Raw genomic sequence first — 288,358 nt, 5'->3', positions numbered from 1 at the left:
TTGTGGTCCACTATGACTCCTAGATCTTTTTCTGCCATACTCCTTCCTAGACAGTCTCTTCCCATTCTGTACGTGTGAAACTGATTGTTCCTTCCTAAGTGGAGCACTTTGCATTTGTCTTTACTGAACTTCATCCAGTTTACCTCAGACCATTTCTCCAATTTGTCCAGATCATTTTGAATTTTGACCCTGTCGTGCAAAGCAGCTGCAATCCCTCCCAGTTTGGTATCATCCACAAACTTAATAAGTGTACTTTCTATGCCAACATCTAAGTCGTTGATGAAGATATTGAACAGAGCCAGTTCCAAAGCAGACCCCTGTGGAACCCCACTTGTTATACCTTTCCAGCAGGATTGGGAGCCATTAATAACTACTCTCTGAGTATAGTTATCCAGCCAGTTATGCACCCACCTTATAGTAGCCCCATCTAAATTGTATTTGCCTAGTTTATCGATAAGGATATCATGCGAGACCGTATCAAATGCCTTACTAAAGTCTAGGTATACCACATCCACCGCTTCTCCCTTATCCACAAGACTCGTTATCCTATCAAAGAAAGCTATCAGATTGGTTTGACATGATTTGTTCTTTACAAATCCATGCTGGCTATTCCCTATCACCTTACCACCTTCCAAGTGTTTACAGATGATTTCTTTAATTACTTGCTCCATTATCTTCCCTGGCACAGAAGTTAAACTAACTGGTCTGTAGTTTCCTGGGTTGTTTTTATTTCCCTTTTTATAGATGGGCACTATATTTGCCCTTTTCCAGTCTTTTGGAATCTCTCCCGTCTTTCCAAAGATAATAGTTAGAGGCTCAGATACCTCCTCTATTAACTCCTTGAGTATTCTAGGATGCATTTCATCAGGCCCTGGTGACTTGCGGGCATCTAACTTTTCTAAGTGATTTTTAACTTGCTCTTTTTTTATTTTATCTTCTAAACCTACCCCCTTCCCATAAGCATTCACTATGTTAGACATTCCTTCAGACTTTTCAGTGAAGACTGAAACAAAGAAGTCATTAAGCATCTCTGCCATTTCAAAGTTTCCTGTCACAGTTTCTCCCTCCTCACTGAGCAGTGGGCCTACTCTGTCCTTGGTCTTCCTCTTGCTTCTAACGTATTGATAAAAAGTCTTCTTGTTTTCCTTTATTCTCATAGCTAGTTTGAGCTCATTTTGTGCCTTTGCCTTTCTAATCTTGCCCCTGCATTCCTGTGTTGTTTGCCTATATTCATCCTTTGTAATCTGACCTAGTTTCCATTTCTTATATGACTCCTTTTTATTTTGTAGGTCATGCAAGATCTCATGGTTAAGCCACGGTGGTCTTTTGCCACATTTTCTATCTTTCCTACCCATCGGAATAGCGTCCCTTTGAAAAACTGCCAACTCTCCTCAGTTGTTTTTCCCCTCAGTCTTGATTCCCATGGGACCTTACCTATCAGCTCTCTGATCTTACCAAAATCCGCTTTCCTGAAATCCATTGTCTCTATTTTGCTGTACTCCCTTCCACCCTTCCTTAGAATTGCAAACTCTATGATTTCATGATCACTTTCACCCAAGCTTCCTTCTACTTCCTTCTACTTTCAAATTCTCAATGAGTTCCTCCAAGTCTAGAACAGCTTCCCCCCTAGTAGCTTTCTCAATCTTCTGAAATAAAAAGTTGTCTGCAATGCAGTCCAGGAACTTATTGGATAGTCTGTGCCCCGCGATCTAACATATATCTGGATAGTTGAAGTCCCCCATCACCACCAAATCTGGGGCTTTGGATGATTTTGTTAGTTGTTGTAATACTCATAGCATCAGAGATTTACTGGGATTCACTGCAAGTACCCACTCCACTACACACAGGCAGAACTAAACTTCCCACTATCCCCTGGCTTAAATCAACTGCATAATGTACAAGACAATTTAACACTAAAATAAGGATATAGCATCATTTACTGATGGAGGTGTTGTCTATACACTAAATATCACAACCTTCCTCCATACATACACAAACAAATAAATAAGAAGTTGAACAATAGCGCCTAAGAATCAAGGTAGTCTGCCATCCACACAGGTTTCTGTGGGCATAGGCACCAACTCCGTGGATGCTCCGGGGCTGGAACACCCATGGGAAAAAATTAGCGGGTGCTCCGTACCCACCAGCAGCCAAGCTCCCCGCTCCTCGCCTCCTTCTCCCCACCCCAAGTGTGCCACATCCCCACTCCTGCCCCTCCCTCTGAGTGCTTCCCTCCCCCCGCCCTAACAGCTGTTTGGCGGCACTTAGGACTTTCAGGGGTGGGAGGAGTGGGGACACGGTGCGCTCAGGGGAGGAGGCCGAGAAGAGGCAGGAGTGGGGACTTGGGGGAAGCGGGTAGAATGGGGACAGAAAGGGGGCGGGGCAGAGGTGGGAAAAGGTGGAGTGGGGCAGAGACTTTGGGGAAGGGGTGAAATGGGGGTGGGGTGGAAGGGGACAGGGGTGGGGTGGGTTGAGCACCCACTGGTCAGAGGGTAAGTCAACGCTTATGTCCGTGGGCATCTGCCCACTCAAGTCCTATATTCAGTCATGAACACTTCACTCATAGTTGAATCCAGATTATCAGTGAGTGCAGGGTTCATGTCCTCTAGGTCAGTTCTATCTGTTGTGGACAGATTGTCTGTTAAAAACAGCACTGTGTTGAGGCCTTGAGAACATGCTGGTAATTCCTCCGACACAACTGATCTGTTATGAGCCACAGGAACCTGCTGGGGTACCTCCAAATGCACTTCTGCATCGTTTGGGATAGTTGTTGAGCATCCTCAGTATTTACCCTCTCCTTTCTTTCAGTGAATCTGTGCACCAGTTCTCAATTCATTATAAAGGGGCAAGCGCTTGCTTTTTGTATCAGCAAACAATGATAAATTGTTTTGTTTCTTACTCACTATGTGAGGTCCCCTCCAAAACAGAGTTAAGTTTGGATTTTTTCTAGGCTGCTTTTTCCAGTTGTATGGCCACACCTTCTTTCTTGGATGGGCACATTATTTTCCTTTTTCCTGGCATCTTGTGCCTGGCACTCACATCTGGCTCATCTGTTCCTCCACCTTCTGGAATGCTATCCTTGTGTCACCTATAAAAGACTTTGCTTCATCATCCATCTGTTTAGGTGCGTGGGGTCTTGATAGGGTTGCCAATTTTGGTTGGACGTATTCCTGAAGGTTTTATCACATGACAATCTTTAAAGATTAATCTTTAATTCCTGGAGGATTGGCAACTCTAAGTCTTGATGTTCAGGTAGCAAGAACTGGCAAGTCACAGGTTTGCAGAGTCCAAAAATAATCCAATAAAGAGAGTAATAGGTAATTAAGTGCCTGCTGATGTTATATACAAAGATGACAAAAGGCAACTTCATATCCCAGTCTCATTTATCTTCACTAACTCTAAATATAGAGCCAGTAGTGTGGATTATTCTCCCCACTCCCCTATTACTCACAGAGTAGTCCTCACATTGGTTACCTGGAGTGGTCAGCACACCTTATGTAAGAACTGTGATTCAAATTCCTTCCTCTGATCACTACAGATGCACTTTGGTGGGCCAAACTGCAACATTACATGTTTCATCAATACATCCATAACCATCTCAGTCATTTTATCCTTTAGTGGTTGTACGACAACATCTACTCAGAGAAGAGGTCATACAGTGCCAGCAAATACCAATTTCCACCTGGTGTTTCTGGAGTGGGCATTTCAAGTCAATCTGTATGAACTCCCAAGGTTTACTAGATTGTGGCAGTTCTGCCTCTTCTTGCTGGCATTTTCCTTTCTTAACAAGAGAGGAAAGCACCCAGTCCTTAACATCTGCAGCAGCCATGCCAAGCCAAAAAAATCTGTTGGACACATAGTTCTGTGTCTTTTTGCATCCCAAGTATCCTGTCACTTCCTTATCAGGAAGTCATTCCAGTACCATTATCTGTAAGCTTGTTGGCAAGACAATGGACCTGTTACCATTATATATCACCAAGTTGATAACCAGATCAATGGATAAACATTCCTGAATTGCATTGAACTTCCCCAGTCTAGGTCTACTTCAGTAGGATCTACTGGCACACCAAACACTACTTAGAGTCCTTAGATGGTTCTTGCAGATGTCTTCACAAGATCATGCTGAGTCTATTCTCATAGCCCTTACCCCCGCTGAAAGCAGCAGCCAACAGATTTTGCTTTCCAGATTTGTGGTGAACCATGAATGTATATTTAGACAGTTTCTGAATCCATCTCCACAGGTGTCTTTCTGCATTGTGCTTTGTAAGGAACCACTGCTGGGCACTGTAGTCTGTGTACGTTGTGAATTCCATATCTAATAAATAGGAATGATAGGCCTGAAGGCCTCCACAATAGCCAGGCACTCCAGCTGTGTAACTGAATACTTGGTTTCTCTCTCATTTGACTTGTGACCTCCAAAAGCCATGCAGCAGCACCTACTGAGCTCATCTATTTGCTCAAGTGCAAATCCAACAGACACCTTTGATGCATCACAGGTTACCATGAATGGACAGGATACATCTGGGAATTTAAGCACAGCATGGTTTAGAAGTTCTTCCTTCAGTGATCCAAATGCTCTTTGGTGTTTTACTATCCAGACAAAGTTGCTCTTAGTTAGTTACAAATCTCCTATAGAATCCACAGAGATCTACAAACTGCTGTACCTCCTCCAGATTTGTAGGAACCTTCCAATCCTTTATAACATTCAGTTTCTGGGGTTGAGGCTCCAACCCATTCTTACCGATTACATGTCCTAGGAAGGTAACATGACTCCTCGCATATTGACATTTATTTCGTGCAACTCTAAACCCTGTCTCCTTAAAAAGAAAATTCTTCCACTTCCACCAGACGTTCATTTGTTTCCATAAAACATGGGACGAAGTCATGTAAGTACGTGAGAGTGTCTTCTGTTCTCAAAACTTTGGTTAGATCATTTACTACCTTCTGAAATGTCCCTGAGTCCAAAAAGCATTCTGTGGAATTTTTAACAGTGAGAGTAATTAACCATTGGAACAATTTTGCAAGGGTTTTAGTAAATTCACCATCACTGGAAATTTTTTACTCAAGCTTGGATGTTTTTGTAACAGATATACTCTAGTTCAAACTGGAATTAATTCAGTGAAATTCATTGGCCTGCGTTATACAGGAGGTTAGACTAGAAAATCACAGTGGTTCCTTTGTCTTTATAATCTATGAATAATCTTTTAATCTTATTATGAGTTTGGTTCAACCACCTGGACTATAAAAAACTTTTTAGTTTAAAATCCTTGGTATTAGTCACAAATTCATATCTTATTTTGAACAGTATCCCACTTAAATCTATTATATTGTGTTATCTACGAAGATGGTTGTCTGAAAATGCACACATTAGTTTATTCTATAGTAAACTTGCATTTTGACATTACAATGGAAAAATGAATGTTGGAATTCATATATACAGAGTATATAAATTCACAGCTAGAGAGAATATATATCATAAGAAACATTCTGTGTTCTACATAAGCCAGTATGGGTAGTCTGGTAAATATGAGGTATGTTTTGCTGTGAAAATGTGCATTTCCCTTTCTAAACAGAATGAAGTACATTTTAATAAAAAAAAATATGGTGACCACATGTGTGCACACATACTAAAGCTGTATATTATCTCACATGACTGAATTTCCACACAAGAGTTTATTGGAAAACCAGAAGTCCATGAAAACCTGAAATTAAATGCACAAATGTGTAAGAAATTCCCAAAACTGATGGAAATTGGGTATAAACTTAAATAGAATTAAAACTGCATGCACAAAGATTAATATTAAATACCACCTTCTTTATCTTTTCTATACTTTAAGCCCCTTAGATATTCACAGAGAGTATTATGGGTGCTTGCTTTCTCTAGTAGGCAGTATATTAAATTACTCAATGTACATATGGAACTTCGTTATTAAGAAGGCAACATCACACTATAGTGGATAATAGAGCAGGGACTCACCTAGCACTGGACTGGGATATGGATTTGCCTTCATATCAAATATACTAGCCAGTGGGTTGCACTGGAGATTAAGTTCTTAGAGACCTACGCTCTGATCCAAGCAAAGCATTTAATCATTTATGTAATTTCATGTACATGAGCAGTTTGATCAAAGCCAACGGAAGTTAAGCATGCTGCTTAATTCCTCAGCTAAATCATGGCCCTAATGATTAACTTTTAGTTACACAGAACTTTGTTCAAGATTTCTTAGGCAGTAATACTTAATAATAGAACTGGAAATATGGGGCCTGATTCTCCACCCCCTTGTATCTTGTATAGTCATTTACATATGTGTAAAGTAATTGCAGATTGGCAGCAAATGGAATCAGATCAGAATGACAGTATTTAGCTACCGGGATGCCAAGAACTCACCCTCAGAGGCGGTCCCTGTCATCCAGGGTTGAGTAACATTGATGGGACAGCATGAGAAAAGCTCACAGTCTGCAGTACTGCTGTCCATGCTTTATTTGTGCTGTGGCTTTCCAGTGATGTTGATATGACACCTTTTAGGACAGCTGACATTTGTTTAAAAATTCAAAAAGGAAGAAGATACCTACTGCATGAATAAAAATTCAGGGAGGACAGATTGCACTCAAGCCTTGCGCCTAGCTAAAGTTTTCCTCTTCCATTTTCTCAGATGCTGATTACTCAGATCACAGGGTCTAGTCTGTGTCTAGGAGCCGTGGCTGTTAATACTTTTTAACAACACCTGCTCCAAGTTCTGTCTCACTATCTTCTAGATACCACATTTGATTCTTTTCACAGTTCAGTGGAGCAGAAGCAATAGGAGGAACAAGTTGCATTCTGGGAGCCAGACCTCAGTTATCTTGATGTAAACTGGAAGTAATTCTATCTAAATGAATGCAGTTACTCCTAGGTTATAGCAGTGTAATTGAGATCAGAATTTGGCCCTATATATTGCTGAATACAGTATGATTGCTTTTCTATGAATTCCTGCTTCATTACCCTCTCTGATTTGCCTTTCTAGAAAAGTATCCAGCCCTGACATTATGCTATGTCTTTGGAGGCACCCATTTGATGGAATATAATCCTCTACTAGTGGGACTGGCCAGCAAATGCACCAGCAGCATGGCTATTAGTAACCCTAGGTTTGGTGGATTAAACTTCTGATGACAACTGGTATCAAACTGGACCAAGGTTTTAAAAAATAGGAGCCTAAAGTTTGGCTTCTAAATGAGATTTGCTAGGTGTTAGGCACTTTTGAAGATAAACCCATTTACTTAGAAGACCAAAATTTAGGCTCCTAATTTTAAAAAAATTCTTAACCATAGAATCTGCTATAAAGAAAATGTATACCTGATACAAATCTGATAGCTGGTGACTATCTGAACACACTAAAACTCTGGAAAAGTTTGAATTCACAGTGGAGCTGAAAATTGGGCTTAAAGGCCATCTCAAGTTTTAACATTTAATAAAGGAGTAACATGTTTTTCCACAACTCCTTTGTTGAGGAAGCAGAGACAAGCCAACTATGAAAAAGTGAAATTAAATTGGTGCCAAAGTATCTTCAATGTTGACAATGCTAAGTTTCTGCAGTAAGTAACTTGAATCTTCTTCCTACCCATATCTGATTTACATTGTTTACATTCAAGTAAGTTAAGTATATTTTCCAGTATGGTCACAGGAAGGATCATATCTGTCTGGATTTATTACTATAACTAGGACTATATCATCTGAACAGACTTTGAGTTCCTTTGGAGCTGGAGAGAAATTAAACATTTTCATTTCTACAGATTCAGACTTATTGTGTAACGTGAAAACAGAATTTAGCCACAAATTGTCTGAATCCCAAGAGACTTTAAGGATAAACAATGAACTGTAACTTTCCAGAAAGATACTGGAAGGATTAGCATATACATTAGAGGCGTTTAATAGAGATGTAACGTTTATACATCTTCAAAGAGTAAAGCTGTCCTTTCAGCCTGAATAGCATCTATATAACTCAAAGAAAACAATGTAATGAGACTGAATAAAAGTAATGTCTCTATGAGAGAGCACAGTGTATGTGTATGTATGTCCTCTAAACAGTCAGCAGTAACACTGCCTCTCAGTCTGTCTTCCTATCTTTGCAAACTGCAGTGTCCTTACAGATCTAAAAATGACATACACAAAAATCAAAGGCGTATAGAAGTTATACAGCTAAATACAACACATTAAGCAGCAATGATTTTAGTCCTGAAACTATACGGAAAAAAACTTATGGTTCTCGATTCCAAGATTAAAAGCTAGTCAGCTATTTAAATTAGAAGCCTTAATTCTATAGAATCTTTTGGAAGTGAAGTATGTACCTAGGGTCTCTGACAGGATTGTACTCAGGGAGCTACCCCACAATGCCATGGCTACACTACTATTTTTAGCATGCTAGCTTGATGAAAGCTAGTGCTTGTATGTCTAGCCAAGCTGGAAATTACACTTTCAGCTCCAATGCTCTTCTCTGTCAGTGCACAGACCTGCAGACTAGCACTGGCTTGATTTCAATAGGTTTGGAATTTTGATTTGCCTCAGATAAGTACCCAAACCTTAGGATGTTTATTCAAAGCAATTTTGCTATTTTAGTCTGGACAATTTAACTGGAAATCTCATGAGAAAAATGTTTTTCATGAGATTTCCAGTATTTCTGCCTCCTGGTTTAGCCAGGTCTAGAAATATCAAAGCTTTAGGAGTTTGGAAGTTGTCCTCCTTTTCCTTTGACTTCTCAACAGTAGAAAGAATTATTGTTGTCTCTCAAGCTATTGATAAATATTTAGCCACACTTTTTTTAATAAACAGGCATTGGGTATACATTTTCTAACTCAAAAATAATCAAGAAGTAAAAAAATCAATCAGGAAACTGAGAGTTTACCAACAGCAGCACTATAAGCAGTAATACAGCCTGTCTTACACTAACATTTACTAAGTAGAAAAAACTACCTTTTTTTTCCTTTTTTCAGTTGCTTTTTAAGAGTTTTCATGAGCAAGGGTGGGTAATAGTGTTGTAAACAAAATTAAAGATTTTTTTAATGGGCTGCAAGCAATTTAAAATGCTGTTACCTAATAAAATCAGTATTCATATAGGGCTTTTCACCTTCAAGCACTATATTAAATACTTCTCACAACAACTCAGGGGCCCAATGCGCCCCATACAAGAAATGAGTAAATTACATCGACTTTCCATTGTTAGACCCTTGGGAAATAGGTAAAGTATAATCCCATGTGAAGATGACATTCTACTGCAAGTGCTCACATATCTGTTTCAAATGATGCATTTTGTTTTTCCTGTTGGAAAAAATATCTGTAAACTGAGACAAGTGACAAAACTGAAAGATTCATTTTAGGATGAAACTGGTTGTGACATGGGTACACATATCCTATTAAGAGGGTTTTATTGTTATTTTAAAGTCTCATTAAAAGCCTACAGTCAAACAGGAATAAAAGGGGGCTTATTTCAGGTATTCTCCAAATGCCCATTTTGCATTTGGGCCCAGTCTTACAGTCTTCCAGCTCAATAAATGTTTTGGTTACATAAGAAATGCAAGAGTATTGCCTGCTATTAAATAAGACTCAAGTAAGCTATAGTAACAGGTACAGCTACTGTATTTGTAAGTGAACGCTGGTGATCCAGTGGCTTGTACTGGCCCTTTGCAAGGTCACTGTTGCATTACAGTACTTCCCTGGTTTTTTGCCCCTTTTTGCTCCCAAAAAAATACCCATTGTTCTAAGTAATAGAATATCCTTGCATGGTTTGATTCTCCACTGCCTAGCACCTTGTATAGTCATTTACACCTGGGCAAAATGTGTGCATTCTATACTCCCTTGGCACAGGTGCAAATGACCCTACAAAAATGTAATGCAGTGGGGAATCAAGACTGCAGAGCATTCCATTACATTTCATATACCAACCCCTATTCAATAACATTGACCTGTTTTATTTGAGGTTGCTAGTTACTTGGTAATGCAGCAAGAGGATTTGACCAGTTTAGAAACTGATTGTACCTTATTTTAGAAGTCACCCTGCCTCCTGCCAGAGTGGGAAGACTGTGATTCATGAGAACCTTTGATATTAATATGCTTAATTTTTTTTAAGTTGGTAAAAAGGAAATAAGTTGGAGGATCCTTTTTGGAGAGGACAATCTAAGACAGGCACAGGACGCACAGAAAGGGCAACCTAAAGTTTGTGTTAGCCGGCAGCACCTCTAGCTTTACTTCTTTTTGCTGTAATCATGTCTGATATCTTATAGGAACAGGGCTATAGTTGGTGAAGAACTGCCACTAGCAATCATAAAATAGACCCAAAGTGGTCATGTAGCCTGCTTGTTAAACTTCCACTTTTGGTAGCCTTCAAGCAGAAAGAACTGACTTCTTGAAACGTAATCTGATTATTTCATCAGAGACATAACACAGAGTCTCCGGTTTGACTTTTTTAATTCACTATTTCAAGGCAATATATAATCTACAATTTGACCATAAAGTTTTGAGTGGGCCAGAGACAAGATGAGACACCATGTCTGAGAAATCTAGGTAGTTACCTGGTGGCTGCAGGTGACTCTCTTGTTAGCACCCTAAAATTAGAATGTTAATCTCAGATTGGCACCCCATTCTTTGTCACTCAGGTTTTGCTAAACAGTGATCTGATTATGACCATTTATGTAGTATTTGTTTTCATATAATCCTTCTAGCCCCATAAATGCTAAATATACCGTGCAGTTTAAATATAATGTTAACACCCAAGTGACTCTTGTTAACTGTGTTGGAACAGTAATAATCGTTTAAGAAAACCACAAGTGATTTCCAGACTTTTTATTTGGAAAAATGGAATTTATATTGTTTCATTTAATGAACAAACAGGCTCCAGCAGGCAGTGCTGAATATTTTAAAAACTTTACGGCCCCCTAGGACTTCCTAGCTGTTGTTATGTGGCACACTATAGAGACCTGGATCTTCTTGTGACAGCGGGGAGAGAAATCAACGCTTCCTACTTTAAAAGGACAAGCCCCTACCATTTAAGCTATGATCAAAGTCTCCATTATATGTTAGCAATTTGGGGTCCATGACACACATATAAACTTGATGCTTCCATCCAGTGGAAGGGACTATGTATTGGAACAGACACTAGAAAATCTGTTACAATAGTCTCACTATAAAATAACCTTAACAGAATGTCACCCCCCTGGGTGGAAGATCTGCTTGGATCGGTTTACGAATAAAAGAGGGAGTGTATGCAGAGTTAGGACCCTTGTCCCTTTGGGCACTTTGTTGCCCACTAGTGAGCTGGGGAGAAATGGGAAACTAATTCACTCTTTGCTCCCTATCAGCATTAATTTAAACCTTTGCCTGTTTTTTTTTTACCTTCTTGCTCCGTTTCAGCTGAACCCTCCCTCCCCCTAGTTATATAGTATAGAAACTTTGTTTTTAGGGGTGCTGTGGGTCTGACAAATCACCTGGTTTAAGTGTAACTCTTCTGCCCGTCTGAGTTGGCAGCAACAAGGCTGGGTTCAGTATCTAGGGGTTCCGTTTCAATAACACAATGCAAAATCAGCTTGAGCCCCCACCCAGTGACCTAGGACAATTACATATCACCACCCGGGCGCCTCTAGGAGGCAATATTTCCCCTCTCACTAGCACGGAGTCTGAGTGTAGCAAAATCCTTTTAATAAAGGAGAGAAACAATGTGGCATCATGTTGGGGAAACACCACAAACAGGATTCATAACACAAACCATGAGCAAAACACCCACTCCCAAGAAAGTTTGGCAGTATCCTTTTCCTCTCAGGGTCTTAAGTCCAACCACCCAAAAGATCACCCCAAAGTCCCAAAAGTCTCTTGAGTCCAGCAACCCAAAAATCATCGAAAAGTCCAACAACCCAAAAGTCTCTGTCCCTGATCAGTTCAGCCCCAGAGTTCAAAAGTTTATCTGCAGAGTTTTACCCCCTACCCTCAGCCTGGGTGGAAATGGGTGGGGGGGAAAGGGGCACATGGGGTGTTAAGGGGCACCTTACGTGGTCCGAGGCCAACTGCCCCACCTCTCCGTGGGGTTCTGCTGCAGCCTGCACCACTGTACCAGCCACTCTGCTCCGCTCCTCCTGTGAACTGCCCCATCTGCCCCCACAAACTGCTCACCTCTGCTCCACTCCTTGTTCCATGTGCCACTCCAACCATTCCACAAACTGCTCCGCTGCCAGCCACTTAGCAATATATCTTCAGGTTCCCACACTGGTTAACACAGCACTCAGTGATCTCAGCTCAGTAATTTTAGTACTTTAGTGATTTCAGCTCTTAGTGATTTCTGCTTGTAGTAGGGCAGCCCCAGTGCTGGTGCACCATCAGCCCACACTGACTTCAACACAGCAAACTGTAACTAGACTCCTGATGGAATCAGAATTAGCTCTGCTATTCAACAGTGGGAAGAGAAGGTGGTGCAATTGGTGTTCTAGGCCCTCAAAAGAGGCCCATACCATTAAGTATACATACCCAGCCCCAACCTCTCCCAATTCACTGGGTTTTTGGAACCCATGTCCCTTGTCTAGCGAGTGCTACTCAGTTGATGGTGAGATCCTCTGTCATAAAACAGTTTCATTGTCCTTGTTTCACATAATCAGGATAACAACACTTTATTCCTCCTGCCCCAATAACAGAGAAACTGGGGATCCCACAGCTGCCAAAGTGACCATTTTGGGCTGGTGTAGGCTCATGCGAGGCAGGGTGGGTGTGTCTATGCAAACAAGATCAGTCCCTGAAGTTCTTTTCCACACTCACCACAATTCACCACCAGATGTCAGAGTAGAGCTCATCCTGACTCTGCTTACATCGGGATATTTCACTTTGGGGCCAAACTGGCTGCAGCCTGGTAGGTTTTTTCACTTTCCTCAGAGCATCATGGAGACACAGTTAAGTTAAATAGGAATAGGATTTACACATTTAATATTTGGAATTTGTGTAAATGTTAGTGCATCACAACTTGTGGCCAGCATGCAGTGGTCCAAAGGGGCCTGCACCCAGAAATAAAAGAGACCTGGGATTTTGCTGGTGGACTTTGAGACTGTGGGGAAAAGGCACTTATGCAGATTGAGGTTCCTCTTTGGTATCTTCTGTCCCCTTCACACAGGGGAGGGTAAGAGGATTCAGCAGAGCAAGCTGAATTTGAAGGTAAACAGTGGGATGTATACCATGAGTTATAGGCTATATGCTGAAAGCTCTATAAACCCCACAGTGGACCCACTTAAATGCCTAGTATGGTGCAGTGAAGATAATACTGGGGTGCTCCGTTGGATAAAGTTGCTGCTTTACTCCATTCCCATGTCTATCCTTATTCATTTGCATATCCTGATCAAAGTGCTGTAACAAATTGGGATTGGTCATCCTGTTTCTTTATATTTTCTGCACTAGTAAATGAATACAAAATTGAACATGTAACACATATCAAAGTCTCTGTGTGAATTTAACTCCCACTAGCTTACCCAGGACAGCTCTTTGTATGCTCCTTGATTCCTTCACAAGGAAGGATGACACACCACTTAAACCAGTGGTTCTCAACCAGGGATACACATACCTCTTGGGATACACAGAGGTCTTCCGAGGTACATCAACTCATCTAAATATTTGCCTAGTTTTACAACAGGCTACATAAAAAGCACTAGTGAAGTCAGTACAAACTAAAATTTCATATAGACAATGACTTGTTTATTCAGCTCTATATACTATATCAGTATATCAGTATATCAGTTTCTCAACCTGTGGGGTCATGATTTATTTTATAATTATATGGTAACAATGAGAAAGCAATTTTTCAGTAATAGTGTGCTATGACATTTTTGTATTTTTGTCTGATTTTGTAAGCAAGTAGTTAAGTGAGGTGAAACTTAGGGCACACAAGACACATCAGCCTCCTGAAAGGAGTACAGTAGTCTGAAAAGGCTGAGAACCACTGATTACCTACAGAAATAACATCACTAGGTCATGAAGAGTCACTACACTGCAGAGACAAAGGAGGTTTTATTACTTTAATGAAGAAACTGAAATTAAATACCATACTTGACTATCGCTTCAAGGGAAACTTATGTTTCCAACATTAAAATACTAGTGTCATGGAAGTATTGTCTGAGCACAAAGATAGCTATGAACTAGCAAATCAGTGTTAAAACTCAGGCCTTGAGCTGAGCATAACCATACTCAGGAGATTAATCTTGCCCCATTTCTCCAAAATCCATGGTATTCAGTCAGATTTGCAACTGAGCATGCATTCCAGTGTTATTAAGTCTGTGTGTTTCAACATAGCTCAATCCATGTGCACTCTTTCCTGTGTGCTCTGCTGTTGCACCAACAGCTGTGCAGTCAATTATCCAGACATCCTGACCAACTGGAATATGAGTTTTCAGCATTTTTGTGCCTGTTCTGAGGGGACAATAACAAAGGGACTCCAAGAATTTGGCTCAGAATTATGTAAATAAAAATCAGGAGCAACATTCATGAAATGTATAGGTTTGTCTTGAATGCTTAATACTGAACTTACAAGGCTGCAAGCTCAGCTGCATCTTATTTTGCTTTTTGTAGGCACCGTTTAGAATTAGCTGTCCTTGGCAAACCTAGCTTTCATACCCCACAGAGAGGATTACCTCCAAACACTTGCCCAGAAATGGGAAGAGAAAGGAGATTGTGCAAAGACTGCAAATTAAAGTACATTTTATTGTGTTTGCCTGTCCATTTTATTTCAGCTTGTTTAAAACTAGGCAAAAAATGAGTAACAAATCTAATAACTGTCAGTTCACTGATGACTATATTCTCAAATATATTAATTATTCAAACAAAACCATTTGCTAAATTATTTCTGATAGTAATTCTTAGCGTGTCACTCAGTCACAGGGATTTTCTTCCAAGTGTTCAATACTGGGAATTTGACCCATTTTCATTAGACGCACAAGTTACCGTATCTGTTTTGGTTCCCTGATTGGATGAGCAAGACTGTTAAAATTGGATTACCCATGTAAAGAAGAATTTGAAATTCATCTATAAAAACTGCTTTAAAACTTGCTGTTTCCACAAACATTTTTGCCAGTAAACTAATTCACTAGAACATTAGTGGAACACAAATATAAGAAGGCAAATGTAGCACTTGTTTCAAAAGTTCAACAAATATTCACAGACAGATGTTTGCAGGATTCGCCTAATTCTCATGCTGCTTGCTTTACTAATCAAAGGAAATTATTATTTGTAATGGATAAGTCTTCACTATGGCCTTGATGCATGTGAATAATCCCATTTATTTCAAGGTCTTGGTGCCCTATGCTCCTGTATGCCCTTTTCTGTATTTAACTCCAAGTCCTTTGGGGAGCAAATGAAGCAGATATTCCATCTATAGCTATTTTTCTCCACCTTGTTTTGGTCTTGTCTATTTAGATTGTTAGCTCTTTGAGGCAGGGATTGTCTCTTATTTGTTTTTACAATGCCTAGCACAATGGGACCCTGTTCTCAGTTAGCCTCTAAGCACTACCATAATAAAACAAAACAAAGAAGGTACCAAGTGGACTTCTTTCACGACAAGCTAGATTTTACTTACACTGATATGAATTGGGAGTAACCCCACTGGCTTCACCAGAATGAACACAGCAACAACTCAAACCGGAACATATCTTTGTGTCACCTCTTTGCTTAGTGACATATTTCCCAAGTGCTGATTTATGAAGAACTTCAGATTCAGCTCATTTTAAACCAGGTTAACTGAGCACTGAGCAAACAGTATTCTACTTCTCTCTTAGCATTTGGAACACATAAATCATAAAGATTATAAATAACTGAGAATTAGCTTCTCAAGCAGAGAACTTCCTTTTACTGCTCTTTACTACACAGATGAAATGTAAGTCCACAAAAACATATTGCAATTATCACACTGGAAGACTGCTATAACTATATTAAAATACATCCCTAGTATTATGTTTCCATGTAAGCCATTCTGAGAGTTGCCACAGAGATGTTATGCAATTGTGAATGGGAGGGGAACTAGGGCTGGGTGAGGATATCCGTCAGAAAACCTCTCTATTAAGATTATCATCCATACAACTGAAATCTTTTGAGAACCCCAATCTAGATATTTCAGCCACAAAGTCCTTCTAAAATAAATAAATTAACAAATAAAACAATAGTACTGAAGTTCCAAATTATCAGTAGAATTAGGTTGGTTATACAAGTAAATTAAAAAGCTCAGCTCCTCATGATGTACATAGCCTCTCAGGCTGCTTCTAGAACTTAATTGATCTGATAATAAACTTCTTTCAAGTTTCCTGAATAAGGAGCATGGGAGGAACATGAAGAAAACTTTTTGACCATGGCAAGATACTGAAAAGGAGGCAAGAAAGTGACCGAGAGAGCAAAGATCAGGAAGAATCTCCAAATCCATTTTTTTATTAATTTATTCTGAGCATTCAGAGATGTGCCGGACGCTTCACTAAATGAGTAAAGACAGAATCCTTCCAGTGACTTCAATGGGCAATGTTTCACCTTAAGGGTTTAATCCCACCCTCAATTTTTAAACCAACAGCAAAGCTCTACACTGGGAAGATCAGGCTCCTAACTCTCCTATTTAATGGCTGTTCCAAAAGTGCTGCTATGTTTAATCAATAACTATATCCATTTAGTATAGGGGTCTACAGCAATGGGATTCTCAAATACGCAATGGAGAGAAACTTTACCTACATCATCATTGCTTACTCTCCTAATTATACATTATAGCTTATAGCATGTTCTAATCTAAAATATATTTTGAGCCATTGTGATAGACAGTGAAAAAACACCATTTCAATGGGGAATATATTCCAGTGCTATCATTTACAAATGTTCAGAATCACCTGCATTATTACAATTTTCTGTTCACAGTGTGGTATTTCTTGAAAGCAAATGACTCGGCATTGTTCCCTGAAATACTTGTCATGTTGCTCAAAAACAGCTGTCTCATACTAAATCTCTTATAAGTAGCAAACAGTGTTAAAATGGGCATTTTAGAAAATGGAACAGTCTAGGTTTCATTCAGTGGATTCCAGAGACACCTGGTTCTTATATTTACTTTCGTTCTGTAGAATTTCTTAATATTTCTTACACCATGTTTATTGATGCTTTTCAAGAGATTAGCCAGTTAAGCAGTTATCTATGCTCTAATTTCCTCAGGTTAGTTTAATCTTCTTATACTCTTCAGTGACACTATAAGGTCTGGCTAGAGTTTTAAATACCACCTGATTCTAAAGAGGTTCAGAAATTTTGCTCTAAATTTTTGAAGACTGACCTTGTCTATTTTGATCCTAAAGTTCAAATTTCTATAAGTTGCATCCATGACATCGGGGGACACTTCAACTAAGACAAGAAAAAAAAAACTTGGACTAATCCCAGGAAATAGCCTAATTTTATTATGTGTTAACTACTTACGCTAAACAATCTGTTCCACCTTGTTTTTAGTTGTGACATTCTGAATAAGTTTCTCAGACCTGAAACAGAACTCTGTGTAGCTCGAAAGCTTGTCTCTTTCACCAGCAGAAGTTGGTCGAGTAAAAGATATTAACTTGTCTCACTAATATCTCAGAACCAACAGAACTAAAACACCACTGCAGTCACCTGTAACAATCAGAAGAAATCATCCAGCACTGGAGTTTCATCTACCACCACCTAGCCTGGAGAAAACAAGTCCTTGCAGCAGCCCTTCTGTCTCGAGTTGTCTAAAATGTTCATTTATATGTACAAAATCCCCTAGGAATTGTCTTCTTTTCCACCAAGAGTGAAGTCATTTCTCCCTATTCCTTGGGCTCTTTCATGTGCAAAATTCTGGTTAGCAAATGCTGAGCAGTGCTGTGAGGAAGATCACTAAATTCCTTGCTGACAGGACAGAACTCCTTTGTCCTGACCATTCATAGCTCCATCTAACAGACAGCTGCCTATCTCCATTTATTTAAATTGTTTTGGGATATGAATGTTTAATCTACACTGTGTATTAAAACCAATGTCCACTAACGCAGTTATGTGATTTTAAATCTAGCTTTAGTTTGTGGAAAGACCATTCTGAAGAAAATTATACAGTGAACTGTGGCAAAAATTCCAGTGAAAGGGAATCCAAACTATGTGTCTTAGCCACAATACGTAAAAGTCTCTGTAGTGACAGATGGATTCCTGGCACATCCATTAGTGTTTAAATAGTGCAACAACAATTGAGCTTTTCTATAAGCCACCTGAATAGCAGTGTACACATGCTTTGTGACACAGATATCTCAGACAACTCCTGAATAGTTAGCATTTTACAAAATTAGTTTGATCGACTGAACCAGAAAATACAGGTCCCCAAATGAATTCTCCAACTGACCTCTGTTCATAGGGGAGAAAGGGACATGTTTAATTACAGGAAAACACAGCAATATAGCTAATTCCCCCATGATTTTTGTGTAGTGGTATGATCAAAGTGAAATAGAATAAAGCTGGGCAGGTGGAGTCTGGACACTGAAAAACAGTTTCCAAAGCCCATCCAAAAATGTGAAGGCTGGCTCTCATCATAAATTATTGTATAGCTATAGGCCTCACTGCTTTTATATTCTCTCTAATTACATAGCACAGCTCCCTTGGCACCTCAGTTTCCCCATCTGTAAAATAGGGATAACAATGCTTACCTTCTTCATAAAGGACTTTGATATCAATTGATTCTTATAGGTAAATAGTAGAAGGAGTAGTATATATATACACACATGTTAACATGTATTCCCTTTCTGAGGGCCATATCATACTTCTCCAGCATGGAAGGGTCTCAGATGTCACACAAAGAAGAAAGGTAGCAAGCTACAGTATCACCCCCTGACATAGTCACACAGCACATATTGTGCTAGAGCATTACCAAAAAAGCTGAGTTAAAAGGCAAAAACTATGAAAATCCTAACAGTAAGCACTGGATTTAGTGGATATTAACCAATGCATGTTACAGTATTAACCTTCTAATGGATTTCCTAGATCCTTTTGGCCAAAACCGGCATCTCTCCGTTTCCTCCATCCAATGAAAAAGAAGGGAACACATGATCCTATGGATCTACAATACATACCTCATGGTTCATTCATGATCCCTATTTTGGGCACTCTTATTGATTTTAAAATATAATCAATAAAATATGTAAATACCATTAAAATTAGCATTCTCTAAGCAGCCAATTAGTGACCCAAAACATAAATACATAAAAATAGGACAGGATGGAATCAATTAAAATTAACTACATCGTTCATAATAATAGTTGCCTTTCATTTTTGTAGAAAGACACAGTTGGCATGACTCCGAGTGAAATTTCAGCTGTCATCATCCTGTCACAACAAGGTAAAAACAAACCACCTTTGGATAATCTCATCCTGGAAATAAGCATTTTCGCTCAACCTGACAGACAATGTCAATTTGAGAAAAAGGAGGAAATGGATTGCTCATGATGGGGGAGGTTTGACTCTTTATGAAAGCTGGACCCATCAAAGACTACAACTATCCCAAAGCAGGAGCATACTACCCCTTAAAACACCATTGCCATTCTCAGCATTTTGAAATGCACCATTTTGATGGCATGCCAAAGCCTGACCACATATTTGCAACTTTCAAAATTAGTAAAGAAAATGGTGTGATCCATTTAAACACTTTGACATAAAACAGGCAATGGACTTCTGGATGATTATCACCCACCTCAGAGATACCAAGAAATAAATTACCTAAGAAGTGCAATAATCTCTCAGCAATGCATGACCTATCAGGGCATATCACTGCTATGAGTGGCATTGATACACATGTATAGACTTGTACCTTCAAAGGGCATTTAAACATAGATATGACATGGACTCTGATAGCCAGTCTGTCCATTTCACACTCTTTATTGTAATGATAGTACACACTGTAGGAAGCAAGCCTCTCCAGGCTGCATTCAGTAGCCTGCCCTTGGCCAATAATGCTCAAATAGCACTTGCAAATGCTTTCCCTTTATTTCCCCAACTTTGCAACTGGTGGCCCTAGGACACATAATCCAAAAACTATCATTACAAAGTCCTAGCAAAGATTCAATTACCAGAAATTGTAAATGAACATGAGACACTGAAGTGTTCTTTAGGCCCAGTCCAGCTGTCCAACAATAGTGTGATGGGGGAGGAAGAACTTGGATGTAGGCCTTCGATCCTTGGCTGGCAGATAGTGCTGAGAAGGCAGAATGCTTAGCACTTGGGAGGAGGAAGCATTTTATGTATCTTTTTAGTAACCATTCTCTCCATCTCAAGATTGCTCTGATGATCTCTAAAGGGAGTCACCTCCAAGCTATCCGTGACTTCAGGGCTGGCCTTTTTTGTTCATTTATTTTATTTTTCCTGTGGCTCTTGAGTTATAGGAAAGTATACTGGACAGTTCCAGAAGTCCTTATTTAGCATGCTCTCAGTTCTTATACAAAGTGAGATTTGACTAAGTGAACACTGAGAAAGGACTTCAGGATTTATCCAGAGCATCTTGACATTTAAGGTGGGGGCCTGGAGGACTCATATCCAGAGAATATGTTCATTGTCAAAAGGCCAGAGGAAGCTAGTTTTCTCAGACTCTGGCCAGAGGACAATTAAAATGTTTAAAAATGAATTAATCAATATCTTTTATTTTTGGACCAATGGACCATGTTAGGAGTGTTAGTGATGATAATATAGGATTCAGGCCTGTATATTCGCCTGAGATAGAATTTTGGGTCTTGTTTGCCCGTTTGATTTTTGATACACTTATATCCTTACTAATGTGTGTGAACAAAGAACAAAGAAATCGTGTGTGGCTTCTGCCTAGCCAGATGGGTTTGTTAGTATAATGGAAACAGATAAGAACAGCTAAAGTGTTACTGGGTATGGTGGGAGTATAATATACAAGCGCACACTTAAAGACTGCTTCGACTCTATCTCAAGGCAAGGTCAAGCAACCAATTAGGAGGGCAAGGAGATTCGGGGGGGGGGAAGGGGGGGAGAGATAATAAACACTAGGGCCAAAGAAATGCCTGTCCCTGACCAAAATACAACCTTACTCCTTACCCCTCTCATGGGATACAAAAGAGGTGGGATGAAGCCCTCAGACTCAGATCTCCTCAAAATGGAACATGACCATAAATTGTAAGGGATCAAGGGTGTGCACTACAGGTATATCTATGCCTGCTAAGGATGGGGGTGGATGGGACACTGGGAATCAAGGCTCTATGGCATAAGAGCTTTGGATATGCTTTCTTGAAACTAACCTCAGTAAACATTGTATTGCCTAAACTTTGGACTTCCAGTCTTCTGCTTTCTGTCTGCATGACAAGAACCAGGGGAGGAGGTGAAGGGAAAGCCCCCTAACAGACCAGTTCATTCAACAGTTTCTGGCTCTCTCCTTTTTCAGCAATCTAATCACACATCAATTTCTGCCTTCTTTTAGGCTTTGAGGACCAGGGGTGGCTCTAGGTATTTTGCCGCCCCAAGCATGGCAGGCAGGCTGCCTCTGGGAGGTCCCCGGTCCCGCGGATTCAGCAGTAGCCTGCAGGAGGTCTGCCGAAGCTGCGGAACCAGCAGACCCTCCTCAGGCATTCCCCAGAAGGCAACCTGCCTGCCGCCCTCACGGCGACCAGCAGAGCGCCCCCCATGGCTTGCCATCCCAGGCTGGCACTTGGCATGCTGGTGCCTGGAGCCACCCCTGTTGAGGACATAGTTCTGTATACTCAAGTCCAAGATTCAATGCTCTGTCACTCAAGGCTGATTTACATAGTCAGCATTGCAGCAAGAAACCTGACTGTATCTTAATCTACTCTAAGCAGCCAAGGCAGAGCAGATGTTGTTTGTTTTGTGTTCTTGTAAAAATACTGAGGATTTCATTGAGGACCTAAGTCCTGGCTAGCCTACTGACAAGTTGGCAGCAAATAAAGGTAACTACTGATGATATCCATACAACACTCTGATGATACATCACCACCATGCTTACTCTTAATAGAAAAAAACTGTGTTAAAGAGGAATTTACAAATATATCTCACTAAAGATCTTAAATTACTTTAAACCTCAGGTAGTGTTTATAGTACTTAATCATAGTATAGTATTTAATCATATTAAACAAGGACAGTCTTCCAGTTCATCTGCAGTAAAGTCAAAATGTTTAATCTGTGACATCACAATAGACAAAACGATAATACCTTATGATATCATAAACACGTGGTTATGTCTTCACTAAAGGATCAAGTAGAAGGTGATCCTGTCCTAGGAGGGAGGAAACCTTTATGAAAAAGATGTTTTCAATAATAGCAATGGGAATACAGAAAAATACTTCCCATACCCAACCCTGCAGTCCTTTGTCTGGCAGAATGCAATTCCTCCATGAGAAAAAATTACAGGATTGGACGTAATGTTTTAAGCAAATGAAATACACAAAAATACCAGAATTTCAAAAGGAGTTTACTTTTGTCATTTAAAAAAATGCTGTTCCTTTTTTTTTTTTTTAGTTTTTCAAATGATTTTATGCTACAATTTATCATTACTATAGCATCTAGTGAGAATGCTTAAAATTATAGGAAAACTAATTGGTGCAACCATACAACTCCCACCACAATCACAAATCTTAGAGGCGTTAAGTTAAACAGTTCTATGGTTTAGTTCAGAGTTTTATGTCAGGATAGATCAGGTGAGGAAAATATCTACAAACCAAGTAAGAGTATGTATAATAACAGCAGTGTCACTAATGGAGAGGAGCATGAACTGCAAAGTATGCATTCAAATATCAAACACCCAACAAATTCAGGGGTTCCCAGAGGGGTTTTGGTTTATTCAATAACAAAAGTAGAGCCAACTGTGCAATTAGGATCAAGATCACTAAACTCACCCAGCCACAAACATGGGGTGTGGCATTGGATCTGAAACTTTGGTCCAGGCCTGCTGCTTTTCAATACATGTAAATGTCCAAATTATATCAATCAGAAAGGCAATCTATCTTTCCCATGTGTCACAATAATCAAATTCCTGTTTACTTCAGCAAAGACATTTTTATCGGGACTCTAAAAGGTGGCATCAGATAGTTTATGCCAATGAAAAGAAACCAGCATCTCTTCAGCAATCCAAATCAAAGAAATAAAATATACTTTCACTACAAAATACTTATTTACCTTCAACTCATTTATCTTCAGTTACAATAAAATGGGCTTGTAGTAAACAGAAGGAGCCTGATTCTCCACTGCCTTGAACACTCTATAGTAAGTGCAAAGTGAGCATGATATACTATCAAGTCAGAATACTCCATTCACGTAGCAAATTATAATCACAATACACTCATTTTACACTCCTGTAAATGACTACACCCGGTATAAGGCAGTAAAGAATCAGACTCAGGATGTTCAGAAGAAAAAGAGCAGGATTTCCCCTCACAATGAGTAATACATTTGCACCCTCTGCTGGGGAAAAACTCATGAGTAAAACCCAAGAGGATCCTATCCAGATCTAATGCCTCTTTTCTTTCTAACCTGTATATCCAACTATCAGATTTGTATTTTATTTCAAACATTCTGACTAAAAGATATCATATTAAATAAATCAGTTGTAACTAAACTTGCAATTGCCCTTAGTTTCTATTGATGAACTGTTTATTCAGTAGATTAACACATAATGAAGAGAAACAACATCTAAAGTCCTTATTTTCTGAAATGATCACGTTCTTGTAAGATCAAAAAAACTGTATTCTTGCTCTTTACGATGGGCAGTTAAGCTATTTTAACATGCAAAGTGAGCGTGAAATATACTAAACTAAATTTTAATATACAGTTACATTCATGTACCTAGGGAACAAATAACATTGATACATTGGGCTGCACCTGTTTGACAGAGTCAATTCACTTTGACAGCTTTCTGTAGGAGGGGTCCAAAGCTTAATTCCATAAACTTTACTCTTTCTTGTCAGAGCAATAGCAAATCATGGAATGCTGATTTTTTTATTATTTTATTTATAAAGATAATATACAGTATCAGATGAATTGGTTGTATTATGGAAAATACATTAAAAAGAAACCTATTAATGGAAGCAGATTATTGACGCATGCGGCTCTCTATTTGATCAATCCTGTTTAGTTAGTAAAAGGTATCAAAACATCATTAAAAGAGTAGCTCTGTTGTTATATTTTCAAACCAGAAGGTGGCATTAAATTGCCACAAATCAGTTATATACTCTCTTTAATATGCTGTCCACCACAAAGTAGTACTGAAAAGTCACTGGTGCTTTGAACAGTGTGAGTTCTAGAAATTAGACTGTCATTTGAAAAGGAGCAATAAAATTAGCTAATGACTGATGGATGGGCTGAAAAAAGATGTCTTCATCTTCCCTCAAGTCCACCTCCCTTTCATAGATGCCTCCAGCCATAGACTCATAGGACTGGAAGGGACCTCGAGAGGTCTTCTAGTCCAGTCCCCTGCATTCAAGACAGGACTAAGTTCTAAACCATTCCTGACAGATGTTTGTCTAACCTGCTCTTGAAAATCTCCAGTGATGGAGTTTCCACAACCTCCCTAGGTAATTTATTCCAGTGCTTAACCACTCTGACAGCTAGGAAGTTTTTCCTGGTGCCCAGTCTAAACCCTCATTGCTGCAATTTAATCCCATGTTTGCCTTGACATTCCAGGGACAATGTCTGAATTGATTGCACTTTCAGACCCATTCCATATCACAATTTAGAAATTAAGTACCTGATGGTGGGTATTGCATTCATCTTCAGCTATACATCTGCTTTCTGCACACTTCACACCCCTTCAGTATAGTGAGGAACCACTGGGCACCTTGTAAACTCATTCCAGCCTGCACCTGGGTCCAACAAACAGAGCCATGTCAGCAGCAGCAGATGCTACACCACAGTATGATACCCTAAAAGAAATTAGTTATTTGGAAATGCTGAATGCCAAGCAGAGGCAGCAACTGTCAGGCATGCAGGATTATATTCATAGCAGATGTAAAGGTTTTGTAATAATGTATGTGTAAATTATCTAAAGCCTCTATGAATATTTTTAAAGGTTTTAAAGTTCTCTCCAATTTTAAAAGGAAAAAAATCCTGGCTGCATTGAAGTCAGTGGCAAAAATCCCCTTGACTTCAAAGAGACCAGGATTTCACGCTTAGCTTGTGCACCACTATATCACAGTTAAATGTGGACCAGCAACATGGTGGCCCGGTGACCCAAGGTAGTTTCAGTGGGATATTTTCTGTGCCCTCCATCCTGACATACATAGCCCTGAATTATACTGTCCAAGATCATGCAGTGGGAGGATACAGTGTAGGAAAGTTTGTTTGCAGGGCTGTCAATCTGGCACCTCTCACCAGTATTAGTTTAATTTAAAAGAGAAAGATTATTTGTGTCAGAGTTTCTCTTCTAATCCCCTTTAACCAGGGAATGTATAATTCGGCCATTAATTATTGCTTCTGAATGGGTCTACAATCTGCCACACATTCTGCAATTCAGCGTTGTTAAAGATGTACATTGCACTACACAAGATTGTTAAAGAACATTTAATGCTAACTTTTAAAATTATTAAACCCCTTTTAGGTTTATAAGGAAAAGAATATATCAGCATGTTTTCACGGTCAGCACTTAGGGATGACTTTTTTAATGAAGTTTTACACAGATGAGCTCTCCTAAGAAATATGAAATAAGTTTTGTTTTTTAATGCCAGTTGGGTGGTTTAGAGACCACATACATCAGAATCTGGGTATAAGCTGTTGGTGCATGAGTGGCCTACGAGCTTATCTGGTGGCTCCAATGGCAGTTTGGAGTAGTGGTGAGCATAGATCTAGGAGTCAGGTACTGGGCTTGGGGCAAGGACAAAGTCAAGGTCTAAAAGCCAAACCAATGTTCGGGACCAGAGTCAGGATTGGGAGCAGGGCAGGGATTAAAGACTAGACTGGAGCAAATAGGGATTAAAACTGGAACAAGGGACCAGGGCAAACACAGCTGCAGGTGTGGTACATGTTGAGCATGTACTGTACTGTATTGCTTCCTCTCCAAGGCTCACGTAGCAGAATGCAGGCTCTCTGCTCAATCAGGAAGCACAGCCATTGGAGAAGGCTCACTGGGCCACCTAGAAACCAGGCTGGGAGCAGTTGTGCTTCTGACACTGGGCTCCGAGGTTAGCAGGTTCTGAGATCAACCAATCACCATTTCCCATCAGGCCCTGGTGACCACCTCTGGCCAGCTGAGGGTTTATTTGGTTTAAGTGTGGTTGTACCCATACTGACGCTATGATACTAGCAAGATAAGATGGAGGAGGTAATATTTTTGGACCAGCTTCTGTTGGTGAAAGAGACAAGCTTTCAAGCTACAGAGAGCTCTTCTTCAGTATAGCTTGAAAGTTTGTCTCTTTCACCAACAGAAGCTGGTCTAATAAAAGGTTTATTTGGTGACAGTTTGTGGCCCAGTTTTAATTCAAGTTAATTAATTGTCAATTAACTAAGACTTGATCTAAAGTAAGCCACCACTATTTGTGTTCCAAACATCTGTAGAGTGTTTAGGTTAGCATTTATTATCAGTAGCTAGCAATCTAACTCAAGTTCAAAAAGACCCCAAACTTTTGTGTAGACACACCTTGAAAGACAAGCTACACAGGCTTCAGTATCACAGGAAGGGGCACTACAGCAGAAACCCTTTGAGGAATAGGAGACTAAAAGGGAAAATGAGTTCCCAAAAAGTCTGCAAAGGGCTAAGTGTCAGGAGACTGGGCCATATGCAGTCAGGCCTAATGTTCAGAGTAAGAGTCAGGCCTGGAGGTCAAAGTCCACACGCCAGAGTCAAGGGTTGAGACAGAGTCAAAACCAAGAATCAGAGCTAAAAATCAGGAATTACCTGGAATCAGGGAAGGCAAGAGCAGGGCTGGGTGCCAGGACAGGACTGAAACAAGGCCGGTGCAGGACAGGGGCTAGGCTGGAACAAGGCCGTATGCAGGGCAGAAGTAGGGTTTGGTGACAGAGAACCTGTGGACATGTGCAATAAGCAGCTGCTAAGCCTCTACAGCTCTGGGGCTTAAGAGCAAGCCACCTGACTGCCTCAGATGGTTCTGCATTGGCTGCCTGAGGACTGGAAAGGCACACTGCAGGTCTTCATTCCTGACATTAAATCAGCAGGGAAGAGAAAGAAAGAAATTTGGTTCTTTGCACAAACACTGGCTTCTCTTTTAATTTTTTTCATTACATATTTCATAAATCTATCAGTCATATTTAGTAAATGTGCACTAGAGTAATTATAGGCTACTGAAGGCCATATGTTCCCTGTTTGCAGGAAAAAATCTCAGGAGAAGTGGAAATGCATGAAAAACAAATCTGCAAAACAGAAGCATGGTAAGTTAATATGTAGCATGCCATCTGTGCTGTGTGTTGTAACAAGCTATAGAGATGGGGGATGTCTAAAAAATTTGGACCAAAATCTTCCCTTAGGTATATCCACACAACCCTACTACAGTCAATGGTCTAGCTAGGAAATGTGGAGCAGATTCTCTGCAGACTTCAGTGGAGTCACATCAGCAAGGAATTTGGCACCAGGTGTTTTGACAAATGTCCAAATATGGAAAAAAAGCATTGTATTTATTTGAGCAATAATTTTCTCCAGACCCCTTAATGAGTTGTCAGGTATTTTATTATTACCTTACTTATCTGATGTTTCAAACATGCTTGCATAGAACTTTAGGGTGCAGTCACATTTGGAAAATGTATATGCGTTGCCTGATCGTTACTGAGAGTGGAATTTGATCTAATGTAAAGGCATAAAACCCACAGACACCTTCTTGTGTATAATGTATAATACTGTGGCCTTACACATATGCCACAAGAGAAATCCAGGATGTATTTACTTATGCAGAGAGCATTTCCAAGCTGCTTGACATCTCAGATTTAAACACACACATACACTTTAACCTACCCCTGAGTTCTTGGAAATCCCCTGACTTCTTTATACAATACATGGACAAGGAGCCTGAGTCACTGCTAAATTACTCCAATGTTACACCATTGTAACGCCATTGAGATCAATGGAATTGCTATATGTTTTCCAGAACATAGGCTTATGTTGGTAAATTGTAGATACCTGGCATTTTTGAGTGGCTCAACTTTCCCTTTAGCCCTATCAGTATGCAAAATGGGCCCCAGACACAGCAGAACAGTAGTTCGACTGCATGAGGAGAAAAGGAATGAACAGGATGCTGGGAGTTCATACACGGGTGTGGATCTCCTGTGTAGAACAGAGCCCATCTCCACATTTGCTTCTTCTGTATTTCCTCAGAAGTGGGGCCAGAGTAAGAACAGCTGAGGCCTGGTCCACACTACGCAGTTAAATCGATTTTAACAGCATTAAATCGATTTAATGCTGTACCCGTCCACACTACGATGCACTTTAAATCGATTTAAAGGGCTCTTAAAATCGATTTCTGTACTCCTCCCCAACAAGAGGAGTAACGCTAAAATCGATATTAGCATATCGATTTAGGGTTAGTGTGGCCACAAATCGATTATTGGCCTCCGGGCGGTATCCCACAGTGCACCAGTGGCCGCTCTGGACAGGTAACTGAACTCTAATGCACTGGCCAGGTATACAGGAAAAGCCCCGTGACCTTTTGAATTGCATTTCCTGTTTGGCCAGCGTGGAGCTCTCATCAGCACAGGTGACCATGCAGAGCTCATCAGCACAGGTAACAATGCAGTCTTCTGAGAATAGAAAAAGAGCACCCGCATGGACCGCACGAGAGGTACTGGATCTTATTGCTATATGGGGAGAGGATTCAGTACTATCAGAACTGCGTTCCAAAAGACGAAATGAGGGAGAGAGGCCACACCAGGGACTCAATGCAGTGCAGAATGAAAGTGAAGGAGCTCAGACAAGCCTACCAGAAAACCAAAGCAGCAAACGGCAGATCCGGATCAGGGCCAAAAACATGCCGCTTCTACGCTGAGCTGCATGCAATTTTAGGGGGCTGCGCCACCACTACTCCCCCCCCTTGTCCATGGATTCCGAGGTGGGGGTTATAATCTCAACCATGGATGAGGATTCAGCGGAGGGGGAAGATGACGAGGAGGAAGAGGAGGAAGAGCTTGCAGAGACCACACAGCACTCCATTCTCCCCAGCAGCCAGGAGCTTTTTGTGACCCAGACGGAATTACCCTCCCTGCCCTCTCAAGCCACTAGCCCAGACAGTGAAGCCATGGAAGCGACCTCTGGTGAGTGTACCTTTGTAAATATAAAACATAGTTTTAAAGCAAGCGTTTTTTTAATGATTGATTTGCCATGAGGGCTTGGCATGCATTAGCAGGCATTAAAGTTACTGGAACAGCTTGTTAACATATCTGGGGATGGAGTGGAAATCCTCCAGGGACATCTCCATGAAGCACTCCTGGAGGTACTCCAAAAGCCTTTGCAGAAGGTTTCTGGGCAAGGCAGCCTTGTTCCATCCACCATGGTAGGACACTTTACCACGCCATGCATGTAGCAAGTAATCTGGTATCATTGCATGACAAAGCCTAGCTGCGTATGGTCCCGGTGATTGCAGGCATTCAAGAAACATCCGTTCTTTATCTTGCTCTGTTATCCTCAGCAGAGTGATATCGTTCATGGCAACCTGGTTGAAATTAAGGAATTTTATTAAGGGGACAGAGCTGGCCATTCCTACTGGGCTGCTTGCCTGTTGCTTAAAAGAAATCCTTCCTTGCAGGTAGCCAAGCGGGGGGAGGGGAGGGGAGTTAATGGCATTGAGCTTTTTAGCGTTTGGCCAGCAGGAATCTTCCCAGCTACCAGCCACGTGGTGGGGGTGGGGTGGGAGGAGAAAGGGGGGGTGATTAGCAGTGATCTGCTATTATACCAGCCATGCGGTGGGGGGAGGGGTAAAGCAATCCAGTGTTAGGGTTAGGGTTTGGCGTCTGCTGCTCCTTGTAAAAGCAGCAGCACAGGGAGAAGCTGTATGCCTTACCATGACCACATGCAAGCTGAATTGTGATACCCGCACCTGCGTCTGTGTTGATCTGTTACACCACAGCCACAGGCACTCAGTACTAAAAGAATCCAAATGCGACCTTGTAGTGAAATTACATGTGCTATGTAAGGTGAATAGTGTTGTTCACTGTGAAAGAGTATAACCATTGTTCCGTGAAATGTGTCTTTTATAATCCTTCTATCACTATTTTCCCCCACTCATGTAGCTGCAAATTTTTCAAGCCTCCCTACTCCATCCCGAAGGCTAGCTCAGATAAGGAGGAGGAAGAAGAGGACACGAGATGAAACGTTCACAGAAATCATGGCAGTAACCCGCAATGAAAGAGCTCATCTGGGGGAGTGGAAGGACGTGGTAGCAAAGTACAGGAAAGATGCCAGTGAACGTGAGAACAGGAGGGACCAACGTGAGGATAGGAGGGACGAACGTGAGGATAGGAGAGACACTCAAGATGAGAGGTGGCGGCAGGAAGATCAGCGGTGGCGGGATGCAACGCTGGAGCTGCTGCGTGATCAAACTGACATCCTCCGACATCCGGTGGATCTTCAGGAAGAGCAGCGGGGTCACAGAGTGCCGCTCCAGCCCATGTTTAACCACCCTCAGTATTCACCATGTTCCATATCTTCCACACCCAGACGTGTAAGAACGCGTGGGGGAAGGCTTTCTGCACCCGCCCACTCCACCCCCGTGGACAGTCCAACCAAAAGGCTGTCATTACATTGAAATGTCCTTAATGGCCTTTTTCTTCCCTCCTATCCTCCTCTCAAACCACACCCGGGATACCTCTCTGCCTCTTTTTATAATTACATGTTTCTTAAACGATAGTAACTTTATTTCCATAAGCAAGCTGTAATCGAAGGGGGAGTGTGGATTGCTTACAGGGAATGACTTTTAATAAAGAATACATGCTTTTTAAATGATAGTAACTTCATTTCCAGAAGCAAGCTGTAATCAAAGGGGGAGGGTGGGTTGCTTACAGGAGGAGTCAATAAAGGGGGGGAGGTTCATGAAGGGGAAACAAACACAACAGTCACACCGTACCCTGGCCCGTGATGAAACTCATTTTCAAGGCTTCTCTGATGCACACCGCTTCCTGGTGAGCTCTTCTAATCGCCCTGGTGTCTGGCTGCGCGTAATCAGCGGCCAGGTGATTTGCCTCAGCCTCCCACCCCGCCATAAAGGTCTCCCCCTTACTTTCACAGAGATTGTGGAACACACAGCAAGCAGCAATAACAAAGGGGACATTGGTTTGGCTGAGGTCTGAGCAAGTGAGTAACGTTCTCCAGAGGGCTTTTAAACGGCCATATGCACATGCTACCACCATTCTGCACTTGCTCAGCCTGTAGTTGAACAGCTCCTGACCACTGTCCAGGCTGCCTGTGTATGGCTTCATGAGCCATGGCATCAAGGGGTAGGCTGGGTCCCCCAGGATAACTACAGGCATTTCAACATCCCCAACTGTTATTTTCTGGTCCAGGAAGTAAGTACCTTGCTGCAGCCATTTAAACAGAGCAGTGCTTCTGAAGATGCGAGCATCATGAACTCTTCCTGGCCATCCCACGTGGATGTTGGTGAAACATCCCTTGTGATCCACCAGTGCTTGCAGCACCATTGAAAAGTAACCCTTGCGGTTTATGTACTGGGTGCCCTGGTGCTCTGGTGCCAAGATAGGGATATGGGTTCCATCTATCGCCCCCCCACAGTTAGGGAATCCCATTGCAGCAAAGCCATCCACTATGACCTGCACGTTTCCCAGAGTCACAACCTTTCGTAGCAGCAGCTTAATGATTGCTTTGGCTACTTGCAACACAGCAGCCCCCACAGTAGATTTTCCCACTCCAAATTGATTCCCGACTGACCGGTAGCTGTCTGGCATTGCAAGCTTCCAGAGGGCTATTGCTACTCGTTTCTCCACTGTGAGGGCTGCTCTCATCCTGATATTATGGCGTTTCAGAGCAGAGGAAAGCAAGTCACAAAGTTCAAAAAAAGTGCTCTTACGCATGCGAAAGTTCCGCAGCCACTGCGAATTGTCCCTCACCTGCAAAACTATGCGGTCCCACCAGTCTGTGCTTGTTTCCCGGGCCCAAAATCGGCGTTCAATGGGTAGAACCTCCCCCATTACCATCAGGAGCTCCAAAGCGTGGGGGCCCGCGGTTAGGGTGAAATCAGTGTCCATGTCCTCATCACTCTCGTCGCCACGCTGTCGTAGCTGCCTCCTCCTCTCCTGCGTTTGCAGTTCATGGTTCACCATAGACAGCACGAGAATGCGTGAGGTGTTTACAACGTCCACGATAACGCTACTGAGCTGAGCAGGGTCCATGCTTGCTGTGCTATGGCGTTTGCTCAGTTCACCCAGTAAAAAAAGGCGCGAAATGGCTGTCTGCTGCTTTCAGGAAGGGAGGGATGAGGCTGTACCCAGAAGCACCCGCGACAATGATTTTTGCCCCATCAGGCACTGGGGTAGTAACCCAGAATTCCAAGGGTCAGGGAAGACTGCGGGAACTATGAGATAGCTACAGGATAGCTACCCACAGTGCAACGCTCCGGAAATCAATGGTAGCCTAGGACCATGGACGTACACCGCTGAATTAATGTGCCTAGTGTGGACGCATAAAATCGACTTTATAATATCTGTTTTATAAAAGCGGTTTAAGTTAATTCGAAATTATGCTGTAGTCTAGACGTACCCTGGGAGAAAGAATTTCTTCCTCTTCACCCTCTGTAGATCTTCTCCAGGACATAGCCATTCAGCTTGGGCTGCAAAATATATTCCTAAATTGCTACATATGACAGATTATAAAGCGTACACTACATATATAATTACACACACACACACAGTTGGTACAGCTCCAAAAAGCCATTCTGATCTTTGAGACAAGTGTCTGCATACCACCACTTTTGTTCCTTCTTCTTTACTACTACCTGAAAAAGGAAAGTTATATAAATCAAATTACATTTGAATGTCTGACTTTTCCTGTATCAGCTCAAAACCTTAATACTATTCAAAGTTAGGAATGACAATCCATGCTTATTTCATACCATTACAGGAGCAGAAGCATGATTACAATTCTCTTTTTCTCTTCTCTCTTTCGGTCCAACTTGTTAGTTTCCTTCTAGATATACAACTTGCATATCACAAAGACCTGGAGCAGCGTGGGCTACCTGAGTGTGGAATATAATCATGGACTCCAGAGCAGCTTCAGATGAAGACAGTGGAGTTACTCCATCTTTACACTGGTGTAAATGAGAGCAGAAGGTGTCCCATAACTACCACTGTATACAAAAAGATCATAGAATCTCAGGGTTGGAAGGGACCTCAGGAGGTCATCCAGTCCAACCCACTGCTCAAAGCAGGACCAATCCCCAGATAGATTTTTACCCCAATTCCCCAAATGGCCCCCCTTAAGGATTGAACTCACAACCCTGGGTTTAGTAGGCCAATGCTCAAACCACTGAGCTATCCCTCCCCCCTATCATTTTGATAGGGTGCCTTGCTTAGAGATAAATTTATAGCTAAAATGTAGCAAAATGCTTCCCTGCCTGTTTTTTTAGGGAACACCATTATAAAATGAAGTTGATTTTTTGTAATTTTGTTACACAAAGAAGAGTAGAAAATGGCTCCAGTGATGTGCACATACAATTATGGAAACATGCAGCAAACCAACCATTAGCACTGCCAACAGCCACAGAGGAGCCCACAAAAAAATTAAGCCTGGGGGTAGGAATCAGATTTAAAATCCTAACCTCCTGCTCCTAGGGAATAGCAGGAAGTGGGAGTGCTGCAGAGGCAGTGTGTCTAGCCCCAAGGTAAGGAAATGCCTCACACTGCTCCACAATTACCCTTGTGGCAGGGAGAGGTTTTGACAGTCTGATAGGGAAATGCCATGTCACTCTCATTCGAAATGATGGGGACCTTTAGGGCAGAGCATGTGAAGTAGGTGAAGAATGGCACAGGTCTATGAGGAATGCCCTGCAGGAAAGCATCCTTCAGCAAGTGTTGAGCAAGCCAATAAATTATCCCATCTTGTTTTATAACACAAGCTGCAGTGGTAAACACACACTACACTAGTTAGGGGAAGTAAGAGTCTAAAGGTCTATGAATATAAATCTTTCCTGGAAGTATCACACTAACAGAATCATCTGCACCAGATAACCAAAATTCTTATAGTAATCCAGAACCAAAGCATTGAATGGCCTTCATAACTTCCCTATGTTTGGAAGGATTTACCAACCAGTGTGCATTACCCAGCAGTAAATGCATGCAAGCGTGTAAGGTTAAGTCTGTTAAATTATTTTCTCCTGCCTGCAGGTGTTATTGTTCCTTATTAATATAATATTTCTTTGTTTCCACATATGTAGCTAGCCCATTAAAAAGGGGGGCACAAAACAGATCTTAAAATCACGCAGAAAGGAATAAAGCCATAAAACTTAATCTGCAATACAAGCAAATGTTTACCAACTACTTACCACTATAGGGGAGTGTAAATTTGTGGATTGCAGTGGTGGGTCATTGTTCATGTTCTCATCCCAGGTTTTTGTTTCCCTGCACTAATAGATGCCTTCCTCTGTTCAAATATCTCTTGAGCACATATTGTGAAAATATATCTAAATGCAGTACACACAAACATTATTTACAATCTGTATGTATTAATATGCAATAGATTCCATTGTTTGCAATGTTGTTGTAACCATGGTGACCCCAGGATATTAGAGATATTATAAGATGAGTGAAGTAATATGTTTCACTGGACCAACTTCTGTTGGTGAAAGAGACAATCTTTTAGGCTACACAGAGCTCTTCAGGTTTGAGACCTACAGTCCCAGACTCTGTTACTGATCTAGGACGGAAGTCAATAACCTCACTCTGAGACCTGTTTTTAGTTGTGACATTCTGAATAAGTTTCCCAGACCTGAAACAGACCTCTGTGTAGCTTGAAAGCTTGTCTCTTTCACCAGCAGAAGTTTGTCCAATTAAAGATATTACCTCACCCACCTTGTCTCTCTGATACAATAGATGTCAGTTACTACATCTTGTCAACTGTCAATCTATTTTCTATATGTGGCTTAAAGTACTGTTTGTTAATATTATGAACTTTTGTCCTGGTGCTAAATATCTAACTAAACATAAAAAAGATGAAATATTGGTCTCTTTGGTTGGGACGGAATATTGTCCAGTGGTTATGTAGAACTGATAAATGAAATTGTTTTCAATTGTTCACTTTATTAATGTAACTTCTGTTCACCATTCACTACACTTGCCTATATTGTAACTTCTGTTCCATATTGTAATTCAAACCCCATTTTAAAACACTCACTCCATTTTGTAAAAGCTTCCTCCAACCTTCATTTTTGCAAACCCTGCTGTAATCTTATTAGTTTAGTTTAGATGTGTGAATGAGGTATGTATGAATGATGGAATCAACCTCCAGCCCCAGCCTGTCCTGATGAGATAAAGTTCAAATACCAATGGCTGAAGACCTAGACAACAGCCCTAAACAAACTAAGAAGCATCCATCCTAAAAAGAAAAGGACAACAGAACAACAGAAGGAAGATCAAAGACAGGTCCAAGGCTGAAAGTCACGCCTGCAATTGATGGGTGATCAGTCTAAACCCAGAGGCAGCGTGACACAGCAAGACCTATAGACTTTGAATCCAAACTAAAAGCCTATAAAAAAAAGAAGGGTGAGATGAGAGACTCTGGGTAACATTCTGCTGCCAACATGGAAGAACATCGGTGCCTGCCCAACAGAGATCCAGCTCAGCCTTGTGCCCAGCTTTCCTGGCCAGTTAGCTGCCACAAGCTACGAACCCAAGCTGCAAAATCAAGCCATGAACTTAAGCTATCTTCAGGACTGGTAACTATGCAGCAGCTGCAGAACGCCTGATGAATGTGAGTGTGTGTGTATAGGTATTAGGTATAATGTAAATGTGTGTGTATATAGGTATTAGGTATAATGTGTGTGTATAAGAATTAAGATATTAGTTATTAGTCATAAATTGTTATCATAATAAATGTGGCAACTTTGCCTTGTCCCCTTTAATAAGATCCTGCTGGTTTTTACTGGTCTAATATAATTGGTACAACATTTTGGTGGAGAATAGCGAAAGGGGGATTATTGGTATTTTTGCCTCACTTATTGTAAACCAGTCTGTGTGCACACAACCAGCTCTACAGAGCACGGTTCTATTATTGGTTAACCAAAACCTGCTGGCCCCCATGTGGGTAGCAGGAAAATAAAGAGCTCTTAAAATTGTTAACAAAACCTGCTGGCCTCCGAAGAGGTAGTAGAAAACTTGAAATTGTTAACAAAACCTGCTGGCCTCCGTGTAGGTAGCAGAAAACTTAAAATTGTTAACAAAACCTGCTGGCCTCCGCGTAGGTAGCAGAAAAACATAAAATTGTTAACAAAACCTGCTGGCCTCCGCGTAGGTAGTAGAAAACATAAAATTGTTAACAAAATCTGCTGGCCTCCGAAGAGGTAGCAGAAAGAAAAAAAAATCAAATCAGGGGCAACAAGAGGGTCTCAGGGACCAGACAATGCTGCTTGCTGAACAAAATTAAAAATGTTTAAGAAAAGGCAAGGGAAAACAGTCCTAGAGGAAGAAATGAAGTCAAAAGTAGCTTCTACCTCACCTTTTATAAAAGAGATAACGCCTTTTCAACAAATCCTTCAAAGATATGGGCACAGTCCTTGGACTGAACAAGCCCTTGCAGATATCTGCACCATTTCGGACCTAGAGGATAGGTTGGCCCAATATATCCTCATGTAAACCCCCAAATGCAAGAAAAAGAGATGCTGCAGGGATCTGGCTGCTGTGGGAGGCTTGTAATGACAGCTACCTCCACCTAACAGCCTGTAAAAATGAAAAACTGCACCAAGATTTACAAACCCCTGCTGCAAAAGCAGAGAAATAAAAATGTATGTCATACTCAAACCTAGTTAGATGCCCTTAAGGTCGAGTACAGAGAGTTAAAATAGCACTCTCACATCTTACAGCAGCAGTAATGTCAGAAAAAGGAACATATGAGACCCCAGAAGGGGCAGACTTTTGGGACCCCTCTGGAAAGTGGAAAGGGGAATATTTGGGTAGATTCCTCCTCCCAGGGCCAAAATGCCATTGCAACAGTAACAACAGTGCCTGCTTCTGCCTCAAATCTCCAGGCCATGGCAAAGTGGCTGGGGATTTTAAAATAAAAAATTTTAAGTCACAAAGAAATGAACCACCTAATTAGCATTTGTGCAGCCCCAAGTACCAAACACACTGTGGCAAAGACTGAGCAGGGTCTGCCATGTGGGAGCACTGTGCTAATTTGTTTCTAAGCTTCTATTTTTCAGGCTCTGAACCAGAACATCAGGAGAGCTGGTACCAGCTGAAGAGTTATAAAATACCATGGTTATAGTGTCACGACAAAGTCTGTGTTCAGTGTTCTGTGTTGCAAGTTCTGTGTCTGTCTCTAGTGGTGTGTGTTCAGTGTTCTGTGTTGCATGTTCTGTGTCTGTCTCTAGTGGTGTCCTGTGCTAGCATTGGGTCCAAAAAAGAAAGAAAGAAATACTACACTAGACAGGACAAATGTCTTTTCCTCTCTCTACTTCCCCCAAGTTCATCCAACTTAGCAATTACCACTTGTGTCCAAAAAACTTTGGTCCCCAGTGCATCAGGTTTATTTTTTGTTAGGTTATCTAATAGTCATTTTGTTGTTAATTTTTGTTATTGATACATTTGTATTGTTAGTTACATTTGCTTATATTGTTAATTCCACACTTTCCTCTATGCACTCTGGTTCTACTCCTCCAAGCACTAAAGGGTAGTTCTTGGGCCCTCATAACTTGTAAAACCTTGGCCCATAATTGTAAGGCCCCAACTTTCAGGTTCCCAGAAACCTCTTGAGAACAACTGTTAAAAATAGGGGATTCTGCAACATTTTAGCAACAAAATGTTAGTTTAAGTCCAAATCAGCTTAACCTTACATGACAACTGTGGTCCTCCTACAAAATCTTATTTGCTGTGTGTGCTTAAAAAGGTCCTGACTTCAGTAACTTTTATTGTTTGATGGCTATTGCTGCATCAAACTTGGTCCTCATTTTATTTGTCAATGTACCCAATGATTGTAATGGTTTTATTGTATTCGCAATTATTATAACTATAATTGTTTTCATTTATGTGTAGGTTATATCTGGTGTTTAGTCAATTGTAATAGGTTTAGTTATATTCACCTAGTTATAATTATTTGGTTTGTTTGCAACAGATCACCTTGCCCTACAATGTCAACAACTACTGTAATGGTCATAAATCAAGGGGCAAAGTGTTGTAGAAGCAGCCCACCAGGTCAGCAGTTCTAAATATAATTTTTCATCCCCTCATTGTCCTATTAGTAATCCTAACTGTTATGTTGGTTCTGCCTTAAAACAATTACATAAAGTGTGACCCATTCAATGCCCCTGGATTGAAGGGTCAAAAGGGGGACAATGTAGAACTGATAAATGAAATAGTTTTCAATTGTTCACTTTATTAATGTAACTTCTGTTCACCATTCACTATACTTGCCTATATTGTAACTTCTGTTCCATATTGTAATTCAAACCCCATTTTAAAACACTCACTCCATTTTGTAAAAGCTTCCTCCAACCTTCATTTTTGCAAACCCTGCTGTAATCTTATTAGTTTAGTTTAGATGTGTGAATGATGGAATCAGCCTCCAGCCCCAGCCTGTCCTGATGAGATAAAGTTCAAATACCAATGGCTGAAGACCTAGACAACAGCCCTAAACAAAGTAAGAAGCATCCATCCTAAAAAGAAAAGGACAACAGAACAACAGAAGGAAGATCAAAGACAGGTCCAAGGCTGAAAGTCACGCCTGCAATTGATGGGTGATCAGTCTAAACCCAGAGGCAGCGTGACACAGCAAGACCTATAGACTTTGAATCCAAACTAAAAGCCTATAAAAAAAAGAAGGGTGAGATGAGAGATTCTGGGTAACATTCTGCTGCCAACATGGAAGAACATCGGTGCCTGCCCAACAGAGATCCAGCTCAGCCTTGTGCCCAGCTTTCCTGGCCAGTTAGCTGCCACAAGCTATGAACCCAAGCTGCAAAATCAAGCCATGAACTTAAGCTACCTTCAGGACTGGTAACTATGCAGCAGCTGCAGAACACCTGATGAATGTGAGTGTGTGTGTGTGTGTGTATAGGTATTAGGTATAATGTGAATGTGTGTGTATATAGGTATTAGGTATAATGTGTGTGTATAAGAATTAAGATATTAGTTATTAGTCATAAATTGTTATCATAATAAATGTGGCATCTTTGCCTTGTCCCCTTTAATAAGATCCTGCTGGTTTTTACTGGTCTAATATAATTGGTACAACAGTTATAGCAAAGACTAGAGACTTTCTTTTCTATTCCTAGTTCTCCCTGTGACTTTGATATCTTGGGGCAAATCACCTCTCTTTTCTGTAACTGTATTCTCCATTAGTTAAAAAGGCCTGCAAATACTTACTTCACAGGGGTGTTGTGAGTACTAAGGGACATTTATAAAGCATTTCTTAGATGACAGAGGCATGATGTTCCATCACTGAATACTTGCTGTCTTATCCCTTGCATAGCAATGTTCTCCTTGTCCAGAAGTCAAGCTGGTCAGCCATGTCTACATCTAAAATTTTGCAGCGCTGGTTGTTACAGCTGTATTAGTACAGCTGTATAGGGCCAGCGCTGCAGAGTGGCCACACTTACAGCAACCAGCGCTGCAAGTGGTGTTAGATGTGGCCACACTGCAGCGCTGTTGGGCGGCTTCAAGGGGGGTTCCGGGAACGCGAGAGCAAACCGGGAAAGGAGACCAGCTTCGCCGCGGTTTGCTCTCGCGTTCCCCGAACCACCCTGCAAACCGCAGGGAAGGAGACCTGCTTGCTCGGGGTTCCGGGAACGCGAGAGCAAACCGGGAAAGGAGACCAGCTTCGCCGCGGTTTGCTCTCGCGTTCCCCGAACCACCCTGCAAACCGCAGGGAAGGAGACCTGCTTGCTCGGGGTTCCGGGAACGAGAGAGCAAACCAGGAAAGGAGACCAGCTTCGCCGCGGTTTGCTCTCGCGTTCCCGGAGCCACCCTGCAAACCGCAGGGAAGGAGACCTGCTTGCTCGGGGTTCCGGGAACGAGAGAGCAAACCGGGAAAGGAGACCAGCTTCGCCGCGGTTTGCTCTCGCGTTCCCGGAGCCACCCTGCAAACCGCAGGGAAGGAGACCTGCTTGCTCGGGGTTCCGGGAACGAGAGAGCAAACCAGGAAAGGAGACCAGCTTCGCCGCTGTTTGCTCTCGCGTTCCCCGAACCCCCCTGCAAACCGCAGGGAAGGAGACCTGCTTGCTCGGGGTTCCGGGAACGAGAGAGCAAACCGGGAAAGGAGACCAGCTTGATTACCAGAGGCTTCCTCCTTCCACGGAGGTCAAGAAAAGCGCTGGTAAGTGTCTACATTGGATTACCAGAGCTGGATCACCAGCGCTGGATCCTCTACACCCGAGACAAAACGGGAGTACGGCCAGCGCTGCAAACAGGGAGTTGCAGCGCTGGTGATGCCCTGCAGATGTGTACACCTTCAAAGTTGCAGCACTGTAACTCCCTCACCAGCGCTGCAACTTTCTGATGTAGACAAGCCCTCAGAAAGCAGACCATGGCAGGGTTTCCATGGAATCTTACCTGTGAATCAACAAAAGTTTGTCAAACCTGATTTGCTTTCACAAGACATTTTGGGTTCGACAAACCAGCATTTTCTGATGAATATTTCTAACCAGCTCGACTAGCAGCTTTTCTTTTCACATCTGTCTCCAATGGTACATCATCCTGCTTATCTGAGGTCCCCACCCAGCATTCTCTCTGGTGAATGAAAACTAAGGCAAGTGACTCATTCAGCTTCTCAGCAATGTTCAGATCCTATTTAACTTCATCTTTTATGCTCTGGTAGTCAGGTTCACCCACAACACACCTTGTCATTCATTTCTCTACCCCTTCTTGTTATGTCCTGTGGAGTTCCAATTAGGGTGCCCTCTGTGAGGTTTACCCTTACATTTCTACCCTGTCACCCATGGTGGTGCTTCCTATCCGCCTCCTCCAAATACTGAGCTGAAGATGATTCTACGAGTGACCACTTCTCTGTCTGAAGAAGCTGCCAGGGTTAGACGAGAAGAAAATCAGTGGCCACCCCAGCAGCAACAGTAGCCTCTAGTAACAAAGGAAAGAACTGAAACCATTTCTTTTTCAATCTTAGCTGGTGTTACTGACCTGGGACAGGGGTCAATAACCTCAGACTGTGTTGGACAAAATGGGATTATTGGCAATCATGCAGTCCTAGGATAGATCAATTCTCTAAAACCCAAAACCTTCTTGTGAAGCAACATGGAAGAGAAAACATCTTGCGACCTAAGTATATATCCACAATGATAGGAGAGCCCACTGACACAAGATGTCAATCTCCTAGATTATTATTAGGGCTGTCAATTAATGGTTGTTAACTCATGCGATTAATTAAAAAAATTAATTGTGATTAATAAGTTAATCGTGATTAATTGAACTTATAACAATAGAATACCAATTTAAATTTATTAAATATTATTGGATGTTTTTCAACATTTTCAATATTGATTTCAATTACAAAAAAAATACAAAGTGCACAGTACTCACTTTATATTATTATTTTTATTACAAATATATGCACTGTAAAAATGATAAACAAAAGAAATAATATTTTTCAAGTCATCTCAAAAAAGTACTGAAGTGCAACCTCTTTATCATTAAAGTGTAACTTACAAATGCAGATTTTTTTTTTTGGTTACATAACTGCACTCAAAAAAAACAGTGTAAAACTTTAGCGCCTACAAGTCCACTCAGTCCTACTTTTTATTCTACCAATCACTAAGACAAACAAAGTTTGTTTACATTGACAGAAGAAGCAGGATGCAGTATCTCATTTACAATGTCACCTGAAAGTGAGAACAGGTATTTGCATGGCACTTTTGTAGCCAGTGTTGCAAGGTATTAACATGCCAGATAAGCTAAACATTCATATTCCCCTTCCATGCTTTGGCCAGAGGACATGCTTCCACTCTGATGATGCTTGTTAAAAAAATGATGCACCAATTAAATTTGTGACTATACTCCTTGGGGGGGAGCATTGTATGTCTTCTGCTCGTTTTACCTGCATTCTGCATATATTTCATGTTATATCAGTCTCACATGATGATCCAGCACATGTTCATTTTAAGAACACTTTCACAGCAGAGTTGACAAAACACAAAGAAGGTATCGATGTGAGATTTCTAAAAATAGCTACAGCACTAGACCCAAGGATTAAGAATCTGAAGTGCCGTCCAAAATCTGAGAGGGATGAGGTGTGGAGCATGCTCGTTTAGAAGTCTTAAAAGATGAACACTCCAACCACCAAAAAAGAAAATCAACCTTCTGCTCATGGCATCTGACTCAGATGATGAAAATGAACATGTGCCGGTTCACATGGATCATTATCCAAGCATGAGTCAGTCTGCTTTGGATCGTTATCAAGCAGAACCCATCACCAGCATGGAAGCATGTCCTCTGAAATGGTGGTCAAAGCATTAAGAGATATATGAATCTTTAGCGCATCTGGCACGTAAACATCTTGCAACACCGGCCACAATAGTGCCATGTGAATGCCTGTTCTCACTTTCAGGTGACATTGTAAACAAGAAGTAGGCAGCATTATCTTCTGCAAATTGTAACCAACCTTGTTTTTCTGATTGATTTGCTGACCAAGAAGTAGGACTGAGTGGACTTGTAAGTTCTAAAGTTTTACATTGTTTTATTTTTAATGCTTTTTTTGTACATAATTCTACATTTGTAAGTTCAACTTTCATGATAAAGAGATCACACTACAGTACTTATTTGAGGTGAATTGAAAGTACAATTTTTTTGTTTTTTACAGTGCAAATATTTGTAATAAAAAATAAATATAAAGTGAGCACTGTACACTTTGCATTCTGTGTTATAATTGAAATTAATTATATTTGAAAATGTAGTAAACATCCAAAAATACTTAAAATAAATGGTTTTCTATTGTTGTTTAATAGCACAAGTAATCACTATTAGTTTTTTTTTAATCGCTTGACAGCCCTAGGTATTATGCATTTGTTTAGAGCATACAGGTCAAATAAAAGGGTTTCAGAGACAGCTTTATTTCTGATTAATCAGAAAATTTCAGTGCAGAGCCTGATTTTCTTTTGGTTTCCGTTAGCATGCTACAATTAATTGTATCACGGGCAAGCAAACGGGATTAATAGTCTATCTAATGCTATTGCTTTTGTTACACTGCTTTTCGAACAGTGAAATAGCCTCCTTGAGGATATTTTGGTACTTTCCAGGGAAAGCTGAAGCACACCCAAGGGAAATGGAAAGGACCGATATTTTTTTCTTTCTTCTACAGGACTTAGCTAAGCCAGAACCAGATAATAATTACTGGATGCTGAAGGAGTAATTCATCTCTCAGATGCGCAGCTCTCTGATTTCACTGGGAGACCCTGGTACACTTATCAAGGCCATAAATATTGAACAGACACATCTTCATTTTGACCCTAATGTGCCAAAGGGAATGATGCTATGACAAAATTGAGGAAACCCTCCTCTAGTATCATTGGAACCTCATCATTTGATAGAATTTTCACATCTGCCTGGCTTCTTAAAACTTGCCATAATTTGTGCTACAATATAAGTCTAATATGAAGTCTTCCAAATTATACCTTCTATTCGTAACAGTCCCAATATGGGTTAGATTTAGGCAACTAATTAAAGCATATAATCAATATTGCAATGCAATCTTCTTGTGTCAATGATTAAGAAAAACTGCCTAGCTAGAAAGTATTAAATCATTAGTGTAGTTCAGTCCTACTGCCTCTGTTCTGATTTTATTGGAAGAGATACATAATATTAGAAAGATCTACACACATACCCGGGTGAATGCATTCACACACAGATGATTTCCACCTTGGAGCAATAAAAATTAATAATAAAAATAATTAAACCTTTGCAGCCTCTGAGCACTTGGAAGCCTCAGAGGCCCAGTGTCAGATGCTGTTGGAAATGCAGCTTCCTCATGAGAGAGATTTGGGTTTGGCTGTAGGAACTATTCAGCAGCACCGATCACAACACTAAGCCCTCGTCCAGACTACCCCGCCGTATCGGCGGGTTAAAATCAATTGCTCGGGGATCGATATATCGCATCTAATCTAGACGTGATATATCGATCCCCGAGCGCGCTTATATCGATTCCGGAACTCCATCAACCCGAACGGAGTTCCGGAATCGACACGGAGAGCCACGGACATCGATCTCGTGCCGTCTGGACGGGTGAGTAATTCAATCTTAGATATTCGACTTCAGCTACGTTATTCACGTAGCTGAAGTTGCGTATCTAAGATCGATTTCCCCCCCCCAGTCTGGACGAGCCCTAAGTGATAGATTATACAATGGTATCGACCTCCAGTTCCCTGGGTTAATTCTTTTAATTGTCTCTGCACATCTTTTCCCATTAGGCTGATATAGCTTGTTTAAGGATACAAGAATTGATTTATGACAGCACTGGGGATCAGAATCCTGGTATCCAATTAATGCACTCTCTGTAAGAGATACATAGGACAAAAGTCTCCAGCACAGGAGCAATAAATTTTGGTTTTGAAGTCAAAGGGAGATCCACACAGGAAGAGCAGAACCAAGACTGTGCAGAGGAGAATTTTACCCTAGCAATAGATGGTGGAAAGGCAAAATCGCTGCCTCTTCTTCTTAATTCTCAAGTGCCATCTTCAGAAAGTGGTAGAGACATTTTTAAATAGATCAGAGAAAAGGAGAGGACTCATTAAAAGTTCACTGTTAGAAGGAGATGAAAACCTACTGGATCTCATTACGGTCCTTCATCTCACCAGGGTGCAAGGGTGTCAATTAGCACTGATCTCCATTTGTCTCTGTGTAGGAGGAGGTATCTATTACACCATATGTTCAACATCCATTTTATGCTCCTTGCAGTTCTGTTGTAATCTATATACGACAATGATGAGCATGGCAGGAATGTTCACTGAAACTGCACATTTTAAGAAAACATTAAGAGGCTGTTCACAAATAGTGAATTTTTAATTTGTAAACACAAGTCAGAAATCTAAAAGTAAAATAATGCTCTTTCAGACAGGGAACAGAAACAATACAAGGCATGTGTCCAATCAAACCTAGCCAATGCAGCACATAATTCACATTTCAGATATTGAATATTTTCAGCAAACTGTTTGTGAACAAGCTACAGACCAAGAATGATTCACAAAATTCTCAAATAATGAATGTGAGGCAATTGCAAAGCAACTTCAGACAATTCATAAGCAGACAATGAAGATAAATTCATCTAATGTATTATTAATTATGAATTATTCACTCAACACTATTCAACAGTATCAAAGGCTGCTTTGATAGATCAAAAAGAACCAGTATGAACACCTGACCTTTGTACATCACTAGGAAGGGGGCATCAGCCAATGAGAACTGCACATTCTCTGTACTATATGCCAGTCTGAAGCTGGACTGACAGAAAAGACTTAACCAAAACACTTGAAATTACAAAGGGCAGAGTGAAAAATGCTTATCTCACTCTTTTTACCTTATCTAGAGTTATAAGAAAAAGGGAGCTATTTAAGCAAAAAAAAGGGAAGTTAATTAAGAACAAATAAAAGGAAATATTTTTGCCCACACTATATAGTCAACCTGTGGATTTCTTGCTTATAGGAGGTCATGGAGTCAAATACTATGCCTCTCCACCTTCCAATAATTATAATAATTATAATTGTTCTTCAGTTTTAGATTTGCATAACAGTTCTTCATTTCTGGACTCTTCAGCTGAAGAAGTAACTCTTTGGATGGATTGTGATTGTTCGTCTTTATCAGTTAGCAAAAATAACCTTTGATTGGATGGTTGTTCATCTTTATCAGTTGATAAAGGTAATCTTTGGCTGGATTGGTCTTCATCAGTTGATGAATAATCACTTTCAGTGCATTGCTTAGAACTTTCTCCTTGATTGTCGACTTTTTAAAAATACTTATTTGAAGTACAAGATAAGTTTTTTCTAATCCTTTTTGCTGTTTCTCTCTGTTGATGGTAGGCAGCACCGGAAAGTCATTTTTCTTTTTGTCCCAACATTTTAGCCCTATAACCACTGGCACTGACGCAACACGGATATTAGTATGAATGGCGCTGATAGGGCAGCACAGTACACACAAGTAATCATGATTCCTGATTCAAGTAATCAATAACCGTTACCATTTACATATTTACACATGTTCACATTATGAGTGACCGTGTCACAACGTGACACAATATTTTTCACATCACGCTCCTATCGCATAACTGGAGATTTTTTTGATCTTCATGTATTATTTTTTTCGTACATTGGTGGATTTTTCTGAAGAAAAAAAAAAAGGATGGCCAGAATGAAGCCCCTGGAAATGTGCCACCCCCCAAGCATGTGCTTGCTTTGCTGGTGCCTAGAGTCAGTCCCGATGGGGTGAAATCACAAAAGAAATGGTCAATTTCCTTAGGACCACAGAACATTAACTGGAAAATCAAATAGACAATGATGCTGTTGATGGCAAAGCTGCTTATCTAGCACCCTGCAGCCATCTGAATAAAAGCCCTGGGGTAAATTCCAGTCATAAGACATCATGGATCAGAGGAAACACTTGGTACCAGCCGCCAATGCAACCAAAGAAGTAAAACGGCAAGATGCAGCTGCTAACAGACCAGCAGGACAAGTTCCCCAGGAAGAAGTACATGGGGCTGTGAAGGTGCTGATCAGCCACAACTAGCACAACAATGGTGAGGTTCCCAGCCTTGGGCAAAATGTAGATCACTACAAAGAGCAGGAAGAGAGCAAACTGCAGTTTCTGGAGATCCAGATCCCCAAATTCCAGAAGGATGAATTCTGTGATGGGTGTTTTGCCATTCTGTATTTGCCATGGGATGTGTGTAATTGGAAATTTAAACAAGGAAACAACAAGAAATCTAAGCATGTAATTATATAGACACACATAGGCACAAAACACTATTATTTCAAGAATATAACTGAGTTTGCTAAGTCAAGGTAGATTTCCAACTAAGGTTCAGCCCTCTGTTTGTATGCATCATGATATGGGGACTTTAATTTCCTGATCACTCACCATTTTTCCAAAGGACTTTTTGTGAAATTTTAGTTGTGGACCTCTAGCAGTTTTCTAATAAGCATGTGTGTAAACTGCAATTTGTCAAAGGCTTATAACTTGGCCAAATTTGGGCAGATTTTCACCAGGAAGACAAAAGGCACATTCCTGAATCAAAGCCCTGACACATTTCAAATCCTTGAGCCACAGCCTGTGGGCACCAATTCAACAAAAAGGTTACCAGAATTTTTTAACATGGGCAAAGCAATGTGCCTTTCTCTACCCTTGTTACTGGAAATGCATAAATCATTTTGGCTGAAAATTTAATAAAATAAATAAATAATACAGCTTGAGGCTAGACACCTGGCATTTAAAAATTTACCAAAGTTATAAGCAAATGAAAACATGGTCTTAATAATGGGAAGTGTTAGTCAGAAGTAGTGCTCGCGTCCTCACCTATAGGGTCACGTAGATTGATGTATATTACGAATAACTCAGCAATAGGTATCTCTGGATTCAGACTGGTTCAAAAAATCTCACAACATAATTTTATAATTATTAATTACTTATATGCCCTTATATCAGAGGGGTAGCCAAGTTAGTCTGGATCTGTCTAAGCGGCAAAGAGACCAGGGGTTGGCAACCTTTCAGAAGTGGTGTGCCGAGTCTTCATTTATTCACTCTAATTTAAGGTTTCGTGTGCCAGTAATACATTTTAATGTTTCTAGAAGGTCTCTTTCTATAAGTCTATAATATATAACTAAACTGTTGTTATATGTAAAGTAAAATAAGGATTTTAAAATGTTTAAGAAGCATCCTTTAAAATTAAATTAAAATGCAGAGCCCCCTGGACAGGTGGCCAGGACCTGGGCAGTGTGAGTGCTGCTGAAAATTAGCTCACATGCCGCCTTCGGCACACATGCCCATAGGTTGCCTACCTCTGTTATAGACTAACAAACATATTTTTACTTACTTATATGAGGCAATGAATGTCAGTTTATCTATTCATATACCCAATCCTCTCCTGTTATCTATCTATCCCTTCAGTGGAGCTATGGAGACTTATAGCAAAAGAGGTAGCCCTTTATCTAAACACAAAGCAACAGTCCCCTTTGCTTTTCAGAAATCAGTCTTTCTTTTTTCTGTACAAAGGATTTCAAAAGTAGATTCCCCCCAGGTTACAGTGAATATACTGCAAGGATACTGCACCTTGCTCTCCAGCCCTTCCCGCAAACATTGATGTGTTTCTTGAGATTAACACCAGGATAGCCCCATTCTTCACAATTAATTCTCTGTGCTTTTCCACTTCATTCTGTAAAACGATAGTATGCGTCCCAATTCCTTCAAAATTTTGCTTTTATCCATAATGGCTGTGCACTGAAACAACTTTTCCTTGGCTGTTGCAACTGATCTGCAAAGGGATTTATTAAATGCAGCATTTGTCAGAGCTGTTTGAAGATATTTAGCCCACTTGCTAAGTTTCCTTTGAGTCTTTATTTTGTTTTTATTTGTCTTTATTTTATTTATTTATTTATTTATTATATTTCTCTTTAGTTTGTATCCAGTGACTCCTCTGGTGGATAGTGGCCATTAAGACATAATAGATCACGATGATTCCTTTGAGGTCAAGGAAAGGAAAGCTGAATTAGGTGGCCCATGCTAGGAGATTCCCTATGCATCTACAATTCACATATAGTAGAATAAAAAATAAAAAAAAATACAGTTATAAGAAAGTGCAAATAAATTTAAAATAGTAATAAAAAATACAAAAATATTAAGACAAAAATAAAATAACAAAAACTGAAAAAATTAAAGTAATAAAAATTGTAAAAAACAATAATAAAAACAATAAAAAGGAAAAATGAAATAAAACAAAATACAGGTGAGTCTTATCTTACGCAGGGTGTTCCGTTCCGCGGTTAGCGCAAAAAGCGAAAACCACGTATAGTCAAAACTACATTGAGTTGAATGGCGGTCAGAATCACCCGTACTAGAGGTACAGTATTAAAATTGTTATTTTTCCCTTTTTTTTTTTCCCGACCGAGCAGAGGTGAAAGTAAACTGGTATGGTACAACATACTGGCAAGAGCCAGTACGCCGTGCTGGACCGCATCGCCTTCCACAGTGGGGATTTAAAAGGCTTGGGGCTCCCAAAGCCCTTTAAATCCCACCCACAGCTTTGGCAGCCAGGCTCAGCTTTTGTGGATAAAAAACCCACTTCTTCAGAAGCATGGAGTGAGAATTACAGACACAGGCATAAATATACTGGCACATGAAGAGAAGAGAGTTACCTTACAAGTGGAGAACCAGCGCTGAGAAGGCCAGTTCTGTCAGGATGGATGTGGTCAACTCCCAATAATTGATGAAGAGGTGTCAATATCAAGAGAGGGAAAATTGCTTTTGTAGTGAGCCAGCCACTCCCAGTCCCTATTCAAGCCCTAATGGTGTTAAGTTTGCAATTGAACTGTAGCTCTGCAGTTTCTCTTTGAAGTCTGTTTTTGATTTGTTGTTGTTGGCTACTTTTAAATCTGGGGACGGTATTATTAGAGGGCTCCTCCAAGCTCCCCGCCATGGCGGGAAGCCCAGTGGAGCCCTTTAAATTCTGGCCTGCCACAGCAGCCAGGCCAGGTAGCGGGGAACTTGGAGGAGACCAGCTTCGGCGGCCAGGCTGGGGATGGCAATTTAAAGGGCTCTGCGGCAGGGAGCCTGAAGGAGCCCTTTAAATCTTGTCCCCAGCTTTTGCAGCCAGGCTGGGGGCCAGCATTTAAAGGGCCCACAGCGCCACAGTGGCTGGAGCCTCGGGGCCCTTTAGTTCGCCCCAGGGGCTACCACAGCCACCTCTGCAGCTGGGAGCCCCCTGGGTGATTTAAAGGCCCTGGCAACTCCCAGCCACACCTGGAGCCCCAGGGCCTTTAAATATTGAGGCCACGCCTCTTCCGGTTGAGGCCATGACCCCACTGGACTCCTGCATACAGCCTAAATCTGAAATTGCCATGTTAAATGTGCATAAGTTGTGGCAGACCTGTATATATAAATGACAATAAAATAAAACAGGACATACAAGTAAAATATAATAAAAAGGTAAAAATATATAAATATTAAGAGAAAACACACAAAAAAAGAGAAAAAAAAGTAAAAAAAAAAGTTAAATTTTAAAATCGAGGGCAAGAGTCCCTGGGACCTGTGCTCCTATATGATAGGTGAGGAACTTTGGTGCGTGCCCCTCTCTCTCTGTCCTGTCCCCCATGGAGACAGGGCTAGACAGCAGTCTGACTCTGGCCATGCGGCCACCCCAGCCTGGGAGTGAAGGATGGCGCCCTCCCGTGCTTCTGGACCCACAGACAGAGCCCGGGGGGAACCACTCCCATTTATACTTGCTGGACAATAGGCTCTTGCTCGTGTTGTACAGGAGGCTATGCAAGCCCCCTGTTATACACTGAGCAATGAGGGCTCCCTCCGTGTGGGCAGAGGTGAGACTCTGTGCTCCAGGGACGAGGTAGCTGGTGGACAGACCCCGCCGGATCGGGGAATGTTGGCAGGTGCCACTCTGCCTTAGACGGGGTCATCTCCACTTGAGCAAGCGAGACTCCCCGCAACCTCCAGGCACCTTTTCCGTCAGCGAACGGTGACCCTGACTCCGGGAGAGACCCCCGGGAGAGAGAGAGAGTGCCAGAGTGGGAAATCAGCCTTGACAGTCTGTCTGTCTGTATTTATCTAACATCTTAAGTTTTGAAAATCACACCCAATGAAATCCAAAATGTCAGGAAATGTCCTAGTGCCTTGTATTCCTTTTTAGTTTCACCTTAACTGTCAGTTTCCTGGTTTCCAATGCTTTCTTTTGGGGTAATTACAAATTCCTTCTAATATCGTTTACTCTAAATTACTGATACACGCTATCAGCCTTTCCTGTATCTTAGTGTTGTGTGTAACTTGTAATACTCTCAAGGTTGCACAGGTTATTTTGTCTTGGAATGACACAGAGGTTGAATCTGCTTAAGTACAGACCTGCAATCAGGGTCCCCACAGACATTTTATTATATTTAAAAACTTTTAGGTCCTAATTCCCTGGTAATCCCTAGTTGCTTTGGGCTGCTCCTGGGTTGTTCCTGAGCAGAGTCGGCTCCAGGGTTTTTGCCACCCCAAGCAGCGAGCAAAAAAAAAAAGAAAAAAACCATGATTGCAATCTGTGGCAGCTCTACCACTGCCTCTTCATTCTTCGGCGGCAATTCGGCAGCAAGTCCTTCGCTCTGAGAGGGACTGAGGGACCCGCTGCTGAAGAGCCGGACATGCCACCCCTCTCTGTTGGCCGCCCCAAGTACCTGCTTGCTGAGCTGGTGCCTGGAGTCAGCCCTGCACACAAGTATGCATATGTTTGGGGATTTGTATAATTATTTCTTGATGATCTAGTTTTACCTTGCATTTTTGACCAATGAGTCATAAAGGAAAGCATTTTTGTCACTCTAAAGGTGGAAGACGACACTGTTATGTTTATCCCAGGGACATCAGGGCCCATCTATTTATGTTTTATTCATAATTGTGATTTTAACTGGAATTTTCTAGTAGAGCATTATAAAAATCACCGTGTGAGACGCTTTCTTGGCAAAAAATGATCTGGACAAACTGGAGAAATGGTCTGAAGTAAATAGGATGAAATTCAATGACAAATGTAAAGTACTCTACATAGAAAGGAACCATCAGTTGCACACATACAAAATGGGAAATGACTGCCTAGGAAGGAGTTCTGAAAAAAGGGATCTGGATGTCATAGTGGATCACAGGCTAAATATGAGTCAACAGTGTAACACTAGTGCAAAAAAAAGCAAACATTCTGGGATGTAATAGCAGGGGTGTTGTAAGCAAGACACAAGATGTAATTCTTATGTTCTACTCCGTGCTGATTAGGCCTCAACCGGAATACAGTGTCCAGTTCTGGCCACCACATTTCAGGAAAGATGTGGACAAATTGGAGACAGAAGAACAACAAAAATGATGAAAGGTCTAGAAAACATAACCTGTGAGGGAAGATTGAAAAAATTGGGTTTGTTTAGTCTGCAGAAGAGAAGACTGAAAGGGGACATGTGTGACGTTATCTGATTAAAATATGATCATGTAGCTTGTTGTTGGTACCACTGTTATATAATTACAAAAAATCTTGTACAAAGTGTGACGTAAGAGGTCTATGGAAGAGGTATGATTTGCTGAATATGATTATGCTCTTGGTATACAGTGCCATTTTTTTATCTGTAGTTATGAATATTAATTATGTACCTGTATTTCAAATGTTTTCTCATCTGGTAATACCCACAAGGTATTTAGCCTGCACATCCTGAAGGGACTATTCATGTTAAATTGCCCAAGAAACACTTAACTCATAATGGCCCATGGGAGATGCCTATAAACTTGTACTACGGGGCGCATTCTAACCAAGCGACCGAGGACCTTCCAATGATTTGGAAGCAACGAGAGACTTAACAAGCCAGTAGTTTATTCCATCACTGCTACAAGCCTGGTCCAAGAATTTTCCAATTTTTGTATGTATTTGATTCCTTTAGCCAATTTTAACTCTCATTTTTGTGTCTTTCTTTTATAAATAAACCTTTAGATTTTTGATACTAAAGGACTGGCAACAGCATGATTATTGGGTAAGATCTGACTTATATATTGACCTGGGTACATGGCTGGTCCTTTTGTTTGATTAAATTGGCTTTAAATAACAACTCTTCATTAAGTCTAGCATCTGAGTGTTCAGTCCAGGACTGGAATACCTAAGCAGGCTGCATTTCTGACTTCTTGTTAGCCAGTGTGGTGAGACAGAACAGAAGTTCACTTTTGGTGCTGGTTTGGTATATCTCATGGAAGAATAACCACCAGTTTTGGCCTGTTTCTGCCCTATTTCTCAGCAGTTTGTCCTGAATTTGGTATTCTCAGCTGTGACCCATGGAGGCACAGTGACAACGTGATAACAGTTTTCAAGTACATAACAGGTTGTTACATGGAGGAGGGAGAAGCTGTTCATTTTCCTTTCCAGGACATTTGCCTTTCAGTTTGGAAGGACAAGCAATTCATATCAGAATTGTTCTCTCACTTTACAGATTACCTAATGTGACATTCTGGATAGCTTCTTCTAGATACTCTTCTTATGCAGAAAGCATGGTGACAATACCTAGCATATTGAAAAAATTCAGGTAAAATGCCAGCAAAGCGGATTGTCAAGATGCTAAATACAATTTGTAAATATAAAACACTCCTGACATTTCCAGAGTGAGTGAGTGAGTGTGTGTGTGTGTGTGTGTGTTCTTTGAGAGGCCAAGTGAACTGAGAAAGGCACTGTAGGAGGAAGAAAGAGTCCTAATAAGAAGAAATTTAATCCGAGTGGGAGTACAGTACTAAGAGGTGAACAAAGCTGAGTGTTCAACAGAGATGAGAGTTAGAAACAATGTCATCAAAGCATTTGTAGTCTTCCCAGTCACACAGTTTTTCCAATAAAATCTGTCAGATCCAGTTGCACTCCACCTCCTGGATACTCAACAGATTGCTATGAGGGGATCCAAATGTTTAATCCCATGTGCCCTTCCCTTGCGAGGGCTGCGCAGAGTTTAGATGCTGTCTCTCTGCTTTTGGGCCACTAGGGATGCATTCCAAATGCAGGCTTCGTGTTTGACACCCTTCTTAGCAGGGGGGACCCCTCAGTCCAATTGCCTAGGCCCAGAACCAATGCAGTCTCCACCAAGCCTTCATGACAGTTCTTGGATGCTCCCCAGAATGAACACCCAGCCAATCAGAGCCCCACCCTATCCCCGTTACCTCATTGCACACACACCAGTAATATAGAAAACAATACCACACTCCCCCCTTGAAAGTCACCCTTCCCTTGAGAGTCCATCTGTGTTCAGGTGGGCAGGTTTTCCCTGCCTCATCATGCTCTTGAGCAGCTTTCCTCTGATTGAGCTGGTGAAAATGGCCAAAGACCCAAAGCAGGGCAGCTTCTGCTCTTTTATAATCTTCCAATCTCCTCTGTTATGGGACCTCCTGATCAGCCTCAACAAGTGACCTCAGACCCCTACTTCAACAAGTGACTTCCCTGCTGGGCAACCTCTCCCAGTGCTGGGCAGGAGCTGGTCTTTTGTCTAGGAGGCTTTTATTTGAATAGAGAACCATTCTGATTTAATAACCCTCTAGTATTAGCCCTGTGTCACTGCCCCTTGGAATTCCAGTTCAACATAGAGACCTCTCAAAGGCTCAAAGGCTCCATGTTCAAAATGGAGTCTGCAGTCTGACACAGATACATATAAAAAGACCCAACATCTAACAGAATTCATAAGCTGTGCATAGACAGGGTCCCCAAATCATCACACCATCAAAACATTGCCAGTCTTCCTGCTCACTCAGCTCCTGTTTAGCTGCTGGCCTCTTACTCCTACTCCAGATTAAATTTCTTCTATTAGAACTCTGTTTCCTCAGCATTCTGTGGCTTTCTCAGTTCACTTGGCCTCTCAAAGCTAAAGAACTTAGATATGTATCTTCTACACAAACATGCACACGTGTATTCTTGAAATGTCAGAAGTGTTTTCTGTTATCTTAATCGGATGACAGATGAGTTCTTGCACAAATTATTCTTGAGGATAGATTCTGTATTTTTAGCATTGAATGGCTGAGAAAAGAGGACTTGGTGAGGTTGATGTTTTTAGAGATGGTTGGGGAATCTCTTTGACAAGTTTTGTCAGTGAAGTGAAGGGAGATTTGATAGAATAAGGATGACCGTGGGGCCTAGAAAGAGACCTGATGGTGGGAATGAGCAGATGATCTCCTTGAGCAGGGGCGGCTCTAGCCATTTTGCCGCCCCAAACATGGCAGCATGCCATGGGGGGCGCTCTGCCGGTCGCCGGTCCCGCGGCTCCAGTGGAGCTCCCGCAGGTGTGCCTGTGGAGGGTCCACTAGTCCCATGGTTCCACCATAGCCCCGGGACCAGCGGACCCTCCACAGGCATGCCTGTGGGAGGTCCACCGGAGCCCTGCCTGCCGCCCTTCCGGCGACAGGCAGAGCGCCCCCCACGGCATGCCGACCCAAGCACACGCTTGGCGTGCTGGGGCCTGGAGCCACCGCTGTCCTTGAGATCTTGCTGATGCCATGTGTAGCTCAAGGAAAGAGAAGACTGCTACAAGAGATCAATCAATGGGTATGCCAGTGGTGTAAAAGGCGTGGTTTGTGATTGACAGAATAAGTATTTGAAGGATGTAAAAACCCAGGAAGGGAATGAAATTGTTTAATGTGATCCAAGGGAACAGAACTATGTTTAATGGGATAAAACTGAGCAAAGGAAGTTTAAGGTCGAATATCAGGAGAATATTCAAGCAGTGGGCCCTATTAAACTGTGGAGTTTTCTCCCAGAAGTGGTGCAAGCCCAGTAGCTTGAACTGTTTAAACTAAGGTGAACAAAATATTCAAGAATATATTGTAGAGAATAACCTTACCATTGCAGGAGACGAGTAACAATCTAATCGCTCTCTTCCCATTTCAACTCTGTGATTGTATTACCCACAAGTATTAACAAGAACATCAACAGTCACTAAACTAATACAAACTTATACCATAATTTATAAACCAGGAGTTTCTGATTGCCTGTTTGTCACCTGTTTTACTCTCTCTCAAAACACTATTTGCAAAAAATTCAGGAAGTATGACAACAGTTTTCAAAATATATGAAGTACACAGTATAAACAAATTGAAGATTTACTACTGTCAACAACTAAGCAGTAACAATATTTACAGAGAGAAACAATACAATTTAAACACTGGTTTTATGCAGTAAATAGTAAATATGCTATAGTGTAAAGCCTACCTCTTTGATTTCCACTGTATTTTGCCTGAACATTATCAGGGAATTAAAGTTACCAGTCCAAGGATGCATTCCAAAAGATGAGTATAAAATGATTACTCTGATTAAGTCAAAGGCAAAACTCCTATTGACTTGAATGGGATCAGGATGACACTTTAGGTATATCAATGATGCAGGGGAAAAAATATTATTGGCTGATGCAAAATATTTGCATTTACTCTTAAATTCTGCATATAAAAATGATATACATCCTTCTATTTTTACTTCCAGTGTTTATCATACAAAGGGATACTTGAAACTGAGTTTACTTAAAAATTAACTTCAACTCTCCTCCCTTTTCTCCCTGTCCTGTCTAAACAAATAATACAGTATTTGTCTAAATAGGTGAGGTTTCTTTATCTGAGAGAAATAGACACAAAAATCTTGGTGAAAAATTATCTAGAAAAGGAAACACATAATTTGCTCTGTGATGGGTGCCAAAATGTATTGCCAAGTCCTTAAGAGGATGAGCTCTTTATTACAAACATTAAGTACTAAGGCTATTAAGGGGATTAGTTTTTTGAAGCTGTGAAGTGGCTCAACTTTCTGAGTCATTGTTTTTAGTCTCTTTATACCAAGAAGTTTTTCTGTTGTGCAGATTTCTAAACACCTTATAACTACCTCAGATCCATTCTTTACAATACTGTCTAATCAAAAGTAATTTATCTATTTATAAAATGGCACTAATATTACCATTAAAGCAACTCTTAATTTAAAGCACAAGTGTTTTCTTTGAGTCACTAGTAATTCAGTGAGGTGAGTGCAGATTTTGCAAGGTCATTGCCTCTGTTTTCCTATTAGAATATGTAGATTGAAATTTTTCATTTTCAGACATTCCTAAGGATTTTCACTTCTTACTGAAGTGTTACAAACCTGTAGGTTCTGCCACAAGTCACTCCTGGTCATAATCAAATCCAACTTGTATTCTAGCCTTTTGTGTGTTTATCTATATGAATGTGTTAAATTCTCTTCTCTCTGGAAATCTGATTATCCTAAACATCACTTCCACTAATTGTTCTGATTTTTTAAAAATCACAACATTTTGTCTTACAGATTTTGGATCGGTCTATCCTAAAAAGTGCGTCAGTGAGGTAGATACAATTTTCTAATTACTAGTATCTGGAAACTGAAAAGCCCAGGAGATCTGAAGGCTATGAGGGCTGGAAAGCTCATTAGACACAGAAAATATAGGTGATGAAAAATCCAGTGTTTTCCTGATTCTTACACCTTATGTAAGTGCCAAGGTGGATGGCGATGAATAAAACTATGATAAAACGAATATAAAGACTCTTCAACAACAGCAGTCTTTTTCCAAGTTCCTTCAATGTCAGTTTGCCATTTAACTCATTACAGGCTTCCCTTCCCTTCATCTACAACCTTTAGAACAAAGGAGGTAACTAATCCTAGCCCATACCATTTCATTCCCTTTACAAATATAGAATCTTCTTCTCTTGATATCCATGGTAGTTTTCCAAAGAGCTAATGTACTGCAATGTAGGACAAGTGAAGGACATCTGCTCCTCAGCATTTTCCCCTTTAACTCAAAGTGAGTGTGCACACTAGTGTCTTTTGGGCTTTGGGAAGAACAGAACCTAGGGACAAAGGGGGTTTCACCTCACTTTACCTTAGAGTTCTATTTATAGTGTATTATTAGTTTCTAAACTGACCTTGTGAAGCTGCTTTTTACTTCATTTCACCGTAGCTCCATCAATTCTGATCATGTTTGAAGGTAAATACTCTGCCTATTAGTTCTGTCTAGTCAATGAAGTTCACGTAGCTATGACGCATCTGTTGTAGATAAATGAATCAACTGATTTGATTTACTAAGAAGGCTAAATTTATTACGTGACATTTTACAAGTATAATTCAGCTTACCCTTGATGGTAATAAATGAGATATCAGCTCCCTTGAGACAAGAGAACCAGTCTCTGTATTTCCCCAGCCAGATTCCATTTTAGAGACGGGAAATGGCCATATCTTTGATTAAAAAGGAACCTTTAATCAAATAAAGTGCATCATCAGGCAAGAGCCAAGATTCCAATACTCTTGACTACAGTACAGCAATAATCCAGAATCAAATCCCCACCACACACACAACCCATTACCACTTGGTGTAAACGTGACATCCATCACAAGTAGGGAGAATGTCCTTCAGCATTTGTATTCTTATCCTTAGATTCATTTCTCTTCTCTCCCTCCCCCACCCCAGTTATGCTTTTATACATTCTTAAAATCATCCTCCTCAGCCTGATCCCCTTGGGTATTTCTGTGGAAGCTCCAGTCTAATTTCTTTGTCCAAAGAGCAGGGTTTCCAAGGGGAACAACTGACCTGGACTGTGCATCCAGGAGTAACTGCAATGGCCTTTAAGTAACTTAGTAGCAACTAATTTTCCTCCTGGCTGCTTTCTTTTCATTTTGAAAATAGTCATTTTGACTAATGTTACATCATCCTCAGGGTCTCTGTTTGGGATCTTTATCCCTAATGTTAGTGTTTACTGGATAAAATAAAATAAAATAATAAATAACAACAGTGAAAGGGTATCATTTTACATTTATTTTGCTTCTCCATTTCTGTATATGCACAATTGCATGTGTATACCTCTCTCTCTCTATGCAGGCACTCATCTTTCTTGTCTTTCTGGTCATCTAGACTGTTTTGTTTGAATAGTGCAAGACACAGCAACTGACAGAATGAATGACTTTCTCTTTGGCCTCAGAAGCCCAGCAGAGTGCAATGCAAGCAAATGAAGGAGCCTTGCACTCCATATCAATGAAGAAACCATTTTTCATTCAGTTGAGAGGTCTGATTATTTTAAACAGCATTTGCAGAACTATCTCCTTGAATTAGTCAACACATAATTCTGCTATATGGAATGTTTGTTTATTTATTTACTGTATGCTCTCAGCTCCACAGGGCACAATGGGGAGGAAGATCTCTGCTAGAAGGAGTGTATAGTTGAAGTAGTAATTCTGATTGTATTTGTTTTAAAACTTTGTCTGAAATCCATATATTTGAATAAATTTCATTCTTCTGGGTATTTATCAAACTGATAATGTGCTATATACAGCATTCAAAAAGACTTTGCAGCCTTAGTACCTCTACTTCACTAATTAAAAATGCAGGAAACACATCTAATGTACACATCTAATGTATTTTCCTCGTTTAGTCTGCTGGTTTACTTTTTGCATTTCCTTCATTTTTGGCAGTGAAAACAGACTAGTCAGTTTCATATTGCTTTTGAGTCCATTTTGCTTCCCTGTCTTCTAAATTAGCACAAGGCTGCAGTGTTTATGCTGTAAACACTGAAGGAGAATGTTTAAAATCCAAACTAACTTTTCTCTGAATTTTAAAATAGTAATGAAATTGTTTTTCTTGGCATTAACTTTCTAAAACGTTTTGTTATTAAAATCTAAACTCAAACTATCCCTGACAGTGTCCCTTTCATGGGTGGGCTCCTGTTTTAAGGGTTGCAGGGTCAAGAGCTTTTTCAGTAATTCTCTCCTATTATTCAGGCCAGATTTAATGAAATCTGAAACAGATTTTTAATGTAGTTGTTATCTGAATGTAGAGTATTTCTCTGTTTTCCATTTCAGCAAAACTAAATTGCTCAGACAAAGGACAATCTAATAAGAACTAGCGGCGAGGGATTTACAAAACATGGCATAAATTGTTCAAAAAAAATTGCCTCCAAAATTTCTGTACCTAACTAGGGGGTGGGGACGTATCGCGTATGATTAATTTATAACCAAATTTAGCCATTCTCGCTTATACTAAAAAGAGTATCAAGAGAAGGCAGAGCCTGCATGAAGCATTGCAGGGGTATCATTCGCTCCCATTTGAAAAGGCAGAGTCAAGACGAGCTCCTTAGGTATGTTGTTGGGTGTGTGTGTGAGGGTGTAGAAACTGTGTGAATGTGCCAATTCTCAATCGCAATGCCCTCTCCTGTCGTAATTTACACCAACATGTGGCGCCTAAGACAGCAAGTTAATTCTTCCGGAAAATGACGACAAAAGTCGTAGCGATCTGACAGTCGGCACAAAGCTGAGCGGAAAATCGTTTTACAGATGACACAGCACAGGGGCCAAAGAGGTAATCCCCTGCTACCTAGCACCGTGCCGAGAGCATCTCTCCTAAGCAAAGGCAGTTTCAGTCTGGCCATATGAGCATTTCACCTCCCGCCCCTCTGGGGAAGCAGCACTAATTAAAACTCCATGAACAATCGTAAGCCCTGTTTGGAGAAAGCCTGCTGACATTTTTAGGGACAGGATCAGTGAGGTCTTAAGTTCTGCTTCTTCCTTCTCCTGTACCTCAAGCACAGAGAACCCTGTCAGAGAAATTATTTAGAAATGGGCATATTTAGATAGCAAAATGCCAGACTCCTCAAGCAAAGGGAACATGTCAGCCCAGCCCCCCAGCTCTGCCCAGATGTTCGCGATTGGGCTTGGGGATTTTAGCGTGCGCGCTTTGAAAGTCTCCGCTGGTCTCTATGGGGACGGACAAAAAGGGAGATAAAACAAAGTCTGCTCCTCTCCATAAGGGCTGTGCCCTGTTTGTTGTTCTCCCTTGAGGATCTGGACCTACCTACATAACTGTGGGGAAGGAGGCTGGTAACTCCTCTTTCTTCGCGTTTGGAAAAACTAACGGAATCCTTCATTTTAATTGCCCAAGAAGTGCCCCGAGACATGTCTAGCTCGCGGAGCTCAGTGAATGAAGGATCAGATTTAGCCACACTCGCTTACACTTTACATGGCCCTGCTGCTAGATCTGGTTCGTTTTACAACTGGGCTACTGCTGCATCTTGCAAGGTCCTGTCCCCAAAACCTGCTTGCGGATTCTGTGGCTTCCTCCGCTTCAGGGCGGAGCCGCGCAGTGCTGCCTCCTGTCTCGGGGGCAGTGTGCTAGTCCGTGAACCGGGAACGCTCCATTCCGAGGGGTTGCGCTCTGCGAACGGCTCTCTGCTCAGTAATTGGCTACGGCTCCTCCATGTGTGATATTAGCATAAAGAGACGCAGCCGGCAAAGTAACCACTTGGGGGCCAAAGCGGACTGTGCGTCAGAGCCCTGGCTGGGGAGGGGGAACGGGATTATTTGGGGGGAAGAAAAAAAAATAAGAGTAAGACTGGAGAAGCATGCAAGTCAATTTGCGCCAGTGGCCCCCAAAGCCGGCATGCCTGCGCTGGGCTGAGGGCAGAGCTGCCACGGGCTGGCTCGCGAGCGATGGGGCTGACACCGGGAGGCGCCCGGCTCTCCCAGGCCTTCTGAGCTGGGGGCGTTATTACTGCTGGCCTCGCAGCCTTGGCAGGGATGGTCGCTGCAGACGGGGAGTGAGCTACGGGCAAAGCCAAGCGGAGTGAGCTGCTCCGCCAAGGGGTGACGAGGCAAAGGGGAAGCAGCTGCCAGCGCGCGTCCGGACCCCGCGCCACAGTGTGAGCCGCCCTGCCGGCTTCACTGGAGACGTGAAAGGCGTCCGGGCATGTGAGCAGCAGACGAGCAAGAGCGCAGGGCACAGCAGAGCCGGGGCGGGAGGAAGGAGGGCAGGACTGGAGCGAGGAGGTGTGTCTGGAAGGAGCCGTGTCGCCAAGGAAGAAGGCAGCAAGAGGGAAAGGCCGGAGGAGGGGTGTGTGGCGGAAAGGACCGGAGCTTCAGCCTTCTCTGTCCTCAGAGTGATTCTCCCCCAGCGCCCCCTATGCACAGATAGCGAAGCATCCGCGGAGCGGAGAGGCTGAAGTTTGAGGAGGGCAGCAGCTGTGTTGCCGGGCGCAGGAAGGGGTGTCCCCCGGATCGGAGGATGGCGACCGAAGGGGGAGCCGGACTGGCCAAGTCCGCCGTGGAGAAGCTGTCCGATGCCATGGGCGAGAAGACCAAGCAGCTGGGCACAGCCATGCAGGACGTGCAGCGGCAGCGGCGGCTGATCCTGGTCATCGTGTGCGTGGCCCTCTTCCTGGATAACATGCTCTACATGGTGATCGTACCCATCATGCCGAGCTACCTCACCATGTGGGAGGCCCAGGAGAGCAACGCCAGCGGGGCCAACGCCAAGGCGGCCAACGCCAGCTGGACCAAGGCTGTGCTGGGGCCTGGGTACCCCCCCGAAAACGAGGACATCAAGATCGGGGTGCTCTTCGCCTCCAAGGCCATCCTGCAGCTGCTGGTGAACCCGCTGAGCGGCACCTTCATCGACCGCGTGGGCTACGACATCCCGTTGCTGATCGGCCTCACCGTCATGTTCCTCTCCACCATCATCTTCGCCCTGGCCGAGAACTACGCCACCCTCTTCGCCGCCCGCAGCCTGCAGGGGCTGGGCTCGGCCTTCGCCGACACCTCCGGCATCGCCATGATCGCCGACAAGTACACCGAGGAGTCGGAGCGCAGCCGGGCCCTAGGCGTCGCCCTGGCCTTCATCTCCTTCGGCAGCCTGGTGGCGCCCCCTTACGGCGGCGTCCTCTACCAGTTCGCCGGCAGGCGGGTGCCCTTCCTGGTGCTGGCCAGCGTCTGCCTGCTGGACTGCCTGCTACTGCTCACCGTCATCAAGCCCTTCGGCAACCGGGCTCGGGAGAACATGCTCGTGGGCACCCCCATCCACAGGCTCATGATCGACCCCTACATCGCCGTGGTGGCTGGCGCCCTCACCACGTGCAACATCCCCCTGGCCTTCCTGGAGCCCACCATCGCCACGTGGATGAAGAAGAACATGGGCGCCTCCGAGTGGGAGATGGGGGTCACGTGGCTGCCCGCCTTCTTCCCCCATGTGCTGGGCGTCTACCTCACCGTCAAACTGGCCGCCAAGTACCCGCACCTGCAGTGGTTCTATGGGGCCCTGGGCATGGTGATCATCGGGGCCAGCTCGTGCACGGTGCCCGCCTGCCGGAACTTCGGGCAGCTCATCGTCCCGCTGTGCGGTATTTGCTTCGGGATCGCCCTGGTGGACACGGCCCTTTTGCCCACGCTTGCCTTCCTCGTGGACGTGCGCCACGTGTCCGTCTACGGCAGCGTCTATGCCATAGCGGATATTTCCTACTGCGTGGCGTATGCCCTGGGGCCCATAGTCGCCAGCCAGATCGTGCACTCTCTAGGCTTTGTGCAGCTGAACCTGGGCATGGGGCTTGCCAACATGCTTTACGCCCCAGTCCTCCTGCTCCTCAGAAACGTCTGCCAAATGAAAGCCTCTCATTCCGAGAGGAACATCCTGCTGGAGGAAGGACCCAAAGGGCTCTATGACACCATCAAAATGCAGGAGCGCAAAGGCAAGGGGAAAACCCCCCATTCAGCAGGGGAGATGGGAGGAAATAGCGTGGACTCTTATCACAGAGACCTGACAGGGGCCTCGGAGGAGGACTCTTCAGACTATGAATACAGTTAGGCTACACGGAGCTGGCAGAACAAAGGTTAAAATGGGGGGGGGGGTGAAAACATTATTGCCATCTGTTTATGTACCAATGTGCACTATATACAATTTAACCGTTGTCATGCTGTAATGGCTTTCGTCTTCTTCTCGACTTGTTGTAAGTCGGTGTTTCCTTAGACACTGGCAGGGGAAAATCAGGAAGAAGACTAATTGAATGATGTATTTACATAAATTTGTGGTGGTCCTTCCAAAAACTTTTAGCTGGGGTCTCTTGTGCAAAAGTTTTCTCGAGTTGAAACTCTGTGTGGCATACTGTATATCTCTGTATTAAGGAAGTCTGTAATAAAATTCAGATTGCATATTCAGGGACTTAAATTTACTAAAGCTTGTATATATGTACTGACACTTTCACTTGGTTTCATATTTAACATCAACAAAAATCACATCGTATTATTTCTTCTTTGGGAATCTGCTGAAGCGCTGTAATCTTTTTTTCTGTTGTGCTGCTACCTGGGTATGTGCAATATACTGTATAATGTGTAAGTCCAAATCTACAAGGATAATATGATCTGAATAAATGAAGTTTGAGGGGACCATGGTCTTTGTTTCATTGTTTTGAGAGCAAGGATATTACTCTAAGAAATGTCAAGAAGTTCCGTATAACATCAACCTCGTTAATTTCTTAAAACCGATTCAATAAAGATAAAACGCTGGGGTGGAATCTCTGTCAATCTTTGAATTCTATGTAAAAATGTTCCGACAGAAAAAGTGTACTGAATTGCAAATGCGGCATCAAACATCTCTGCGTACCGTGTCTTGGTATTAAGGTATTGGGATAAGGTATAAGGTATTTTTTGTTCGTTTTGTTTTGTTTAAACAGCACTTTTCCAATAAAGACTTTAAATACTCAAATGCTTCCGAATTTTGCATTTTCCGGGGGTAGATTTATGGTAAAGAAAATGTAGTACTTTGCCCAGAATGTAGATCCGTCTATATCACATAATTATAATCTATGGGGATAAAATACACAATAATACCTAGCTCTTATACAACGCTTTTTATAGATCTCAAAGCGCTTTACAAAGCATGTCAGCATCACAGGCTGAAAAGGGCGAAGGTGATTTATTCAAAGGTATCCGAATGATAGACCCTTTGGTCCAAACGCAAATATGAAACCGAAGCTTACATTATTTTTCCTGTACATGTCCCCCTTGCTTATAGGTCGCTATAATACATCGCTTATTTAAAGGTTCATCCATCTATTAGACAAAACAAACGGCTTCTTTTCTAAACAATAAAGAATCCACTATTAGAGTGTATATTAACTGATGTAGTTCCCTCTAGCTTCCTAGAAAAATGAAGAAACATAGCAAACCATTCATCAATTTCACTTGGTCATCAAGGTCTCTGATTGACATAGGGCGTTATGAGAGCAGCTTTCGGAGCCTCCGAGTCCCTGCTCAGAGGAACAAATAACAATAAAACGCTGCTTTGTAGTGGCATTTCGGTTTCGGTAACAAAGAATCGATAATGACCGTAGGACCAAGTTGAGTTCCACATTTATAAAATAAAGCTCAGTTTTGGCAATTGCCAAAAAGAAGAAGATTTAAGGATGTAATAAATCTTTTTGCTCGGAGTCAGATAACGGATTTCTCTGGCATCCTTCCACAGTGCTATTGATAATAGGATAAATCTGTTACGGCTTTTAGTTAATGCCACTGAAAACTTACGTTCTTTTCAGAGTGACTAGATTCAAACGATCATTGGTTGTGTGTGCGGGAAAGGAGGTTTAGCCAGTGTAGCAATATTTACGAACTCGGGGACTGCACACTAACCAAACACCCACATTCTGATCTCATTTTAAATCAGCCGAAAAAAAAAGAGTGCTTACCCTTTTCAGGACAGATAATTTGTTAAAAAACAGAGTCCGCTGACTTGGCCAGCTATAACGCAAGGGGATCAAATAATTTCTCTATAGAACTCCGATTCTTATTAATCAAAACCCTTTGGTTAACCATCTTCGTCAACAGACTAGTACTACTTTAAACACTGGGTGCAGAGGGTATTTAATAAGCTCTCTCGAAATGCAATGACAATTGCTCCTTAGAATGAAGCCTGCACCCCCGGAGCTAGCGGGCTAAAGATTTAGAAATAAAATATGACTCCATTCTAAGGAAGACGGGGAATAAAGACCTGATTTGGTCAAAGGAGAAGCTTAGGGTGACCAGATGTCCCGATTTTGGGGTCTTTTTCTTATATAGGAGCCTGTTACCCCCCACCCACCCCCGTCCCGATTTTTCACATTAGCTGCTATTGTTTAAGGGAGAGGACGGCGGAAGAACTTGCATTACAACTGAATTAAAGGCAGAAAAAACGGGGAACTGAATTTTTCCTTGGAGTCAGAGCTGTTTATTTCTCTCCCACGCCCCTACCCTCAGTAACACCGTTAATCATATAATGAACACCAAAGAAAATAACTTTAACTAAAGCTAGGAAGCGTTGCCTAGGAGAGGCGCTATCCTTCAACCTGCTACTTTAAGGGCTGGAGAGTATTAAGGCTTCCCAATGGGGCCGGGGAAGCAGATCAGGAAACAGGAGAGGTCAGTGCACATGTATATTGCGTACCCATTTGCGTGAGTTCCCTTTTCCCTTCTCAGACAGCCGCACGTGCCAGGTTAATTTGCGAGCCAAGCAACAAATGACCGACAGAAAATGTGGCTTTATCAAAGTCAGCGCAGAAGGGGGACCTTGCCTCCCCTGCGCCAGCTTTCCACTCGGAAAGAGGCGCCTTCCGTTTGGAATACACGCCATGGGGGGAGGCCTAGTAACTTATGACAGCCCCCTCCCGGGCACTAGTCGCTGAGAGAGGCTAGCGCCATGTTGCCTTTAAATGCACAGTCTGCTGCTGGGATAGGGACAGCAAACAATGCAAAACCCCTGCCGCTGGCCCCGGAGAGGAGGATGCTCCCCTCGTGTCCAGACTGTAGGAAAGCTGAACTCTAGCTGGAGGATGGTTTGAGGTTGGGCTGGGTTGCTTTAGGGGAGGCCTCTCAGACTTGCACGAATAGGAAGGGAGGGAGGGAGGAGTTAGACGGGCAGACCTGGGGAGGCTGAACTAAGAGGTTCTCCCAACGCCAGTGTGTGTGTCCAGAAGGAAAGGGAGACGTGAAAGTACCTTGGACAGAGCAAAAGCAGGCTCCAAAGCCTCCACGTTGCCCACAGTGCTTCTGAGCCCGCAAGAAGCGTTTTGAAGCCTGAACTATCCGCTCCTCCCCACTGTTTTCCTCTGCTCCTGACATTTGCGTTTGAAACTTCGACTTCAATCAACTCGCTGGAACAGGTAAGGGGCGTTCAGCACTCGCGGGCACTGATGCACTCAAGAGTTGTTCGCGCTCACGTCAGGGGTGCGTGTCAGAGGCTCTTTAGCTTGTGCCTTTTCCTACCTTTGCACCAGACAGATGTGCCCTTCTCACACCAGTGTGTGTGCGCGCGCGTTGGAATCATTTTGCAGCAGGAACTGTTCCGTAGAATGACACCCCGCGAACAAACCCAAGCTCCAGTCTGTGCAGGATGTCCGGGGAATCGGCTAATTTATCCGAGAGGCGACTAAAACCAGAACAGGGGGAGGAGTGGGACTATTTACATCCGATTTTACACGTTGTAGACGCCTCAGTTTATAAGCAATGTAACACCCCGAGCGCAGAGCAACGGTTCGGGAAGATTTGACTTTTATTGCTGTTATTAATTTGCTCTGCTGCTAACCATTTATTATGTTGGTGTAGTTGGCAAGTTCCATTAATCTCTGTCTATTCCAGCGCGTTAAATCATTTCCTCAAACGGGCTGGCTGCCGGCAGCATCTTTGCTGCCCCTTTAAATATTTATATAGGCTGCCTCCTCCCAGCCCAGCTCGAGCGCTTGGAAGATCGGGAAGATTGTCAAGGTGTCCGAACCAGGGCTGGGTCTATAACTCAGTTCTCCGCCCTTTCTGAGCGCTTCCTTACGGACACCTGTGTCTTTGTGGGCGGGTTTGTAACAGACGAATCCGCCTCCAAGTGGTGCCAGCCAGGGGTGGCACCAGCGCACCAAGCGTGTGGCTGGGGCGGCAAGCGCCGGGGGGCGGTGTGCTGGTCGCCCTGGGGGCAGCAGTCAGGCAGGCGTCTGCAGGAGATCCGCTTCGGCGAGAGGTCCGCGGCGCGACCGGCAGATCACCAGCAGGCGCGCCGCCGAAGGCCGCCTCACTGCCCTGCGTGGGCTGCAAAAAACACGGCGCAGCCCCTGGTGCCAGCCCCAGAGGTGGCTGCACTAACACAGCCGCGGCGAAGAGGAAAGGCTGGGACCGGGGGCGGGTTCTGGACTCAAGCGGAAGAGCCAATCTCAATAGCAAACTCTTTCCCAAGGGCTCGGGGCAGGCGGGAGTTTGCCTGGCTTCCCCGCGCAGCAGACACTGGGCAGGGCCAGCACCTTAGGCCAGTTACTTTCAGCACAGCTGGAGCGCAATAACTTTTTATTCACTGCAGAAACTCAAGGAGGGTGTTCCGCGCCTCGCCCCTTTCCCCCGCCCCCAGCGCAAAGCCTAAAGTTAATCTACTTTGCGCGGTTACCCATTGCTAGTCTATAGCCTCCCTCGGGATCGCCTAGAAAGGAGGGGTGAGACCCGCGAAGGGATGGACGCTGAAGCCCAGTGGATGGAAAGGGGATTAGCTAGGGGCAGGGCCAGAGAGGCTCCAGCGGAGATGGGAAGGGGCAGAGGAAGAAGGAAGCAGGATAACGCCGGCTGCAGGCAAAGCGAAAGCTAAAGGTAACCGCTGGCTTGGGAGAGCAGCGAGAGATCCGGGCTCCAGAGGCTCAGCGCCGCGCAGAGAGAGCGGACCGACCAGCGGGAGCGGCCCTCGGCCCTGTAACCCGGAGCGGTCACCCCATCCCTCTCCCCGTGCCCCTATGCGGGCGCCCGCCCGGGAGCCCAGCCCAGCACGCGGGCCTCCGCAGCAGCCCGAGGCACGGAGCTCTCCGCCCTGCGCTGCCCAAGGGATTGAGGCCTTGGGGCGGAGACCTTCCAGTGCCTCCTCTGCGCTCCTACCCCCGGCCAATATTCCCTCTATCGCTCGCTGTCGGGATCCCACCCAACACTGCCAGAGAGGAAGGTTAGATGCTGGGTTCACACCAGTAGCTCTCATTCCGTCGGGGGTAGGTATTCCACTCACGAGCTATAGCCCTCGAAGTCTTCTTTCCCCTGCCCAGCAGACTTCGCGGATCCTTGAGTTGTTCATCTGGCATACCCTGGACCTGGCTGCGCAATGCTTGAGAGGCCTGGTTAGCTCCCAAGAAAACAGCCCCGAGAAATGCTGAGGGTCTCTCACAAAGTGCTGAAAGCCCTCAATCCCCACTGAGGCCATTGGGAGTTGAAGTGGATCAGGCCCTTGTAGGAGGCACTTGGCATATTGAGGGATCAGGCCCATTGCTCATTGAGACACATTGCAAAAGACCTACTGGGTCAACTTGATCTATTTCATAGCGAATCCAGGACTGCTGCCTGCCTTGTGTACTAGTTCTTGGAATGTAGCTATGAAAGTCTCAAGGGATGAAAGCTTAATGTCTTCACTCTTCAATTTCTCCTAACATGCTGCCTAAATGTTCCCCTTCAGAATTTCATCCCAGTACCTATATACCCTTCCACCACATGAAATAGTTAAAGAAGTCTAATATGAAAAAGAAGAGCAAAAAATTTAATTGTGATTTCGCACTAGTCATCATATATCAAGCAATGGCGATATGACTGGCTGAGACTTAAATTAGGCATTAAATAGCCCTGACTTTAGCTTTTTCAAACATTTAACAAGCCATAGTAATGCAAAGCTCAAAGTGCATACTCTTGATAACAAAGAGAATAAGCATGATTGATTGTGAGCTGCTTGTGTAAAACTACCACTACAGTATAAATTGCAAGAAGTAATTTTAACTGCTAACTAAATCCTATCTATTGACTCCAATAATGAGTTGCAAACAGACCCAAACAAGTGGATTAGATGGGTCAGTCTTTCTCTGTTATTTGCTAAAGAAGAGGTCAGTCTTCTCTGTTGTGGATTTTTGCTCCTGCTTTGAAGCACGATGAATGATCACTACATGATGCCTGCAAATGTCAGCATCCTGCTGAAAAACATGGAGTTAACTGAAGGAACAGTGGGAGTGTACTTCAGCCACCCATAATCAAAGACATGAAAATTAATTTTTGGCTCAATAACTTTAACAATGTTCCTTTCAATCAGAGTGATTAACCATAAAGTCATCCTGCTTTTCTCTGGGATTTTCCATCATTAGGGGCAACATTTGTCTCCCTTGTACAACATTTAAGTGAAGTAATGGGCTTGATCTGCAACAAGAGAGTCTTAAACTAAAACTCTCTTGCTGCAGATTAAGCCCATTACTTCTTGTCCTTCCTTCGCTGGACATGAAGAACAATATAAAGAAACAATATATGTCATGTACAAGGACTTGGAATAATATGGGAAATCTGACACTGTAGTTGCTTTTGTTTTGTCTCTTCTGTGGATAGAGTCTCACTTTCAGTCACAAATGCTGTCAATCTAGCATCTCTCACAAATCCTGACTTCACTTAAATGTTGTACAAGGAAGACAAACGTTGCCCCTAATGATGGCTTCCAAGAGAGGTTGTGGAATCCCCATCACCGGAGGTTTTTAAGAACTGGGTGGACAAACAACTGTCAAGGATGATCTACATTGACTGAGTACTGCCTCAGTGTAGGGGACTGGACTTGATGGCCGAGGTCCCTTCGAGGCCTACCTTTCTATGATTCTATGATTTTAGTCACCCCAGAGGCTTTGCCTTTGCCAGGTTTTTCCACAGACAAAGAACAAACATGTACTTTGAGACTGCATGACATTTATTTCAACTTAAAGGAAACAATAAGGAAAGAAGGAAAGTCTGCCTGCAAGAGCACCACATGTGTGCGTCCTCAGCACAGGCTATGGCAGTTTCAAAGGCAAACTGGTTGCTCTGTCTTTGAACGTAGGTTTTTTATGAATTTAAAGGCAGTACACTGAGAACTAAGGCATCACAGTTTCACAGCTACATACGCCACAAACTTCAGTGAGCATTACAGAAAGTTTAAATTCTTTTAGTTTTTGAGTTTATGTTGTTCGCTTAATGGTTCATAAATACTTGGAGAGATTTTTGTAATACTATATAGGGAGCGGAGTAGTACTGTGGGTTAATGCAGCCTTTCACATCATCATATCTATGATAAAGCACATCACAGATCAAAGAGAGAGTTTGGTATGTTTCATTCCAGTGCCCTGTGGACATCCACCAGTGTTTTAAAACTCTTGGAAGCCCATTCGAGAGCTTAACTACCCTTAGAACTGTAAAGTTTTTCCTACCATCTAACCTAAATTTCCCTTGTATAGAGCTGTGTGAAGGAAATAACCCTCAGTGCCTTCCACAGCGTGCCCAGTTATTCACCCCTCACTTTCATACACAAAAATTCTCCTAGCAATTATTTTAAAACTCCATTGTAGCAATAATACCACTATCTTGCATTTGTATAGTCACAAGTATTTTATAAACATTGAAAGTTCTCCATCTACTTGATCAACATCTATTTATTTTACTTGGGCTGGCATCAGTGTTTAGGCAGTTTTGCAAATGCTGGCTGGCAGAAGTCTAGGTATCCAAGGGACTTAGGTGCCTACAAGGTTTGGCAGCTGCTGAGCAGCAGCTTTGAAAATGCCAGTGACACTTTAATTGAGAGGAAGCATCTGGGCCTGTCTGCACACAAAAGTTGGACTACCTTAACTATACCACTATAGCTAAAGCAGCCCAATCAGCTGATGTGGATGCAGCTATACTAATATATCTGCTTATACTAGCATAGTTTATTCCTGAATGAGAAGGAGAACAAGCTATACTGGTATAAGACAGTGTCACAGGTAAAAGAAAGGATGGTCTAATGGTTAGGGCACTCACCCGGGGCTCAGAAGATTCAGTTTCCTGCTCTGCCACAGACTTCCTCTGTAACCTTAGGCAAGTCACTTGATACCGTTTCCTCACAGATGTGTTGTGAGGAAAAAACACATTAAAAGAGTGTGAGGTGCTCTGATACCATGCTAACAGGGGCCTTGGAAGTACCTTGGATAGAATATACTGGTATAACTGCATCCTCAGTATAACTATGTTCGCAAAAAGTCACACCCCTGACTGACATAGTTATACTAGTACAAAAGCTGTCTGCAGACCAGGCCTTACTCTGAAATGTGTGACATACTCTGAAGTAAATTAGACTAACAAAATAAAGCACATCAAAACTGGCAAAAGAGAACCCGTTACATGCATGGGATATTTCTATAGAAATTAATTTATAGAGAAATGCAACAAATTGAATGACAAAGTAATACTCAAAGGATTCGATTCAGTTTACTTTAGATATTGTAGTTCTGTTTCTCTTCAGTTTTGCATTCTTAAGCTTCAGTGTATGTTTGCACAGGGAACACTATATATTGTGCACATTTTGGTAATAACTGTCACCTACTTGGCTTTAAATCTTTTCCATTTCCAGAACCGAGGTTTGCTGCTCTGTAAGTGCCCCCAAGTGGCTTCAATTTCTGGCCTCAGTAAAAGATATCAAAAGAAATGCAAGGATGCCTGTGCTAGAGAAACCCACACAGAAAGAAAAAGATGCATGCAGCAAAGATGTGACAGTAAGTGACTGGTTTTGGACAAAAATAAAACAGAGTTGGATTAAAGAAAGATGATTTGTAATTATTATCGATAGGAGCAGTGTTATCACTGAAACTCAGTGGTAAATACAAACACTATTCCTGACCTTGTTTCTTGATTTTTGGAAAGCAATGATCACTTGCAACAGTCTAGTATCAAGACCTTAAACTAGTCTTAGCACTTTTCGTATTCAAAGTACAAACAATTTATCCTCACCAGGCCCCTGTGAGCATTACTAGGTAGTTATGTATTATTATCCACATTCCAAAGATGGAGAAACAGAGACCAACAAAAAAAAATAGAGCAGATTCTTTACAACAAAGTCTGAAATGGCCAATATTAATTTCTTACTAGTACATGCCACCTATCAGTTTCTCACATACAACTCATCTGTGAGACAGCTGGGTAAAAATATTAAAGAGTTAATACATTGATTTAGGGAGCTTAGGCCAGAAATTCAGATGAGTATGCCCCAAATTAGTTACCTAAGTCCATCAAGTGTGAAACTTTTGGCCTTAGTAAAGACATGAAACTAACAGCAACGTTACTTGGACAAAACACGATGGAACCAGAGTATCTGACATCACCAGGACATAAAAATTTCCATGCCCATTACCACTGAACTGCTCGAATAAATTCCAAATGAGGTTGTATGCCTGTATTGTGCACCAAATGGACAAAAATGACAATGAGACCGCTTAATTACTTCTTCACTTATGAGGTATATAGATGCATTACAGGCTAATCTGGCCCTTCAACTTCATCAATTAATTCATCCCATCACATGTTTCATGGGTAGCCAAGTATTATTTCCATTTTACAGAAATGGGGAAATGGAGACAAAGTGGTGACTTTCCCTGCAGCATTCGGTGGCAGTGGTATAGCTGGGATTTGAACTCAGAGTTCCATGTTCTCGGCTCAGAGCACAGCTCTCTCACACACACATACTTTCCCTGGTAAAGGAACAAACCTGTTAAATATGAATTTCTAGTACATCAAATAGGGAAAAGCAATCTGAAGACTGCCTGTTTATGAAACAGACGAAAGCCAAAACAAAAGAATGAATATCTATTATAAGAACTGATCCACACAAACATCCCATTGTATGAGAAATACTAATGAGTGGGAATGGATGGCTTCACTAGGTGAAAATCAGTTTCAGCGCTCTGAGGCCTCCGTACACCTCTCTGGGAACTACACTTGTGATTTCTGATAGACTCAAAATCCTTCATATTTTTTCATCCTTCCATGGATCTCCGCTTTGTTTGCGCCTTCCACCATACTTCTCTGCTCTTTTTATTTTTAATGAAAGCTCATATTTGTTTGGCTGAATTCCAACTTATAAAACAAAGTGGTAATGTCCAAAAGTAATGCATGAGAACACTAAGGAATGCTGTTTGAGAGCCACCTTTGGTTCATTATTCCATAGACAACTAACTATGCTCTTCATCAGAGATCTTACACTCAACTTATCTTGGGTCAACATCATCACTGATCCAACTCCACTGAAGTGACGTAGTTACACCCACAATGTTCAAAACCACAACTGCGACGAGATACTGCTAATGTAAAATATACACGGATTGCATTGGAATTCATTGATACTGCACATGGCATGCAGATTTACTAGAAAGATGAGCCAGATGTAGACAGTAGCTACTAAAGGAATCTCCCCAGGAGAATTAAAGGGGTCCAAAAAGGAAGTTTTCTTAAGGTGGCTGAGACCTTTTCTAGAGAAATAGGTCATGTGGTCCTCCAATATTTCCCCTTTTAGTTACCCTCAAAGAAAAGCTCTGTGCATCTGTCCCTGAAAATCAATTTGCATGTTGAGGGCAGCACCAACTAATTCCAAAGGAATCTCTGCATCTTTTCAGTTAAACTTGGTAAGATTCCAGCGCCATTAGGAAGGCTACTCTTAAAGACAACTTTAACTCTTCCTGGGAAGTTTCTTTAAATATTGCCTTCATCTGGCTCATCTTTCTAATACAAAGAAGAAAAAACATTTTCATGCTATTTCTATAGCAGTTAGTGCAAAAAAAAATGTGAGATAGAAATGTCATTTGGGAAAAGCTAGGAGTATGGGCTCAGTCTCAGATAACAACATCTCAAAACCAAGATCCAATCTGAATCTATATATTCCTCTACAATATTCACACCATCTTTTGTAACTTAACCAAAAACAAAGAAATACTACAAATGCATACAATTATTTACTGCTCCATCTTTTTATGATTAGACACTGCCCAAGCTTCCGGTGCCTCCACTGCAACAGACCTTGCACATGTACCTACAGTGTGTGAAACACTTGATTCCAGAGGAGCAATTTAGGAAGACCAAGGCCATAGTAGAACAATTTGGAGTTGCAGGAGGCCTCGGAGAATCCTTACAGCAAAAACTTCTAGATAGAAGGGAGAAGACTGGAAACTGGGTAAGCAAATGCACAAGAGAAAAAGAATGGCTTGTGTGTGAGGCTGCTAATTTGTAAGCTATTTGTGATGTCCTACATGATTTACATGAATAACCTTTATATCAGGTTGCTATAAAGCAGGTCACCTTTTTGGATCAAGTCCAGGAGTCAGACTAGATTAAAATGTGCTGGTGCTTTTACTCAGCTTCTACCCACAATCCCAGAACGGAGACTGGAATGTTTCTAAAATGACTAGCCACTGACAGTGTTAAAAATGTAGATATTTGCAATGCCATCATTAGACTTCAGGGTCAACAACTCATTAGGATGGATGAGGGCAGTTCACATTTCTCAGAGCCGTTGTTTTAAGCTATTTGCACACGCAGGCAGATAGCGCTGTATCCCTTTTGGAAGGCTCTCTGGGCAGCCGTGGGCACTAGAAATTTTTTATTTAAAAAAAAATTTAAATTCTTCACAAATTGATGGGGCTACAAAAGGAATGTGGGCATGGTGTACTATTGGGTACCAATTCTGTCTGATTTCTGAGCAAATCAAATTATTATGGGCTGCATACATGGGGAATGTGGTTTTAAAGTGTTTCTAATAACTATTTAAGGAGTGAGGTGATCATTCAAATAAGAAATGTGACCCACGTGAAGGGTACAAGAATTATAGATGAGCCACATATAAGACTTTTCTGAAATATCGCAACATCCAGGCTGGCTAGTAAAAGTAATCATTCAATTGTTAAGACAAACTAGAGTTATTTTAATTTGGAATTTAACTTCCCAGGAATAAAGCTTTGGCCTCTTCTCCTGAAGACTCCAGGGAATGTGGGGGAAGGAGTTATTTTCAGCATCTGTTCCAATAATGTTGAAAAAAATCTCAAAGGAAATCTTTTTCAGCAGATGCATAAATTCATAATTAGTTTTGCATAATTTCTCTGTTTATATTTACTGTACTCAAAGTGTGTCTGCTAAATTCAGACAGACAACTTGATTTTCCAAACAACTCTCTGTCTTTCAAAACATGGTGATCAGCAATAGCATGAAATAGTGGCTGGGGATAAGAAAATGTCTTTGTTGTACTTTCAACTTCTGTACACAAATGCTTAGGAGGTCATTACTTGTGCTTGTATGGGCCAAGTACTGATAACAATCACACTCCGACATGCCAGCAGTTGATGTGCTTCTCTCCCCACCTCTCAATGGCATAATCCACCTACAAATTTGTTAAATTTAAAAACAAGCAAACACCCCATGCTTTGAAATTTTGACCTTCACATGGTCATGTGGACCTAAATTTTCAAATGACTGGTGTTTTAGATGACCCAGTTTTGGAGTCCCTCACTTCAAATAGTCCTGATGATCAAATAATGCCAAGGACCATCCCCCTCTTAAAATCAGTCCCTTTGAGGTTTCTCACATTGGGCACCCAAAAACTCAGGCACCGAGAATCACTAGTCACTTTTGAAAATTTAGATCCTGTTGTTTGTTTTTAACTATATTGTTTGTCTTATTTGGGCCCTGATCTTGCAACTGATGGCATGTAAGTGGACTGCTGCACATGCATTAAGCCCCATTGATTATTATAGGGCTCTGTGCAGGCTCAGAATTTCACCCATCCACTATTATCTGCAGGATCAGGTCCTTAGATTATTAAGTTCGCTGGCGCTGTGTATATCTCTACATACTGCACAGCAGTAAAGTACACCGAAGGTGCTTGATAGATAATAAAAATAGCATATAGGCAATATCAACCAACATTTGTAGCAACTATCTGCATAAGGAAAGCCTACATTGGTTAAATTCTACCTATCCTTGAACATACAGTTGGTGCCATTAAGAAATAAATACTTAACATTGTTTCTTTAAAAATACTTGGCTGTGAACAAATATATAGATAATAATACAATAAACTTGTTTATTTTTTTATGGCACACACTGTAATTTACCATAGATTGAATGATAGGATAATGGATTTGTGGCTGATTTAGAGTGAGCTGAGACCACTGAGCTCAGACTGAAAATGATTAATGGCCCCATTAATCAAAGCCCACATTTGACACATTGTGCCACCACACACACACACACACACACACACACACACACACACACACACACACACACACACACACACACACAATTTTACTTGGTTGTAAGATGTTTCCTCCCCTTCCCTTAGGTGTTTAACTACTGGTTGGATGACATGTACCTCAACAACCGATTGGCTCTTCCAGTCAATTCCAGCCCTGCAATTATCTTTGCCAGTCAACATTTCAAGGATGTGAATGACCAGCTGAGGTAAGGTATTAAAGACCACAGTTTTTGCCTCTGAAAAAAACTCTTTAAATATGCTGCCTTGGCAAACAGATAACCAGCTTGTTTAAACAAATGAGGGTGCCTGTCATTAAACCGCTCCCTACCGTACAGCTTCTAATTTCACTCATGCAGAAACCTTAAATTAAGAATTATACTTTAAATAGAAATTTTTGCCATCACATTTATCATTTTAGACAAAATATACTGGTGGAACTTTTAAAACTAGGGATATTTGTGAAGCATCTTAAACTTCTCATCAGATACTTTCCCAAATCAGAGCTCTTTGCTGGGAAAAGAAATCCTGACTCCATGCATGTTGTTTAGAGTTGAACAGTCTCCAATATGCTACAGTTACAACTCAGCAAGTTGTAGCAGAGCCCTACATGTCAGCCACCCTAATTTGAGGTCTTTGTGCCATGCAGGAAAAACATTTGTGCTCAGTTTAGCATCTCCTGGGGACTGATGAATATGGAAAAATATAAGCGCAAAAGTAAGTATACTGCCCAATCTCCCACCATGTACCCCAAGGCTGCACAAGTGCTGGAAAGTGGGCACTAACTTTGCTCGTGTCAAAACAACCTGAAAGTGCAATGGAAACAACTGGGTTACCAGGAACTAGTATCAAGAAATCAACACCTTCTGACAATACAATAAAATCCATTCTAAAGCAACAGTCAGTGCTTTGTTGTCATTGATCAGGATAACAGATTAATGGAGAAGACTGCTGCAGAGCCCAAAGAAAAGATCTTGGAGATACAATATTAAAACATGAGCTAGAAGAAAATCATTTCCGGGGCTCATGAAGAATTAGGCTATGTACAACCAGCAGAGTTGACTGACAGATAAGAAAACAGGGTTGGGGGGAGAAGGGTCCCTTTAACAGACAGTGTTTTCAAAAATTACTTTATATCAAAAAGTAATTGCATTACTCCTGATTATACCTGCTGCTGCACATATAACCAATGAATTCTGGAGCCCTGTTGCTTCTAAAATCACCAGCATCCAAAGAACATTTTTGGTGTTGACCATTTCCCTATATGGATATAAGGGTGGCTAAATTTATTTTAAAAAGTGAAAACATAAAGAATAAACAAAGTTTATACAAGCCAAATACACAATATACATCCCCAGATGCTATTCAAAAGTAAACTTCCAGTTCTCAACCTTTGCCAAATGATTTCCCCCTTTTTAAACAGTAATACAAAGCAAATCTACTTTCAAATATTGCAGATTTCCTCTTTGCTTTTAGCACTTTCCAGCTGCACATTACTGAAAGAGTAAATTGCATATGAATTTATGCTGTTATAATTTAAAAAAAAACAGCCAGAACCTTGAAGCTGATCTATATTATATTAAAATTTTGCATAGACAGAGCACCATGTCTTTTTTTAAACCTTCTCTGAACATTAGCATAAATGTGCTTCCTCTTGTTACTGAATAGATTCACTGTGCACATTCTTTTCTATGAAACTACGTTTTGCATTTCTCTAATGCAAATGACCCATAACAAACAAACACTTTTAACATAGAGGATCCCATTCAGAAACATAACAAATGGGCAGTCTGAGGAAATAATGTTCCTGCCCTGCAGCCATGGAGCAAGAGTATATATTTCAGGACAGCAAGTACTTCAGTACACCAGGTAGTACTTAAGTGTTTATATTGCTGAGGCTCCTATCAAGGATGCAGCCCCCATCCTGTTCTGTAAACAACTACTTTCAAGTATCCTCTTGTGGTATCCAGTCTAATTTTGTTCAATTGTTAAATAAGGATTATCACTACATGATTGTAAACTCTGTGGGGCAGGGACTGTCATTTTGTTCTGTGTTTGTATAGCACCAAGTACAATGGGGTCCTGGTCCATGACTAGGCACTATGCTCATAAAAATACATAACACTAATTATATACACTAGTCACCTAATTCTTCCTCTGCATGCGTATGTTAAAATTAATCATAGGGTTTTTTTCCCTTTCTTGCCAAGAGACAGACTGTGTCATGCTGTAGAGTAGAGGTTCTCAAACTGTGGTCCATGGACCACCAGTGGTCCGCAAGCTCCATTCAGGTGGCCTGCGGATAGTTCTCTCTAAAGGCGCGTGCCTGGATGGCTGCACACGAGAGAATGAAGGGCCACCCACCTTATTAATGGAGCCATGCAGGTGTGGCTCCACTAATTAGGTGCCTGGACCCTGGAGAAAACACACATGTAAGGTGAGGTGGTGGCCTTGGGGGGAATAGAGGGTAAGTGGGAGGGGACAATGGAGTGAGAAGAGGGGGTGGGGGGAATTTGGAACATGCAGGACTGCAGCGGCCAGAGAAAGAGTCAACTTTCCCCAGCTCCAGGGCTGCAGTTGCCAGGGAGAGATGGCCTTCCTTCCCAGCCTAGCTCCGTGGCTGCTGGGGTGGGGAAGAGAACCCCCTCCTTCTCAGCCCCAGATGGGGGGCTGCCATGGCAGGGGAGAGAGGGCACATCCATTACATTAGAAAGGTAAGACTACTGATATTAAAATATGAGTTGTGTGCTTTTATTTGTAAAACAAAATAACTTATTTTTTTTGTAATATAGCACTTTTATCCAAAGTGCATTACAATAGTTAGCTAACGATACAACCAACATTAAGTGGTCTGCCGAGACCCTCAGCAATTTTCAAGTGGTCTGCAGAAAAAAAGTTTGAGAACCATTAGTGTAAAGCATAATTGATCTTTATAGGCCTTCTCGGACTCAGACTGAACTCCCAGAAATGGCACCATGTTGCTGCATGGCAAAGGAGTGAGGTTATTTCTATTTTTTACTTACAGATTTGCTGCTAATCTCATTTCAGGAGTGCTGGATTATAAAGCTTTACTGGATGCGTAAGTATTTTGGAGTAGAATCACTGACTGACTACAAATATAAAGAGCTCTGATTAGGAATGTTTGGAGGTGTCCAAAGGCATGCTACATTAGGCCATAATTCATTGGACCACTCTAATGTTAGGCACTGAAATGGTTCAGGTATGGTAGCTTTGGCAACACCATGGTAGCTTTACATGCTTCTCCTTTATTACTACAATATGGGGTGCCAGATGAGGATTCTTCATAAGTCATGTCAGTCATCTGTCAGATACACAGTTCAATCTACAATACAACATAAAAATCTGACTAAAGTGACTGTTTCAGACCTACCTAAGGAGTCCATCCTCTCCAACTGCAGATCAATGTGTGTCAGTGTGATAGCAAAAATAAGAAGGAGTCCTTGTGAGACTAAGAAATTTATTTGGGCATAAGCTTTTGTGGGCTATAACCACTTCATCAGATTCATGGAGTGAAAAATACAGTAGGTAGATAGAAATATACAGCACATGAAAAGATGGGAGTTGTCTTACCAAGTGGGGGGGGTCAGTGCTAACGTGGCCTATTCAGTCATGGTGGATGTGGCCCATTCCCAACAGTTGACAAGAAGGGATGACTATTAGAGGGAAAATTACTTTTTGTATGTTTCAGAGTAGCAGCTGTGTTAGTCTGTATCTGCAAAAAGAACAGGAGTACCTGTGGCACTTTAGAGACTAACAAATTTATTTGAGCATAAGCTTTCATGGGCTACAACCCACTTCATCGGACGTATGCAGCATCCATGCATCCTATGAAGTGGGCTGTAGCCCAGAAAAGCTTATGCTCAAATAAATTTGTTAGTCTCTAAGGTGCCACAAGTACTCCTGTTCTTTTTACATTTTGTAGTGACCCAGCCACTCACAGTCTTTATTCAGGCCTAATTTGATGGTGTCAAGTTTGCAAATTAATTCCAGTTCTGCACTTTCTCACTGAAGTCTGTTTTTGAAGATTTTTTTGTTGAAGAATGGCCATTTTAAAGCTGTTACTGAGTGTCTAGGGAGATTGAAGTGCTCTCCTAGTGGTTTTGGAATGTTACAATTCTTGATGTCTGATTTGTGTCCATTTATTCTTTTGCGTAGAGACGGTCCAGTTTGGCCAATGTAAATGGCAGAGGGGCGTTGCTGGCATATGATGGCATATATTACATTGGTAGATGTGCAGGTGAATGAGTCCCTGATGGTGTGGCAGATGTGGTTAGGTCCTATGATGGTGTCCCTTGAATAGATATGCGGACAGAGCTGGCAATGGGGTTTGTTGCAGGGATTGGTTCCTGGGTTAGTGTTTCTGTTGTGTGGTGTGTCACAGCAAAGTTTGCCAACACCCCTACGTATTACTTGAGAACCACCAGTTTGGTAAACTCCCTCACAAGTATCTGTACAATTTCCATATTTCTGATATTTGCCTCTTCACCATGGTTAATTTGTTAATAGACTTGCCCTACCCCATCCCAAAATAATAAACCCCACAAGCCTAATCACACCCAGGTTCTACTGCTGGTATTTAACCAAAAAAGTTGTAATCCATTTTTCCTGCTGTACATGGAAAGTGTAAATGTAGGAAAATATCTCCAGCAGTCCTTGAGAACTGTACTATTAATATAGCATTTTACATAGATAGCACCATTCATCCAAAATAATTTCACAAACTACATTCCAGCGGTACCACTGAAATGCATCCACCCAAAGAGTGCAATGTGGCAGACAACCAGTGCACAGTACACTGCACCACAGCAGAGGAATGAAACATTTTCAATCATGGGATAATGAGATCCCCCTTGTCACGCATCCTGACCAGCATTCATTTGGGCCAGGGAAAGGCAAAGTCAATATTTAGCCATCTGAGGTCTCACCTAGGGTGACCAGACAGAAAGTATAAAAATCGGGACAGGAGGTGGGGGAGGGGCAATAGGTGCCTATATAGGAAAAAGCCCCAAATATTGGGACTGTCCCTATAAAATCGTGACATCTGGTCACCCTAGTCTCACCACCTGTGAATTGACTATAAGAAAAGAAATTGGAAGGAGTTGTTGGATTTTTTTACTTCAAAGTCTGAAACTATTCTTGGTTGCTCAGGAACCATTGTCTAAGATAAACTATAGAACTGTATGCCATATCTGCATATCTAAAAATGCAGATGTTGACATGTTATAAACTATTTTGTCACTACATCTTTACATGACAGCCTGGTATGCACCTGTGAAGCGTTAGGAATACATATTGCTTAGCAAAGATGTAACATTTTATCTTTAATATTTTGATCTGGGTTCCTTGATCTAAAGAAGACTCGTCACAGTATTCCTAGCCTCACTTTAATAGTTATTTACTCCCTTTTCTAGAAGTTCTACTGTTGTTTCTCACCTTTGGGTATCAACACTAATATTTCCTCATTAGAACTATTAATATTCCAATATCCATTGTTGCCCTGTTAGAGCCGTAGGATAGTCAATGTTATCCTAGCATCTTTTGAATCACTACATAGGAAACACAATAGGCACAAGACTAGTAAGCAAAAGCAGTTCATAACTTTCCAAGGTACAGTAAAGCTTTGTTATCTGGCATGTTGGGGGAATGGCGGTGCCGGTTAGTCAAAAATTCCGGTTACCTAAGAGCTATACTTACCAATGGAATACCAATTTTCAAAGACATAGCATACAATAAAATGAATAAAATATAAAATAGTATAAAGGTACTGTACTCACCAATCCAGTAGTAGTACTGCACTGCAGAGTGGTTGGTTTCTTGAAGCACTCAGGTGTATACAAGTAAAGTTTTCTATACTGTAGGTTATCTTATGACACTACATATCACTATGGGCAGCTCATGGCGGACACCCAGATCACTAAAAATACATTTAACACTAAAACTATACTGAACATAATTTGATCTTTGATGATTCAGAAGGCACTTCAGGATCTTGCAGTGCCTTGGCATCATTATCAACATCAATTATCATTGTAGATGTAGAAAGTGTAGGAGATTGGGCTGAATGTGTAATGACCTTATGACATACCCTGGAAGCTGGTGTTTTGAATAAATCCATGGTATCAGATTGTTTACTTGTCTTCTGCCTCTTTTGCATAAAGCTAGAGTGCGGAATATGCAGTTGCATAACCTCCTGGGCAGTATAGTCCCGGTTACTAGACTGAAGATTTGCATTGGGAAGTATCAGAAATGCCGGTTAATAGATCTTTCTGGTTGATAAAGTGCAAGATAACACAGCTTTTACTTGTATGTAGTGTGATAGACCCAGGACAGCTAGGAACAGCAGAGTAGTAGAAGGGAGATATACTGGCCACTGGATAAGCAGTTTTCTGTTCCCTGAGTGACCAAAGCAGGGGCTGCTCCAGGCTAATGAGAACACCTGACTCCAATTAACCTGCTAAGAGTCAGCTGAGGCTGTTAAGCACCTGACTCTAGTTAAGGCCCTTCTGATGCTAAGGGAGCCAGGGGAGAGGAAGTGTGTGTGAAGAACTGGGAGCAAGAGGTGTGCAAGGAGCTGAGAGCGAGTAGGCATACTGCTGGAAGATTGAGAAGTACTAGTGTTGTCAGACATCCAGAGGAAGGTCTGATGGTGGGGACAAAGAAGGTGTTTGGAGGAGGCCATGGGGAAGTAGCCAGGGAGTTCTAGTTGTCGCGCAACTGTACCAGGAGGCACTCTAGACAGCTGCAGTCCACAGGGCCCTGGGCTGGAATCCGGAGTAGAGGGCAGGCCTGAGTTCCCCCCTAAACCTCCCAACTCCTGATCAAACACAGGAGGAATTGACCTGGACTGTGGCTTCTACCATAGGGAAAGGTCTCTGGGCTGTTTCCCAACCCACAGGGTGAATCTGTGAGGCAAGTGAAGGAATAGGAGGAAGGAATAGGAGGAACTTTGTCACAACTGTGTTAGAGGTGGGATTCGGTGTGCACAGCATGGTGAAAGAAGGAGGGTGATTTAAAAAAAAAGGGAGAGGGTTTATTTTTTTTCACCACAATGGATGACATAGTACAGGCATTGATACAAGCTACCAGCTACAAGCCCAGCAGGAAGCTACCCGTGTCCAAGCAACCGGCCAACAGGAGGCAGTGCAGCTGCAGCAAGAGACTAATCGCCTGCTGATGGACCAGGCTGCTCAAGACTGAGCTATGTTGCGAGAACTGGTAAACCAGGTAAAGACCCTTAGAGAGCCGTGGCCATGATAGGATGCAGATCATACGGGCCAGCCATTGGCCGCAGAAAATGACGTGGGAGGATGATGTAGAGGCATACCTTCTGGCCTTTGAGAGGACAGCCCTACAGGAGGCCTTGCCTCGAGATCAGTGGACTGACATCCTCACCCCATTCCTGTGTGAGGAGGGCTAGAAGGCCTACCATGATCTGCCTAAAGAGGCTTCAGCAGGCTACCCCAGCTGAAAGCAGAGATTCTGGCCAGATCTGGGGTAACGACCGCAGTGCAGGCCCAGCGGTATCATGAGTGGAAGTATCAGGAAGACAAAACCCTGCGGTCCCAATTGTATGACCTCATCCATCTTGCATGAAAGTAGTTGCGAACAGAGTCCCGGAGTCCGGAAGAGATACTAGAGGTTCTGGTCATCGACCGATACATGAGAGGACTACCGCCAGACCTTCGCGCCTGGGTAAGCCAGAACGAACCCTCCACCTATGATGAGGTTGTCACCCTGGTAGAGAGGTGAAGGACAGTGAGGGAGCTGACCTGACCAGTTAAGGAAGAGGCACCCCAGGTTAAACTAGCAGCACTGAGCCCTAAAGCTCAGGTGACTGGGCCACCAGGAGGGCCCAGGTGGAAGAAGAGAAGGACTGAAGGCCCACCAGAGTCCACAAAGAGTCAGAGCACTGAGGACAAAGAGGATCATGATGTTAGACTGCCCAGACCAAGAGACCGGGGAATGCCTAGGGCTCTATAGAGATGTTATGCCTGTGGGGAGTGAGGACACATAGCTGCACAGTGTCCCAATGCTGAGAACTCTATGCGATGTAACCTGGGGAACTGGGCAGACCCATGTCCCTAATCCACCTTGTGGGGGTCTCACTAACCCCACATATGTACACCAGACCAGTGAAACTAACTGGGGTAGAGACCACGGCACTGGTTGATTTGGGAAGTGCTATCACGCTTCTCTCAGGGAAGCTTGTGAAGCACAGTCAGCTGCTGCAGGCTAAACGTACAGTGATAACATGCGTCCATGGGGCAGTTAGCTTCTACCCCACTATCCCAGTAAAAATCGAGATCCAAGGGAACACTATTGAGGTAGCAGCAGGTGTAGTCCCTAAACTCCCATACCCGGTGCTCATAGGGAGGGACTTCCTAGGGTTTGGAGACTTACTCCCAGTAGGGGGATTTGAGAAAGATGGGAACCCTGAAATTAGTGAGGCATCCACAGCAGATTGTCAACCCCCAATCTTCTCTAAAATATCCCCAGATTTGTTCTCCACTCACAGACAGAATAGAAGGACAAAAAGGGAAAGAAGGGCAGCTAAGGCCATGGGAACACGACTACTGACCCAAAGCCAGAGGGTCGCTCTCGTAGGTAGCAGCTGAAAAGGAGGTCACCCAGAAGGGAGAAGCACCCGAGTCTGACCCCCACCCTAATGCCGCTGAACCATTAGAGGCAACAGAGACTGGGCCCCTAGATCTGGAGCAGATTAGCCTCAGGAGAGGCAATTTTGGACAGGACCAAGCAGAAGACCCAAGGTATGACAACATCAGGAAGGAGGTAACTGAAATAGATGGGATCCCCATGGAAGGGAAAACCCAGGGGCCAGGACCCTACTTCATAATGAAGAAGGATCTCTTATACCAGGTTGCACCAGTACAGCGGCAGAAGGTACAGCAGATCCTAGTACCTCAAAAAATACCAGAACACTGTATTAAGTCATCTTTTGGGGGGGAATTTGGGGTAGAGAAGACCCTGGCACAGGTCCTATGATGGTTCTTCTGGCCCGTAGTACATGAAGAAGTGCGGAGGTACTGTGCGTCTTGCCCAGAGTGTCAGCTGCACAGTCCCCGTCCCCACTTGAGGGCACCTTTGGTACCCCTTCCCATCATAGAGGTCCCCTTCGAGTGAATAGCCACGGACCTAGTGGGACCCCTGGAGAAGACAGCTCGGGGCCACCAATATATACTTGTTGTTTTGGACTATGCTATTTACTACCCAGAAGCCATCCCCCTGCAGAACATGGTGTCTAAAACGATAGCCAAAGAGCTGATGGGGATCTTTGGCTGAGTGGGGCTACAGAAGGAGATATTAACAGACCAAGGAACCCCATTTATGTTGAAGCTAATGAAGAACCTCTGTACGCTGCCCCATATACATACCCTGAGAACTTCAGTCTATCATCCACAGACTGATGGGTTAGTAGAAAGGTTTAATCGAACCCTCAAGGCTATGATAAGGAAGGTGTTAAGTCGGGACGGGAAGGACTGTGACACCCTACTACCTTATCTTATGTTCGCTATCTGGGAGGTAACTCAGGCCTCAACTTGATTCTCCCCCTTTGAGCTGTTATATGGGTGCAACCCCCGAGGCATCCTGGACATAGCCAAGGAAATTTGGGAGGAGGAACCCAGTGAGGGGAAGAACATAATAGACCATGTGCTACAGATGAGGGACCAGAGAGCCTGAGTCACTCCCATAGTGAGGAAGCACCTACAGAAGGCCCAAGAGGCCCAGCAAACCTACTACAACTGTCAAGCCAAGGTTCATCAGTTTTAACCCGGTGACCAAGTAGTGGTACTGGTACCCACAGCCAAAAGTAAGCTGTTGGCCCAGTGGCAAGGGCTCTATGAAATAGTTGAACCCATACAGGAAGTAAATTACAAGGTGCAACAACCGGGACGTCGAAAACTAGAACAGATATGTCAACCTTCTGAAACCCTGGCATACCCGAGAGGCATGCACAGTGGTTCGGGAAGACCTGCACCCAGGGAACAAAATCCCTGAACCGGTGAGGATGTCTCCCGATCTAACAACAGCCCAGAAGAAAGAGGTAACTGAGATGATCGCCCAATATCAAGACGTATTCTCAACAAAGCCGGGTCGCACAACTGGGACATATCACCACATCATCACAAACCCTTGGGCCAGAGTAACAATGTGGCCTACCGGGTGCCAGCAGCCAAAAGGGAGGAAATAAAAGCAGAAGTAGGAAAATGCTGGAGATGGGGATCATTGAAGAATCTCACAGTCAGTGGTCCAGCCCCATAGTGTTGGTGTCCAAACCTGATGGCACCATGAGGTTCTGCAATGACTTCCGTAGACTAAATGAGATATCCCAGTTTGATGCCTACTCTATAGCCCGCATAGATGAATGAGTGGACCGTCTGGGGAATGCCTGGTACTTAACGACCCTAGACTTGACAAATGGGTATTGGCAGATTCCCATATCCAAAGATGCAAAGGAGAAGACGGCATTCTCTACACCAAAGGGTCTTTTCCAGCATACAGTCCTCCTTTTGGACTACATGCGGCCCCAGCTACCTTTCAGTGCCTCATGGACAAGTTACTATGCCCCCATGCCAGCTATGCTGTGGCCTACTTGGATGACATGGTGATTCATACCCCAGACTGGAAAACCACTTGAAGAAGGTGGGGGCGGACCTTGATACCGTCAGGTGAGCTGGCTTTATGGCAAACCCTGTTAAGTGTGCTGTGGGTTCACGGAGGCCAAATATGTTGGCTACATGGTAGGAAAAGATCTGGTAAAACCTCAACTGAACAAGTTAGAGGCCATCAAAATTGGCCATGACCAAGTAGTAAGAAGCAAGTCTGAGCATTCCTAGGGGTGGTGGGGTATTATCGGCATTTCAACCCATTTTGCCACAAGGGCAAGTCCCCTAACAGACTTAATGAAGACCCATGGTCCAAATCCAGTCAGATGATCCGATGCAGCAGAGAGGGCATTCACAGACCTACAGACTGCCCTCTGTAGTAACCCCATATTGATAGCCCTGGATTTCACCAAGGAATTCATCCTTCAGACGATGCATCTGAGGTGGGGTTAGCGGCTGTCCTGTTGCAGATGGTTGGGGAAGAGGAACCGCCAATTCTCTACCTCAGCAGGAAACTCCTTCCGAGGGAACAAAAATATGCAGTGGTAGAGAGAGAGTGCCTCACCATAAAATGGGCCATGGAAACACTGCATTACTACCTGTGGTGCGCAGATTTGTCCTCGTGGCCGACTATGCCCCTCTTCAATAGACGCAATGGAACAAGGAAAAGAACACAAGGGTAACCAGGTAGTTCTTATCCCTCCAACCTTTCCAGTTCTGCATACAGCACAGAGCAGGGAGTCACCATGGCAATGCTGATGGCTCATCACATGTACACTGTCTGGCGTCCCAAGCTGCCCAACCCCTTGGTGTTGAGCAGGGGGGAGGGATATGTGGTAGACCAAGAAACAACAGAGTAGTAGAAGGGAGATATACTGGCCACTGGATAAGCAGTTTTCTGTTCCCTGAGTGACCAGAGCAGGGGCTGCTCCAGGCTAATGAGAACACCTGGCTCCAATTAACCTGCTAAGAGTCAGCTGAGGCTGTTAAGGCTCTTCTGATGCTATAAAAGGGCTCACTCCTCTCAGGCCAGAGGGAGCCAGGGAGTCAGAGGAGAGGAAGTGTGTGTGAAGAACTGGGAGCAAGAGGTGTGCATGAAGCTGAGAGCAAGTAGGCATACTGCTGGAGGACTGAGGAGTGCAAGCGTTATCAGACATCAGGAGGAAGGTCCAGTGGTGAGGACAAAGAAGGTGTTTGGAGGAGGCCATGGGGAAGTACCCAGGGAGTTGTAGCTGTCACGCAACTGTACCAGGAGGCACTCTAGACAGCTGCAGTCCACAGGGCCCTGGGCTGGAATCCAGAGTAGACGGCAGGCCCAGGTTCCCCCCAAACCTCCCAACTCCTGATCAAACACAGGAGGAATTGACCTGGACTGTGGCTTCTACCAGAGGAGAAAGTCTCTGGGCTGTTTCCCGATCCACAAGGTGAATCTGTGAGGCGAGCAAATCTGCCAATAAGCACAGGACCCACCAAGGTAGAGGAGGAACTTTGTCACAGTAGTTTTAGCTATGTAGATAGCACAGTTGCCTGGTTAAAGTATTTCAAACAAAGCCTAACTTAAACTGACAAAAATATAACAACACAAGAATATAGCTTAACATATTAAATTAGTGCAAGTTTTTTTGTCAGAACAATCTAGTATAATGTCCCCTTTCTCCCGGGTGTCTCCCGATCATAGACTGTCTTATCATCATTATTATTTACGATTCTTGTAAAAATAGGCCCAAAACGAGAGTGGGAATCTATTGGGCTTTGTACTACATCAGAACATAAGAGACTGTCTCTGGCCCAAAGAGCTGACAATCTAAATAGACAAGAGAAAGATGGAGGGTGGAAAGAAAGGAAGTATTATTATCCCCATTTTACAGATGAGGACCTGAGGCACAGGGAGATTGTGACTTTTCCAAGGAAGTAAGTCATACAGGAAGTCTGTGGCAGACCTGGGAAATAGAACTTTCTCCTGATCTACTATCTTAACCACAAGACCAGCAATTTCCCTTTGGCCCCTGCCTACAATGACAACTACATTAGTTTCTACTACATTGACAGCACAATGTCCCACAATCTATAATCAGAAAAGAAAATATTCCACAGCAAAGTAACCAGATTTTTTTCTGGTCACTAAAGAGGCACTTTAGTTTGTATTGTTCATAGACTTTAAGGTCAGAAGGGACCATTATGATCATCTAGTCTGACCTGCACAACACAGGCCACAGAATCTCACTCACCCACTCCTGTAACAACCTCTTAACCTATGTCTGAGTTACTGAAGTCCTCAAATAATGGTTTAAAGACCTCAAGGTGCAGAGAATCCTCCAGCAAGTGACCCGTGTCCCATGCTGCAGAGGAAGGCGAAAAACCTCCAGGGCCTTTGCCAATCTGCCCTGGAGGAAAATTCCTTCCCGACCCCAATATGACAACCAGTTAAACCCTGAGCATATGGGCAAGACTCACCAGCCAGCACCCAGGAAAGAATTCTCTGTAGTAACTCAGATCCCACCCCATCTAACATCCCATCACAGACCATTGGGTATATTTACCTACTAATAATCAAAGATGAATTGAATTAATTGCCAAAATTAGGCTATCCCATCATACCATCCCCTCCATAAACTTATCAAGCTTAGTCTTGAAGCCAGATATGTCTTTTGCCCCCACTACTCTCCTTGGAAGGCTGTTCCAGAACTTCACTCCTCTAATGGTTAGAAACCTTCGTCTAATTTCAAATCTAAACTTCCTAGTGTTCAGTTTATATCCATTTGTTCGTGTGTCCACATTGGTACTAAACTTAAATAATTCCTCTCCCTCCCTGATATGATTGCTCTTTATAAATATATCAGAGGGATAAATATCTCCTCTCAGACTCCTAGCAATTAAAAAGGATCCAGCGGCTAAATTTCAGCATTTACTTCCCCCATGTGCCACTCTAAGAGCCAAAGTTGCTGGGTAGGATTAAATTAACTCCTCACTGTGCAAATGATTCCCCTCCATCCTGCCCATTCTACTGATTTCCAGAGATGGCGATGTTTCCCTTAAACATTCTAAGCAACTCTAGCCTGGACTTCCAGTACAAAGCACACGTGGCCTTCTAGGGTGCATATCAGCTTCAGATGTTCAGCTGATTTTCATTTATCCTACAGAGTTTTGAGGATCCCTCTAAGCAGGCTCCCTACTCCTACCTCAGGATTCTTGGTGGAAGGCGGGTTTTTTTTTTGTTTTTTTTTGGATCGGCAGGGGATACATATGTGAAAGATTTTATAGTGGATGATGAAAAGTGCCAGTGTACTGTATATTCACAGATGATGAATATATGTTGCAATCACTGATTTGCATACCCTGCTATTGTTTGAGTCTCTAAAAACATATTCATTGAATGCAAATAAAATTGCCTAATGAATATGCATGAATCTGCCAGGAATGATGTATTTAACTTTGGTATGGGAATTAATATATTTCCTTACATTGTCATCTTGTTTTTATTATTCCATTTGTATTGTACCTAATCTAATTGTAACAGAACAAAGGACAGATTAGATTTCTTTTTCTTTCTGTCTCTCTCTTTCTACTTTTCTCTGGCTTTGTTTCTCTCCTCTCTCTCCAGCAATGCTATACCTGTTGATTTTGCTCGTGGACAGCTGTCTGGTCATCCTCTCTGTATGAAGCAATACTATGGACTATTTTCTTCCTATCGTCTTCCAGGCCATACCAAAGATACTCTTGTGGCCCAGAAAAGCAGCATAATGCCAGAACCAGAGCACATCATTGTTGCTTGTAACAATCAGGTGAGTAGGCATTTTGTTTTTAAACCTTTTCCTCTTTCCTTCAGAAATTGGGTATGCATAAATTTGCTTGATAACAATGCAATACAATTGTTGGTCCAGGATCTCACTGAATGTACAATAGATGATGGCACTGGACTCAGTCCTGAAGCCCATACCCAGTTCTTATCAGTGATGTGCTGCCAGCATTTTAACAAGAAGCTCCCATAGTTTTTTTTTTCCCCTTCCTAGCCCAGCTTACATTCTGAATACACTGCTACAGCAAGGAGAGATGTGGGACTGGGGAAAATACTAATTTAGTTTCTATAATAAAAACACTTATCAAGTAGGGAAGCAACACCACAGGCAAAAAAATGTATATGACGTGCATTTGCTGAAATGTTTATATTTTCACCTGAAGACTCTATTGGGTCTACTGGCATACCGCATAGTGTTCAGCCTGTATAATTTAGAGTGAGGGTGGGAGGAGAAAAGACCTTGTACAGTACCCCTCCCATACAGCATTTGTTTGCAAGTCTCTGACATTTAGTACAATATGGTGCATTCCAAAGGCAAACATTTTGCTTTTTTAATGTATTGTAAGGAGCAGAGCTGGTCACAAAACAGCATTTCTCTTCCACAGAAAATTCTGACATTTGTTTTCTTCCTAAATCGAGATGAAAAGCTGAAGTTTCAGAATCATTGGCAATGTCATGAGAAATCCTGCACTCATGAAATTTTCTGGATGGATTAAGGCAGCATCCTTGGAATCCCTGCCTGCCAACCTGTATGGGCTTAACAAAACAACAAGCCAATCAAGAGTAATAATCGGAGGACAGAAGATTAAGGAACCTATGAGTAGAGAGAAGAGTGACAAATGACATGTCTATGGGGAAGGAACTGGCAGTGAAAGTCTATTTGTGGGGGCTGAAGAAGGATGATAAGAGTCAGGAATCAGAGGGAAAGAATCTGGGTAATCTTTTTTGTGGTGTGGGTTTTTTTGTTGTTTTTTGTTTTGTTTTGTTTTGTTTTTGGCAGGAGGGGAAGTTCTGGTAGATCTAGGTCCCAGATGGTCTTAATCTGATCCTGTCAGTTTCTCTATCAGGGTGGATTGGATTAATCTGGAAAAGCATCCAGACACCTGGTTGTTTTTCCATCCACAATAGATCACTGAATCTTCTACAGTTTACTTATTGCTAATGGTCAGCTATTGAATGCTGGCAAAACTTTAGAGCGCAAGCAGCATAATTTAGCACATAATAAATGGGTTATAAAAAGCTCTGTGGGTTCCACACGTAACAGTATTGCATATCCCTATGCTATTTTTAAAAGAGATGGGACTATGGAAATTATTAACATGCTTCCTGGTTTTAATTGCTCAGGTGTTTTAAATCTTATTCAAACAATGTAAGCCACACTGTGAAGAACTTCAAAAAGACCTCACAAAATTAAGTGATTGAGCAACAAAATAGCAAATGAAATTTAATGTGGATAAATGTAAAGTAATGCACATTAGAAAAAAACAACCCCAACTATACATACAATATGATGGGGACAATTAGGCTACAACTAATCAGGAAAGAGATATTGGAGTCATCATGAATAGTTCTCTGAAGACATCCACGCAGTGTGCAGCGGCAGTCAAAAAAGCAAACAGGATGTTAGGAATCATTAAAAAAGGGATAGAGAATAAGATGGAGAATATCTTATTGCCCTTATATAAATCCATGGTACGCCCACATCTTGAATACTGCATACAGATGTGGTCTCGTCATCTCAAAGAAGCTATACTGACATTAGAAAAGGTTCAGAGAAGGGCAACTAAAATGATTAGGGGTTTGGAACGGGTCCCATATGAGGAGAGATTAAAGAGGCTAGGATTTTTCAGCTTGGAAAAGAGGAGACTAAGAGGGGATATGATAGAGGTATATACAATCATGAGTGGTGTGGAGAAAGTGAATAAGGAAAAGTTATTTACTTGTTCCCATAATATAAGAACAAGGGGGCACCAAATGAAATTAATGGGCAGCAGGTTTAAAACAAAAGGAAGTTTTTCACACAGCACACAGTCAACCTGTGGAACTTTGTGAAGGCTAGAATTATAACAGGATTTAAAAGAGAACTAGATAAATTAATAGATCTTAAGTCCATCAATGGCTATTAGCCAGGATGGGTAAGGAATGGTGTCCCTAGCCTCTGTTTGTCAGAAGGTGGAGATGGATGGCAGGAGAGAGATCACTTGATCATTACCTGTTAGGTTCACTCCCTCTGGGACACCTGGCATTGGCCACTGTTAGTAGACAGGATACTGGGCTGGATGGACCTTTGGTCTGACCCAGTATGGCCATTCTTATGTTCTTATTCTGCTCTCACTCCACTGTAAATCAGGAGCCACTCAACTGAAGTCAGTGGAGTTACACTAGTATCAAACCCAAACACAGGTGAGAGCACAGTATGAGGCCCCAGCATGCTAGCACACCACTTCCCTCAGCCATGTATTCTCACTGTGCTGAGCTGCAGCACCTCCAGGCCATCCCACATTGAGCAAGATGTTTTCTTAAAGAGCTCAATATAATTTGTCTGTGATCCTTCTGACTTTTATCATTTCCCTGCAGTTCTTTGTTTTGGATGTTGTAATTAATTTCCGCCGTCTCAGCGAAGGGGATTTGTTCACTCAGTTAAGAAAGATAGTCAAAATGGCAGAGAACGAAGAAGAGAGGCTGCCTCCAATTGGTTTACTGACATCTGATGGAAGAACTGAGTGGGCAGAGGCCAGGACAATCCTCATGAAAGGTTAGCTGCGGCAACCCCAATCTTCTCTTCTTCATCCTCATCATCATCACTGGTCCTTGATGGGAGGTGATTCTTAAGGCAAATAGATGAATAAAATCTCAGTCCTATTGAATTCCTCTAGCATGGGGAAGTTCAATTCTTGTAAGCATTCAGATGTATCACACAGAGAAACAGCAAGTATGATTATGAGCCAGTTGTGAAACTCCAGGGGCAATACCATGTAGTTAGATTTCATCCCACGCTTTGTCTTTCCTCTGATAAATTCTGAACATGCCATCAGAGTTTGTGATTTGTCTATTTCTTCATGGTCAGACTGTGATAATGAGTACAATGCTTCCATAGGCTTTAGCAAGTGTTGGATAGTCTAGCACTTTGTTTTACACCATGTTCAGACTGAAGCAAGGTAAGAGAAATTTTCCTATTTATTTTTCTCTCTGAAAAATCCTAAATCATCCCTTTATCTCTGGCTCAGAGATATTAGGAAGAATAGTATTTGTGCTTTAGAAATGCACCAGAGTTTACCAAACAGCTTGTCATTTCCAAATATTTCCCCAGAGGAGGATACCCATTTCCCTTGCAGATTACTGATAATGGCTTTTCACACAATCCACCCACCTCAGCCCTCATTACAACTAAACAAGAAAAATGGAATTTAAGCATTAACTTTTCTATAAGAATGCATAGTATAGAAATGATGAGTTTCTGGAGACCTTCTACCTATAAATTACAGTGTTAAGTATACATTGAAAAATTTTTTATCTTTCTTAGAATCAACCTTATTGAAGAATTATTGGGCTCATTTCTTGTAGTGTTTTCTTCATATTCAACCTGATTGTCAACTGGTGTGATCAGTGTAACTCCATTGACTTAAAAGGAAGTTAAGCCAATTTTAAACAGCTAAGGGTCTGACTCATTGTGTTTTCATCCACTCAGGATCCCCAGGAACATTGCTTTTGTAAGACTGCTGACTCTGCAGCTCCCTGCAGCCTACCCTCTGTTACAGCAGTGGTATCTGTTCTGTGGATAGAGAATATCTGTATCAAGGAAGTGCCAGTCTGATACCATTGTCCTGCACTAAAATTATTTGTGTTTAGGAATGTCATCTTCTGCAAATTCTACTGGGTTGGCAATATGCCAGCTTGTTGGAATGCCCAAAGAGCAAATGTTCTTGGCTCTGATTTGATACTCGGATATTCGGATTTTCCTTTTGAGTTGGCTCAATACTTTTAACAAAGTATTCAGTTGCTTTCTTTGTTGAGTCTTGTGTTTACAGTGCCCTTTCACTCTCTGAGCTCCATTCCTCCAAATTCCTGAGCAGCAAGCAACATTTCTCTTGTTGTGGTTTGTAAATAATCACTATGTACACACAGGTTTCAGAGTGGTAGCCATGTTAATCTGTATCAGCAAAAACAACAAGGAGTCCTTGTAGCACCTTAGAGACTAACATTTATTTGGGTATAAGCTTTCGTGGGCTAGAACCCACTTCATTGGATGCATGAAGTGAAAAATACAGGAGCAGGTATAAATACATGAAAGGATGGGGGTTGCTTTACCAAATGTGAGATCAGTCTAATGAGGTAAATCAATTAGCAGCAGGATACCAAGAGAGGAAAAATAACTTTTGAAGTAGTAAGAGAGTGGCTCATTACAGACAGTTGACAAGAAAGTGTAAGTAACAGTAGGGAGAAATTAGTATTGGGGAAATTAAGTTTAGGTTTTGTAATGACCCAACCACTCCCAGGCTTTATTCAGGCCTAATCTGATGGTATCCAGTTTGCAAATTAATTCCAGTTCTGCAGCTTCATGTTGGAGTCTGTTTTTGAAGTTTTTTTGTTGAAGAATTGCCACTTTTAGGTCTGTTATTGAGTGATCAGAGAGGCTGAAGTGTTCTCCTACTGGTTTTTGAATATTATGATTAATGATGTCAGATTTGTGTCCATTTATTCTTTTGCATAGAGACTGTCTGATTTGGCCAATGTACATGGCAGAGGGGCATTGCTGGTACATGATGGCGTATATCATGTACCAGCAATGGTAGATGTGCAGGTGAACGAGCCCCAGATGGTGTGGCTGCTGTGGTTAGGTCCTACGATGGTGTCTCTTGAATAGATATCTGGACAGAGTTGGCAGGGTTTGGTTCCTGGGTTGGTGTTTTTGTTGTGTTGTGTAGTTGCTGGTGAGTATTTGCTTCATGTTTGGGGGCTGTCCGTAGGCGAGGACTGGCCTGTCTCCCAAGGTCTGTGAGAGTGAGGGATCGTCCTTCAGGATAAGTTGTAGATCCTTGATGATGCGCTGGAGAGGTTTTAGTTGAGGGCTGCAGGTGACGGCTAGTGGCATTCTGTTACTTTCTTTGTTGGGCCTGTCCTGTAGTAGGTGACTTCTCGGTACCCTTCTGGCTCCATCAATCTGTTTCTTCACTTCACCAGGTGGGTATTGCAGATTTAAGAATGCTTGATAGAGATTCTGTAGGTGTTTGTCTCTGTCTGAGGGATCGGAGCAAATACGGTTGTATCTTAGCGCTTGGCTGTAGACAATGGATCGTGTGATGTGGTCTGGATGAAAGCTGGAGGAATGTAGGTAAATATAGCAGTCAGTAGGTTTCTGGTATAGAGTCGTGTTTATGTCACCATCGCTTATTAGCACTGTAGTGTCTATGAAGTGGACCTCTTGTGTGGACTGGTCCAGGCTGAGGTTGATGGTAGGGTGGAAATCATTGAAATCTTGGTGGAATTCCTCAAGGGCCTCCTTCCCATGAGTCCAGATGATGAAGATGTCATCAATGTAGTGCAAGTAGAGTAGGGGCGTAAGGGGACGAGAGCTGAGGAAGTGTTGTTCTGAAGTCAGCGATAAAAATGTTGGCATACTGAGGGGCAATGCAGGTATCCATAGCAGTCCTGCTGACTTGAAGGTATACATTGTCCCCAAACCTGAAATAGTTATGGGTGAGGACAAAGTCACAAAGTTCAGCCACCAGGTTTGCTATGATGGTATCGGGGATGCTATTCCTGATGGCTTGTAGTCCATCTTTGTGTGGAATGTTGATGTAGAGAGCTTCTACATCCATAGTGGCCAGGATGGTGTTTTCTGGAAGATCACCAAAGGATTGTAGTTTCCTCAGGAAGTCAGTGGTGTCTCAAAGATAGCTAGGAGTGCTGGTAGCGTAGGGCCTGAGGAAAGCGTCTACATATCTAGATAATCCTCCTGTCAGGATGCCAATGCCAATGAATTTCTGAGAGAATTCTCTGGTCTAGATACCAGCAAAGAAAGAGAGGACACCTAAGATGATAAATAGGGTATCTAGATGGGAAAAGTTATTTAAAAGGCCAGATTCTGAAAGAAAGCTTCAGACCTCAAAAGTTTCATGCTAATGTTCATCACAGCTGAGTGCTGGAACATATATCAGCAAAACCAGACTCTGTTTCTGTGTGTGCAATTTTATGCATGCAAACACTTTTCAAGTATTGACATCTACTTGTTCAGGTGAGAGATTGGAGCATCTGTATGTGGGGGCACAGGAAAGGACGTGCAAAACCCAAGACAAACAGATTTTGCACAAGTAAATGTCATGTAGATGTTCATGCATGTCGTGGTTATGACAGTTTGGTCCCAAAAATCAAACCTACCTCCTTTATTTTTCCCTATTGGATTGGTAGTCTAGTGCCAATTATTTTTAATTAAGACTATCCTGGGTTACACTGGGGAAAAATGGTTTGCCTAGTTAAGTTTACCACAGCATTTGTGGTATTTCCCATTCTACCTGCAGGAAATTCTGTAAACACTATAGAGAAATAAATGTTAATTCTTTTTGTCACTAATTGTGATCTGCATCAGCCACCAAAACACACAATTCAAGCAGCATTTCAGAATTATTATTAAAAGAGCCCCTCTGCTGAGACAAAAGTTCACCAAGATGCTAAGCTCTTTTTAGATGGAAAAATATTAATTAAGGACCTGATCCACAGCCCATTGAAATCAACAGAAAGATTCTCATTGGCTTCAGTGGGCTTTTGTTCAGGCTTTTATAAAAAATATCACAACATTTGGGGGTACAAGTTTGCATACAAGAAAATGGTGACCATTTTTGTATGAACTTGTAGAGAGACCATTTTCTTTAAAACATTGCTAGTTTTGTTTTCCAAAGTTCATTTAAATCCACTTTTCATTCTGCTTTGCAAATGGTCTGCTCCTTGAATTTCTACTTGCCATATATTGTGAGCCTGTGCTAGAAGGAAATACAAATTTTACTTCTGCATGTATGCAAGGGATATAAGTGTACATATTTCATGCCCTCTTATTGCTCCCCACTCATAGCAAATAGCTTATCCTTTGATCAGAGTGTGCTTCTAATAAGAAAACAGAAAGTATGTCTTATGTTTACCAGATTCCAGATTCACGGTACTGGAAACTCAAGTCAACAGATCAGAGACAGCGTAAGATGTGTCAGTAACTTTCTCAAATCCCCAAGTTATCAACCCACACCACATTCATACCAGTAACCTTGACATGAAAAGTTTTCTATCTCAATAACAATTCTCTGAGTTTGTCAGTCTCATAGATCTCAATGTTCTAAAAACAAATAAAATATCAACATGGCCATGGCACTCTCATGCTGTTGGAGTTTAGGTAGACTTTCAGGAAACATCTTCATCCAGGTGAGTCAAAGCAGATGTTGATATATAATAGCATTAAAATTTGCTTGGGGGGTTGACTTTGGACACCTACCAGCTTTACTGCCACTAGTGGATGGAGATCCGTAGCTGTACTGATGTCACAGGGAAAAAAAGAATTGAAGGGAGATAAAGATTAATAGATATAAAAAAACCCATCGCTACAGAATTAGTGAATTTCAGCAAAAGAGGTAAGAAACCAGTCAGCTGAGAGTTGCTCCAAACACTTACAGAAAGAGCTAGTATAGCTTATCCTGATTTTGTTATTTTAAAAGTAATTATTCTCATTTTCTGGAAGATAACAGAAACACAGTATTGCCAATCCTAAACAAGAAAAAAAAACTGCCAGACCTCAAAAGTCATGAGATCGGCTTAAAAAGCATGAGGTTTAAAAAAAAAAATAATAATAATCTTTGCCTTCTGGTTGCTAAGCCTGTAGGGTACACTCATACCACTTTTTCAGGCTTTTCTCTGCAACCATGAGGGCAAAAACTTTTTTTTTAATAAAGCTGAGAGTTTTCAGCTAATCATCTGTTTCCAGGAACTGTTGCTTTACTAGTATAATAATACCTAACACTTAGATAGAGCTTTGCATCTCAAAGAACATGACAATCATTAATGTATTTATCCTCACAACACCCCTGTGAAGTAGGGAAGGGCTGCTGATATGGTAAGTCACTGCTAAGATGGAGAACTGAGACACAGAGAGGCTGAATGATTTGCCCAAGGCCACGGAGGAAGGCTGTGACAGAGCAGGGAATTGAAGCCAGGTCTCCCAAGTCCTAGCCTAGTACTCTAACCATATTGCAAAACTTGCAGTAAAAAGACAATAGTTGGCAACAAACTCATCTAGGCACAGGTGATGGTCTACAATGGGAGATGTCAGAGTTAGCCAGTGGAAATTCCAGGGCGGCCTGGAGGGGGGCAAGTGGGGCAATTTGCCCCGGGCCCCACAGGGGGCCCATGAGAAAACAGTATTCTATAGTATTGCAACTTTTTTTTTATGGAAGGGGCCCCTGAAATTGCTTTGCCCCAGGCCCCCTGAATCCTCTGGGTGGCCTTGGGAAATTCTTCAGTGGAGGGAGCAAGGGAGCGAAGCAGCAGGAATGGGTTTTCTATACTGGAAGGAGGTATTGTGAGAATAAACATATTAGAGACTGTGAGGCATTCAGATCTGATAGGAATGAGAAATGGGTATTTAAGAGGGTGAGGGTGCAAAGGAGCTATAGGGTGTCATACTTGAACACAAGCCACCATTGTTATACACAATCAGTCATTAACTGTCAGTTCATATTGCAAAACTAATAAGATACATAGGTCTAAATTCAGATCTGATGTAAGCAAGTGCAAATCTACTAAAATCATTAGAGTTGCAGTTTTACCTACAGTGTTTAAATTAGGCCCATGACTCCCTTCCCTTCTTTTCCTATTAAAAAAATAGTTCCTCTAGAGAGATTGATTTACCATATTAAATGCAATTCTGTATGTTAGAGGAGAAGGTAAAAAGAACAAATTGTTCATGCAGTTTTTGTTCTCTGCTAGCCCCTTGTTTTCATTCCTTCTAGATTTTTTTCCCCATCCCAAGTCATGGTACATGAGTTCTTGTTCAGTTCATTTTCTGCTTACATGATAAACTTGTCACTGTTTGACTGATTGGTTCTCTGGACATGTTCTGGTTCGTTTGTAAGGGCATTTTCCCATTGCTTTGCTGTTTCTAGCATGGGAGTCTCATTTTATTCACTTTAAAAACCTACGTTATTGCAGCCCTGAATCCATATGTCAGAGTGAGGGTTGCTGGTGTGTAGGCAGCAGCTGTAATAAAATGTATAAACCTGTGAGGTAACATAAGCAAAACATTGAACATATAGTAAGCAAACATGGACAACAGTTTTTTAATTCACTATCCAACCAGTTTTTGTTTCCACAGTATTAGGAGCATTCTGTATACAAATAACAACATGAATCATTTATATAGCATTTTCCGCCTTAAAGAATGCTATAGTTCATCTCAGGACCCCTCAGAATGGCACGTACTGGGGAAAGAAGAGATGTATGGGTAAGGACACTGGGACAAGACCTACTCTTATAAAAAGTGCTGTGGTAGCTTTAAAACCAATGCCCAGCAACAAAGCGCTCTGTATTTAGTGTACCATGCATGCTGCAAGGGAACCAGTTAAATTTAACAGAAGCCACGGCTTGTAATCTAAGAAAGAGGAATAAGTTCTTCAAGCTTTCGAGGTTAAAGTCTAAGTGTAGGACCACACAGGAATTCTATGAGCCAGACTATGAGCCCTTTACTTGTCCTGGTGAACAACAGGTCTGCTCCTGTGGGTAAACTGAGGTCAGTGAGACTACTCCTGTAACTGTTCACTGCAGCAAGCAAGGGGCTCACAACCTGGCCCTGTTCATCACTTTAAGCCAGTGGATCCCAACTATTTCTTGCTGGAGCTGCCCCTTAGATTGAGTTAGTGGAGGAGTGCACCTACTCACCCAAACTCCCAGAATAGTTCTTCACTTTCATTTTCTCGCATGTCCTTTCTGTTTGTTTTCTTTTCAATCTCTTGTGTAGCCTCTTCCTCTCTGTGCATTTTCTTTCTCCTTTTCACTGCACGGTGACTGAAGAGATAGTGTAAATGACAACATCACATGAAGCAAGAGAGCAGAAGCTAAGCTGTTAAGAGGGATTTTAAAGCAGTGTATGAAACTGTTTTTTGTTTGATTTTGAGAACAACCATTTAATGGCAATCACTGACTAATATACCTTGGAATACAAGCACAGACTTTGTTAAAGATGCCACACTTTTACCTTTTCGATTAAGAGCTAACAAACATTTCTGACACTTCCTATAGGCCTTCCAAGGGAAGACTAGACTTTACATTCCTAATGTTTTGGAGTTAAAAGACATACAGAAAATAAACAAAGAAACCATTCATGCCTTTATCCATCATCAAGAAGAAAAAGGGAGCACAAGCCCAATTCTTTAAAAATCGTATGCACATCACCTTTGAGTGTGAGAGAGAGACAGACAGACAGACAGAGACAGCATGGGGGAGAGAAGCATGGACTGAAAACCAAAATAAGTGCATTTAGCTCAGAGTGTGTCAGAGACAGAAAGGGATGGAGGAGAAGCAGAGCATGGATTACACAATAAAGTGTTCATGAAACAAACCCCACAACCATAACTTCATATTTTTTCCATTTTCAAATTATAATAATATCTAGCTCTTATCTGTCATTTTTATCAATAGAGCTCAAAGTGGTTTACAAAAGGGGATAAGTATCATTATCCCTATTTTATAGATGAGAAAACTGAGGCACAGGGAAGTGAGGTGACTTACCTAAGGTCCTCCAGCATACCTGAATTGGGATCAGAACCCAGGTCTCCCATTTGCTAGTCTAGTGCTCTGTCCTCTAGACAGCGATTTGAGACCAGCTGAGTATTCAACTGTAGTATTATCTTCTTTATTGACATGAAGCTGGCAAAGTTGGAGACTCTTTTTGTTTTGTTTTGGTTTTTTTTACAAGAAACTTTGAGTTTATTGACTAGGCAGATTTTCTTCAAAGCTCCCAAGTTGAGAATTTTCAGGCTAAATGAGAGAACAAATAAATGTTTCTTTGTTCCAAAAGGATTTTTACTGTGAAAACTACTTAAAGGGGGTGATGCTGAAGGGATCCAGTTATTTCATTGTGGAATGTTTGTCAAGACACATCTCAGGGGCCACATCTGCTTTGATAAAATCTAGTTGCACATGTCCCGCCTGGAACTTTTGTCAAGCAAAAGCCCAGTCTCTTATTACACACAAGACTTGGAGTGAAGAAGCTCAAAATGGAAATTCTCATCATATGGGACTAACTATTTCTTATGAAAAGCAATGTGATAGGAATAAAGCTAACAGATGTCATTTTACTGCCCAAATATGATGTGATGAAAAAGTCCATAGTGAAGTGAAGTGGACCTGAGTTCCTACATGGTTACTTCAGGAAAACCATTTGCCCCATGAGTTATGGTAAGGTGGGTAATTTTGGGAGATTGATACTATTGAACTACTGTAAAAGAAAGACAATTGTATTTCAAAATTAACACAAAAGACTGAATTATTTGGAGTAGCAATTGTCCTCCTACTCTATGCATCTGATCCTTCAGTGAGTTCTGATGGCAATAGAGCTCTGCAGGACTGAGGAGCCCTTCTGCCTGGAGCTCATTGCAAGATTATGGTCTATAGTTGCACACCACCTCCTTCTGTGGGGCCCTCTAGGTGCTATTGCAATGCAAATAATAAGATGCAGTTGGAAATGTGTCAATGTTTTATCCACAGACTCTACTAACCGAGACTCCCTGGATATGATTGAACGGTGTATATGCTTGGTGTGTCTGGATGGCCCAAGTGGGGTGGAACTCAATGATACAAATATGGCTTTGCAACTTCTACATGGGGGAGGCTATGATAAAAATGGTGCCAATCGCTGGTATGACAAACCCATGCAGGTAAAATCTTACTGTACTCTGACATGTAATTGCTCTGATACACACTAACGATGACATACTCAAGTCTCATGTGTCAGGGCTGATCACCACAGGGGTCCAGATAGATACCCACCTGCATGCCATAGTAGACCACGTACATCACAGAGGGTTTTCATTTCCTTTGGAGTATCAGACATAGACCATGAGCAAAGGCAGGATAGTCAGATGGGGAATCAGCAGGGTGAAGGGGCGGGGGGTCATGGCAGCATGTCAAGCAAGAGGCTGGAAAGCACTGGCACTGAGACCAGAATGGCTTCCTGCCCATGAGTGACAGCAGACAAGGGAAGCAAAACCTGCTTGGGGAATAGGAAGTGTTGCAGTGTATAGTGCATTCTTTTTAACACTTAATCACTTGCAGAGTTCATAATGCTACTTTTACCCATGCAGCTGAGAAGAGATCTATCTCATCTACATTCCAAAAATGTCTTTACCCCAGACTAAAAGAAAGAAAAAAGGTTAAATTAGGAAATCGAGAACAAGAAAAAGGATGAGTGCAGCTGAGTTTTCTTCTCCTTTTCAACTCTTTCACTTTAACCTCAAGCTCTCCCAACTCTGGTCATAGTGGACCTCTGGAGGGAACAGGTTCCAGACGTGTGCAAATAACACAGCAGAGAAATAACAATGTCATCCTGCTATGTTGCTGCTATCAGCATATTTGCTTTTTCCTATCCAAAGCACAATGCATTCAGTACATTATCCTATGCTTATTATTTATGCGATGGCATTTCTCTTGCTAGTTTGTTGTGGGAAGAGATGGAGTCTGTGGCGCTGTGTGTGAACACTCCCCTTTCGATGGGATCGTCCTGGTACAGTGCACCGAACATTTGCTCAAGCACATGTGAGTCCTCTTTCATTATTAACATAACAGGACAGCATCCAGGTGTTTTTTTTTTTACTCAAATGTATTAACTGGGCCTCTTAAGTGTTAAAAGAAATGAATGTGCCTGAAAACAAAAAATGCGGTATCTGCTCTAAACATACTGGGATCCTCTTTCAAAGTGAAATTCACCCGTATGGCTTTAGCCCCACTTCAACTCTATTTTGAAACCCACAGTGAAGTCACGTTTCCTGCCCCTGCCCTGCCGGAACAACTTCACACTCTTAATTGTGGTTTTTTATAACTAGAATCGCAGTTTGCACATTAGAAAGCATTGAAACAGTTTAGCACTTTCATTTTCCTCTGCTTTTGTTTAATGGACCAAATCCTAGTTGCCTTGATATCAGTGGGAGTTTCACCCTTGGCTTTGCCCCAACAAGCGGAAACGGACCCAAATAAAAATCATGTCTCAAACTGATCGGCTCTTTGAGTTACTCTTGCTTTCCACTGGTGTAAGTGATATCAGCTTAGGTCCATTGAATTTGTGTGTTTTCCCCAGCAAAACAGAACATCTGTAATATCAGAGATTACTTGGTTTCTCCAGCATGTCAGGAACTAATGATTTACCAAGAAAACGGCTATCACACCATTTGTAAGGAATAGGTTGTTACCTTATGTATTTTCTCTGACATGTTTACAGGAAGGAAAGCACTAAGAAATTAGTCAGAGCTGATTCAGTGAGTGAGCTTCCTACTCCAAGGAGACTGAGATGGAAATGCTCTCCAGAAATTCAGGGACACTTAGCATCATCAGCAGAAAAACTTCAAAGGTACGGCAGATTCCTGGACTTTTCTGAACTGCTTCAAGTTGTGAGCCACCTAACAAACTAATTTATTATACAGCTTGATCCTACCCAGAGCTGATCATCCTCAACTCCCATGAAAACAAAAGATGCTCAGTGCCTCCCAGGATCAGGCCTGTAAGGCTGTACAGTTAGTATAATGCACTAGGAACTGCACTATCATTACATTCCTTTCATGTAAATATAGGAGAAGCTAATGATAACTACCAATACCACTGGAAATAAATTTGATACAGCGTTCATTATTTCAGGGGTTCTCAAACTGGGGGTTGAGACCTCTCGGGGTCACAAGGTTATTACATGGGGGGTCGTGAGCTGTCAGCCTCCACCCCAAACCCCGCTTTGCAGCCAGCATTTATAATGGTATATATATTAAAAAGTGTTTTTAATTTATAAGGGAGGGTCGCCCTCAGAGGCTTGCTATGTGAAAGGGGTCTCCAGTACAAAAGTTTGAGAACCACTGCATTATTTACATAAAATATGAACAATGGCCTCTATTTGTACAGGTATATGGTTTGATCTGACCCAGACATAGCCAGGCCTGTGGAGGAAATGTATTTAGAGGAGTTGTAAACAACTGGTTTGAATAGACAATTTGAATTCAAGCATTTAATTTGCTTGTATCTACAGTATTACTACAAAGGCCAGTACTTTGGAGCTGGATTTTCTAGATCACAATGGATATGCATGGAAATTTTCACAGTGACTTTGAATGACAAAACTTTTTTGAGAGAGATTTAAGCTTCTTGTCCAATTTTCATGAGGAAATTAACATAATGTACACATGACCAATTTTAAATCTTTGCTTATTGTGATCGCATTAGGTAAGACAGCACTGGTAACAAAGTGTTTAAAATCTAAGATATAATATGAGAGACATTAGCTCAGTCCAGATACCAAAAAAAGATTGTTTTGTTTCTAAATAAACAAAAGGTTACATTTCTTTGAAATGGGAGTTCATAATAAAATCAGGGCCTGCATTAGACTTTTAATCTATCCATTATTTAAATACAAGTGCTTCACTGATATGTAATCTAGAACAAAGAAGAGCATGTTTAACCTTCAGGAGCAGAATTGCTGGGAAAAAAAAGTGTTTAACCCAAATGAGCACAACTACATGAGTGTCACAGCTCATAAACAGCACTGAAGATTAAAGTTGCACGTTGAATAGTGCATGATTAGAGATTGTTAGTTGAGAACAATTTACTGGTTGCCAAGTGCCAGACATTAGACTGAAAACATCTACCCAATAGGTGCTAGTTGAGATATGTGGTGAACAGTATATGGGAAAAATGTTTTCTAAATATTGCTTGCAAACCACATGATATGGGAATCTTGCATTTTCCTCTACAACAAATGCCCCTGCTTGTTTTCTAGGATAGTAAACAATCTAGATTTTATTGTTTATACATTTGAAAACTATGGAAAAGAGTTTATCAAGAAACAAAAGACTAGCCCAGATGCCTACATTCAAGTAGCACTTCAGCTGGCATTTTACAGGTATGTTTATCAAATCATGGAAATAAAATATTGTGAGCACAGATTTACAATTAATCAGTAAAACAAAGAGCTAAGTCCTGCACCCAGACAAACTCCCATTGGCATAAAAGGTTAGGCCTGCGGGATGGGGTCCTTAAAAAACAGGATGGAAACTCATAATAGTAGTCACTTTGTTCTGACATATAGCACCCTCTCATATGCTATATGTTTGTTTTACAATTATAATGGAACTATTTAAATCAGCTAGAAAAGTAAGCAAAACATCCACAGTTACTGCAAAGTTACAGGGCCTATAGTTTAAAAAGCTGAAGGGAAGCAAATTGTCATTTGCAGATAAATCAGAGATTGGTTACAGCCTCGCCTGTCTATTATAATCCAAGTTGTAGCTCAGATTCAGCACATAAAATGTAATGAAAACAAACCCAGTTCTGGGCTTCTCTAATAATGTTGTGTAATTACAGGACACAATCACGTCACCCAAAAGCTTAAAATGAGTAAGCACATGACTGAGTAGACTCTTTAGCATAAAGGAAGTCCTGGGGAAAGAGTACAACATATCTCAAGAGGCATAGGCAGGCTGCAGCTGCTAATACCTAAACAAATTATACAGACCCTGGCAGGAATAGTAGACCCAGGTGCCACTCCCTTTCCTATATGGGGTTTGGGCCCAGAGGTTCTGTGCAGTGCACACCAACATCACTTCTAATATATTTTTCTGTGCAAGGAATCAAAGACTGACTGAGCCATAGTTAAAACCCATTAACACAAGCTATTCCACTCCCATCCCTCACCTCTCCATCTTATTTTACCACTTCTTCTCTGCTTGTTCATCCCATACCCCACATTCATTATCGCCTCCTCTCCACCACTCACAGTCCCTCTTTCACTCTCTGTCTTTCTCACTCTCTGTTTCACTTTGTCTGCTCTCTCTCCTACCCCTTCCTCTACCTGTCCCATACAACCTCCCCTCCATTTTCACTGTGTTGGGGGGCAGCCGGGACGATGGGCATGGAATGTGGCAGGAGCTGCCCACCCCACCAGAAGTGGCCCAGGAAAAGTGAAGCCCTAGCCCTTCGCTGGAAAGCAATAGATAGGTGCAGTAAGCACCATCTGTGCATGGAATCTGCCAATAGGGGGTGCAGCTTGAAGCTTACTGCACAACCTGCCATAATGCCCTCAGCTCCCCATCTACAGGGAACAAGAGACCTTCTGAAGAGATCTCAGCAGCACATAGGGTTGGAGCTCCACTGCAAGGTAGTAGTTACTGTTTATTTCCCCCTGGACAGCTGTTGTTAGGCCTCCCCCAGGCAAAATGGGTATCCCAGGGTTTGACACTAAGAGCTGACCTTGGTTGCTCTTTTTACTCTACTAATCTCCATGGCATTCCCATTGCCACAGGCTCTCTTATGGACTGTCAGGACAATTAATGTCCCAGGGTAGTGACCACTTGTGGGGTTTCTTAGCATAGACCCATTATACCAACAATCCCTAAACTTATCAAATTAAATCCTGAAACGGCCTTTCACGATGCCAAGCTTGTTTCACCCACTTTGTTAGCTGAAATCCAATAATGCCAACAAAGAACTGTCCATAGCCTGGTTATGAGAGCATGCTGAGTCCCAGCTATAATACAGATTTCAACTCTGCTGCATAGATTGGGAGACAGCTGAGCTATAAGACAGCCCCTGATTCAATTATAGTGTAGACAAGCCAAAGTCATTTGTCAGTTATTTTCAGTGGGGATACCAGTAAGTCCACTGGTTGCAAAAGCAGGGGACAACGGACTGTAAACAGATGGTAACGTGCTAATTTCCATGTACAGTTCTGCTTGTAATCTGGGTTTTCACCTTTGGCTCTACTGAAATGGCATTCATTTCCTCTGAATTTTCTGTGACATACACACACACAAAAAATATGCAATGCATTTTTTTCTTGTTTTAAATAAAACATGTTCCAGTCTTGTACGTAAATGATTAATCACACAATTATTTTATCATGTGGCACTAATAAAACACTCCTTGAGATCTTTCAGTAAATTCTAGTTTTATTAGCCTTGTTTTTACATACCAAGTAATTTTTTACTAGCAATCCATATATAAAATATATTCAACTGTACACAGCTCTTTGTATTGAAAGGGCCATAGTATCCATCTTTTAGCAATTTCTTATATACTTCTATTAACATAAAAATGAAATATTACATAAAAATAAAATCAATCTTGTAAAAATAAAACCTACTGAGACTATTTTTCTTTTTGCCATTATGATCCCCTGAAACAATTACTCTCTGCTTTTCCTATTTCGTTCTCTCAGATGCCACAGGAGACTTGTTCCTACCTATGAAAGTGCTTCCATACGCCGATTTGAAGAGGGAAGAGTTGACAATATTAGGTCTGCAACGCCAGAAGTTTTAGCATTTGTAAAAGCAATGACTGATGACAAGTCATCTCTGCCGGTACGTTAATCTCTCTCTTTTGCTTTTATTTAAAACAGAACAAAAAATCATGCTTCTCTTACCTATAGAGAAGGGTGACAAAAATGTAGGCCTCGTAGACTATAGTCAGGTAGGAACTCATTTCTGTGAGAACCAGAGCTTCATGCTAAATATGAATATTCATTTTATTATTTGAGCACCCAAAAGCACGATACAGATAATTACACCATGAGAAACAGAATCTGTGTCTAAACTTACTTAACAGAATCTTTTGTAATTTATACCCGCAGAGCCAAATTCCGCTTTGGAGAATTTCACACTGAACTTGAAAGTTCAGGGTCATATACTGCACACTGAATGTTAGTTGGTTTGTTTGTTTCTATAGCCATGCTTCTGCCAAACATATATAGTGTTTATCTAATATGCCCAGTCAGGCTAAAACTTCTGAGATTAGATGTTTAAGTCTTGGTCATGCTTAGGAAACAGCTTTCCATAATGCACTGAGAGCCACTTTCTGGAACTGCACTGTTCAGTTGCCTCGTGTAGATTCCTCCTGCACACACTCCATCCACCTACCAGGAATGTGAATAATTTGCACTGGCAGGTGGGTGTGGGGGGGGATGCAATTGCCTGGTCAGGGAATGTACATGCACAAACTGGCTTACCCTAATTTTTGTCCCAGACGCTCCCCTTTGTAGTCTGCAGGAAAGCCCCTCTGTATATCTCTCAGCAGGTTTTGTAGGGAAGTCTTCCACCTCTGCTGTGCACATATTTTCTGGTGGGTGCCTATATGTGTGTCACTGCCAGAATTTGGACATGTTTGTACAGAGCTTCTTCTAGCATGGGATAGTGAGGTTAACTGCTTCTAAGTATCTACCAAAACTTTAACAGAAACAACTGCAATACAATGAGGCATGGTGATTTAAGAAATCTTAGTGTAGAACAGACCTTTGTACAAAACTCCAGAGGCTACATGAGGGACAGTTTCCATTCCCCCACCACGTCTTCCACCTCTGTAAGCTGTCGAGTTCAAAACCCATCTTGTGCTGAACTGGGCTCTCAGAAACTCCATGTTAAAAATCTACTGACAGGCTGAGGTGGTTCCTGAACAGCACAAAACTGTGTGATAACTCTAGGAAAATGACAACTTTTTAATAGTAATCACTATACTTTGGCCTGAGCTCTCCTCCAATCTGGCCAACCCATCCTACACAGGACTCACTATCGTGCTGAAAATAGCCTCTGCCTGCCGGTAACCTCTCTGGTGATACAGTGCTACTGTCCAGAGTGGGCAAGCCTAGAGGTACTTCCCCAGAACAGTCTTTCTCCATGCATCAGTCCCTGCCCCTGGACAGCGCCACACCAGTGCATGCTCTCACTCTTTCAGAACCTCTAGTAGAAGACAGATGCCCTAATCAGTTCCCACCCCCAAGTTCTCTTGCCAAATTTTTTATCTGATTTCTCTTGCCCCTTTGAACCATTGCTGGTGACTCTTATCCCTACTGTTGTTCACTCAGATTCAACTGTCTGGCTTCTCCAGCACTTGCAAAGCTTCATCATCTCCCAGTACTTTACTGCCTCAGCTCTGAGGCAGTGTACCCACCAGTGATATCCTAACTGTGTTGCATCATGTGAGTGAGCAAGGGAATGTCACATGTGACCATACAGTCCTCATTTCTCTACAATCACCTCTGCCAACCTGTGCCTCATTTTGTGTGCTCCAACCTTCCAAATCTTTATCTCACCCCTCTGCAATAATAAATATGGAGGATAATAATGTCATTGTTCCATCTAAAGAATCCTGTAAACATCATGCAGTTCTGCCCAATGAAATTATGGTTTTCCTGGAGATTATAAAGTATGCATATTTTGTTAGAATATCCATTTGGAAAGGTGCAGGCATCTGAATTACTCTGTGGATACTTCATGCATCATTTATGGAACACAAACATTTGTTCAGATATGACCATTCTTTTCCAGTCTAGACCCATATATACTATAGTTACAAAATGAATTAGAAACAGGATTCCCTTAGTTGACCTACACTCCACCAATGGAATGGAAAAGGGGTGTGATTTTTTATTGGACTAAAAGACATATGTCTTCTAATTTAAGTAGCCTTGAACTTTCTGAAGTGTTTTTTGTGAGTAGCCATTAATCCAAATCAAATCAGAAAATATTTTGCTTCTGATACCAAAGAAAGTGATTTTCAAATGATAGTTTGAACAGTCACCAAAGATTGAGTCTGGGTCAGATTGATTATCTAACACAGGAGATATATATCATACACTAGACACCATCTTCACAGGAAAGAACCTCTGACATTGCAGAGAGTGCTTGAGAAACTGTAAATCAGATTTAAAGACTGCATTTTGTAATGTAATCTACATGAAGGACCTGGGGCCTGGCTCTAGTCTCATGAAGAAATATCAGATTCTGTGCTGTGAAGGTCTCTGATGATGCCCTTGGATTACTTCTAAAATGAATTCTTTATTCAAAAGATCATTTACTGTCCATTCAAGCTGAAGCTTCCCTGTTCATTTAGAACTACACAAAAGAAGCCAGTAACTTTTGGCATTTCAAGATCTCCCTAATCAGAAACATCGCTTGATATGCAGTAGCAACACTAAGACTGATCCCATGACCTAAAGTCTGTTGTTTGGCAGGAGCCAAAATTTATAGTTCTGTAACCAGAGATGTGAAGTAACTGTAACTGCAAAGGTTAAAGCAGCCCTGGAAAATTCTAGTTGCTCATTCACTCAGGGAAATGATTTTCTTGACCAGCTGGTAAAATATCAATACTTTTTTTCATTAACATCACTGTTATTGTCATCATGATAAAGGACGCTCAACAGATTTAGTGCCTGGTTTGGTAAATTTCCATGATGGTTTTGCAAGGCTGGATTAAACTATGCAATTATTGTACTTTTAAATTTTAATATTCAATTACTCATACCTTCATCTGTTGCAAACTTTACTGACTGCCCACTGGGACCTACACTGACTGACCCTGTGTACAGTTATAGAGAATTTTCTTCACCCATTCATCTCATCTCTACTGATCAGATTTTAGTTTCAGTAAACTGGTTCTGTTCACTAATATAATACATGTAATTTCACAGTTCATTCTGCTTTTAATTTATTAAGTGATACCTGCTGCCAATCAGATAAGAATATGATTAAAAAATAGATTAGGCATTATGTTGGCTATGGACCTGATACAAACTCTATTAAGTTAATTGAAAGTCTCTCTGGGATTTCCATTGGCTTTAGATTAGGTCCTATGACCTATTTGACCCTAAAAAAATAAGGCAATACCAGTGAGCATAACTTTAAACCATAGTGGCCTTCTATTCATTCAGAGTGCCCACAACAAAGTAGGAATTTTGGGGTAACTGGGAGCATTTGGGTGTACTGATTATTGGTTGTTGGCTCGTTGCCAGTAAAAGTTATTTCCTGCAGAGATTTTCAGTAATAGTTATGGCACCTTATAGACTAACAGACGTTTTGGAGCATGAGCTTTCGTGGGTGAATATTCACCCACGAAAGCTCATGCTCCAAAACGTCTGTTAGTCTATAAGGTGCCACAGGATTCTTTGCTACTTTTACAGATCCAGACTAACACGGCTACCCTCTGATACTTGACAGTAATAGTTATGTTTCTGTTCCACCAACAGGAATCTGAGAAGATGCAACGATTTAAAGATGCAATTGTGGCACAGACTAATTATACTATTTTGGTGAGTAAAATGTTGTTCTGCCTAGATGAAAACCAGTCAGTTTTATACCAAAAACATGAAGGCATAATCACTAAGTACATGAACTTCAAAAACTTTAGATGCCTCTGAATATGGAGGACCCCGGTGCCTCGCACTATCTTGTTGACTACCTGACCTACCATCCATCTTCTGTGATCTCACTTCAAGAAACATGTTCCAGAAGCTGACATTGCAAGGTTAAATGTCTGCATAAGACAGTGCTCGTTAGCTTACATAATAACCTTTGGACATAACCTGTCTAAATATGATAGTTCTTATATAGTATTGTCACAGGAGATGGCCTTGTGTAGATGATCTCTGCATATAGACACTGGGCATTTGTGTGACACTCATTAACATTATTATTAATTATTTGTATTGCAATAGCATGTAGGAGCTCCAATCCTGGAACCTATTGTGCTAGGCAGTGTACGCACACAGTACAAAAAGACATTCTGTGTCCTAAAGAACTTACAATATAAGTATACAGCAAGACCTAATAGATAGATACAGACAGGCAGGCAGATGCAGGAGTACAATGAGACACCTATCTATATTTCCTTTATTCAACACAGTATTTATTCTAGTGTCCAAAAACTCCATGAAAAGGTCTGTTTACTTTTAAAACTTTAGACCCATTGGAAACCAAGCGATAGCAATATGTAATGTGCTTTTGTAACTTCTCTTTTTGATCATCAATAAACATTAACCATGCTGACAACTGGGGAAAGGTGGGGCGGGGGCGGTGAGGTGAGGAAATGGGGCACACTAAGGCTACATCTATATGTGAGCTAGAGGTGTGATTCCCAGGTCACACAGACATTCTTGCAGTAGCTCTCTTTGAGCTAAAAATAGTAGTGAAGCTGCACTTAGCCGGGCAGTGGCAACATGGGTTTGTCACCCCAGGTATGTACCCACAGGGTCCAGTGGGGGGTTGTACTCAAGATGGATAACCCATGCTGCTGCTTGTGCTACCAGAGTTACCCTACTACTTTTAGTGTGCTAGCTTGAGGAGACCTAGAGCAAGTATGTCTACGCGAGCTGGGAATCACATCCCCAGCCAACTCCTAAGATAATGTGGTGAGTGAATGTTAAAGGGTCTCATAGGGAACAGAAGCAAGCATGCATAAAAGCAATCAGTAAAGCCTTTCTCTAGCCCTCCCCCCTACACCTACACCCACACCCACCCACCCACACACACGGAACGGGAACCGCAAAATTCACATTTCTCCCAGAGTTTACAGGGATTTAGATCCAAGGCTTTAGATCCAAGGTCTCTACTATACCAGGGGTTACTTTTCTAAAGCTGGCTACTGATGTATTTTTATATTACCCTTCAGGGGAAGCTGGTATGACTTTAGAGCCCAGTCCTACACTGAAATAAGTGAGCACCGTTTTATTGACATCAATGGAGCTGCATTCATATACTCCAGCTAAAAATCTGGTCCTTAAAGTGAAATGTATTCCAAACATTGACCTAGAACTTGCACGGTTATTAACAGCAAATGAATGATTGTATGATACTCCCTTTAAAAGGCTATTGAATGTGCTCAACAGTAAAACAAGGGGATCCCCCAGTGAAAAAATCACTTTACTAGTAAAACAACCCATTTTCTGTTGATTAAATGTGAAGCAGCTCAGTCTTGGTAATACTTCACAACCTGCTGCGTCAAGACAAAGTGCTGACTTACAATACTAATAACTTACTCGAGTCACTCATGATGTTAATAATTGTTAATAACTAGTTTTGTTGAAGAATTTACCACCTTTAGTTTTGCCTCAGTCCAATGCCTAACAAATTCACTGCTGGGCATAATAATTGCTGATTACTGCTTAAATAGTAGTAATAGATAAGAAAGCATTCTCCACTAATACTTATCCGAAAACACGTGCAGAGTGTGAGGGAGAAGACATGTGAAAGGAAGAATTCTTCAGACTGTGGAATGAAGAAGGGGATGAGGAATGACCGTTTGTAGTGAAGGCAGTGCACTGGGACATTGGAGGATCAGATCCTGGTTCTGCCACAGATTTTTTTTTCTGATCCTTAGTTCTCCATCTCTAAAAAGGGGATATTAACACTTCTTTTCTCGCATTCTGGGTCTGTCTTTGTTTATGTAGATTTTAAGCTCTAAGGACAGGGACTGTTTCTCACTGAGTATGTACAGTCCCTAGCACAAAAGGGCCCCAATCTCAGTGAGATCTCTGGGTGTGCCTTCCCCTAAAATTACCAGAAATATGCAGTAGTTCATTTTCAGTCTAATGAAATGTTACGAACATTAGACTTTTATGAAACTCATGGGGCAGAGCTAAAATTGTTTTGGGACCTTTAATTCTGGCTTTCCTAGCTTACAAGAAATTTAAAATCTCAACCTTAATATTTCATTAGCTTCCCCCTCCCCCTGCTTTTTTTGAGGGCAGCTTAATATTAGCATGCACTTGAAGAGACAATGAAATTCAATTTTAGATGTAAAAGTATTCCACTTAGTTCTGATCATTGGGCATTCCCTCATTCTCATAAAAACATAATGTAACTGATGTGCCTTAAACTATGGGAAAATGCAAGTAAAGATTTACACAATCTGACTTAACTGTATATGTTACAGACTGAAACATATCAGCCCTGAAGAAAATAAAACATCCACCTCATAACACAAACAGCACTTTAGTATGATTTTATTTTCCCTTGTTAGGGCTTACCAGCAACATTGCTATCTTAAACTTGGAGCCCTAAAATTCAATTTAGCACAATTTTTTCCTATGTGTTGACTCACAGTTTATTTCGTTAGCCTGTCTTGGTCTGTCTTCAGACATGGCATTGATCTATGTTGCAAAAATGTCATTGCTAAGAGCCTTATAAATCTTGTGTGATAGCAAAATATGTCCTTTGATCATCAAGTCAATTTCCCTTGATAGGAAAAACCAAGGTAATCACTGTTATGTTGCAAATCCTTTCTCCAGTGTTTCTGAACCATGTGTGCTGATGGGCGTACAGACCATTGACCAAAGGGTGCGTTCTCCTTCATGAGCCACACAAGGTTATTTACTCCCTGACCCTTGTATCATTCATCTTAGATATTGGGACAATTCTTTCCTTGAGAGAAAAAACAAATTGCTGCCTTCTTACTCTTCTCCTTCCCTTTTAGAGCATCTTGTCTTCCCTGTCCTTTAGGCTTTCTGTGCCCTTTAGCTATCGGTTCTATTTTAATTTCTTGTTCTACATCTAAATGATCTGCCCTTCCCAAATGATTTAATCAGTGATGAACTCTAGCTTTCTGTCCCAGATAAAGTGTACATATTCACCATTTGATTCACCAGGAACTTGAAGATGTACCAAAAGGGTTTTTGACAGCATCCGTGGCTGGCAGTTGTGGTGAATAAATGGAAGGAAAAAGTTAGATTTAAATGTGTCTTTTCATCTGAAGTGACCTTCCACCCACTTTAGCAAAAAGAACAGGAGTACTTGTGGCACCTTAGAGACTAACCAATTTATTTGCCACAAGTACTCCTGTTCTTTTTGCGGATACAGACTAACAAGGCTGCTATTCTGAAATCACCCATTTCAGAACAGCCAAAACCTAGACTGCTATGGCCAACTTTTTTTAAATAATTTTTAATTCAGTTCTAGTCTCCTAAAGCACAGGAAGGTTGGAACAAGTAAGTGGTTATGGTTCTTAGTGTTCTCTCTTCCACATTCCTGATAAGGACTTTGGAGCAATCAGAGGAGAGCTTGCCTTAAGAGAATTCAGCCCAGGCCAATGCATGGCAGGATAGGACTTTGGAAGTTAAATCAGTGGTAGCTTCAAACACTAAGGAGCAGAGGGAATCCCCACCACCTGGCCCCATTCTTCTCAAGTGACTGGGAATCCTAGATATCTCTGCGGATATAAATTCTGTGGGATCCTAAGCCCCTTATCAGCCTGGATCCAGATCCACAAGCAGTAAAATTTTTTAGAATAATCTGCTACCATTTGGAGAGGTTTTGGAGCTTCCTTGAAAATTTTCCTGAAACCAGTAAAAGTACTGTGAAGTAATATTTTCACAAGTGCCTAACGGAGTTTCATTGGAAATTAGATGTCTAACTTACTTAGTCTCTTTTTAAAAACCCACCCATAATACTTACAGGACCTGATTTTCATAGAAAATGAGCACCCATAACCCCAGAAGGAGTTGTTGAGCACCCACAATTCTCAGGATCAGACTCTTACATAGCACTTAAAAGTACCTTATGAATTTTTATTATTGATTATCCACAATGTATATACGCTGAGTAATTTTAAAATACATTTAGGGCATTATTCCACACAAAGTCTCCAAAGTCTAACCAAGGGAAATGACAGCATCAGTTGGGAGTTCTGTAGTTCTGCATACCATCAGTAAAACTGTGTGCTTTCTATTATATTTTGCTAGGCCATTACTGGAATGGCAATAGACAATCACTTGCTAGGTCTCAGAGAGACAGCACGGGAGCACTTCAAGGAACTACCAGAGATATTTACAGATGAAACATATTTGACAAGCAGTCAATTTATCCTCTCAACTAGTCAGGTGAGTGTTTCAAATTCATGGATCAGTATTTTTCTATTGTCAAAATACACATAAAAATTGGCTGAAGCCATAACTTCCCTTCTCTATCTCAAAGCTGTACCCCAACTGACAGACAAACTTTGTGAAGCCTAGTCTTGAACACAAAAAACAAACAACAAAACTTGTATGAGAGCCTTATGCTTCCTTCCCTTCCACTTTAGGTCTTGCCCTTCTGAAGGCACCAACTCCTGTAGTAATTCTGTTTTCCAGAGACAGCACAGCCACCAAACCAGATGTGCTTCTATTGTGGAGAGAGAGGCCAAGAAGCATGAACAAATATTTCTTTTTAAAAGCAGCTGTGTTTGAAATTTTAGGCTAGTGCTAGCTTAGGTTTTGTAAGGACCTATGCATGCTACTAAGAGATACAAGGCCTTGCACAGCCTTTCCTCACCTGTGAATACCCCCACCTCTTCACACTTAAAACAATACTGACTGGCTGTTACATGACTGTGACACACTTCCCGTATACCTGGTTGCAAGACTTTAGTCTACAGTCTCTGGAATAGACTAGATGGGAAATTCTACCGAACAGTAAATTAGGAGGAAGGCAGTAGCAGAGAAACACATTCAAGAGCTTTAATCAGAAGGTGACATGAAAACTTGTCAAGACAACAACTAGAAATGAGAGTTTGCTATTCAGATCCTGTGACTGCTGGGTTGGATATATGTAGAGCCCAAAGGCAAGTTATAGTTGGCGCAGGCTAAGACCATCACTGGCTCTGCCTGATCAACATGTACAGGGAGTAACAACAGGAACAGATTAGGGAATGTACAGTGTAAATATCCTAACTATAGCCTTAGGGTTCTTCAGTATTATGAAGATAGCTCAGTGGTTTGAGCATTAGCCTGCTAAACCCAGGGTTGTGAGTTCAATCCTTGAGGGGGCCACTTAGGAATCTAGGGCAAAATCAGTACTTGGTCCTGCTAGTGAAGGCAGGAGGCTGGACTTGATGACCTTTCAGGGTCCCTTCCAGTTCTATGAGATATCTCCTATTATTATTTTTAATAGATATTCATAAAAACTGTCAATTGCAATTCCTGATATGCAAATGAGCTTTTACATTTACAGATGGTATATGCTGGTAACAAGATGATTAGCCACACCAATATTTCCTAGATTCAACATTTTGAACTATAATACCAGAGTCATCAAAACTTACAAATTAAATGTTTCTCTACGTATGGTAGCAGGTTTAATGAAAAAAGAAATCTACAAATTCATTTACTGACACTCTACCTCAGCTATATAGGACTGGGAGTGTGGAATAAAAAGGACTGATAATATTGTGCTGAAGCATAAAAATCTTAATAAGTAATTTGATCTTGTCATAATGTTTGTGGACTTTCAGACATGAGTGAATGTAGCCAGAATACCACTACATAAATTCTCCAAGAAACCATCCATGAGCAAAAAAGTGCTTCTGAATAGCTTTATGGCCTTCGGCTGTTGCACAGCAAATTTATCTGACAATTCTATGACTCTGTTAGCAGGACTAATGGCTTGTTCTATGCCATTAAAAAGCCAAATGTCACTTTTGAAGGCTCATGTACACAAAGTCTGAAACATAGTGATTTCTAACAAATTTTAATTTCCTTCAGTAGGAAGTGTTTTATCCAGCATTATATCACAATTAAATTTGAATTGTAACAGAAAATTTGTTTCAACTAATAGCTGAATGAATTAAAATATACTGGGTTTTTTTTCCTGGGCTCCTGACAATAAATGTTAAGAGCTGTAGAAGTAATTAAACTCTGCACATTACAAGTTTAAATTAATCTTGAGATAAGCTGAAGGAAATCTAAGGAAAATTTTAGGCAGCATAACTGTTGATAGTTATTCTGTGGAAATCAGTATGCAAAGCTAATAGCCATTAAAGGTCTATTTAAAATGATAGACTAAGTGAAATATATGCATTTCAGTCTCAGACAATGAGCCCAGTTTTCAAATATAGTCAACTGAATAGAATATCCAAAATCTGCATTTGGACACTCAGATCAGTGTTTAGAGCCATACATAGCTGTTTTATCTGCCAAAGTGCTGATTTTGGTGTCCATCTCTGTACTCCAGCCTTCCTATTAAGGCAACCATATTTGGTAAGGGGATCCTCTATGTTTAAAATGTTTGGGGCTTTTTAAAAAAAATAATTATTTAATGTTAACTAGATTTCAGTGGCACTGCTTAAACCTGAAATCACTCTCCCTTTCCCCACCACCAGGTTCCAACCACCATGGAAATGTTCTGCTGTTATGGGCCTGTGGTCCCCAGTGGTTATGGTGTATGTTATAATCCACAGCCAGAGCATATATTATTCTGCATCTCAAGCTTTAAAGAATGTAAAGAGACCTCCTCAGTCATGTTTGCTAAAGCTGTGGAAGAAAGTCTCATGGAAATGAGAGATTTGTGCAGCAAATGCAACTCTACTACAACAAAATCACTGTCTAAACAAGAAACAGCTGCAAAATCTCAAAATGGACGCAAGCTCTAACTGTGTGACTTATTTTCCTGCACCCTTTCCTTTCCCCCACTCTGCAGATCCTCCTTATGAACTAACAACAATACAACTGTTCAAAGGCAAGGTATAATGAGAAACATTTTATTGTAGAACAAAAATGCAGCTTGTTTTAGGTATGATTATCATTTATCAATATGAAAGCTAGAATACTGTGACACTTAAGTTTCAGGTTTTTTGCTCTAGAGTCAGCAAAACAATTGGTTTGTTTAGTTGAACTGAAGATGGCAATAATATGGAACCATACTGTACCACCATTCCTATCAATATGCAAAAGTAGTTTTAACATCCATCTATATTCTGACCTTGACTAGCCCCAAGCACACATCTGTTCCTAATAAAGCCAAGAATAATCTACATGGGGTCTTTGCATCAGAGGAGTTCCAAGTGCATAGCAGTATGTCAGAATCAAGTGAAGCAGAGAGAATTTTTCCCTAAATTAATTCATGGACTTATTTCCTCCTCTTACTGGGTGACATACATCCCTTTATAGAGGCCCAGCACAAGGTGTATGTGCCTGTCCCACTAAATCCTTTTGTCAGCTTTCTGCAGAGGAGTGAATTTCAGTCACATGACTGACAGTAGCGCTGCATGCAACCATAAGAAATTAAAGAGTTACGATACCTGGAGTAGAGAAGCAGGCACTCAAATGTGTTCTACAGGATGCAGAAGTCCCCACTATAGAAGTTACAGACATGATCCATTTTTAAGAATACTTTTCTCTCGTTCTAATCTCTGATTATCCCGTTTTGTTTTGGTTTTGTTTTTAGAGGCAGATAGTAGTGATTCATACACAGTAGATACTGTAGAGCATTTTAGTCTTGCATTGAGTATGTGTCTTTAAATAAGCCATTTGCTTCCATGTTATTTAATATAGTTAACTAAATGGTAAGAACAATATACCAGTAGTACAATTTTTGGAACAATTTATTTTGGGAGTGGGGGAACCTCAGGTGGCCGCCCCCCAGTACTTTCCACCTCTGTTTCAGTGACTGTCTCTCTAACTGAAAGACACAGCTAGTTCAGTCTAGAGATTTTCAATCCTGATTCCTACCCAACTCTCAGGGTAATCAATAGAAAGACTCCTGTTAATTGAATTAGGAGCAGGAGGAGACCCATAGTTAGCCAAAAGAGTCACTCTCAGGAGTTTAGCCAGGGTTGTTTAGCTGGACAGGAGGGAGTAGAGATCTGTGCTTTCTCCTCCCACTGAACTGAATGCCCATCCTCATCATTCATAGCCTTAAGAGCATGAGACCAGATTCAATCCAGTACAGATCTGTCGCATCTTAGGCGCATTTAACATGCACAATTTCAGCTTTACGCGGTCGGCAAAAACAAGAAAAAAAAAATAGAGAAAAATAATTTAAATACTGTTTCTGTAGTGTGGGCAATTCTGCCGCCATTACACTCAATGTAATTTTGACTATACGCGATTTTCACTTTATGCTCTGACTGCGGAACGTAACCCCAGCATAAAATGAGACAGACTTGTATACCAAACTAACTGGATAGCTGTAAGGATAATTATAGTTTATTTAATTAAGTTTAGAAAGCAACCCAGTAAAGTGCATATGCACATGCTTAGCTTTAAACACAAGCAGTCTCATTAACTTTATTGGAATTATTCATGTATTTCCAGTTAAGTACATGCTGAGGTACTCTGCTGGATGAGGGCTATACAGGGCTGTATTACACTTAAGCACTGTGGTTCTATTCCTCAACTTGTGTAAATCAGCTACATTAATTTACACTGGCTGAGGATGTGGTTCCATATTTTAATGCGTATTTGCTGCTTAAAAAAAGCAGTTTCATTACAGCACAGAACTGCCTTCAGTCAATAGTAAAAAGGGAGACTATTTTAAAGTATTAAATAATACTATGGCATGATTTTGCTCCAAAATTAATATAACAAAAAATTACATTAACTATGTAGCAAGTATGTTGTCTAGCAATTAACCTTTTTATTTTTTTAATTTGCTGTTTAAAATGTGACTTTACATTTTGTTTTCATACTGCTGCTATGAGAATTACCTTGCAACAGTCTCAATATAATTTGCTTTGTTCTATGTCATTATGAAGGCAGTCTGCACTTTTAATACAAACTTGACACCAAAATACTTTGTTTTAATCAGAAAATTGTGTCTGAGTTTTTTGAAACTATGACCAAGTTCCAAATTTGCTAATTTATAGAAAATGGGGTTTTGATTATTTCTGATAGATATATTTAAGATTGAAATCTGTCAAAATGTAAAATAATTTTTCCAATGTGTTTTTCAAAGTATTACTTGCACATCTTTTTTGGCACAAGCAAATGCCATAAAACAGATCAGAGTAATTATTAGGTACTCAGCAAACAACTTTATGCATTGAAATTCAGATTAGATAAAAACATCATAGTATTTTATAATATTAATTTACTAAATTGACAGGCAGAAAAAAATGACCACAAAAGTATGCATCACTCATCTGTGGATGCTTTTATTTTCCTCGCTGCAAACCGATTTGGCATCATCCTTTCATTCAAATAAGAAATCAACAGCCACCGATACTTACTGATTGACGATTACCAGCAATTACTTAATGATTCTGGGCTTAGATATATTGACCTGTTTTTCCTATTCATCTGCTTTTCACATCACTAAATCCTTATATGCCACCATGGATGATGTAGCAGAGTATTTAAGCATATACTTAATATTAACTACTCATATGCTTAAAGTTAATCATGTACTGAAGTACATTACTGAATCAGGGTCTCTGTGCACAAGAAATGCAGAGTTTGTACTTAATGTATGGAAATTGGATAAAACTTCATAGCAACTCTGATGCCAGAACGTGTTCTCAGTTTCTCAGTGATGGTCCAGCCTCTCAGTTAACTAAATCACATATCTCCATGTTCTATGAAACCGTGTTGCAGTGGAATATTGTGTGGCTTTCAGGAAGGCTTTGTGTGGTTAGTTTTGGTTAATGTATTTAAAATTAGTTGTTTTAGACCAGTAGAATAGAATGTTGTTCTGCAGCTTTAAAACACAATCTCAGCATATGCATCTATGCAAAGCTAACCAAAAACTATTACATATTATTCAACTACAAAGCTATGAATAGATCACTCATACCAAGTGTTTTGAGAACATTGTTTGGCAGGATGAATTCAATATAATTACATTAATATAGCAAGTGGCAATGATTTATTATAAACATGTTAATGACACTTGAAATCCACCTGTTAACTGCAAAATGGTTTAGGATGGAAAGGTTTCATGCAATATATACAAACATATACTGTATATAGGCTTGGCAAAATTATTTTAAAAATAATTTTGATTGATATCTGCTTATTTTAAGCATTTTTCCACTATTAATTTAAATTTTCACAGTTGCACAAAAGTATGGGTTTTAAGCATTTTTCATTTTTATCTATTTAAATTTTCAGAGTTGCAGGAAAATGGGGGGAGTCAGACAATTATTTAATGATAGTAGACAGATTCAAAAAGTTAAAGCTATATAACCATTAAAAAACAAACAGTCAACATCAAATGTCAACATATACAAAGTAAATCATCATAAATCAAACTAACAAGTTCTCAGCATTTTTCTTCCTTTGCCTATATATAAATTTTGATTCTGATCAATGGAAATGTTTTTTCATCAGTTTGTGTGTGTAAGGTGAACTCAATGTTTACTGATAAAAATCTAATCCTCCCAAGCCTATACACACATTCACCCATCCACTCAGCCAATGCTGCACTGTGCTCAAAGATATTTATGGACTGATATCTCACTTAAAAAGGGGATTCTCATGAATATCAAAATCCACAATGAACAGAGAGAAGTGGGAGAAATCTTAATGGTGATGCATTTTAAGAGATAAAATACTGCTGGCATTACCCCTGTTTGTAGTCTCAGTGACACTATGCATGTAAGTTCAGCAGGAAATGGCTATAACAATGTATCTGAACCTTTTATGGTATGTGAATTACAAGAATACAAAATTAATATTTTAGTGACATTTTTATTTTTATAATATAGTATAGATTTATCGCAAATGTAAATGTGTATTTATAGCATCTTAATTTTTTCTGTTCTAAGTTTTATGCTTTAAGGAAACAAATGTCTATATCTAAAGATATATATATAATTGAAGTAAACTGTATATTGGTACTATGAACTCAGAATATTTAAACAGTAAAAATCTCTGTCCAATAAAAAGTATTGCAAGAAAAGACCTGATTGCATTTATTTAAATCATACAGACAGCAGTTATTTTAGACTCTTTTCTTACTTAAGCAAATATGTTAAAACTATATGCTACGATGTCTTCATCTTTTCCATCTGAGATACTTTCAATGCTGCCAAGGTATGTGAAATATCAGACCTCTTCTATGTTAGTCCCAGAAAGTGTTATTGGTGTTTCTTGTTGTGTGTTGATTCCCTGGTTCTAGTTTTCTCGGTGTTGATTTTCAACCCTACTAATTGTGCATAGGCCTGGAAAGCATTTGTTTTGGCTTGCACGTCTCTATGGATATGGGATAGCAAATTGATGTAATGTGCAAAGTCAAGGTTGTCAGAAAACAGGGCATGCAGCCAATCCTGGGACCAGCTAAACACCCTGATTGACCACAGTCCCAGACTGGCTGAGAGGCATCACCAGGCCTGCTCTTAAGCCCAGAAGCAGCACTAGGCCAGCGGCTGCTCAACACTTATGCCTGCCACTGCGATTGCTCCTATACATGCCTTGCTCCTGTTCTGCTCTGTTCCTGACACTGGGCTCTGACTCCTGATTCCTGACTGCGGCTCTGATCCTTGGTACTGTTTCTGGCCTCTGCCTCCAATTCCGACCACTAGACCTGGCCACCCACACCCCTGTCTGTGACAAAGGTCTTCTAACTTCTGTGTAAAAGTTCATTGTATGCCCCTGGGGTTATTCATAGAATCATAAGGTTAAAAGAGATTGCAAGGATCATCTAGTCTAAACCCCTGCTAATATGCAGGATTTCTTATGCCTAAACCATTCTATGGTCTCTCTCATTACCTACTTACTACCAGTAAAAAGATCATGGGTTAAATAAGACATCCTTGTCTGACGACAGTAGTAATCTCAGATGGCTTAAAAAGTCAGTTAACAGTTATGTATTACTTGGCATGCTATGTTTTCATGGAAGCACTGAAAGATGTTTACAAACTTCTGATGGATTCCATAGTGGCTTAGTAACTTCCATAAAACTGTTGTTTCCACTGTCTCAAAGGCTTTTGGAAATCTATAAAACTAATGTAAAGTGGTGACTGCTATTCAATTGGCAGTTCTGTGATGAAACATAGGATTTCTATTTGATCTATACATACATAAAAATATTAAAGCCAGAACAGCAAAAGCCATACATGCCTTCGTAACTTGAAAGTGGATCTGAAGAAACAGACTTTTAGTTTCCAAATGAAACTTTGAATATTGAATACCATTCAAGAGTTGGTCTTACTGTACAGCACTGAAACTTGGAGATTTATTAAACCTTATTATCTAAGCTCCAAGTTTCCATAAACAACTGCCTTAGACAAATTTTCAATATCAGATGGCCAAAAAAAGTCACAAATGAAGAATTATGGAGGAGCAAAACCTATGGGACAGGAAATTAAAGAACAAAAATAGAGATACCTAGGACATATATGGAGATAAGACCCGCATAACATAGCACAGGCATTGGACTGGAATCTCCAGGGCAAGAGGTGATGAGGTAGACCAAGGATAACATGGAAAAGCACAACTGAAGCAGAAAGCTATCAAATTGACATGGGAAGAAGCTGAGATTACATCAAGAGACTGTCAAAGATAGAAGGCAGTGAAGGCCCTATGTTCTGTATGGAAGGAAGAGACCTAAGTCAGTCAGGTTAAGTGACTTGTCAACGGTCACCTCCCCGTATAAGTAGAAGAGTCAAAAACAAAACTTGGACCTGCATATTCTAACCACTACATGGTACTCCTTCCCTTATAGGTTTCAATCCTGCTCCTACATTCCAGCAATACCAGTATAAAATACCTAAAATATTTGAGTTATAGTTGAGAAAGTATTTCCATGGGAAGCCCTTATTTTCCTGTCTAGAAAACGTTAGGCAGAAAATTCAACTGCTATCCCAGACTTTTCTTTCTTTAAATAATGTCTCAAAACAAAATAACCTTTATAGTCAAAATGACATTAGTCAGTAATGAGGACTGCCTACTGCTCTATGATTGTCCAGTACCTAGCATTGGACAATGGGTCCATTTCTGGTCAGCCCTTATGCTCTACCATAATAAACACAACAGAAGTGTGTTTCAGAAATAACATTTTAGCCTATGGCATCAGGACTGCAGTGCTTTACACAGGCACACGCTTCATTTATTCAGTAGCAGTATTTTCAAAGTGCGCTTCCACGTGGTTAACGTGAACATTCATGATTATTTGTTCTAAAAGGGAAAATGACTGCAAAATACACAAGGCCAGGAAACCCCTTTTTCAAATGAAAGTGAAACCTGAGCAGACATGCCAAACCCACACAAAAACCCACTGCAGTTGATCTTGTTATTGGCTTAATTGGCTTGTGAGTTGCTTGTTGGTAGTTTTTGGCTCCTGGCTTGTTTGGCTTACAGTAGCTTGTTGCTTTTTGAGAGAGACTGTTCAGCTCTCAGCAAGCAGGGGCAAGGAGAGGTGAAAACCAGGGGAAAGGGTGGGAGAGAGTCAGGGGTGCAGAGTGGGCCCACCAGAGTCTGACTGCGGCAGGGCTGGAGGGGGGAGAGAGATCTAGGCACATAGCGTGTTGGGTTCTTCGGGATTTCTTTGTTCTGAAATGGGGGGAACTTGATTTTTGGCTTATTGGGAAAGTCAGGATGCTTATTTACCTAGGGAAAGTTGACGTGTGTGTGTGTCCCACAAACAGTGCCAGGCTCTGTGCTGGTTTCACACTGCACTTGAGTGACCCACAGGCTGTGTTGTGCGATGCAAGAGCCTGCCAGGCTGTGTGTCTGCGTGGGACCCGCGCGCAGAGCGTGCCAGCCACGCTGTCACCTGCAGACCGAGCCCGACGCCCAGCCAGCCCCTGCTCTACGCCAGAAACTGGGCTGCAGCCAGCGCCCGGGCCTCGGTGAGGCAGGTTACCGGCCCCGCCGACCTCCACACGCCGCCACTGGGGACTGGAGCGCGGGCGCCCCACTCACGTGACCCGCAGTTCCCTGCCTTAGCAACCGCCCGGCGGCTGTCGCTGGGGTCGGGGCTCCGCGCCCGCCATGCCCGCGCGCGCGCTGGTGACGCTCCGGTTCGGCCCCTACCGGAGCTGCGGGGTGTTGGAGCACAGGCCCTTCCGCCTGCAGGGCCTGCAAGGTGCGTGGGCGGCTCCCCGCGGGCGGCCAGGGGCCCAAGTGGATCTGTCAAAGTCCCGCTGGCACTTGGCGGGGGTGGTCAGCGCTTGCTCCTGCGCCGGGGGCGACCCGCCCCTGCCTGCGCCTCCTGCAGCAGCTTTCACACAGAGCCTGCTTTAGGCGTTTATCTCGGGAGATTACCGCCGCCAGCTGAGCAGTACCAGCTCCGGGCGCCCATTTAGACCTCTGCGGGGCCTTCCCGTCACGTCAGCCGCTTCTCCGCACAGCCCTGAAGTGCTCGGTCCCGACTTAGGTTGAGATCCTTGCAGCTGCTCCCCCTTATCTATCCCCGGTACAGGCCCCCGCCGCACTGCTCCGAGTTTTTGGTTATATTTAACTTACATGTTCTACATAACACTAGATACAACACAGTGTTCACATAGAAGTGTGACTTTTAAGTTGATCCTCCTTCAGAAACTATTCCTCAAGTTTTCATAGAAGCAGTATCTTTTCATAGAATATCAGGGCTGGAAGGGACCTCAGGAGATCATTTAGGTCCAACCCCCTTGCTCAAAGCAGGGCAAATTACCAAACTTTTTTTTTTTTTTTTTAAAGAACCCCAGTTCCCTAAGTGGCCCTGTCAAGGATTGACCTCACAACCTGGGCTTAGTAGGCCAATGTTCAAACCACTAAGCTATCCCTTCCCCATCTCATTTCCACTGAACTTGAAAGCAGTGATGGCCATTATAGTTATTTGGTCATTCACCTGAATACAAGTATCAGAGGGGTAGCTGGGTTAGTCTGGATCTGTAAAAGCAGCAATGAGTCCTGTGGCACCTTATAGATGTCTGTTAGTCTATAAGATGCCATAAGGTGCTACAGGATGCTTTGCTGTTTTCTCTTGAATACAAACACCTGTAAATTACAAGTATACATCTATAAATCAGATTTAGAGTGAATATTCCTTTCATCCCTATTAATAAAATACAGCAGCAGCATTTACATTACATTACATGTAAATGCTGAGAATAGTCTGTTTCTATATATGCCAGGAAAAAAAATTTCTTTCCGCTTTATTCCTGCAGTTCTTTACACAGTGCAAATGGTTACAAACTACCACTCCAATCATCAGATTTTGTTTTTTGGGGAAGTTTGAAATCTCATAACATCTATGTAATTAATGACAACTAGCTGTCAAAAATAACTTTATTCTCTTTATTTTATACAGTGATTTATCAGTTGATCTACCAAATACATGTATTTGACATTTAAACTGGCCCTCAAAAATATAACACCTTAATTCAACTAATGCACATATTAGACCCAGTTCAACCCTCATGTAACTCTGTTGAAATCAATGCAAGTAGGCATGCAATTTCCATTAATGGAAGTTATATAGTGGTTCTCAGCCTTTCCAGACTACTGTACCCCTTTCGAGGTACCCAAGACAAATCAGACGCCTAAGTTTCACCTCAGTTAAAAACTACTTGCTTACAAAATCAGCCATAAAAATACAAAAGTGTCACAGCACCCTATTACTGAAAAATGGATTACTTTCTCATTTTGGCTGCATGAAATTTTAGTTTGTACTGACTTCGCTAGTGCCTTTTAGCCTGTTTTAAAACTAGGTAAATATCTAGATGAATTGATGTACCCCTGCAAGACCTCTGTGTACCCCTGGTTGAGAACTACTGTGTTGGAGAACAGAGTAGATCTTTAAGTCTGACTTAGTAAGAATGAGTACTTAAAATCATTTTTAGCTCATAAAGTAAGCTGATATTGGTAAGTTATGTTTATTTCCATGTTTTTTATTCTTATAATTTTCCAGTTACACAAAAATTAATTAAAAGCATAAGCTTTGCTAAACGTGAAATAAACTTAAATTCTATGTATTTTCATAGTTTACAGAGATTCGTGATGAGGTAGCTGTAAAATAAAGTACTTGGAAACCAGCAAAGAAATCTTATGTAGTCTTCCTTTTAACAGATCATTGACAACTCACAACAACTAACAGAAAGTAGACAGAAGGATACCTTGAGGCTAAGGGTGAAATTCTGTCTCCACTGTAATCAGTAGCAAAATTCCCATTGATTTTAGTGGAGCCAGGATTTCACCCTCAATACATATTATATCGGGTTGCGTTATATCGGGGAAGAGGTGTACATGCTTCCCATGTGTGTTTGAGTCACAGCTGCTTGCTTATCTGACAAAACTGTTAGCAGAGGAGACCCAGTCCAGGTGTGGAAGACTGAGCAGGAATCTGTTCTGCCTCACTCAAATAGAATTGTCAGCCAAGTTCTGACTGCAGAATCTTAATGACTGAGGAAGATGTAAGAGGCAGCGTACCTATTGGGTTTCCGGGAAGTGGGCGGGCAGAAGCCTGCCCACTGCTAAAGGATCCCCCCTAAGCCTAAGGGGAGGATCTACAGGACCTCAGAACCCAACTGATTTCGGGGGACAACTAATAAAAGAACAGGGACAGGAGTGCGGTCAAAAGGTCATAAGAAGGGAGCTGAGACATCTGAATTGGGAACTGAGCTGGAGGTGCTCGGTATATTATGTTGAGGTGTAAACAGTATAAAGGTAGCAAAAGAAGCTTTTAACCTTTTAGTGCAGTGCTGAGAAAAGTAGAGTACAGCTGTCTATGGCTAGAAGAGTTTTTATGGTGATATGCATAGCTGTTGGAAAATATATTCATTTCAGCATCCCAGACAAGAATTGTAATTAAAAAGATTTCTATTAATATAGCTGCAAAGTTCTTTTCTGACGAACACGAATATTGAATATTGTTATTTACGAAAAAAACCTCTGCCTCGCCACACCCGGAAATGCACCTAAAATGAGTTGTCATATAATAAATTGTATATCTATTTGTTCTAGTGCAATATCTTTATTAAAACAAAAGAAAAAATGAACATTAAGGGTCTGATTCAGCAAACTCTTACTTGTGTATGTTGTGTTTACTAATGTAAAGACATCCACTGAAATCAGTGGAACGTGTAAGAAACACACATAGGTAAGGATTTTGCAGAATCAGATCCTAAACTAATGAAATTGTTTGAGTATGTCCCTCACTGAGCTCTATGCCTTTCAGAAATTTATTCAGAGGACATTAGATAAATGGTGGAGTGGACAGTACAGAAGTGGAATACCAGCTTCTGCAAGTAGTTTATATTTTGTAAATATGAACTTTACAGAGCTAATTATCACAGATGACCATTAAAACTCTCCAGAAAGCATTCAAAGTATCTAGTGAAGCCTCTCCCAAAAACTGTCAGACTGCTGGAAACTCAAGGAGCACTACCTTAAGTGGACTCCTTGCTGAGCCATTTTCTGTAGTTTCGCAATAAGTTACATTAAAATTCTACAATCATATTTTTCACAGTTGACTCTAGTTATGCTAAACTGATTAAACAATGAAGTGGACACATGCCAATACTTAAAAGTCATAACAACTGTAATAGTAATTAGATGCAAAAAATTGATACTTCGGTCTACTTTTCTAAAAGAAACATTGACTGGAACACTGAGCTGAAAAGGACTGTTTTGCATTAGGCTTAATCTTAATATTAGCTCAAACTCTTTTAGTTTTCTACTGATAAGTAATTAATGGTACACTGCTACAGGATTTTGCTTAGACTTCCAAAACCACACACCTACACGCGCACCCAGCGTAAGATGCCATTTACAAAGCATATGAGGTCCAAACCAGAATAATACATTAATTATGAATTGCTAGACTGTATTAATAACCAGTCCTCCTATTTCCTCAGTTTTGCTGAATTTAAGCCAGCACAGTACAATGTGCTGCAACAAGCTAGTTCCCTCCTAGTTTGTGAAAGCAGGTGGCCAACATGGATCAGTCTGTTCAGAACGGATCTCAAATCGAGTTTTGGAAAAAACATACAGAGGACATGTTTGGTCAGATTCTCCAAATACTTTAGAAAATCTCCAAAATATTAAATTATATTCAAATAATTTTCTAAGCACTCTTTCAGAAACAAGATGAATTATGTGTGCCAGTCAACAGTACAGTTCAAGGTTGATTGCCTGCTGCTCCAGTTGCACAATAGCACTGTCTTAATGTTTTATTGGAGATTTCTTTTGAAATTACCTACAAATTAATTGTGTTCCTCATGGCTGTTATGCCAATTAATAGCATATTTAAGTGCATAGTGAGCTTCTTGCCTTTCTTTTAATGCAAGACTATAATTGAGAAAAAGTGGAATTTTTCAATCAAAGCAGGCCCATTACTGTAATAATAGGGAAGCTACAAATTAGAATTGGTAGAATTTTGTGGATAATCTTGCACAATGCTTGCCTGCACTGTGCCTTATTATCAGATCCTTGCAGAATTTAGAAATACTAAATGTTCATGGAAAACCAGGCAAATTCTGTTTTTCTGCTCTTTTTGTAGCTGTGTTGCAAGCAGAGGGTCACCAACTTATTCTGGAAAAGATACCGGATTGGAATAATGTAGAACTCATAGTGAATGGAGAGACTGTTTTCGAGTGCAACATTAATGATCTAGACTTTGGTAAGTTTAGGAGTTTCTTCATTGTATCTCCTCTTTAAAAGCTAGTTAGTTTTGAAATAATAGCACTTTCTAAGGCAGTGTCACATTTCTGACAATTTTAATGTTAATACTTAGAAATTCTAAAGTGCCTTATACATGAGGCATCTTAAAGTGCACAGTAAGAAAAAGGATGGGTCAGTGGCTAGGGTAGTAGCTTGGAGGTGGATGACCCAGATGAATATCTCTGCTCCATCACAGGCTAGCTGTTTGACCTTGGGTAAGTCACTTAGCTGTCTGTATGTTAGTTCCCCATCTATGAAATTAGGAAATAGTACTTTCCTGTCTCACAAGAGTACCGTGAAGAAGAACTTCATTAAAGACCTGAAGAAGAGCTCTGTGTTAGCTCGAGGCTTGTTTCTCTCATCAACAGAAGCTGATCCAATAAAAGATATTACTTCACCCACCTTGTCTCTCTGCATTAAAGATTGTGAGGCTCTCAGAGTCAACAGTAATAGCGCCATATAAGTATAATATGTAGTTAATTTATCCTCACAGTTATGTGAGGCAGGTAAGATTATATATAACAGGGTCATTTCAGAGTAAAGCTGCATTTGGTGTGGGGCACAGCAGGTTAAGACAAAAGATGAAGCATGTCTCAACTGAAACTGCAGGTGGAATTTAGTATACCTGCATCTAATAATCTATACTGAAATTTGGCCAGAACACTAATTAATATTAGAGCTGGTTGGGAGTTTTCAGCACATGATTTTCTAACAGAAACTACCCTTTTTGCAAAATTGAAATTTTCCCTAGGAAATTTCCCCCATCCAGTTTTGTCAAAATGACACTTCCCTGGTTGCTGACCTGGAAGGCTCTTGCCAATTTCACTTTCTGCCTGCAGGGAGAAAGTGAAATTGGCAAGAGCCTTCCTGGCAGTCTAACTTTTCATCTCAACTTGGGACTTTTTTTTCCCCAAAGCATGTTTTTTTTTGCCATAAGGAATTTCCATTTTCGGGCCAGCTCAAATTAATCTCTACCAGTTCAAAAATGTCATAGAATCACTATTGATTACAGGTGTCAAGGATTTCAGTTTTGTTGTCTGAAAGATGTCACTGCAGACTACACTTAATTCCATGCTGATGCACTCATTAAATACTGGCTTATGGAGAGGAGTGCTATCCATCTACGGAATCACCAGCAGTGTACATCCATTCTCTGCAATATATCTGTATTCTCTGAGGTTCTCCACTCCAAGTACTGAATCCAGTGTCATCAAATTATTCAGCTCACCAAGATCAGTCCTGGTTGTTACTTGTGTAGGATCCTGGGAAAACCCAGATACTACCACAATTCCATGACATCAGGATTTACAGTGGTCTGAAGATTTAACCACTTTTTTGGGAATTCTGTCAGACAGCACACAAGAGGCAGGGTTGAGTTGGGTTCCAGTACTTGAATGAGAGAACTTAAAGGAATATATATGAACGCTATGACAAGGAGGAGGAGTATGAGATGAAAATCTATTTACTCTGCATATCCTTTGTAAGTGTTATCTTTCTCCTTTAGGAAGTGATGGCAAATTGGATCCACTATGTGAAGAAGCCAGAATAGCAGTGCTAAAAGCCTACTGATTAGCAGGCACATGTTCTCTCACACTGGTTTACTGTAGGCCAAGAGATTATATTACAATGGCATCAGAAATGCCAGGATAAAGGTCGTTCTGAAGATTTTCACATCTCTTAGTATTTCTCTGCATAATTTAATAAAATATGGTCATGTCAAATAAACAAGAATGTATTACCTTCTTACAGAATCAACTATATATTCATTTAATCTTAAAAATATTACAGATTCACATGTAGTTTCTATATGGTTTTAATAAATTCTTTTAAATTACAACATTGGTATTCTAGAGTTTAGGTTTAAGCCACCTCTTCTTTCGACATATTACATTGTCACTGTGTGTAACTATTTCTGCCATGAAGAAAATCTAGGGAGAAGCTTTTCAAGTTAAGACCATCAGTTCAGAGTTACGGTTCATTTTAAAAGAAACAAAAATATTTGACAGTATGGAAATGTGGTTAAGACACCTAAATGATATCTCTGAGCCGTAATGCTCTGAGAGAAATCAGAGTCCATACTAAATGGTTAGTTTTATCAGTGACCACAAAACTAGCACACTCATACAGAAGTTGTGCTGATTCTGGCCTCCTTTGTGAAGTAGTACTTCCTTTGGTTTGTTTTAAATCTGATGCCTATTAATTTCTTTGGGTGATCCCTGGATCTTGTGTTATGAGAAGGAGTAAGTAATACTTCCTTATTCACTTTCTCCACACCATTTTATAGACCTCTATCATATTCCCCCCCTTAGCTGTATTTTTTCCAAGCTGAACAGTCCCAGTCTTTTTTACTCTCTCCTCATTTGGAAGCTATTCCATACTCAATCATTTTTGTTGCCCTTTTCTGTAATTAGACAAAAGCTAGAGTATTTCGCAAACATCCTAAGGGAAGGAAGATGGGAGAATATTATCATCATGAGGTCAGGGTTAATGTCGTTTGAGTAACCTTAACTGCTTATTAGCATACTTTTAAAATGTTTGTGTTTCTTAAAACTTTAATTCTTTGCTGGCTCTCTAATGCCCTAACTCCAGGGTTTTTTTTTAATCCTTAAGTTATTGATACATACTGTCAACCTTAAGGGAGACAAGGTAAGTGAAGTAATATCTTTTATTGGACCAACTTATGTCCAAAGATGAAGTGGCCTTAAAATGTGTTGACTACTTATGCTCAAAAATCTTTTCCACCTTGTACTTAGCTGTGACACTCTGAGTACCTTTCCCAGATGTGAAGAAGAGCTCTGTGTAGTTTGAAAATTAGTCTATTTCACCATCAGAGTTTGGTCCAATAAAAGACATTACTTCACCAACCTTGTCTCTCTAATATGTTGGGACCAACATGGCCAAAACAATACTGCAAACAACTGTCAACCTTAAGTCCATCTTAACCATTTTGTCCAGGTTAATGCAGTAGTTTGAAAACGATCATTTTGATGGCATTTTTAATAGCTTATTCAGTTCAGGTCCTAGATACATTTTTCAAAAATGATAAACTGGAAACTGAAGACTCAATGATAAACTGTGAAACAAGAAGCCCTTGGGTTGATCTTTGCACCCAAGTGACACTATTTGAACAAAGGAGCACAGTGGTAGTTGCCCTAAAGTAGTTTTAGGTGATACAACCACAATTTCTAACAACATGTCTACAGGAAGACAAAAGCTCACCATTATAGAGCAAGAGAATCAAACACTACCCCATAGAACATCTCCTATCAACCATAACCTGCAGGGAGATAGTTTCAATTACAAATGGCCAAACTGCATTTACTGTAGCGTGGATCTGAAGTAAAGTAATGAAACATTGTCAAAATAATACCAGCAGTATGCCCTGCTATGGTCCCTTACTAATAAGACAAGAATGCCAGAGGCATTTAAGAACCCATCTTCAATAAGTGGGAAGAACTAAGCATACCAGTAGCTAAAATTGTGTGAAGCAGGAACTTTTTTGTCCCTTCAGAAGACAAACAAAACAAATGGGATGCTTCCTGATTTACTCTGAGTAGAAGAGAGATTAGAAATAGCCTTCTCTATATAATTTTATCTGAGTATTAAAATTAACATTTACACCAATGACAAAGGTGTGTTCTGCACTTAGAAATGGTCACTATTGAATACAAAAGACAAGGACAGAGATTCTCACCCACTCTGGTCCGTATATGCCGGGTAAAGGGATAAGAGCAGCATAAAGGGCTCTAAAAACCCCAGATAATTCCCCCAGCACAGGAGGAGGGAACTGAGGAAGACAGCTACAGGTTGCCTTTAGAGGACTGTTTTCAAGCCCCAGCATAGGGATGTGTCAGTGTGAAGCAGCAGCACATAGCACTCACTGCAGGGATTCTAGGCAACACAGCTGCTCATAGCTAGCCCTCAAGAGCTGTATTAAGTTATGCCAGAGACCATTCCAGCCCCTGGAACAATCCAGAATCAGGAGAGCTCAGTGATGGCTTAAAACTACTTGAACCCTCCCTCTGGGCAGCAAGTTCTATGTGACATCTCTTTGATTGATTAATTTTGGCTTAAATATTTAATTTAGACCAATCTTAATTTTGGGAACATTTTATATCCAGGAATGGAAGACTAGGGGCCCATTCAATTCTCTGTATATGGAACGCCCACTGAAGTCAATGGAAGAGATATGCAGAGAGCTTGAAGGAGTGAGCCCTATTTCTAAACAAATTTAAAAGTTTTTAGTTTATACCAGGAGTGGGCAAACTATGGTCCATCAGGGCTTTGGATCCAGCCTGCAGGATTGCCACTCCTGTGGTGCCGCAGGCCCTGTATCACTCCCAGAAGCAGCCAGGACCACGACCCTGCAGCCCCTTGGGCGAGGAGCAGGGGCAGAGGGCTCCACATGCTGTCCTCACCTGCAGGCACTGCCCTAGCAGCTCCCATTGGCCAGGAATGGGGAACCGCAGCCAGTTGGAGCTTCGGGAGAGGTACCCACAGGCGAGGACAGCACGTGGTGCCCTCTGGCCTCCATCCCCAGAGGCCACAGGGATGTGGTACCGGCTACTTCCAGGAGCGGCGCAGGGCCAGGGCAGGCAGGCAGGAGCCATTCCACGTAAGCAGCACCAGGCCGGAGCCTGTACTCTGAATCCCTCCAGCCTCCAACCCCCTGTCCTGAACCCTGCGCTGCACCCCTGCCCTGAACCCCCTGCTGCACCTTGCACCCCTGCTGCACCCTGCACTCTTCCTGCACCCCAACCTCCTTCCCTGAGCCCCTTCCTGCATTCCATACCCCTCCTGCACCCCAACCCCTTCCCGAGTCCCCTCATACCCCTTGCCCCCCTCCTCCACCCCAACCCCTTGCCCTGAGCTCCTTCCTGCACAATGCACCCCCTCTCACACCCCACACTCTCTCCTGCATCACAACCCCCTGCCCTACCCCTACATTCATGGCCCTGCATGCAATTTCCCCACCCAGGTGTGGCTCTTGGGCCAAAAAGTTTGCCCACCCCTCGTTTATACAATACAGAAGGACATGTCCTCTTTTTAATTTCTTACAAAGAACCTCTCATATTTGAATAAATGTATTAAATAATTCAAAATATTGTACTAAATTCAAAGTTGAAATAGAGTGCCTCTGATCTATACTGTCATCCTTCAGGAACATGCAGATGTGAATGATTTCAGGAGATACTCACTGTTAAGAATCTATAGGAACCCCAAAGTTGTTTATTAAACAGTTGGTCAGGAGCTACATTTTTTAGATAAAAACTCATAGTGGGTGGCCTCACCAATAACCTACTGAGGGTCTGTCTCATTCTGCATTCTTTGCACACCCAAGTCTCCCACTGATGCCATGTGGCCAAATTCATCTCTGCTATTAGCAGCCACTGCTCTCATTGACATTAGTGGACGCTGAGCCTGCTTTTGCCAGGATAGAGTTTTAGGTCTGGAAGGAATGTGGGACAAGAGTCTGAATTTTGAATTCAGATAGAGGTAAATCTTCCTTTGGGTTAGAGCAATGGTTCTCTACCTGTGGTTCTCAACCACAGAGCTGTGGCCCATGTGACATCTTCAGGGCCATACAGGTAGTATTGGAGGTGGCTCATAGAACACATTCTGGGCCGTATATGTGGCCCACAATGGTAAATCGGTTGAGAACCACTGGATTAGAGTATCATCACTGCTCTGCAGTACCTCAAACCAAGAAAAGATTCACTACTATCAGAACAAGTAAGACAAAAACTAAATCCATCAAACTCTTAGGCAGCCTTGTCAGAACTTATTAGTCAGATCTTAGGCCCGATTTGCTTAATTCTGCCTGAGCATGTGTGATGTCTCCTCTACTGTTTTATTGTTACAAAAGGAAAAAATAATGTTTAAAATACAAATTTAAGTACTACTTTGAGGATTTCAACCCCTCCATCCAAAAGTTAGTGGCAATTAGTTGCCATGGTGTCTTTAGATGGCTGGATATTCTATTGCACTGGATTTTAGCAAAGAGATTTAAATGTTTAAAAAAGTTTTAAAGTGACTACTGTAATTCCAAATCTTTATGTTTAGCATGTACTGTGGTTAGAGCCATATGGGGATGACTGAACAAGGAAATCTTATTTGTAGATTCTCTCTACAATGACTTCCATACCATCTATTGTGAAAGTCAAATCATGAGGACACAGAAACAGTAAATTGTACCAGTAGGAGCCCAAACTAAATTGCTATGCAGCCTTTATGTCTTGACTAATTGTCTCATTAAGACACATTTCTGATCACTGAAATGGATTTCAAGTATTCTTAATCACTGAAGAAATTGTGCCATTAAAGTGCCTTTCTCCCTTCTATCCTCAGTACTATTTACAATGGAAAACACACAAAGATCCTTGTTGATTGCAGCCCCTGTGTTGCACAGTTGGCAGTCAAGTGATACTAATGGCAGAATAACACAATATAACTAAAATAGTTTGCCTATTAGAGCAATAATCTTGTATAAGATGATTTTGCTGTATTGCATGGTTTTCTTTATACTTTACGCATGCTTCCAAAAATCTGACCATTTTCCAGTAAGTTTTTAACAAGTGGAAAGGAGGAAACAACCAAACTGTCAGTTTTCACATATTTGTAGTTCTGAAAGAACTTAAAAACATTTCATAATTTCTTAACATTTGGTAAATAAAGGATCAAAACAACTGCACCAAGCATAGATCACAATAGGGCTATGGTTATGTGGTACCCATGCCATTCCTTTTGCAGAATGAACACTAGGAGAGCAAATTATTGAGTCTTTTCTGTCTCTGATGGGTGTGTGATGTTTTTATCTATAAAGCATTACACAGCATGTGCACCTGAGCTCCTATTTAAAAAAGTGTAATCTAACATCACATAATAGGCTGGGGACATACCATTTACACTGTTAGGTTAAACTCCTGGCCATTATTTCCAGTGGTTGTATGAACCATGCCTTGATGCAACATTTTCTTTGCAAGATCTAAGAACTGCCATGAGCAGTTTTAGTGCACATATGACAGGATGAAAAAGGGAGCAACGCTGTGCAGGAAGAGTAGCCAAATGGATAATGCACTGGTCTGGTATGCAAGAGACATGGATTCTATTCCTGGCTCTGCAACTAACTTGCTGTGAGACTTTGGGCAGGTAATATCACCTCCCTGTGCCTCAGTTCACAGTCTGTAAAACAGGGATAATGTCACAGCCGTCCTTTGTAAAGTGCTTTGAGGTCTACTGATGGAAAGTGTTATCTAAGAGCTAAGTATCATTATTGTTATTTCACTTCATTTTTTCAGGCTGCGAATTCTCAGGACTATCACAGTCATGACAAGAATAACCACTGGTAAAAGAGTGTAATTTAATGAAATTCAGTGACATGGAGAGAACTAGCAAAAGGCATGTGCACCATTTCATTGAGATTTAAGCGACGCATAGGCCTTGTGAAAAGCAGTAAATATCTCCCCATATGGATAAGCAGAATATATCTTGTTTGCTCACAAGCCTCTTCTGCTTATTTTATACATTAAAGTTACAGTATCCCCCATAATAATCACTCATTTCCCATAAATGCCACAGGCAATGATTTACTTGGAAGAATTAAAAAAGGGCTGATGCCAGCACAGATCTGGGAATAGTGTTTAATCAGTAAGAGGTCCATCAATGGGTATTAGCCAGGATGGGCAGGGATGCTTAAACATGCTGCCTCTGTTTGCCAGAAGCTGGGAGTGGAAGAAAGGATGGATCACTTGATGATTGCCTGTTCTGTTCATTCCCTCTGAAGCATTGAACACTGTTGGAAGACAAGATACTGGGATAGATGGATCATTGGTCTGATACACCATAGCCGTTCTCATGTTCTTATAGGGACACTATCAGGATGTTTTATTTGTAAATGGTCTGTTATCCGTTACTAACAGCACCTAACATTATTAAAATCCAAAACAGTAAGAAGTCTCATTTACTTTTCACCATGTATGTTGATTGAATATTCATTTTCTGTGCTGCACTTATCTAGGCAATGAAACTAGAAAAGGCTGAATGTCAGTTTTATTCTTTTGTTTCTCATGCACTAAACCTCTTTCTTTCCCCCTGACCCATCTGAAATGGAGATAATCCTCACCTACATCATAGGGCTGTTATAAGGCTTAATTCTTTAATGTTTGTGAATTGTTTTGAGATTCTCTGATCAAAAGTGCTGTATAAACACATACTACAGTACTGCAATAATCTGGATGCAAATTACTACAGGGGAATGTTTAAATGGAAAAGTATAATTTAGTTTCACAGCTTTTAAACCAGTGAACAAATGTAAGATTTTTTGCTTTAACTAACGTATTTGAAGCATCTCTGTAATTGCTAATAATGGTTTAGGATTATTCTGAGATGCTATATTTAGAATCTTGAGAGCATTCCCTACCAAATTATATCTTTTTTTTTTTTTTTACTGGAAAATAACTTAACACAATATAGAAGTGAGATTTTTCTGTTCTGGCAAGGAATATATGATTCAAGATAGCTAATTACTCCAAATAGGCTCATGCAAGAAATCGTGAGCTGCATTACTAACCTGCCAACTGAATGAAAATGTGTAACTTTGTTACCTTGTGCCGTGTGTTAAAGATAAGGAAATATCTCTCATTCATACATATATGTATGTTATATATACATGTGCATGTTACTGGCAAGGAAATGTGAAGTACAGTTTGAAGTATCATGAATTTGTAAAAGTGGTCATGTGCTTACTGATTAATGATAGGGCATAGAACATACCAGAGAAACTCAGTTTGTGCTCTCTTGGCTTTCATAACAAAGACAGATACCATAAAATTACTACAGTTCTCTGCATCAATATATTTATTGAGCTCATGAACTTTGTATAGTGGGTTCACTAAAACAAATAGTATTGTATTAGTATGTCTAATAAGGGAATTGAATGATCTTTGAAACAAGACCTAAAAATAATCAACCCCAGTCTGGAATTTCCATCTCTTTTCTTCTCATACAAATGAAGATCACAATAGTGGCACCCAAGAGAAGGGGAAATATCCAAAGAATTTGATGACAGTCTCTGCAGGAGCAGCTTTATTTAAAAGGGGCCATATCCTGATATCCATACTTGGGTAGATCTTTCACTGAAGCCAGTGGAAGTTTTGTCTGAGCAAGAGCTTCAGAATTTGGCCCATGTCTAACAAAAGAAATCTCTTGCCATTATAAAATCTCAGTATATTGTAGTGTAAAGACTCTAGGTTATTGTTAAATAAGAATTGGTGGTCAGAAATGAGCAAAGCTATTTTTCAAATAGCAGTATTCACATTGTAAGAGAAATTAGTTACCCAAACACTGCATAAGAATCTGTCTAGCTACTGTTTGGAACTACTGGAACTGTGTTAAACAGCATTAAAATGCCACTTCCTCTATTTGATTAGTCAGTACTATTATCAGAGAAAAAAAGAATCTAACTTAAAAGCATTAGAAGGCAACACACAGCTTCAGCTCTGAATTATCTCAAACCAGAATTAGAATTGTGTCAACAATAATTTGAGATTTTGACAATACAATAAATTACTCTGAGGAAATGTAACAGTATATGTCATGCAAAAATTCCTATGAAAGGCTACTTGATTGATAAAGCTGCAAAATATTTATGACTCCTTTGGTATCTTAAGGTGGAAAATAAGGAAATAGCCTTACACCATTTTTGTATTTCACATACGTGTATTTGTCAGGTATATTGCACTGAAAAAAAACAGACAAACTCACACAAAGACTGCTTTACAATTGATTGTTAGCATCAGAGAATATCCCAGGAGTCATATGCAACTCAGCCATATTAATAAGATATTTCATGCTTTGAAAAGCTATTCTGCTTCAGTCCAGATGCCAAATTGCTGATCTGATGCCAACATCTGTGCCATAAAACTCAAGAGCAACTGTCAACTGATCACAGTGCAACACCACAGGCTGAACATTGTAAATATTGTTTAATTAAAAGAGAACTGAATGAAAGTTACATTATTTTAACACCAAAAACCTCTGACACGGGAAGCCTTAATTGCACAAAAATCCAAAAGGGATCAGCCTTGTTTGTCCCTCCCTTTTTTTAAATTATTCAAGCACTGCTGTAAATCCTTAATTAATGTATAGTAATAAATACTGCATCTTGAAAATGCCTATTGGGAACAGTTTGTTAAACATTTCTTTCCATTCATTGGGGGTTATGTACCACCATTTTATCAAGTTGTATTCATTATACTGTTTCAAGAAAACATGTTATTTTATTTCATCCTTCTGAATAATAGTATCAACAGAAGTGAAGCTATTCATCTGAGGAATAAGCATAATATAGACTGGAAATTAATGTTAAAAATAACTGGGTTACTAATCAAGCTCCCATGTAAAGATCTGGCTGATCTACAATAAAATGATACATATACTTAACTGTGAAGGAAGATAGTGAAATGACTTACTGTAAATAAAGTATCAGAGACATAATTGCAAATACAGTGGAAATTACCTTTGCAGTGACATACAATATAATCTTCCAAATCCTATGGTATAAGAGTTTGTATCTGACTATTGATTCAGAATCCTCAAGTTATAGATGAGTGATCAGTATTTATCTTGACACTATATAATCAACAGAAATAGGCTCCAGACTACCATTCTTTCCCCATGCAAGTACAAGTACAACTTGTATGCAAGATGAAGAACTTCTTATGTTGTGTCGAAGGGGGGCTTAATAAGGATTTTGTGGATTTCAGATCTCCACAGTCTCCTCTGTATTGCTGTGAGTTGCTTGTGGAGATGAGCAATGTGGAAGTAAACGGTGTGAGTATTGCACATAGTATCTATGATAAATCCTTCCCTTGCACTAAAACACACAACTTACTGCACTGTTGAGGATGAAGGCTTAAAATGCAGAGAGTTACAAAATGAAACAGTTGAGGTTCCTACAGAAATGGTAACGTAGCCGCATTGCATACATATAGTATTGCATTTAATATTGCTACTATTCCTGGTGTTTAGTTAACTGTGTATCATATACGATAACATATAGAGGACATGCGTGCTAAATCAGGAATATCCCAACTTAATGACAACTTGGAACGTAAAAGCCCTATGCTTACCTCAAACAAAGTCCAGTTGCTCTGCTGAACCTGAGGAAAAGTACGCCTTTGTTGGGATGTAGTTTGCCTTTTCCACTGGAAGCGGGTGTCTTGTCACTTCCTGTTTACAGAGGGGCATGTCTGGACTGGATCTAGAGGTATTACTCTACCTAAATACACCTACTACTTGGGATAAATGGCCAGTTCCTTAAAAAAAAAGAAAAGCTTGGTCTTTTGGTGTGGGTCTCTGGAAAGAGCAGACCTACAGAGACTAAGTCTTCAATATGGAGAGAGGTTGAAGATAAAGAACATTTCCTTGCCTCCACAGCAGGATGAAAGGCTTAGCTATCAGCATGTTGCTATTTTTGGTTTCAGTAACCAGGAAGAGACATTTAAAAATAAATACATTTTTATAGGTTATAACTCTAGACTCAAACAATCTTGTCCTTCAAATCCCACAAAGGAGGATCCCAGTCCAGGATACAAATTGCTGTAGGAATTTTACTATTTGCATTTTCTTTTTTATTTTGACTGTACAACCGTAATGTTTTACGAAGTGAAGCTTTTCCAGTTAATACATATTTCATTCCTGTATATAATTCACAGGTCCAATTATAATGTAACTTGCTGAAGATGGAGCCAGGGATGGTGCATGGCCCTTACTTCCAAATCTACGTATGCAGTAACATTTGGAGTGTGTGTATTGCACCTTGTAATATTAAATGGGCTTTAATGACCTTTTAATTAATGTTTTTCTCTCTCTATTCACTCACACAATAATTCAATTGAAAGAATCAGAGTACTCAGGAGGAGTGAAATGAAGATTAAATTTAGGAAACTTTCAAGTTTACTTAAAACTTTACAGCTACCCAATCAACTTTCATTGCCCACATGTATCACCTTCTCGTGAATATTGGAAAAGATTGTGCTGGGGTGTGCATGCCACCGCAACCCTGATAAGGTTAACGAGGGCCCAAGAGCCAGGGCACCCATTGGCAGGGCAGGGCAGGGCAGAAGTTTCATACAGGAGATGTGCAAGTTTCCAGGTGCAGCTCTTAACTACAGCACAGCATTAGTATGAAATGTAAGTTCTTCAGAAGAGAGGTGCCCCTGGGGCAGGGAGTCAGTATTTTGTTTACAGATGAAGGGTGATTAAGATAAAGGGCTGGTGATTAAATTAAGGATATAGCCTCTAAAAGAGAAATCCCTCTGTGCGGAGGGGGAGAGAGGAGGGGTTGTTTTAGAGAGAACACAGGGGTCTCAGAAAAAAAAACAGCAAAACACTGAGCCTAGGACATTCAGAAAAGGAACAGAAGTATTTGTGGCATCTTAGAAACTAACAAATTTATCTGAGCATAAGCTTTCGTGGGCTAAGTGGGTTATAGCCTACGAAAGCTTATGCTCAAATAAATGTTAGTCTCTAAGGTGCCACAAGTACTCCTGTTCTTTTTGTGGATACAGACTAACACGCTGCTACTCTGAAACCATTCAGAAAAGGGGGGCATTTGGGGGCATTGGTGAAAAGGGGTCAAACCCAGAGAAGGGCTAGCAGTGTACAGAGAAGTTCCCACGCTACCTATGTGGCCCCCTCACCATAGTATCTGAGGCTGCGCCTCACACTGTTTAACCGATTTCTCCTCCTGCCCCTCAGTGAGGTAGAGCAATGCTGTTATCCCCATTGTACAGATGGGGCACTGAGGCACACACGGATTAAAGGCCAGATTTTCAAAGGTATTCACCCAGTGAAATTTTCAAGTACACTTAGAAGGTTTGGCACTTTGTAAACTGTACTAGATATCTAGGTACATCTTTGGGTGCCTAAAAACCTTTGAAATTTTGTCCTTTAAGCACTGGCCTGGGGTCAGACAGAAAGTCCCTGGGGGGACTAGAACCCAAGTCTTTCAGGGCTAGTTCCCTATCCAGCAGATCAGCCTCTCTCTTTGCTGCGTGCTGCAAAAAAAGGACTCAGATGGGAGCAAACCCAAGGCACCCAGTTCTCTGAGACTCCAGAAAATGGTCCCAAGATGGGTGTCATGGTTGACAGCATGAAAAGCAACACAGAGGGTAGGAACGATGGAGAATGAGCGTCAGATGAGAGGGGATCGCTTAACTCCCAATGGATGGCAGGTAGAACAATGGCTGTGGTGCAATTTTACATTTTAACTGAAAACTATTTTGTTTGGTCATTTTTTGTTCTGAGTTTGAGAAAAGGAAGGAATGAGAAAGTGTCATAAGTATCAGATGTGTTTATGCCTCAAATTCTTAGGGTGTCAGCTGTATTCCGGCCAATTCTAGAACAAAGAAAAGAAACTGAATCCACAAAGTCCATAAAGTTGACGATTATTGTCATGATTTGCCTTATTCATTGGGCACTGTCTGTGTGCTCAGCACTGTTCAGAATATGCCAGAAAATCCAGTCCCCGAACCAATGCATATAGTAAGACGTGTAACTCTGGATAAGATGGCTCAGATATTTAATTATGATGTGTATAGTTATTGACCACACATTATCACATGTTCACTGTGATGTTTATATCTATGAGTGGCAATAGGTGTTTTAGTTGATTAAGGACTGGAAGATTTTACCCTCCAATTTTCTTTCTAAAGGAAGAGCTGCCCAGAACTACAGTGCCTGTTTATTTTCCTTTCCTGCCTGCAGTGGCCCTGATATACCTCAGAAGTCTCAGGGTTTTTTTTCTTCAACTTTAAAATATATAATTTTCTTGGTGTTTGGTTTAAAATATTCTCCTGTGAGAACTGCAACTCAATCACTGTAATGTTGTGTTTAAGAGTCTTCTGGGAAGTAACGAGCAATGTTGTCAACTCTCATGATTTTGTCATGAGTCTCATAATTGTTTTCCTTAAAGCCCCAGCTCCTGTAGTCAAATGGATATGTGATGATTTCAGCCTTTGTTCTTAAAGAAAAATGAAGTTTCTAGTCCTTGTGGCTGTGGAGAAAGCTTCAAAATTTGACCCCCATGCACCCTAAAGGCTCAAAAGCAGAAGGCAAATAAAACAGATTTGGAGTTATTTTTTACAAAATTTCATTATTTTAAAGCCAATCGTGATTTTTGGTGAGCCTGATTCATTATTTTTGAACATTTGGAATTGGCAATATTGTGAAAGTGACTCAAGAGTGTCAGTTTCACTCCTGTTTAAGGTCAATTTCTAGTCTATTATTTGTAATGAGGTGTCACCTCTAGAGCCCCAGGCAGGTGCACTATAAACTCATGGGGCCTTGCCCTAGTAGGATGTTTCCAAAGTTAAATGATCTATTTCAAGCTTGGTGAACTGCAAACAAGAGATAGAAAGTCAGCTAGATTTTTCTACAGTTGTTTCAGCTGTTGTATTCAAGAATTAGTAACAAATATACATTAACATTTTAAACCTAGCCAGTGTTAAGTGATTTGACACAAGGTGTGAGAACATGTTAGTATTAAGAGCTGAGCAGGTCTAATATTTATTAAATCCTCTTTTTTTTAAATATAGGAATTAGGTACAGTGCTCCTATCAGCTAATTTCTAAGTTATCTGCAAAAAACAAACAAACAAAAAAAACCCTAGAGAGTTTTCAGGAACCTAAGTAGTCCTTGGAATCATGGTTAAAGTTGCCCCCGCCCCCCACCAAAATCTGAAATAGCACCCTGTTAGGCCAGTTAGGTCACCTGAGAGAGGGAAGGCCAGGGTTAATTAAGATTGAAGCCCAGGGAAGGGCTGGAACAGCACTGCAAAGACAGGAAGCTGAGAGCAGAACTGGGGTGCAGGGAAAAGTCTGTAGTTGCTCCCTGGGGGGCAGGAACAAGGGGAAGTCTGGAAACAGTATTTGGACAGTTGTCCTGCTGGACTTTGTAACCCTGGAAGAGGTGGACTAAATGGCGACCTGACCACCAGGCCACGTTACCATAAGACAGACTACTGCAGAGCAAATAATGAACAGCAAGGGGGTACCTGGAGTGGTAAGATGGTACCTGATGCAGCAAGTGCTACATTCCCAGAGCAAGATGCATGGAGGTAGGCTAGCAGTTAGGGGTAACTCCGCTACAAAGACTAAGCAGTTTTACACCTAACATGTACCAATTAAAACAGAAAAACATACCCTAAAAATTTTGCTCTGCCTCATATTCTAGAGCAGTGGTTCTCAGCCAGGACACTGTGTACCCCCTGGGGGTACACAAGGGCTTCCAGGGATACATCAACTCATCTAGACCAGTGTTTCTCAATCTGGGGGTTGAGGGATGGGTTTGGGGTGGGAGGTTGCAAGTGTAAGGCTGGTGTTAGGGGGAGGCAAGAAAGGCAACTGCCCAGGGCACCACACCACGGGGTGGGGGTGGGGGGGCAACCAAGGTAAGTTACATGACTCAGTCTCCGTAAGCAGAAGACGTGTGAAACAGGTTCATGACGGCATATACCCATTTGGAGTTCAGCTTTCAGACTCTCTCAACCATCTGCAATGACAGAAGATTGCTGTCCACTACTCATGGAGTTAACCTACCTTTCAGGTGTCACAGATGTTGCATTTTGGATGATTATTCTCCCTGTTGTGCAGCACCACTGTCAGGCGATGTTCTGTGGACACAAGTAAATTTAAAATCTTCCCTAGAAGTTATCCTATAGCCCAAGGGGAGGGTGCACTGGTCCAGGACCCAAAAGGTTTTTAGTTCACCTCTTTCATACTGTTTAGTTTTGATACACTTCACAAGCCAGGTTACTGAGAATGTCCTCATCTCTACTTTAGGAGGGAGGCAAGCTGCATTCTTCCCATTTTATAAATAAGTTAAGAGGCTGCACAAGCTTACTTCTGGCAGAACTCAGGTCTCTATTATGGCACATCCAAGTTTCATCCACAGTGCCTCTCATACACTGTGTGCCAAACGTATGGACTTATAATTGTTCTAACCTCTAGCCCATGCTTCCCCCAGGGCCAGGAACAGAACCCAGGAATACTGTTCTTCAGTCTATCACAGTTTAACAAATCGTTGTATAACAGACTGGCAAAAAAGTGTCATATCCCCAGTAGTGACTGATCCCCACCCCAGTAGATTGAGTGAAAGAGGCTTACACTGTGGAGATGAGGGTCTAAACACAACTGGTGACCTGCTGGGGTGCGAGCATATGTTTGCATGTGATGGGATTTTGGGTTTTCTCCCTTTCAAACAACTGATTTACTTAATTCACAAAGTAAAGAAAACAAAGTTAAAACTCTTTAATCTGGCAGGTGTTGCACAAATCAGTCATTTGATAATAGATTTCAATTGCTTCTGTCACAGATGGGCAGGTTCAAAGGTTGAGAGGTAAGACAGCAATTCCTATAGGTTCTGCTAGTTATTCCTACATTCCTGGGAGTTTAGAAAGTGCCCTTTTTCTGTAGAGAAAGAGAATGCTACTCTGCTAGGAGCAAAGTTGGTGGAACACACATTTCTCCTACTCCTGAACATGAGTAAAGGGAATCAACATATTTGTAGGCCACCTAATAGGATGCGGAACTAACAGGATCCCTGCAGTAGAAATTCTGTCTGTGTTTTATTTGAGAAGGTATCTTCAATGATTATTAAAACTGGTTCTGTCTCCCCAACCCACCACCAAAGAGACTAGATCTTAATTTATCTTTAATGACTACATCACTTTTTAAATAGCTCAGAAAGCAATTGACTGATGCACTTTATCAATAATTAAACAGCTTTTGAGAAATTCTGCAAAACATTTTCAATGCAAAGCAACAAACCCAAACACATTTTCCTTTCCTGTATAAATCTCCCTCCAACCCCCATTTTTTCATCCTCTCTTTTAGGTAATAAACCACATTTTAAAATAATGGAACAACAAGATTTAAAGCTTCATCTGAACTAAATGTCAGGAAGTGTTTAAAATCAAAAAGGTTAAAATAAGAAACAGGAAACTAATGGAAAGTGTCAGTACATGGAAAAAACCTGCTCTTCACTCATTGCAGACAAATATGTTCGTTTTGTATTTCAGTCTGCAAGGGATTTCCGATCTTATTTTTTTCTGAAGACTAAGGAAAGTTAACCGAGTCTGTGTCCTTGATCTTTAATGTTACCCTGTTTTTTAGCCAGAGAATCAGCCTTATATAATCCATGGGCTCCATCAAATCAAGATTCCTGTTGCAATGCAACACCCTACATGCTGAAATATAAAATGACTGATGGCGGATAAAATAACACTTAAGACCTTTGATTAAAGTGGGTAGAGATCTCTGGGGTTTTAGGCATTGAGATTTAAGGCATTGTAAGACATGTAATTTCTCTCCTGAATTGGCCTTTGCTATCACTAAACCTACAGAAGTGACAGAATGGGAAACAACGTACACAAGGCACCAGACTCAGCTGCATTGATTTCACTAGTCTACATGATGCATCTGAAGAAGTGGAGTCTTTTACCCATGAAAGTTTATGCCCAAATAAATCTGTTAGTCTTTAAGGTGCCACTGGACTCCTTGTTATTTTTGTGGATACAGGCTAACATGGCTACCCTCTGATACTAGTCTACATGTTTTTCTCGGTTTGGAATGAAATTGGTGTTTGTGAAAAGTGCTGGATCAAGAATCCAAGACCTGAAACCTTTTGCCTACAGAAAATAGGCAGCCCAGAAAGCAACAGTGCAATCTTCCCTTGCCTGGCCTGCTGCCATGCCTCATATCCCCTATGGACCACTTCAAGGGCCAGGGAAGACTCGTCATTCTTAGCCTCCTCCAACAAAGGTGCCACTGAGGATAGTGGAGTTTTAATAGGTTTTATGGAAGTGCAAAATTCTTTCATCTAAGGATCTCAAAACACTCTACAAGGGAACTTCAGCACACTCACACAAGGTAGGTAGCACTATTTTACAGATGAGAAAACAAAACACAGATTTTTTTGCATGCCACACAGCAAACAGGTGAAAAAGCCATACGTAAAACCTGAGTGATTAAATCAATTAAGCTCCAGATGGATGCAGTGATTTGAACTACAGGTCAAATGAAATGTTTTGGATATTTGTACCTTTAAAAAATAAAATTGAAGTAAGATTCATAGAAGTCATTTTGAGCTGAAACATTGAAATGTTTCAAAAATGCCAAAACAAAATGTTTTCGACTTTTTTGGGTCCTCCCCAAAATGAAACAGTTCAGTGACTTGACACAAATTCAGTTAACTTCTGCTTCTCCCTCACCCAAGCCAAATGCATCACCCAGCTGTGTGTGTAATGCCAAAGCATAGTGTTTTTCTAGTGAAGATTATCACCTTGTTTGCAATATCACTCAAGTAAATAAAGTTTACAGCACAAGTCTAAAGGAAGCCTTTCCTTCCTCCAGTTATTTCAGAGACAAGGTGGATACGGTAATATCTTTTAAAGAGCTCTGTGTAAGCTCAAAAGTTTGTCTCTCACCAGCAGAAATTGGTCCAATAAAAGATATGACCTCACCCACCTTGTCTCTCTAATATCCTGGGACTGCTACAGATACAACATTCTAGCTATTTGAACAGACCTGCTACTATAATAGTGTGTGTGCTCTTTTCAGGATTAATGTGTATATAAAAGATTTAGGATACCTTCATGATTCATGTGCATATATAGTCTCACACTAGGTTTGCTGTTTGACTACATTCTAGTCCAATGTGCCAGTAACAAGTTGGAAAAATCAGGGACTTTTAGTTTACTGAATGACATTTGGATATCATTAGTTTCAAAGAAGGAAAGGTAAAAGTTTTTGGGGTTTTTGTCTCTTCTCTGGATAGTTCTTGAAAACCCACACACCCTAAAATAAAGCTTTTTAGAGGGGTGGGGTTTTTCTGTGTTTTGGGAGTTTGTTGTTTTTAAAATAGATCATCAATCAACAGGCTCTGCCATTTCTTTTCCGGTCATTGATGTTGCCTCACATTGCCTTAGGATGAGTGCAAACAAAGTTTGAAATGTCCCATCTTTCTAAGAAAGTGATTTTCCTTTGTTATGGCAGATTGGTGATGCAGATAACATAGAAGGCAAAGCAGAAAGGACTCATTCAGCTAACACTGTTAAAAATAATCAAACTCTTAATTTTCTTTGTTACAGACCGGAAACAAAAAATCCGTATCACAGGCTGTTCATGCTAGCAATCTGCTGTGGCTACACACAGTCAGAGATCTCCCTGGCAAATGAGACACACTGGATACGTTCTTATGCTGTGCTAGTTTGCATTTTTCCCTCTTAATTGAATGAAGAAACACCTTGATATGTCACTTAATAATGACTCGGATTTCAAATGCACAAGATTTGCAGGATGGAACCTATAATACTTGACCTCTTTCCAAGCACTATACACATATTAATCACTTCTGTTTTACATAACAGATATACTAGCCCAAATACTGCACGTATTAACAGCCTTCTGTTTCAAAGTTTTCAGGGAGCCATCTAGCTTATTTCATTTGTTTTAAAAAGAGTGGGAAATGCCAACCCTCTGGCTCTCAGTGGAAACAATTTTGGAATTGATGCACAAGCACGCATTTTTAGGAGCCTTCATTCAAGGTCCACAAATGTTCTTTTATTCAGAAGTCACGTTCCAGCACTGCAGCAGGATCATATATTAAACAAATTAAAACAGAGCTTGAGCATTACTGGCAGGATTTTGGCTATTCATTGTCATGTCTTATTGCAAACTGTGAATCTCAACAGAGTTTTGAAAGTTTACTGTCCAGTGAGTGGAGCCAACAGCAAACGCCTAAGCAGCAGAGACTCGCTAGGTAAATAATGTTTTTGTACCAAAATGTTACTCCCAAGAGGCCTCTAACATCAGTTTAAAAGAAGGCTCTGATAGTTTATAAATCTGTTTTGAATTGGTACAGAGTAATGTACTCCTTTAACCGCTCTTTTTTATTAGGTAAATATTTTATTTATTTTAACCTCAGTGTCATGCAATTATTTTTAATCAGATTGTTCAAAAGCATCTACTGCTTTAACTTTTTTCTACCCTATCAAATAGCCCAATTCCTTCCCTTTTACTAAAGTGAAATGACCTCCACTGAGGTAGAAAACAGACAGAGAAAACAGAAAAAATGAGAGATGCCAGCACTTTTATGAATGGGATGCTAATACCAATCCCCAAAGGAGAAACTGTCAAAAAACAGCCATAGGAGAATTTATATATTTTTTCACATTCTTGGATGGATTCTTTTTTTAAACCATAATGTCACAATCTGAAACACAATGAAAATGGAAACCTGTCATTCACTACTTTTATTTCTATGTTAATTTTGTTTTCTACTTTTGTGAATACAGAGCCATGCGTTCATCTATCACAGAAATGAAGACTGAAATATTTCATGTTGTACTGAGATGGCACACAGAGTACAATAAATAGTCCCACCGTTATTTAGCTGCACCCAGTTCTTGCCACTGAAATATGCATTTATAACAGCATTGAAATAACAGTCAGTGGCCACAATTCAATGCAAGACTAATCATGTTCTCAGCTATAGGAATGAAAAAGAGACAAATTTGACTGGTCTAAACTTGCAGTAATTTCCCAGCACCTATAAAGATTGTTAAACTTCAAAGACTGAATCAACTATAACATTTCAGAGGTGAGAGAAGAACAAGCAGCCCAATTTAAAAGGGACACTGTTAAGGCTCTTAAATGTACTAAGCTTGGTTTTGGATGCCAGGGATAGGTGAGCACTTCATCACACTGTCCATGTGCTCTCGCAGATGGATCATTCCACTAACCTACTATCTCGCAAGGAGAGGGGACAGATAGAAGGAGGTGTACACCCATTTGTGATGCTGAAGAAAGCTAGTGGCCTGGTTGTGTTCTTGGCTGAAACTCACAGCTGCAAAATTAAGTTTTAACAGGGCTATTGCTCACTTTGAGGAGATGGACTTTGAGATATGAAGGACAGTTAAAGAAAACAGTAGGATAAAGTCTGGGCTATCAGTTCCAGTGACATCACAGGCCAAACGGCAGCAGCAACACAGGGGCAGACCTTATTGCCCATGGACCAAGCACACCCCAGTGCTGCAGTACACAAAGGCTGAGTAAGCATGCGTTGGGCAGGGAATCCAAGATGGGTTGAGGGAAAAATTCTTTCAATTTGCTTCCCAGTGGCTTGACATGATATGACGGAATAACTACTTAGCTGCTACAACTGCAGCCCATGGACTGTAGCAGCAACAGGGAGGCATAGTCATGTGGTGGAATCACAGGCCATGCTTCTTCTCCAATATATGGTGGCTGTGAAGTACCCCATACAGTCTGTGGCCTCCTACCCTGCACAGCTTACTGTTAGGATACAGATATTCAGGCCTGTCTGTATACTTTAAGTTAGGTATATGTTTATCATTTAGCTAGTTACAGAGGTATAAAAGAAAGAATCAAAATCACTGTCTGCTTGTGCAAGGGCCTTCGCTCACTTTGACAGTCTGAGGCCATTCTTAAGAGAATTATGTTACAATATGTTAGGATTGGTGTAGTGAGGCGGCCTACTCCCAGCCGCCCTGGAGAGGGACGAGGCCCTCTGGATGCCAAAGTGGGCAGAGCCACTGGAGCCTGTGCCTGTCCCCCAGAGGTCAAAGCTCAGGACAGGAAGTACAAAAGCCCAACCCCAGGGCTCAGAAGCAGGCTGGCCGCCAGAAAGGCCAGACACCGGTGCCCTAGCTCCCGCCTGGGAGACTCCTACAGCCTGTGACCGACGTGAGGACTGGCCATACCAGTTGAGACCGGATGCTGACCAGAAGCCGGAGAAGCTGGTAAACCTACCTATGAGAAGTGACCCAGAGGAGTTGCCAAGCCTATCACTCGCTGAGTAACCTGAGGAGCCCATGGTGCTTGATGCCGTGAAAGACGCTGACCAGATGCAGGTACTGCTAGATGGGGAGGTAGGAAGTAGCCCAGGGGCAGCCAACCCTAGTCTGGCTGCGGCACACCCAGAACCGACGTCAGTGTGTTGCGGCCAGGATCCCCACTGACACAGCACCAGGCCGCTTGCTGCTGTTAGGGCCCCAGGCTGGGACGCAATAGGTGGGCCTGCGTTTCCCCTGCAATCCCACTCATGGGTGGCAGTCTCCCCGACGCTCAGGACCAGGAGCCTGGGTTTTGTTCTTGAATTATTTGCTCAGCCCCTGCCTGAGGGCCTGAGCCCTTGACTGTTTCCTGCCCCACCAGGCTAATTCCCCGATGCACCGGACCTAAATAGTGAGGCAGCCTGGCTCCCAGCCGCCCCGGAGAGAGGCAAACCCCAACTGAACCCCTCTACAATTGGTTAGATAGATTTCAGTAAAATGATTGGTTAGGGTAGGATGACCAGATAGCAACTGTGAAAAAAAATGGGACAGGGGTGGGGCAATAGGCGCCTATATAAGAAAAATTCCCCAAAAATGGGACTGTCCCTTTAAAAACAGGACATCTGGTCACCCTAGGTTAAGGTATAGCTGAGAATATTACTATATAAATTAGGGGCAAACAGGAAGTAAGTTGGGATTTGAAAATAAGGAAAAAGGAATTTGGATTTAAGCTTGCTGGAAGTTCACCCCAATAAACACTGAATTGTTTGCATCTTTGGACTTGAGGTATTGTTGCTCTCTGTTCATGCAAGAAGGACCAGGGAAGTGGGATGGTGAAGGAATAAGCCCTCTAATACTTACTATGGTGATTCTGCAGCTGTCTGCACCTGCAGAAGGAGAGGGCTACATGTGGCCCAAGGAGGGGAAGATTTACTGCCACTGAAAGACCTTTAGGGGTGGAAGATAACAGCTAGAGTCCAGCAGAGGGACAAGCCAGCCATAATTGCCAGAGAAGAGGATGAGTTGTGCTGTTCCTAGGGAGATCAGCAGCTTTCATTTTAAAATCCTGCAAGTGAAACTAGCTCACCTGAGGTTAGTCTGCCTGCTCCAGATAACCCACTTTGTAGGCCTCCTTAGAGCTGCTGGCCCAGGGCAGGAAATAAGGTAGAAGAAGCCAGGCTTCTGATACCACTAAATCCTATGCTCTAAGAGAGAACAGGAGAAGGGGCAAGACATGACAAAGCAGGGATCAAATGTATTTTCAGTAGTACTCTGACAGATGGTCTAACATGCAGGGTCTTTGTGGTAAAACTAGCCACTATCTCCCCAGAGGTGCTCCCCAGGGTTTGACTCTAGCCGGCCAGGCTGGCTCTATCAACAAGTGGTTGGTGCCCTGGCCCTAACGAGGTCTTCTAAGGACAGCATGTTTTCCTTCCTTTGGCCACAAGAGGTGCCTATGACAGCAGAAGCAGCAGGGGCTTATTAGTACCAGGAGAACGAGACAAAACACAGGGATCAAATATCTAAAATAAATTGACATTGTTTTTCCTTCTGAGCTATCTAGGTATCTATACTGAACTAATGAGTGCCTAACAGGTTAATTAAGTGTTCAGAAGGATCTTCTCTCACACCTATAGCTCCCCCCCCCACCGCAACCTCCTCCCTGCTCTGATTTCCCCACTCCCCTCACCTCTTCAATCCCCTCTTTCTTTCTTTCATTCATTCTTGAAAGAGTCAATCCAGCTTGAAATGCAAAAGTGAAACTCTGAAGCATAGGACATAAAATTAGGATGGGCAACATTCTTTTGCAACTATCTAATTAGAGCCACATGCAATTATTTTGACAAGTTGCTGGTCAACATTTTTGTGATTTCACTGCATGTGATTTTGTGCCTTCAAAATGTTTTTTTCTCCACAAGGCTTTGAGAAATAATTTTTTTGCAACGCCATGTTGGGATATGAAGTGTGTCTTCATCTGAATACTATTTTGAATTTCAAAACTGGATTATTTATCTAAAACTGGACCATTTTTTGTATGAACATGAGCCCATTGTCTGCTGAAACTGCATAATGTGCTAACATTAGCATGCAACTCTATTTGCAAGTTGAATCAAGTTAAAAATGTCTGCAAGAAAAAAAAAGGATCCTATTTTCAAGGTAACAATGAATATTTTTGATGGTTTTGACTAATTGGACCATTTCCTAAAAAACCCACAATCAAACTGTCACCAATGTTTTCAAACTTCACTGCAAGCACTTTGTACAGCCTGTTTTCACTCTTGGATATTTGTAATGATTTCAGGTACCTACAGAGACCGAGAAGGAGCACACACACATTAAAAACACAAGGTTCTACCTGGCAGCATGTTTCAATCACATCATCTCAGATTCTATTCCTCTAAGCCTGAAATCATGCTGTATATTAGCTGTTTTACCAGAAGATCAGCCTGGCTGTTGGAAATGGCTAGTTTTTACATCCATATTTCAGATTCCAAGGAAGTCATATCTGAGGAGGCCGTTAAGAAAATGAAACAATTACAAGTCAATAAAAACTCAAAAGCCTTGGGTCAGCGAGCAACAGCAAAACCACCAAACTTCAAAAAAACAAGAGGCCCAATTCCCTTCTCATATCAGTGTAATTGAAGAGTAACTCCACTGCTGTCAACAGTTACTTCAGCAAAAGTGAAGAGAAGCAGGCTGTAGACTTAGCATTGCACAGAACAGGGAACCATATAGAGAAAACTGACTTTCCACCAAAAGTGAATAAAGGGCCAAATCTTTGTTCCCCTTACCCCAAGTGGGCATGAAAGCACCTAGGAAATAGAAAAGCCACATTCTGGCAGTAAAGTGGAAGAATGGGCTTGTCCAGAAGCAGAGAAATGCATAGAAAGACTCTGTACTATTTTCTCTGCCATGATGCTTAGAATTGTGGGCAGCCACAGGAGCGGAAATGGATCCATGCATAACCAGCTGACGTCCTTTAAGTCCCTTACCATCCTCTGCTTCACTGCCTTGTGCTCTCTCATGTCTCTCCAACTGCTCTGTCAATTGTCTCTTTGTGCTGACTCTCTTCTCCCACTGCCAACATTCCTCAAGGTTCTGTTCCTGTTATGTCCCACATCTACCCCTCATACTCATGTGACCCCAAAGCTTCAATTCTATATCAGACTCCCAAATCTACCTGCCCCCAATCCATGACCTCTCCTGTTTTATCCAGTCTAACTAGCCCCAATTTAACAGAAAAATTGAGCTTATCTTTCTGCTTAAACCCTCCTCCCCCTTTTTCCCTGCTCTACTGCTGTAAAGGGCACCTCCATCTTCCAAGACTCTCAGCCTTTGAGTCAAATGTAACCTCTTCTCTCCAGAGGCCATCACTAAAACCTAGTTGGTTCTCTCTCTACATCATTCCCTCTATGGCTTTGCGCCTCCTCACCACCCTCCAATGTATCCAAATGGCCGCTGCTAAAATCATCTTTCTTGTGTGCTGCTAGGATCATATAATTCCCTTCCAATTGCTTCCTCTTGTCACCATGTTCAGGCTTCTTGTCCTCAGCTTCAAGACTCTGCATGACTCCATCTGTGCCCACATCCCTGCTCTAATTATATACGTTCTACTACAGCAATGCTTACCAACCCCCAAAGAGATTAAGCCCCATTGTGCTAGGCATGTAGATACACATAGAAAGAGACAGCTCCTGCCCTAAAGAGCTCACATGCTAAGTACACAAGATAGACAAAAAGTGGGAGTCATTATTCCCATTTTACAGAAGGGAAATGGAGGTGCAGAACAGTAAGTGGCCTGACCCATGGTCACACAAGTAGCATGTAGCAGAGCAGAGAACTGAACCACATATTTCTAAACCCCAGTCCAGCAGCTTAGCCACAAGCCCACCTTTCGTCTCCATCTATTCTTATTTTCTTCATTTCACCCTTCCTGCCTCACTATTCCCTTATGCTTCCAGGCTTGTCTTTGGTTTTTCATGCTGCTCCGTGAGTCTGAAAATTCCTCATTTTCCCCTCTTCATTCAGAACTCCGAAACTCATTTCTTCCATAGATCATTCCAACATTACCTCACCAGAGCAATGCTACCATACCTCTATCACTATACATACCAAACCTGCCATGATCTACGATGGAACCAATCTGCTGGCCATCTAGGGTATTTCCTGTCTGAATGGCCTTCTATCTACTGAGACTGTAAACTCTTTAGGTCAGGGATCATGTCTCCCAAGTGCCAAGCACACGGTTAGTGCCTACAATAGCTATGTAGAGTTGGTCAAATAACTATGTTGCCTAGAAGAGGAATTTCTTCAATGCAACTTAAGGTGGGAATTGGGTGCCCTGTGACTCCAAAAGACTAATATACTTTCCCCTAACTCCTCACCACTTTAATTTTTCCCATTGTTTTGGCCTTATTACCCTTAGAGCAGCCCTATACTTGTAATTACCTTTTACAGACATTTGTAAAGGCTTTACTCCTTCATTCATTCCCCAGTTTGCCTACAATGCTTTAGAGGGGAAGATCTACTCACAACCTTTTATCTTAGAAAACCAAAATCCTCAGTAGTTTTCCCATGTGCTTTTATTTACTCCTTTGGAAGTGGGGTTTTATAACAATGCTGCATGGAGATGGTGGATGGTGTCTCAGAGTCAGAACATCTTTCCTTCAAAGGCCTCCAGGTTGAAAACTGTGTCCAGGAATCTCCGGAGTGACACCAGGTGAGCATTCTTGTTACCAGTAGCAGGAGCAGCAGCTGGTTCTCGGCCAACATACCTTTGTAACACGAGACAATTGGGTAGACAACAGTGAGGAGAGAAGAGAAGAGACAGAACACTAAAACTAACAAGGATGAGTACATGCAATGTAGACAGAATATACTGCTAAACAACAGCTTTAGACAAGACACAAGTGTAAACAGGAAAACTCTCCTGTCTTTTGCCCATGAGGCTTGCTCTCATGCCTCCAGTCCTAGGTCCACTGGAAATTCAAAGTGATATTGCAAGTTTCTAATTATAGAGCAGACCATCAGCTGGTGTAGATCAGCACAGCTCACTGGCTTCAACAAAGCAACACCATTTTACCAGCTGAGGACCTGGCTTAACAGATCTATTTGATGTCTCAGTCTATGTGAGTGGAGGAAAGGGTGGCTTTCACTAATTAGACAGGCTGCAACTGGCGAGGAAGGGACCAGGATCTGGATCATTTTTGTACCAATCTCCCTACAGTGATATAGAAGCAAACAGGCTGGAAAAATAATTGTAAAGGAAGCTTAGTGGCTCAGATATTGTTCCATTCAATGGTTGTTTCCTCCAGAGAAGCACAATTTGGAATGGGATTTTTAGAAAGGAAAAGCAGCCCATTCAGAAGTACAAAAGATAAACATAAGGCATGAAAGTGTGATAGGGTCAAACAATATAGACAGTGGTGAAGAGGGTGTTGGCTTGATAAATTGCTTTGGATTTTTATTTAACTAAAAATGAAGTCACCTGTTAGAGACTCTGGTTTGGGATGATCACCAGGCTCTCTCTATTTACGATAGCAGGCACGGTTAGAATGTACTGCTGTACTGTTTATGTACTGACCCACCATAGTAGGTGAGCAATGCAGGTGCAGACCAACCAGAGCTCGGGAGTTCGGTGTGGACCACACATTGGGAACATAAAGACTAGGCTGAAACAGAAGAAGGAGGGCAATGGAAGCCCCCAAAAATCAGACCTTTCAAGGTCTGTAGAGTTTGACTTTTCCATACATGCATCACCCTCCAAAGTAACAAACCGGTATGAAGCCTGGTGATGCAAAGAAAACACGGAAGTAAGTTTCATACCATATGGGCCGAGTGTGATTAACAATGGTGCGGAAACGAGGTTTGACGTAGTCATAGTAGCCAATGTTCTTGTGCTCTTCCTGACACCACACCAAGTCAGCTCCAGGATATTTCTCAAGCTCTTCCTTTACCAGATCGAAAGGGAATGGAGATATCTAAAGAGATAAACACACTGAAAACAAATAGCAGTGTTTTCTTTTATGTGGACAGATATCATGTAAAGCAAGGTTGTCCCTGGCAAATATTGGGCACTGTAATTGTTATTATCCATTTACTACTAAGCTACCTAGTATCTGTATGTTCTTGTAAATTATTGCACTTCATTCTAACAGAGTAAATATAACTAACTACAATGTAACCTTGTCATAAACAGATAGTTAAGGGTTAATGTCTCTTTTACCTGTAAAGGGTTAACAAACAGGGAACCAAACACCTGACCAGGGGACCAATCAGGAGACAAGATACTTTCAAATCTCGGTGGAGGGAAGCCTTTGTTTGTGTTTTTTGGGTTTTGCTTTGTTCTCTCTGGGCTCTGAGAGAGACCACATGTACCTACAGGCTCTCTAATCTTCTATTCCAATTTTGTAAGTATAAAGGTTGAAAGGCGGAATAGTCTTTTTTATTTGTTTTTCTTTATTTGCAAATGTGTATCTGGCTGGTAGAGGTCTAATGTGTATTTGGCTAAAAGTATTTTAAATTGTATTTCTGCTGGAGGAGGCTGTTTCTCCAATTTCTAGAAGCTGACAGACCCTGTAATATTCCATCTTGAATTTACAGTGATTTTCTTTATTCTTTTTTTTTCTTTTATTAAAAGTTTTGCTTTTAAGACCTGTCTGATTTTTCCCCTTGTTGAGGCTCAAGGGAATTGAGTCTGTACTTAACAGGGAAGGAGAAGGAAGGGGGAGAGAAGGGGGGGGGGAACCAACCTGATTTCTCTGTGTTGTGATTCAAGGAGTTTGAATCACAGTGATCTCCTAGTGTACCCAGGGAGGGAAAGATCTGGGAGGAAGAAAGGAGAAGGGGGAATCCCTTTGTTTAGATTCACGGAGCTTGAATCTGTATCTCTCTCCAGGAGCCCAGGGAGGGAACACCTGGAGGGGAGGAGGGGGAAGGGAAATGGTTTATTCCCCTTCGTTGTGAGACTCAAGGAATTTGGGTCTTGGGGGTCCCCAGGGAAGGTTTTGGGGGAGACCAGAGTTTATCAGGTACTCTACTCTAAGTCCTGATTGGTGGCAGCACTACAGGATCTAAGCTGGTAATTAAGCTTAGGGGAATTCATGCTAGTACCCATATTTTGGACGCTAAGGTTCAGAATTGGGAATTATACTATGACAAACCTCCACTCTAAATTAGAAGACAAATAACTACATTCTGCAATGTCATGGTACTCACTACAACTGGGAACAACAAGTATAATAGCACACTTTTCTGCTACTCTGTAGTATAGTTGTTATGCACAGAGCTTCAGGGAAAATGTCTTCTGTAGCGCTGAATCCTTTGCTAAAGATGCTTTGAGAAAACTAGAGGGCTGTACTATTTGGTCATTCTTGGCATACATGACTGTTTTCAAGACGTACTTTGATCTAGCAGACTGGGCATGAGGCTAGAAGCCAGAAGCTACCAAATTCTAATCCTGGCTCTGCCACCACTGATTCGCTACACAGCCAAGGCATTTAACCTCTCTGAGTCTCATTATCACTACAATAAAGATAGGAAAACTAGTCCTTCCCTAACTTACAAGGACTTGTGAGGAATACTTGATGTCTTGGAAGACATAAAATGCTATACAAATGTTAAGCATGATCATTATCATCATGTCTTGCAACTGCTAATGATTTAGAAGTTGGCTCAATCACAGTCCTTGGCTGAGACTCTTCCCAAAGTCTGAGTTTTCAATGAGGTTCAGGGCACTCACCTGCTCCAGCCTAGTTATAGCCACTTGTTTCTCCAAATCTTGATTCTTTCTCTCTTTAATGAGATCATAGTACACCTTCCCTGTGCAGAAAATCACCCGCTTAACCTCATTTGGTGTATGTGCTGCAGCCCCATCCTCAGGAATCACACGCCTGAAACTGGTACCTAGTCATACCAAAAATTAAAATAAAAATGCATTCCACTAGCGATGGTCACATTCAGTCAAGAAATTCTACTGAGGCCGGCCCAATCTTGAGTGATTCACAGAGTAATTGTGACAGTGCTCTGTACCCAAGAGACTATCATCCCATCCTCTGTATTCCTAGATCTTTTCAGACTCCAGGTTTTGACATAGGTTATTTAAATACAATCCAGTTTAAAGAGGGAGTCCATTAAAGGGTTTCTGATAAACAGCTCTTCACAACTTAATGGGAAGGAGGACTTCAAGACTGGTATCTTTCTTGTCATTCCCAGGTACTAGGCTCACATTATCACAGTTCAGGGAAACTGCACCTGTATTTCCCCTCAGTGGTCCAGCAAGGGCACCCATTCTCATGCTTCTAGCTCCCCAGTCATTGCCTTCCTTGGGTGGAGACCCTCATCTCACCCCCTTCTGATGAGGATATTTCCAGGCTGCACAGTTCCCTGCCTTCACTGTGTTATTCCCAGGAAAGACAGGCTACTTACTCAAGCATCTCTGCTTGCTTTTTCTTCAGAGACAGTTAACAGAGTGACTAATCACAGCCACAGATACCACACAGCTCTTTCGATGCAAGCCTATTTTATTCTTGAGGTAAAAGCACTTCAGAAAAACAGCAGAACCTACGCATATGCTAATAAGCTTACCTGAGATCACCCTCTCACTCTGATAAGGGTTCTGGTTGGTGACAAGTCCTTCCAACCCTTCCCTAAGAATTGAGGCTCACCTTGGACCAGGGTTCTGTCCATTTGTTGGACTAGAAAGGTGGCCCTGAACCAGTTTAAAACCAGGCTATTTATCAAAAATACTTTCTTTGTCTGTTGGTCCCTGGAGAATCCAGTTTTAATTAGTACACACAGAACTCTCCAAGGGATGGAATTTTTCTGAGGATGTTGCAACAGGAGTGAATTTACCTAATCACCTCCTGCTGTTCTTCTATTTACTCTTCCAGTGGAAGTATCCACAGTCCCTCGATAACAAACAGATGATTGCATTTGTAATGCAATGCACTCCAAAGATATTAAAAACTCAATTTAATAAAGTTTAATCCAATTCAATAAGGTTTGTCCAGGATATTACCGGATATTGTTAGTTTGTCACTTACATCACCTATTTATAACCTTGTTTTTGGTGTTGAGGAGCTGGTTTAGTAGCGCCGCATAGTTGACCTAGGTATATTTTTAACAACTAAACATGCCACCTTAAAAAAAAATTAAATCTTATTTCCAAAATAATCTTAGCTACAGAATTAAGTAAATACCTTCTAGAAAGCCTGCAAGAATGCTTATTATATGCCGTAAATTTACTTTTCGTTCCAGTAAAATAGGTTTTAAAAAAGATGTGTTTGTATATTTATTACACCAGCAAAAACCTTCAAGTAGCCAGAATGGATGGTTATAATGGAGCTTCTGTTATGTAAGCAAGTACATAACTAGCATCTTCGTTGTACTGTGTGATCAAGATCTTCTGTTTGAGACATTAAAACAGAATTATCCCAAATGAAGAATTAATACGGCACGTGGTTATATAGCTTTGAGTACAGGGATAAAATTTAGACTGCTTAACACGAAAAACTTCCTGACAGTGGGATGTATTTTCCCTGTGGAACAATCTCCCAAGAGAATAGGTAGAAGCCCTTTTGCTTGGGACACATAAAGCTAGAATGTACAATAGGGAGTAATTCTAGATGGCCTAACAGGTCTCATCCATTGCTCGCTTCTATGATTGATATAGAAATATAGTTTTAATCAGCCAACTGTGAGGTTGCAAATAGCAGCATGACCTCCAAGTCTGAACCAACACAACACACCCACTTATCATGAGAATAAATGTGTCATTCATCTTAGGGAGTAAAACGGGCATAAACGCATGAAAGAAAAACTGATTTATGTCTGAATTATCCAGTCTGAGGAAGAACCAGAGTTCATCGTTAAAGACGACTCAGAATCAGTGCTTTATCGGGTCAGCTAGAGTTAGATTCCTCAGCCTTCACAGATATAAAAGAAGTCCATCTACAGCAGTAACACAAGTACATCTGAATTAGCAATTAACTAGGAGCTTTGGCCACTATTGTGGGCTAATGGAAAATAGACGGGAAACCCAGGAAATAAACTAAGAGTGGACAGCATATAAGGAAACCAGACCACAATGATTAATGAATCCTGAAATTCATTAGTGTGAAGTTTCCAGACTGACTAATTCTAAGGGCTACAACACAGTCAAATCTAGGAAAATCCCTTTGATGATCAGCATTGCATTCACACAAAGCACACACTGTCACCACACACTGGTGACAATCTCCTAAAGAAGAAGAGAATAGAACATAAAATTGAAACCAAGCAAATACTAAATGGCAACAAATGCTTCATTAATTACCATGGAGGTTGGTGCAAATGACACAAAGGTTACAAACCTAAACTCTAAGGAGATGAAAATCTGACCAATAATTCTTCCTTTAAACAATGCTAGAATACCAGTGTGTCCAAGGACTCAGCCTTAAGCAGAGGGCCCTGCTCTTTTGTCTACACTTCCTGATCACTCAGCTATTCTGCATCTCTCCTTGGGTGGCAAATTCACACCCTCTTTCCTTTTTTCCTGGCTGCATGGAGACGGTGGGCTTGCTACCACTGCCTCCTGGTGCTGTGCTCCAGCACAAAGAGCAAAGGTTCAGACTGCCAAGCGCTGACTTAACGCCTCACTTTTACTGGCTAGGACCTTCCTTTAGGTTAGCAGCGGGATAAGGCAGGCCCAGAACTGAGAGTGGAAGGAAGTGACAAGTCAATGGAACCAGAACCATTCCTGCGAAGGGAAGCAAGGGGGAAATGATTTGAAACCATGGAGTTATCAAAAGTAGTACAAAGAACATTTCAACTTTTTAAATGAAGAAAAGTGTTGAAAATGGATCCCTACAACCTTATGAGGATGGGAAGATCCCTGCAGAGAGATAAACGCCATCTGCCACCCCACCTTCCCGTTAAGAGAACAATTGGCCATGAGATATGCCACTATACATTGAAACTGAAGTCTAAGAACTCTCATTATTTGGATGCAGATTATTTTGGCACAGGAATTATATTTCTAAATCCAGGCCAGATCTCTCCCACCCTTGCACACAGCAACTCCTAGGGAAGTCAGTCAATGAGAGGTGCATGCGAGCTCCTTGAGGTGAAGTTAGCTCTCTCTCTGGACTGGATACTCAGCATTCTGAATACATAGTTTGGCACGCTGACTGCATACAGATGATTGTGAGTTCACAACATTTGTAACTTGACCTACCAGATACCATTTCGTCAAAACTGGATTTAGCTTCAGGATGTCTCAGCAATGACTTCGGTGTAAAGATAATAAGCTGTAAAATACAGATTGTTACAACTCTCAGAAGCTGCTGCTTGATCCACTGCCTGCTGTACATACACAGTATTACTCTTGACACACAAATGGATACTGCATGTATTAGACACAAGGAATCTCTATGGCTGGAATTTTCAAAAAGCGCCAGAGCAACTAGGCACCCAACAACTACTGAATTCCCTAACTCCTTAGGGTCCTTTGAAAGTCCCAGCCTACATAACTATTGACCTCTGAGGACACAAAAAAACAGTGTGAATTATAAATTTTTGAGCTGGACTATGGCAGAGAACCATCAGAAAAACCTCTTGCACTTTTGTTTAATGATAAACATCCAACTACTGTATTTTAGGCTTCAAATTGTACAGAATCCAAACTGCTTCAGAAACTTGCACCGAGATTCCTTAAAAATACTTGTGCTATTCAGCGCTAATGGGATGGCATCGAACAAAGCTTAAGTCACATTAGGATCTGGTGTAACTCAAGGCAATTGCCCTTGGAAAGGGTCTCATTCTTAGCACAAATCTTCCCAGAGTGGAGAAGTAATTAGAGGTGTGCTAACTTGGCCTTAAACTTGAACTAAAGAGGATGAGAATCTCAAACTGAATGAGTGCTTAGACAAGCCCTTTGTCAACTGAACCATAAGGGAACCAAAACTTAATTATAGAGAGATCAGGTTCAACTTTATCTTTAATGCCTTATCTACATTGTAGTTTTAGCAACCAGTATAGCTATACCAAAGAAAATCCCTAATGCAGATGCAATGCAAAGACATGAATTGTGACATACTATACAGTTTACCCCAGTTGAAATGTGGACTAACCTGCACCAGAGCAGCACGTTAGCTATAAGTGTCTGCAAGAGTGACAAAAATCATTGCAGATAAGGCTAATAAGAGCCTGTTTTGCAGAAGGTGGCCTCCTTTTGTGCACAAACACACACACTTTTCAAGCACTAATACCTATGTCTGCAGGTGATAGAATTTACAAAAGCCATTTGAGCAACACTCAGGCATTATTGCTAACAAAAAAAAAAAAGCACATAGGTGGACAAAAGGAAGCTAGGCTGAAAACCAGGCCTTACAATTCTAGAAATCAACGCTGAGATTTCATTAATCACATCCTTAGTCTCTAACTTGAGTTTCATTGAGAAATACTAAAATGCACACATCTTCCATTCAGTTGTATGATATATACAAACAAAACCCTGCATGCAAGTGGTTTAGTATTATAATTAGACAAAAGTATCAATTAAGCTACGTACTGGTTTCCTGAATGGCAGCAAGATCTGTCTTCTGAGGACATGAAAATAATTGGCTGGAGTTGAACAATTCACCACAATCCAGTTGCATTCATAGAGCTGGGAAACTTCAAACTCTGCACTGAACTCCTAATAAAGACATTAAAGGCATCAGAAAAGCTGCCTCCTTTCTCTTCTTCCAAACTCTGCCCCCAATTCACTCTTTTAGGCTCCAATATGTTATGCATTTTGGTGCACAAGGAAGGAACTATAGTAACCTTGGATGTACTTACCACTACCAGTGAGTAAAACTGCATACGACTCTCCATTCTTGAACTTCAAGATTTGTCTCCCACGCTTACCTGATCAAGAGCTCGGCAGGTTTTGGATCATAATCACTATGTACACACAATCCAAAAGGCAAGAAAACCAGCATGCTCCCATCATGCTTCCATTTCCTACTCCCTATAGTCCCCTCTCCTGACAGCTTCATCAGTAGATCTCTTTTCTTAATGTTTTGTTGTATAGATAAGTGCCCCAGCAAATCAATTTTATTCTTTCTCAAGTCAAATTTTCTCCCAAGATTTACTTCAGCTCAAAATGTATCTTTAAAGCAGTAGTTCTTAACCTGGGATGCACACCCCCCCGGGAGTGCGAGATGCCCTTTCTGAGGGTGTGAGACATGTACGTAAGTACAACTACTTTGTTTAATCAAATCTATGTAGTTATTAAAAAAAGTATAATGTTAACTATTACTGTAGTCTTAATCTTACTGCGAAATTAAAAAATATATATATAATTCTCTCTTTCATTCTATAGTTATGATATATCTAGGTTTAAAGAACTGACCTACTTCAATGATTTTTTATAAGGGAGTGAGAACATATTTTGAGAACCAAAGGGGTGCAGGCTACAGTAAAGGTTAAGAACCACTGCTTTAGAAGGACAGTCAAGTAGGAAAACAAAATCACACTTGGATCTGAAAATGTTGTACCTATTATTGTTACAAATCATGCATATGATTATTCTAACAGAAAGACTAGAGAGTGTATAAAAACTTACCTCTACCATGATGCCTACAGATATTCACTAACAACATGAAGGCAGGTGATGAACTGTGATCATGGCGATTGCTACTAGTCAGCTTATTACATCTACCCATTGTGCACACAGCTAACCTATACTAAAACATCCTATTATCCGTGCAGCTGAAAGTGCCATCTATTATTAAGGTTTCCCATAACTTTTTATAAGACCCTATTTTCAGTTGTTTAAAATTTTGCCAAACTTTAACAGTTTGTGCTAAATGTTTCCATGCTGGGCATCTGCCTCAGTCTGACTGGGTTATTTATTTATTTTAATTTCAGCCAAAAAAACAGTTGAGCCATTCCTAAGAAAGAAACTAGGATGTTAAAAAATGCTGGCAGTCTTTCTTTTGAACAGCTCTAGTCCCTGTCTGCTGTGGAGCGAGGACTTCATATTTGGTAGGAGGGTAGCCTTTGTTTAAAGGATGCTAGTCCTGTAAAAATCTGCCAAATTTACCAAGATACAAGCTTTTGAAAAGAAAAATATCAGTTTACACATGCTCGTCTTTTGCATTTAGCTGCCAAAATTAGCAATTTGGCAGCTAAAATGTCAGAGGATTCCGCACCATCCCCACATAGTGACTGAGCATGCTCTACCCCAGGGCCACAAGGGCAAAGCCAGACTTTCCCTATAACTGCTGCTCCCAGCATGAGTGGGGCTCAGCACTGGAAAAAAGTTACCTACCTTTCCATAACTGCTGTTCTTCCAAGTGCGGTGCACATGCCTATTCCACTGTAGGTACATGTGCGCCTCATGCACAGTTGTTGGAGATTTTCCCCTCAACAGTACCCACTGGAGGAACATCAGCACCCTCTAGTGCCTTGTGCCACTGCAGGTATCAAGGACTGCACTGCCCCGAGCCCTCTCACTTCCTTCCCACCAGAAAGGCTCGCGGGTGGGGGGGGGGAGGAGGGTGGGTCATGGCTTGCCCATGTGCAAAACATCTCAAAGAACAATAGTTACAGAAAGGCTGGTAATAGCCTCTCTTTTTCAAGTGATAGCACAGCTCCATTCTACTGTAGGTGACTCTCAAACCGTTTGAACTCTAGGTGGGCTCGGAGTCTACTTGAACAAGGACTGTAGGACCACCTGTCCAAATCGGGCATCATCTCTAGATTGATGAGAGATGACATAGTGAGAGGCAAATGTATGGAGCAGTGACCAAGTTGCTGCCCTACAAGTGTCCAGTATGAGTACACAAGCCAGAAAGGCTACAGAAGTCACCTGCAACCTGATGGAGTGAGCCTCCACTTTACCTGCAGGTTCAATATCTACCAGTCAATAGAATAAACGAATACAGCTGGAAATCCAGGCAGAGATCCTCTGGGTGGATAGTGGGTGGTCCTTTTCTCATCTGAAATCGCGACGAAGACCTGAATGGTCGAGTCCAATCCAGGTAAAAAGCCAAAGCTCTTCTAATATCTAGAGTATGGAGTTTTCTTCCCCTTTACTTGAATAGGGCTTTTGAAAGGAAGTGTGTAAATAAACCGTTTGGTTAATTTGAAAATCAGAAGCCACTTTACATAGGAATTTAGGTGAGGTCAGAAGAAAACCTTGTCCCTAAAGAAAATTGCATAGGGAAGCTCTGATACCAAAGCTCACAAAGGGATAGGTGGTTGGCAAAAATTGGGGTGGGGAAAGATGGCACTCTGGTAAGTGGTAGACTGCTCCTGACCAACGGGTCAAAATGAATGCTTAGAGGACATAGTTTGCCTAGAACTGTCAGCTACAGAAGAGGTGGGAGGAGGACGACACATGGTAACTTCTGTTCTGCTTTTTGGACCTGTCCTGGGCAAATGGCAGGAAGGGCTGAAACCTCTGAAACTACTGTGGGTGTAACAGCTTTCTTTTTGCCACTGGTGTATAGAGCTTCAGAGATGTAAGGGTCACCCTTGAGTCCTTAAGGCTACAAAGCCTCTCATCTGTCTTATCAGAAAACAGCGAGGGACCTTCATATGGGAAGTCTTGAATAGTTTGTTGCACCTCCAAGGGAAGACCTGAATACTGCAGCTAAGATGCACACTGCATAATAATGGAGGAAGCCATGGAGGTTTGCCACATCCAGGCTTGCTTGCAATGCTGTTCTGGTAACTAATTTGTCCTCCTCCAATATAACAGTGAACTCCTGCTTTGCTTCATCAGGAAGCTTGTCTTTGAACTTCCAGACATTATCCCACCAGGTGAAATTGTAGCAACCAGCAGAATCTGCTGGTTTGAAACACTAAGCTGTACAAATCCTGTGGAGTAAAGTTCCCTGCTGAACGGATCTAGCTGTTTTGCTTCTTTCCCTTTCAGAGCAGAGGCCTGGGGTCCCTGTCTTGCTTTTTCATTAGCCACACTATGAGGGAGCGTTGAGGAGGGTGGTTACAGGGACATACCTTTCCTCCACCCTTTTAGCAGTGGAAGGCAGAGAAGAGGGCATCTTCTGCCATAAAACTGTGACTGGTTCCAGGATAGCCTCATTAATAGGGAGAACTACTGCAGTGGGTCCTGCAGAGGCTAAAACATCCATGAGCCTGCAAGATCTTTCCAGCACCTCTTCTGGTTGGATATCCAGAGCTGCAGCAACCCTCCTCAACAAGTCTTAATGACTCTGAAATCATTGGGGGGGAGGGAAGGGGGGGAAATAGTCTCAGTCACTACCGCCTCATCAGGTGATAAGCAACAGCTAAGAGTTGTTGCAGAGATCCCTCCTTCAATTCCTCCACAGGAGAATCCTGAGAGCACCTTCCCCCTGCACAGTATCGGTACTGGAGGAGGGAAAATGGTGACCTTGCTGCAGATGCTTCCAGCACCTACCCAATGCAGAAAGGGCAGAAAGATAGAGGAGAGGCTCTCCAATGTGGAGAGAAACCCCAAGGGATCCAAAAGAGCCATTGATATGGAGGTGGGACCCAGCTAGGTGAAGGCAATTGGCCCATACCATGGTGGGCAGGCACCCCACTAGTTGAGGTTGAGTCACAAATGATCTCATCTCAGAATCCTCTCTCTCAGACCATGGGGAGCTGACCCCATCGGTACCACGGAGATCATGCTGTTCAGGAGTCTCCCAAATAGCAGGACTGGAAGTGCTCACTCCCACAGTCATGGTTCCAGCCCCAGACCACAGTTTATGTCTTCTACAGTTGTGGCACCTTTTCTGTAGGGTTCTATCCACAGAGGAACCAGTGATCTCACTGGTACCCCATCTCCAAACCCATGTACTGTGACATGAAGCACCAGTAGGAGTTCATGCTGCCCCACTGGGTACTGCTGAGGGGGAAATCTCTGATAATTGTGCACATGCCCCCAACCTCTCACAGTTCAGCTGAGGTAGCATGGAGGAAACGGACTTCAATGCAGAGAGGGATAAGAGCCATACCGTGAGGGATGGAAAAGACTTGACAGACAAGGATTCTGGGGACGCGGGGAGCAGACACTCAAACTGATTGGTAAAAAAGACTGGGACTGGGAGCTGGAACAGGAGGGGAGGCTGGGATTAACTGAACAAGGAGATTGGGACTAGCTGGGGAGGATCCTGGGACTGAGAACTAGAACAGATGGGAAGCAAGGACCTGCTCGGGCCAGGAGACTGGGCTGGGAGCCAGGTGGACAGGCTGCAACAGCTTAGGCAAGGTGACTAATTGAGAGCTGGTGAGGAAAACAAAGGAGTAGTGGGGATGACCCTGACTTCGGATGGGGAACTGAAAGGCTGGAAAGACTATCATAATGCACATTCTGGAATTTCCTAACTTCTGAGTGCTGACTCTGCAATGTTAATATGTTCTTTTACCATATGTTTTTTGGGAGTAATTATTGTTAACTCATCCTAACACCCCCTGCCTATATTTTTTGTCATCCACTTGTTATGCTTTGATTTAGACAGTAAGCTCTTTGGGGTGGGAGCTGGTCATTTACTCTGTTTGTACAGCATGTCCTGGTCTATAACTGTGGCTCCTGGGCACTACAGGATTGCAAATAATAATTTTCAGTTTGCTTACTACATACATTTGGCAGTGCTGAATATATAAACAGTCAATTTCCCCTGTTTGGGTGGGTCTTTCACACACAAAGCGGAGAAAATAACCATTTAAAAAAATGAAGACAATCGGGCTGTAAAACCATAAAAATTGGAGTACAGCTGCAGAGCAGCTGTGCACCCAAGACTACTTTAGCCTATTTTTTTTTTAACTGGCTGAATTTTAATAGTTGACCTTGGAGAAGGGGAATTATCTAGTTGATCTTTAGAATTACAGTTTAGCTGAAAAAAATATCTTGATCAACCTTTAAAGCACTTAGATGATTCAAATATAGTAATAAATTTCATTTATAGGATTGAAAAACACTGAGAACTGATCACCTAAACACATCACACACACTTGGTACAGATATTTTTACACTGCATCTGCATTCTGAAGTTCCCAGCTGGACGGTTCGCTCTGTTACAAGAACACTGGGTTTTAGTGCTATCTGATCTTCCTTAGAAACGTGTTACAGACACTGACTTGTGATACATCCAGCTATATAAACTGAAGAGTTACTGTCCCCTAGGAACACCCATAAAGAAATAATACTACCAGAGACAAATTATATCTGACTTCAGCTTTCAAATGAAATGCAGACTAGACTAGTCATCTTTATTATTTTTATCAAATGAGCTGAAAGTTAGAGCAAATATTTGAGCTAAACATTAAAATACACCAACTAGCAGTCTTAAAAGGTGACTTCCAATCCTGCAGGAAAATATTCAAGCTGTTGGGGGAAGACAAGTGCTGGTTGGTGGCAATAAATTGATTTCTCAAGTAATAAACCCAACAAAACCTGGTTTAAAATAAGTCTCTGAAAAGCTAAGAGCAGAAAAAAGGACATTGCTGTTGACAAATCTACTTACTGGATAAGCATCGGAATCATCATTGCTCATCTGCAGAAACCTCTCCGGCCTGGCTGAAGAATGCTCTGGGCCCTAGTAATCACATCATTTAAAACAAAACCAACAATAGTTTAGATGTCTTTCTAGATCACTCTCTGCACAAGTGCTTCCTGTCAGCCTAATCATCATGGAGCAGCCTCAATATAGGCTGCTCAACCCACCCTCCCTGCCAGAGGAGAAATGCTGGAACAATGACAATCGGAGAAGAGGGAGAGCTTTGAAGAGGGTAACATGCTGGTGCCTCTCAATAAAAGAGCTGTGATCCTGAGTATCCATCCGATCAGATGGAGATGGGTTACATAGAACTCCAATGTCACTACCACTAATTAAAGATTAAATACTCAATGTGGTTGTGCAAGGTGGTGCAAGAGACCGGGTGCTTGGGGCACTTAACCATCCTGCCAATCCAGGACAGAATGGTGCAAGATGAGGTTAGGTGGTGTGGTGCAAATCTGTGATACTTTAAAAATGAGCAGCACACATTCACAAGCCAGTAGGTCTTGCACGCTTGAGACCATGGATCACCTGCTAAGGCAGAAGCTGGATCCTCCAATTATTTATGTCTTGAGCACTAGGTTACAGTCCTACCCTATGGCAGCATGAGTGTGTATGGAGGAGAAGGGAACTTCTCTCTTCTCCCACTAGCACACCAATTTGACACAAGACAGGATGCTCTAGGTGGGTATATGTACTTTGGCCAATTCCCTGCAGAATCATTGGTAACCCATGTTAGGTCGAGTTAAGTTTAACTGGCATAGCTAAGCCAATTACTCCATAAAACCTTTTTACAGGAATTTTATGTTATACTATAGTTAAAATACCTATCACTCAGACAGTGCTTTCCACTAAATCTCGAGGCACTTTACTGAAGTGGGTAAGCGTAACTGGCCCCCATTTTACAATCAGGAAACAGGAACACAGGTCACAGAGTAAGTCAGTGGCAGGGAATGGAACAGAACCCAACTCCCACTCTTCTCCCTTATTAATAAGGTTGGAGAGAGTTAATTGCAATCAGCAAAAGAATATGGTGTGTGGTTTTATTTATTGCTATGCTGGGTGTTATTGTTTGTAAGGGTGACAATTATTTATGATTAAGAAGGGCTTTCATACCAGAGAAAACCATAAGGTATCTACCTATTATACCTAGAGATATAACTGCATTTAATCTTTCAACTCATATGTTAGTTAATTCCACTTACAAATCAGGGCTTACTCCCTGACACACCACCTTCTGTTTGTTACTGCACTGATGACACAATGGGAAATCCCAGAGAACACCACTGTGATGGCTTTAGCTTTGTCTACACTGGAACCTGAATGACAAAAAACTTCTCATTCAGGGATATGAAAAAAACACCCCTGAACGACAAAAGTTTTCCCAACAAAAAGCGCCGGTGGGAACAGTGCTTTGTCAGCAGGAGAGCTTTCCTGACAACAAGGTTACCACCGCTCATTGGGGTGGAAGTTTTTTTTGTCAGCAGGAAAGCTCCCTCCTTCCAACAAACAGCGGCTACACTGTGTGCCTTTTAGTGGCACGCCTGTAACAGCACGGCTGTCTCTCTAAAAGGTGTGTAGTGTAGACATAGCCTTAGAAACTGTTGCTAAAGGAACAGGGGAAAGTGATGTGTGCTGCTCGACTCCTCTCTATTGTACCAGCACAGCGAGCCCCTAACAAAAGAGAAACTGATTTATTTCCTCCAAGTCACCCAAATCATCAACATTTTTAAGAGAACGTATTTGTTTGCAAGTTGCATAAAAACCCCTTGGAACAATGTTCTAAATTAAAAAGTAAAGTTTATACAGGTAAAACACATGTATCTGAGAAGCTGAGGTTTGTTTCATATCATCATAAAATAAAGTGAAACAAGTGTTGTAAAAACCTATTGAAATTTTAATTGTACCTGAGAATCCCAGGCTGCCTCCTTTATACTTTGCTCTTTCTAGGAACTTTTCATTTAAAGTTATAATTTTTCATAACCACAAAGCTCTAACAAAGAAAAAATATATTTTTTGCATTGACACACGTTGTATTGACTAAGTAAGTCTTTTAAATAGTAGGGGAACAATGCCAGACACTACTGCAAATTAACCCATTTGGAGAAAGGCACAAGGAGAGGGAGACAATGTTCAGAAATATATCAATGCTATTTTCCTTTTTGTTCTTGTTCCCGGCCAATTGTCAAGACTGGTCACTGCAAGCACATTTATTTTTGAGATAGAGGAACAGTCTAACGAATGTCAGCAATACTCTCTTTTTTTTTCATAAAAGTTATAAGATCCTGAAACTGCATTTGTATGCTGCAAAAAAGGAACAATAAAAGGTTCTACAGTTTCTATTCTACTACTTTATGCCAAAGCACATTTATTGTTCCAGTCAGCGAAAGCCTTACCATTCCTTCCATTCCATGTGGCAAAAGCAGCACAATCCCATTGTGTCGAACCCACTTAGCCTGTCCTGAGCTGATAAACTGGTCTATTATGCACTGCGCAGTGTTGTGGAAGTCGCCAAACTGCGCTTCCCAGCACACTAGAGCATTGGGACTTGCCATGGCAAAGCCAAGTTCAAAACCTAAAAACAAACAGGTAGAAAGAAAAAGGGAAAGACCCTGATTAGAATTATATTCTGTTTTCCATAATCTAAGACACCACCTTTCTATTGTAACTAATTAAACAAAGGAGAGCAGAATAGGTACCAAGAATGCTTATTCATGAAGTCCAACAGTATTTTCAATACTACCACTTCTGCTAGAAGGATTAGCAGACATCTGTTTATATATATATAGGATCCAATCCTGCAAGCTCTTCTTTATGTTAGTAGTCCCAATCAATGACATCATGTGGAAACTTCAGTTTCCATGAAAAAGCTAAGGTATTAACACTTTTTTTTTCTCCTGGTAGTAAACATTTTTATACACAAATCTAGATAGATGCCACCCTTTTAATAAAAGTAACTATAAATATATTTATAATTAATATTTAGGGTTCAGTTCAACAAACTATTTGTCCACCTTCTGCATTACGCAAGCCTGCACAATGCTACGAATGTGCCTGTACATTTATACAGGTGCTGGTTGCAATAATTTGTTCTGGCTGGTCTTTTACACCTGTAAACTGGATCTTTCTAGGATCTTTTAATGTACATTTTATTTACCAAATGATGACTGGATAATGTCGTGAATGGCACTTTGGAAATGCTTATTTATTGAGTAAGCATATGGCTGTTATCAGTCATTCCCCATTTCCTTTCCTTAGTTACAGAAGCCAACATGGTCTTGTCCTAAGTAACTTTAAGCTAATGCCTACATTTTCAGAACATTTTGAGAGATTCTAAAGTTGAGACTATTATTAAAAAGTCAATAGGATCTGCAAATAACTGTATCATTCCTTAGGTGTGCAAAACTGAGCAAAGAAAATAAAAAAAGTTTCAGACAAGTTACTGGAGGCAATGCAGCAAAAGTGTTCCCTCCTCAGAGATAAGAGACTAACATCTCCTTCAAGAGTCATGCCCCTCTGTGTTCTTCACTGACATCTGTCCCAATACTGTGGTGAGTGGAGCAGGCCTGGGGAGCACTTCTACTGCTGTGGGTATCTCTGCTTAAGCTAATGCAAACAGGAGAATCACTGCAGGTTTCCAGGAAGATAAGCTGGAGAGAGCGGATCTCTCCCTAGTTCCTCCCAACCAGCAGAGCCAGAACTCCACAGGGTCCATGGGACTGGGATAAGACAAGGAGGGAGCATGCTGCAAAGTCTCTACTTTCCTTCTTTTTGGACATCTCAGCCAAGATGTACCTGATCTGGGGCACTTCCAACCACTATTCCCTCCGCTGTACTGAAGTCCAAGGTAGGCAGGGAACACTGAGTTGCACAAAGGCCACATGACTTTGCCATCAGGTCAGCAAGTCAGTAACAGGGCTGGGACTACAGCCAAGGTTCCTCTAGTTTCATGCTATACCCACTAGACAACACTGCCTCTCTATACTCAAACAAAAGTACACATGGATTCTGAATACACACTCAAGGGCTGAGTTTTACCCAGGTATTCAGAAAGATCATGGTTAAATGTGTGTGGGAAGCACACAAATTGACAGCCATCTGATTTTCAATATAAATTACATTTTGCACACTTTGGAATGTAACAGGCCAGACTGCTTGTTGCTTGTTCCTAAAACCGGTCATGTTCCAAACCCAATAGTATCCCCACAACAGGCTATGTGGGCATCATTTAGATGCAGAACAAATGCCTGCTCTTGTTGGAAGAGATATGTGGCAGTGCTGTAAAGCCCCAGTTCTACTGCAGGGACTGGGGTGATAATGGCTGGCAAAGACAAAAAACAAACAAAAAGTTATTAGAATACAAACCAGCTACTGTAATTCACACTCAGCAGCTGTGCTAAGACACATTAACTGCAAATTGTTAGAGTATTTACATCTGCTACAGAGCTTTGTTGTGCAGCTTAAAAACGCAAGATTTCAAGCAGAGTCAGAGTTCATGAAAATACAGTTAAATACAAGGCATGTAATAATAATCTCCTTTTAATGACCTATCTTAACTGCAAGATATTTTCCCCTACTTATGTCCCACAGTTAATGTCTTATTTGTGAAAATCCATCCATCCCCCTCAATCCCAGTGCTCCCACTTACACGGGTCACAAATATTCCTACAGCACTGGAGAATGAGGCCACATGGGGCTAAATTGCAATACAAGGTGAAGATAGTGGTTATGACGGACAGACCACTCTGCTTAGTCAAAGGGTAAAATTGACCATTTAAAGCACAGTTCCACAGTACGGAGGGTGTGAAGCTCCAATGCTCCAGAAGGAGCTACTGGAGGCAGTGTACCACAGCTTCTTCAGAGGCCCCAGAAAGTCTGGGCCTGAGACTCTTCTGCTGCATACTTTTATGGGGGCAGTATGTGCTCTAGTCTGGGTAGATCCAGCTCTACTCCATGTGTAAAGGAGTAAGAAGCCAATAGCAACTCTGTATCCCTGTTATCTTTAGGCAGACTAGTATCCCAGGCAGTGCTAGCCTCAGGAGTGCAAGCACTAGATTAATGTCTGGGTCCCATGCAAGGGTTGAAGGCTCTGTGCACCCTCTGCTCCCATTCACACCTGCAGACAGGCCAAGTACAACTTGACTCCAAGTTATTTTCAACAATTTCACATTTAACTGCACTTGTTTAGCACTTGCCCACTGGCAGCCAACCATGAAAACCAACTGCATCTTAAAATACTGAACACCTACAGTGTTAACTGAAAACCAAAAAGTTAAATTCTACCCTCTGTTTTACCACTGCAAAGCTGGGCCACTCCAGTGGGGCTACTAGAGATTTATAGGGCTATGACTGACGGAGAATATGGTTCACCATCTTTAGAGAAGACATCTGTAAGAGTTGTTTGCTTATGCTGAAGTAATGCATTTAATTTTTTTTATTATTATTATTTTTTTTTTTAAAACAGAATCTAAGCATTTATCTTCAAATAATGGTAGCGTAATATGAGAGAGCCATCCCATCCACCACATACAAATAGAGCAGCAGATTGGTATAATCAGTCTCTGCGGTCCAAAGGTTTTATTAGAAAATTCTTTGGACATGTACACGTACCATTGCTCAGAAACAAAAGACCTGAGAAGAACCCAACTGAAAGCATGACAGTTTGGTGTGAATTTTGTTCCTTGTTCAGACACTCTCTCTGCAACCTAATTACCCTAAGAGACAAGGTGGGTGAGATAATCTTTTTTATTGGACCAACTTCTGCTGGAGAGAGAGAAGCTTTCGAGCCACTCAGAGTTCAGGTCTCTGACCTAAGAAAAAATTCTGTGTAGCTCAAAAGCTTGTCTCTTTCACCAACAGACGTTAGTCCAATAAAAGATATGACCTCATCCACCTTGTCTCTCTAATATCCTGGGACCAACACAGCTACACAATTCCACTGCATACCTAATTACATAGTGAGATTTGAAAAGTGAGAATGCATCTTTTTCCTGGGGTCTGTCTATATTGATCCCTGCTTCCTTGTTAGTTTATCAATAAAAAATCCCCACCCCACCCCTTTTTGCTTCATTTTGCCCCCTTTTGTTTTTTCCGAAGTTTGCTGCATGTTACACAGAGACCAACACAAAGGTCATTCTACAATGTAGCCTGCATGCGCCCAGCAGAAAGCAAGCACACCAACTCAAGTTACAGAAAATCTAAAGTCATTCCCAAATCTGGATCTTTCCCACTACCATCCACTTCTGCCACGTTAGTAGTGCACAATCCCATTTGAAAAAAAACAAAGGTGCAGAGCCAAATCAACTCACATTCGGAGGCTCTGTGTGTGTCTAAATCTGGTGTGTTAGATTGGCTCCTCTATACTCTATAGTTGATCTAAACTATTGGACAAGAGTAAGTGACTGAACTGGTATAACTTAAAATTTATGGGTTAGATTTTCGAAGGCACAAAAACGCAGTTAGGTGCCTAACTCCTGTTAACAGTCAATGGGCACTGGCTGCCTAACTGCCCTTTGGCCTCTGAAAAATCTTGCCCTAAAAAACACTGCACATGGGTAAAATCCAGGAGCAATTTTTCTTTAACAAGCAATATTAGTTAAGCAAGTGCGAGACCTATAGGGAAGACATGAAATAAACACACAAAGAAACCTTTGCAATCACAATTTCTGGCTATGATCAAACTTCTTATACCTTTAATTAGAAAAGTTTTAGGAACTCTGCAGCTCACACTGACTGATGGAGACCAACTTGGCATCTTGACATTCTCTGCAGACAGTAGGCTACTGCTTCAAACCCATCAGCAAGTGCTCAGTGACAGGCTTCATGTACTTGTCATTTGTGATTTACACCATGGTGATTGGAGGCCCTCCAGGAGCATCTCTCCTACAGGAATTTATTGGATATGCGGATTGCTTCATAGAGTGCTGTGATATAGAAATCAGGCAAAGCATACCTACGCCACTGGGGGAAGAAGGGGGGTTTTAGACTGTCAGGGAGTTCCCAGGTGATGCTCTGGAACTGCTCCGTACAAAGCCAGTCAGGACTCTGGTGAAGTCTCCTCTCTGTGAGCAGACTGTCTTCAGGGCAAGCTCACATGTCTTCCACTTTCTTGGGTCTGACCTTGGAGCATTCAGCATCCTCTGCCCCTCTGTGCGCTTCCCACAGCAAGTTCGCCCAGGCGGGGTCCTGGGGAAGCCACAGGGTCCTGCACCCACCCCTTTGCATTCAGACGTGACTCTTAGCCAGCCAGTAAAATAGAGGTTTATTAGATTACAGGAACACGGTCTAAACCAGAGCTTGTAGGTACAGAGAACAGGACCCCTCAGCTGGGTCCATTGGGCGGGGGGAGCGAGTCAGACACCCACATCTGCACTCACTCCTCATCCCCAGCCAGCTCCAAACTGCCTCACCCTCCAGCCCCTCCTCTCTGGGCTTTGTTCCTTTCCCAGGTCAGGAGGTCACCTGATCTCTTTGTTCTCCCACACCTTTAGCTATCTCCTTGCAGGGGGGAAGAGCCCTGGCCATTAGTTGCCAGGAGACAGAGTGCCGGCCATTTATACACACTGGCCCTTTGCTCTGCAACAATCTCACCCCCAGAGACTTACGAAATGCATAGGGGAAACTGAGGCACCCCTACCATATTCAGAGGAGACATTAAGAACAGTCCCACTTCGTCACATTGCTGCAATAAAAAGTTGAGTGTCTGATACCCATCTGTGTCTAGAACTAGATTAGGATTTAAAATAAAAGGAAACCAAACACTACAATTGAGCCAGATGAGAGCAGTATGTTGCACTTACGGTACAGGACTATTTAATTTTTAAAGTCATCAGCACATGGCTATGAACTTGGCCCTGTAGGACCACTATAGGATTAACCTCCACTGAAACAAAACCTTTCCCTTTTGTTTAGCTTTTATTCTTTTTTTTATATTCCCATTTACATTGCTCTGCGTCAATTTCCTACTTATCTCTTTTTAGACCATAAAGTCCTAGAGAAATCAAGGGACTGCAAGATACATTAATGATATTACTGAAGCACCTAGAGGCCCAAACCAAGTTTGGGTTCCCATTGTGCTAAGTGCTAGACATACACTACCAAAAAACAATTCCTTTGTGAAAGAGTTTAAAATCTAAATTGACAAAACAGACAGAGGATGGGAGTGGGGGAATCTCCACTTTACAGATTGAGAACTGAGATCACACAGGTAAAAGAGGATGAGACTTGCCCAAGGTCAGACAGGACATTTATGCTGAGTTGGGTTTTGAACCTAGATTGCCTGAGTCCCAGTGCAGTGCTTTAACCACAAGAACATCCTCTTGCCATATTTCACCTGATTTTTTGAAAGTTACGGTTAGAAATACATAAACCAAGATATTTATGTCGAAACTTTTAATGGCCACTGCTGCAATCTGAAAGTCTGTCCTTCCACCTGGGAGGACCAGTATATACTCTCCTGGAATGTTGATGAATGTGTAGAACAACATGAATATGTCAATTATGGGGGTGGGGGAAATTAATCCTTTTATACATGAATATATATTGTTTGTATCCACTTTTGGAAAGAGACTTTTTATGCACAGTTCCTATTGAAATTCTATTCCAGATGTTTGGACCCATCTTGATGAAAGAAAGTTGATGAACCACTATGTCCCTGTGGTGCTGAACTCTGTGAACGGCCCATCCATGACTCCAACAGATGCTCCTTGTTCTCTTCTTGCCACAAGAAGGCTAAAGCCTCAGAAAGACTGGCCTTTTCCCTTCAACTTAATGGTCCTTGGATGGTCCTAGCTGCCCATCCTTACCCCCAACAATGCTATCTGCCAAAAGATATTTTAAACCTCAGCCCTCCTTTTCTGTGTGGTCTTGCTGTCTCTAAGAACATTCCAAGAGCGTAAAGCCTGTATACCTTTTCACTGCAAGTTCCCAAAGGATATTTACAAAATAGATTTCCCTAGATAGGTTTGAATCCCATTCTAATTTTAAACAAACATTAAGAGACTATTTCTGCTGATTGGGTGACATGGTTGAGAACATATGCAATATGGCTAATTTGTTCAAGGCTTATCTGCACATATGCTGTGCTCTATTAGGACAGGGGTAGTCTAACTTTCAGATGAAACATAAAACTAAAGTCCTGACCACTTGTGGTCATCAACTTTTAATAAGTATGGGGAGCTTAACCCTGTCTCCTGACCAAAATTTTGACTCAGGTAGTTAAGTTCTGTATACCAATACTATCTTGAAATTTCAAATGAATACGGTACCCTTCCTTACTTCCTGTCCTAAACTGTTATTTAATGTAGCTATTGAGACAAATTAAGGGGGTGGGGATAAGCTGTAAAATCCCTCTTGGTAGCTGTTCTTTGCTTGCTTTACCTGTAAAGGGTTAAAAAGTCCCCCAGGTAAAGAAAAATAAAGTGGGCACCTGATGAAAAGAGCCAATGGCTAAAACTGTTTAAAATCGGAAAAGAAACTTTTACTTGGTCTGCTGTTCTTTGGGTTGCAGGGACACGAGCAGCAATGCGATAGCAGGAATGCTGTGTAAGGTTCGAACCAGATATGAAAAGGTATCTTCCATACCTAGAAGAAATTATTTGGATGGAGGAATGTTTTGTTAGACACAATCAGGTTTGTTTCTTATTTTGGTGTGTGGATCTCCTCTGTGCTAACCCTTGATGCTTTTGTTTGCTTGTAACTCTTAAGCTGAACCCCCAAGAAAGCTAGTTTGGGTGCTTAATTTTTGGAATTGCTCTTCTAAAATCTAGCAAAAGCCTAAATTCCAGATGTATTTTTTCCTTTTTTTTTTAAATAGAATTTATCTTTTTTAAGAACAGGGTTTGAGCATGTTGTTTGATTAGCTAGTAGCACAGCTAATTTCCTCTGTTTTCTTTCTCAGCTCTTCCGGGGGGAGGGGGAATGAAAGGGCTTGAGGGTACCCCACAGGGAGAAATTCCCAAGTGTTCTTTCCTGGGTTCAAGGGGTTTTGGTTTTTTTTTTTTTTTTGCAGTTGGGTGGTGGCAGCATTTACCACGCCAAGGTCAGAGAAAAGCTGTAACTTTGGGAGTGTAATACAAGCCTGGAGTGGCAAGTATTAATTTTTGGAATCTTTCCGAGCCCCCACTTCCTGCACTCAGAATGACAGAGTGGGGATTCAGCCTTGAAAGCTGTGCACCACTAAACACTGTTATACTGTACCCCAGAAGTGGCTGTGTTTAAGGGGAAGATCAAGTGATCCCAACACACATGTATACTATACCAGGCTCACACGGAGACTTGGTAAGGCTTATTCATTTCAGTGTTTGCAAAGTGCTTTGAGATCCTTAGGTGAAAGGCAAGGTAGAAATGCAAGTTATTAGTTCTGTTCCTGTTGCCTGTGCTCTCTCGATCATTCTTTTGTCAGTACAGCAGGGATAGAGGTGGTGTTAAGCAAAGTGTCAACTTTCACAACCCATTCTGTGTTTCCCCCCACAGCAGTTTGCATGACTGTCACAAAAATTTACATCTTTCAAGAAACAAAAGGAAGGCTGCAGCTTAATTCATATGATTTTCAAGTTTCCTAAGGCATGAAAATTAAAATAATCTAGCAAGTGTTTTTGAGATGGCCACACATCACTTCTTAGTCTGATGTCAGTAAGAGGAAAACCATAAGGAAAGACTTGCTGCTATATTTAAAGAAATGAAACACTGGGGACAGGTATTGTGATACACAAGCTCTCTTTTAAATCACTAACTTGAATACAGCCCAGGAGAGCCAGTGAAATCATTAACATCTATATGGTTTCTGAGCCATGGAAACACGGATGCTCAAGAGGTAGGGGAAGCCCCCTTATGCCCTCCAACAGTCTCACTATATGGCCCTATAAGAACCTGGATCTCAGTTTTTGCACTGTCTACCTAATTTCCTGCTGCAGTTTTAGCTGGATAAAGATATTGGCTCTCTCTCCATCTATAACAAATGGTGTAGTGCTGCCCCAGTAACATCACTGTCATATTCCAACACAGAGATAGCTGCATATCAGTGGTGAGATCATTATCTCTATATAAACATAGGGAACATTCACAATGAAAGGTACTGTGGACTTTTAGAATATTATTGTTATAAACGATTTTTTAATTGTTCACTAGGAAGAAAATGGTTCAGAAAGCCTAAGCACCAGCCTTATTCCAAATGACAAGATGAATTCAAACCTTTAAGACTTCCAAAAAAGTTTACATCAAAAGATTAATATTCTTCCTGTCTTCCTCACCTTTCCCAGTCAACCATAAAATAATACTGAATTCCATCTCCAGCCCTAAGAAGGTCCAGGAGTCTCTGCTGAGCCATCTGTTGTCTTCAAATATCATGTGTCTGGGAATTTCCTCTTTTCACAGAATGAAGCAATACAATCTACTCAGCTCTGATGAAGCCTCAACAGGAGTAGTGTGTCCAATTCTGGTCACCACACTTTAGAAAGATGTGGACAAATCAGAAAGAGTCCAGAGGAGAGCAACAAAAAGGTTTAGAAAACCAGATCTATGAGGAAAGGTTAAAAACACTGGGCATGTTTAGTCTTCAGAAAAGAAGAATGAGGAGGAATATGATAAGTCTTCAAATATGTTAAGGGCTGTTATAAAAAGAAGACAGTGAGTGATTGCTCTCCATGTCTATTGAAGGTAAGACAAGAAGTAATTGGCTTAATCTGAAGCAAGAGAGATTTAGGTTAGATATTAGGAAAAAAACTTTCAAACTATAAGGATAACTAAGCAATGAAACAGGCTTCGAAGAGAGGTTGTGGAATCTTCGTCACTGGAAGTTTTGAAGAACAGGTTAGACAAACACCTCTCAGGGATGGTCTAAGTATGCTTGGTCCTGCCTCAGTGAAGGGGGCTGGACTATGTGACATCTGAAGGTCTCTTTCAGCCCTAGATGTCTATGATTCTATGGCTCTGAGGCACCTGAGAACTTGGGGAAGTCTTAGAACTCAAGTAGCAAGTATCCAGCCAGAGCTCAACAGAAAGAATCATACTCCCATAAGGAGAATATCATCAATAGGAGCCCTGTTGGAGGTTCAAGAGAATGAAGAAAGATAGGAGTATACAAAAAAGCACATTTAAAGTAACAAATGAATATGTATTAGTAGGCTGAGTGTGTATAAGGGGCCTGTAAATTATGTCTGTTCTCTTCCTCTATTAAGATGTCCAGATAAACTGGTGAAACTATATTCTGGCCTTCTGCTCAATATAGGGTTGCCAGGCATCCTGTTTCAATCAGAATGCCCAGTTGAAAAGGGACTGTTAAAAGTCCGGTCGGTGGCACAGCAAGGGCCCAGGGTTAAGGAAGGCTTCTGCCGATGCGACGGCAGCCACAGCACACGGAGCCTCACTGATGCACCTAGGGGCTGCAAGGACCTGGTGGTCACTTCCTGGGAGCCACAGTAAGCACTGCCAGGACCCCGCACCCCAATCCCCTGCCTCAGCCCAGAGTCCCCTCCTGCACCCCAAATCCCTCATCCCTAGTCCCACTGCAGAGCCAAAACCCCTAGCCAGAGCCCTCACCCCAACCTCTTGCCCCAGACTGGAGCCCCTTCCTGCACCCCAAACTCCTCAACCCCAGCCCCATCCCAGAGCCCACACCCCCCTCCCATACTCCGAACCCCTTGGCCTCAGCCTGCAGCCATCTCCTGCACCCCAACCCCCTGTCCCAGCCCAGAGCCCTGTCCTGCACCCCAATCCCTTCATCCCCAGCTTCACCTCAGAGACTATACCCCCAGCCAGAGCCTTCACCCCCCACCCCAGCCCGGTGAAAGTGAGTGAGGATGGGGGAGAGTGAGTGACAGAGTGGGCAGGGGCAGGGCCTCAGAGAAGGGGCAAGCCCTCAGGGAAGGGGTGGGCGGGGTGCTCGGTTGTGTGTGATTAGAAAGTTGGCAACCCTTGCTTAATAAGCAACTCAATTATGCTTCTGGACTTCCCGATTGCTGAAACTGAATAACCTGCAGCTAAATACTATCTTTATGAGACTTTAATTGAATTGCAATAATCCAGCTGCAACTAAAACAATACACTCAGGTTAACAGAATGGTAATGCCTAGCTCTTATATATGCTTTTCATCTTTAGATCTCAACGTACTTTAAAAAGGTTAGTATTATCATCATTTCAATTTTACAGATGGGGACACGAGGCACAGGGAGAGAAGTTATTTGCTTAAGCTCAAGAAGCAGACTTGTGAGAGCCAGGAATTGAACCCACACCTGCCAAATCCCCGTCTAATGCCCTATCCTCTAGACTGTACTGTAACAAACAAAATCTAAAACAGATTTCGAATACAATCCTTAAATGAACACATCCCTCTCACTTTGCATCTGAAAACAAATAGTTTTTTACAATGCAAAGTAACTAGCCTGTTCTGGTTTTATCACTGAGGCAAATCAGTCTTGTCAGAATATCATTTTAGTGGAGCTATTATACCCCAGATGCTCCTAACAGAGAAAGCAATAACTTGGTGCAGAGCTCACAGCTCTGGACAGGTGCCAGCACTCTGCTTCTTCACCTGCCAGGGAAACAATTTGTGGTATTGTCATGCAGGGCTATTCAATCCATTCTTACTTAATGAGCTCTAATCCACAGAAATTTAGGGAATTCCCAAAAGATTCTGAGTTCTTGCATGTTTACACAGACACAAATTAAATTCACAATCTTAACTCCTTTTTCCTTCATAGCCACACCGCAATATTAGAGACTTCCAGGACAACCACTCCAAAGCTTCTTGTTGAACAGTGGTTGTGCATGCAGTAGCGGTAACGGGAGAACAAAATAGGGTGACCACACATCCCATTTTGGCTGGGACAGTCTCTTTTCTAAGCCCTGTCCTGTCCTGGCTGTCTTGATCTTTTTGGCAAAAGTTAGCATGTGTCTCATTTGCTCTAGCCAATTGGTCAAAAAAGTTGGGTATGGAGGAACGTGGGCGTGGGTGGGGGGCGAGTGGTGATGCCAGTCTTGCATAGAGAGGGCTGGGGCAGACAGGGCTCAGGCGAGCAGCAACTCCTAGTCTCATGGGGGGACGGGACTTGGGTCAGTCCCACGCTCAGGGAGAGGGAGGGCCCTCAAGCTAGACCCACACAGTGTCCCATTTCCCCTTTGGGAAATATGGTCACCCTAGAACAAAATAAACTCTGCTCCTCTTTCCACCTTCCTCTTGAATCAGCGAATCCTCAGACTGGGAAAATTTGCATTTCCCCCCCTCTTTATATTCAAAAGAGGACAGCCCAGAAAGGAGAAGTCACTAACTACTCTGCATAGAAAGCCCTCTTTCCTACCACTCTCTAATAATCAAACATACTGCAGAAACAACTGACACACAAACAGCATCCTGCGTAAATTAAGCCAAAATAAGAGAGTTTCCACATAGAGATTTGTATCATTTTAACACAGAGATTTAAGTTAAATTGAGGCAACTATCCCACGTAGACAAGGCCTTGATTTAGGGGCGCAAATACCATGATAAGCAAGATACAATATATCTGCTTTAATATCTGCAGTCCTACTGCAACTTGTAAAGTGAGTAAATAAGTCTAGGTATTGTATATGGACTAGAATAATTAATCCTGTGTCTGTGCAACTGTTGTTGTTGGGTTTCTGTCCCATATAATGTCTTTGGTTATTAATGGTTTTTTTGTTTTGTTTTTACAGGAGTGATTGTTACCCTCTTGTACAAAATAGTTTTGTTTGAATATTAACCTTTAAAACAGATAAGATAACACTGAACAGTTCCTATTTCTAGCCCTATACAACTATGTAGATATGAATTAGAACAAGGTGTTGATTTCTCTCTTGAGGAAGAATCTATTCCTTGTGCACAAAACTTTCTGACCACTTGGAAGCTATGACATTACATTAATAAACTATCCATTGAAAAAAACCTTTCCTTAAAAATGTTACTGGCAAAATGGATTAGAATGATAAATAAGTTATGTTTGATCAAAGTTCTTAATAAAAGAGGTAAACATCCATTTGGAGCGCTCTCATCTGAAAACGATCTCTCTTCATAAATACAAATTTGTAAAGGTAAACATTTCAAAGCACCATGATGTATGGTAAATGTTAACAAAAGTAATTGAAGTCATTACAGCTAAAGAAAGAGGGAGAGGACTTAATTATATTAAAATTTTAACCCATTCACATACCAGATGGTATTTCTAATAAAACATTTCTAATTAAAAAAATCTAGCTTGTCACACTCATCCACTGTAAATTGCTCTGTCCATTTTGTTTCCTTCATTGTTGGAGAATGCCATAGCTATGGATTTTAAAATTATGTTATTTTAAAATATCAATATTAGTAATATTAATTTGTGCTCATGTAGTACCCTTCATCCACACATATTTAAGAAGAACTGCAAAACAATTTTTTTTACTGCCCTTTTAAAATGTATAAAAAGAGTCCCATCATTGTTTCCTTGATGCTTTCACACCCTGGAAACATCACATTTGACTGGCCACATTATACAAGGCTGTACCCTGATCTGACAAAGTGTCTCAACCTAGATGAGAGAAGAAGCCATGCTAATTAAAAAAATATATATAGTGCTTCAGTGTTCACTTTTTTCAAAAGCAGACATTTGGCTAATTATTTGTTGTTTTAAATACATTAATACCACCACCACCACCACCACCAACCTAGTTGCAGAATTTGAATTAGTGCACCCATTAAAAAACGAACAGGATTAAAAAAAAATAGAGCAAAAATATAGACGGGGATTGCAAAAAAAAAATCTTATCCCATATGAGATTCTTCCCTCTTGTCCACCTCAGGTAAGTATCAATATACCCATTTTACAGAGGGACAAACTGAGGCACAGAACTGAAGTGTCCCATCACTGCTCACACACCAAGTCAGGGGAAGAACACAGAAGAGCCCAGGAACCTCCAGCTCCTAGGCCTGTGCTCTAACCACACTGCCTTGCTCTGTCTGAATTTTAACACTGTAGACATAACTGACTTACACACATTAAAATACAATCCTCAAGATGTTTATACAGCCAAATATCCACATAACAGATACTAATCTCTTATAAGCCACTGTTATCTATTAACTTCATTTTTTTCCCTTTTGCTTTCATTTGAGTTGTGAAATAAATATGTAACAGTTCTTCATTATTTATCCACAGTCAATAAAACTTATTGATATATTATTAAATGTGTCAGTTTTATTCTGTGCTTCACATATCATCTTCTTGCCACCTACAGCTTGTCAGAGAGGTAATCCATTCACTCCCAGCTGAAGGTGAAATGTCTGGCCAGTGCCAAAGTATAATTTGATTCACTACGATTAATGCAACTTCTAACAAAGATTTGTGATCTCAATTTATGTTGTACATTTGAAATAGCACTCAATACACAAGGTTGGAATAGGTTTTCATATCTATATTCCCAAGCATCCTTGATTTTACTCATAGCTCCGCCTCTCATCAAGTTGTTAATAAATTTGCAAAGACACATTATATAGCTAAAATCCCTCTTTAGCAGCTGTATACCCTCAAAAGAACCCGGCAGCCCTATGATGTAGAGATGGTGTATTTTCAAAGTGCCAATACATGAGAAGATGAAACATTCTGAATCATTTTAATTTCAGTTTGGACTCTTGACTGCTTCATAATTCTTTCCCCCATAATCTTTGCTGATGAATTTCTGCATATGTTGCCCAACATCCTTCTCCTAAAATAGATTTTAAGTATGACTTCACCATTACCATTAGTATTTAACAGAAAATTGTATAAGATGGATGCCTGGTGTGTTTCAGCTCTATGCTCCTTTAGTGATCAATGTCAACTATTCTCTGGTAGGAGTTCTGAATTTGCACCCCCTTTTTTCCTCCCCTCACACCATGCACAATTAGGTTTTAAGCAGCTGACAGGAACAGTGGTGGAGAGGAAGGGGGGAGGAAGCATTTTTATAGCATGTGTGTAATGATGCTACAGTTTGAGCAGACCTGCATGCATGATATTGTAGACATGGTCATCATACTCTCAACATTAAAAAACAACCACCACTTTTCTAGTCCATTTTACATATTTAGCATCATTTTTTAAAAAAGACACAATGGACCCAATCATGTTGTGATGGGTTGGATTGCAGAACCCCTCTTGGGAGCTGCTACCTGGTGTGTAAAGACTACTTCTGCCCCTGCTTTCCCTGCCAGCTCGAGACCCCAGCACCCTGTCTTGCTGAGCCAGATATGCCTGTCTGCTCCAACACAGACCCAGGGTCTGAATTACTTGCCTCAAAGCTACAGACTTAACTGAAAGCGGCAAACAGAAGTGTTCTTGTCTTTAACACTCAGATGCCCAACTCCCAGTGGGGTCTAAACCCAAATAAATCCGTTTTATCCTGTATAAAGCTTATACAGGGTAAACTCATACATTGTTCGCCCTCTATAACACTGATAGAGAGAGCTATGCACAGCTGTTCTCCCCCCCCCCCGCCAAGGTATTAACACACACTCTGGGTTAATTAATAAGTAAAAAAGTGATTGTATTAAATACAGAAAGTAGGATTTAAGTGGTTCCAAGTATTAACGGCCAGAACAAAGTGAGTTACCAAGCAAAATAATATAAAACACGCTAATCTAAGCCTAATGCAGTAACACAATTGAGTACAGTTAATATCTCACCCTGAAAGATGTTTCAATACATTTCTTTCACAGACTGGATGCCTTTCTAGTTTGGGCACAGTCCTTTCCGCTGGTACAGCCCTTGTTCCAGCTCAGGTGGTAGATAGGGGATCCCTCATGATGGCTGCTCACTTTGTTCTGTTCCACCTATTTATATATCTTTTGCACAAGGTGGGAATCCTTTGTCCCTCTCTGGGATCCCATATCCTCCTTCTCAGTGGAAAGACACCAGGTTAAAGATGGATTCCAGTTCAGGTGACTGGATCATGTCACTGTAAAACTTCATTACCCACTTGCCAGCACACAGGTATACAGGAAGACTTACAGATAAAACAGAGCGATCTGCAGTCAATTGTCCTGGTTAATGGGAGTCATCAAGATTCCAAACCACCATTAATGGCCCCCACTTTGCATAATTACAATAAGCCTTCAGAGTTATATTTCATATTTCTAGTTTCAGATACATGAGTGGTACATTTATACAAATAGGATGATCACACTCAATAGATTATAAGCTTTGTAATGATACCTTACAAGAGACTTTTTGCATGAAGCATATTCCAGTTACATTAGCAAATTTTCATAAAATTATATAGAGTGCAACGTGTCAATGGTCCGTAATAGAAGGGCAGAATTTGGATTAGGGTCTCTATCAGGGGTGGGCAAACTTTTTGGCCCGAGGGCCACATCTGAGGTGCGGGAGCAGGTGAGGACTCTGGCTAGGGGTGTGGGCTCTGGAGTGGGGCTGGGGATGAGGGATTGAGGGTACAGGAAGATGCTCCAGGATTGGACCGAGGGGCTTGGAGGGTGGGAGGGGGGATCAGGGTGGGTCGGGGACAGGGGCACGGGAGGGGGGTCAGGGGTGCAGGCTCTGGGCGGCACTTACCTCAAGCAGCTCCCAAAAGCAGCGGCATGTCCCCCTCCGGCTCCTATGCAGAGGCCAGGCCAGACAGCTTTGCATGCTGCCCCATCCGCAGGCTCCGCCCCTGCAGCTTCCATTGGCTGCAGTTGCTGTCAAGTGGGAGCTGCGGGGTCAGCATGCGAAGTCCCCTGGCTGCCCCGACGTGGAGGAGCTGGAAGGGGGAAATGCTGTTGCTTCCAGGAGCCACGCGGAGCAGGGCAAGCCCCCAACCCCGCTCCCTGCCGGGAGATCGAGAGCCGGATTAAAACGCCTGGAGGGCCAGACCTGGCCCTCGGCCATAGTTTGCCTACTACTGGTCTATACAGTAAGAATCCAGGATTGTCACTATCTTTGTCTCTCTGAAGCCTAGAATGTCTTTGGTGATGGAAATAGCTACAAGCATAGTTGAGAGCTCTTTTTGTTTTAGAATATTACTCAGTTCAATAAACCACTGGATTTCAGAGTTGTTATCATCCAGTTTATAAATTCTCAGCCATTCTGACTTTACCAACTACACCCATGAGGTGTACGGCCACATCAAGGAATGTATCTATGCCATACCAAGAGACCTAGACCACAGTGATATCAGAAGTAACTCAACCAATCACCACCCTTATTCTGCAGCTAATTTGCATGTAACAATTGCACTAGTTTTGAGAGAAAGCACAGATGGTGGATTATGCCACACCAGTGCAATAGCAAGAGCTCTCAGCTACTAGTTGTAATAATAATTTTTATAACCCCACCTTAATCAAGGAAGGACAAATGATAAATAAAGTTACTAGAGTAAATTTGACAAACAATATTTTTCAGATAGTTCAATAAAAAACTGATTAGCAGTTATACTATTTCATTTTCACGCCCTTGCCCTGCATGTTCCTACTAGACAGAAGGGCTAAGATATAACAAAAAGCTGTTTTTGTTGCATTTCCAGCCTGACCGGCCGCAGGAAGCACCAGAAATCTAAAGGAAGAACTAAGAGGCTCAGATAAGAATCTGAATGTCTGAAATATTAGCGGAACAGAACCTTTCAATATGTGCAGGTTCATCCATCTTTAATTTACAATTTAAATTTAAACAAAATTGCTCCTAATTAGCAGTCATCAATTCCCCAATCTCATTTGAGACATTTTACTGCATAAGAAAACTTCCCAGGCATTTTCTGAGACTTACCTAAAACTCCATACTCCGAAAGGGAGCTATTGCACACAGTGTAGGGGGCTTGCTGTTCCCAGAGGTGATTCATGGGAACACATGTCCTCTTGTCAACTTCTTGATCATGGAGTACATGGTGGCGATGGCTACAAATAGATGTAGACACAACATTTGGCTATAGTTTTTTATATGTTCCCAAGGATTAATTTACCTTAAATCTTAAAAACTATTTCCTGGCAACGGTGACTTCAATGGAACTACCCCTTCTATATACCACTGTAGCTCCTGTCTGAATCACAGAAGTACCACCATACATAAGGATAGAGTATTCATATGAAAATGAACTTTCCTTCACTGGCTATTCATAGTTGGCTTTTCGACACCAGAGGGATTAAAGAGTCGTGAAAATGCATCAGCATCACTGCAGTCTTTGCTAAAAATATTTGTAAAAATAATAAAAATTTAGAAGATCTTTTACAGTTAATACTCGGTTATTAAAATAGCATTATGCCTTCTCTATCAGACAGAATACCGTAGTTTTGTTGCTAGGTAATAGGTACAGAAGATAGATTGACATATTTCTGCACTCCACACAACATGAAAGATGGAGACCATTGCACAAAAAGGTAGCCATTTCACAAATTACAACGAGCTGCGAAATTCTATTAGTCCTCTTCCTAAAACGACTGTGGTTTGTCTTTTTACAGCAAAATCTCGCCTACTGAGTATTTTTAAGGACCAAGACTTAGAACAGTTGCATCCTCTTCTTCACTTTGCACTGCCATTCCCACCTTTCACAGCTCTCCAGAACTTCATTAATCAGCATCAGAATGGTGCACCAAGGAACATTATCAAAACAGAGATGACTGAAGTAATTACTGTAATCCATTAACTCCCTGAGCAAGACTAACTGAGTGAATCACACCAATATGTTCAGCTCTACAACCACTAAGGTAAGGAGGGCTATTACACTGATAATAGCTATTATGTGCTGTGTAGCTGCCGATGCTGAACAAATTAGAGACAGACTCTTTCTGTAGTCCCCTCTGTTCTAATGCATCTTAGCAAAACAGCTCTCAAATCTATATAGAAATTAATTAATAGCATAAAATCACGGATAGGGGGGATTTGTGAAGAGCAACACTAAAAAACAGAAATAAAGGGAAGCTCTGAGACAGGAATGCCTTCTTGATACTACCTCCCTTCCTCTATCCCTCAAACCCACAAGGGAAAATAAAACTAAAATGTGGCATGCTTTTTGGGAAGACAATTAAGTTCCCTAGTAGATGACTAGAGTAAGCATAGCTGGAGAACCTCTTCATCAGAATGATAGACACACAAAAATCACATCTTGATGTTGCACTGACCCTTGGTAATCTCTCTGCAACTCTTCATGTTGATGCAGATTCAGGTTCCCTCCCACTGAACCCCTGTCCTCCCACATTCCTAGGTGCTGGAAGAGAAAGGGATTGTACTTTTATCTGCAGCAATATCCAGCCCCCTTTCTACTGCTAATTATAAACAATATGGAGTGCTGAGGTGGGAAGTAAAAGGCTCATTATAAATTCTACACTTTTAGCTGATCTTTGTATTTACTAGTGAGAGCTAATGGGGTAGTGTCCCCTGAGAAAAGAAATAAGACTGTGAAAATTAACATAATGGGAATCCTGCGTGGAGGCTGCTGGATACAGGACAGCCTCCTGTATCTTGCTCCAGATCCCTGACTAGCCTCTGTTGCCCAGTGCCCCACAAAGATACGGCTGAGTCCTGGTGTGAACCAAACAGTCATAGAAACTACTGCTAACTACACGACTGCTAACATCTTAGGAAGCTACAAGATAGCAAAAACAATAATGAATAACTGCCCTGATGTTTTCATGACGAGAGTACAGTACTTCCAGAACTTCTAAAATACTAATTGCTTATCTCTCAAATGTTACTTCATTTGATTTTTACAGTAATAACAGGCTGAAGCAAGCGTACAGTGGATATAATCACAGTTGCCAACTGTCACATGGTAAATAAGCACCTCAACTTTCACAATAAGACAAAAATCAAGCTAATCCCATTTCAAAACAAGGCCAAAACAAGCCAATCCCCAAGAATCCCAACACTCTATGTTACTAGATCCCCCTGCGTGCAGTCAGGGACTGTGGTGGGCCTGCTGTGCACCCCTAACTCTCTCCCCTCCTTATCCCTGCTTGCCCTTTCCCTTTTGCTGGGAGCCAATCCAAAAAAAGAAGCAACAAGCAACAAGCCAAAAACTAGCCAACGAACAACTCACACACCAATTAAGCCAAAAACAAGCCTAATTTCTGCATTTTTTTCCCCCATGGGTTTGGCATGTCTGGATATAATGTTCATTCCTCAGTCTCTTATAGAAGGACTTGTTCTAATATCAATGCATGGGAATTTTGAGAAACTCCTCTTAATGATTATAGGAGTGACACACATTTATTATAACACATCAGGTCACATAATCCATGAACAGCGAACAAGATTTATTTAAAGCTACACAGTCTCTTAGTTGTGCCCCCATGATGAGCAAATGTTTCTGCCTCATTCCCCTGCTGAAATCAGTCTGAATATTACATGCTAAGCCTTACAAATTTCTACATGGATTTTTTTCCCCCACTTCTTTTTAAATACCATCATTTGATATACTAGGACCTAGCCTGATTTTTGGCAGTAATTTCTAATTTCATTCCATGTTGTCCAGTTGTTCCTAACCAATTGCAATTAAGGTAAACAGTCATTCCACTCTAGCAAAAGCAGTTGGCAGATCTTTTACTCTGCTGCAGGCAAACATGAGCAGGCTACCATAAATCAAACAGTTATGATCATAGACTCATAGACTCTAGGACTGGAAGGGACCTCGAGAGGTCATCGAGTCCAGTCCCCTGCCCTCATGGCAGGACCAAATACTGTCTAGACCATCCCTGATAGACATTTATCTAACCTACTCTTAAATATCTCCAGCGATGGAGATTCCACAACTTCCCTAGGCAATCTATTCCAGTGTTTAACTACCCTGACAGTTAGGAACTTTTTCCTAATGTCCAACCTAAATCTCCCTTGCTGCAGTTTAAGCCCATTGCTTCTTGTTCTATCATTGGAGGCTAAGGTGAACAAGTTTTCTCCCTATCCCTTTTAGATACCTGAAAACTGCTATCATGTCCCCTCTCAGTCTTCTCTTTTCCAAACTAAACAAACCCAATTCCTTCAGCCTTCCTTCATAGGTCATGTTCTCAAGACCTTTAATCATTCTTGTTGCTCTTCTCTGGACCCTCTCCAATTTCTCCACATCTTTCTTGAAATGCGGTGCCCAGAACTGGACACAATACTCCAGCTGAGGCCTAACCAGCGCAGAGTAAAGCGGAAGAATGACTTCTCGTGTCTTGTTTACAACACACCTGTTAATGCATCCCAGAATCATGTTTGCTTTTTTTGCAACAGTATCACACTGTTGACTCATATTAAGCTTGTGGTCCACTATGACCCCTAGATCTCTTTCTGCCATACTCCTTCCTAGACAGTCTCTTCCCATTCTGTATATGTGAAACTGATTGTTCCTTCCTAAGTGGAGCACTTTGCATTTATCTTTATTGAACTTCATCCTGTTTACCTCAGACCATTTCTCCAACTTGTCCAGATCATTTTGAATTTTGACCCTGTACTCCAAAGCAGTTGCAATCCCTCCCAGTTTGGTATCGTCCGCAAACTTAATAAGCGTACTTTCTATGCCAACATCTAAATCGTTGATGAAGATATTGAACAGAACCGGTCCCAAAACAGACCCCTGCGGAACCCCACTTGTTATACCTTTCCAGCAGGATTGGGAGCCATTAACAACTACTCTCTGAGTACGGTTATCCAGCCAGTTATGCACCCACCTTATAGTAGCCCCATCTAAATTGTACTTTCCTAGCTTATCTATAAGAATATCATGCAAGACTGTATCAAATGCCTTACTAAAGTCTAGGTATATCACATCCACCGCTTCTCCCTTATCCACAAGGCTCATTATCCTATCAAAGAACGCTATCAGATTAGTTTGACACGATTTGTTCTTTACAAATCCATGCTGGCTATTCCCTATCACCTTACCACCTTCCAAGTGTTTGCAGATGATTTCTTTGATTACCTGCTCCATTATCTTCCCTGGCACAGAAGTTAAACTAACTGGTCTGTAGTTTCCTGGGTTGTTTTTATTTCCTTTTTTATAGATGGGCACTATATTTGCCCCCTTCATGGAAGACTTCAGTGTTCAAGTCCACAAGCATTTATGTTATTTCATTTTTACTAGGGCTGTCAATTAATGGCAGTTAGCTCACACCATTAACTCAAAAAAAATTGCAATTAAAAATATTAATCGTGATTAATTGCAGTTTTAAATCACACTGTTAAACAGAATACCAATTGAAAATTTATTAAATATTGTGGACATTTTTCTACATTTTCAAATATTGATTTCAGTAACAACACAAAATACAAAGTGTACAGTGCTCACTTTATTTACATTTGATTACAAATATTTGCACTATAAAAGTGACAAAAGAAATAGTATTTTTCAATGCACCTCATAGAAGTACTACAGTGCAATCTCTATCATGAAAGTGCAATTTACAAATGTATATCTATTTTTTGTTACATCAAGGCACTCCAAAAAACAAAACAATGCAAAACTTTAGAGCCTACAAATCCACTCAGTCCTACCTGTTGTTCAGCCAGTCACTAAGAGAAACAAGTTTGTTTACATTTACAAGTGATAGTGCGGTCTGCTTTGTATTTACTTCACCTGAAAGCGAGAACAGGTATTCACATGGCATCACAGATCGGCTAAACATTTATGCGCCTCTTCATGCTTCGACCACAATTCCAGAGAACATGCTTCAATGGTGATGATGCTTGTTTAAAAAAAATGCATTAATTAAATGTGTGTGTCTCCTGCTCCATGGTTTTGCCCACATTCTGCCATGTATTCTGTGTTATGGTTGTCTCAGATGACGACCCAGCATATGTTGTTTGATTTAATAATACTTTCACTGCAGATTTGACAAAACACAAAGATGGTTCAAATATCAGATTTCTAAAGATAGCTACAGCACTCAACACAAGGTTCAAGAATCTGAAGTGCCGTCCAAAATCAGAGAGATGAGGTGTGGAGCATGCTTTCAGAAGTCTTAAAAGAGCAACACTCCGACATGGAAACTACAGCACCTGAACACCAAAAAAGAAAATCAGTCTTCTGTTGGTGGCCTCTGACTCAGATGATGAAAATGAACATGCTTTGGTCTGAACTGCTTTGGATCATTATCGAGCAGAATCCGTCATCAGCATGGACACGTCCTCTGGAATGGTGGTTGAAGCATGAATGGAAACAGGAATCTTTAGCGCATCTGGCATGTAAATATCTTGCAATGCTGTTCTCAGTTTAAGGTGATATTGTAAACAAGAAGCGGGCAGCATTATCTCCTGCAAAGGTAAAAAAAATTGTTTGAGTGATTGACTGAAAAGAAGTAGGACTGAGTGGACTTGTAGGCTCTAAAGTTTTACATTGTTTTGTTATGGAGTGCAGTTATGTAACAAAAAAAATAAATCTACAATTGTAAGTTGCACTTTCACAATAGAGATTGCACTACAGTACCTGTATGAGGTGAATTTAAAAATACTATTTCGTTTGTCACTTTTACAGTGAAAATATTTGTAATAAAAATAAATATAAAGTGAGCACTGAACACTTTGTATTCTGTGTTGTAATTGAAATCAATGTATTTGAAAATGTAGAAAACATCCAAAAATATTTAAATAAATGGTTTTGTGTTTTTTTTTACGTGCAACTACTTTTTTTTTTAAACTGTGCAACAGCCCTAATTTTTTCTGATTTTCCAAAAGGCTGATTAATAAATTCCAGAGCTATAATCAGATAATGGAGGAGCCTCTTGCTAACTTAACTAGTTTGAATGACTTCTCTTAAATGGCATGTGGTTTTATGCATTCCTTATAGGCAGGTCTACACTGCAGCTGTCAGGTGCTATTTCCAGTGTGGGTACACAGATTTGCACTAGCTATGCTCAAGCTAACGCACTAAAAATAGCATGGACATTGCAGCTCAGGCTGGCATCCAAGCTTGTACCCAGGGGGTCAAGTGAGTTTGGAGTCAGGTGGCTCGTCCAACCTGCTACCCGTGCCACAATGTCAAAACTGCTAATTTTAGGGTACTACCTGAATCTGTGCACCAGCATTGGAAATCACAACCCGACAGTTGCAGTTTAGACATACTATGGATATGCAGCCACTATGTTTTTTACTTTCTTACACATACATTGAAATCAGGCTGTTAGTTCTAAAAAGAAAATTCTCCCACAAGCTATATTATAGAATCAGGATGTTGCCTTGCTGCAGGTCTGTGGAAGAATGCCACTACATTAATCACTTTAAGAGAGCTGACTAATGCCGTGAGTCTACAAAGAACTGAGCATCCTTAACTCCTACCTGAATTTAAGGAGAGCTGGGGGAGCTGAGCATCTCCCTGGATGTGCTGAGCACCTTACGAAAACAGATCCTAACACTGAAGCTAGGAAGATAAATCCATTGAAAGCATCTCTTCTTAAAATATGTTTGTCCCAATGATTCCATTAAAAAAGTAAAAGATCAAGGGGGAGAAGAAAACCTCAAAGATTTGATACCAAATGAAGTTATGCAGAGACATGTGGAGCTGCATACCAGAAGAAAAACAGGCTAACAGGCCAAATTAGTTCATCATGAGCTACTGTAGGCAATCACAATCAAGCATAGGGCAGCTGCTAGTTTATTCACTACCAGCAATGGGCTTTGCATCGAAGAATTCAATTAAATACATCATTAAGATTTTACTCCATTGAGAGTCAGATCGGGACAGGGGCACCACTTATATTTTGTCAAGCGATCAAATTCTGTATTCATTCATGTCTAAGGCCCTGTGTAAACTATGATTCTGCCTCCCCATTGTTGGGGGGGGGAGCGGGAATCATAGTATTGAGCTAATTCAACTGCTTCTGGAGGGGATGGGGAGTGGGGGTATCACTACATGGCACCATCCATCTGGCTCAGCTACTTCCTGCCTGTTTGGTTGGCTGGTGGGGTGAGCGGAGTGGCACTGAAAACATGCAGTAATTAAGAGCCCCACACCAGCTCCCAGCAGGCCTAGGAGAGAGACTGCTTGAAGCATGGGGATAATATTGCTCCATCTTGTCTAATGACATAGTGCAGAGCTACAGTATTGTCTGTCTGCATTGGTATTGTGGATCCCTGAAGAGGAGGCAGGAATGCTTTGCATGCCAGATAGCTGGCTCTGAGCTTTAAAACATTTGTATGAAGGAGAATTTCCTGAAAGGACCACAAGCCTGAATTTGAAGCTGATCTAGGTAAATTGCCCCACCCCTGCATGGAAACATCTGTAGAAGTGCTTAGAAGAATACAGTATTGTGCATCCTGAGGGGATCCTTCCCCCCGTTTAAAGGAAGAAAGGATTTCTTGGGGGACCATGACCACCACATGCATGTGGTGTTTCTTAGGTAGATACAGATTTCAACCACTCTTGCATAGAGCATAGGTGAAGTCTGGCATGCTGTATAACAAGTGCATGAGGTCACAGAAACATGAGCCATATTTCACTGATGTTCTTGGGTGGGCTTGGAGCTGGTTGATGAGGAGACCTACTATGGTATGAAATCTCTGCTGTAAGAAGTAGGCCCTGTTGTCCTGGAATTTAACACCACTCCTGTGAGCTACGCTCTGAGTCTGAGTCAGTGTGGATTTCTCTCTCTTGATTTAATGGTAGACTTGGATCCCTTGTCTCTTTAGATGAGCTGCCTGGACTGCTGAATACTCCTGATGCCGTTGAAAAGACCAAAGAGCAGGACCTGTTCTGGTAAAGAGATGTGCCTACCAAGAATCTGAGGTTTTTGCTATGGGTCAGATGGATCGAAATATGGAAATAGGCATCTTGAATCATGAGAGCAGCAAACCAGCCCCAAAGATCCAATAAGGGCATTATGGAGGCAAAAGTCACCATCCTGAAACTGAAATGTCAAATGAAGATTGAAATATCAAAGGTCCTGGATGGGCTGCAAATCCCCTCTCTTCTTCTTGAATAAGAAAAAAAAAATAGGAAAAAAAAAATCTCTGCTCCTGAACTCCAAGGTTCCATTGCTCCAATTTGTAGAAGGGGTCCACTAGTTTTAACAGTCAGAGATGCAGAAACTAGGGAGAGGTGAGAAGGAACTGGAACTGAATAGGCTACTTCTTGTTTATGATCTCCAGGACCCAGTGGTCTGAGGTAATCCTAGCCCAAACTAAAAAGGCCTTTCTGAAAATAAAAGAGACAGGTGTCCAGAGGTGGTGGAAGAGGTGCAAGAATGCAAAAAATTCTCTCGTAGTTCTATCAGGTTCTTAATGATGGCATCAAACCTGCGGCCAGGGGCAAGCCCTAGACTGTGGGGGGGCAGAAAAAACAGCAGAGGGTTGTTCATGATGGAATATCTGTCTCACCCTCACTGGCTCTGAGGTCCTCTATGCTGACGGTAACATTAGATATAGGAGCATTGTCTAAAAGTCTGCTGCTGGGGCGATCATTTTCTCCCTGTGGTTGGCACACAGAGGCCTTGTAACAGGGTGCTTGAAGGGCCAAGCAGCCTAGTAGTTGGTGCACCTGACCTCTGGGCGAGGTGCCAAAGTCTTTTATGTGGGGAGTAGGGAGACCCAGGTCCTCACTCTTCACCGGGTCCCATTTGAGTCAGCCACTGAACAGGGGAACCTCTCAGAGGGGAGTCTAAATCCACTGTGCTGGGCTACTTCTTACCACTGTCCCTTCAGTTTGGGGTGTGCCCCCTGTAGTCCAAGTCACTGGAGTGACTTGCCTCCAGTAGCGCCCCCTCAGGGACCTGGGGCAATGCTGGAGTGACCAGATGTCCCAATTTTATAGGGACAGTTCCAATTTTGGGATCTTTTCTTATATAGGCTCCTATTACCCTCCACCCCCGTCCTGATTTTTCACACTTGTTGTCTGGTCACCCTAGGCAATGCCCTGCTGTGGTCCCAGGCTCCTTTGTGTGAGGCAGCCATAAGTTTGGTGAGGCCAAACTCCACAATGTGTCTGTGCTTCAATCACCCAACTATCTCAGTTGCTGGAGGCTCCTGAGGCTCCTCCACAGTCTCCCTTGGCTGGAAAGACAGTGTTTACTCCCTGGTGGCAGCCTTGGCTGGCAGGCTAGTGACCCTCCCTCTCAACTAGGTTGGCAGTTAGTTCATGCCTCTTCACCAGTCAGATTCAAACTGAGCAGGTTCTCTCTTATTCTCTCCCCTCGAGGCCTGCCATTGGCTACAGGTATAATGGTGCAGGGCTAGCTGGGCCCAACAGCTCTCTTTAATCCCTGCCGTGCTGGTGGGCAGTTTCTCCATTTCATCACAGACCCAAAGAGCTCAGAACCATCCTTGAATCTTTGAAGGAATGGAGAGCATCATCTGTTCAATGTTAAATAGTTCATTACCCTCAACTTGGAGGTCCTTGATAGTGGGTTGGACCTCCCTGGGCATCCTTGAGGACTGAAGCCATGTTGACTTCCTCATGGCTAATCCAGTGGCCATTGTGCACACCAATGTCAGACATGTTCAGCGCAGCCTGTAATGACATTTGGACAGTCAACCGTTCCTCTACCGTGAGATTTGATCCTGGTACTCCTTCGGGGAGCAACTTAACCCAGTATATTTGGAGAGAATATTTAACCACCTTCATATGGAGGCTAGCAGATGAATACACCTTGTGGCCTGAGACATCTAATTTTGCTGGGTCCTTCTCTCTTAGTATGGACTTTGAAGATCCCTGCTGTCATGAGCCCTTATGAGCAGCAGCCACTACCTTTGAAGAAAAAGTGACATGCTGAACACCACTCCAGGATGTGTCCTTTTCCCATGCAGTGGAAGCATCAGGAATGCCTATTGCTAATAGGCATATAAGCATCATGTGAGGGACAGGTCTCAAATCCTGGAGATTTAGCCTCTGTCACTTTGCTAGTATCCCCGTATAAGGGAAGAGGATCTAGCCTAACTGAAGCTTATCTAAGGAAAAATTCTAAATTTTATATTAGAGCTGTCGCTTAATCACAGTTAACTCATGCAATTAACTCAAAAATTAATCGCAATCAATCAGTTTTAATCGCACTGTTAAATAGAATACAAATGAAATTTATTAAATATTTGTGCGTTTTTCTAAATTTTCAAATATATTGATTTCAATAACACAGAATATGAAGTGTACAGTGCTCACTTTATATTTTTATTACAAATATTTGTACTGTAAAAATGATAACCAAAAGAAATAGACCTCATACAATACAATACCATAATGCAATCTCTTTATCGTGAAAGTGCAACCTACAAATGTTGTTGTTTTTTTGTTTTTTTGTTTTTAAACTAACTGCTCTCTAAAACAAAACAATATAAAACTTTAGAAACTACAAGTCCACTCAGTCCTACTTCTTGTTCAGCCAATCACTCAGATAAAAAAGTTTGTTTACATTTACGGGAGATAATGCTGCCCTCTTCTTAATTACAACATCGGCTACTGTTGTAGCCGATGTTGCAAGGTATTTACGTGCCAGTTATGCTAAACATTCGTATGCCCCTTTGTGCTTTGGCCACCATTCCAGAGGACATGCTTCCATGGTGATGATGCTTGTTAAAAAAATAATGCATTAATTACATTTGTGACTGAACTCCTTGTGGGGGAGAATAGTATGTCTCCTGCTCTGCTTTACCTGCATTCTGACATATATTTCCTGTTATAGCAGTCTCAGATGATGACCCAGCACATGTTGTTTGTTTTAAGAACACTTTCACTGCAGACTTGACAAAACACAAAGGTACCAATGTGAGATTTCTGAAGATAGCTACAGCACTTGACCCAGGGTTTAAGAATTTGAAGTGCCTTCCAAAATCTGAGAGGGACAAGGTGTGGCATATGCTTTCAGATGTCTTAAAAGAGCAACACTCAGACATGGAAACTACAGAACTCGAACCACCAAAAACCAAATTCAACCTTCTGCTGGTGGCATCTGACTCAGATGATGAAAATGAACATGCGTTGGTCCGCACTGCTTTGGATCATTAAAGAGCAGGACCCCTCATTAGCATGGACGCATGTCCTTTGGAATGGTGGTTGAAGCATGAGGGACATATGAATCTAACGCAACAGGCACGTAAATATTGTGTGACATCAGCTACAACAGTGCCATGTGAACACCTGTTCTCTCTTTCAGGTGACACTGTAAACAAGAAGCGGGCAGCATTATCTCCTGCAAATGTAAACAAACATGTTTGTCAGAATGACTGACTGAACAAGAAGTAGGACTGAGTGGACTTGTAAGCGCTAAAGTTTTACATTGTTTTGTTTTAGAGGGCAGTTATTTTTGTACATAATTCTACATTTGTAAGTTCAACTTTCATGATAAAGAGATTGTATTACCGTTCTTGTATGAGATGAATTGAAAACTATTTGTTTTGTTTTTATAGCAAATATTTGTAATAAAAAAATATAAAGTGAGCACTGTACTCTGTGTTCTGTGTTGTAATTGAAATCAATATATTTTAAAATGTAAAAAAATCCAAATATATTTAAATAAATGGAATTCTACTATTGTTTAACAGTGTGATTAATTTTTTTTAATTGCTTGACAGCCTATTTTATATATATTTTTGCTAATGGGTGACTAACTATACACCACGTACTTGCCTAACTACATAACTATAGTTCTGACTCACACTAGCACAGTATGCAGAGAAAGCGTAGACACCACAGGGGTTCTGTCATGCTGCCATAGGCAATAAGAAGGAATTGAAAGATGGCTGAGCCTGCTCTCCCCAAGGACACAAAAAGCAGAACAACTACAATCATGCAGATTGGGGAGTCCTTGACATTTCCATTCTCCTGGCCTCATTTCCTTCACCAAATCCCAAATCTCAGCCTGGCTCTCCAATATTCCCACCTAGATGTCTTTTCATCAATTTAAACTCCACTCGGCCCTCTAACCCTACACCATCCAGGCTATGTCCAAAACTTTCTTCACCCACTGCTGTAACTATGCAATGCTCAAGTTACTTGTCCTCAGGCAAAAGGCCATTTGTAACTGCCCCTCCCTGCTTTTCCATTTGTTTCTTATTGCACAGCCTCCTCTGTCAATTTTTCCCCCAATTATCAGTGCCTTCTTCCACAATGTCTTAAATGCACAGACACCCTCCACCACCACAGCCACCACCTTCTCCACAGTTAAACCCCACTTTACTACTTACCTCTGCTGTAACAGCTATAAGAAATTAGTCGGTTACCGATTGCTAATTTGGGGGTGGGGGCATGCGAGGATAGCTGACATGCCTTTAGTTAGAAAAAATACAAATGTATTTAAAAGTTGTATACATTGAGCTGTACCCATTCCCCTCCCCTCTCCCTTGGTATGTAACTCATCTTTGATTTAAGCTCTTCAGGGAAAGGATTGTCCCCTCATACAAGTTTAACAGCACCTAGCACAATGTAGCCCCAGATCCTATGGAAGTATATAAATAAAAAACATACAGACACCTTATTGACCGATACACATGGCATATAAAACATATATGTAATCATTTACTGTAAGTCTATAATTCCTTCCAGAGTATCCTAATCCATAGGAGAACCCCAAATTGTATTTCCATGAAGTTTTTCATCCACTAGTATTTGGCAGCAGCCAACTTGGTACTCACCTAAAAGTTCCCCTTTCCACATCCTGCCCACTCAGTCGGACATGGATTCCTTCTTTCAGCAAGGATCCAAAAGCCATGTATTCTCCCAAGGCCCAGTCAACCACTCTGTTCTTGGTCATTTCCAATCGGGCTTTCAAGATCCGAGAAAGCCCTATATGGGGGTAACAGTGGGAAATTAATGAGGCTAGTTCACAAATGTTCCACATGCATATTATATCCACATCTCTCAGAAGGCAGAGGCTGAGCCAGGGAAACGTGTCAAGTTTAAATGGTCACTCCCAGTTAGATGCTGACCCACTGTACTTGGCAAATCCAAACCAGCAGCAGCACAAGTTAAAAAAAACCCACACAGATCCTAGTATATCCAAGAACACACAATCATGCTTAAAATACAGATCAAGAAGAAGGGGCTAGAAATAGCTAGCTTCCTAGCCAATAGCTGACAGAACCAACACTTGATAATATTAAACTACACAGTTATTTATACCATGGTTTGGTGAGATGGAATAAGGTGAGATACAGAGTTTGCCAGGAAGATCACTGTGCAGCAATACAAAAGGATTTTTTAAATAGATTCGGTTCTATTTTGTAGAAGATTGAAATTAGGAGACTGGGATTGGTTCGGTTTTTGTATTTTACACTACTAGACTTGTCTCAACATGGACTTTTGTTTAATTTGAAATGAATATAGATTTTCAGTTAGCATATGGTTTATGCACCAGCTGTTTTCCACAGGAAAGATCTTGTAATTTCTTCATTCTTTACAACTGCACTTAAATTTTAAATAAAAAAAAAGCACAAGGTGCACCCTCACTGACTTTCACAGAGAATAAAACTGAAAACTCCTTATGTCAGTGTAAATCAAATTGTGAGACTACAAGCCTCGCAAACTGGGTGTCATATTTTACTCTGTTCTCTATTTCTCTCTCCATATTGATACCGTTACTAAACCCTGCCATTCACCCCCTTTGCAACACCTCCAAAAGCCTTCTCCCTGCTTCTCCCCATTCCTACCACAAAAACCTTTGCCCTTGAAATATCTCATTTCAATCATCACAACCTTCTCATCTCCAGCCCCTTGAGTCTTTCCTTTTTAGCCTGCTTTGAATCTATCCAAAACATTCATCTACACTTTCCATTTACTCAACCTTTTCCAGCCCCACTTCACATTCCTTCACTAGTTTCCCAACAATCATCCTCATCTTCTAAGTTCTGTACATTTAGCTTCTGCTTCCACTTCCACTCTAGTGTGTCTTCATCTGACCTGTGTTCCTGCCCAGATTACCTAACTAACTACTTCCTTCACCACATCCTCATCTCCAAGTTGTCCTCCACAAAGCCCCATTCACATGAAACCCCCTTTACTGACTCAGTCAACCAGTTTGCAACTCTCTCTTCCTTCAAATCATACCTTTTTCAAAAGGCCAATATCCTCCCTAACAAACAATGTTCCCTTCTCCAAATAATCAGGTGCTCTATTTCACCTCTCAAATATATACCTTTTTCTATCTTTCCAACCCATGTGTCTAATTAGTACACTGTTTTTTGTTTGTTTTTTTTACAGTCATCTCTTTGCAGAGGATTCTTGTCTTCAGACATCTCTGTAAAGCACAATATTGATGCTGTACAAATAAACATAGCATGCCTTCTCACCAAGTGACCCAAATTGTACCAATGTGGATTTTACAAGAAATCTGTATGTTAAACATAGCAAAGGATTACTGCAAATGTATTTGAGGACTGACTGCTACACTGTGTACAATCAGAATCTCCCTCCTGATTGGTAATCATAGTTCGACTTAGACAAATTATTTATGTTAATTAAATGCCACTTGAACACAAACACTGAAGCTGTTTAATTGAAAGCATTGCTGTAATGTCGTTCTAGGAATTTTAATCACATAAAACACTCCCAACCAATAAACTCAAGATTCAGCCACCAAAAATTACTTCAAATCTTAAACAGCATCATCTGGTGGTTTACGATTAATGCACTATAATGGGGCACTTGGGGAGGTTCATTCCTCAACCTGGATTCCCAGTCAGAGATTTGCACAGTAAAGTTCTATCAACTGTGCAAGGCAGAACCACAGACTGGCCACTTACTACAGCTACAGCTACTGCCAGACAATCTGAGTAGTGGCTTTTAGTCTGGACAAAAAGCACGCAGACATCTTCATGGAGCACCTCCCATTCAAACTCCCAACCCTTTTCCTTCTCCATCTATTCTGCTGGCCTTTTGAACCACCTGAAAGAGTTCTGTGGACCACAGTTTGAGCACTACTGCCTAAGGCTACATCCAGACTAAAAGCCGTGTGTATACGAGCAGGAGAATCACACTCATAGTATACAGATAGTCTTAGAGGAATGCCACTTCACAGAGAAATAGAAGGCTATGTTTAATTAGAAGGTGTACAATCCACACCTAAAATTATTCTTCCAGTAATATTAATTGAAAACTAATCAGAGTGTCACAGCAATCCAGTGCCTCTTGCACAAATGCACATTTTTAAAGTAAATAAAGTAATTGCTTCAACAAACGTGCTAACATAATTAGGCATCCCCTTACCACTGTTTGTTACATTTAATATTCCTGAAGGAAAACGTATGCACAGAAGGTCCTATTGCAACTGCTGACGTTGAGAGATTTCCAGATGTATATTGACATTTCTTTTTTGAAGAGTGCTTATAGAGGGGAATGAGGAGAGGATCCTATGCTGAAGAACAGCCCTCACACCCAGGTGAACTTCCTTCACCTGATATGGAGAATGTGAGTGGGAGTTACTGTGCAGGCAGTTCCATTCTTCCTCACAGGCTGAGCATACTGCCTCTCTAGTGCCTCCAGATTCCACCAGCCCAGGGAGAAAGAAATTATGCTCAGACCGTGGCATGCTAGTGCAGACCACTACCCATTAAGCTAGTCATATGTTTAACTTTTAATCATTAGAGTTACTAGTTCAGAATTAAGCCCCTTGATGCTAAGGGTTAAGATTTTTTTTTCAGAAAGCACTTGACTCTCAGTAGCAGGACTTAATGTAGTCACTGGAATACATGTGTCCTGTCTGCCCACAAACTGAAAGTTTGACCAAACTTCCTCACACTAAGCATAGTACAATGATATGCCATGTGGTTGTACTAGAAAATGATTCCCTGAAACAAGCAGTATTATCTGACTGGACTAAGCTGCATCCTTGTAGGAAGAGGAAATTATTTACCTACAAGGAAAGCATCATAAGGAGTGGACTCCACAATCATAACTGTGCCTTTAGTATTTTAAAAACATACTCCGATTTAGAACTTCCATTTCAGGAAGCAAGTTAGATTTGTACTTGTAGTACAGACATCTTTTCATACTATGCATTAAAGAATACAAGCACATGTCCATCTGCACAAGTGAAGACATACATGCATTGCATATCCAGAAAAAAAACAGATGTCTTGATTAGTCTGGGTAGTTACAGCCTTACCCTCTTCACTAAGAAAGATTTAGCCAGTTGCATGTTATAAAGACGTTTTCACTTCCTGCCACATTATAAGACCACAAAGAAAAGGAATTTACTTTAATGAGGTTAGGAAAGAGATGCTATGATAACAAAGGAGTATTAAATTCTTGATGGAGAATAGTTCAATAGAATGTTCACTGCCACCTTCCCACCTGTCAGTAAGGTGGCATATGTGAATTGTGAAGGCAGGTCATCAGCTCCTTCCTCCTCTTTACCAATGTACCTCAGAAGAGCGACTACCCTGTAATTGATGTGCAGAAACAAAGCAAGGACAAAGAAAGCAATGTCTGACATTTCAGAAATAGCAGAGAATCCAGCTGACCTCCATGTATTTTGAAACCCTCGAGGGGCACAGAGCTAGCTCCATTGCCAATGTGGTTCAGCATGTCTTCTGGGATGCCTGTTGGAGGACAAGTCATGCTCTTTGGTTCTCCATTCAAATTAAAGAACCCTGGAAGGAGAAATGTTATAAGGCATTCTGGATGAATAGAGGCTTCTAATTATTAAGAGAACTGCTACACTATCTGTAATAAAAATAAAAACATAAGAATTTTACTGTTAAAAAAACTCTCTTAAAATATCCTAATGTTTTCAACAGCCAAGAGCCATTTCCACACCTTTTAAATTAGGGAACGGATTATTTCCAGGTCCTATACAGAACAATTCTTGATCGATCTTCTCTCTCTCTCTCTCTCTCTCTCTCTCTCTCTCTCTCACACACACACACACACACACACACACACACACACACACACACACACACACACACACACACACACACACACACACACACTGGCTCTTGCATTTGCTGTTTTACTTTCACTCATTGAGAGTGAAATTCCACCATGTGCAGAGAGGCACAAGGCACATGCACCATTTCAGACCTGCTTAAGGCCTGAAAATAGAGGTCCACAGAAGTGGAATTCCCCTCTGAAGGAATAAAGGCAGGTAACATTACAGACAAATCACTTCTGTTAATAGTAGACTGAAAAAAAGCTCTTTTCGAAGTGATAAAGTGTTGCTTTTGCCACATCCATTTCTAATGATGTACTGACAACTGCACCTCTGCCAAACTGTCTTGGCATCCTTTCATTTGCTAGCATATGCAAACCAAGACCCAATCCTTCACTTCAAAACAACGTAGTGCCTGGTGAAGGGCTCAATAAAGGTGGCAGGATTTTGGTTCAAAAGGAAAGCACAAATGGCACCAACCAGTCTTACTGGCATTAGGGTATTTGAAGGACACTTACCAGGCCAAGGTGAATCAAGCCAGTGTTTAATGTGTAGAATTTTCTTATCCTTAGACCTAGTATAAGCTTCTTCACAGATTTTATCATATTTTGCAATTTCTTCCTATAGAACAAGTTTCCATAGAAAAGGAGTTAGAGATTAAAAAAACAAAAAATATGACACACATGCGTCTGACAAAGTGGGTATTCACCCACGAAAGCTTATGCTCCAATACATCTGTTAGTCTATAAGGTGCCACAGGACTCTGTTGCTTTTTACAGATCCAGACTAACACAGATACTTGCTTACAGAAAGTGCATACCATTCCAAAGTGATGAAACATCCACATTACAGCATACAAAATTCCAGTTTTTGATCTCAGTTACGCCAGTGTAAACTCAGAGTAACTCCACTGATTTCAGTGGAGTTACTGGAGTTTCACTAAGCTCAAAAACTCTTAAAACACATGTATCCATTTCTTAAAACAAAACCACCCTACTCTTTGGTTTTTTGGGCAGATTCTGCTGATGAGAGCTCCAACACTAGAACAGCAGGTGGTATTCCATGTCAGCATCAGAACAGCACATGTAATTTGTCATATGTATGAAGATTAAGGTTATCCAACTGGCTTCTAGTGTCACTACAGGGATCAGGAAGGAATTCTCCATGCACCTACATAGCTTAGCTGTACAACTGTCTTGGTGCATTATTTGGGTACCGTGGGCAGACTGCCTCAGAGCCACAAAAGTATTTAGGCTCCCAACCTCCATTAATTTCAGTGGAATTAAAGAGCCTATACACCTTTGTGTTCCAACTTTTTAGGAACGTAGGACTCTACATTGAACCAAAGATCACGGAGTCTGGTATCCTGCCTCAGGCAAGAACTGTGCCTAATAGTTAATGAGATGGCCCAGATCCACAGTCTCCCCATGCAATGCCTTGCTTTACAGTGCTACTACTACTACGTCCACTTCCACAAGCATATAAGTACAACCTAAAGAGTTAGCTAGTTTTATATGAATAACTATATAGTAAAAAAAGCAGATTTAATTTTTGTATGGTAGTTCAGACTTATCTCTTTGAAGTCTGAGTGCAACAGATTCAATACAACTGAGGCACAAAACTAATGAATTTGTTATCCTATTCTGAGTAAACATCAGCATATTGCCTACAATTGTCAATTACATAAGATGCTCCAACAAGAAGCTCCCATGATTAGAGATGCTGTAGATATAATCATGAATATTTCAGACCCCTCTGAATTGGTGTTGTCACAGATCCAAGGCAGGGAGGTGAATTCTGATTCCCTGTATCTCCCCTCCACTCAAGCTCTTTAAATCATATTAATTTGCAATTTTCAAAGGCTCCTGAAGCACTAACACAGCTAATATTAAACAGTCTTAACAGCCCTACCCTATCACTGTATCAGTATAAGAATTGAACAGAACCTGTTTTTCTGGGTACCATGTATTATTTTAATTACTACACAGCATTTCCAGTTCTCCTAGGTTGACAGTAGTTATGTACATAGCAAATCAACACAAGTGACTCAGTTTCACCAGTTAGAGACAATCATCCATTTTCTCCATCTTTAAGCCTTACGTCATGTAATCAATGAAAATTAAGCTCATCTCCTGCCACACATTTTTCCAGTAGTACTATTTTCTATTTTACATAAAACAAAACAAGAGTCAGAAAAAGGCATAGAATGAAGGCAACAAAGTAGTGAAGCAAACAGTAGTTAAGGAAACAGCATTCAGTCACTTCCTTCTGCAAACAGCATCGCGAACAGCCTTCCAGCTCTGCTGACATACTGTACCTCAAACTCCTGTAGTGTTACAGTTCCATCTGCAATCAGTTTGTCAGCATACTTCTTCAGCACTGGCACCTGCTTGTGAATCTGCTTGTACATCAGTGGCTGGGTGAACAAGGGTTCATCCATTTCATTATGGCCTCTCCTTCGGTAACAAACCTACACAGGGAAGATTTATATATGTCAATAACGAGAGACATGAAACTAATCTCTGAACATTTCCTGCTTTCTAGAGATTTATGGGCTTAAGGCATTAAAGTTCTTGCTCAAAGAGACATTAAAATCAACATTAGTCTCTTTGGGGGTAAGGGCTCTCTCTTATTTTGGGTACAGCATCCAGCACAACAGGGCTCTGGTTCTGGTTGGGTCCTCTAGGCCAGAGGTTCTCAGCTAAGGGTCCAAAGGCCCTGGGGGACCGCAAACACGTTTCAGGCGGTCCACCAAACAGGATGAAGCCATGGAGCCTTACCACTTGAAGCCCTGAGCTGCGCCGCCTGAGACTGAAGCCTGAGCCACTGAGCTTCGCGGGGGCCCCTGTGGCATGTGACTCCAGGCAATTGCCCTGCTTGCTACCCCCTAATGTTGGGCCTGGCTTTTATATGCAGAAAAACAGTTGTGGCACACATAGGCCATGGAGTTTTTATAGCATGTTGTGGGGGGTGGGGTTCAGAAAGAAAAAGGTTGAGAACCCCTGCTCTAGGCAGTATTATAATACAAGTAATAATGTAAGGGAGGGAGAACTGCTTAACAGTTGCATTCAAGCCAATAAATGCAATGAGCACAGCAAATGTTTATAAACACTTAGTAACATATTTGACATTACTGACTTACTTTAAAAGACTAGCACAAAATATGCAAAGTGAAGAGTTAAGATTAACCCAATACTTACTAAATCTACAACCACATCTTTATTGAATGTGTTTCTCCATTCTACAGCTATATTGCACACATACATCACTGCTTCAGGGTCATCAGCATTCACATGGAATATGGGTGCGTTGACCACACGGGCAACGTCTGTAGGGTATGGAGATGAGCGGGCCATTCGGGGATCTGTGGTGAAACCAATCTAAGAAAAAACAAGTGTCCGTTAATATGTGAGAGAAAGGTGGTTTTTTTGCTTTTGTTATGAATGCCTGAAGTCTTAGTTTAATACATAGTTATTTACATGACAGTAATTATAGGCTTTTCACTTTGGAAGGTAATTTCTTCTTTAATTCATCTAACACAATGCATCATTTTTACATACTCATTTGGGTTCCACAAAATTTGTGTCGCCTATGCTGAGCACAGCCAGATGTGCTGACCATTTTTAGGGTATAATCATTCTAGTCAATGAAAGAGGGCTGGTATACACAATCTATCATGACAAGAATAAAACAAAGGAATACATGGGAAATCATTAGACCCAAATTGCTTAAGAAATTCTGTTTTTCACCTGGTTATTGACCACAACATGAATAGTGCCATTTGTGGTGTATGATGGGAGGTCACTGAGATGAAAGGTTTCATAAACCACTCCCTGTCCAGCAAAGGCAGCATCTCCATGTAGTAGTATGGACATGACCTAAGATAAGGAAGGAATGGAAAGAAAGCATTAGGAAGTGTAACTGTCAGTTCCTCAGGGCATTAACTTTTTGTTATGTATTATTACAATGCCCAGCACCACAGGCCCTGGTCTATGACTGGGATTCCTAGGAAGGACCACAATTCAAATTTAAAAAAATGTAAGAAATCAGAACATGCATGCTTGGCTGCATTCAAACTGCTTTGTTTGATTCCCAATTGAGTGAAAGTTACAGTCTGAGGTTTCCAAGTTCAGGAACTAAGTTAATCAACCCGGTAATCAGTCAGAGAATTAGGAAGTTTTACCCTGTGCTAATTTAAAATTATTAGTTTAGTTCAAAGGCCAACATATCCAATTACACAAAGAAAAGTTTCAGTGTCTTGAAGTACCTCCCACTTCTGCAGCTCAAAACTTTTGTAAATAGGGCTATTAGAAAAACACACACATACACACACCAGCAAAAGTTACCCTAGCATGCTTGTAATTTTACCTTTTTCCCTTCTGTATCCCCTCTGTAAAACTGCTCAGCTTTGGTCTTCCCCTGAACAACAGGGTTTACTGCTTCCAAATGAGATGGGTTAGCCACAAGCGACAGAGTGATCTTCTTATTTGTTGCTCGGTTGATCCTCTCATGGTACATTCCCAAATGATATTTTACATCCCCAGACCCCTAACATACAGAGATAGTCAAGGTTCATGTACACCAGCCATACAGACTACTTCCAATTCAACACTTAAAATTTCCACTTCATACTGAAAAATGAATCTGGCTAGCTGTTACGTGTCACACTGCATGTTATTTTTACTGAAAATAATTTAAAATTTTAAACATTTGTTTCTGTTTTAATACCTCAGGGTCAGAACAGAACACTTAATATTAACTAAGCACTGACAACATGCTTGTCTCTGAAAAATAGAGGAAGATGGTTGGAGCTAAAACAAATTATGTTACAGAGATACCCTGCGACTCGAATTCACTGTTTAGAGTTAATGACTAGGAAACTTTCTGCATTTGAAAGATGTGCTATAGCATTTTGTAAAGAATAAAGTTACCAGTAAACCCCATTGATTCTGATCACTTTACAAAACAAAATTATGCACTTTAATAGTTCCTGGTACCGCATATTTACATGGACAAGAACATCCAGAACAATTCAGTACTTATTCTCTATCAGTAATAAAGTTGCATGTTACCTCATCAGCTGCTTCAAGTTTTGGATCAAATTGACAGAAGATCTGCTCCAACTCCTTTCGGATGACATTGGCCAGTACATTCAACCTACCTCTAAACCATAATAGAAGGTTCTCTGATGAAATCTTACCATACAATTTTGGAAATTAAAAAAAAAAAGACGTGTATTTTAAACATCTAAAATACTGCCCCTTAATCCTCCAACCATTCCCCACCTCTCCCACATACCAGTGTGTTCCTACTGCATCTCCATTGGCACTCCATAGTGCCTAGGTATTTAATGGCAAGCTAGAGATTTCTCTTCTGTGGGTTTCTATCACAAGCCTAACGTGCCATCAGCAGAGTGCTATTATCTAGACCAGTTACTTGGCAATTATCATAGATGAGAGACTGGGGGAGTTTTACTTATTTTGGTTGTTTGGGGGGGAGGGAGGCACCATATTTTGCCTTCGGATACACATGCAGAGCTACTCTCACGCACACCCAAGTGCAGGCAGGATATGACCCTTTGAAAATATATTTTAATTAATGGTTATAGCAATAAGCTACAGAGGGCTGTACATTAACTGGCTATTGTTGCTTGCTTCAGTCATGTTGTCAGGCAGAAGGCCAAAAAATGCACCAGTAGCCAACTAACGGACCCTGGAGTGGCTTACTGCTACCACAGAACAGCTCCTTCATTTCACATTTCTTGATTTTTGAGCTTTAGCTAAAAAAAAATCCCCCCAGTTTTGTGAAATTAATATAACATTCTGCAAGTATGAAAAGTAGCTCTTAGTACAAGGTTATGAGAAAATAGCATGGAAGTTATGAACCCTTTCTCCTACTACGATGAATATAATATATCGTTTGCTCATTTTTCCTACCTCTTCTTTTAAGGTTCCCTGAATTATAAGGACCCTTTCTCCCACCTATGAGAAAACTGACTACCCTAACAAAAATCAGCAGCTCAGCAGCTATGTTCCAAATACCAAAGTGTTTTCAAAGTTGATTCTATTGCCACCTGTAGCAGATTGAAACCTGGGAATCAAAGAAATCCCACAAGCAAATGTGCATCTCATTTTTGAAATAAAAGGATGTTTATTTCCCCTTTTTAAATGACTCTGCCCCTGCCTAAGATCTTATTTGTCAATAGTATCCCCATTCCTGGTAATGACTTCCAGAGTATAGATAAGATGTACCAATTTCCCACATCTCAATTCCAAGCTCTCCACAGTGGGGAATGAAGTATAATGCCTGTCAGACTCACTTCTATTTCAAAGCAGGTACTTGACTAGTCTCTCATGATGAAAGCTTTAGCCCCTCACTGAGAGATAGCTCCCTTAGGATTCTGTGATATTGATACTCAATATATCTTTTAGCTGGGATAACTAACCTGTTTTACCAACCTCCCTAACAACACCATATTCCCAGTCTCTAAAAGTGGCCAGAAACCTAAAGCAGCATATACCATACTGTGCAACTGAGTCCATTATTTGCCTTTTTTATTTTAAATGAACAGTTACCTGTGAGGCATCCCCATTATTACATATTCAACCCCCATTTCGCTGGATTTGTCAATGATGGTTTTAAGAGCAGGAATCATTACTTCACACCCTTCCAAACCAAAGCGCTTCTCTGAGGACCACTTGCGGGCAAGGAAGTCTTCAAATCTTGCCAAAAGAGGGAGAAAAAAGCAACAAGTTAAGAAAATGCATCAGATGGTGATTTTTTTTAAAATCAACTGAAGGGCATTTGGAGAAGTAACATAAGATGCCTACTGTAATTTTAGAGAAGACTTCTCAATACATACTCATATTTCTCAGAGCATGAATTTTACTGGGGGAAAATAAGTCTATAAAAGAGGAAGGATCTCTCTCTCTCCCACCCACCTTTAAAAGTTCTCACCAGCACTTTGCGAATTGATCCTGACACTTGGAAAATATTATGATGAACAAAATCAAACCATAGAAATTACGGCAAAAATCTCAGGTCAGATTTTGATTTTTCTAGTCTGCGCTCCCTACATGCATGAAGTTCCCACTGACTACAAAGGGGAAAGCCTCACAAGCAGGCAGAACGTCAGAAGAGTACACCACCCTGCAGATCCAAGAGAAGACAAAAGAAAGTCCCATGTCATCTGGATGTAACAATGAGTAAATAATTCAGGGAAATGGCAGCATAAAAACTTGCAGCAGAAAACATGTAATTCCAGAGGAAATCTTGGAAACCCTATTCAGCGGCACAGCTCCTGAGACTAAGTAATGTAACAGTTGGTAATTTGCCAAGAGCTGCTACACTGGAATCTATGCCTCAGGAATCAGTAACTACAGACATAAAAATCTGTCCTTTACTGACAGTTCTATGTTGTTCCATCTTTTAATGGGTTAGGGCCAGAGGCACTGCACACAGTTAAAGTGGCTTTTAACAGACGCTGAAAGGATCATTTATAAAGCCTAAAGATATTGAACACAAAGAAAAATAAATCTCCATGAAATAACGTTAGTGGTTACATCATCAGTGTAATGCAAGGCCTGATAATGTCACAATGTCCATTAATACACATCTCCAAGTATAATGCTGAAGATTACCTTCCTTCTGATCTAAAACATAAAAGCCATAACAGCAGTGAAATGGAATGTTGCCAAAAAATTCTCCTAAGCTCACCCAACAGTTTAGATCTAAGGCAGTATAGAACCTTAAGAACAATGGACAGATCCTGAACTGATGTTAATTTGATAGCAGCCTTAAAATCAATGGAACCACATTGATTTACAAAAGTTAGAGGGTCTGGCTCCTTGAGAGCAAAAGCCCTCTAGACAATGGGGTGAATTAAAATGGCAGCTGTATCTGCGATTTTCCATCCTTTTGGGACTTGATGTTAACCAAGTAGTGCACAAGGGTAACTTCCCCCTCCCCTTCCAGTTAGCAAGTGTATTTACCAGAGCACATTGCCACTGACTTTGGAAGCATTTTCAACACTCCAAAGTGACACCTTGCACTTGGGACATCTTGCGTCAGGGGGATTCTGGTTATATATGTTTAGAAATAGCTCGTTATCCTAGTGTCCTTACCAAACGCAAGTCGGAAATCTTCACGAGAGGGCAGGCAGTAGGTGGACAAGGCTGATAAGTTGTGTTCACCATGTATTAAAGCCTTGCATATGATAGAACAGTCACAAATAGATAACATTAAAAGGGTCTCCTCCTTCCTGTCTCCCTTCATCCACACATGGGAATACGGGAAAAAAAGTTATTAACCTTTCCATAACTGTTGTTCTTCAAGATGCATTGCTCATGTCCATTCCATGTTAGGTGTGCACGCGCTGCATGCACTGTCACCAGAAATTTTCCTCAGTGGTATAAGTTGGGCTGGCTTTAGCATCCTCTGGTGCCACATGATTATGTGCCGGTATAAGGGGCACTGCTGGCCCTTCACCCTCTCGGTTCCTTCTTGCCGGATAACTCAGACAGAGAGGCAGGAGGTGGGCTGTGGAATGGATATGAGCAACACATCTTGAAGAACACCACTTACGGAAAGGTTAGTAACCGTTTTTTTCTTCGAGTGATTGCTCATTTCCATTCCACATTAAATGACTCACACGCAGTACCCAAGAAGCGAGGCTTGCAGTTCCTGGACATAAGGATTGCAATACTGCTTTCCCAGGTGTCGTCTCGAGCCTGTTGGGTGATGGCATAGTGGGAGGAGAAGGCACGCACTGACAACCAGATCACTGCTCTGCAGATGTCTTGGGCCAGAAACACTGATGAGGTCTGAGTTCTCGTCGAGTAGGCAGTCAAGATGGCAGGAGTTGGGAAGCCTGCCTGCTTGTAGCATGTACGAATACGGGAAATTATCCAGGATGAGATTCTCTGGGCTGAAACAGGTAGGACTTTCATCCTATCTGCTATTACCATGAAGAGCTGAGTGGATTTACAGAAAAGCTTGGTCGTCTCAGTGTAGAAGGCTAGGGCATGCAACATCCAATGAGTGGAGATGCTGCTCCTCTGAATTCCTGCATGGTTTTGGGAAGAAAACTGGCAGGAAAATAGCCTGGTTACTATGGAACCACAAGACTACCTCTGAAAGAAATACTGAGTGGGAGCACTGTTGAACCATGTCCTGGAAGAATACCATGTACAGTGGTTCTGACATAATGGTCCTGATTTCGGAGACCCTTCTGGCTGAGGTAACGCCACCAAGAAAGCGACCTTCCAGGAGAGATACAGCAGAAAGCACAATGCTAGTGGTTCAAAGGGAAGGCCCATGAGTCTTGACAGGACCAGGTTTAGGTCCCATGGCAGAATTGGTTTGTGAATCTGAGGGTAAAGTCTTTCTAATCCTTTAAGGAAGCAAATGGACATCTCATGTGAGAAGACTAATTAACTATGCTGAAGAGAAACCACTAAATAATGACTTGCCAAAGCACAAGGAGTTGTTCCAGCAATTGTTATGGCCGGTCAGAAGGAACTGAGAGGGCGCGAGGCTGATAGTGCCCCTTATACTGGTGCATAAGCATGCGGCACCAGAAGGAGCTAGAGACAGCCCAACGGATACCACTTCGGGAAAAAATTCTGAGCACAGTACACACGGTGCGTGCACGTCTAACGTGGAATGAACATGAGCAATCACTCAAATAAGAACAAAAGCTTTCTGTTCCCCTTCCCCTGATAACATTTGGGTTCTAAAATATCATTTGGAAAAACAAATCCTTTGTGGCTGTTCAAGAGGGTAATATGCTCATATGTGGATAGTGTCAGGACAGGAGGTATCAGTGCACCTCACCTCAAGGACTGCCTGTAACATCTAAAGAAACATAAGACTTGGTTACCACCACTAGAAGGGTGTTCTACGGCTTTATTAGTATTTTGATCAGATTCTGACTAGTCAATATTCTGAAGAAGAGAAAAAGGACATGTTGGCTAGGGCCTGAATCTTAGATGTAACCTCCAGGTCCACAGGATAATTTGAACCAGTCAAGTCAGAAACTTCCCAAACAATCAATTTGGTAGTCTCATAACACCTTTCAAGGGACAATGGCAGTTAATTCAGGCCAAGGTTGTTAAAGCTGAAATTTCACCAAAGAAAAAACAACCCATCAATAATTATATAGATATATGCAAAACAAACTTTAATAACCTAAAATTTTCCCTGAATTAGCTGAAATTCAGGTTGAACTTTCACAAATATATTTTACTTGCGCGCACACACACACACAGTGATTTGTTTGTTTGTTTTTTAAAGTAGCAGCTTTCATTAAATTTACACATCCTCCCTGCCAGACTGTGAAACTAAACACATGGGGACTTGTACATGAGAAGCAGGGAGGGAGAGAGAAAGACATGCCTAGAAAGGCCTTGATCCCACCAGCCAGTGTGCAGCCATTAGAGTCTGGCCACATGAATCAGACTGGACAATCAGGGCCTAACATTGCCTGTGTTTATCATTTGTGAGAGTCTTCAGAGATATACAATGGACATATTTTCTAAAATAAAAAATTGAGTTAAGTGCCATTTCTACATCTACCAGTAAACAAAGTGAGAAGATGTTAGATTATTAAAACTGAATTTTAAAATCTAAGGTGATATTAGCAACATGCGAAGGAATAAACATTTAAAAAAAATGATTCTTAGCATGATAAGCTACAAGACTGCAAACTCAGAGTATGAAGCAGATTTTGCACAGCAATGGATTTAGCACTTTCAACCTTTTTCAGTAGGAATTGTGTTCACAGTTGGCTGGGACAGTAATTCATCTAAAATACTTTTCTGGATTTTCCATAGACAAAACAAAATTTGGTAAAGTGTTTGGCTCCTTCCTGTTGGTCAAAATCAGGTCCCTCTACAGCTTACACAGGCAGAGGTAATGCAAATTTCTGCATCAGGAAGATAAATGAGGAAACATCATACAGACAAGTTGTTTAACAACTCGTCACTCAAATGCCATGTTCACTTGACTATTAAGTGTCTGACTAAAATTCCTTTCTGTTTCATTAACATTTAAAATTGGACAAGAATGATGCACTGCTGTCTCCCCAACTGAAAATATTGCCAAACACCACAGACAGTGACAAAAACTTCAGTACAAATGAAGTTCTAACAGAGGTAACAGTTTTCTACTGCCTTTCCCTCTCCTTTTTTTTTTTGGGGGGGGGGGGGAAGGGGGAAAAGAATCTAGTAAAGAAACATATTCCCATTAATCACTCTCTAAATCAGTGTCACTATCTTGTACTGACTGCAGCGTTTGTCAAAGACGCCAGATGGCCAGCACTGAGAAATGAAGTCCTGTCCTGTGGATAACTACGTAGAGAACAGGCAGCAAGCCTCGCTCCCCATGCAAGAAGGTAGGGAGGCCTTCACACTCTATGACCTCGCAACAGAGACAGTCAATATGGGTGCCAATGGGGGGAGTGATTGTTGAGATGTGGATTTTGGTGTACTGGGAACTAGATGCCTCCTTCAACTTGTTTAAAATTCAAATCACTAAACAGACAGGAGATGAAAAAAATCTGTGGGTTCAGACACAGTGCCATGGTAGAGCTGAATTTGCCGTAGCTCAGAAGAGGCGAAACAGACATGCCTTTAAGTTACTTTTATGCTTCCAAATCCTTTTCTCTCCTGGTACAGCTTTCTGAAACCTGGGAAGTGCACTAACCTAGTTTTCAAACTTTTTTTCTGGGGACCCAGTTGAAGAAAACTGTAGATGCCCGTGACGCAACGGAGCTGAGGATGAGGGATTTGGGGTATGGGAGGGGCTCAGGACTGGGGGCAAAGGGTTGGGCTGCAGGAGGGGGTCAGGACTCTGGGCTGGGGGTGCAGGCTCTGGGGTGCGGTTGGGGATGAGGGGTTCAGGGTGTGAGGGGGGCTCTGGGCTGGGACAGGGCGTTGGGGTGCAGGAGGGGGTCACAGCTCTGGGCGCAGGCTCTGGGGTGGGGCCGGGGATGAGGGGTTTGGCATGCAGGATGAGGACAGGGCTCTGGTCTGGGGGTGCAGACTCTGGGGTGGGGCTGAGGGGTTTGGAGGGCTCTGGGCTTGGGGGGGCTCAGGGCTGGGGCAGGGTGTAGGAGGGAGTCAGGGCTCTGGGTTGGAGTTCAGGCTCTCGGATGGGGCTGGGAATGGAGGGTTTGGGGTGCAGGAAAGTGTTCAGGTTTGAGGGGGGCTCAGGGCTGGGGCAGGGGATTGGGGCACAGGGTTGGGGCATGGACTTACCTTTGGTTGCTCCCGGTCAACAGTGCAGCTGGGGTGCAGAGGCAAGCTTCCCACCTGTCCTGACACCATGGACTGCGCTGCATCCCAGAAGCGGCCAGCAGCAGGTCTATCTTCTAGGCAAAGGTGCACAAGTGGCTCTGTGTTACCATCGCCCACAGGCACCGCCTCCCCAGCTCCCATTAGCTGGTGCTCAGGGCAGAGGCAGCACATGGAGCCCCATGGCCCCCCTGCCTAGAAGCCAGACCTGCTGCTAACTGCTTCTGGGGCACAGCATGGTGTTGGAAAAGGTAGGTACTAGCCTGCCTTAGCTGGGCAGCACTGCCAACAGTACTTTCAACATCTCAGTCAGTAGTGCTGACCAGAGCGAGGTGACCCAGTGCCTTACATGCCGCAATCCAGTACTGGGTTGCGACCCACAGTTTGAAAAACACTGCGCTAAGTTATGTCTGGTTGTCCTGACCCCAAGGGGCCATTCTGGAAGTAGAGCATCAGTTGGTTGCAGGGATAACCTGGCCATGCCACTTATGTCCAATACAGGATGAAAACGTCTACTCTACACACCACCTGGGGATTCTCCTCACACCAGGGAAATTCTGAGAGGGCCAGTTACAATGGTTTTTCAGTTTTGGGGCACCAGAGTGGGGAAAAGTACACAGAGTATCGTGGACAATCAGGTACTTTAGAAGGTAAGACTGGCTGGGAAACCTCAGCAACCACATTCAAAGCCACTCTTCATAGTTTGTCTGAAAAGAACTCTAAACTACTTATATGGAGTGGTTTATTAAAACATTTGCTCAAATCTCCAAACCAGTGAATCTGCTCCTAACTGTGTCTCAAAAGCCATGGAAATACCCACCCAAGAACGTGATCTATCCTTTCCTCCCCTCAAAAGAAATAGAAAACAAAATGTTGCCAGACAAACCCCAACACACCTCATGGAGCGCACCAGCCTAGCTAACAATGTCCGTTTTTCCTCATTTGTAAACTTCATGACACCAGGAGTTTCAAACTTCTGCCGGATCCACTGGCATTGCTCCACGTCATTGATGAACATGAATTCCAGTCCAATGTGCTGACAGTACGTATTCTAGGAGGTGAAACATGAAGTCCAGAAACTTACAACTTTGGGAGTTCATGGATTGGGAGAAGTAGGACAGGTATTTTAAAAATAAAGCAAATAGTTTATTTACATTATCATTCCCACCATCTCCCTGTATTAAACTGTGATTTCCTCTCCTTTTGTATTAATTCTTTCTAGGGGCTGTAAGCAATTTGGTTCTTCTACTAAATCCTGAATTTGCCTGTTCCCAAGCCCCACAAATTTTCACCACAGAAACTAATATTTCAGTCACTTGGAATCTGGAAGATTTTTCTCATCTGGTAATAACCATTAAGAGTAGGTCAATATATATGCTCTAAACTAATCAATGAAGTTCATCTAACTGACAAAAAAAATTATAGACAGATCATAGTCATTGCTTTGGATGTTCTAGGAAAAAATTCAAATTGGTTATCAAAATATATCCAAATGGTTTAAAAAAAAAAATCACCTGAAATCAAGTACTAAAGACAGTGAAAAATATTTATGAAGCCCCATGCAAATTGTTTGATAGCTGTCGATTCTTAAAAGGCTAGGAATCAGTTTCAGATTTCCAACTACACTGAGAGGGAAAGGGAAGTAATCTAATTTTGTCTTTAATAACGGAAAAAAATCAATATATTTTGGGAGTAACTCCTTAGTTCGTCATTGTGTATACTTATAAGTTTTTTATTATTTATTTTAGAGGAAATGTTCACTGGACAGATATATTATACATAAAAGAACTGAATAGGAGCACCAAATACAGAGATTTTTACAGGAAAAAAAGCACCAAACCCAAATATACAAGAGAGTCTGATGTGATAATGTTGACAAAGCCAATCCAAATTTCTGCAATTAAAATGATTTTTTTTTTTTTTACTTTATAGCACGTTTTGTTTTATGAGCATGTGATGTACAAATAGATAAAAAAAGCCTGGCACTTTTAAAATTGCCACATAAATAGCTGGGAGATAAGACAGTAAGGCACAAAGCAAACTGAAAAGATACATGCTAAGTCTGCAATGTAGAAGATGACCACGGATCCCCTACACTGCCCCTGTATGTGCTATGAGTTCGATCCTGAAAAGTGCTGAAGAGCCAGTGCTGAGAGCATTCAGTACTTCATAGGAGCATCCAGCAAGATCAGACATTGTACTGATTCATTTCTAATGTTCTCCTTTCTCGTTCTGGGTTCTTCCTGCATTATTTTGTTAACCATTTCGAGTTTCACTGAATTCATACGGCACAATTACATCAGCTATTGGGGAAAAAACATAACTATGCAAGAGTTGGGGGGAAAGCTACTATCATACAAGCCATTTCCCATCTATATTGAGGTGAGTTTAGGGCCCAATCCCAAAGTCACCACACAGGAAAGAGTCACACTGATGTCAAGGATGCAGGATCAAGCTCATAATGCATCCTGGGGAAATGCATGGAACGGAAGCTAGTGGCCTGCAAGGAGTTTGTCTCCGACAGATCCAAAGAAAACACACAGGAATGTTTTAAGGGCCCTTATCCTGCAAAGCGATCGGCTAGCATGATCCCTTTGCAGGAATAGGGCCTATGTTAGTATTGTGCTGCATGGCCCACCAGCACCTCCTCCATTACTCTGATTATTTGGGGCATTTGAAAAAGATGACCCGACGGCTTCTACCATTTATAGAAACTCTTGCAGTGGTTCTCAACCTATTCACAATTGAGGGCCGCCTTTGTACCCCACAATGTATAATGTGGGCTGCATCCAATACTATCTGTATGCCCTTGAAATGACACAGGGGCTGCAGCTCTGTGCTGATTGGGCTGCAGGTTGAGACCCACTGCTCTAGGGTCACCTTTAATGCCATCTGAAGTTCTCTTATATGTCTTATCAACTGAAGTGGAATGGACCAATTTCATAATATACAAACTGACAACAGCAGCTCGCTTCCATCTGGATGAAAGCAGTTACACAAGATAAATCGCCACACTGACCTCCAGACGCTTGATGATCTCTCGTAAAGAAAGAGCAGTCTCATCTCCTCCTATGAAGGTGATTGTAGGCAATCGAAAAACCTTGTCCAAGTCAGATTCGTGCAAACCATAAAGCCCTACAGTGTGTCAATTGGTGAGAGGGGGCGGGGAGACAAAAAGCACAAGCTAAAGCAGCAGAATGTCCTGGTCAAGACAATACACTGTGAAAGTTTAAGCAGGTTGTAACACACCTTACCCTTGGGGAAAAGTGAAAATCTTTTCAATTGCCAGATTGTAATGCACACCACACATTTGAAGAAATCCATATTTAACAAGCACATTGGCAGAGTTTAAGATATTTATTAGATGAAGGTGCAAATTTCATCTATTGATTGGTACCTGCTATGCAAGCAAGTGGTACAATATTCCAATGGAAGGCTGCACGTGACAGAAAACCTTCAACATGGGGAATAATATGGCACTTTCACTATGTTCCAAGTTCCTATTACTTTAGGGTTTGTTTTTTTTTAATTTCATCTTAACTCACTTCTGCCATGAAATGTGGCAATACACGAAAAGAGAGTTTTCAACAGATTCAAGATGCATACATAGGTTAACTCAAACCATAACCCTTGTCCTACCTTCACAAATTTTTACTTTATGATCCTCATTGGTGTAATTTCTAAATTTAAACTGGAAGCTTTTCAGGGAGGGACCGGACAATTCCCTTACTACTACTTTTTTTTTGTGCCCAATGTATTTTTGGGAACAAAAAAAATACATATTATATATGAGTTCATTCCAGGTACTTCTGGCAACTCTCCTCTTAAAATCTGTCTTTATAATCTTTTGAAAACAAACAATGATAGGTGCATGAACTTGTATTCCCTGAAACTCTTCCTACAACCTAAAAGTGTAAAAATTAGGAAGTCTATAAGTAAGATCATAACAAATAAAATAATTAGCAGCCTTTTGGCCAATAGAATGCTTTTATACAACCACTGGGCAATACAATAAATTACTGTCCCCATTGCCTAATAATAGCAGCAGTAGCAAAAATCAGAAGTAATTACACAGACTGAAGAAAATCAGACTGAAGGAACAACATACGTGTTTAATCAGAGATGCAACAGAAGCTGAGCTATAATTTCATTAAACACACGTTCAGTCCTTGGCTTTTGAGACTGCCAACTAGAATGCCAATTAGTTTACAAGATGGGGATATTCACTGAGATTTCCAATTTATTTTATACCTGCCATCAAACAGCTTATCTATGTTACATTTGACCTGGAAGCCCACAGGGGGAAAAAATCTTAGGGTCTCATTTTAATGTTAGGAGGTGAAATTGACCCTGGCTTTGCTATTAGTAACAGAAGTCCTACCAATAACTTCAGATTTGAACCAGATGGTACATAAATCAGTTTCTCTGAAGGCCAGGTACTGTGAAAAGAATGCATCGTCTCCATCCTTGATTTAGGGATCTCTGAATCTGCCGAGGCCAAGAAATCAGTTTCTGCCAATCTTTAACCTATCTTTTGCAGTTCCAAGAAATGAGGTATGTACAAGACCAACAAGCATCACAGCATGGCTCAAAGTACATGGTGAAGGTTCTGCATGAGGAAACAATCTTAACCCATTACAGATTGAACACATACTGTAAGCAAGTACTTTAGCATTCTTTGACTGACAGCCTGAATACCCTGAATACCCAGCCTGAATACCCAGAGATCTAAGAGTTAACAAGGAAAGAAAAAAGGGATCAATATTCAAATTCTAGAAGGGGGAAGAAAATTAAGCAATTTAAAGGCCAAACCACTATGGAACTCAGTTTACTAAACAATATCAGTGAACTGACACTGTTGCATGGTATTACCAATATGTAATCTTTTCATTTAAAATAAGTAAAAATGGTAATTGTAGATAAATAGCACTTCATTTTTCACTTTAAATTTGAAAAAGGCACATATACAGACACACAGAATTGAATCAGTTCAATTTACTAGTACTTAGGAGATTTAGTTCTGAGTCTGTGACAATAAAGCAGAGAACGCAGTGCCACTAACTTTACTTTTATTTGTTTCCTTGCTGACTCACTTTCCGACTTAGTAGGATTTTCGTGTGCTGTCATGCAAACAGTGGAACATGTAATAGAAGTGATGTGTGCACAAATAGCACAGCTATGTCTTTTACCTCAGCACTGCATATTTACTACAGCATCACTTCAGATTTAAAGGGATAGGGACCTTTGAGCTTAAGCATCACTGAAGGTATTTTTAGGCATTAGTATTTTGCAAAATGTGTTCTTGCAACTAGCTGTATTGTAAATATAACTTCTAAAGGGAACTGATGCATGGGACACTACATACAGGAGATATGTATTACTGGCCACAATATTCAAGTATCTTGCGTGGTCATTAGAGGCTCTTCGTAAGTTTCCCTATTGGTCTATCACGAGCTACTGGGGAATACTTAGCAGTGAGCCAGGGAATCCCATCATCCACACTCCAACTTCCTTTTTCTGCTAACATTCATATACATCTCACCAGACACACGCTTACATGCCACCATCACTTATAAACATGCCATCCCTTCCTGATTCACAGTGCAAGCATCTAGTTTCTTTTTCATGTGATGTCACACTCCTGATAGTTTTCCAGGATGCCCAGGATTTCATGTAGCATTATTTCTGAGGTTCAGAGAAGCCATGCCAAAGGTCTGCATTGAACTTGTGCTCAAAGTCATGCTAAAGATTCGTGTATGCGCTGGATTCCCTGAAGCAGGAGTTCTTAACCTCTCTTTCCAAAGCCCTCCTCCAGCCCCAACATGCTATAAAAACTCCTCTCCCCACCTAGGTCACAACTGTTTTTCTGCATACAAAAGCTAGGACCTGTGTTTGAGGGTAGCAAGAAGGGCAACTGCCCAGGGCCACATGCGACAGGGGCCCCTGCGAAGCTACATTGCTCAGGCTTCAGCCCCATGCAGTGAGGCTTTGGCTTTCTGCCCTGGGCCCCAGAGTCTAAAGCTGGCCCTGCTTAGCAGACCCCCTGACACCTGCTCACGGCCCCCTAGGGGGTGCCAGACCCCTGGTTCAGAACCACTGCCCTGAAGGACTTTTGTGCTTTCCCTGCCATCTCTCTTCCCAGTAGGCTGCGAATGAGAATGAGAACATAAACTAATCTCTCACATGCAATGCATGTGTCTGTGAGCCAAATTCATCAGGGTTCTGATAGTGCCTCATATTAGAGAAAATAAAGACCTCTCACTTTTGATTAAAGTGCAGACTATTTTTCACAATGAAGATAATACAGCTGGAATCCTGAGTGCCTTTCCTTTTATAGAAAATATAAACAACAAAGAGGAGAAATGAAATCATCCCAAGAGGGGGAAAAACCCTGCACTCCCCTCAAGGCAACGTGTGTCATTTTACCAAGAAGGAATCACAGAATGGCTCCTTGACCCGCATAAGGCTAGCTACTAGCATGGCACCCGTGAAGCCACTAATCTGTGCCACTGACAATGCATGTAATGCACCTTCTTCACCTTGCCCGAGTATTGAGCTCTCACATAAAGCCACCAGAGACTGGTCAGTCAAGTCACCTCTACAATTATCTAGTCTGTGATTAACATCACAAAAGATATAGACCACCCCTGGTAGGTCAACGCTCCATATCCCAAGCATTATTAGCTGACACTAAATATTTCTGCCACCTCTGTTTTAGGTTGAAACCCTCCTCTTTTCCCAAAATCCCTGTGACAACAGTCCCTCCCCAGCGACAGCTGCTTTTTGTGTCTTGCATTTCTAACAGGTACCACTATCAGGAGTAGCAGATTGCACATAGCATACAGTGATGCAAGTATTTTAAATTTAAATTACCTATTTTTTTTAATTTTATATTAATTGAATAAAACAGACATTATTACTCCTCAGCTCCTAGCATATCATAATTATTTTGCTTATACAAGAGAGTAGACTCAGATAAAAGAGCCTCCCCAAGGACTAAGAATGGAGTTTCTTCAGCTTTTTCTGCTCTAGAAGAAATCATGCTCCCCTGGAGAAGCTTAACAAAAACACCTTTGCAGGGCTGCAGGTATTTTGGCATCCTCCATGCTTGGGTCACCCCATGAGTTCTGACTAACCCTTTTTAAGAAAGTGATTACACAGTCAACTTCCAAAATTCTCTAATAAAAGGCACATAAGCGGCATAAATGAGTCCAAGTTAAAGAGTACATATACACACAACCTTTGGCCAAGCAAATCTGAAAAACTGATCCAGACCAACTGAATTTCCTTAAAGATGATGATGAAATGAGGAAAAACAAAATGAGCCAAACTCACTGGAATTATGGAACTACACCAGAGATTATACTGACACACCTGCCATGAGAGGCAGCGAGAGCCATGTAATAACCTGCATTTAATATGTAGCTTTGACTCCCTCATCCGCACTCTTCCCATTAATCCACCCCCTTAAGACTTGTTTTAACACTCCAAACATCCAAGCAAAATCAAACAGCTACCATGTTTTTAAAAGAGTGCATGAACTATTTCCTGCCTTGATCCAGCATACGAAATTTATACACAGAAATTACAAGCACCTAAGGCCCAGGATGGACAATATTCAACCCTGGACCAATAATTGGTTTCAAGTCCAATAATCTCATGACCTATGAGGGCTAGAGATAGTTAGACTGAATGAAGCAGAAAAAAGGGCTTTCTACATAATGTAACGTCCACCCAGACCTGTCACTGTAGGATTTATTTTTCATTTATACAGTGGCACAAGAATGAAGAAAGAAAACCTACTGCAAATATTTTTTCCACTGAGGTTAAAGTCATGTCCATTTCTTTCTCCAGATGGTTACTTACATCACTACCATTAATCTTTGCTTTGGTGGAGGAAATGGAACTTGAGTTCTCTGCAACACTAACTCCCACATGATGGATGCATTGCACCAGTATTGCACCACTATTGCACCAGGTTTCTTGATGGATTTCAGCAAGACAGACATGATTTTTTGCCTTCCTGCTCTCCTTTTTAATTTTTCATTATTAAAGACAGACCCATTTTAAAAAGATCAGCAGCTGTCTCTTTCCCTGTTCTGAAAGGGTGCTGGAAGGAAAGGCTCTCACCCTCACAAGATGATCATATCACCCAGAAAACTGGGAGTGTCTCTGTTTTGGGGACTCATCTCAGTTAGCTTTACATATTACATGACATTTTGGGCTTTAAACACAATCCAGTTCTGCTTCCTCACAAAGCTTTCATAACAGCGCTGCACTTGTCACTGCACAGCACAGCTCTGTGCAGGGCAGGCGCAGGCCTTTATGAAGTGCCCTCAAGTCTCTTGCTGCCATCCCAGGTAGCAAAAGGGACTATAAGAGAGAAAAAAAACTTCATCTCCCAATAGCAACACACAGACAGACATGCACACACAAACTTAAAAGAGGGAAGCAAAAGGTAAAGTCAGGGAAAATGCATCACTCAGAGAGAATAGAAATCCTTTGACAGTTTAGGCTCATAGCTTAACTGTAATGACTGGACACGTGACAAAAGGTTTGGTTACCTAGAATCAATCTGACACTGTTTCATACATGACTAAGAAAGCTAGAATTAGGCACTATTCTTTAGATCTAATAAAAAAAATCTGAACTATCTATTTGCTCTCATTACCCTAGAATACTACTGGATTTCATCTAACAGGCCTTTGGAGTGCAGAGCTAAGGGATATTGCTGGCTAGCAGCATTCCTCCTGCACACCACTCTAACCAATTTAATGCCATCTGCTTCTCTTCCTCTCCCTAAGCTACATGGGTCACTTTAAAAATATAAAAAATTAAAAAATAAAAAAAATAAAAAAAGAGAGGGGGAGAGATATAAAGTGTAAGAAAGAAGATAATGGAGTTGGGAATGTGCACTGCATGGCTCTCCTTTAGAAGTTTTGTGGGCAGGCCAATGATGGCCAGCTCTCCCCCCACACTTGAAGACAGCAGCACCAGGAAACCCTGCTCTCCTCCAAAGACATGATGGGCTAGAAGAGGAAAGTCTGCTATTGGCCTACACTCCTTACAAAGATTAGCTCCCTTTCCCAACTAGAGGAAAATAAGGTACTTCCCAACTCATGCACACAAGTATGTCCCCATTTGTGGGAGAGTCCCCCTTTCCAAAACAGCAGCTCCCATTTGGGGAAAGAACAATGTTGAGGCACTGAATATTCTCCACCAAGGCCTTGAGTTACGCTTGTTCGTTGTTTTTCTGAGACAATATAAGAAACTAGTAAGGCCTTTTACTACAGACAGCATTGATGACAGTAGAGAAACCACCACGGTACTGAGGGTAGGTGGCGGGGGGGGGGGGCCCGTTAAAACATGCAATTTCAAGTTTCATCTGTCTTCAGGCTGCTTGACATATTATTTCTACCTTGTTTAACTCACAAGGATTTAATTCATCAACCCTACTTGCAGAATGTTAGTATTTGAAAATAAAATTATTAAAAGCAAATTAAAAATCAGTAAGTGTCCACTGTCATTTCATTCAAATTAAGGATCCAAAGGGAGAGGGAGAAAGAATCAATGCTCTGTGTAAATATCTCTTTACTTTATAGGCTGGAGAGCTACATCGATTTTATATCATAGAAGGAAGCTGAGAGCCTCATCTATCCTGATCACCAGATCTGGGAAAGGCAGTAGGGCCAAGAGGATTAAAGATGTAAAATAAAGTAGAGATTGTTAGAATGCTGCTTATCCACTCTTTGCACCATATTTGATCTCCTGTCCAAATTTTCCCATACAAAAACAGAAAGATCAGATATTAAATTAAACTTACATAGCTACCTTTAAGACAACTAAGGAGATAGATTTTAGGCTCCAATGTTAGTAGATCTTTTTAGCAGGTGCTCTTTATTCTAACATTTCTTTATCTTATCTTTTCAAAACATTGGCTACTATATTGATCATGTTGCTTCATCTCTGAAACAGATGCAATCTAAGAAAGCTAAAGCAATTCCTGGAGAACGAGGACTCACTGCATTATTCCTCTAAGACAGGATTTCTCAAGCTGGAGTCCAAGTCAGGGAGTCAAGTCCAGGGCTGTTGGCCCCACTGACCAACTCCTCCCCCTCCCTCCCAGTGCCTCCTACACACCGCTGAACAGCTATTCACTGGCATGCAGGAGGCACTGGGAGGGAGGGGGAAGAGCAGGGATGGGGCACACTCACAGGGGGAAGGGGCAGAAAGAGGCAGGGAAGAGGAGGGGCACGGCCCGGGGCTGAGCAGCGGCTTTGGGGGTGGGGGGGGAGTCTGTGAAAAATTGTAAATCAAAATGGGGATCCTTGAGTTGCTAAGAAGTTTGAGAACCACTGCTTTAAGACACTGTTAAGTGATGATTGAACACTGATTGTAAATCTCAGTCTTGCAAAATTTTACAATCCTTATTTTTCTTCTTATATAGCTTGGACAGATTCTTCCAGTTAAGAAAAGAAGATGGGATACATATTAAGAGGGTAAGACACTAGTTTGGGCATCTCTTCATTTATTCAGAGAACTTATATCAAAACTATTTTTAAAAATATGTAGCGCCTGTATCATTCACAAAAAGATTCATTCATGAAAATGTAGTCTGCTATTCCACAGAAGTATTAAGGAACAGGAAAAACTATCAATCACTGAACTATTGTATTAAGATTTTAGCATGTTTATAATATTACTCTTCAGGCCAATATGTTTTTTGGAAATATCTAAGTCATAATAATAAGACCATAAGACTAAAAATAATTATTAGAAACTAGCCCTTATGTGACAACGAATAGGATGCATTTTGACTTTGATTCAGCTGACAATTAAGATCTCCGCCACATAGCACTCAAACCAGAGTGATGTGCAATTATAGAAATGTCTATATCTATTACTCGCTTTAGATGTGGACCAGAACCATGCACTGTGTATGATTGTTTCATATCCTTTTAATACAGCAGGAAGATACCATGGGCATTGTGTAACTGTTCATTTACTATGCACTTGTTCTTAATTCTTTTGTCCCCCATATCCCTCCACCATAAAAGTTCCAACTAAATACCATGCAGTGGCAACCAGCTGCAAAGGGAGAAGCTTCACTGGAATGATTTAGCCATCCTCTTGCAATATATCTGTTCAAATGGCCAAATTCACATTATATATTACCATCTCATCAGCCAATCCACACTCTATTCCCTAATGTTCTAAAAGCATGCTTGATCTCCCCAAGCTTGGAACAATGAGCTACAGCTGCTTCCACAAATAGGTAGCACAAGAATGAGGGAATGCTCTATTTTCAAATTTCCTTAAGGAGTCGTCAATGGTTAGATTCACATAAAACATATCGCAATCAAAGCAAAGTCACAGTGATTTATCATAAAATAATACACAAGGTTAGAGGAACATTTCACTAATCAATAGGTGTCCTACTAAGAAAAACAAAACACTCAGTTGCTGTAATTATCTTGCCTAGTGACTCTCTCCAGAGGATACATTGTACTACGAGACATGCCTCTGGCCAAACATATTGATTTATATAAAGTAGTCTGAGGTTCTCACCCAGTTTATCAATAGTAGTGATTAAATCAGATGGAACAAATGAATCCAAGTCTGCGTCCAAGATTCCTAGGGGATCCAGCTGAGCCACATGATGTCCACGGATCTAAATGGGTGCCATTAGGTAGGAAGAGGGAAGAGATACACCAAGACAAAAAAAATCATTATAAATCAAGTCAATAAAAAGGGAGAACTCGCCAATGTTTGTGCTCCCAACACATAGATAACTCATGGAATCACACACACAAAAACCATACGAACAGTCATACCGGGCCAGACCAATGGTCCATCTAGCCCAGTAGTAGTCAATAATCCCTCAGAGTTCGAAGATGATTATCACCCATAAAATGATAGCCAGTTATCACAGGTGGATCTGTAGGTGACTAATTAGACCAATCCCTGATCCACAGCTCTTGTCACAGCTGAGGCAGGCATTTCCCTATGGAAGGGCAGATTTGAATTGTAGAGTCAGCCTGCCATGCATTCTGTCCTCCTTTCCCATTGCTCTGTTTCCTGTTGTCAGTGGCCAATGCCAGATGTTTCTGGCAATTAGAGGTTTAGGGACATCCAGTGCATGAGGTTGTGTTCCTGACCATCTTGGCTAACAACCACTGATAGATCTATCCTCCATGAACTTATCTAGTTCTTTTTTGAACCCACTTATACTTTTGGCCTTCATAACATTACATGGCAATGAGTTCCACAGGTTGATTGTGCATTGTGGGAAGTACTTCCTTATATTTGTTTTAGATCCTGCTGCCCATTATTTTCATCAGGTGATCCTACTTCTTGTGTTATTGTGAAGGGGCAAACACCACTTCCCTATTCACTTTCTTCATACCATTCAGATTTTACAGACCTCTAACATATCCCTCCTTAGTCATCTTTTTTTCTAAGCTGAACAATCCCAGTATTTTTCCTTCCCCTTGTATGAAGCTGATCCATGCTCCTAAGCATTTTGTTGCCCTCCTCTGTACCTTTTCCAATTTAATATTTTTTTTTGATGGGATGACCAGAACTGCATACAGTATTCAAGGAGCAGGCATACCATGGATTCATATAGCAGAATTATGATATTTTCTGTCTTATTATCTCTTTCCTAATGGGCTCCTTACATTCGGTTAGCATTTTTGATTGCTGCTGCACACTGAGTGGATGTTTTCAGGGAACTATCCACCATAACTAATATTTCTTTTGTGAGTGATAATAGCTAATTTGGATTCCATCATTTTTTATGTATAATTGGGATTATTTTTCGAAGGCGCAATACTTTATACTTAACATTGAATTCATCTGCTATTTTGTTGCATAGTCACCTAGTCTAGTGAGATCCCCTTTGTAACTTTTTGCAGTCAGTTTTTTACTTAACTGTCTTGAGTAATTTTGTGTTGTCTGCAAATTTTGCCACTTTGCTGTTCACCTTTTTTTCCAGAGCATTTATGAATATGTTGAACAGTACAGGTTCCAGTACAAATCCTTTGGGGACCCCGCTGCTTATGTCTCTCCACGGTGAAAACTGAGCAATTATTCCTACCCTTTATTTCGTATCTCTTAACCAGTTACTGATCCATGAGAGGACCTTTCCTCTTATCTCAGGTCTGCTTACTATGCTTAAGAGTTTTTGGCGAGGGACTTGTTGTAGGCTTTCTAAAAGTCCAAGTATACTGTATCAACTGGATTACCTTTGTCCACACTCATGTTGATACCCTCAAAAATTCTAATAGATTGGTGAGGCATAATTTCCTTTTACCAAAGCCATGTTGATTCTTCCCCACCACATCGTGTTCACCTATGTGTCTGGTTGAAACTATAGTAAAGAATAAAAGTAATTGCCAGGATCGCCTCTAGAGCTGTTTTTAAAAACATGTGTTACATTAGCTACTCTCCAGTCATCTGTTACTCAGGCTCATTTAAGTGATAGCAGAACTACTAACTGTTGTATGTAACCTACTTCATATTTGAGTTCCTTCAGAACTCTTAGGTGAATACCATCTAGTCCTAGTGACTTCTTATTGTTTATTTTATCAAGTTATTCCAAAACCTCCTCTACTGATATCTCAATCTAGTGCAGTTCCTCATATCTGTCACCTAAAAAGAATAGCTTGGGTATGAGAATCTCACCCAGCTCCTCTGCAGTGAAGACCAATGCAAAGAATTCATTTAGTTTCTCTGCAATGGGCTTGTCTTCCTTGTGTGCTCCTTCAGCACCTCAATTGTCCAGTGGACCCACTGACTGTCAGGCTTTCTGCTTCTGATGTAAAAAAAATTTGCTGTTAGTTTTTTGCATTCTTAGCTAGTCGCTTTTCTGATTCTTTTTTAGCCTGCCTTATTGTACTTCTACACTTGACTTGCCAGAGTTTATGCTCCTTTTTATTGCCCTCAGTAAGACCAAACTATTAATTTTTAAAATATGCCTTTAACCACCATTTTCCCCTGGATTCTTTAGTTATGGTGGCTTTTTTTTTTTTTGGTCTTCTATTTTGTGGTTTTTATTTGGGGTATATATTTAGTTGGAGACACATACCCCATTAAAGTTAAATTTCACAATGTAGTGCCCTATGAACAGAAAATAAGGAGTACTGCCCCAATAATCTCTATTATGAACACTTACCTCAACACTGGGGACAAAAGAACTTATGTTCTCTCTACCTTGCTACCTTTCAGTTTGATTTTTGAATTGTACATAAGCAGCAATTTCTGATAGAGATTACAATTTATCTATGTTCTATAAAGCTCTGGGCAAATTTAAGGAATTATGTATATATTTTATAATAGTAATTTGTCACTCTTCATTTCCCTTTTCAGGTACTAATATAAAACTTCCACACACAGCTTATATTTTTTAAATTAATGGATAAATTATGAGTCACTTGACTACAATTTAATTCAATATACTAGTGTCCTAAACTTCAGTGAAAATAAAACTATAACAAGGGCTGAACTAGAATTTTAGTATAAGAGGTAGCAACTGTGGACATTTCTTAAAATGCAGTTGTACTCTTAAAAGTTACTCTGTTAAAATGCCATCATGGAGTTTTGTATTTGCATCTATTTTCCATATGACGTGCTTGGTTTACAAAGAAAAGAAACAACACATGGTTCTACAATTGCCAGTCTTGTAAATTTGGCATTGATCAAGCCAGAGTTGTCATGCATTATCACCAGTATTAAAAGTTCCACACATCACATTATGCTCTTGACACCTGTGCAACCTCATTGTTCACAATGGTTACACAAGCGTATTTGATTAGAACTGAGCAAACAATTCTGTTGATGCTCAAGATGGAACAGAATCTTCAGCTCCATTGGCGTTTAGCTGTGTTTGTTCTGCAGCATTAACAGAAGTAGTAAAAGTAACACATTTGGGGCACTAGCAGTAACAGCTATAATTCTGAAAAAAAAAAAGCAGAATCTGACAATTAAAACGGTGCCATTTTATGTACATCTTTTTAGCATACAGCCACATTTTCAAAAATGTGAAGTGTGGAGGTAACTACACACTCCAGAAAGGAAAATTCAGCATTTCATTCTGCAGCAGCTATATATACATACACAAAGTGCTCAGTATTCATAAGTCTATTTGATGATCACATGGTTTACTGAAAGCACAAAAGAGTAACATTGTATATTACAATATAAAATGCTAGATACAGCATATACGTTTTCTTTTTTCAATTGCTACTTCACACTGATTTAGTTTACAAGATACAAATGGGGAGGGGAATTCAGGTTCAGTGTTGCAGCAGTGTGGGAGAAAATATTTTTTAAAAAATCTTCGTCCCTATTCATGCATCTTTCCCAAGAGAGAGTCAAATAATAGAAAAAACATGTTCTGATTCCAGAATTCTAATTATTGCCCATGATAAATGAAGCTAAAAGGAAGACAAATTGATCCCTATATGACCAGTTGGACTAATCAGGGCTGAGAGCTTCAAGGCTGTGTTTAATTTTAAAAATTAAATATGACAAGTCACAAGAGTCTGGAAACTGCCACGTGAAAGAGTCATAATTATTGCAAGCAAACCTGGGACTCTTGCCCATGGGTTCAGCAGAAATTCGGTATATTGTAGAGCTGATTACATCTGTCACCCAGGAATCAAGTTTACAGACTACATTTTCCCCTCCTCGTTCAAGAGAAGTCCCACTCTCCAGGGCTAGTTCCATGGAATAGCACAGAGTTCTCCTACATCAACATTTACATTAATACTATTTATATCCATGTTTAATATATATATATATATATTATACACAAATGCCCTCGCTACAAAATAAGTTGGATATTAAAGTTCCTGAACTCTGCCCTATGCACATAAAATTATGGCAATGGCATGCAATAGAGCTTCTCAGGGGAAAAAAAAGTAGCCCAAAAGAATGGTGTGGAAATTCAGCAGACACAGTCTGAAATGAGAGCCATTAACAACTGGCTACTGACTAACCCACCTCCAGGCTTTGGACAAGAGGTAATGGTGCTGGGAAGTTGTCACTAGGACAGTGATGCAGGAGTCAATAAATGTATTAAAAGTTAATTGTAAATTATGCTTACGCAGTCTCTCTCTAGTCACTGGACCACATGGGAAGTTCTTGAATATGCTACTGCCTTTGAGCTAACAGAGCTAAGTCTTTTAGCTCAGGCAGTAAAGATTCATGCTTTTATGAACAGTGGTCCCAGGTTTAATCTCTGCTATTGATGATCCAGCAGGGATGACGTTACACTAAATTGCTTATTATTCTGGTAGTATTTTAGATTAAGTTAAAAGGTGAAAGAAGGCTTTCAAGCAAGGAATGCATGAAGTGCAGCAAGACTGCCACTTTTAAAGGCTTTGCTGAAAACTGAACAAGAAGGTGAAAGTCCATTATACCCTTTCTAAACAGGAACACAACTGACTAGGACTCCCACTAATAAAACAGGGCGAAAATGTACATTTTTAGATGTACAAGATGTTTTAAAATATTTTTAGTCCTCACCAGAGCCATTTAAAAGCAAATTAAGAGAAATCCTCTTGCAATCAGCTAAAATGGGACAAAAAAGAAAAATGTGCCCTTTTGTGCCCAGTTTTCATGAGATAGTGTTTGGACACAAACTGAAAATTTCAGTTTCTGCTATCCCTCTCCCTGCCCTTTGATTCTGACTTCCTGAAAGCAAGGAGATGCCAGTGCTTTCAACTGAATCAGTTAGATGAATACAGCAATTTCCCAGCTCAACAGTGTTCCCTTCCCTCCTTCACCATGGAGCATATCCATCCTCCTCTGGGCTAGGATGACATCTACAAAGTCATGCTGGTCTCTCACATGGTAGGGTAATACTCTAATATCCTGATCTCACTAAAGTAAGTGATAAAATTCACTGATTAAGACCAGGATTTCAACTTCAGGGCCCAATCCAGCAAACACTTCTGACCGAAACCTAATACTTATTACTGCAAGTAATCTCATCTGAACTCATGGTAGTAAGCAATATTCCCTGTAGGTAGAGCTTGCAAGATTGAGCCTCTCAATATATTTCCATTGGGTATTATTTTTATTTTCTGTCATTTCCAGGTTTTATCCTCATCAACTGCACAAACTCAGGAAAAAGGGAAATAATAAAAAGCAAAGGGAAATAATTTTCTATGGATATTAACACTTTCAATATCTTCTGTTAATTAATCTCTGTAACAGATAACTATTCCAAGATAACATAACATAAATCACGTGAGGTATAACAGTAAAAGTCTCACAAAAAGCCATCTGGCTAAAAAATATTTAATTATTACATTCAGTGACAGTAAATGTCAAAAGTAGTACTTCTGCACCACACTTAGATTTATCATTTGAATAATATTTGCCACTCTTGGCAAAATAATTTGAAGACCATTATTTTTAGGGATGCATGTAAATCACAAGTCTGATAGTGTTCCTGGTTTTTAATATTAATACTAAAAATAAGCTAAATTATTGAAGTAGGAAAAAAATTGTGAGAATGCTATGTGAAGAATAATGCATACAAATTTACAATGTGTTGTGAAATGAGTTAATACTTTACATACTAGGACAAGGGTGAATGCACAGAAGGGAATTCTTTTCAAAGGTGTTTTAATGTTGTCAAATATTGGTTTCCTCCTCAATCTATTAAGGAAAATTCCAACAATTCCAATAAACCAATTTAAACTTAATTGACTCTATGCCTTCAAAATCAGGGGGTTTCCCCACCTGTTCTGTTTTGCAGACCATTTCATAAGAAAATATTTCATTCTACAGACCACTAGGACAGGCTACTTCGAACAATCCACCCAACGTAGCTTGAAAACCTTTGTTTGAACTAATAAGATAAAACAGAAGATGATATGGAAGCAGTTTGTTTGCACATTTTATTTAATTATTGTGTTTATACTTTTTTTTAAAAAGTAAAGAACCCAACTGATTTCTTGAGATCACACCAAAAGTTCAGCCTGTGTTTAGAATCTGCTGTGTCAGTGAGGACAAAACACTAAACCTGGGGTAACAGATGCAGGTTCCAGTGGTAGTCTCTGGGGTAAATTGTGCAGTGACGTGAGTGGTAATATAATTTACACATCAGGAATAAATGGCATAGTGGTTTTACCTGCCTCAATTTGGCAAAATGACTAACTTATACCTCATAGGTGATGGGGAGTGGGAGTGGTAAAGAGGTGCAGCAGAAAGCAACTGATGGTAATGTCCAAGATACAGCAAGTCCCCTAACTCTACATTGTTTCCCGGAAGTCATGCTAGGAACAGTCTGTACAAAAGCATATTTTAGAGACCCATTTATATTTACAGGGAAAGAAAGAAAGAAAAAGTGATGAGGCATTTCCATGAATTACATTAAAATTAATGGTTAAGATAGCATTGTAATTTAGTAAATATTAAGTAAGGTTCTATAATTAATCACAATGTAAGGCATTTTAATCAATCATTTTAATGGAATTGTTTGTCACCCGTAGAGAACTAATACCCAACACTAATACAGAAGGGCAAAACACAAAAGCCTCATATGAGCCCCTTCAAATTGTCTGGGGCAGGAATGCTCCTATTCAAAACTCAGGGTCAAATAATTTTGCATTGGATCCAAAATTTGAACAGTCTTATTTTTCAGTTCATATATGGCTGAAATTCTTGAAATGTTTCTTGCAAGATTTCAGCCAAAGGTGGTAAAAATCTACTTAACTGTTCTTGAGAGATTGCCTGAAATTTGAGACACAAATAGTGGAAAACAATTAATAAGTTTTGAGCGTAATTACAGAACATAAACACTAGCTCTGATTTGGCTTCAAACGTAAACATAACCCCAATAAAGAACAGAAGGATATATGACTCTGAAAAAGGAGGATGAAGTTTGAGGTGATCACAACAAAGATTCAAGACTTTCTCCCTCTCCCAACATTGGTTTCAGAGTGTGGCAGCAGCATAATAAGAAAAATATATCAATACAGATATCATCCCTGTTAACATCTATGTATAGTAACAGATGGGAGATTTGCTTCAATATTCATATACAGCTTTTGCATAAATTTAAGCACAGATTATCAGAAGCATGTGCTTTAGATTTATTATGCCTTGTGGAGAGATAAGAAATCTTATAGTTGATCTTATGAGAGAAATCAGGAAATTTACTTGGAAATATTTTAGCGTTTTTTTTGCGGGGAGCGAGAAGAAAAGGATTAACAAAATTACAAATAGGATTTTGTAGTAAGTCCTCCCCTTCACAGCATCTAGAATCCAGTATTAGAAAGAAGCAGTACATTTACTGAATTTCCCAATAGAAGGGCCACAAAGCAGTCTACTACAAAAAGCACAAAACTAGCAAGTCCAAGAAATCAAAGTTTTAGATCTTTCTCCACTATATTTAATTATCTGACAGAGGAGCATTTACAATTGATAGCATCTCTTCAACACAATTTATAAAGAGGATTAGATACATCTATAATCACCAAAATGCTTTTAAATAATCCTTTCATTATTTTGTCATGGAGATCCCTAAAATACACAAAGACACCTCTATTGCATCAATTAAGTCAGGAAATATATAGTCCCAAATAAAGGAAAAGTTGTGTTCTCTGGGTATTTTGTTTCTAATTGCTTTTTTTAGCATCAAAGCAACCAAACATTCTGTAATTCTTGCTGCTACTTCAACAAAATTTTGCTATAGATTTTACATAAGTGAAGGAACAATAGGCTGGTATGAAACTGACCGTATTTTCTGCATAGACTACTTTTATTTAAGTGACTTTATGACATGATTATTTACATAGGTCTTTGCACCTATTTATCATACTGTAGTATGCATTAATTTAACACTTTGGAACATATTTAGCATTGGGACAAGGATGCTACTTCTCAACCTAATGACACCATAGAATGAACTGAAAGGGAAATAACCTAAACAAGTCACAAAACTATTTTTGTCAACTTTCGTATTTACAGTGATCGGGATTCACATTTTGCTGAATTTGCTCACTCATTCAAAGTATACTGCTTCCTTTTTTCCAGGGAAAGAGAACTCAGAAGGTAAAACTGATATAGATCACAGCAGCTTTCCCTTGACTGAGAACAGATTCAGATAAAGCAAAGCATATTGTGGAGAACAATGAAGAGTTTCACTTCACTGCACATACCTTAATGAAAAAAAAATTAGACATTAATTCAGCTACTGTTTAAGCTACTGCACAATATGCAACGGATTGTATTATCACCTATTACACAGGAAAAATCTGCTCAAGCAAAAAAGCTGGATTTCAGAACTTTTCTTTATTCTGACTCAGTTCTCCATCTGGATGGAGTTAGATGAGCAGGTGGAGCGGAGGATCAGTTGTTTTGGTGAAGAGGAAAAACCCTAGAGGTGCTCTAGTTCCACAGTGATGCGTGAAATAAAAGAACCAAGATGAATTCAACTGTACCTGCTCTGATATGGACACCCTTTGCGGTACTGTCACTTAACTTTATCCCAGTTGTCCAGACTGGAACACACAGAGGTTATAAGTCTCTTAAAAATGTTATGAGGATCAATATGTATTGCAGTACCACTTAGTGAGGGTCAGGCCTATAATGGGGTCCCCGAGCTACACACTGTATACACAGTATAAAAAGACAGTACCTGCACCAAAGAGTTTACAATTTAGGCATAAAACAGATGGAAAAAACAATCAGTTAATATTTGCAAAGTGCTTTTAAAAGGAAACTCCCTCCCCCATATAATACTAAGTAGCAATAGCACACTTACTTGATATGCTCTGATCAATGATTGCACAGCCAGGTGGTCCTCAACCAGTTTTTCAGCTTTACCTGGTGGTGTCTTTGCCAATCCATGACTCTGAAACAACGCTCTGCTTTTCGAAAGATCTGGTAAGTGTGTCTGGTAAGCTTGACCAGGAGGAGCCCCAGCGTTAGCATTTCGGAAAAACAAATCCCAAGACTGGACAAAGTTGCAGAGAAGAGGGATGAACAGAAAAGGGGAAGGAAGGAAGAAAATTGCGTTATTAGAACAAATAAAACCCATGATTCAAAGCACTAACTTTCCACGTGACAGTGAATGTGGCAACATAAGAATGGCCACACTAGGTCAGATCAATGGTCCATCTACCCAGTATCCTGTTTTCTGACAGTGGCCAATGCCAGATGCTTCAGAGGGAATAAACAGAACAGGGCAACTGTGAAGTGATCCATGTCCCGTTGTCCAGTAAAGCATCTGGCAGTCAAAGGTTTAGGGACACACAGAGCACGGAGTTGCATTCCTGACCATCTTGGCTAATAGCCATTGATGGACCTATCCTCCACGAACTTTTCTAATTCTTTTTTTAACCCAATTATACTTTTGGCCTTCACAACATCCCCAAGCATTGAGTTCTACAGGTTGTGTATTGTGTGAAGAAGTTTGTTTTAAATCTGCTATTAATTTCATTGGGTGACCCCCCCCAGGGCTCTTGTGTTAGGCGAAGGGGTAAATAACACTTCCTTATTCACTTTCTCCACACCATTAATGATTTTACAGACCTCTATCATATCGCCTCTTAGTTGTCTCTTTTCCAAACTGAGAAGTCCCGGACTTTTTAATCTCTCCTCATACGGAAGCTGTTCCATACTAATAATTTTTGTTGTCCCTCTCTGTACTTTTCCCATTTCTAATATAGCTTTTTTGAAATGAGGTGACAAGAACTGCACACAGAATTCATTTGGGTGTACCAGGGATTTATACAGTGGGATTATGATATTTATAGTCTTATTATCCCTTTCCTAATAGGACCTAACATCATTAGCTTTTTTGACTGCTGCTGCATACCGAGCGCATGTTTTCCAGAGAACTATCCACAATGACTCCAAAATCTCTTTCCTGAGTGGTGACTGCTAATTTAGTCCCCATAATTTTGTATGTAGAGTTGGCATTATGTTTTGCAATATACATTACTTTGCATTTATCAAACACTGAATTTCATCTGCCATTTTGTTGCTCCAATCATTCAGTTTTGTGAGATCTCTTTGACAGATCTTTGGCTGCCACATGCATTTTGTGCTGCAATTTCAGACAAGATTACATATGCACTGCCGTGTATCCCCTCCCACCCTCATGTTCTGTGGCAACTCCATGGTACCAGCTAAATGTAAAACTATTATTGCTGTTTCATTTCTAGGGATTTTAATTCTGCCGTGCTATAGAGCTGTCCATTATGCCACTGGAGAATGAAAAATAAATTCCAGCTTGCTAACCGTATAGATAATGACCTGTCAGACGGGAATTTCAAAAAGTCAAGTAGAATAAGGTTTTTTTGCAGGGGGAAGATGGGTTGGTTGGCTATTTTAGAGAAATCTAAAGTGCAAAATTGCTAAAAGCATAACATTATCCATCCAGTCCATTTACCTATGATGTAATTGCAGGCAAAGGCCATGTCTACACTTACAGTTTTGCAGCGCTGGTAGTTACAGCTGTGTTCGTACAGCTGTGTAGGGCCAGCGCTGCAGTGTGGCCACATCGACAGCTACCAGCGCCGCAGTGTGGCCACATCTGCAGCACTTGCAGCGCTGTTGGGAGTGGTGCATTGTGGGCAGCTATCCCAGCATTCAAGTGGCTGCAACGTGCTTTTCAAAAGAGGGGGGTGGGGTGGAATGTGACAGGGAGCGTGGAGGATACAGACAGAATGGATTTTTGGAGTTGACACTGTTCTCAGCCTTGCAAGTTCTAAGGACTGGAAGACACATAGTGCCTACCTTCAATCATTTTAAAAGTTCTAACTCCCTTCCCCCACTGCTCTCTCATTCACTAAATGCAAATTATGTACTTTTAAATACCCGTCAGACCAGATAAGCAACTGCTCAACACAGACTTCCCCCTCCCCCTCTGCCGTGTGAGAGTGCTGTTTCTCTCTTCAAGCAAACAGCTGTGAACATTCTAAAGTAATTCCCCTGCCTGCCTCCGCTCGCTCAGCAAACAGGAGCTGTGTTTGTTTTTTAAATAAGCAGTTTGGCTGAACTCCGAGCTCTCCCTTTCTTCCGGTTTGTTGTGGACAGGAATTCTGGGATACCTCCTTATATCCCGGAGGTCAATAAAAGCGCTGGTGGGCGTCCACACTTGCTGACCAGCGCTGGATCACCAGCGCTGGAATCCCTACACCCGAGGCTCGACCGGGTGTACAGGCAGCGCTGCAACCAGGGAGTTGCAGCGCTGGCCGTGCTTTGCAAGTGTGGCCACATCCTAAGTTGCAGCGCTGTAACCCCCTCACCAGCGCTGCAACTCTCTAGTGTAGCCATGGCCAAACATTAGATATATAACTAGGAGAGTTCTATTATTGCTCTATAAGATTTAAATCTGAAAGCCTTGATTAATAAAAACAGGCAGGTTTCTTTAATTATATTGTAAGGGTTTTTGGATACTCCAGTAGTCTTCTCTTCAGGCCCAATCCTTGAGCTGTTCACTCAATCAGATGTCTTATCGACTACATTTAGAGTTTTGTCTGAATGAGATCAGGATCAGGCTCTTTTCTTCAGCATGTCAAGCTATTACATGGTCAACCAGACTTCAGGGCTGTGATTTCCAGGTTATGTAAGTGGCTGTGACACATAAAATTTACAAGGATACTCATTTTAAAAGTCAAAAATGTCACAAACAAAAGATTCATCTATTTGCATCAGCTAATCCTATTCAAATGTCTCCAGATTAATCACAACCATTTGAATTAAATCATAATATTCAGCTCCCCCTACAATTAACAAGCCTGGAGCTAATCCCTTTTCTAGTGTTATATTTATTTCTCAGGCAAGACATACAAATTCCTTGAGGTACAACACAAATGCTGGCTTAAATGTAATATAATTAATTAGGGAAAAAAACAAGACAACAATCCTCTTCTTTTTTCACCACCACCTGGATTCCCAAGCTGTATCGTTTCAGAGGAGAGTGTTGCTCTTCTAATCTAAACATATATGTTGCCACACATCATTAAATGCTTTGATGATGACAGAAGTGGACAGCAGAATAACAGGACAAAATAAAAATAAAATCAAAAAACAACACACAAACAATCCTGCATCATCAGGGGTTGCCTAGTAAATCTGTTCCACCTCTGATTTCCATCACTGGATTGGAAAAAATTGTTAATATTTCCCTCTTTCCCTCCTGAGCTAGTCAAACTGGGGAAGATTCTATTAACAATTTTTTCCAATCCAGTGATGGAAATCAGAGGTGGAACAGATTTACTAGGCAACCCCTGATGATGCAGGATTGTTCGTGTTTTGTTTTTCGTTTTTATTTTTATTTTGTCCTGTTATTCTTTAAAATTTTAAAACAAAAATGGATTTAAATTAAACAAATGCCTAATTAGAACCTGACTGCTAAAAAAAAAAAAAAACACCATCAGAAAAACCCTTCTGCATTGAACCCTTACAGCAAAATATGACATTAGCCATCACATTTTAAACCCTTCGTCAGATATAGAACTACCACACAACTTGTCCTCATTGCTGAAATAGGATGATGATGTAACAACATTACTGGAAACCAAAAAGGACAATTGTGATTGCTTTCAAATAGATGGTATTTTCAGATACAGTAGAAGGTAAATGCCATGATGTGGAATTTAATTGCAATGCAGTCTCACTAGGCCAACTGTTAATCTTTATTTAAAGAAAAACCCTGAAAAGTTAGAAATACTTCATTTTTCCCTAGTGGAACCAGAGCTCAAAACACATCACCTACAGAAAGTCAGAACAATACTGACTAGGTTGGAGACATGTTCTCTAAACCCTTGTAAAGCTAATGGATTTGATTATCCTTTGTAACCAAGGGTGCAGTAACCAGAGCTAGAAAGTCTGCACAGTGAGGCCCAGCCAGTACAGTCCCAAAAATGGGTTATGCTGACAGGAAAGAGGATAGGACAAGGCACCCAGGATGCATTGAAAGAGCATATTCCAAGCTAGCCTCAACCCACAATGGTCCAAGAGGCTCCAAATGCAAGATACAGCTTTTCGTTTTTCATGGTACTCTTAGAGAGGAAGGGGGCCTCCACTGGTGCAAGTACACACACGACAGTAACCAAGTTCCCCCCCTATATATGGCGTCCCAGGCCCATATGTCAGAAGGGTTCCATTCCTGGGTCTGACACAAATTGGGTAACCCACACAATCCCTCTGTGCCTGCACATTCCCATCTGTAAAATGGCAATACTGTTTCCCACCTCACTGGGATTTAGTGATATTCAATATTTGTGAAACACTGAAATTCTAGGACCAGGTATTATTTCAGTGGCTAGAGCTGACAAAATGTTATTTGTGGTTTAGATCGGGTGTTTTAAGAGCCTCTTGGCTCTAGAGTCTCTGATGTTCTTCATTCTTATTTACATTAATTTTAAAGCTATTTGCAAACAATTTACTATGCAGTTGCTTTGCTGTATTGTTCCAGGGAGCCCGAGTGACTGAAAGTTCTGCACTGTATACACATGGCCCTGAACTGGCATAAATCAGAGCAACTTCTTAACAAAACAGATTGGGCTCCTCTGTTCCCTCCATCCCCCATCCACACCCATTAAACTTGAAGCAAAACAACACTTCTCTAATTCCTTAGAATGCTTTGTTTCATCTCCAGCCACTGGATATGTTTTTAATGCACCACTTTGGCTAAGCAAAAGCAGGACAGATACCACCCGCCTCCTCATATGATTTTTTTCTTGAAGTTATTTGGCATTCACGCTAATTTTAAGCTAGTAGCAGTAACCCTTTACTTTTAGAAGCTTATTCATTCACAAGAGGAATTTGGTTTCTAATCTCAGCATTAACTCTTCTTGAGCACACAGTCAATTGTACTATTGATGAGCTGCAATTTCCCTTCACTCTTCTCCTGCCCTTAGTCATCCCATTTATCTAGAGAAATTCAGACTTCTTACAGAGTCATATTTTGTCAACTAACTCAGTAGTTTTGGGGTTTTAATTCATTATGAAAAAGTTCCTTTCTGAAATGCACAGGATTCAGAGAAACAAGAGAAAATGAGCTAGTCTTTCAACCAGATGTCACTGGCCATAGAGTTCTGCCCAGCAGGGTACTTGTACCTAGGGGCATATTGTCAAACACCTGTACCTTCAAAAATGGTGCCACACAGACAGACTGTCACCATCTATTTATTCAGGATTTATATTTAGTCCATTAGGAGTTTTCCCATCTGATGCTCATTGATGCTGCTGGTTAGGTAGAAGCTCCTTCTCTACAACACAGCCTCCCACTTAATGCCCAACAGCTTGATACACACCTCATTTTGAGGGGAGGAGAAATATTTTAGTGGGGATTCAGTTGCTTGTCATCTCCCCTCCTCCCCCACCCCACATTTTTCCTGCATACGGGAATATTTGAACCCAAGAGATGGAAATCCTTTCAATTCTCATAAAAACTATTCTGAAGTCACTGAAAAAGAGGTCCTGTACTTCCCCATCAATTAGGTATGGGTACAAGTAGATAGGTTGAACATCTGCATTTAATGCTTGAATACTGGGCCTTCACTGTATCCTAGGACAGGTACTAGACATACCAAAACTGTATGATTATTCCAATGTAGTACCAAGTCCACATTTTACTAATATCTTAAGAAAGTTATTCTGACTCTAGTGTAGGAAATCTGAGAAGGCATACTGCCTTGGGTCTTGGAAGTGCAAGTCTCTGGAATGATACCACATACATCAGAGTAGAAGGTTATTTCTATAATTCATGGGATACTACCTATTTGAAATTCAAATTCCCTATAAATGATTCCATGTCAATCTTAAAGACTTAGGCCCTGATCTTGCAAACACTTACGTACATGCTTAACTTCACTAAATCCCATTGATTAATTAGATTCATAGATTCTAGGGTCAGAAGGGACCAATGTGATCATCTAGTCCGACCCCCTGCACAAAGCAGGCCACAGAACCCTACCCATCCACTTCTATAACAAACCCCTACCCTATGCCTGAGTTATTGAAGTCTTCAAATTGTGGTTTGAAGACCTCAAGCTGCAGAGAATCCACCAGCAAGTGACCCATGCCCCACACTGCAGGGGAAGGCAAAAAACCTCCAGGGCCTCTGCCAATCTGCCCTGGAGGAAAATTCCTTCCCGACCCCAAATATGGCGATCAGCTAAACCCTGAGCATGTGGGCAAGACTTACCAGCCAGCACTCAGTAAAGAATTCTCTGCAGTAACTCAGATCCCATCCCATCCAACATCCCATCACCAACCACTGGGCATATTTATCTGGCGATAATCAAAGATCAATTGCCAAAATTAGGCTTTCCCATCATACCATCCCTTCCATAAACTTATCAAGCTTAATCTTAAAGCCAGATATGTCTTTTGCCCCCCACTACTCCCCTTGGAAGGCTGTTCCAGAACTTCACTCCTCTAATGGTTAGAAACCTTCGTCTAATTTCAAGTACAAACTTCCTAGTGTCCAGTTTATACCCATTCGTTCTTGTGTCTACACTGGTAATAAGCTTAAATAATTCCTCTCCCTCCCTAATATTAATCCCTCTGATATATTTATAAAGAGCAAGCATATCCCCCCTCAGCCTTCTTTTGGCTAGACTAAACAAGCCAAGCTCTTTGAGTCTCCTTTCATATGACAGGTTTTCCATTCCTCGGATCATCCTAGTAGCCCGTCTCTGAACCTGTTCCAGTTTGAATTCATCCTTCTTAAACATGGGAGACCAGAACTGCATACAGTATTCCAGGTGGGGTCTCACCAGCGTCTTATATAACGGTACTAACACCTCCTTATCTTTGCTGGAAATACCTCACCTAATGCATCCTAAAACCGCGTTAGCTTTTTTAATGGCCATATCACATTGGCGGCTCATAGTCATCCTGTGATCTACCAATATCCCAAGGTCCTTCTCCTCATCTGTTGCTAAACCCTACCCAAACAATTTAAACAGCAGAATCCAGACAGGTATTTGGGTTATTTGAACTTTTTTTTTTTAAACAAAGTTAGCAACATAAGCAAAGCATTATCATGTAATTCATTGCTTCTAATCAGACACAACACTACCAATTTGAGTTTGTGATGACAATCTCTTTATCCAAGAAAGTTTCAGCAGGATACCAAAACTAGATCTTCAGAGTACATAGTTAGTAGATTCTAGATGACTGGAGTTGAGCTGGTACACTGGACTGCTCATCCAAAAGTACTCTGTAATCATACTTGTATTAAGAACGGTCTCCTGAAAGAGTACTTCCACATAGTTACTCAGAAAGTAACATTAAAAGATTCATACATTAGAGTACACTGAAAGTTACTCTTCAAGTTTCAGGTAGTGAGAAATGCTATATTAAGCTACCTGATTATTAGTGTCCTTTCTGAATGGCCATTAAAATTAAGAAGTTTCAAACAGCTTATTAGTGCATGTTTCTAATTTTCACAGCATATTTGACATTCGATATTCATAAATTCAAAGTTACAGTCATGGAGGGGACAAATGTAACTTTTACTGTCATGTTTCTCACCAGGTTTTACATTTAGATATAAAAACAGTATATTACAGGGCAGACCTACGAGGAATGGAATAATATGGCTCTAGACAAATGGCCTTTGAGGTTGTTGGTGCACAAGTCTATTCAGAAATTAACAACAACTGTTTTTAAGGTTTAAACACCGCAGTCCCTGTTCTTGCTATGCAAATTCAATACAACAAAAAAGACTTCAGGAATAGCTTCAGAATGGTTACATCTGAAGATACAGGCAGATGAGGCACATGGCGGTATAGGCAGCAAAGAATCCTGTGGCACCTTATAGACTAACAGACGTTTTGGAGCATGAGCTTTCGTGAGGTGCATGAAAGATGCATGCTCCAAAACGTTTGTTAGTCTATCAGGTGCCACAGGATTCTTTGCTGCCTTTACAGATCCAGACTAACATGGCTACCCCTCTGATACATGGGGGTATAGTTCGCTTTTGCTATTGACGTTCTTGACTGCATCGATTTGCTGAGCAGGTCTGACATTTCATCAGACAGGAGGGAAAAAATGCACCATTTAGCTAAAGAAAATTAGTTTTTCCTAGACACGCATCCATCAAGACCTTCAGAAACCTGTATGGTATCAATCTTGAAAGACATCAGAATGCAGTCTTCTGGAGCTCTTGTCTATCAGAGTCTGTCTCTACCAATAAAGCTTACCATGCACCTGAATGGACTGAGATCCACCTAGTTCCATAACCATTACAAATTGAAAGAGTAAAATTCTTTAAGATAAATAACAGATCTGTGGTGGTACTTTTTAAGTTATAGTAATAGGAAGACGAGACTATCAAAGGAATTATGACATTAAATGCAGCTATATAAAAAGGAATTAAACCTTTAATAAGTTTTGTTGTGCCCTGTATTTTCAATATTTCTTTCCAAAGCTGCAAATCTATTAAATAAATGTGCTATTACTCTCAAACAAATATAAACACAATTCAAATGATTCAATGACAGTGTTTTGTTACTACTTACTGTAAAGCAGTAGATATCAACATACATAAAGGGTAGGCTACTTGCTATTTTATATTCTAGTATCACTCCAGAAAAATCTGAAATAGTTTTATTCTAAAAAGCCTATTTCCATGTTCTACTAAAATGTACTTTGTCCTATCATGAAACGAAGGCACAATAAAGCCTTTGAACAAGATTCCTTGAACTTATTTTTTTAGTATCACATTCATAGAGCACACTGTTTCTTTTATAGAGACTGATTTCCAAGCATACAACATAAGGAAGCAATTACACACACACAGTAGACTGGCTGCATACAGGAAAACATGGTAAACATTATGTACTCAATATCAAATCATGCAGCTCTGTAATTACTCTTATAAATAGTAATAACTGAGCCTTGACAAGCCTCCTCCCTATGATCCATGTCCCTGACACCACTCTGTGAGCAGAAATGACACCTTGTTCAGAACTCATGTCATTTTATTACCATAGCTGTTTTAGATACTACTTTCAGGAGGAGAAAGATGAACAAAAGCAACTCAGAAAAGGATCAACCAGGGAGGAGGGGCATGGGGGTGGAAAACAGTTTCCAAGAGAAATCCCATCCTACTTTCCCCTTCAAACTCCCCTGGAATAATTATCCTTATTCTCTCTTCTATCTTCCAAAAAATTCCTAACAATCTGCATATCAGAGTGAGATCTGTAAGTGCCAACAATGAGAGTGTCAGTTTCAGATTATATATATATATATTATATACACACACACACACACCCCTTCTAGTGCCCTTCTGAGAGAAAGAATGTAGGGAGCAGAGATTCATGGAGATTTATAGGAGTTTCCAGGAAGAAGTGAGTGGAATCAGCTTAAAATTCTTACCACCTCCCAGATTTCCAACCATGCTAATCCCATAAAGTCAATAGGACATGCAATGTTAAAATGCTGTGAAACACTTGGAAAAAAATGTATGATTTCACATTATTTTGTAAACAAAGTAAGGCATATCCTCTGTCCTGATGATCTTAAAGTCTAAAGACCTTATCCTGTAAATCTCTGAGAGAATAGTCTTCAGCCCTTTCCTTATGTTAGTCATCCTCACATGGGTACAAGATCAGATTTTAAGATAGAAAAGACAAAGACAAGTTGTCGCACAATTTACGACAAGAAATCTACACTCCATCCATTGTTATCTTAACTCCTTAACATATAATCAGAAAAATGGCTTCCAAATTACTGCTAGCAAAAAAAAGTGAAAGGCCACATCATTAATTTACTGTGTTGAATGATGTTGTACATATTCCTTTTGATTTGTTCAACACCAACACACAGAAAACCATTTGTCAAATTACATTTTGTTTTCAGCCTAATTAAAACAAGAAGAGATGAGTTAGTTCCATGGAGCAGTCAGGCATAAAAAGAGTAAACAATTTCCCTTCTTTCTTAAAAGAGATGCTAACAACAGCCATATGCCCCAGCAATTTAGAGGAGAAAAAATGAATGCCCTTTTAATATTTTTAAAACTGTCCATGTCATTAATAACCAAAATTGTCACTACCTCAGAAGTGTTGAATTACATATGTGAATAAAAGGAGGTGGTCTCAGGACTATATCCACTGAACTCATAAACCGCACCATCCCATACAACACTTGTTGGGGTAACTTCGCTGACAGTTTCTTCATAAGAACCAAGGCCAGAAAGAGCATGGAAACTGAACTACCTCTCTCAGCTCTGAAGATGGGCCCTCCAGCTCAGAGGTAAGGAAAAACAGGGACGTTTGCACAGTCTGTGCTGTACTTGTTCTGTGTCACCAGTGCTGTCACCTTTCAACAGAACTAAATTCACACACGGACCAAACCAAAAGAAAAATCATAATTGCTAATTTTGGCCTCCCTTTTAATTATTTGTATGCCTCATTTTACTCATTTATAGATGATTTATCAGAGTAGAACCAAGTTCTAAATAAGACACATTTATAAAAGTGTGTCTTAAGCACAAAACACAATAGCAGTGTTCCATTCAACACTTTATAAGCAGTTTACACTATTTCTTACAGAGAAAGACAGGAGAGTAATTTTCTGTAACTAAATAAATTGTTAAGATTCCAATCCATGCAAAAAACTTAATTCATAAAGGCAAATACTTAAAGCGAATTAGCATCCTCATACAAACAAAAAGAGACTTGATAACTGACAGAAAATGTCAGAGTAAGAGAAAAATGTAGGGCTACCAAGCAATTAAAATCAATCACAATCACAATTAATCATGCTGCTAAATAATAGAATAGAATACCATTTATTTAAATATTTTTTGTTTTCTACATTTTCAAATATATTGATTTCAAATATAACTGAACACAGAGTGAAAAGTGCTCACTTTATTTTTTTAACAAATATTTGCACTGTAAAAAACAAAATATATTTTTCAGTTCATCTAATACATATACTATAGTACAATCTCTATCATGAAAGCTGAACTTACAAACGTAGAATTGTGAACAAAAAATACATGTCTACTACTCTTATGTAAGTGGTATCACTCCAGCTGCCCACTTCTTATTTACAATGTCACCTGAAAGTGAGAACAGGTGTTCGCATTGCACTGTTTTAGCTGTCGTCGCAAGATTACTTGCAGATGTGCTAAAGATTCATATGTCCCTTCATGCTTCAACCATCATTCCAGCGAACATGCATCCATGCTGATGATGGGTTTTGCTCAACAACAATCCAAAGCAGTGCAGACCTATGAATGTTCATTTTCATCATCTGAGTCAGATACCACCATAAAAAGGTTGATTTTCTGTTTTGGTGGTTAGGATTCTGTAGTTTCTACATCGGAGTTTTGCTCTTTTAAGACTTCTGAAAGCATGCCCCATACCTCATTCCTCTCAGATTTTGGAAGGCACTTCAGATTCTTAAACCATGGGTTGAGTGCTGTAGTATCTTTAGAAATATCACATTGGTACCTTCCTTGCGTTTTGTCAAATCTGCAGTGAAAGTGGTCTCAAAAGGAACAACAACATGTGCTGGGTCATCATTTGAGACTGCTATAACATGAAATATATGACAATACAGGTAAAACACAGAGCAGAAGACATACAATTCTCTCCCAAGGAGTTCAGTCACAGATGTAATTAAACACATTTTTTTTTTTAACAAGCATCATCAGCATGGAAGCATGTCCTCTGGAATGGTGACCAAAGCATGAAGGGGCATACGAATGTTTAACATATCTGACATGTAAATAACTTGCAATGCTGGCTACAAAAGTGACATGCAAATGCCTGTTCTCACTTTCAGGTGACATTGTAAATAAGAAGCAGGCAGCATTATCTCTTGTAAATGTAAACTAACTTGTTTGTCCTAGCAACTGGCTGAACAAGAAGTAGGACTGAGTGGACTTGTAGGCTCTAAAGTTTTACATTGTTTTGTTTTTCAGTGCAGTTATGTAAACCAAAAAATATATATATCTACATTTGTAAGTTGCACTTTTACAATAAAGAGATTGCACTACATTACTTGCATGAGGTGAACTGAAAAATACTATTTCTTTTGTCATTTTTACAGTGTAAATATTTGTAAATAAAAGTAATATAAAGTGAGCACTGTACACTTTGTATTCTGTGTTGTAACTGAAATCAATATATTTGAAGAAGATATAGAAAAGCATCCAAAATATTTAATACATTTCAATTGGTATTCTATTGTTTAACAGTGCGATTAAAACTGAGATTAATCATGATTAAATTTTTTGAATTAATCATGTGAGTTAACAGTGATTACTCGACAGCCTTAAACAATATTTTTCATTAAAAAAAATATAAAGTATAGAGGTAACAATTAGGAAATATCTAGTAGGTCTCTGGAATTTAGAGACATGTATAGAGTGAAACATTTTCCAAACTATAGGCAGAAATTTAAAGAAGGTAGTTTTACAAAAAACATTTAAGGCTGGAATTTCCAAAGCCAGCAAGGAGAACTGAGCACTCAACTCCTTTAGGCAGCTGTAAAATACCACTCTGGATACATATGACTTAAGTATAGCAGAGGATATGTTGTGACCCTATTACAAATATTAGAAGCTTGAAATTTCTGTAAATCATAACTAATTTTCTTCAATAAACTGATTAAACAATCATATTGCAACAAAAATTCTGAAAATCAGATGTCTGCTTCTGTTATTTTCATAACACAAGACATCCCATATTCTTCAAACCAGTTCACCATATTTGGGGCTTCCTTATATTTTTATTTTGCTGCAATTTCATATCTTGCAATGATCAATACATATAATTAGTTTCATATTTTTCATTTAATAAAAGACCTTTTACAAAATAGTCAACAAGTTAAGTGTGTAATCAAGATTCATACTTTTTATCTTAACAGTAGAATTTTCAGTTAGACTTACCTTATGCACACTTTTAGGGTTTTCAAGCCACGTGTAGTACATTTCCTCTACATAATTTGAATTACTTCCACTCAGGAATGGTTCTGTGGCTCCTGATGAAACATATCGTTGGCTCTGCAGAAATACCTTTCTGACTACATCTTGCTTTACCAAAAATTGAATGCCATGAGGTTTCAAGGTAGCTACAAGAAACCTCAAATGACTCATGTTTGTTCATTAGGTAGAAGATCCAAGTCTATTAAAAAGACAAAATAAACATAGTCGGAAGAATGTCCAACACACTACAATATCTTACTATGAAATCTAGCCTTATGCCATACATTTCCTCTTTAACAAAGTTCAAGCTTAAATACAAAATATCTTCAAGACAGTGGAAAGTCCACTTATCAGTTATGAAGCCTATGCTCTGATATCCCTGCTGTCTATAGTTGTGAAGATGCTGCTAAGGAGTTGCCCATTCCCATACCCAACAGTCCATCTCCCAAACAGCTGACAGAATCTGGAACTGATGACTCTGAGGGCTTCTATGACTATAAAGAGGGAATTGCTTGAGCTATGTACTCCAATGTCCTGGATGCATGAAGAAAACAGACTCGCTCATTCATTCACACCCCTTGGTGATATTGGCAGCTGTAGTGGCATTTTTAAAGACCAAACCCCTTAGAGATACCTTAGAGGGCTTCCTTCCACATCTTGTGCCTGAGACGAGAAGATGGAGCTGCTGGTCACAAAATCATAGCTCCATGTGTTATGGAGGGAGTGCATGGAACATTAAGAGGGACTTGAATAAGTGTTCATGTTGGCTTTAGGTTTAACTAAGACAACATTACTGTAAGGGGTGGCTTGTCCATGATCACCTAGATTATGCTTTTGAAACAATTTATAATTTGTGTAAATGAGCACTCCTGAAAAGTGAAGAAGATACACTGTTATGCCCAATGACCACTTAGTTTCTTTGCGTGCTTGAACTGGACAAGTGAATTTCCTAGAATTTGGGGGAAGGGGGAAAAAACAAAAATCACACGTGAAGATTTTCATCTTCATCTGAGAAATTCTGAGCATTAGAAACTTCCAGTGATGCCAGTTGAGGATACACAGCTCTCACTCAGAATTAGAGTTCCTAAATGTAAACTACAGTTTGAAACCTAGACAAGAATCCAACTACACTATTAGACAAATCAAAATGCAGGAAGACCAACATTAATGTTGGGGAAGATGGTAATTTTGTTTCCACTTTAAAACAGACACCTGAAAAACTAAAAAAACATAAACGATATTATATAAAGCAAGAATATTCAAAAAGTTAAACCTTGCCTTGTCATCCCTGACTTGTGCTATTGTGCATAAGTATTGCAAACATGATGATCAAAGCACAGTAATCAGCTACATTGATCCACTGAGACAGGTCTTCGTATGGATTATCTAGTTATACTGTCAGTTTTAGCTGTGAATTTCTTTACTTGGGTCACTAACTAAACAAATAACTAAAACAAAGTTTTTAAAGGAAGCATATTCAAGTTTTAAATATAGAATTTTAACAAAATTCTAAAAGGACACCAACTTAAAAATCACCTGTCTGATTTTTATTTTATTATCTACTATAGTTATTTACATCTATATTTACTACAACTGACATAGATTAGAGGGAAAATATTTTTCACTTTGTGCATTTGAAGAATTGGCATGAAAATATTTCTGAAGACATCACAATCACCACCACCTGGAGAAAAGAAAAATATTCCCTCCCATTCTCACAGGCAACTTTTTTATTTCTAAACATACTATTAGAAAGTACATAGAAGGCACTGTTTAGGACTCATGTAAGAAGCTTCCACCCAATCACTGCCAAAACTGGGAGCACTAAACTCGTTTGAAAAGGGCATTTTAAATGTGCTCCTACTTCTTACCATAGACAGATTCAGCCCTGTGCACTCAGAAGGCAAGTGTTGACAGATGTGTGAGTTAAAGAAAGAACTACTCCTATGCACATCTGGAGAACATACACAAATACCTACTTTGTTCCTGCTCAACCAGCAGATCATCTCTTCATACCAAAAGAGATGTGATGAAAATGCTAGCCATGAAAATCCTCCCCTCCTTTCTCTCAGATCCTCTCCTGATTCCAGATGTCTCTCCCTCTGCTGCAAGCAGCCCCAAGATGTTATCCTAAGTCATGAAGGTCAAGTAATTTACTCTTAGGAGATGCATGCTTTTAGTACAATTGCTATTAAATATTTTAAAATCTTTTGCATTTTGGTAATACTTAAGAGCTAACACAAGTAACACTGTGTGAAAACCTTTGGGGCAAAATTAATGTCTTCACCTCAGACCAGAAAGAGTACAGAAGTACTGAGCCAGTACAAAATGTGTTAACCAGCAAAGCAGTGGAAGTGATTTTGTGCAATTAGAAAAGGCTCTCTACAGTAGTGCAGGAAAAATCCCCTGATGGAATCACCAGCATGCAAGGTGGTTTAGCAAAAACTACACCAACTAATCTCACTGAAGTTCAGGCAGCAGCACTTCCAGGACCACTAAAAAGGAGAAGCTTGTAACTGCTGTGAAATCCCTTATGATGTACAAAACACCAGGCTCAGATGGTCAATAAAATTTTCTTCAAACATATATGCAATCCACTGTAGAGAGTACTCACACAGACAACATCCTCCAGCTTAGATTCAAAGATTATAAAGCCTGAAGGAATGTAATGGGGTACCCCTCACAAGCAGCCCTTCTGGTCAGGCGTGTCTGAAATCTTTAAACAGTCCTGGCCCTGGTCTGAGGCCATACCCCCAGGGCTTCCTCCCTGGAGGCAATGTTTTTGCCCTCCCTGAGCCCTTCTCTCATGGCATAACTACCTCCCCAGTGGCTGTTGGGGGGCAGGAGGAGCAGGCCTTCCCACTATTCCAGCCCCCAACCCAGGGACCCTTTAAGTAGCAGCCATGTGCCACATCCCTTTAACTAACTACATTTCCCTGTGACACTTCTCTGTGGCCCTTTGCTTTGTGAAGGGTCAGCAGACAGCCAGGAACACCTTCCTTGCCCCCCTGGTCCCTGCCAGCAACTATCTGCCTTAGCACTTGCAGCCAGCTAGGAGGCCCTTACTTGCTTCCCGGGTTCCTGCCAGAGCAGCTGCTGTGTCCAGTCTTTCAGCTCCTGCAGCAAACCAGGAGCCCCTCTTCCTACCTCCCTCACTCCCTCCCAACACTGAGCTGTGCATGGTATTGCAGTTCCCTTTCACGCTAGGAACACCATTTGCACTCCTCTGGCTCTAGCAAGGAGCTGACTCTGGTCTTCACTGCAGCAACTTTCATGCTAGCCTGCAATCCTCTGATTAGCTAGCTCCTTCCAGCCTCCCGCATAATCTTTCTAGCCCAGTTGGAGGACTTTGCTCCATTGCTCCTGTCCTGGGATGGGTGTGATGGAGGCCTCTGGGTGTAGTCCACCCTATCACAAGGAACCATTGTGATCCTCTAGTCTGACGTTCTGCATAACACAAGCTATAGGACTTCATTGTATTAATTTGTTTGAATTAGAGCATCTCTTTTAAAAAAAACATCCAATCTTGATTTAAAGATTTCTTGTAATGGAGAATTCACCACACCCCTTGGTAAACTGTTTCAATGGATAATTACCCTCACAGTTAAAAATGTTTTTGCAGTCTGACTTTGTCTAATTTCAACTTCCAATTACTGGATCTTGTTAAACCTTTCCATGCAAGACTGAAGAGTCTTCTATTATCAAATTTCTATTCTCCACCCAGGTACTTATACATGGATCAAATCACCTCTTCACTTTCTCTTTCATTAACTAAAACAGAAGGAGCTCCTTGGGTAAATCACTATAAGGCACGTTTTTCCAATCTTTTAATCATTCTCATGGCTCTTCTCTGAACCCTCTCCAATTTGTCAACATCCTTCTTGAACTGGGGGCATGAGAACAGGATATTGTATTCCAGCAGCAGTTGCACCAGTGCCAAATGCTGAAGTAATACAACCTCCCTATTCCTACTCAATACTCCCCTGTCTATATATCAGATTAGCCTCTTTGGCCACAGCGTCATACTGGGAACTCACATTCAGCTGATGAGCTACCATGACCCTCCCCTCCCCCACCGTCTTTTTCAGAGTCACCACTTCCCAGGTCAGAGTACATATGGCCTGCATTCTTTATTCCTAGATGAATGACTTCACCTTTTACCATACTCAAACACACACCGTTTGCTTGCAATCAGCTTATCAAGTGATCCTGATGGTTCTGTATCAGTGACCTGTCCTCTTCATTACTTACGACTCCCCCAATCTTTGTCTCATCTGCAAATAATCAGTCATTATTTTGTGTGTTCTTTCAGGTCACTAACAAAAATGATAAACAGCATAAGGCCAAGAACTGACCCGAGGGACACCACTAGAAACACACCAGCTTTGATTATGAAGATTCCCTGCCTACACTTACATTTTAAGAGCTATCAGCCAGTTTTTAATCATCTAAAACATCATCCTGCTTTTTCTCCAAATACAAAACAGAAATATATATTAAACACTTTTGCCTTCTACAGTATTACTGAAAATTCCATTTCTATCTAGTAATGAAGCAATGCCATTGTTAGGATTCCTTTTATTCCTAATGTACTTACACTCCTCCTTATTGTCCTTAACTCTGCTAGCCATTGATTTCTCCTTCTGTCCTTTTGCTTGCTTTATTGGTTTTCTACAATTCCTAGTCTCTAAATTATATTCAGCGCTATCAACTTCGCCTTTATTGCACTGACGTCACTTCATCCCGAAGCGGGTTGATTTTTTGTTTTAAAACCAGTATAGTTTCTCTGTGTTATGGATTTTTGAGCATTTAGTAAAATATTCTTAAATAGTTCCTAGTTATCACTCATTTTTCTGTTAACAACTATCAAAAGAAAGGAAAGCCCTGCATCATTGTTAGACACAGGCTACAAAATTCCCTTATTAGGCAAACATATATTAAAGAAAGACATAGGGCAGTTTAGTCCCGTGGGCATTCCACACCATCATTTTTCCTTTCAATGTAACAGATATCACAGTTCTGAGATACTGCCACCTCACACTGAGGGCTTGTCTACATCAGAAAGTTGCAGCGCTGGTGAGGGAGTTACAGCGCTGCAACTTTGAAGGTGTACACATCTGCAGGGCACCACCAGCGCTGCAACTCCCTGTTTGCAGCGCTGGCCGTACTCCCGTTTTGTCTCGGGTGTAGAGGATCCAGCGCTGGTGATCCAGCGCTGGTAATCCAATGTAGACAGTTACCAGCGCCTTTCTTGACCTCCGTGGAAGGAGGAAGCCTCTGGTAATCAAGCTGGTTTCCTTTCCCGGTTTGCTCTCTCGGTCCCGGAGCCACCCAGCAAACCGCAGGGAAGGAGACCTGCTTGCTCGGGGTTCCGGGACCGAGAGAGCAAACCGGGAAAGGAGACCAGCTTCGCCGCGGTTTGCTCTCGCATTCCCGGAGCCACCCAGCAAACCGCAGGGAAGGAGACCTGCTTGCTCGGGGTTCCGGGACAGAGAGAGCAAACCGGGAACGCCGCGGTTTGCTCTCTCGGTCCCGGAGCCACCCAGCAAACCGCAGGGAAGGAGACCTGCTTGCTCGGGGTTCCGGGACCGAGAGAGCAAACCGCGGCGAAGCTGGTTTCCTTTCCCGGTTTGCTCTCTCGGTCCCGGAACCCCGAGCAAGCAGGTCTCCTTCCCTGCGGTTTGCTGGGTGGCTCCGGGACCGAGAGAGCAAACCGCGGCGTTCCCGGTTTGCTCTCTCGGTCCCGGAACCCCGAGCAAGCAGGTCTCCTTCCCTGCGGTTTGCTGGGTGGCTCCGGGACCGAGAGAGCAAACCGCGGCGTTCCCGGTTTGCTCTCTCGGTCCCGGAACCCCGAGCAAGCAGGTCTCCTTCCCTGCGGTTTGCTGGGTGGCTCCGGGACCGAGAGAGCAAACCGCGGCGAAGCTGGTTTCCTTTCCCGGTTTGCTCTCTCGTCCCGGAACCCCCCTTGAAGCCGCCCAACAGCGCTGCAGTGTGGCCACATCTAACACCACTTGCAGCGCTGGTTGCTGTAAGTGTGTCCACTCTGCAGCGCTGGCCCTATACAGCTGTACTAATACAGCTGTAACAACCAGCGCTGCAAAATTTTAGATGTAGACATGGCCAGAGAGCTGCAAGCAACTGGGATATACATGCTCTCTGGACCTACAACTGTGAGACACAGTTTCTCCATATTAAAGAATAAGCATGAGTGCAAAGAACACTCCTGGGGGAATTCTGCGCCAAAAAATTACAAATTCTCTACATGATATTTTAAAATTCTGCATATTTTATTGTCAAAACACCACAATATAAACATGCCAGTTAAATTACGAAAATAATTGTATTTCAAAATACCTGTGAGCAAGTATGTCTGTAACAAAACAAAAAAGATTCTGGAAATATTTTTTGACAATTAGATTTCTTACTAGCATGTTAATACAGAACTTTGAGTAATAATTCATTTAAACTACAATACAGAAAGGTATTTTCTGCACCCCTCAGAAGCGGTGAAAGGGCTTGGGTGAGTCAAGGGTAATGGAGGAGCTGAGGGAGAGGAAAGTAATTGCTGGGAAGGAGCCTGGGAGTGAACCTGGAGGGCTGAATGATATGAGTGGGAAAAGTATGGAATAGGTTACGAGGGGGTTCTTGGGGGGGACGGGGGGATTATTAGGGAATTGAGGCACCTCCTCCATGCAGACCCTGGCTGACCCCTAGCCTCTCCCATTCAGTGAGGCACATCTGACCCCACCCCCATGCAACCCCTCTTCCCCATTCCCATGCACCTCATCCCATGTGTCTATGCACCCCCACTCATGCGCCCCATCCCCCTGTGGCCCTGCACCCTCACTCCCAGTCAGCACCCGCTCCAGTCTGTCTCTCCCACTAGCCATTCTGAACCCCAGTCTATGTGACCTCCCCCACAGCAACCCATTGCTGACTGTCTCCACCACATCCCATGACTCCTCACCTAGCTCCGCGGCAGGGCGTTGTGGAGAACGCAGCCTCTGCACCTCCCTATCAGTTGCTATGACTAGTGAGCTGGCTGTGGCACCACAGCAGCCACTGGTGAGCACAAGGTATAATTACAGTGCCTCTCCAGCATAGAAAAATATATACATTTTCTGCTGAGAAAAAAAAAAATCTGTGGGGGACATGAATTTTGTGCATGCACAGTGGTGTAGAATTCCCGCTGGAGTAAAAGTAGTATGTGTTTCAGCCTGATATGGGCATACCGAAGCATATCCCTGTGCCATACTGGAAACAAATAAGATATGCGGTTGCCAAATACTCACCTGTACTACGGCTTTCAACTAGGAAGAATATAATGCAAAGCACATGGAAGAGCAATAAGGAGAAAAAGGAGGACACACTTACAGAAATACAAGATGAAATGAATAGAGTCTCCTCAGTAAGATCAATATGCCAATAACGAATGCAAGTTATTGGCAATACTGTCTAGGGGACTAAGCATGGATCTGGAAGCCAGGAACTTCTGAGTTTTAACCTTGATTCTACTTTTGGCTGGCCTTGCACAAATCATTTAACCTGATATCTATTTTAATGGGGAGGAAATGGAAAGTAGCAATTATTTCACAAGGTTATGGCAAAGATGAGTTAGTGTTTGAACCGTGCTTTCAGACGCAAGTCGATACAAAAATTTTATTACTAGCAAGGGACCACACTCCCTCCAAAGTAAATGCTGAAACTAGTTTCCTATTTAAGCCTACTTTTAATTATTATTACTACAAGTGCATCTAAAAGAGTAGCATCATCACTAAAAGGCCTACTATGTACTGCCTCCTCTGTCATGAGACACAAACATGCTCTGCCAGTCTCAATCTCAAGGAAAGAAAAACTATTATAATAATAATGGATCAGGAAAGATTACATGCAGGATGCCGAGTCACTATGCAAAGACTCTGAAATCCGAGTCTATCAGGTTCTCTATATGAAACATTAACATAAAAACAGCAACTTGACTTTGTGAAATTACAGCCATCTTGAAAATACAATCCTTATCCCAATGTACTTTGCCACTGTTCAGTGACCACTAAGCTAATACGATCATATTAAAAGGAACTGTTAAACTAGTTATGAGATGAGATACTAGTCCTACAATATGTAGTGCATGTGCTATGATATCTATGCTTAAAGCCCTCAGCATTCTTTGAAGTCAATGAGGGTTGCATATTCCCAGTGCATCTGAAAGTAATGTCAATTCTTTCATAACATTGCTAGATACAGTCTTTCCTATTCCTCTACAAAGCTAAAACTCTCATTCAGGCTCTCATCTCAGTTACTGCAACATCCTTCTCTCTGGCCTTGACAAATACAATATTGGTCCACTCATATCCATTCAGAATGCTCTTGCTAAAATTGTTGTCCTAGCCCACCACTTTGACTATGTCATCCCTCTCTCTGCATTCCTCCATTGGCTCTCCCCATCTCTGCTGCATCAGACAATCTGCTTGTCTTCACTCTCCTGGTATGCTCACACTGCAGCTGGTAACTGTGATTCCCAGCATGGGCAGACAAACTCATGGTAGCTCTGTTCAATATAGCTCAGTTTAACTGCCCAAGTCCAAGCCCGCCTGGCCCTCTGGGTCAAAGTTCGAGAGGCTAGTCTGAGCCACTGCCAGTGTTGCAACTTCCACACTGCTACTTTGGCATGCTAATTCGAGCTGAGCTAGTGTGTCTGTCCATCCATCCTGGGAATTACACCTCCCAGCTGCAGTGTAGACATTCCCTTAAGGCCCTTCACAGTCTAACCCCACACTACCGATCCTCTCTAATTCACTATCGAGATGTTAACTGACATGCCCATAAAGCCAACCTCCATCACCAGCTTGTTACATCGTCAAACAAACATCTTCGTACCTTTTCCCATGCTGCCCCTCACACTTTGGAGGGGCTCCCCAAAAATATCTGCCAAGCTAGTATTATCCTCCTTCATATCCTTCCTTAAAATTCCTTTTCCGTGAAGTCTACAAGAAAATTAACAGTTATAGCCCTGGTATGCTGAGATGACTAGCTATCAAACTGACTAACGCGGCCTCATTGTTTCCTTGTATTCCCATCTGTCTATCTGTTTCCATTTGTTGTTACATACTTTGATTGTCAGCTCTTTGGGGCAGGGACTGTCTTTTTGTTTCGTCTTTGTACAGTGCCTAGCAAAACAGTGCCCTGGTCATGACTAGAGCACCCAGGTGCTATGGTAATACCAATAAATAATAAATATTTGTGAAACAGATGACAGTCACACAAAAATCCAAAGCCATTTGGGATACTATTGGCAGAGTTAAGAATATAAGTTTTAGACCTCTAAGTGGTATTTCTAGTATATAGTTTATTTAATATAATGGCATTAAAAGCAATTATGCGCATATCAAATCATCTGCCATAGCATAATGTAAAAGTCCTCTATTTCTCATGTCAATGTGTTATCGAGGAAAGAACTGAGACGTCACAATGAAGTATATGACTTCACAGCAGGAACAAGAGAGCCAAGAGGTAAGTGGGTATAACTCTAACTCTTTGCTCACTGGCAGGCATGCATAAATAAAGGCATGAAAAAATACAGGGATACAAAGCATGAACACTGAATTAGTCCTTGAAGAGCCATTGCCAATTTAAAAACCAGTCATATATTGGGTGATGTTTCAACTACCTATGCTACAAGTATTGGTAATGTTGTTATAGCAAAGAGTTGAGAACAACTGCAACTGCAGAAGAGAAACATTTTAAAATGATGGTAAAAGCACAAAACTTGACCAGGGTATTCAGGGCAGATGTAACACCAAAAGCTACTTTTACCTCATTTTTAAAAACATGGACTAGATCTCAAGTTGATTGTATCTCTTAAATATTCTAGCAGAGAAAAAAAAAAAAACAGCCATCTTCCACTTGTTCTGCTTAAAATTCAAAAGAGCGTCAGTGTCCCATTTTAAGAGATAATTGAATTATTAAATATATAATCCACAACTCAAAGACAGATTAGTTGTTTTCTAATGGTACAAAGATTAAGGAAAAATGTTACCAGACATATTATCCCTGACTAACAAAAAAGTGATACCTCATTTTACACAGATACAAAACAGAAGTGGACAAAGCTATCTCTGATGTAACTCCAAAATCAACAGATTTACCTTAAGGATTAATTTTGCTCAATAAATCTAACTTCCTCCTGGTTCCTCCCTTGTGTTTGCTGCTCTCCAGCACAGACATCAGCTGTCAGAATCAACACTTAGCAAATCAGAGACCACAAGTGTAATCACAGAGCATTCTGGCCTACTCAGCCCTGAGCCTATCATTCAAAAACCAGCACAAAGGGCAACATACAGAATCAAGAAGCGGTTAGGATTATTCCATTTCACAATGCCTCCTAAATCAACCTTGAAATGAAAACAGTGACTGGCAAGGGAGCATACTGAGTTAGGAGCAACCAAAAGGAAAATATTAATTAAATCTCTACCAGGGATTGGAAAATGAGAAGGGAGTACTGAACTGGAAGGAAAAGCCAACTTGATATTTATTAAACAAAATAATCTACTCCAGCATTAAAATAATGGAGGAAAACAGACATCATTAGGGGATTTACGTTTGAAAGCCTATATGCCTGTACTGTAGTACAGCTTAAGATAAACTAGTTTTCAACCCCTGCACATGAAACTATCTTTTGACATTGACAAGATTGTCAATTACCACAGCCCTGTGTCTAATCTTCTTTTAGAGGAAGGGTAGGTGGAAGGGAAAGATTGTGGCACAGTAGGTCCAGTATCAATGGTAATCTTTTGATACACTGTAGCTGATCCTTTTAATTGCTCATTAGACTTAAGTATGTGATGGAGACTGTACTGATCTCATTCTCCTCCTAGAACACCAGGTGTATATAGTGGGTCTTTTAGATTTTTGTGGTATAAAGTCTCCATGAAGAACATTAACAGTCTGTCCCTTAGCATGGCTAATTTTCAAAATGCATTCCGTACAATTCCCTCTTTAGAGTTTCCTCAACAGCGTAATTCTCTACAACATATGGCTGGTACAGAAGAATGGATAAATATAGAAAAACTCATAGAAGATGGTGCTTTACGGACATTTGAACTGAACAAGTGAGGTATGAATAAGTAGCCTTGGATCACAGAAGCAGACAGGAGAAGGGGGAAGAGAAGGAGGATTGCTCAGACATCACTACAAACTAAATGTAGAAATATCCATTCCCCTTAATGGTTTTGTTTTGGGTTGCATTTTTTTGTTTTGGTGGGTTTGGTTTTGTTTAGTTTTTGGGTACCTAAACCATTTATTCACACACAATAAATACTTGAAATCCTCTATATGCAAGCAAAACCCAAATAACATATAATGAAAAAATAAGTCAGGAAATGAAAAATACAACCCTATCTTTTACAAACAAACAAAGCCAAGTCGGTATGCTTTAGAGGAAAATAAAATTGGTAGCATCACAATAATTACTACCATCACATTCAGTTTCCTAGAGTAGTTAGAACAACTAGTTGAAAGAAAGGAGAAAGTCACTTTTGTTCTTCAAGGTTTGCCTACACTACCATCTAAGTCGATGCAACTTATGTCATTCAGGGGTGTGAAAAAGCTACCCCCTTGAGCAACATAAGTTACATCAACTTAAAGTGCTGTCTACTATGGGCTTGGCTACACTGGAGAGTTGCAGCGCTGGTGGTAGCTTTACTGCGCTGCAACTCACTCACCATCCACACTTGCAAGGCACATACAGCGCTGTATCTCCCTGGCTACAGCACTGGTTGTACTCCACGTCGACCCGGGGAATAATGATTATAGCGCTGCTGATGCAGCACTGCTTTGCCAGCGTGGCCACCAAAAGCGCTGTTACTGGCCTCCAGAGGTATCCCAGAATGCCTGTTCAGCCACTCTGCTCATCATTTCGAACTCTACTGCCCTGGCCTCGGGTGACCAAGCGTCAGACCCACCCTTTAAATACCCCAGGAATTTTAAAAATCCCCTTCCTGTTTGTTCAGCCAGGTGTAGAGTGCAATCAGTGAATCTTCCCAGGTGACCACGGCTCCACGTGGCAAACGAGCCCCGGCATGCAGCAATGGCGAGTTGCTGGACCTCATCAGTGTTTGGGGGGAGGAAGCTGTGCAGTCTCAGCTGCGCTCCAGGAATTACGATACCTATGGGCAGATATCAAGGGCCATGCTGGAAAGGGGCCATGACCAGGACACGCTGCAGTGCAGGGTTAAAGTGAAGGAGCTGCAGAGTGCCTACTGCAAAGCCTGTGAGGGAAACCGCTGCTCCGGCGCTGCCCCCACGACCTGTCGTTTTTACAGAGAACTGGACGCAATACTTGGGGGTAACCCCACCTCCATTCAGAGGACCACGATGGACACTTCAGAGCAGGAGAGGGAGGAGCAGGAAAGCGAGAGTGAGGGTACTGGGGTCGGGGGAGACACTCCGGAGTCCCAGGAGGCATGCAGCCAGGAGCTCTTCTCAAGCCAGGAGGAGGCTAGCCAGTCGCAGCAGTCGGTACTTGGTGGAGGACAAACAGAGGAGCAGGTTCCCGGTAAGCAGCTTTTATTTTCAGGATTGAAATTTTTCGGGAGAGGGAGGGAGAGTTAGGGCTGCATCCATGCACGCCTAGATGTGGAACAGCGCACTGATGTGGTCTATCACGTCATGGTTATCGGCTTCAGTAATCTCTTCAAAAGTTTCAGGCAAAGCGTGGGCAATGCGCTTGCGCAGGTTTCTTGGGAGAGCCACTGTGGTCCTTGTCCCAGTCAGGGTAACGCGTCCGCGCCACTGTGCTGTGAGGGGTGGGGGGACCATTGCGAGACACAGGCAAGCTGCATAGGGGCCAGGGTGGAATCCGCATTGCTGTTGAAGACCCTCCCGTGCTTCCCAAGTGACCCGCAGCAGTGAGATATCTTCCAGGATCAACTCCTGTGGAAAATGTTGGGATAGAGTTCAGTGTAGGTGCCCCCTGCAGCTGTTTGCTTTCCCCAAAGCACAGAAACCTTGAGGACAGTACAGCCCTGAAATAATCAGTCCCCTTTACTCACCATTTCGGGGTTCCCGTGGGTTATGTGCGCTCTCTTTGAGATGGGAAAATTATGCTATTGTGAAGACTCTTACCCTCCTTAACTGCGGGGGAATAACTGTCTGGTATAAACAATGCTGCCTCTGTTAAGTGTTGCATTTTTGCCTTTACAGATGCAATCTTGAAATCTCGGCTGCCTGTGTTATCAATGGCTGAGAGACTACAAAACCTCTGGAAGAAGCCGTGAAAAAGCAAAGATGACACGCTGCAAGCAGTTATGCAGCTCTCTGTCACAGAGAATCAAAAAGTGCAGGACTGGAGGGAAAGGGAAAGCAGGATCTGCCAGAGAAATGTAGCGGACAGGAAGAAACACACAAAGCAGCTGATAAGCATCCTGGAGCGCCAAGCGGACTCTATCCAGGTGCTCGTAGCCATGCAGGCGGTGCACTACCACGCGCCTCCCCACCCCCCCGCCTTTGTCCCAAAGCTCTTTCCCCTGTGTCCCCATGTCAGATCAAAACCCCCTTCCCCACCATCCAGGTTCTTACCACCACCAGCCTCAACACCTGTATGTTCACCAACCAGCCCTGAGAACTACGACCCTTACCCTCTGCACTCAACCCCCTCACCATGCAGTACAGCCATCCTGAAGTGCAGCAGTCATTATACAGCACTCCAGACAGCACATATTCAAACCTGTGACTGTACAGTTCCCCACCCCAGCCCCCTGCCCTTTTAGGTTCCCAAAAACTTGTGCGTCTGTCAATAAAGTTATTTTCTTTTCAATAAATGAATTCTTGGCTTTGAAAAGTCTTTACTATTGCAGAAAGTTAAAGATACCTTAGCCCAGGAAAGAAACAGGCACTGCAAATCAGCTAAGCAAACACAGATTCCTACTAACATTGTAACCACTGCATTTCATTCCCGTGCAAGGCACCAAACATTACTGTTGGTTTTCAGCCTCAAATTCCTCCCTCAAGGCATCCCTAATGTTTGCAGCCCTGTGCTGGGCCTCTCTAGTAGCCCTGCTCTCTGGCTGTGCAAATTCAGCATCCAGGCGTTGAATCTCAGAGGTCCATGCCTGACTGAATCTTTCACCCTTTCCTTCACAAATATTATGGAGGGTACAGCACGCAGATATAACGTTGGGGAAGCTGCTTTCCCCCCAAGTCCAGCTTCCCATACAGAGATCGCCAGCATGCCTTTCAACGGCCAAAAGCACACACCACAGTCATTCTCCACCGGCTCAGCCTGTAATTGAACCGTTCCTTGCTGCTGTCAAGGCTCCCTGTGTACGGTTTCATGAGCCACGGCATTAATGGGTAAGTGGGGTCTCCAAGGATCACAATGGGCATTTCGACGTTCCTTACTGTGATCTTGAGGTCTGAGAAGAGAGTCCCGGCCTGCATCTTCCTGAACAGGCCAGTGTTCCGAAAGATGCGTGCATCATGCACCTTTCCGGACCAGCCTGTGTTAATGTCAATGAAACGCCCACGGTGATCCACAAGTGGCTGGAGAACCATGGAGAAATACCCCTCCGATTAACGTACTTGGAAGCTAGGTGGGGTGGTGCCAGAATAGGAATATGCATCCCATCTATCGCCCCTCCACAGTTAGGGAAACCCATTTGGGCAAAGCCATCCACAATGTCCTGCACGTTCCCCAGAGCCACGGTTCTTCTTAGCAGGATGCAATTAATGGCCTGGCAAACTTGCATCAAAATGATTCCAATGGTCGACTTTCCCACTCCAAACTGGTTCCCAACCAATTGGTAGCTGTCTGGAGTCGCCAGCTTCCAGATTGCAATAGCCACCTGCTTCTCCACTGGCAGGGCAGCTCTCAATCTTGTGTCCTTATGCTGCTGGGTGGGGGCGAGCTCAGCACACAGTCCCATGAAAGTGGCTTTTCTCATCCAAAAGTTCTGCAGTCACTGCTCGTCATCCCAGACTTCCATGATGATGTGATCCCACCACTCAGTGCTTGTTTCCCGAGCCCAAAAGCGGCATTCCACAGTGCTGAGCATGTCTGTGAATGCCACAAGCAATTTCGTGTAGTACGCATTACGCGACTCGCTATCATCATCGGACTCCTCACTGTCACTTTGGATCTTAAGGAATAGCTCAACTGCCAAACATAATGTGCTGGTGAGACTCATGAGCATACTCCTCAGCAGTTTGGGCTTCATTTCCCACAGAAATCATGTTGTACAGAAACCATTGAAAGAGGCGCCAAACGTGGACGGAAAAACAGGGATTGCTGGGAGGTGAAGCTATGCATCACGGGGCGTTGGGACAGGAAGCAGAATGACCTGCACTCTCCAGCCCCTTCCCACAACCCACGGCGCCAGAATGGGAAGAGGTGCTCTGTGGGATAGCTGCCCATAATGCACCACTCCCAACACCGCTGCAAATGCTGCAAATGTGGCCACACTGGAGCGCTGGTAGCTGTCAGTGTGGCCACACTGCAGCGCTTTCCCTACACAGCTGTACGAAGACAGCTTTAAGTCCCAGCGCTGCACACCTGCAAGCGTAGCCAAACCCTATATCAGCGGAAGATGCTCTCCCACAAACATAGCTTCTACCTCTCGTTGAGGTGGAGTAATTATGTTGACCGGAGAGCACTCTCCAGCCAACATAAGCACGTCTTCACCAGACATGCTACATTGGCACAGCTGCTTCAATGTAATGCAGTAGTGAAGACAAGCCCTTAGCCTCCTTTGTGAAATGTAAATGCATCAACCTACCATGACCACTGAATACAACGTTATCAGTCTGTTATTCACCTTGCCCAAGATGGGATAATCACAGCTAATCAGATTGTCAAAACATTCATAGTGATGTATCAAAATTTTGCATAATAATGAAGGCTAAACAGACTGCTCTAATTGTTTCAGCCCTGCAGGTCTCTCACTCAAAGGTCCTCACTTTGAAAAGCTAGTAATCAAGTTATGATTAGCATTACCATTCTCTTTTGCTTTTCAGTACAACTCCTGGATGAATAAGAGACAGGGAAAACTATACACTGAAGACCTTCCTTTACAGATTCAGGATTAAATCATTCCTAAGGGCACAATTAAAAAAGTATTTCCATTCCAAGTGCCAGATCGTAAATACCTAGTTCTTATATAGAGCTTTTCATCAGCATATCTCAAAGCACTTTACAAAAGAGGTAAGCATCTTTATTCCCATTTTGCAGATGACAAAGCAAGCACAAGAAGGTGAAGTCACTTGCCAAAGGTCAGCCAGCAGGTCACACTGAGAATAGAATCCAGGTCTTCTGAATCCCAAATCTGTACTCTATCTACTAGGCCATACTACCTCCCATAGAAGTAGATGGTATTATGTAATTACATACAGTATTCTAACCATGAAAGTAAAATAAATCTTTTTTAAAAAACTTTAGAGAAAATCTTGAATGCCCTTTTAAGTCTCCATCTCTTTGCATACTAAAGTGATTTTCCATCAACACTATTAGATTGTCTTTTTCAATTTACTTACTCTTTTTCATGTTTGTGCTGCTGCAATCCATAGGGAGGTCACACAATGCAACACAGAGTAGTCAAGAATTACTTGACTACACAGTAGTAGCCAAATTACATTAGTCCAAAACATATGTACTGTTTAAAGCAGAGGTGACCCTATTAATTTGGATTACTGTCTGGCTAGACCACAACAACTCAAGTCCATCATCATAAATACCACCTTAGCCACCACCGTCCAGAAGCAGCCTACTGTAGGAAGTCTGCTGTGCTTGGTACTACACCAGCATAGCAGCACTAACAAACAGGCACTTACCCCTAAAATGCCTCCCCACGCCCTAAAGAGCGTTTGCTGGCCAAGGAATTCTGAAGAGGATTTTTATTCTTCATCCAGCCTTTTCCCACCCCAAGGGCAAACCGTGAGGCCCCACCTGTGCCCAGAGTGACCCATACCCGAGATGTCCAGGCCTTGCCCATTAAAATCAATAGCCTGCTTTACAAAGATATCGCACATCCTTCTCCTCCAGCCAGGTGGAGTTACCTGCCTCTTCTCTAACGTGATCCACGCAGCCCCTGCCCCGCTCTCCAGGCCGCCTGCCCCACCTGGATGTACAGCCTTGACAGGCGCCTCTTTGGCCCAGGGCCCCACGGTCTCCCCCAGGCGGCTCCGGGTGGGTGACAGACCGTGCGAGGGGCGGGGCGGGGCGGGGCGGCTCCGGCAGGTCCCAGGGGCGGCGCGGCCCCCACTTGCCGGGTCGCTACTGAAGAAGAACGGCCCTGACGGTCTCAGCGCCAAAGGGGGGAGGCAGGGCGGGGGGGAGGGGGAGTCTCCCATCTGTGGGACGGGCGGGTAGAGGACAATTACCTGTGTCACGTGTGGGAGAAGGACGGCCGCGCGCTTGGAAACTATACGCGGCGTCCGCTGGGCGCGGTGAGATCATCATACGATGGGTGGGAGGGGCCGCCTGGGGAGCGAGCGAGCGCCTGGCGCTGTCCGCAGGGCGGTGCTGAAGAGAGAAAAAAAGGCGGGAGAGCTGGGAGCGCCCACCTGTCCGCCGCTGCAGCACGGGACCCTCCCACGGGACTCTCTCCCGCCAACCGCCTCCCCCTCCGCCGCCAACCGCCTCCCCCTCCCCCGCATGGGACCCTCCCCCCGCAAACTGCATCTGCTCCAGGCACTCAGGATCATCTCGGGTGTCCCGTTTTTTTGCATCTCAGAGGTGGCAACCCAACCAACTCCTCTGCCTTGTGGGACCCTCTCCAACTCATGCCCCCCTCTGGCCCAGAGGACCCCCTTTCCCTCCCCTGCTTCTCTCCCTGAGCCGTCTTCTCTCAGCTGTTCCCTCTCTAGTGTCTTCTTCCCCCCAGCTCCGTCCCTCTCCCCCCTGCATGGCCTACCTCACTGACCTCAAGCTACTCGCCCTGTCTCTACCTCCTCCACCGTATGGCAGTGTCTTCACCTCCTTCTCCACAAGGTCCCCTATAAACGGCCCACTGGCCTAGATGCTGCTGTAACCCCACATCAGTCTCAGCACATGTGGAAAACCCTGTTTTTCTTGGGATGGGCTCTCACGCTTACTTACTGTTCTCCAGCTGAGGGGTTTCAGGGTTTGTCATCTCCTCTTCACCAAAACAGCTATGGCAAAACTCTGCTCCATAACCTGTGGGATGGGAGAGACTTCTTAAACATTAGGGTGTTGTTTGCTAGCATCCATAAAACTAGTAATAATATTACAGTGCCTTGTCAAGCCCTTCTCATCAAAGGATCCCACAAAGGTTTAAGCCTTACCAGGCCTCCTTGAAAAGACGTAAGTACCACATCATTGATCATCAACCATTCCAGTTCTTCATCATTTGCTTGTATGTTTCATCCCCTATCCTTTGTCCATCTGTGGCTTTAGATTGTAAGACCTTCAAGGCAGGGACTGTCTCTTTTCTGTGTTTGTACAGCACTCAGCACAATGGGGTCCTAACGGGGCACTACAGCAATATATGTATTTTACTACTGCTAATGAGATAACTGACCTGAGGCACAAAAGGCTTGGTTGTGTCAGTGTGTAGTTCTGATCACAGCAGTGTAATTTTACTGAAGTCAGTGACCCAGATTCTCTGATGGGCACTTCAGAGCAAGGTGACACAGTAAGGGAGGCAGTTATGCACTTTGATTTTCAGGCTAGCTCTACACTAGCACAGTTTATAGCAGACATGAGGCTATGCCAGCTATTGACAGCCCTCAAAGTGCCATCCACTAGTTCAGGATTACCAGAATATTGCTTGCTTCAGCCACATCCCCTCTTCCCTGCTGTCTTGCACCTACGCTGGGGATTGTATGTGAGGTGATATAAGAGCAAACTCTACATTGGCTGGGAACTCCCTTACAGTGGAAAAGTCCTTAGCTATGAACATCCAGCAGTTTCTTTGGCCCCTTTACTCCCCAACAAAGATGCAGGAGCAGGCCAGATAAGTTGTCTCAATATGATTGATTCTAATCTAATCCAGTTGTAAATCAAGACTAGCTCCCTTAAATTAATGGAATTATGTGACTGTAAAAAACAGTGTAAGAAAGATCAGGATGAGGCCCACAGACTTCAGTAGAGCTAATCAAGATTTAGAGTGGGGCAATCAAGAGCAGCATCTATTCCAGTAAGGTTAATTGCCCAAGGTCCAATAGCAAATCAGTTTCAGAGCTGGGAGTAGAATTCAGATGTCTAACCACCAGTCCTGTATTCCTATATTTAATGTATCTAGTTGAAAACTTTATAAGGCAATGTTGCTTATGTATCGCACTCTGCTGTCACTACCTGTTACAGTCATGTAAAGGACAACATGATAGTATTATATGTGAATAAGCTAGGAAAACCAGCAGCACAGTCCTCATGAAGGAGCCCCAGCTGCTCAGTTGGATAGAACAAAACATAAAATCAATACATGCAGCTCAGATTAAAGGGTCTCTAATAGAAGAGTTGACTAGGCAAGACATAAATTAGAGAGAAAGTAGTTTCAACCTGCAGGTTTTCAGGTGGTTAGCAAGGAAGATGGGATTACTAGAGATGGCCCTGTTTGCATCTACATAGAACAACGAGGTCATAAAGTACTTCTTGAGGCAGCAAAATCCTAAGGATACAAGGACTGTTATAACCATAAAGTTGCTACTATATGCCTTCTAACAACACCAGTTAGCTTCAAAACTCATGGCAAGAGCCAAATGTTTAATTTAGTCTTAGCCCTCATTCAAAACACAGAACACTGTTAAACTAACAGATGGCATAGAAGGGTCCTTTGATCCTTACCCAGCAATATTTCGTTAAAGATAGAATACAAGTGTATGTGCGACTAATGAGTAGATAAGAAATAAGGCTGGAAAAGGGGAGGAAAGCAGGAAGATTTAAAACACAAGGTCTTTACTGGAATAGTGGGAATGAATTACCAAAAGCTACATAAAAGAGATATAAAATGTTTTGAGGACATTTATGCTTTTCTATCCAATATTAGTATGGGAAATGGACTGAAATGAGACAGTTCTAGACCTTGACAAAATGATTGGAAACCTGTCTAAGTCCTTATAATTATATGATTAGCCCTGTTTTATGTGCCTGAAAATACAGTACAGGACAGTATAGCAAAAAGATTTTGATTTTTCCTCCTGCTGTCATTATTTTTTGAAGAATATGTTCCAGGCTTCTTCTCTACTGGATTTCTTCAAGCTACAAATATTTATAAATATTTCCTTGATTATATGTAAAGTTGTATATTTGTTATTTCAGCTGTCCTTGATAAAACTACAAAATAACATGCAACCAAGGTCAATCATCAATAGAGCCAGCTAAAATTGTTACGTCAGCTTACAGTTGACACCATGGCATAAATATCCACATGCTTCATAATTTTCTGGGCAAATTGAAGTAGGATGGAATAATGGAAAAAAATGTACCTGGATAAAAAGGGAAGGGGGATAGTGAAAGAATCATAAGTTATTCTATGCAAAGAGTGTGTTACAAAAAATGATTTAATCAGGGTCAACTTGACTGCAGTAATAAGCAAAATCTCAGACAGGAAGGAGCACTGGCAGGTTTTACATGAGTCTCTCTACTGTAATGTATTTTAAATGACCGCAGAATCAGATTAGGCCCCTTGGTTATTACAGCAATTGATAGTTCACTCTAATTTTGCTGATTAAAAAACAGGAACATATTTTTTCCTTGAGATAAAAAATGTCTTGGTCCTCACAATCAGTTAAATTAGATAAATTAGAAATCTTCATTACTATCTTACTAGTTCTACCAGCTATGAATATTTTCAAGCAATTGTCATATTTTGAATAATTATTAGTATTGTTAATGTAAGTTAAAATGCTCTTGTGAAATGACCTTTAAAGGTAGGGTAGAGTTCTCAGGGGTTAAACACATGGAGCAGCTCATGAAGTGATGCACTCAGTGATGTTCTGCCACACAGATCTGGGAGGGAGGTGGACCAGCCAAACTGGTTAGTGGATCTGGTTGTCATTGCAAAACAAAAAATTTCCTGACCAGTTACATGAAAACAGCCATATGATAGTCTACTCTGCTGGCAATGAATGAAACACTGTTAGCTGCCATAGTTACTAACCAAGTTTTAATCTTATTGCAAGCAGGCACAAGCCTTGTTTAGAGGCAATCATGTTACACTGATTATAAACTCAATTAAAAGATGTAGTGTCGTCAAAGCCTTACAGAACTCCCATTAACTTCATGTGAAAGCAGGTATGCCTAATAAACATTTAGATACTAGAGTGCTGAGCATGGTATATATGCTTAGAGAAACATACCATCTTCATCATCTAAGACCCAGGTCTACAAAGGTATTTAGGCTCCAAACTTCCATTGATTTCCATGGAAGTTTGGAGCCTAAATATCTTTGTGGATCTGGACCGAAGGGCTTATTCTGAACTCTGCACAATTTTTGCAGCAAATTTCCTTTTTCATGGGTTTTTATTTAGAAAGATGATCTGGCCCTGTGTTGTAAGACCAGGCTTCTACATTTAATTGTTTCAGTTTGTCTTGGGGAACACAACAACCTGTTTATATTTATTGTAGCTATTTGCTTCCCCCCTTTGCTTCTTTATAGCTCTCTCCTTTTAGGCACCTGTTTCTTTCATTGCCTACCTCTACCCCTCACAGACATTGTCTTGAAGTTTTGGGGAACTGCTTGCAATGCTTCCACTTCTTTTCCTGTATTTCAAGTCCACCAATCTGGTCCTTTGTGTGCCTGTAATGTTACTGATCCCATGCTTTCTAATGAACTCCTGTGAAGTCCTCTGGACTATTTTGTTATGACTCAAAATCTGTGTAACCATTGACCTACTACATCATACATCCTACTTGCCTGCTGAATAGGATACATGCTTATCTTGCTATGATTTCTACATAAAGCTCTAGCTGACTTGAATGGAGGTTCCATGTGCAGAACAATAGCACACAAAATCCCAAGTGTCAGAAGCTATGGAGCCAGTTCACAAGTGGTGTAAGTCCTTTGAAGTCACACAGTTTCAACTCCATACTGCAGTAAATGAGGTTACACTGAGGATGAGTTTTGCCCATGGACATTAAAAACATCAGCAGCTCAATCTTGAGGATAGGCCAAGAAGCAATGGACTTAAATTGCAGCAAGGGCAGTTTGGATTGAACATTAGGAAAATCTTCTTAACTATCAGGGTGATTAAGCTCTGGAATAAATTGCCTAGGCAGGTTGTGGAATCTCCTCACTGGAGATTTTTAAGAGCAGATTAGACAAACAACTGTCAGGGACCGTCTACCCTGGATAATACTTAGTCCTACCTTGAATGCAGGGGACTGGACTAGAAGACCTCTCAAGGTACCTTTCAGTCCTATAGTTCTTTGACAGCCATGCCAAATAGTTATTAGAGATAACAGTCTAACATTTGTAATTGCATGCTATGTGGGCTAGAAGTGGAAGGTATTCAGCCCAAAATATTTATTTTTCTTAAGACCAATTATCCCAGGGATGGGGAGGGAGAAGGGGTTTCTAGTTGTAACTTCCAGATGTGCTTTCTAATGAACAGTTATCCGTTTATTTTTCCTGTACATCCCCAATTCAGTTCCATTGGTTGACCAAACTAGGTTCAAATTCTGTCTTTGGATATGCACCATAGCACCCATCGACTTCACTGGGAGCTGTGTTTGTATAAGGGAAGGCATAATTTGGCTCTTTGTTTCACTGTGTACTATTCATTGACTATGGGAAGAAAAAGTGTCACTTGGTAGCTAGCATTATTCCAATAACAGAGCAGTTCAGTAGTCTGTTGGTGGCACCTCCTTTAATTATAAAAGCAGACTCAAAATGAATATCCGATATAGAATATAAGCTACTATAATTCCTCCTTTCTTGTTCCTTGCTTTCTTGTACATCAGTTCTACCTGCCAGATTGACAACTACTTGTGGTCACCATTGTAGTTCCAGTAGTTAATTGCCTCACACAACTCTTTTTTTAACACACCATGACTTCTCCGTATGCTTCTTTCTTCAAAGAATATTCTCATTAGAGATGGTCTGGATTCAGACTGCTCTGAGAAGGACAATCTCATTAATAACTTCCCCTCCTGAAAGATAGATATTTATTTTCTAAGACCTTTATTGTTCTTATAGTCCTGTTTCTACTACAATGATTGACAAAGTTTCCTGAACTCCAGCATAGAAATTCCATTTTCAACTAAAATATAAAAATAAATAAAAATATTTATTTCTCAATTTGTTTGTTACGTGTAATTACATTAGGAATACAATCTAAAGTAAGTTAAATATTCTCTCTCATTTAAAGCGAGGCACATCTCCAGATGGGAACTGCAAACACACTACAGCAGTAAGCCCAATACTAAGTTCGTAAATACACCAAATAGTCCTGGAGAGACTGGTTTAGAGATCTAAACTACAGGTTGAAGAACAGGTTCAAATGATATCAAGTCTTTAATTCTTCGTAGGTAGTTCATTTGAATTCCATACTGTTTACTCTGTATAGATCTTTAGAATAAAAACCAAAGACCTATCTTATCTGTACGAATATTAAAGAATCCATGGCACTTTTCTTAAGAGCTGGGGTTTGTGCTAATTGTCTTAGCCAATATTTCTCCTCTCAGACAACCCAGCTGGAACATAATGAAATCAGAAACTGAAGGACAAATCCCTCACAGGCCTTAATGCAAGCAGGACACTATAGTTTAGGCATTCGTACACACCAGATGCAGTCTCAAATCCTCACCTACTCTTAAGTTTCTCGACCAGCTCATTCAGAAAGTTGACTGCCATCCCTCAGCAAAACCCAAATATATCACAGCAGAAACCTTTCCTTTGTCACCTGCCATTCTAATGTCACACATTCTGCTGTCATTACATTCTAAACTGTGTTGCTACAACAGCCAACATTCTCCTTGTACTAAGGAACCTGGAGTCAAGGCTAGTGCAATCCATTAGGTGACCTAGGTGGTCACCTACGGCACTAGCATTTGGTGGGGCAGCATTTCAGGTCTTTCGGCAGTGACCGCAGTGGCCGGATGTTCGGCCGCCCAGGTCGTTGTCGGCATTTAGGCGGAGGGAGCTGGGGCAAGGGGACTGGGGGAGGGCCGCCTGCAGCAAGTAAAGGGGGGAACGGCACGCAGGGGAACTCCCCACCCCAGCTCACCTCTGCTTTGCTTCCTCTCCTGAGTGCTCCGCCCCACTCTGCTTCTCTCCCTCCCAGGCTTGCAGTACTAAACAGCTGATTGGCGCTGCAAGCCTGGGAGGTGGGAGAAGTGGAGCAGTGACAGCATGCTGTCGGGGAGGAGGTGGAGCAGAGGTGAGCTGGGACAGGGAGCTGCTGCACGGCTCCCCGGGCGGGGTGGAGCTGCCACAGGATGGTGGGGTGGGGAGCTACTGCAGGGGGTGCGCCTTAGGGTAGAGGGGGGCGGCTGCTGCGGGGGGGGGTGCCTCAGGGCAGGAGGAGGTGGAGAGCTGCCACAGGGGGAGCGCCTTAGGGCAGGGGGGGAATGGAGAGCTGCCAGACGGCTTGGGTGGGGCGCAAGGTGGAAGTTTCACCTAGGGTGCGAAACATTCTTGCACCTGCCCTGCCTGGAGTCTGTATATACATTAGGGTGAGAATATATTGATTGTACACATACTTATCACCCTGCGGTTCATACCATCATTTTAGAAAGAACCATATTACACTGAGCAGCAACTGACAAGTTCTTAGTGAAAGCAAGCAATTTCTATGACAAATACCCAATCCTAACTCCGTCTTTTTTTCGCTACAACTTTGATTTTTAGTCTAACAGACATAATTATATATTCATTGTTTCCACTGTGTAGCCAGCACATTCCCTTCTTATGTTTAATAAATTTGAGTGTCTCTAGAGTGGAGTCACTTTAGGATCTAAGCAATTTTGAAATTACAGCCAAATTCAGTAGGCATTCCTTACTACAGTAAAGTCAAAGGACAAACTCGTATTGATTTAGTGAGCTCAGGAGTTCACCCCAATGTCTTTTGTTTGCTTTGGGTTACTAGTTTTATAGATTATCAAGTTTTACCATCCAGTATAAAGGCATAATGACTCAGATATTTAAATTCCTAATTTTCATTGATTTCAATGAAATCAAGTAAGGAGCCTAAATACTTTTGAGGATCTGGGCCAATATTCCTTCAATTATCTCTAGTATTTGAGTTAATTAAGGAAATACAGTGAGTTTCATAAATTAGTTACTTTTATTATCCATGTGTTTGATTACATTGGATCCTTCAGTCCTGACTTTGTTAGTCATACAGGTAATAAAATATCTGACTTCCTAGAATTTACCTTCTTTTCTAAAGGCTAATTTCTATAGGAGATCTGGATTTCCTGGTTATCGGAAGATCCCCAGCAAAAATCTGTCCAGGCACTTTACTGCTTACAATGTGACTCTCATGCAAATTTAACAACAATGGTGGAGTGTGAGCTACTTGCTGCTCAAATGCATGGTCATTTTTCAGCCAGTAGCTAGACTCATATCTGTGGCTAGATTTAAATGTGGTGTTTGTTCATGGTATCTTTATCTAGTCACGAAAAAGAAAGCTACTGAACTGTTCTCCATCCTGAATTTGCAGACTGTACCATTCCAGCTGAAAACACCATTGTTAAAAGTACATTATGTTTGCAGTGGAAAATGAAGATAACAAATCTGAAAAATTCCTTCCTCCTTAAGTGGATTACTATAAAAATTAGGTTACTTATCAAGCAACTGTTGCTCTGAAAATATGTTTCCTATGCAGAGCCACACTGTAGCAGTCATGACTCTAGTCATTAATCCATTTAGAGTAGAAAAGTCAAGACATGTATATCCCTAAAATGGGGCATTCCATCTGGTTACTCAAGTCTGCTGCAGTAGCCTTGCCCAGTGTTTCTCAACCTTTTTGATACCAGGAACCAGCTTGCTGCCTTCCTAAACTGTGTCAGGGAGATCTCAGGGACCTACACCGGTCCACAGGCTGGCCGTTGAGAAACACTGGCCTATACCAGAAGCACTGCGAGAACAGTAGGAATTTTAACCTGAATAACTGCTAAAACCAGCTACACTACAACTCACTAGGGAATCTAACTATTTAAAAAATGTAAATGCAGAACTACTCAGAAGAAGAGAAGGGCATACAACACCTTTGGTGCATGAAATGTGAGGTGCAAAGTACACACACACATTCACATCCCTACTTCTACTCCTGATGGTCTTACTGCTCTAAATAATTCTGTGGCCAGGCATGCCACTCTACAACATGGTTCTGTGAAGGCAATGTCATGAGGGAAGACAATATTTTTTAGATGTGCCATGCATTTAAAAAGAGAAACCAAAGTTCATGCAACTCTTTGCTGGTCCTTCTGTCAAGTTTTGGTCACTATTTGTCATTAAGGATTAAGCTCCAAAAGCACAAGTGTAGACTGCAGCATTTTGTGATGTGCATGCTACTGAGGTTAAAGGCGTGTCACACACTTACATTTTGACTTTGGCAACCTTTATCTTGTTAAGTAACTTAAGTTCAAAATTTGACTTCTAAAATAAATACAGTCTGATGGGGAATGTCCTCCACCTTCCAAGTAACTATTTATCTTAAAACTCTCGGGTTTATAACTGAGAAGTTAAATCAAAAACAGTAACCAACAGTTTACACAAAGTCAGCCAACAGAAGCAGCATAAATTAGCAAACTCTCTTCCCAGAAATATGCTGACAACACTGAAGGTCCCTTCAGTGATGCAATTGGCAGAGTCATGCTGGTTGTTGCTCCATAATAAACAGCAAAAACTTTTTTACAAATTGGTATGGAAATAAATGTTTTAAAAATTTGATAGCGTGTCATGAACAATTGATTGTAAAAAACTGGAAATACGTGAGCACTTCTTTTAAACTAGAAATTCTAGTAGTTGAACAACCTCTGTGACAGCAGGAGTGGAGAAAGGTTTTTGGCCTAAATGGTTTTGGTGGAGTTACTGGGTGCTTCTGCTTGGGGTGCAAACATGTCTAATACTGGTGCCATTCACAGCAGTTCCTTATTCTTTATGAAATTTAAGGATGCAAACCTTTAGTAAATGTGCACTTTTACTCATATGAATAGTCCCATAGAGTTCAGTGGGCCTACACAAAAGTAAAGTTATGCACACACATCAAGTGTTGTAAGATCAGGACCTAAGAAAGATGAAGTTGCCATTAATCAGACAGCCCTAACAAAAACATGGAATTATGTTCTTTACTGAGTGTTTCTCTAGTATTCCCCTAAACAATGTCTAAATGAACTTCCATTTTTCAGATTTTACAGTTTCTTTTAAATGATTGTAAAACATCAATGCAACTCCATACATTCAGAAAGAAAATTTTACCCTTTTATTCTATATCACATGCTTCATTTATTTTCAGGATTCGGGGATGGGCCATTATGATTTTTTATTCTTCATGAATGTGTGTAATTATATTCCTAAATTTTAATTTAAAAGAAAATAACCATGCACAAATAATAGTATGCAAAAAAGTTCTTGAGCAATTGAATTTTGAGATTTTTAGCTCACTTTGGGAGAGGGTTTGCTAATGAAGCTTTTGACGCCCCAGTGGCAATGTCTGATTGTAATTGCTGAAAGGTGCTTCTCTTAGAGCTTTGTTTGCACTAATCAACACCATGTTGTGCCTCAAAGTTAAAGTTCTCTTAGATGCATTGCTCCTACTGGGTTATTCTGCAATAACTAAACAGCTTCTTCTATTTACTTTTGTTCTGGCCCCATATCTATTTTTTAATGGAATCCTTTGAAGCCATTCTCCAAACTTGTTGTACAGCAGAAGGTTTATAATTTTTAAACACATTCCTCCCACGTTCATCCCTTTCTCCTCCGCAGCTCCCCACTAAACAAACCTTTAGCAAAAGCATTAATGTAAAATATCCAACATCTTAAAACAGCTTTGAAAACCACATGGTGCTTAGGTATTGAATCCATTAAGATGACAGATTGACTGGATATAGGGGTCATTTCTAGTAACAAATTGAGTAACAATCAATTCTTTTCTTGGTAGTGGCCATTTGGAAACATTGCATCCACAATGCTGAAGAAGTGTGTGATAGTCTTGGCAGGTGATTCTTGTTCACAGTATAGGTGGCTCTGAACTTAAACATTCATTGCCTGGATTTTTCTATTTCCTACCATATTGAGGAACTATAAGGGTTCATGGGTTTAATTATGAGAGCTTACATTATCAAGGGAAACAAGACTGGTTTCCCATTTATTGTTCACATTAACCATTGATCCACTGGCAGCCAAAATTCCATTAAGTTTTCAAGGAAATTAATATTGGGGATTTGGAAAGAAGGTGAACGATTGATCTGAGACTCTGAGCAGCTGTCTGCTCTTATGTTCACTTTGCCGTTGTCATCCACATTATGCTGTGCTCCCCAGCTCAGGCCTGTGCTCATTATAGAAGCCCCCCCATTTCCCCAACTCTCCCTCCCATTCATGCTTTGCTGATTGTATTATTTAAATGAGCTGGTGTGATGCGGTGGATCCCAACATTTGGACAGGTGTCAGAAGACCTAGGTTCTTTTCTGTCCTAGTGACTCTCTGTGTCCTGTGTTTTGCAATCTGTAAAATGATGATAATGCTACATAACCCTCCCTGTAAAGAGCTTTGAGATCCTTGCATGAAGAGCTCCATAAGTAATAAGCAGTATTATTAAATATCCCTTCAATATACAGCTGTGCAACTGAGGAAGACAGGTGGAGATGGTCAGAGGGAATCTGAGTTATGATTGCATAGCAGCAGTCCTAGAGCAGTTCCTAAGGTAATTACATATCCTACTTAGTATAATGAGAGACTTTCTGCATGTCTTAGTGCTCATGGATTTGCAGGGTGTTTGTCATATTATCATTGCTGGCTGTTGAAAAAAAATATGTCTGAGGCTTTATGAGAAAGTTTGGGAAAGTGTGAAACTTTACTCCTGGCAAATCCTGCTCATACATGCCATAGCCAGGAGAGGAAAGGTAATTGCTTGGTTTCCTCCTCACACACACTCTTTTTAAACAGAGGGGCACATGACCCCCACATTGAGAACGTGAATTTGGCAGGGGTGCAGTGGTGGGGCAGGGGTCCCAGACCCCCAATTTGGCCTCCAACCAGAGCTGTGTGGAGTAATGGCAGAGCATCTTCCCTGCAGCATGACAGGAGGGCAGCTATGGCAAGTTTGAGTGAGTGGCATTGTGGGCTCGTGCTGGGCCCCCCACTTTTGCAGTCCCTCCAGTTCCCCTTACCTGCTATACTCCCATTGCACTATGTTGGATGCTGTAGTAAGAGGAGATCTGGATCAGAGCAGAAAGCATTCCATATGCAGTTTTGGGAGTATGGATCATGATCAGCCTACATACTAAATAAAATGAGTTTGAAGCGGACATTTCATTCAATATTATAAAGCCACCAAGCATAACTGGCACAGTTTATCACTACTGGCAGCCTCCATGCTTTAGAGGCTTAGACTTAAACTAATAAGGAGACTGAATTATGACTTTCCTTCCAGACAGGGTGAGCCTTTCAGGACAGAGCTGAGATCACTGACTAGACAGAGCTGAAGAGCCTGAGCAGTGATGAGGCCTTATACCAGAGTGCAGAGATATAAAAAAAGAGCTTATAAATATATTTTTAAAGCAACATTAACGCTTTCATGAGCACAAGACAAAACATAAACCTACATTTTATGGGAAGGTTTCAGTTTTGTGGTTGCAGATGTTTCACCTTTTGAAGAAAATGTCACTGCACAGGGGTTTTCAAAAGCAAGATATTTTATTGAATGTGGCTAAGTGGTCAGGCAGGGCACTGGGAGCCAGGCTGCTTGTGGTTCTATTCCCAGCGGACACTGACTCATTGTGGGAGTTGGACAAGTCACTTAACCTGTGGATGTCTCAGTATCTCTATCTGTACTAATCAAATAATGCCACCTCACAGTGTGTTTTGAATATTAATTAATATTCATAAAATCTTGTAATATGAGAACCATTGTATCCTTTGCCTGCTAGTGTCTCTCTGAACCCGAGGGAGATGCTAAGGTAAGGTGTTTGAAAACATGTGAAGTATGTTTAGAGATTCATTTCCACATCATCCACAAAACATCCAATCAAGAATTCAGTCAACATTATTAGAGCTCAAAACTCAGATCCAAATTTAAGATTATGTTAAAAATCATAGTTTAGTAACCCCACTGCCTTCTGCATTTTCAGAAAAGCAGAGCACTCTGCCATCAATTTCCTTGGTACATAAGTACTTAGTTTTGGTCCACGGACTATGGGCTTTTCATTGGTCCAATTTTATATTGACCTGTCAAAGGCTTTTGCTACAGTACCACAGAGGCCAATTAAGACTCAATTTATTACTTAATGATTTGAAGCTGTCTAAAGCTAATAGGTATATGTAATTCCCCAGACTTATTAAGCTTTGCGGAAACAAAGATGGAGGCTGTCAATGAAAGGAAACAGAATTTGAGCAGTATGGAATGGGAATGACAAAAGCCTGCATCACATTAGCAGCCACTGGAGGATCCTGCTGTCTATTATAATGGAAAAGTTCCAAGAACAGACATCTATTATGCTAGATCATCTGATTGTTTCTAAAGCTCACATGTGAGGGGGCTGGGAGAGGGGAGTTTCAGTGTTGACAACTCTCTTGATTTTATCACATATCATGCTTTTTGGAGAGGATTTTAAAGCTCCAGATTCTGAAGTCAGCTGATTACCCAAGAATTAGCCATGATGATTGCAGGAAAAGACTTGAGAATGTGAATCCTACAGGTTCAAAGATCATGAGGCATATAAAAAGTACTCCAAATGTGTTATATTTTTAAATCCCTTGATTTTTAATCCAAACTAAAGCTATTTTAGGACCTGACTCATAATTTTTGGGCTGGCAGTACTGACGAATGACAGATGCACTGAACCAAGTAAAATGGGACCATCAATTATTATTACTGGGATTGCTGTAGGGCAACATACCCACATAACCAAAAAACTATCCATGCCCCAAACATCCTGCATGTGGTTGGACAACACATGGAGAAAATGACCAAAAGAGGAGGGAAGTGGACAGTGACATTCCCCAGGTTACAATCTAGATGATTGAACAGCTGTGTCCCCTAACCTCTCCAATTGGCGTGCCTTTTACACTGCTCTGCTGTGAGAGAAACCACTCCTGGTCTATTCACACACAGCCTGTAGCATGCAACATACTCTTAGCTGAATTACATGAGTGCTTCTAGCCAGCCATTCCTGAGAGTGACACCAGCAAATTCCCAGTCCCAGACTTGTCTCCAGAAATGTGAGTCTTGTACTGCCTACTTCTTTCCTTCTGGACAATACTAGCTGATAGAAAATCTATCACTTTATTAATAGAAAATGATATACACAAACCTTGTTATCTTAAGTGGAGGTTCCCAAACACTTCATTCCAAAACACACTGGCTTAGATGAAACAATAAAACAAGTTCATTAACTACAGAAAGATAGATTTTTAATGATTACGTGTAATGACAGATAAAAGTCAGAATTGGTTACAAAGAAATAAAAGGTAAAATGCAAACTAATATCTAACTTAAACTATGGGTATGTCTACACTATGAAATTAGGTCGATTTAATAGAAGTCAATTTTGTAGAAATCGATTTGATACAGTCGATTGTGTGTGTCCCCACTAAGCGCATTGAGTCGGTGGAGTGCGTCCACGGTAGCGAGGCTAGCATTGACTTTAGAAGCATTGCACTGTGGGTAGTTATCCCACAGTTCCCACCGTCTCCACCGCCCATTGGAATTCTGAGTTGAGCTCCCAATGCCTGATGGGGCAAAAACATTGTCGCGGGTGGTTCTGGGTACATGTCATCTGGTCCCCCCCCTTCCCTCCCTCCTTCCGTGAAAGCAACATCAAACAATCATTTCTCGCCTTTTTTCCTCGATTACCCGTGTAGACGGCAGACCACAGCAAGCATGGAGCCCGCTCAGCTCACTGTCATTGTATGTCTCCTGGATGCTGCTGGCAGATGCGGTACTGCATTGCTACACAGCAGCATCTCCTTGCCTTGCCAGCAGCAGACAGTTCAGTACAACTGTTAACCCTTGTCGTCGTCTCATGGCTGCTTCTGGCTGACCTCGGTGAGGTCGGTCAAGGGCATTTGGGCAAACATGGGTGCTCCTGGCCGATCTCGGTGAGATCAGTTGGGGATGCCTGGACATAAATGTGAGTCACTCCAGGTCATTCTCTTCTTTAAGTTTCATCTAATGGAGGTTCAGTCCTGCCTGGAATATCATGCCAGCTGGAGGCTTTTGCCTCAGGCTGCTCTTCCAGCCGGCAGCACCACGCAATCACACCTACCCCAGCCTACCCCTTACTCCCATGGCTCATGAAGCCTGGATAGTAGTAAGGAGCAGTTCAATTATAGGCTGAGCAAGTGCAGAATGGTGGACATTTAAAAGCGCTCTGCTGCTGTTTGCTGACTAGGCTGTTTGCGATTAGAAGAGCACAGCAAGGCGCGCTGAGCATCACAGAGGCTTTGAAAACCAGTTTCATGACTGGCCAGGGTTCGGTGTGACAGTTGTGTGTGTTTCTCCTTGATGAAAACCCACCCCCTTTGTTAATTTTAATTCCTTGTAAGCCATGTTGTCAGTCACCCCTCCCTCCATGAGAGCAACAGCAGACAATCATTTCGTGCCTTTTTTCCGCGCAGACGCCATGCGACAGCAAGCATGGAGCCCACTCAGATCACCGCGGCAGTTATGAGCACTGTAAAACACCATGCGCGTTATCCTGCAGTATATGCAACACTAGAAACTTCAACAGCAGGCGAGGAGGCAACAGCAGTGTGGTGACAAGAGTGATGAGGGACATGGACACAGACTTCTCTCAAAGCATGGGCCCTGGCAATTTGGACATCATGGTGGTGATAGGACAGGTTCATGTGGTGAAACGCTGATTCTGGGCCTGGGAAACAAGCACAGACTGGTGGGACTGCATAATGTTGAAGGTCTGCGATAATTCCCAGTGGCTGCAAAATTTTTACATGCATAAGGGCACTTCCATGGAACTTTGTGACTTGCTTTCCCCTGCCCTGGAGCACAAGAATACCAAGATGAGAGCAGCCCTCTCAGTTCACAAATGAGTTGCAGTAGCCCTCTGGAAGCTTGCAACACCAGACATACCGGTCAGTCGGGAATCAATTTGAAGTGGGCAAATCTACTGTGGGGGCTGCTGTGATCCAAGTAGCCAATGTGATCACTGAGCTGCTGCTATCAAGGATAATGACTCTGGGAACTCAGCAGGTCAGAGTGGATGGCTTTGCTGCAATGGGATTCCCTAACTGTGGTGGGGCAATAGATGGAACGCATATCCCTATCTTGGGACCGGAGCACCAAGGCAGCCAGTACATAAACTGCAAGGGGTACTTTTCAATGGTGCTGCAAGCACTGGTGGATCACAAGGGACGTTTCACCAACATCAGCGTGGGATGGCCAGTGAAGGTACATGACGTTCGCATCTTTAGGAACTCTGGTCTGTGTGAACCAGGGCCAACTCTAGGTTTTTTGCCACCCCAAGCAAAAACAATTCCCCCCCCTTTTTTTGGCTTTGACACATTTGCACTTTGCATTTTTTTTCTTTTTCACTGTTTAAAATTTAAAAAATGAA

At 41.4% G+C, this 288,358-nt stretch overlaps 4 protein-coding genes across 7 annotated transcripts; 3 read left to right on the top strand and 1 right to left on the bottom strand.

Annotated features, from left to right (window-relative positions):
• The first annotated feature begins 61,352 nt into the window (after positions 1-61,352).
• On the top strand, positions 61,353-63,958 carry SLC18A3 (solute carrier family 18 member A3). Its single transcript, XM_030570054.1, has one exon. It carries the CDS (start codon positions 61,819-61,821, stop codon positions 63,388-63,390), a length of 1,572 nt encoding a protein of 523 aa, XP_030425914.1. The 5' UTR covers positions 61,353-61,818; the 3' UTR covers positions 63,391-63,958.
• An 8,070-nt stretch (positions 63,959-72,028) lies between these two features.
• CHAT (choline O-acetyltransferase) lies at positions 72,029-119,439 on the top strand. The gene is made up of 14 exons (XM_030569881.1): positions 72,029-72,088; positions 74,344-74,535; positions 76,699-76,817; positions 79,634-79,687; positions 90,856-91,036; positions 93,628-93,805; positions 102,790-102,959; positions 103,736-103,836; positions 104,516-104,644; positions 106,055-106,177; positions 108,491-108,632; positions 112,289-112,351; positions 116,777-116,914; positions 119,170-119,439. The coding sequence occupies exons 1-14, from the start codon at positions 72,029-72,031 to the stop codon at positions 119,437-119,439; spliced, it is 1,920 nt and encodes a 639-aa protein (XP_030425741.1).
• Positions 119,440-126,686: 7,247 nt separating this feature from the next.
• On the top strand, positions 126,687-139,084 carry C7H10orf53 (chromosome 7 C10orf53 homolog). 2 transcript variants are annotated; one of them, XM_030569726.1, is made up of 3 exons: positions 126,687-126,812; positions 131,208-131,327; positions 138,667-139,084. In XM_030569726.1, the coding sequence occupies exons 1-3, from the start codon at positions 126,719-126,721 to the stop codon at positions 138,696-138,698; spliced, it is 246 nt and encodes an 81-aa protein (XP_030425586.1). In that variant the 5' UTR covers positions 126,687-126,718; the 3' UTR covers positions 138,699-139,084. The 2 variants fall into 2 exon arrangements, with proteins under 2 accessions (XP_030425586.1, XP_030425585.1); XM_030569725.1 differs by lacking the exon at positions 138,667-139,084 and adding an exon at positions 132,873-133,125.
• A 15,833-nt stretch (positions 139,085-154,917) lies between these two features.
• Positions 154,918-272,097, bottom strand: OGDHL (oxoglutarate dehydrogenase like). Of its 3 annotated transcripts, none has more exons than XM_030570767.1 (23): positions 272,041-272,097; positions 254,635-254,869; positions 241,528-241,719; positions 232,314-232,416; positions 223,765-223,880; positions 221,642-221,796; positions 215,028-215,174; positions 213,525-213,615; positions 212,821-213,000; positions 212,202-212,330; positions 211,653-211,832; positions 210,770-210,922; positions 208,971-209,073; positions 208,043-208,171; positions 204,218-204,368; positions 191,462-191,589; positions 174,136-174,314; positions 171,707-171,778; positions 165,775-165,900; positions 164,440-164,512; positions 160,966-161,129; positions 159,051-159,205; positions 154,918-157,999 (listed from the first exon to the last, which is right to left on the bottom strand). In XM_030570767.1, the coding sequence occupies exons 2-23, from the start codon at positions 254,839-254,841 to the stop codon at positions 157,876-157,878; spliced, it is 3,057 nt and encodes a 1,018-aa protein (XP_030426627.1). In that variant the 5' UTR covers positions 254,842-254,869; positions 272,041-272,097; the 3' UTR covers positions 154,918-157,875. The 3 variants fall into 3 exon arrangements, with proteins under 3 accessions (XP_030426627.1, XP_030426628.1, XP_030426629.1); XM_030570768.1 differs by lacking the exon at positions 272,041-272,097 and adding an exon at positions 271,779-271,961; XM_030570769.1 differs by lacking the exon at positions 272,041-272,097 and adding an exon at positions 255,305-255,352.
• Positions 272,098-288,358: the final 16,261 nt, after the last annotated feature.

This window comes from Gopherus evgoodei, chromosome 7, assembly GCF_007399415.2.
Source record: "Gopherus evgoodei ecotype Sinaloan lineage chromosome 7, rGopEvg1_v1.p, whole genome shotgun sequence".
NCBI classification, from domain to species: Eukaryota; Metazoa; Chordata; order Testudines; family Testudinidae; genus Gopherus; species Gopherus evgoodei.
Note: the sequence above shows the minus strand (reverse complement) of the source record. Positions and strands in the feature narration are given on the sequence as shown.

What these genes read in the sequence shown, in the direction of transcription:
- CHAT (XM_030569881.1), top strand. Translation starts at nt 72,029, where the DNA reads ATGCCTGTGCTAGAGAAACCCACACAGAAAGAAAAAGATGCATGCAGC. An exon ending in CTTCAGCTGGCATTTTACAG is followed by an intron (nt 106,178 to 108,490) that starts GTATGTTTATCA and finishes TCGTTCTCTCAG; the next exon opens with ATGCCACAGGAGACTTGTTC. An exon ending in TTATCCTCTCAACTAGTCAG is followed by an intron (nt 116,915 to 119,169) that starts GTGAGTGTTTCA and finishes CCCCACCACCAG; the next exon opens with GTTCCAACCACCATGGAAAT.
- OGDHL (XM_030570767.1), bottom strand. Translation starts at nt 254,841, where the DNA reads ATGAGTCATTTGAGGTTTCTTGTAGCTACCTTGAAACCTCATGGCATT. An exon ending in AGGCTGGTGCGCTCCATGAG is followed by an intron (nt 215,175 to 221,641) that starts GTGTGTTGGGGT and finishes TCTTTTGGCAAG; the next exon opens with ATTTGAAGACTTCCTTGCCC. An exon ending in GGGATACAGAAGGGAAAAAG is followed by an intron (nt 212,331 to 212,820) that starts GTAAAATTACAA and finishes TCCTTATCTTAG; the next exon opens with GTCATGTCCATACTACTACA.
- C7H10orf53 (XM_030569725.1), top strand. Translation starts at nt 126,719, where the DNA reads ATGCCCGCGCGCGCGCTGGTGACGCTCCGGTTCGGCCCCTACCGGAGC. An exon ending in CCGCCTGCAGGGCCTGCAAG is followed by an intron (nt 126,813 to 131,207) that starts GTGCGTGGGCGG and finishes CTCTTTTTGTAG; the next exon opens with CTGTGTTGCAAGCAGAGGGT. An exon ending in CATTAATGATCTAGACTTTG is followed by an intron (nt 131,328 to 132,872) that starts GTAAGTTTAGGA and finishes TTTCTCCTTTAG; the next exon opens with GAAGTGATGGCAAATTGGAT.
- SLC18A3 (XM_030570054.1), top strand. Translation starts at nt 61,819, where the DNA reads ATGGCGACCGAAGGGGGAGCCGGACTGGCCAAGTCCGCCGTGGAGAAG.